The 288,358-nt window shown below is 39.9% G+C and overlaps 14 protein-coding genes and 1 pseudogene across 22 annotated transcripts in view; 6 read left to right on the forward strand and 9 right to left on the reverse strand.

Moving 5' to 3' along the window:
* Positions 1-1,699, forward strand: part of LOC129114050 (organic solute transporter subunit alpha-like) — a 2,883-nt gene extending 1,184 nt beyond the window's left edge. Inside the window, exons 4-8 of the mRNA XM_054626556.1 lie at positions 301-459; positions 645-756; positions 843-989; positions 1,333-1,438; positions 1,539-1,699. Of these exons, the coding sequence (XP_054482531.1) occupies positions 301-459; positions 645-756; positions 843-989; positions 1,333-1,438; positions 1,539-1,699 (685 nt within the window). The remainder of the gene's footprint in view (positions 1-300; positions 460-644; positions 757-842; positions 990-1,332; positions 1,439-1,538) is intronic.
* A 9,009-nt stretch (positions 1,700-10,708) lies between these two features.
* Positions 10,709-24,739, reverse strand: phldb2a (pleckstrin homology-like domain, family B, member 2a). 2 transcript variants are annotated; one of them, XM_054625785.1, is made up of 16 exons: positions 24,685-24,739; positions 22,776-23,737; positions 22,305-22,637; positions 19,030-19,164; positions 18,606-18,743; positions 17,549-17,695; positions 16,406-16,516; positions 16,240-16,329; positions 15,947-16,078; positions 15,129-15,228; positions 14,210-14,405; positions 13,546-13,636; positions 13,308-13,454; positions 12,991-13,210; positions 12,732-12,817; positions 10,709-12,525 (listed from the first exon to the last, which is right to left on the reverse strand). In XM_054625785.1, exons 1-16 carry the CDS (start codon positions 24,737-24,739, stop codon positions 12,385-12,387), a joined length of 3,084 nt encoding a protein of 1,027 aa, XP_054481760.1. In that variant the 3' UTR covers positions 10,709-12,384. The 2 variants fall into 2 exon arrangements, with proteins under 2 accessions (XP_054481760.1, XP_054481759.1); XM_054625784.1 differs by having other exon boundaries at positions 14,210-14,408.
* A 13,061-nt stretch (positions 24,740-37,800) lies between these two features.
* Positions 37,801-45,749, forward strand: gabrr3a (gamma-aminobutyric acid type A receptor subunit rho3a). Its single transcript, XM_054626025.1, has 9 exons — positions 37,801-37,928; positions 38,477-38,586; positions 40,993-41,060; positions 41,150-41,373; positions 42,357-42,439; positions 43,118-43,255; positions 44,536-44,688; positions 45,145-45,338; positions 45,447-45,749. Exons 1-9 carry the CDS (start codon positions 37,801-37,803, stop codon positions 45,747-45,749), a joined length of 1,401 nt encoding a protein of 466 aa, XP_054482000.1.
* A 1,948-nt stretch (positions 45,750-47,697) lies between these two features.
* Positions 47,698-66,995, forward strand: LOC129113875 (adhesion G-protein coupled receptor G2-like). The gene is made up of 27 exons (XM_054626359.1): positions 47,698-47,756; positions 48,425-48,572; positions 52,487-52,503; positions 52,812-52,885; positions 53,591-53,662; positions 54,667-54,734; positions 54,838-54,900; positions 55,018-55,484; positions 56,577-56,613; positions 56,697-56,734; positions 56,816-56,946; positions 57,032-57,110; positions 59,681-59,808; positions 59,918-60,038; positions 60,183-60,400; positions 60,462-60,663; positions 61,235-61,391; positions 62,710-62,874; positions 63,000-63,122; positions 63,771-63,816; positions 63,902-64,005; positions 64,114-64,238; positions 64,829-65,200; positions 65,338-65,621; positions 65,960-66,061; positions 66,285-66,422; positions 66,892-66,995. The coding sequence occupies exons 1-27, from the start codon at positions 47,698-47,700 to the stop codon at positions 66,993-66,995; spliced, it is 3,642 nt and encodes a 1,213-aa protein (XP_054482334.1).
* A 2,710-nt stretch (positions 66,996-69,705) lies between these two features.
* LOC129114008 (spermine synthase-like) lies at positions 69,706-76,621 on the reverse strand (annotated as a pseudogene).
* Positions 76,622-78,307: 1,686 nt separating this feature from the next.
* LOC129113641 (spermine synthase-like) lies at positions 78,308-88,012 on the reverse strand. Its single transcript, XM_054626050.1, has 11 exons — positions 87,818-88,012; positions 85,670-85,790; positions 84,200-84,287; positions 83,201-83,265; positions 82,922-83,097; positions 82,190-82,344; positions 81,936-82,025; positions 81,705-81,819; positions 80,637-80,716; positions 79,787-79,902; positions 78,308-79,478 (listed from the first exon to the last, which is right to left on the reverse strand). Exons 1-11 carry the CDS (start codon positions 87,861-87,863, stop codon positions 79,448-79,450), a joined length of 1,083 nt encoding a protein of 360 aa, XP_054482025.1. The 5' UTR covers positions 87,864-88,012; the 3' UTR covers positions 78,308-79,447.
* Positions 88,013-94,058: 6,046 nt separating this feature from the next.
* On the reverse strand, positions 94,059-142,047 carry LOC129113876 (ryanodine receptor 1-like). Its single transcript, XM_054626360.1, has 107 exons — positions 142,000-142,047; positions 137,622-137,741; positions 137,432-137,530; positions 136,740-136,814; positions 136,545-136,623; positions 136,350-136,462; positions 135,809-135,908; positions 135,633-135,729; positions 135,201-135,275; positions 134,955-135,111; positions 134,706-134,870; positions 134,488-134,609; positions 134,220-134,406; positions 133,946-134,081; positions 133,708-133,803; positions 133,216-133,334; positions 132,903-133,036; positions 132,541-132,782; positions 132,101-132,293; positions 131,774-131,990; positions 131,597-131,701; positions 131,399-131,502; positions 131,232-131,315; positions 130,966-131,125; positions 130,688-130,835; positions 130,348-130,547; positions 130,086-130,260; positions 129,775-129,983; positions 129,315-129,673; positions 129,069-129,198; positions 128,679-128,839; positions 128,422-128,584; positions 128,247-128,333; positions 127,904-128,130; positions 127,343-127,781; positions 127,046-127,267; positions 126,875-126,979; positions 126,722-126,805; positions 126,433-126,633; positions 125,942-126,053; positions 125,690-125,833; positions 125,191-125,464; positions 124,970-125,084; positions 124,682-124,814; positions 124,492-124,586; positions 124,273-124,408; positions 123,970-124,156; positions 123,737-123,848; positions 123,507-123,627; positions 123,205-123,374; positions 122,867-123,087; positions 122,688-122,778; positions 122,461-122,601; positions 122,209-122,372; positions 122,035-122,113; positions 121,762-121,851; positions 121,527-121,667; positions 121,352-121,429; positions 121,203-121,278; positions 120,975-121,098; positions 120,472-120,587; positions 120,276-120,343; positions 120,047-120,168; positions 119,841-119,890; positions 119,571-119,631; positions 119,351-119,477; positions 119,108-119,219; positions 118,938-119,019; positions 118,720-118,850; positions 118,306-118,626; positions 117,971-118,211; positions 117,743-117,830; positions 117,555-117,647; positions 117,033-117,047; positions 113,991-114,161; positions 113,038-113,097; positions 112,784-112,918; positions 112,069-112,181; positions 111,862-111,958; positions 111,670-111,779; positions 111,540-111,591; positions 111,366-111,440; positions 108,457-108,556; positions 108,299-108,378; positions 108,133-108,209; positions 107,926-108,014; positions 104,810-104,890; positions 104,612-104,700; positions 104,153-104,281; positions 103,976-104,080; positions 99,569-99,650; positions 98,157-99,475; positions 97,918-98,000; positions 97,343-97,502; positions 97,138-97,224; positions 96,691-96,960; positions 96,388-96,518; positions 96,217-96,259; positions 96,004-96,137; positions 95,758-95,818; positions 95,301-95,447; positions 95,083-95,217; positions 94,838-94,994; positions 94,591-94,655; positions 94,408-94,508; positions 94,254-94,305; positions 94,059-94,154 (listed from the first exon to the last, which is right to left on the reverse strand). Exons 1-107 carry the CDS (start codon positions 142,045-142,047, stop codon positions 94,059-94,061), a joined length of 15,054 nt encoding a protein of 5,017 aa, XP_054482335.1.
* Positions 142,048-143,095: 1,048 nt separating this feature from the next.
* On the forward strand, positions 143,096-152,057 carry nfrkb (nuclear factor related to kappaB binding protein). 2 transcript variants are annotated; one of them, XM_054626154.1, is made up of 26 exons: positions 143,096-143,178; positions 143,388-143,578; positions 143,677-143,878; positions 143,987-144,114; positions 144,192-144,363; positions 144,474-144,578; positions 144,665-144,738; positions 144,824-144,905; positions 145,012-145,207; positions 145,290-145,401; positions 145,493-145,619; positions 145,731-145,808; positions 145,899-145,975; positions 146,098-146,144; positions 146,360-146,420; positions 146,527-146,701; positions 146,794-146,900; positions 147,024-147,147; positions 147,418-147,497; positions 147,683-147,879; positions 148,002-148,272; positions 148,358-148,537; positions 148,963-149,694; positions 150,419-150,525; positions 150,939-151,074; positions 151,253-152,057. In XM_054626154.1, exons 2-26 carry the CDS (start codon positions 143,417-143,419, stop codon positions 151,391-151,393), a joined length of 3,873 nt encoding a protein of 1,290 aa, XP_054482129.1. In that variant the 5' UTR covers positions 143,096-143,178; positions 143,388-143,416; the 3' UTR covers positions 151,394-152,057. The 2 variants fall into 2 exon arrangements, with proteins under 2 accessions (XP_054482129.1, XP_054482130.1); XM_054626155.1 differs by having other exon boundaries at positions 144,668-144,738.
* tmem45b (transmembrane protein 45B) lies at positions 151,998-157,614 on the reverse strand. The gene is made up of 6 exons (XM_054626156.1): positions 157,474-157,614; positions 156,257-156,453; positions 155,953-156,165; positions 155,672-155,856; positions 155,103-155,245; positions 151,998-152,273 (listed from the first exon to the last, which is right to left on the reverse strand). The coding sequence occupies exons 2-6, from the start codon at positions 156,444-156,446 to the stop codon at positions 152,162-152,164; spliced, it is 843 nt and encodes a 280-aa protein (XP_054482131.1). The 5' UTR covers positions 156,447-156,453; positions 157,474-157,614; the 3' UTR covers positions 151,998-152,161.
* Positions 157,615-158,188: 574 nt separating this feature from the next.
* Positions 158,189-158,937, reverse strand: gng8 (guanine nucleotide binding protein (G protein), gamma 8). Its single transcript, XM_054626231.1, has 2 exons — positions 158,845-158,937; positions 158,189-158,317 (listed from the first exon to the last, which is right to left on the reverse strand). Exons 1-2 carry the CDS (start codon positions 158,926-158,928, stop codon positions 158,189-158,191), a joined length of 213 nt encoding a protein of 70 aa, XP_054482206.1. The 5' UTR covers positions 158,929-158,937.
* Positions 158,938-163,125: 4,188 nt separating this feature from the next.
* Positions 163,126-173,411, forward strand: brd8a (bromodomain containing 8a). The gene is made up of 19 exons (XM_054626361.1): positions 163,126-163,207; positions 163,580-163,676; positions 164,247-164,316; positions 164,448-164,497; positions 164,648-164,770; positions 164,880-164,960; positions 165,103-165,167; positions 165,848-165,990; positions 166,408-166,599; positions 167,915-168,005; positions 168,361-168,510; positions 168,913-169,073; positions 169,284-169,649; positions 170,050-170,318; positions 170,559-170,651; positions 170,763-170,831; positions 171,023-171,305; positions 172,519-172,563; positions 172,837-173,411. The coding sequence occupies exons 1-19, from the start codon at positions 163,165-163,167 to the stop codon at positions 172,894-172,896; spliced, it is 2,451 nt and encodes an 816-aa protein (XP_054482336.1). The 5' UTR covers positions 163,126-163,164; the 3' UTR covers positions 172,897-173,411.
* Positions 173,412-174,695: 1,284 nt separating this feature from the next.
* On the reverse strand, positions 174,696-181,524 carry dnajc18 (DnaJ (Hsp40) homolog, subfamily C, member 18). Its single transcript, XM_054625823.1, has 8 exons — positions 180,872-181,524; positions 179,785-179,953; positions 179,230-179,375; positions 178,171-178,377; positions 177,938-178,050; positions 177,501-177,610; positions 177,210-177,382; positions 174,696-176,549 (listed from the first exon to the last, which is right to left on the reverse strand). The coding sequence occupies exons 1-8, from the start codon at positions 180,996-180,998 to the stop codon at positions 176,425-176,427; spliced, it is 1,170 nt and encodes a 389-aa protein (XP_054481798.1). The 5' UTR covers positions 180,999-181,524; the 3' UTR covers positions 174,696-176,424.
* A 3,309-nt stretch (positions 181,525-184,833) lies between these two features.
* ppp3ca (protein phosphatase 3, catalytic subunit, alpha isozyme) lies at positions 184,834-209,110 on the reverse strand. Of its 2 annotated transcripts, XM_054625916.1 has the most exons (14): positions 209,056-209,110; positions 203,300-203,500; positions 198,843-198,967; positions 198,619-198,730; positions 198,027-198,172; positions 197,797-197,936; positions 192,342-192,419; positions 192,120-192,214; positions 189,311-189,436; positions 189,128-189,208; positions 188,454-188,538; positions 188,096-188,193; positions 186,292-186,342; positions 184,834-185,012 (listed from the first exon to the last, which is right to left on the reverse strand). In XM_054625916.1, exons 1-14 carry the CDS (start codon positions 209,108-209,110, stop codon positions 184,834-184,836), a joined length of 1,572 nt encoding a protein of 523 aa, XP_054481891.1. The 2 variants fall into 2 exon arrangements, with proteins under 2 accessions (XP_054481891.1, XP_054481892.1); XM_054625917.1 differs by lacking the exon at positions 186,292-186,342.
* Positions 209,111-218,605: 9,495 nt separating this feature from the next.
* On the forward strand, positions 218,606-237,052 carry cxxc5a (CXXC finger protein 5a). 5 transcript variants are annotated; one of them, XM_054626121.1, is made up of 4 exons: positions 218,606-218,698; positions 218,858-218,915; positions 226,537-227,557; positions 235,650-237,052. In XM_054626121.1, the coding sequence occupies exons 3-4, from the start codon at positions 226,763-226,765 to the stop codon at positions 235,692-235,694; spliced, it is 840 nt and encodes a 279-aa protein (XP_054482096.1). In that variant the 5' UTR covers positions 218,606-218,698; positions 218,858-218,915; positions 226,537-226,762; the 3' UTR covers positions 235,695-237,052. The 5 variants fall into 5 exon arrangements, with proteins under 5 accessions (XP_054482096.1, XP_054482095.1, XP_054482099.1 ...); XM_054626120.1 differs by having other exon boundaries at positions 218,606-218,915; XM_054626124.1 differs by having other exon boundaries at positions 218,606-218,915; positions 235,653-237,052.
* A 44,267-nt stretch (positions 237,053-281,319) lies between these two features.
* Positions 281,320-288,358, reverse strand: part of zgc:100829 (uncharacterized protein LOC445149 homolog) — a 16,165-nt gene continuing 9,126 nt past the window's right edge. For both annotated transcript variants that reach the window (XM_054626026.1, XM_054626027.1), the window contains exon 8: positions 281,320-282,496. In XM_054626026.1, the coding sequence (XP_054482001.1) occupies positions 282,282-282,496 (215 nt within the window). In that variant the 3' untranslated portion in view covers positions 281,320-282,281. The remainder of the gene's footprint in view (positions 282,497-288,358) is intronic.

Raw genomic sequence — 288,358 nt, forward strand, 5'->3', positions numbered from 1 at the left:
TACATTTTATGTGCTTTCTGATTTATGCACAGTACAAACAGTACAGCATGTTTAACAGCTGGATCAAAATCCATTAACAAGGGCTGTTTTGGATCTGTCCTCAAGTGTCAAAGAGTTTGTTTGTGTGTTTTTATGTAATGAATATATAAATGAAAAATGCAATTGTTATTTGCCTCCCTTGCTGACAAATCTTAAACATAGCTTCACACACTGTAAAGCTCAGTACTCAATGAGTGCTTGTTCAGATGTATTCACTGCTCTCTCTAAACAGGCCTAAATCTCTCCTCCTTCTCTGTGTAGTTATTTTGCAGTCGTGGTCTATAAGGTCTTGGTTCTGATTATCGAGGAGTTTGGGGGCAGCGCTGCTTTCCTGAAGCGGTTTTCCGGTAAACCCCTTTTAATCCGCACAGGACCGTGCTGCTGCTGCTGCCTCTGTTTACCCCGCGTGCCCATGTCACGGTATTTATACCTGCTAACTCAAATACAGTCTGTGTTTCACTGCTCGGGCTCTAATTACTGTGTTATGTGTTATTTACTGCAAATCTTTGCAGTAATTTAGTCCTGCTATTATTTACATGCATTATATACTCTTTCTAGGTTGAATGCACATTGTCTTATGATTGTGTACATTTCTATTCATTCAGGCGATTGTTGTTCTACCTGAAGTTGGGTGTCCTTCAGTATGCAATCCTAAAGACGGTTCTCTCCATCCTCGCCATAGTGTTGTGGACAAACGGCAACTTTGATCTTGCTGATGTAAGTGTTTTAAATGCTTCTCTGATTGCACAGAATATTAAATTAACATGACATGGAATTCAAATATCTCTTTGTTTCCTTTTCAGCTGGAGATCACTGGTACAGCCATTTGGATCAACCCATTCATTGGAGTTCTCACGATCATCTCCCTTTGGCCTGTTGCCATCATCTTCATGAACACCAACAGCTTTCTACGCGGCGTCAAAATTGTACCCAAGTATGCAATCTACCAGGTGAGTCAAAGCAACCAATCGTTTGTTGGTAATCTCAGACGACAATTAGACTTAACTTCATTTCTCAAGTTTCTTACAATGGCAGATAAAGGAGTGAGTGACCACCTGGTGGAAAAATACCTTCTAGTGTGTTCATCCTATTCAACATAGCAAAAGACTAGACTGAAAGAGCAACAGGGTTTGTCACTGGTGTGACATAGAGTTTTAACACCAATCCTCTTGGCTGTAGTTGCATTTGTTTCTTACCATAAAACTAAACTCCTGCTGAAAAATACTGCACCTTTAACTTTATGTACACTGTATGAACAGTATGTAACTGGTCAAGTATTGATTTTCTCCTCAGCTTATACTTGTCCTGAGTCAGCTGCAGACTTCAATCATTAACATCCTGGCCCTGGATGGGACCATCGCCTGTGCGCCTCCCTTCTCATCTCAGGCTCGTGGCTCCAGTAAGAAACATCTCTGAATGTCCACTGCCCAAATGTGAGGTGAAATAAAACATGTTAATCCCTGATCTGTTCTTTCTCTCTCTCTCTCTCTGTCCTGCAGTGCTAAGTCAGCAGATGATGATCATGGAGATGTTCATCATCACTCTGGTTAATCGGTGGTTGTACCGTCGAACATATGACGAACTTCCCTCTGAGGCTCATGACAATGACAAGAACGCTGAGGTGGCCCTGAAGAGTACTCTCGTCGAGCATGACGTCTAAAAAAGAATACAGGGATGAAAGAGTGAAAGAGTGAAAGTCAACACTGCTCTTTGATGATATATCATATAATCTAAGAGATCATCAAATAGCCATGTTACATCATTCTGCAAGGGGAGAGAACATCACCACTCTAGTCAACCTATTTCAATTTGTACTTTTCACACAGCACTCACAGCTTTCGTCAATATCTGTATCCTGTAGAAGACATAACTTATAGGGTTGGTTTACCCAGATTACTACTTTCAGCCCAAGAAAAAAAAAAAACCTAAAGATTGTCCACAGTGAGGTGTGTGGGTTATCCAGAGTAAATATGACATTGATCCTGGAAACAGATGTTGGCTGTTCAATTGTTTACATGTTTTTTTAATTTTGAGCATCAAAAAGGAAATTACATTCACTTCTATTGGAATGACTTTGCGCAGATGTGGTATTAATCTTCTGATAAAGTCTCTGCAAGAAAACAAATATTTATATTTCCCATAAAAACAAACTATCCCTTTAAGCTTTAATAATTCTTTATGTTTTGGAACTGGTGGCTTCATTTAAGCATGAAACTAGGATGGAGGAGAGTATCAGAGATATTTGTGTGCGGAAGAACAACATTTTTACATTAGCCTTGAGAACAGTAAATAAAAACACCTGTTTATTTTTGTAAGTGTGTGTGTGTGTATTATTTTGTACTAAAGTGGGCAGTAAATACTGACACAGTATTCTGTTGTTATGCATGTATGTACTTATTACAGTATCCAGGCTGCATGTATTAAACTGAGGTTTTAAGCACAGAAAAAACAATATATTTCTTGTTCACTGCAGCATGACGCATGCACCTGGAAGTATTTATGCTCACTGTAAAAAAAGACTAATACTCAAATTGATTAAGGAAACTTAATCCTTCTTCTTTGTTCCCTACGGCTGCATCCTACTGCGTCTCAACACAGTGTGGAAAACAGCCAGATTTGTTCAAAGACCGCTGACCCACTTACTCAGACTCATTTGGGACAGGAAATACATGCGGATGAGACAGCAGCTTTATTTTCAGACTCAGTCTTTATTTTACAGATGTCTACAGCCAAACATGTTGTTTCTTTAGCAACCACAAGAGGCCATGCTTGTTCCACCCCAAAAAAGTCACACGACTCAACTCACGTGATTCATTTATATTAATTATTGTTAAACAATAAATACAAAATAATTTAGTTTTACAGTTCCTTATTTTAAAAGGAATAAACAAGACCCCCTAGAAATGCTTGTGCCAAGCAAACAGACTGTTACAACATTAAACTAACAAGGATGCACATAGGACTTAAATTTTGCTTCTCAAAGCAATCTGTATTTGGTATTTACAGAAAGAAATAAGATTCTTAACAAGGTTTTCTCACATCTATCATCTGAAAAAGTGAAAATAAATAATGGCTTGAGCACTGTAACAATTAGAGGATTGCATTTGATGTTACATAAAAAAAAAATCATGTATCACCTTTTAATGAATGCTATAATCTAAACGTTGCTCATATGGAAATTGACACTATATTATTGGCAAAACCAGAAAATACGAGATCATATTAACACTGTCAGACTCAATAAAGCTGAAGGACATTTTTTCCTTTAAGCTGAAAGTTTGAATTTTACTGAATCTATTTATTGCTTTACACGTATCTAATCATTCTCAAAGGCTTGTTTGTCTTCATGACTGCTGTTGACTCTATTAAGGTTGTTTAAACGCCCTCCCACAAGATTGATCATTTTTATTTAGATTATATATAGAAACATCAACAGTTGAGCTTCACATGACAAATCACACTTTTGTTTTGTTTTTATATGTTCTCTACTTTCTGTTAAAAGTATGCTTTTTTAAAAATAGACAGACATACAAAGTGAAAAGACTGAGAAGAGAAGAGCAAAGCATTGTACAGATGCAAATAGGTCAATATGCTATTTATCTCCCAAACATGAAAGTGATAAACAGTTTCTATACTACAGTAACTATACTGCAATAATTATTTATAAAATTGGATATTCTAATATTTTATACATTTTTTAATAGCCTGGGGTGAGTTATTGTAGGTTGCTGCGACACACTCGATGTTAATAAAAAGCTAAATCTGTTCTATTAAAAGATTATTAGGCTGCACATAAAGGTACATCGCATTAATCTGGATGAGATGTTTCTGTAAAGCCAGATCATTCAGCATTCAAAATTTGGCCCTATTAATGGAGTATTTGTCTCTGCTGTTATGTAAACAGAGTCATCAGACGGAGCGGAAGAGAGAGAGAGGAAGGGAAAGCTGTGTTCAGGGTGGGTTGATGACAGCCCCTGGCTCTGCATTGCTGACGAAAGCTGCTTAGCCCCTCAGTTGCTATGGCAACCAGGGAGGGCAGCCAGGCAAAAACGAGGCAAAGGGGAGGGGCTTTTGAAGGGGAGAAGTAGAGGAGAAAGGGCTGGATGGGAAAAGATAGACAGAGGGAGGGATACAGAAAACAGATAAAAAAGCACACTGAGGGCAGAAGAGGTAAAGCAAGAGTACAGACGACGACAGAGAGGTAAGGGCTGGATATAAATGCTCACTCCACTGGGTGGGGAATAATAACTGCAGCAGGAAACTGGAGGATACAGAGAAAGGGGGAAACAGAGAGAAGATGGATGTACAAACGGAGAACATGGACCCCCCGCCTTGTGAATCCCAGGCGAGGGGTAAAATCAGAAAAGGATTCAAGCTGTTTGGCAAACGCAAGCCAGGTAACATCTTCTCTCTTCGAAGCAAAGGGGATGGAAACAACAAGTCACCTGTCACCAGGAGCAACACCGCAGATGGATTATCAGCAGATTCAGAGCAGGAGCAAGACAAGGAAAACGGACAGGATGTGAGTCAGGGAGAGCCGGAGCAGGCAGAGGAGGAGCCCCTCGGTGAAGATGGCGTTCTGGCTGCTGCTGCTGCTCGCGCCTCCATTTCTTCAGCCAGCTCAGCCAAGTCCCTCAGCTTCCTGTCGCTGCTCAGGGGTGGCCGGAGAGGAACGGGGGACCGCAGAGTCCGCACCGTGTCCCAGCCCGTGGGTCGGCAGCGTCGTGGGCTGAAGGACCTCTTTGGCAGTGTTAAGTTCCGATCAAAGGATAAAGAGGAGGAAGCCCCTCCGAGCCCACTCCTCATGTCCTCTCGGGCCAACAGTGTGGAAATCATCAAAGAGGACCTCACCCTCACCCCCGAAGCCCACCCTCGCTCACTGGACAGCCTCGAGACTGAGAGCTATGAGCCCGACAAGAGTTTCACAACACAGGACAGTGCATCCTCGTCCCCATCAGAGACCTTTACTCCCCAGTTGATGAGTAGAACTAACGAGCATGTGCCGCCTTTACCCACATCTGAACCTCCGCTGGTACCCGGGGATAACAGCCTGAGCTGCTTGCTGGCAGACATCTCTTCTCTCCTGACCTTTGACTCAATCACAGGAGGTGGAGACATCATGGCTGATGTGGAGGCAGAGTGGGGTAAAGCCAGCAGTCCCGTCAGTGCCGGGGGGACTGAGTTCCCGGCACCATCCACATCTGTCTTCTCCAAACCCACCATCTCTTCTCCAGTGACCTCTGCCTCTATCAGCACTGTCGCGACGGCAAAACCCTCCCCTGTAGCCGTACCCACAACATCCTCAACCCAATCCTTTACCCCTCTGACAAGGACAACTTTGACCTCTTCTCCCGTTGCCAAGCCGAGCTCCATCATCACGACATTGACCAAATCTTCCACTTTGACCACTAACTCAGTCAAACTGAGCTCGGACTCTCCTCAGCTCACAGACTCTGAGGCCTCTGCTAGAGTTAAAATTAAATCGGCTCCTTCATCCATCGCAACAAAACCCTCAACTTCCCCTTTAACATCAACAAGATTTTCGCCTCCAATAATGTCTGTCCCTTCAGTTACAATTAAATCCACACTGAGCACCCCCTTTACTGCTACCACAGCTCCACCGAACGCCCCGGCCACTGTAGTCAAGGCTCCTTCCATTAGTCCAACTCTTACCTGTACGGCTAGCAAACTGGCTTCGGAGGTTGCAGTACCTCCTCAAGTTATTGCTTCAGTAAGTAAACCTATCCCTGTAGCTACTCCAACCCCTGCATCAGCTAAACCTCCACCAGTAACCCATAGCCCCCCTACCCCTGTTGCTTTTACTCAACCTCCATCTGCTAAATTTGATTCAGCCAGCAGTTTGAACCTGCAGATTTTCACTCCCTACAAACCTTCTCTAAGTTCAGCTGCAGTAGAATCTAAAACCCCAGTGATAGTATCACCACCCCCTGCCGTTACAACCAAACCCTCCTTTTCCGCACCGGTTCCCCCCTCCAAGGTGACAACGGTTCCCCCACCAACTACAACCTCAGGTTCGGTATCTGCGGCCCTCTCCAAGCCTACAGTCACCTCTAGCCCAATGGACTTGACTAAGACCCCTCCCTACCTTGTAAGTGCTCCTGATAAGTATCCTTCCTCTTCCCCGACTACCACAACTAGAACCCAACCCTACTCTGCATCTGTCCCGACTCCATCTTCTATTTCAGTAGATAAGATTCCTCCCATGACTAATCATATTCCTGCACCAGTCTCTTTAGACAAGATGCCCCCTGCTCCCACACCGACCCCAGCCCCTACCACTCATGCTGTTGTTCCTACAACATTCCCAAAACCTCCTGCTCCAGCTCAGATCCCAGTCTCTCAATCTAAAGCCCCTCCTGCTCCGGCTCAAATCCCAATTTGTGTATCTAAAGATCCACCTGCTCTAATGCAAGTTTATCAGACTAAAGTCCCTCCTGTCACTGCTCAAATGCCAATTCATGTGTCTAATGATCCACCTGCTCCTGCTCAAATGCATGTTTCTCAATCTAAAGCCCCTCCTGCTCCTGCTCCTGCTCCTGCTCAAACCCCAATTTCTGTATCTAAGCCCCCTCCTGTTACAGCTCAGATCCCAATTTCTCTATCTAAAGACCCTCCTGCCCCTGTTCGCATCCCAGTTTCTATGTCCACTGACCTTCCTGCCCCTGTTCGCATCCCAGTTTCTATGTCCACTGACCTTCCTGCCCCCCCTGTTCTATGTCCACTCCCAGTTTCTATGTCCACTGACCTTCCTGCCCCTGTTCGCATCCCAGTTACTGCATCTAAAGACCCTCCTGCTCAGATCACAGTTTCTCAATCTAAAGCCCCTCCTGCACCGTCCCCTGCCCCTTGCCCAGTCACTTCCTTTCCTTCTTCTCCTGCAGCTTTGTTAAGTGAGGCTCCATCCTCTGCTAAAATGAGAGGAAGTGGACAGGCATCAGTCGATGAGCAACTGATTAGTCCAAGTAGCACAGGTGCCCCAGGGTGCCGGACCATGCTGTCAAAGACAGAAGAACTACATAATGAGTCACGAACAAGCCTCCAGGGATCCTCCAGAGAAAGTAGGATACCATTAGTAAAGGCATCAGGACTAAGCAAAATACCTGTAGTCGGAGGGGGCAGAGCAGGCAAGCCACCTGTCCGGGACAGTCATCATGTTGAAGATGAAGCGAGCCGGGACCCTCCTACTCCTGTGCTAGAAGAACAGAGGCCCCGTTTCGACTCACATGATGCAGGGAGCAAAGATAAATTCAGTGTTGTTGAGGCTAATGTGCCCACCTCAAAACACACCCAGGAGGAGAGCCAGCAGCTTCCTCAGCCAAAAGTGCTCACCAGTTTACCGCGTGACTCAAAGATCCCTGTGAAGCACGGCGCACAGTCTCACCCTGCCTCCCATATCCCTCAAGCTAAAGAACCCTCCCGCACCAAGATACCCGTGTCCAAGGTTCCTGTCCGAAGGGCTGGGAACAAACCCGCAGCTGCAGGTGGCAGCTCCCAGACAAGAAAATAAATCAATGGACTTGAATCAATCAATGATACAGATTATGAATTGCAACTTTTTTTTTTCGCAAATATAACTTGATGGCCACCCTTTTTTCTAAACTTTATTATTCTTGGCTTCACTACACCATAAGCAACAGGAACAGAGTCAAGGAGGCTGACAGCACTCAAGCACAAAACATCTCCACAAGGAGCTGAAGCAACGAGCCTGGCTCTTTGGGGCTGAGGCAACTGGACATGCACTCAGGAAAGGTTCGGGGTCACACCTGAACACACAGCAGCATCGATAACAAAGGATAAGCAAGTAAAAAGGTCTTCTGAGAACACAGTCACACACACACAAGGCGAGTGCCTTTTTAAGGGTGCTTTTTTTGGACAGACTCTCAGAATCTTTTCTACAGTACTTTTAACTTTTGTTACTCCCACTTTTTGTAGGAACCGTCAAATCTTTTTGTCTTTCTTTCCAGCAAGTCTCTTTGATAATAACCAGTCCCTTTACCTTTTATTTATGTCTCTAGAAGAACAGCAGGAGCTCTATAAATGAATGCAACAACCAAATTTACATTCCACACCTATCTTTGGATTGTATGTAGCAGAAAATGTGCCATTAGTTTTTTGCACAAGATGTTGAACTGTACAGCGCCTGTGTGTCCGACTGCTCATATGTAACATGATTAGATCTCACTGTGAACTCTGGGAGAGACTGGTTTTGAGGGAGGAGTGGAATATCTCTTGCCAGTGAAATGAACAGTGGACAGCAGCCATTATGACTGGCACTTAGGATGTTGTAAGCGAGACAGAGAGGATGCTGAGACGAGATCTCTCGTTCACTGGCACATCCTTATCCCACTTATCATCAGATGAGAACAATATCTCTGTGTATAGTCTCATCTATGTTGTTCTGTTTCCTATTTAATCAATAAAACATTATGAGTATTCGCAAGATAAAATCTGTTTAAGTTGTGAATTATATCCTGCATGTTTTTTTATATTGTGGCAGTCTGCAGACGGATAAGATGTGAGCATATATAAAACGATTTTATGTGTAAATAATTGAATGTGTAAGGAGAAGTCATAAGGGAAAAGTTCAAGTAAAGAGATATGACAAACATTTTATATATTCACTAATGGCTCACCATCTTACTACAGCTTTGCTCAGAGTGTCCTCATAGGAATATCGTTTCAAACATCATCCACACTCAAAGCTCACTGACCTGAAAAGCAAGCAGATGAATGTCAGCAGAGCCTGGTCCAATCAACTGCAAGGGGAAACGCTTAACATGCATACCTTATTATCAGGAAAAGGGGTTAGGGAATGTGTGTCATTGCTATTCTTAGTGAGAAATGCACCCGATGGATGAGCTGCATAATGCCTGAGTGGGTAATTTGATTTTGATGTTTAGTGTCAGTTTGATATCATTGCCGAAAAGAACAACATCCAGATAGTTTCTTGAAAAAAGAGGCTATAGTCTTGCACAAAAGCAGGAAAATGTAGGGAAAACATGTTGAAAAGCAACGCTAACAGCTACTAGTGCTGAGAGTTAAACCTCAGGTTAAGGACGGGACACTGATCTGAGTCATGCGGTACTGTTATAAGGAGTCTGGTGTTAGGAATAAGGCGTAAGGACAAAGGGTGAATTTCTTACCAAAAAAAAGCAGTGCGGAGGTGACACAAAAAGACCTCTGTGTACTTCAAGTAGCCAGAGGCTGCAAGCTGAGAAAAGAGGACCATCATTTGCCCAAGAAAAACATGAGGATTTCACACCATCAGGTGCTGAAACACACAACAGAGGGTAAAACCATCTCCCTGAGAAAAGAACAGTTTCCCCCTGAGGCTCGAACACAAAACAGATTTCCCTTTAAGTAACACCTGCAATATTAATATGGTTTGAAAATGGTCTTAAACAGAAAGTAGATTTATAATTACGCCTGAAGTTGGTTATGAGGGCTCACATTGTGACACAGCGTGATCAATTCGATCATGCTCTCCATTACAGGAAACTGCTGTTTTGAATCTTGTAGTTTTAAAGAGAAAACTCAAACAAGCATTATCAGTGAATGCTGCCTTTGTCAACATTCATTCACATGATTTTCTAGCAATTTGTCTTTCATGCTTAGAAGTGTTAGTGTCAACAGCCTTGAGTGAAGTACAACAGGGAACGTGGTGGAATTAACTTTTGAGCGTTAGTACACAAGCTGTCCCAGAGTACATCTGTTTATAGCTTGTTTGTGTGTCTTTAAGTCCAGCCCCCCGTTGCCCCAAATATGTTAGACAAATTACAGCACCCACAGAGCACTGAGGCAACTCTGGCTTTCTATGGTCTGCATGTGTTTGTGTCTGCTTTCGCCTCTGGAGAGTTGATGCGCCTCTTTAGAACCTAATTTAGCATGCTTCATTCTGTGTTTCCATGCCAACCCCACTAGGTCAACCAATGAGAGGCCGCGAGTGTCGGGAGGAGGAGTTAAAATACACGAGTGCCTTAATGAGCACACTCACAGTATACATGCTAATAAGACTAGTTATTACTTCATGCCCCATTTAAAATGGCAATAATGAATCATAACTCCTAAGAGCATCATAATAATGCTTCACTGTAATGTTGAGGCTCATTTTACATTATCAATTTGCTTCCAAACTCTGTTTTTGCATTGACCTGAGTTGAACCAGCCACGATGCAGAATTTTCTGTGATTTAGTGAAACCGAAGACACTCGGAATATGAAGGCTAAAAGAGATGTATTTGAATGTAATGAAAAAAAAAGCCTGCACCCCACAGTAGATAATATTACATTCCCAGAACATCTGAGACATTTTTCAGATACACTTTTAGCTGCTGAAGTAGCAAAAGAATGCCACAGGAATGTTGGAATTGGCTCTTATCATGGCCAATGTAAGATAAATAAAAGGTTGACTCCTTTAAAAGGTCTGATATAATAAGGCTTTCAATTCCCATGATGATACATTAACCATTGTTAAAATAAAGCCATGGAACTCAATATACAAAGTAAAACTTCAGAGTCAATTCATCCCTCCCTGTTTCATAAATGATAAAATCAATATACTGTACATGTTCAACAGACAAAGCAACCAAATCACTAACATCATTAATAATCAACATTATTTATTAATATTTATATTGAAATGTGACAAATGTCAATTATTAAAAAAAAGTAGCATAGAGTTGATTAAATTTGCCATTGTTTATATACAAAATATAAAATATTTAATGCATTAAAAATATATATATAAATGTAGTAATTTCTTTGGTTTCAAGGCTTGTGTCTCATACAGAGGCCGACAGTTTGCAGCTGAGACGTTAACATGACAGATACCTCTGTTCACTGAGAAGCATCCAGGAGAGGCAACAACTCATCTGCAACACTGTCAGCTCTGAGGCCTCCTCTGCACTGTGCATCCTGTAAACCAACAGCTGGTCACTTGCTGTTAAAGTGATCTTTCATGATCAAATACAGTCAGACTGTTGCAAAGAGTAAAAAAACATACATATCAAACATATAGATTTAACAAAACATTCAAATGTGCTCTGAAAGTGATTTCTGTCTTGCTTCTAATAAGCAAATATTATATAGATATGCATGTGCTTATAAATGCACATATTTGATATATAGGCATTACATGGATCATTGATTAGTATGGACCAACTGGCCCTGGCATTACCTCATTTGAGTGCAATACCTCTGCACTGAGGACCTCTGCTGGTGAAAAAACATAATGACATGCTTAAGAGAAACATGCGGGTGATGCAGTACAAACAGCATCACTGCTGCACTACATGGCCTCATCCTATCAGGCCTGCAGCCTCTACTATACAGGGAGCTAGCTGCAGAGTGGTATGCATGAAACACAGTACCATTGTGATTAGGGCAGATTATCTACTTTTATGAGAAGAATAATTCCCAACAAACACTAATACTTCATAAAAATAAAACCTGAAAAGTGACTGAAGTTTGCATATGAAAAGAAAAACCCAAATTAGGACTCACAGGAATAAAAGTGACGCAAAGAGACATGTATGTGGTTTTAAGAAATACGGATGGTGGACATTCAAGCCCGCTTTAAAAAAGCAGACAATCGCAGCTTATGCTTGTAGTCTGGCAGCAGCAATGAAATGCTTGAGTTAAAAATGTAAAATAATACTCACACTAATTACAATATAGAAATAATAGTTGAAATACAAATGTGCATTCTAGCAAACACAAATACAGATGGGATGATCTTATCTGGGAAAAGATCGGCAAGAAGTTGTAACCAACTGATACAGCCTGACATCCAACAAGAAGTAAAGAGGAGGGAAGATGAATAACATATCGAGATTTGTACATTACAAAAGGCAAGGTTATAGAAAGCTTTTTTGGCAGATCTGCATCTGACATAGACAATCAGCATTGGTATGTAAAGCAGTTTAGAAGTGTAGCAGTTGTTGCTTTTCTGATCATTTAGAAGCTTCCCTGATCCAGTTTTTACTAAAAACAAGACAAATATAACAGTGAGTGTATGATACAAGCAGAGAAGGAAGTTGGACAAAAAAAACGACTAAATTAATTTTCTGATGCTTCATCCTCTTTCGGTACATAAAGAACAACTAAATAGCTTAATTATGAAACCTGTATATCAAGTGTTTTGATATTATACATGATTATATCATAAAGTGTGCTTTTAAACATGATTTGAACGCTAAAAATAATACAAGTGTAAACAGAAGTTAATTGTTGACCTGATGAACATCAATCTCACGTTGATAGTAGCAGAGTGCCACAACGTTTGATAAAAATTTTAAGGGTTTGGACCCTGATCTGTTGGGATCTGTTACACCATGAAATGCATGTGTCCTTCGGCCCCCGTAACCATGACATCCATCCAGATACGCATGGCCTCAGGCGACGGAGCCACCATGTAGTACACCCGATCGTGGGTCTTCACACTGAACGTCAGCGAGGGGTTGGGGCTCTTGGGTGCAAAAAGGAATGTAATGTTCATTAAAAAAAGTGAAATAAGAATAGAGGGGTGAGATGATGTATGTGTGGGAGGGAGAGAGAGACAAATGGAGGGAGAAAAGCAGAGGATAAACAGATGTCAACATTACTCAAAGAAAACGAGGCGTGCAGACAATCCCACATGCTTAAAATCACAGACACGCACATAAACTGACTTACTTTGTGTGCATTCTTCAAATGGTCGTAGTACACCTCCTCTATGGCTTGGAAGTAAATGACTCCTTTCATCTTGGTCTCATGTTTGTCTGCAGCGGAGAACATAAACAGAACTTGCAAACTTCACTGTGATCAAAGCTCGGTCTCAGTTTTCAAAGTATCCTGGCATAGCTTAAAAGTGACATCACTGTTGTAGAAACTTTGTCTCACATCATAAACTGCACATTTTTTAGACAGAGGACTGAAAGCAAGAGTTGCTCACCTGCATAGTAAGTGAGCGTCCTGCGATTCTGGTCGAAGACAAACCAGCGCTTCTTCCAGGTCTTAATCTTGCCTCCCATTTTGACAAGGAAGCCTCGACAGGTTTTATCAGTGATGGCCAGATGGAAGCAGGCGTCTGGGTTGTGTCCAGCTGCCTCGATATGGCCGTGAAGATCAAAGTCATCTTTCCTTACAGGGAGGTAGCGAGTCAACAGCCGTGACTATGGAGAAAAAGCAATTAAATAGCAGATTGATCAAGAAGTATTTACACAAAACCCATCCGATTTTAAAACCTTACTCGTCAGTGATTGTGAATACCTGTGATCTTTGTTTCTCCCTGAGCTTCACTTCTCTCTCTACAAGTTTTTGTCTCCTGCTTGTCTCTTCCTGCAGTCGTTTCTCCAGATCCTCCCTTCTTCGTCGCTCCTCCTCCAGAGCATGCCTTCGCATCTCCATCTCACGCTCCTGCACGCGCCACATTGTGTAAATTTCAATCCATCATCAAACACACACATCCATATATACACAGGAAGTTTTGGTTACATTGACTCATTACCCGATGCTCAAGGAGTCTTTGTTTCTCAGCCTGGGCCTCTCGGAGTAAACGCTCCATCTCCTCAATCTTTGCCATATTGGACGTACTGGCGCTGATGGGAAATGGAAAACACATGTTGTCAAACACGAGAACAAACTCTCTTTCTCTGATAAGTAGAGAAGATACTCCTAGTGTAGTTAGTGGAACATACTGTATATCATAAGCTGAAACAAAATCCATCTAGGTGATAAAATACACTGTAACGCCCAAAAATAAATAATAAGGCCATGCAAACAAACTCATTTGTACAAATACCTAGCGTTTATGTTTAAATTTGCAAGAAACAAACTTGTAAACGCACCCCCTGAAGCACAAAAAATCGCCACAAACACCATAATTAAGGCTGTGACAGAATTTGCTAATGGGTATGTAACTGAGAAAAGCTTAAGGAGGGCGAGATATCATGTGGTTGTTTGTCTCTCATCTGACACAAACACAGAGCGTCACAGCCTCTTCAAAAGCCAAAAGCATTTCCTCTCTGTTTTCTCTTTAGAATATCTCTCCTCATCATCTCCTGCAGCCTTCATGCTCCAAATTCTTCTTCTTTTGACTCGCGCATATTTGCTCCGTCTAAACTCTTCAAAGTAACCTTTCATCTCTATGTCATCGTGTTTTTCTCTCTGACCTGGAGATGTTGTCTGGGGAGCAGGCGGAGAAGCTGGTCTCCATGCTGTCAGAGCTGTCCACACTGACGGTGTCTGAGGTCTGGCTGTGGTCCGGGTAGGTGAAGGAGTCCAAGAACACGCTGGGCTCGGAAATCATCCTGCTGCAAAAATCACTTCTTCTCTGTCTGTCTTCATTCATGTGTGCATGGTTGTTGTCTGCTGACAGAAGAAAATATTACAGTAAGACAGTTGTTAGACCCTCAGCATGCATAATCTAATATCAAAGTATACATTCACTAAGTTGGCCAAGTGGGAAAGCATCATGTTATCATAATTTAATTTAATTCTTTCTGTAGCAACCAGCGCCAAGTTACACTGAATAAACTGGATGGAAAAGGATAAAGCCTGTTGGGATGTGAAAACTAAACAAAGTTAATAAAAATAAAACTAAGAAAAACATTTTAGACTCTGTCTACTATATAAGTCTGTAACATTTGTGGAATTGCTGTTTAGCTTAAATCACTTTCAATCTTCCAGAAAAAATATAGAAAAAAATTGGTTTGGTTATTATAATACAGATTTCAACATCATGTTTATTGAGTTAAATTCTGCAGCTGAAGACTTAATTTCCCATGATGTCTAATATCTATGATGGCCATTACCAAAAAAGACCCTCTGTATGTGTTACATGTTTTGAGCAAGCTGTGGCAAACAAGTAATTTGCCTGAAGATCACAAATTCCTATCTGGTATAATGTACAGTAATATTGTATTTTGATATAAGATATGGACTAAATGTGGCTCCCTTTGGGCTGTGCCACAGATTATTGCATCAGTTCAAAATGTCCTGCCCTACTTGTGTAACGCCTGAGGTTTGAAGCTGGCCACACAGAATTGATTTGACGCAGACAAAATGCGACAGCCAGGCACTCTGACTCACTTTTGGGCAGGCGTCGGGTGCTCAGGTCCCGGGGGGAGAAGCTGAAGCCTTGTGGGATGACGCTGCCACAGCTGGAGCTTTGGGACAGAGGCAAGTGGGCCTGAGGAGGAAACAGCAGCACACATGCTGTTCAGGATCAGGCTCTACAACCTTCAACCTACAACACATCTACAAACAATGAGCTGGATGGGTGTTGCAAGCCAGACTGAAACCGAGAATTCCTGTTTGGGTGGATCATTCTCTAGAGACAAAAGGTTAAATTTTTTCTGGCTACAAGAAATGAGGGCAGTGAAATCCCCTTTTCTGCAGTCCAGAATCAGAATGAGCAACATTTAAAAGAAAATGTGAGTGAGTGTGCACCTTTGTGTCTGTCCGCAGGTAATCTCACATTCTGCTGCAGCACACTGCACGATATTTGAGAGGCCAATTATGGCAGCCTGCTCAAGAACCTCTAGTAGTCGCACTTTTTATCCTTGTTTTTTTAAAACTGCCATTGACTGTCTTCTGGGTCCTCACACACTTAAGAGGCCCACAGCCTGTAGGGGCCACTAGCGATAAAACACAACTTAGTGCATCGCCGACCCCGAGCTGCTACACTGTGCCAAGAGACACGATTGGTGGAAAATAGTTTGTTCACTTTTGTTGTTTTGGACATTGTGTTTTGCTAACAGCTAACAGCTAACAGAACTACCAGTGTGCACACTGTTGTACATCGCCTGCTTTAGATAAGAGAAATACAAATAGTTCTGTCAATCAACAAGTTCGATCCAAATGCCTTCAATTGCTGCTTAGATTACTTTTGACAAAAACGTAATGACCTTGGGAGGAAGCGTGCGTCCCAGGGATCTGCCATAAGAGGTGAGGAGCTGCTGGCTCCTCTTATGAGGTAGACTGTCACTCGGGTGGGGAGAGTTTTCTTTGCTGCTTCTTCTCCTTTCCTTCAGAGAGAGCTGCAGTGATCACACACATCACAAAGGATAAGAAAGTATAAAAATAACAGGACAACTTCTCAGAGAGATTAACACTTTGGTCATTCACTGTGTGACAGAGACAGAGGAGCACTTCTCTGATGGAAATATAAAGTGCCATTGTAGTTGTAATTTACACCTACCTCTTTGATGGCTACAGAGCTGTTAGCAAATGTCTGCCCCTCAGACAACTCTGCATACTTTCCTTCCAAAGACGCCAGTTTCTCTCTCTCCTGCAGACATCAGGATTAGATCTTCAAGTAAATGAAATCAAATATTTAAACATTTTAAACCAAAGTGTTTTCTTACCTTCTGAAGCATGACAAGCAAATTGTTTTTCTCTCTCTGGAAGTTCTCTCTTTCTTGCTGAGCCTGTAAGGTAATCTGTGAGGACTGTTTCTTCAGCGTCATGAGTCTTTCCTGTGAAAAGAAAACAGCACAATATCAATACATAATATCCTGTAACGTTATAAGATAAGTATTTTTGTCACATTAAGAGATACGGCATGTGTTTTATTATGAAGCAGCAGCAGAAGGAACAAGAGCAGATTCAAATGTCCTGGGATTGGAAATACAAAATGTTTGTGAGATTTTTGTCTCCCTGCAACTACATCTTCTTCAAACATTAATTTAATATCGTCACCCTGTTTCTGACCACTCTCTGTGGAATTGCCCTTAATTGAAATATCAATGAATTCTTTCTTTATTACTATGCAAGTAGTATTTCATGCTTACCATTGTTGGTATTGCTGTTTCCTGTAATTAGTTCATGCTTTGTGCTGCATATCTCACAATTTTGCAGCTTTATTTTCATGCACAACCTGTGGTAAGATTAATGACAACAAACCACACAATAAAGTAATTAAAAAAAGGAAATTTAAAATGATCACCATTAAAACTTTTAACAGAGTTTCAATGTGCTTCAACAAATCTTTTAGTTTATATGATTTGGCAGATTAAGGTCCAATTAAGCACCGAAAAAAATGCACTGTATCTGATTATATAAGAAACTTAAAGGTTCAAACTCTGAACTTTGGGCTATGAAAGACTACTAACAACAAATCAGCCTCTTAAACGAGAACAGGGATGTTTCTGTCTACCTGTTACTGAAATATGAGAGCAAGAAAAGAGACTGAACCTCTGAGATCATCAATATAAGGGCCGTTGTAATGAAGACGCACTGAAAAGTCCATACTTATAGTAAAGATTTACATGTTTCATTTTCCAAACCATAAAACAGCTCACAGATGCTGTCTACATTTTGTTACATTATGGACACCGTTGAGCTTTGTTCTGCTATAATGTTCCAAAAATACCCAGAGTAGTTATCATACTATAGATATTTCTAACTGGATGTTAGACATTTGAAAGTGATGCAGTACCAGCGTTACTTCCAGTGTTAAACATGCAGCACATGCAACATGCACACTCATACAACGTCACACTCCGTACTTTGCGTGTGACAGCAATACGCTGACACTCGGCGATCTCTCGCAGCAGCTCTTTGCTCTGACTCTCTTTTTCTTCGTCCTGATTAATTTCTCTCTCCAGCTTCTGAAACTCCAAATCCTCCAAACTTTTAGTCTGCTCCTCAGTTTCCTGAGAAACAGCACAACACACACAGAATATCCCAATACAGTAAACAATATAAATAGATGAGGAGACACTGTTTAAGAATCCGATCTACTTTGGGCACAAGGAATTAACTAAAACTTCAGAGAAATTGTGCATGCCTGTATGGAAAATTAACCAGTTTTGGGGTTTTAGCACAGTATTTAAAGGTAATTTAAAGTTAGGCATTTCGTTTATTTTGTTGGCAAAGTAATAAGTGTTAATTCTCATGTCTTTCCAAGGATTTTAGGTGATTTCAGTTTTCCACCAAATTGAAGTCAGATGTGCTAATAGTTTTTTTTAACACATGGCAACTATTTGGGCCTCTTCTCAAATGTGGGTGTTGGGGAAACCAGGGCAAAAACTAAAGTTGTGAATGTGATACAAAAGGGAAAAGTTGGTGTCCAGGATTACAAAGGACAAGTGCAAAAAAATAAAGGTGCAAAGAAAAAAAAAAATGAATGAGATCTGAGGTATTTGGTTTTGAGCCAAACATGAGCTAATTCTGGGGAATACAGAATAAACTGCTGCAGAGAAAGGCCGCTAACTTTCAAAAACTTATTTTTTACAATGTATGGAGATACCTTTACATTTCCGCTCTTTGTTCTCTGTTGCACATTTGTACAGGACTCCGTGAGGGTCTTTAAACTACTTTCCAAGCTGCTTTGCAGATCCCATTTGTGATGAACCCCCTTGATCTGGTGTTTAAAGCATTTCCTCTCGGAAACATCATTTGTTTGTTTGGTTTTAAAGGAAATGTAACTGAACCCTTGGTAGAGGAAGCTGTGGTTGAACTGAACTGATCCCTTAGAGTTCGCTTGAGCTGTTGCTTTAGTGTCCAAGAACCGGTGTCCACGCTCTATGTCTGCCATGGCTTAATCATGTTATATATTTTTACCTGTGATTTCTGAGTGTTGCTTGTCTTCTCATTACTATGTATCTTTTTCTTAAGTTGGTCCAGAAGCTCCTTTTCCCTCTGCAGCTGGGTCATCTCTGACTCCTGTTCCCCCTCCAGCAGAGCACACTCCACCTCCATCTGCAGAAAACAGTAGAGTAAAAACACTGCCTAAGAAATGTATTGGATGCTTAAAGTAAAAACAATTTCATTAAATAGCAAATTAGACAGTATGAGACAAACAAAAGACAGAATGGATGATTTCTGCATTTCACTTCATCAGCTTGACTGTGATGAGCTTGAGTGATAAACATCTGCACAGTGCTCTTCAGTTATCAACATGTTGTCAGCTTATCTCACACTAGATAAGAATAAACACTGTCAAGCTGTTCAGGTGTCGGGTTATATACTGCATTCTGCTCTCTACCTCTCGGACAGACTCCTCCATCTGGTTGTCCAGGTCTTTGATCTTCTGCTCCAGCTCCTCTATGTTGTTCACAACTTGAATCCTCTCTTCCTCTATATGCGTTACTTCCTGTTTTCGCTGCGCGCTCTCCAAGGCCTGTAATGACATCAGGAATGCATATAAATGCTTGGCTGTATAGGAGACTTCATATTTTGAGAAAAATTCCCATCATAAAGTGTATTGGTTGAAGCGTCTCATATTTAAAACCTGGGAAACTTTTTTTCCATACATACTGTACAATAGACTGTTAAATAACTTTCCAGCCTGTATAATCAGTTATTTTGAATAAGACAACAGCAGCTGCTGTTTTAACTCATCCAAAGCTGGATCGCTGACAACAGGGGCTGGATTCTTTTCTACTTGATGTAATGGAAATCTCTATCAGTGCTCTCCACTTCCAGTCACGCCAAAGTACTCCCACGTATTGCATCGTCTACCAGCGTCCTCTGAACATTCATTCATATTCTTACGTGGGTACATTCAAGAAATCCTGCATTATCAGGTATTCTTTCTTTTACGAGTCAGGAGGATTGTTTTGTGGTCAGAAGCTTTATAAGATTTATAGTTTCCAAGGCGGGCTGTGAGTGCTCTTTCCTCCAGCACATACTGCTCTGAGGAATGCAGATGGTGGAAGAGAGGGTATTTGGAGTCTGTAAACCTCTGTCACAATTGACACATTGCAGAAATGATGCTCTCAACTTTGCAATATAATTCCTGCAAACTCTAGGTGAGTTTGAAAGTTGTGTCTTTCACATAAAAAAAACATTGTTTGATTACCTGCGTTGATGTGTTCACTACATTCTGATCTTCGAAAGATCTCCTATCCATTTAGCCTCAGTCTAAAAGTTTAAAACATCTGGAAAAACGCATGTCTTTAACCATGCATATACACTAGCATTCTTCCACTCACACATACACACACACACACACACACGCACACAGTTGTGCATGCCGCACACACACATGCGCACACTAATTCTCCTTGGGGTAAAGTCATTTCCTGTTCTCTCGAGTTGAGTGCAGAAACAAGACTAGGGCTTCTTCATTAAAACCAGACACACCATTAGGTTGTTACGGCTCTAGAGTGGAGGAAAAGCTGCACTTTTACAGAGACAGTAACTCAGCAGCACTAGGACTGTGACAGTGGAGGGGGAGTCTGCATGGTACCAAAAAATCCCAGTATTTGATACATTCTGCATATTTAGATTTGTAAATTAAAAATGTTCATTCGCTTCTCAGTATGTGCGACGAGTCTTCCCACTGCGACACATTCAAAAAAGTCGATGGGAGAAAAGATGAGGTCAAATTATTAAAGCTGTGAGGAGGTGTTGTGAGGAGAAGGTCTGGAGGCGGAGCTGTCTGAGGATGAGCAGGAAGTGGGAGGAGCCTGGTTTGATCAGCGTCTATATATGCGGGATTGAGATCAGGCGTGAGCGCTTTCGCATTAGCTGCAGCAGCACCCTTGGCTCTACTGGCAACAATTATTTGTCTGGGTCAAAATGTGAGATTTCTTGCTCTTAATAAATTAATGTTTGCAGCACCTTGATGATTAAGTAATTTACATAATTTAGAGTGATACACATTGTGTTAATTCTTGTCACTAGCCAGATATTTGCTCCCCATGTATTAAATTTAGTGTATTGTGATAACACATGGTATGTTCTTTTTCATTTTAGATCAAACCAGCATTGATTGTTCCAGGCTCACCTCCCCTACCACCTGTACAATAAAACACAATTGAAGAGGACTCTTCCAGTGTCTCATTGTGCCTGACCGATCATCCATCACAGCACCCGGTAATCAGCTCGTACAGTCCAGATTGTTGAATATTCGACAGGAGGTTTTGTGCAACTTAGATTTTCCTGTTTGTGTCTGAACATAAACAGGAAATGCACACTGTTAACATTAGAAAACTTCCAACTAGAAGCCCAATGATTCTGAGGAATCTGTGTTGAGCCAGAGAGATTGTGTTGAATACTGTGGAAGACAAACACTGACTGACCTATGGTGATTTCATTTTTATTAATATTTTTGACCATATTACCCTCTTAACTCTGCTGGTTGTTTATAAAAAGTAAGTAGATACAATTCTAGATGTTTTGACCATAATTGTATACACATTTCCCCATCAAGTTCACACACACATTTGATATATATGGAAACTTTGTAATATGCACCAGATTTTGAAATGGTTCGGTGGAAAGGGAAATGGAAAGCATTTACCCTGATATTTCAAAAGGTAAACAAAGCTCAACAAGCTATCAGCAGTCTGATACACTGCATTCCACAGGAGAGAAGTAAGTCTCAACTACATTTCGGCCTTCTCTTAACTCACTAACACTTATTCTGTAACAGGAAGTAACTGAGAAGGCTAAGAACAGATGGGAGGGAAGCAAATGTGGATCCACTTCTGACAGTTGTCTCCCTCTTTACCAAAAACACTCAGTCCAGTTCATGCAGCCTAGTCAGAGACTTTACTTTATCCAGGTTTTTTTTTTTTAAGCAGACATTTTGACTTGTCATCGTAGGAAAAGCCCAGGTTTTACTAAAAACAAAAGCTCTGTTCAATTCAGTTGTCCCAGTGAGCCCCGACAGCGTGAAAGTGAACTAATACCAGGACCCTCAAACCAAAGGGAATCAATGTTATTATAATTTTTTATTTACAAATGCTAATTCCCTGCTGTTGAAAATTGCTTTTTTCACCTCAATAATTTGGTGCAGAAATTCACTGGATCATTTTCAACTGTGTCTCTCTAAACATAATTTCTAGCTGCAGCTGTTATCAGCAAAAAAAAGAAACTGCACCAAGATTAAGAAAGCAGACTCTTCTTCTGTCCCAAAGTGTACCAAGAAAATCAATAAATTCAGATCTAATTACCGTTCAGTCACAAAATGTATCACCCACTATACAGTTACTACTGTAGCTATGTGGGAGCTCATGTCCTTGTAGTACTTTTGATTACCTGTGGCTTATTTTACTAATTAAATGTATTCAGAGTTGAAATACTAATCAATTAAATCAGCTTATATAGTACTCTAAGTAAAGAGCATCCCATCTGTAGTTAAGATGATCTCTGGAGATAATTCAGTTAACAATTAAGTTGAGGATAAGTTTGAGGTTTATTACTGTTGTAAAGTACTTCATTTCTTAGAAGTATAACTGGGATTTAAATTAATTCATATATATATATAATTTATGAAAACCTGTCAATAGTCATGACTTTGGATAACCTTACTTTGGCTCTGTGGTGGGTGGAGGGGGAGGGGGCACTGCTGTTGAGGCTGATGGCCGGTGAGTGGGACCTGGCCTCTCTGTAGACGCTCTGCTGACGCTGGCTGACCTGCTGCTCCTCAGCGAGTTGGAAGTCTCTGGCTTTGGCTGCAAAACAGCTCTCTGGAGCGGTGCTGCTGGGAGAGTCGGAGAACACTGACTCATCGTCTGACACCTGCAGCTTCTCCAGCTCCTTATTGATCTTCTGCAGGTCAGAAACTGCTGAGCCCGCCGGCTCTCTCTCCACATGGCCAAACTCAGTGCACAGGTTTAAGATGGTCTCTAGACGCTGGCACTCCTGTAGACAGGTGATCCATTCTTTATTATCTTACAACTCTTAAGTTGTTAATGTTAACTCCTATGCTTTCAAACAAGGTGTTAAGATGTTTTTAAAGTAGTATAAAATTGGATAAGTCAGGGTCAAACAGAAACTCACCAATCTCTGCACTTTCTGTTCCCTGAGTCGTTCATCTCTCTGGTGCTGGTGATAGTCTCTCAGCTCCTCTTTGCCATTCAAAGAGCTGATGCTGCCCACCCTTTGACCTGGACCCAGCCCACCCTTCCCAAAGGACAACCTCCTCTCTCCGAAGCCTAGATCTAAGCCTGTCCCATCCAGCTCTACACCCAGAGAGCTCAGAGAAGCAAGGCTGGCCCTCCTGGGAGTGCTGGGCATGCTGGCTGGTACTGTCACATCTGGTGGCTGCTCCAGGGAGGAGAGACTACGTCGCTGCCCTGCCGAGCCTCTGTGGGAACCCACCGAGTGTCGTGACGGTAGCGACAGAGCAGGGGGGTCTGCTGCGTTGTGAAGCCGTGGCAGAGAACGACTATGCATCCCCAGGCTGTTGAGGGAGCCAGTTGAGTATTTCCTCTGCCGGCTTTCCCCTCCAGCTTTGCACTGAGAGTAGAGCCGGCGACCCATGCGAGGGCTGGACGGCACGCTGGCTGCTCCACTTTTGACCCTGGGAGAGCGAGGTAGGGGCTGCCCATAGGAGGACATCTGAGAGCTCCCATCTGCTGCGTTAGAGAGGAGCAGACTGTCTTGTGACTGGTGGCGAGAGTGGGAATGACGAAGAAAGCCGTTAGGGCTCAACTGGCGTTCACCTTGGCGAGGTGATGGAGGCACGCTGCTGCTGGTCATGTAGTTCAAAGTTCTGGAGGCAGATGGAGGCCGTTCAGTATTTCCAAGCATCGACAGTGGCCTGGCGGACTGGGATCCAACAGGTGAAGGCACGCTGAGGTATTTGCGGTTGCACTCAGCCGCCCGCAGACTGGCCTCCAGAGCACTCTTCCTGCGCTGCAGCGTCTCCATCAGGTCCTGAAGCTCTGCCTTAGAGCGAGAGCCTCTCAGCAATGAGCCACCCACTGAGCCACCGCTGCTCCGCTCAAGCTTTGCACAATCTGTAGAAAAGAGAGAGTTGGCAGACCATGAAATCCTGTCCCTTTTTTGGACTATGTGATGGAGTCTGGTTTAATGTAGCCCCTTTAATAAGGACCAGCTCAGCTATCACTCATGTGCTGAGTAAGAAGGGGGGGGAGGGAAACCAGTGAAGAATGTACGCTCATACAGTTCTGAGTCCAATACAAACATGGGCTCAATCAGCGGTTCAGCTTCTTCTAAAAATGGAAGAAGTCTGGTGGACCACGACAAGCATGCAAGAATGCATCATAGTCTCGACTGCAACAGAGATCACTTCCACTCCAGCCCAAATGTCTGAGCAAGCAGTGTGTGGACAGTGCCCTGAGTCATCACGGGTGGCTGAATGCTGAATCATTGAGTTGTGATGTGAAAGAATATCCACCTCCTGTACTCCTTTGTCTCAAATTTAATCCTGGTTTGCTGGGTCAAATACAACTTGGCTTAGTTACGTTTTAATAATTGTATGATTATCTAACTACTTGTAAGAGCTCAAGAAGTAATAACGCTAGTATCTTACTCTCTTTATAAAAGTCTGGAGCTAAATTGCAGCCAGTCGTTAGTGGAAATATAGGCACAAAACTTGTTCCAAGAGGAAAATTTGACTAAATCCAGAAGCCCTTAAAGTCTTGAACATGGACTGGTGTAAAAAGAAGGTTATCCAGATAACTCAATAAACCTGCTTCATGGAGCACTAACCTACTCCAGACTTGCATGACAGTTTGACATTGAACTGAATCTGTTCTTTGAACACAGGTGGAGCACAGATTTAATTAAGTGTAAGCAACATGCAACCAAATGTGTATATATGAAATGTATAATCTATAACTGTGGATTACTGAGAGATTCACTGCTGAATGACCAAATAAAAGTGATCAAAACCAAGAAAATATAACAAGAAAAGAAAAGGGTATCTTGAAAGTTGTCTTACCTGAGCTGTAGCCCAGTGTGGCCACAGCACTCCTCTGAGGAAGCATGCTGTTCATCACACTGACCTCCTTTCTCTGGATGCAGGAGTCAGCTGGGTCCTACGTGCTTTGTTCCCTGAGAAGAAGAAAAGTGAGAGGATCAATATGAAACACAACACTAGAGGAAAAGCAACTTTTCTGTTCTTAATATTGTCAGAAAGGGTTGTACATGGTGGGAAACTATTTCACCTTTTAAAATACAAAAATATTAAACCAGTTCAGGTTTCCTTCCTAACAGCAGTATTTCGCAACATCATTCAAAAGCATCTTTAAACCTAGAAACAAAATAATTCAAGGAACAACACAGGAAGTTGAATTAATGCCTTGTGGCCCCCCAAAATAACCTCAACAACCCGACAACAATACTTCAATTCAAGCAGATATTTCAGATGTGCATATTTAAACGGAAATGAAAAAAACTTTCCTAAAGACTAAGTAGGAAAACAGATCCAGAGGAAAGTTTTTTTTTTTTTATGCCTGGCTCAGTGTCACCAATAAAAACCAAGTCTGAAAACGCTCTGCACCTTAATCTCAGTTTCAACCTGAAGCTTATAACCAGTCCTTCAAAGCATTCCCTAAAACTCATTCGGACAGCAGCCAAATATATACAAAAATACTGAATATTTGCAGGTTATATGTTAACAGCTTCAAATGTTGCTTCATTTTCACTATTTCAAACCATTATAAATGAGTTTTCATTTTGATGACTTTAATTGATAGTGATTTTTGACACTTATTGTTCAGGTAACTCTAAAAATGATCATTAGATTGGAGAATGTTGAAAACAGCACTTATTCAGCCTCAAATAGACACTATCAGGTGAAGATATTGAACAGCGAACTTTAAAAAGAGAAATTAGTTCTCTGTCGAAGAAAAGGAAAGCTAAAATAAATCAAACAAACTGTGAAATACATCTTCAGGTCCCCACACTCCAGGTCATAATTTGAATGAGGAAATTATTGGTTCCAGTGATAAAACTGAGGGATTTTAAAAGTCAGACGTTGTTTCCTAAATCCACACACACACACACACACACACACACACACACACACACACACACACACACACACACACACACACACACACACACACACACACACACACACACACACACACACGGCAGAGAAATACAGAGATGGCTGATCCAAGATTTTCTGCTCCTGCTGTCTGGAGAGAGGGCCTACAGGAAGTAGGGTGTCCTTTTACAGTCACACAATCAATCAGCATGAGTTCATTCTCCAGACCTCCTTAAGAAAAAGGGGAAAAAGAAAAAGCCCGGCCTCACGTCAGGGGCAAGAGTTTTTAGTCCTTCACCCAGATTAAAGCCAGTATATAAACACAGAGAGATGTTCAAAGATAAGATGTTTTTTCTTGTCATGTGTGGTAACACAGGGAAGATAAATACTTTTCCATTCAATAAGGCTCAAACTATTGTTGCCTTTGAAGTCTCACTTATTGCCCAGACAAACACAACATTTACTTCCATGAAAGTAAAAAAAAGAAAAAAGAAAGAGAAACAGCTGGAAAATCTCAGAGGTTTGCAAAAGAAGTTTGCTTTAAAATCAATCAGGCTGGCAACTATTGCTTGTTTTCGGTTTCGATTAATCTTCAGATCATTGTCTTAATTAATCATGTCTATAATGACCTATATGAAATAGTGATTAACCATCCCAAACTCAACATTCAGTTTACAATGATACAAAAAAAAGAAAAGAAAAAGAGCAATTACTCACATTAGAAATGTTTGTTTTGGATCAACTTATTGATTCATCGAATAATTAAGTTTGGTCTAAACTCCAATGCACTGCTTTTACCATAAACCAGTTCAACATCTGGAATCAAACACATTAACAAACACACACTTGGGGATTTACTCAACAGTATGAAATGATGAACCACTCTTGGCTGTCACACACTTTTTCTTAGTAAATTAGTCATTTCCCGGAAAAGTTAAGTAATAAACATCAAGTGTGAACCACATTTTTTCCTTTTAACAAACAAGATAACTGACATAAATCCATTCCATTGACACATTTCTTTTAGCACGAGCTTGCGACATTTACATTGAGTAGCACAAAAAAAAAAAAAAAAAAAAACTCAATTCAAGTAATTTGATGCATATTTTCACAGCTCTTCACTTGGCAACATCTGTGCATGCAGCAGTGGTATGAAGGCTACTTAAAGTCTGACATAGAGATGTGAAGTACACAACATGCAGCGGGTTGATCCTCCAGGAGCATCACTGTCTGCAGAGACAAGGACATTTAGGAGCAAACTGCATCGAGAAAAGAAAAGCGACTGACCTTTGATTTCTGTCCAATTCACATAGTTGCGCGTGAGTTTTTTTTAAATTTTATTTGCGTGTCTGTGGCTGCTGAGGTCTTCTCTCTCTCCTCTCTCTCTCTCTCTCTCTCTCTCTCTCTCTCTCTCTCTCTCCCTCTCTCTCCGTATGAAACATCAGACTAACGTCTTCCTATGACAAAGGATCAGAAAGGAGACCCTCTCCCCTCCCACCTCAACTTTTGGATCAGACTCTCTTCGCCAGGAGAGAGAGAGAGAGAGAGAGAGAGAGAGAGAGAGTGAGAGAGAGAGTTTACTTTTCAGCATCAGGCCTTGCTGCTGCCTCTCTCTGGTTAGATAGCGTATTGCTTCTATGTAAAAAAGGGAGGAGGGAAGAAGTGTAGGAAACACCCACTTATGGCTTTAATTATGAGTATCTTCAGATTAATTAGTATGTTTAATCTCCTCTAGAGGTTTATTTTTCTTCCTGCACACCTTTGACCTCATAATCAGCTATAAAGTGCAGTGTCATGTTATCATTAAATTATATTACAGCATGGAAACAACAGGTTTAAGTCTGCACAATCAGACAGTTTGATCATAGAGAAAGTTCACTTCTGACAAAGAGGAGACTTTTCTCACACTGTGTGAAAAAGCAAAAGTAGGCATTAGTGCTCAAAGTTGTAAAAAAAATGTTGACCCTTAGATTGTTGTTTCAGCAGTATATGTGGAGGCAGGAGGAGGCCCCATCGCTGTGTTTCAAACAGAGCCAACCTCACTCCCCCTCATAACTGTGCAAGCAGAGAGTCAAAAACCCCTCACAGGCAGAGACGCATTACTTACACAGGGAGCATAACTAATACTCTGGTCATTATTGATCCAATGCATTATATTTCACAAGTGGGTATAAAACAAGTGAATAGAATGTAAAGAATGAGGCTGCAAGTTCAGAGACTAGAATGAATGAAAAGTTACTTTCGAAAAATCCCCTGAATCCCACTGAAAATCTTGAACCATCATGCAGAAAAACTCCAATTACATCATAGGGAGGGGGCAGCCTCCACGAGATGATTACTTCCAGACACAGCGCCGGGGTCTTTGTCATAAAAACACTCAAATGTACACACATACACGCACACACGTCTCTCTCTCTCTCTCTCTCTCTCTCTCTCTCTCTCTCTCTCTCATTCTTTACAATTTCAGGAAAATAAAGTGACAGTTATAAATCCCAGCGGGCTCTCATTTGAAAACTGGGACACTTTAAATTTATTGCCAACACAGAGATTTAATTGTCATTGAGCGCTGGAATGTAACTCCACTTCCTGTCCAAAGAAGGTTTTTTTTTTAAAAAAAAGAAAAGGTAATATTTTAAAGCAACCACACCACTTATTACCGCAAACTGTTGCATGTGTATGCATTTTTTAAAACTATACTGAAACCATGTGTGGAGTGAATATGGTGATTTTGAGTGAAGGCAGTGGAAAAAGAATGGAGGAGGGGAGAACGAAAAGAAAAATGGTGTCAGATTGTGGAAGTGGGTGTACGATCAACTCTGGTAATTGTCGGAAGGTCTGAGTCACAGAGTGCGTCTCATCCAATCACAAGAGGCTCTATAAGAAGTCTATGGGCAAGTTTTAGGTTTAGATGTGGATATGTTGGATTTCTTCAAACTGGACTTTTGCCATGTCGACTAGTCCACTTTGTTTAGTCTCTCTCATGTTTCTCACCTGCCCTCGGGTATTTTGGCTCAGTGACACAGAAATTAGTCTTAACCTCAAACTTCACACACCTGAACTGCTTCAATTGAAAGATGTTTATTTAACAGAGTAGTTCCTCTGACCACTAATGACAAAATGAGCCAGCCCCAAAGCCCTTTTTAAGAAGTCACAAGGTTTATTTATTGTCAACGTTTTTAGTTCACAGTTAAAACCCCTAAGAAAATAAGCAGGATGTAGGTTTCAAGTGAACAAAACCCACATCACAGCTATCTGCTGGCTTTATCTCGATGACCAGATTCAGTTTAATTTGAAAACTGTCTTGCTTTAGTTCCACTTGAAACGGCAATACAAGATGTTATAGTGTTTGTTATGCCGCTGAGCCTGTTTTTATATGGTTTTGGTGTAATGTAGGCGGTCGTCCGGACATCTTTGGGCAGTGACATGTTTGTACAGACAGTGTAATCATGTCCCTATCTGTGGTGGCAATTTGTTCATAATCAAAATCAAACTTGAGTCCGTCAGCCACACAGACATTTTGTGGTTTTCTTGTGGGTTGTTTAATTTTGGCATGCAGGCACTGACTTGTTCAGTCCTCACAAATTGGTTCATTAGAATGGTGTATAAGCAATGACAGTGTTAGATACATGCAAGCTTTAACTAGTAGGCTGCTGCTTTCCTGTGTGCTGATGCACACTGCTCTGCACAGAGCTGGATGTCTCTTTACCGGAGCCTCCTCTCTCATCCTCCAGGAAAAGATAACAGCTGAAGTTAGTGGGAGGAAACTCCTTAGGGACATATTTTTAAAAGCAGCATATTTTCTTACTTCTGTTTCATTATGGAACCTTGTGGTCAACTTTCAATGATTTACATGTCAGATAGCAGAAAGTGAACCTGGACTTTCTGTAAGAATACTTGAATATCACCAACAAAATATTCAACAAATATATTGGAAAATGTCAGCACGTAAGAGAAAAGGTGGAATAAGTTTATTTTTATTTTAAAGGCAGTAAAACAAGCTTACAAGTAACAGTTTTTCACGGTTTAACAGTATACTGATGGTGAAGACATAGCAGGCACATGCTCTTAATTCATTTCACAGAATAAGTTGTTTGATCTGAACGGGTCTGTTTGTTTGAGGTAGTTTATACGTGCATTATCCTCCACCGCGTGTTGCTCATTTATGGCCAGATGATTTAATTCCTTGAAGTTCATGATTTATGTTGCTCGGGCTCCATGATTCCAAACCCATCCCTCTCTAGACTACTGGATAGCAGCCCATCATTCGCCTCCACAGGTGGTCCTCCTGGATTTCCTTCTTGTTCTATTTTAGTACCTGGTGGTGAAGCCACAGTGCAGTCCTCCGCTGTGTTCGGCGTACCTCCTGCCTCTTCACGCTGTGCTTCAAACTGTAGTTGTAGTCTGTTGCATTCAACTCCGTGTTGTCCAATAATGTATGAAGCCGTGGTGTTTAGGTGCTTGTGAAGCCCACCCTCAACAAAACTTTCTCCGTTGTATCTATTTGAGGCACTTCTGGACTCTATTGCTGTACCATTAAGAGAAAATCAAAATGTGTTATTAAACAGCAGAAAAACACTGAGATGTTGCATGTGTTGTTACGCTATAGTTTAATAAAAATTTCAATATGTCAATATTGAACATAAGTTGTGCTGTTAAAATGCTTCATTGCTACAACCATAAGTTTGTTTATGGCCCTATTAGTTTGTTTGTTTGTTAATTAGCAGGATATGTTAATCCTGCTTCAGTTTTATTGAAATTTGGGAAAAAGTTTGACCATCAGCTTATAAAACTGATTAGATTTTGGTGCCGACAGTGCCACCATATGGCCATTTATAAAACACTTAACATTTTCAGTCCTGACTGGACTGTAAAAGCAAATCTTTTTTGGTATTTGGCCTTTATTAACACGTTTCTGTTAATAAAGGCCACACCCATTTCCAATAGAAACAATTTCTCACAGTTTTTTTTCTGAATGCTGTATGATTATAGTGTATCTTTGGCAGGGGTGGGGGTTTTGTTCTCTATGAATGCTTTCTATTTTATGTTACCATAAGATAACAGAAGACGACACTGCTGAATTCAAATAATAATTGTATAGCTTTGAACCATAAATTATGTCTCACAGCTACAGTTGCTACCTTCATTCACTTTTCATTCTTGAATACCTTACGGTGTGAATATCTTGCGTACCTCTTTTCCTCACACATTGAGGGAGCGCTACAGTGATGGTGAACAAGAAAAAGGCTACTGAAGCTGCCGTGCTCCACCATGACCTCTGCACACTCTGCTCGTCCACACCTGCAGAGCGAACATGCAACATTTCTTTAAGCGAATTGTTTCTAATTTTGGTCCTGGTTTTGTAGAGTTTACAGAACAGTGCACTCTAATACTCACTTATTGATGCAACAGTGATGTTTACTTTGGTTTGAACAACATGTCTGCTTTGCAGTCCTGAGAAGGTGCACGTATACGTCCCAGAATGCTCCTCGATGTCTGGCTTGTGAAGCAGGAGAGACCCGTCGCCCAGAAGAAGCAGGTCCTGATCCAGTTCAGCTTGACCCTCCCACAGGTTAAAGGTGTGTCTGGTTTTTGTGTCATATCTCAAGATAACTGTGGGCTCAGAGGACAAGGTGAAGGTCCAGGTGAGGGAGAAATTCTGTAGACTTTGCGGAGCGATGCAGGGGATGGACAGTGCATGACCCTCTTCCTGTGTTATACCCTCTGAAAGACATCACACGTACATTCTTTTGATTTGATTTGTCAGAAATCATCCTCTTTGTGAAAACCACACCATATTGCAACCAAAACGCACCTTGGTTTTTCCGAGATGCAGTCCACACCTGGGTCTTGTCAGCCGCTGTGAAAGAGCAGAAGTAGGTATAGTTGGAGAGATTACCCAAAATCCTCAGCGTGCTCTCGACAGTGAGCAGTCCCTTGTGGTCGGTGGTTTTGATGGTTGAATTTTCTAGAGCTTCCTGGGCAGACGGGGGATCTGTGGCCCATGTCACCTGAGGGAAGGGGTAGATGTTTTGAGAGGAGCAGGTGACCGTCTCATCAGTCATCTCCATGATCACTGACTGGATGAGAGCTAGAAGAAGCAGAAAACTGTATTTAATAGGGGTGTGATTACATTTGCGACAGTTGCAACCAAAAATGAACAACTTTGCTTGTCCGTCTCTCATATTCTTTTGTGTTTTGAAGTGAACAGGACGAGCTGAGACCTACACACACTGATGTGTACCCAATCTCAGTCCATTTAAAGTGCTCAAACAAATCTGTAGATGATGCTTTAGTGCTGCACTTCAGAGCCCTGGTCCACTTGCTACAGTGTGAGTTAGTGGGACAGATAGCCAACACGACCTGACACAGCTTGTGCAGAGACACTTGTTGTTAGCTCATAAGCAGGACCAGAACATATGTCTTTACATTGAAAACTGGACTGTTAGATCGGACCTCACAGTGTGTCGGTTACAGATTAAACAAACCCTTTCTACATCATTTAATGTGGATGTTTTCTGGAATTAGTCCCCTGTAAGGATTTATAAGAAACCCTGCTAAAATACAACAATTATATGAAATCTTTTCTATAGTGCATCAATTCTCTTCTTTAGTTTTCCTCCTCGTTCCAGAAAGTGGTGAGCAAGAAGTCCTTCCAGTCCTTAAAAATACACTAAATTGCAATGCAAATCAACAACACAACAAGTGGAATAAACAACTCTCTAAAGAGACATTTTTCTATTTTACAACATGACAGTAAACCATTAATAGACACAGCCAGGGGCCTTTCTGCTTGGCAGTAGTTGGAAAAAAGAGTGCAAAATGTTCCACCTTGTTGTCACGTCCTTGAAGGTAATTTATGAATGGAGACGCTTCAACACTCAAAGCTTCATCAGTGCTGAATTCATCAGTTTTAGACCAAAGAAGAAAACAAAAAAGAACATGAAAGGGTATAGGAACATTTTTGATACTTCTAATGCAATGCCGGGAAATTGTACTGACCTTTCACCTCCAGGTTGATAAAGATCTCCTGGTTGCCCTTCCGTGTGCTCGTGTAACACTTGTACCTGCCCTTGTCTTGAACTTTGACCCTCCTGAGGAGCAGGGAGGCATTGCCGTGAGGGATGTGGGAGTTGAACAAGCATGTCCTTCCACTGAAGTGCTTGTTCTGGAGTCCAAACTGATCCTTGTTGTAGTAATAGCTGTGAACAGGGATCTGCTGCTTGTACCAGTGGATCACCACAGTGCCGGTGGGTCTGAAGCTGCAGGGCAGGATGCAGTCGTCTGGGATGATGCAGGTGACGTTGGCATCTGGTAATACGACTTTGAGATGGTAAAGCTACTGTCAAAGGCTCAAGAGCGCTGTATTATTTATACATTTTTCATTCAAACTTTTAGATTATTTAGAGTTGTACCGATCAAAATTAAAGTATTGCAATGTCTGACCACATTAAACATTGAATTTTGAATATTGAACTGCTGGATTTCAAGCATCAAAAACGTCTTTATTTAATTAATGAGTAATCATTTCCTATTTCCAGCTATATTTTAAGACATGTACATTACATGTTTTATGTTTCAGAATTTGTCTTCAATTTATATTCTCCATGACAATAACAAGTAACCATCACTTCCCTTATTTTTTTCATAATAACACATTCTTTCAGGCAAATCTTTGCAACCATTTCCAGCCACATCTGTGGTGTTTTGGGTTTGACATGTTCAAGAGTATGTCGTCAACAGATTTAACAAACAGTTTAGAACAACAACTTTCCAATTGTGTAATCTGAGAACATAAATCTGGATTAAGAGCAATTAAATACTTTGTTTAGTTTGCGATTTGGTCCCTGCTGCTGCATTGCTTATGTGTTCAGTATTCTTTCATTTAAGCTCAATGACGCATCTGTTGCTGTGACAAAAAAAAACAGTGGGTCAAAAATCCTCGACTTTTGCACCTTTCTGTTGATGTGGTTGTTTCCGAGAAACAGAAATGCAAAATTCCCGCAAAGGTGCCTCGGTCCTCTGTGTTTTAGTGTCTAACAAACATCTGAGCTTGTTTTACTAAAATGGAAATTTATTTATTTGTCAGTCACACTTCACACAAAATGACTGCTCAGTCCCACAGATGTGTGCAGCTGCCACAGCTGGGTAACACACTGAGGACACAGTGCAGCTGTGTTTATTAATGCTGTGGAAATATCCATGCAAACTAATGTTATCTGTAATTGTTGTAATTTCTTTTAAAGCACTGTGTCATTCTTCAGCACATCACTGCCATTACAATCTGAGCTGTAACATCATTGTTGACATACTGAATACTTTTATCTGTTCATCCATGAGGTGCTCTTCCTCTGGCTTGTTGGTGTTTACATATCATCTTTGACATCATCAGTGTATGGATTGTATTACAGCTTTGTACTCTGTATTTAAGCAGAGCTCCATTATTTACCAAAAACTGCTTTTTAAATGTTACAAAACCTTATTCCCCATCAGCTTGTTGCAACAATTCATAGTGTTTCCCAGAATTGTGAAGGAATGTTTGCATTATCATCTCACTCTTATCTTTTGCTATCAAATCCTTTTCATTTTTGCAAAGTTATAATTAGCTAACAAATGATAACTACACCAAAATAAATCACAACTCAGGCAATTTTCCCCAACAGCTTAGCATTTTCTTCCATACTTCAAAACGATTATATTATAAACAGTAGTTTAAAGCATCTTATCAACTCAATTTCCTGAGAATAAATCACTCATCTTTGCATTTTTTTTTTTGCAGGATAGGATGCCAAGTGAAGAGTTACAATACCTTTTGAGTTTGTCAGTAACAATTTCTCCAAGAAAATAAGAACCACGATCATGAGTTGGTGTGTCTCGGCCATGTCAGCCGGCCTGCTCTGAGTTGTTGCTCTGGTAACACTATTTACTGTGCATGTGTGTGAAAGCACGCTGGTGTGCATTGAACTGTTACTGTGTGATTCCACTTTACATCCTTCCTAACACTAATGAAACAATGACTAATTAACCAGGCGGGTAAAACGTTAACCAGCCTCCTGGTGAATGCTTCATTACCCAACACCTCTACTGAAATAGTTCACAAACACACACACACACACACACATGTAACACCCACTGTAATATTCTTTAATATTCACAAAATGAGTACATGTTACCTCAACCGGCTACAAACAATGTTTAATAATTATCTTAAAAGGAGAAGCTCCTACAAATTACAAACATATTTATGACTGAAAATACAGTGACTTGCAAGAAAGTAGATGAAAAGATAAAAGGAAATAAGTTAAGACAACACTATGTTTATCTCAAAAAAGAAGCCTGTTTTTCCTATGTAGTAACGTGACAAAGTGACACTTGCTTATCTGCACTTTTTCTAGATACTTTTTAAAAAACCTACATATATCTCTAGTTTAGAATATATCACACTGTTACACAATCAACTTGATGCATTGTTTTAATGTTTAGTAACCTTAAACATTGTCTTGTTTCATGGATCTTTTTATACAATGTCAGCTGTAATAGACCTCAGTCCCTCATGACCCTACAAAGGCATTACACAGTATAGAAAATGGGTGGATGTGATGATATTAGAGATTTCAATAATGCTAGTAAATCTTTGTCATATAAAAGTTGCAAAATGTTTGTCTGTGTCTATAATAATGCTGTTATTTTTATATTTTGGCATAAACACATGGTAGGCCGCATACATTTGTCTGTTGCTGAATGCAAATGCACCTCCCAGTTGTTTACATATTTTGACAGATGATGACCTCTAGAGGGCACAGATGAGCTGTCACTTCCACATGTGAGCAGCCAGCTGTCCAGCAGCTGCAGGGGTCACATGTACAAGAGAGCCAAGGTCCACGTGCATGATTCTTTAAGATGGCATTGCTCATGTCTGCCCTCAATCAACTGTAATCCCAGATTAAAGGGACCACGGCACTACAGTAGAGTCATGCAGGCTGTGTTTTGATTTCAGCGTTGATTCTGAAGTTTCTCTTTCTTTTCTCCATGTTTTCATTCCTTTCTTGATTTGATACAGTATTATAAAAGATGTTTTCTTCTATGAGCCACTTTAATTTCCTAATCATTTATTGATTGATTATTCATTTCCATTTCCTCAAAAGTTTACCAACATTTTCATCAGTGATACAGAACACTTTACTGTCTGTTGGCCATTAGCACAGTAATAATCTGTCATGTTGAATCAATATTGATATCCAGTATGCTACAAAGCCATACATGGACAGCATGATGATTTTTAATTGGAGTTGCATTGCCGTTTGTTTCTAAGCATTCAGAACAATAACAAGAAAAATGAAAATCTAATCTATTGTTTTGTTTGCTTCAAAATAATTTATGGTATCCATAATTTTAAATGTTGAGTAAAACTGTAAATTAAATAGACAAGTGAATAGATAAAAAAAATGAAAGAATGAATGAATAAATAAATGAATGAATAAATAAATACATAAATATAACATTTTGAAGGTGACCTGAAAGTGCAATAAAATAATTTTAATCAAATTCTTAACAGAGAAGATATCCAGTTCAACTTCTAACTGAAAGTAGCTCCAGATGTTATAATTCGTCCTGAGTTTATACTTTTATTTGTTTAAGGGAATTATTGCAGCTCGTAAACTTTAGAGAAATGGCCTGACGTCAGAACACTCAGCCCTGACAATCCTATCTGGGGAATGTTAACAAATGGCTTTTCACTTTCTTATTAATGAGTGAGAAGCTGCTGTGGTTACGTCAATACAAACTGCTTGTAGGGCTGCAGTGTCCATCAGTACAGGATAGCTGTCTATAGTTGACTGGATATGGCCAAGAGGTGATGAGGGGACAGGTACAGTGAGGGGTTAAAAAACGCTGTAATCAAATATGTATGACTATTTTGGCACAGACTATGGACCTAACAATAGGAAAACTGTTATCCATCAAAATAGATCTGTATGCTTCGTTTTAAATGTCACAATACTCTTTTCAGCTGTATATTTTTCAGATTATAGGTTATTTCCGATTATATCATATATTGTGGTTGAACTTGATTGGGTTTCATCATCGTTTGCTTTTACTTTTCTATTTGTCCACAGTGTAGAGGATCCTGCGGTCTTTAAACAGGATCTAAACCACAATGCCGGCTCAAAAGGGAGGGTGCAGCTAATTGTTTAGCTTTGTGAATATTTCATTAGCATGTCAATACACATTTTTTCAAAACCTTTATCTGAAACCTTTCATGTATCTATTCATGAGCTGACTCCATGTTGCAAATTATGTTGTTTTCCATTGGAACATAGTAGCATTTGTATTAAGATTTTATATTTAGATGAGGAAAAAAACAGTTCAAAGCCTCAGTTTATAAAAACATCCTCTACCATGAAGGATTTCTACATTGTTCTAAGTGCAATGTTTGCAGATATGGTTCGGATATATGCTTGCATCTGTCTCCTGTGGATGGGATCCGTCCTCCCACCACCACAGTGTGCAACTCCAGGGAAAAATCCTGCAATGTATAAAAGTAGGCTACAGGCTTTTTATTTTTATCTGGTCAGCGTGATGATGAAACCGCTGGTTGCATTATCCCTCTCCCCGCCCTCTGTTGACTCCAGTTTGTAGGTTACTGAAAGATTTCACCAACCACAGATAAGAAGATTAGAGAGGAATTAATGGTATTCCTTTGTCATTATAGGAATAAATTGATATTTGGTTTTACGTAAATCAGAGGGTGGGGACAGTGTGGAGTCAAAGCAACATGTTGTCCTGAGAGCAAAGCAGAGGGATGGCACAGAGAAAAATCTAACTCAACCAGGGGAATGCCTGTGCGTTGGAGCTAAGCACTGACTGATGTTCACCATGTTAAAGGAGATGAAGCAGCGGGATAATGCAGCAGTAGCCGGGTGTGTGCGTGGTGGTGCACAATGAGTGCTGCTGGGACATGGACGTGCCAGTAGAGGACGGGGACAGCTGTGGCATTGCCTGGGCGAAACACAGACGCAGTGGGAGGAACGTTTCGGTTCCTCTAGTCTTCCCAGCCTCAGCTCAACCATGAGAGTGGCCCCCCTGGCCTTTAGACTGATGTGCCTGGCCTGGTTGTGGCCCGTCAGCAACCACCTCCAAAACAAGAGGAGACACAAGGAGCAGTACGGAGAGAACACCCAACAGAAGCATGGAGGGTGAGCCAATGTGGGATTTCTCTTGTTACACTTTGTAGTTATTGTGGAGCTGCTTCTGCTGTTACTGTTTGTCACCAGGCATCTATATTTTGTGGCTTCTCCATATGATGCTTTACAATGTCTTCACAAATATGGTCATGTGATATGGAAAGATAAGAGGAGGTGACGTAACATGTGAGGATGATATGCATTACATAAGATTTTTGGTTGATTCTGTTACAATTAAATGATATTCAGAATTATTCAACATATTATTAAAGCATAAAATGTTTAGTAATTGGAGAGTGAAATTTTGCATCAGTCTCCGTACTGTTACAACTATGCAATCTCTGACCCTGTTACAACTGTGCTAGATCAGTAAAAGAACTTTCATTTCCTAGGGACCCTTGGCCTTTGGTTGTAATCAGAGTGCTAAATTCCAATTAACCATCACTAACTCCCTCAACCAGATGTCAGTTCTCCTTCAAGTGTGTCCATCTTCTTAAGAGAAACATAGAGACAGAGAGAGTTTCTACGTTAAGCTGTTATTTGTTCTCTTTGGTTCTTAGACGAGTGGATCTTAGGATGAAAAAGGACAGCACCAAGTCTCTGCTAATTAAATCTGAGCAACTGCTTCGAATTGAAGAACATGACTTTGCAATGCGTCCTGGATTTGGAGGTAAGACACAGATCTAATATATCTAGCTCTATACAATATAACTATTTAATTCCACCTCTTCTGCTTTCTTTTGCTGTTGATTTTTCATTTTAATAACCATGTTCTTTCCTGGTTACTTAGTAAGGTTAATGTAGGTCACTGTGCTGTCGTTAGGTATTACGCATCCAAAAAAAAAACCCTTGGTGACCTAGATTGTCTTCCGTGAGAGACAATGACTGCAGACAGTAGTACAGATAAAATAATCTGAACTGCGTATTTAATTATGTGGGGGGAAAGAAACAGCCCAATGTTACTAGAACTAGAATATTTCATTATCTGAGATTATTATATATATATATATATATATATATAGCCTCAAAGCACAAGTCTGGATTTTGTTATTTTTTTTGTTTTTTTAATTAATTAGTAGAGTTAATGGTTTCCATAAATAATTCAATAATAAACAATAAACATTCCAAAAATATTTTTCTGTGCTTCAGACACTGATGGTTTTTCCCTTTTTTGGCTGTCTTAATCCTCTGTAGATGTTTTCTCAGCTGTTTGACATGTGAATGCAGCAGTCGTTTCAAATAACAATCCTCTATTTTGTACAAACCTCCAAGGAATCCTAACTGCCATTTAGTTACTGAAGGAGCAGTTGAACTATCAGATTTTTTTTTTTTAAACAGCAAATATGCATTGTTGTACAAAAAACATTACATAAGCCATCTACAGGCATGCGGGGGTATTGTCCTGTGTCAAATTGACTGTAACTTCCTGTATGTCAACATGTTTTCTTTACAAACAATAAGGTCTTACAAAATTAGCAACGTGTGGGTGTTTTGTAAAACGTCTATATTGCTTGTGCCCCAGTATGAACAACATAGTTTTCTTTTTGTAGGTGTACTAACTCTATGAGCTCCTTTCACTGCTGCTGCTCTGTGTTGGTATTGGAGAGTGTCATGCCCATCAAGAACCTCAGTGACCTCACATTGTAAAAAATGATGAGGCCTACCTGTCTGTTATAATCCCCCCCATTTCACTACTCTACAGTAATCGTAGACTGATGGTTTTTAGTGCTTACCTTCATTAGATAATGGCAAGAGAGAACGGGATGTTTAGTACGCATCATAGGTTTACAGTATTCTGACGCCTTATGATTATATATATGTAATAGTACAATATGGTGGTTTTAACTGTAAGATAACATTCTAACATTTCAGTTTCTTGAGCAAAACATTAGGCTTTTACCATGTAGACTGCTGTACTGGCTAATGTGCTTTCAGTCCGAGTTGAACCTCTTTGTTAGCAACACAGGCGCGTCTAGCCTCGGTTGTTTCCTGGCTCTGAATTCTTCTGTACATTTTCTCCCAGTGTTTGTGTGGCTTTACTCCAGTGAACTAAAATGACGACTCGTACGACTGTTAGTGTCAGTTATTGTTTGTCTTTGTGCATGCCGAGATAAGCCTCCGACTATTATTGAAATAGGCAGTTAAAGAACATAAACTGATGAGCGAACGGGTGTTCTGGTTGTTACTGTTACACAAGGAATATCTATATCCATGTAGAAAGGAGTTTTTGGAGTCTGGCTCTCTCTCTACAGACAGCAAGGCACAGTGCATGATGGGAAAGACCTGGCTTTCACCTGTTAAAAGCTGATTGGCTCCTAGTTTTGACCACAAACACCACATTGATGTTACTGTAATGTTGGTTAACATGTAAAGCTTTATTGTTATTAGGCCATGTTGTGGTTGATAAAGGTTATTTATATAGCAATTTATAAAACAAGCAATTATACAGTGCAGGCAGATTAAAATGCATATTATTTTCATATATATATATCATTTTATTTTTTTCTGTTTGGACACTTATCGATCATGTGGTGTAACAAAGTTATAGTTGCAGATTTTGAAAGCAGTTCTATTAGTTATCTTCTCAAAACATACAATATTTGCAGTTTCTTTGAAATAGTCAAATATTTCATAATACTCTTTGGTTACTTATAGCTCATCCAGAAAATGAAAAGCTGAATACAAGTTTGAGGTTATTTGTGAGTTATTTGTTTAAGTTTCATATCTGTGACCTGACTGAGCAGCCACAGAATTGTAGCGATGACTATAACGATTTGTGCTTCACCCAAGATTTTATGTATGAGCTGTCGGCTGCGTGCAACTGACAAATTGATGTTGAAGCTATACATCTTGATTATGAGATGATTTGATAGCAACACTAAGCTGAGTCATGCTTAAGAACCAGCATGATGTCAGGGGCATCACTTTCATCTGACGATGTAGTTTACGTCGTATATCTCGGAAGTAGGATTTACACATAAATAATCTCTGGCAGATGTGAGTGAGGATGATTTATGAAGGATGTGGTCCAACTGTTGCTCAAAGCTGATCCATCACAACATTTGACCTTTTGCAGGTTTGGCTATTCCTGTCGGCATCGACGTCCAGGTGGAGAGCATTGACAGCATATCTGAAGTAAACATGGTACGAGCCTCTGTGATTTCTGCAGTTAGTCTAGCCAGCATACAGAGTCTCTGTTTGAGCTGCTGTTGTTGTTATGTTTTTGTTTTCAGGACTTCACCATGACTTTGTACCTGAGGCATTACTGGCAGGACGACCGCCTGGGCTTCCAATCCGGCAGCAACAAGAGTCGTACCTTTGATGCACGTCTCGTGAAAAAGATTTGGGTTCCCGACGTGTTCTTCGTCCACTCGAAGCGTTCTTTTATCCATGACACAACCATGGAGAACATCATGCTGAGGGTTTTTCCTAACGGCAATATCCTCTACAGTGTCAGGTACGTTACTCACAAAGAGACTACCATCAAAGTAGTGAAATATTAAAGGGAGGCTAACTTTTGCTGAGCAGTGCCCACTGTGGTAAATAGTGATTGCAGGTTAATGGCACATTGAATTTGACTTTATTTCCAAGGTTTTTCTTTCGTCAGTAGTTTTAAAGACATCTGTGACATGTTGAAATGTTGCGTAACAGGAGGAAAAGTAGAGAAGAGCGGGAAACTAAGCAAATTTATTCATTCATGTTAGTTAGTTAGTTTGCTAACACCAACCACAAGCTGATCGTTTCTGACAAACAGGCAACAACCAGACATTTTAATGCTTTTAACAGTTTTACTTTAATGTGTAAAGCTTGCTTACTTGTCTGGGCCACTTCTATTGCAAATATCCACACAGATTTATTTATTTTTACATCTATATGACATCTACAGTAAAGGGTCTATAATGAAATGAACAAGGGTGAGTTTTATTGCATCTGTATATTTGTACTCATTTTTTTGTACTCATTTTTTCTTTAAAATACAAAACTTTAACCTTACCCGTGTATATAAATCCACTTTAATGAGTCATGATTTAAACATTACTAAAATGTTTTGAAAAGGACGTCAACCAAGATAAAACAATCCACTGGACTATTAATGCAAGGTTTAGCGGGCAGAGTCTGAAAGGAATATGAGAAGCTTTTATACTAAATTCATCATACCTATTTCAGCAACAGATGTCGACAATATGGCGTCATTCCCTAACAGCTCGCTGTGGCCACAGAGCCTTAAAGGCACAGTGACAGTTAGTGCATGAACAAATGAGTTCATACACCACCATCTTAACTGTTTAAAAATCAGTCCAGCAGTTTTGTTTTATACTCTTTTTTGACATCTTACTGACTGGTTGACTAAGTATTAATGTAAGCAGCTAGATTCAAATATATTCTATGAACACAGTTGCCGCTGATGCTGAATTGTTTGATTCATGTGCTGTGTTCTAGGATCACTGTGACGGCACTTTGCTCAATGGACTTCAGTAGTTTCCCTCTGGACACACAGAACTGCTCTCTGGAGCTAGAGAGCTGTGAGTACCAAGCTACAGTTGGGACAGTTTATTTTGTTGCTGAAAATTTGCACCGAAATCCACTTTACTTAATGTGCTTACTAGACATGTTTTGCTTGAAAACATGTTACACAACCTTTGATGAACTGATATGGGATTTAAAGGCACCGACTTGTGATACTGCTGAGCTCACTGAATTACATATTTAGCATATCAACGCTGATCAAAAACACTATTGGATAGCTTAGATGTTATCCTATAGGGACAGAAACACATACTCACAAGTAAATTACCATACTTCAAAAACACACAGTAACCATCGCCATCTTGCTTTTTGCAATGACTAAATAAATCCTAATCCTAAATCTCTGACCATGATAAATGTTTTCTGATGCAGGATTTACTAGGGATTCTGTTTTACATTCTGCTCTGCTCTGAACTTGAATTTGGTCATAACTGGCAATAGTTGGGATTACTTTCTGTGTGGGAAATATTTTGTCTTTCTGGCCTGCTTCTCTCTCTTTATATCTCTCTTTATATCTGTCTTAATTTGTTATATGGATAAAGCATGGATCCTGATCTCAGAGGAGAGTCGAGAGGCCCATTTCTTTGCACTTTCTCCTCTCCTCTGAGAAAAACATCCATGACTCTTCTAAAGAGAGGCAACATGTGAAGGTGTCCCTCTCTCCTCTCTTAAAGATGCTTACAATGTGAACGACCTAATGCTCTACTGGAAGAACGGGAACGATTCATTAAGGACTGACGAGATCGTGCTCTCTCAGTTTTTTATTGAAGACTTCCAGCCTTCCTTCGGGCTTGCCTTCTACAGCAGTACTGGTATGTGAGGTTAGCGCCGTGAGGGCCCCTCTGAGTTGTACCCGGTTTGGTCACAACCAGAGAGCTCCTTATTTGAGCTTAATACAGTGAATGCCACAAAACACTCTTTTAAAGTTTAAGATGTTTAGACCTTTATACAGTAATATATAAAGGTTCACCTTCACACCTGCTGTTACCTCGAGTAAACAGGAAGAACAATTATGACTATAGCCTCAAATGAATGTGTGCAAAATAAATTAATATACCTTTTCAGAGTTCTTCCGCCTCAATGAATCAACTCTGATTGACTCTGTAACAAAGTATCAGGAGCACTGTAGGTCTAAACATCCTGAACTGTCCCTTTTAAAGGAATAGTCTGAGCGCTTTCTTGCTCATTCACCTCACTCTCATAATGTGGGCGTTTCTCAAGTGCATCCTTAAAAAATCTTCTAAACAAAGGATCTTCGTCATTTGACAGTCCTCCAGCAGGATTCAATGTTGTAGCAACCTTGAAGTTCCACCTTTGAAGGATCCTTGTATGTATGTACGCATGTCTTAATATAAAGCTCCAGACAGCAGGTGGTTAGCCTAGCTTAGCATAACAAGTCAAAGTAAGCGGCTAGCCTGCATCAGTCCGAAGGTAATGCTCACAAAACTTAGAAAGTTCACTGATGAACATGTTATTTTGTTAGTTTGTTATCTTCAGACAAAGCCATTCTAGCTGTTTCCCTCTGCTTCCAGGTATTACATTATTAAAATAACTTCAGCCTCTCATGCTCTGTTTTAAAGGTTGTTTTTTTCAAGATTATATGTAAGAAAGCATGTGCCCTTTTATTTAGAGTATTCAAATATTATTTAATCTTTCTTCTGTGGTATGTTTTATTATTTCAGCATTTTGGAGTTGTATGAATTACTACCAAGCCCACTTTTTAAAACCATGCCTTCCTCTACTTTCACATTTTCAGTGTGAGAAAGAAAGGGGACATGGAGATTTTCTTCTCAGTGTGAAATAATCTTGTGGGGAACTATCTGCTCTAAGATGTTGTTGTATAACTTCAGCTCTAGACAGATCTGCCCCAGAAAATAATCACTTTCTCCTCCGAGTTCCAGGATCTCCCTGTTGGTCTGTCTATTTTCTTAGATTCACAACTTACACAATACGGTGCAGGGTTATTTTTTTTGCAACATTTTCTTTAGTGATAGTCTTGTTTTTTGCTTCATCTCATTGTTATTACTGTATGACCTGCTCCCGCATCCTGCCTGCCCCATCTCCACTTTCTGTGCATTTATCTCTGTTTCAGGCTCCTACAATCGGCTCTACATTAACTTCATCCTCAGGAGGCATATCTTCTTCTTCATGCTTCAGACGTACTTCCCCACCATGCTGATGGTGATGCTGTCCTGGGTGTCTTTCTGGATAGACAGGAGGGCCGTACCTGCCCGTGTCTCTCTGGGTACTGAGACCACGTGACCTTGTTGTCTTTAACACATGTTGACAGATTTATTAAAAAGATACTACGTAACTGGTACTTTTATCCAAAAATCTGTGCAAAAGCATCACTTAGCCTAGTTTTTCAGATTTATTTACAGTATTACTTTGACATTTTGTGAAAGCTTTATTTGCTATCCTACAGACAGAGGAGATGATAGCGATACCACTTTCATAATTCTCAGCAAGAAAGGGAATGAATATTTTTGCCCAAAATGTTGAACTATTCCTTAAAGCTTTTTGGTGGTTAAAGTATTGAAAAACTGCTGATACACTAAATATTATATTGATACGGAGAATTTTACCATCCAGATTGTTTTTTTGTGCCTGTTGCATTCAGTGTAGAAGTTTAATAAATCCAAACTATGGATGTTATTTGTGAGGTAACATGTTTTTAACACATGATGTTTTGTGTATCCAGGCATCACCACGGTTCTGACCATGTCTACCATCATAACTGGTGTCTCAGCCTCTATGCCACAGGTGTCTTACGTCAAAGCTGTAGACATCTACCTGTGGGCAAGCTTCTTGTTTGTCTTCCTGTCTGTCATTGAGTATGCTGCCGTCAACTATTTCACTACAGTGGAGGAGATGAAGAAGCTCAAGAGGGCAAAGGTCATTCTCATTTAGTATTTTTTTGTTTAGCCTAGAATATAATCTTCAATTAATAATTTCCTACCATCTTTAGAGGCTAACTCTCCTCTTATGTCTCTGTCGCTGCAGATTCCCAACTCCTACGATGCCACCCAGGCTATGGCGTTCGACGGCTGTTTCCATGACAATGACATCGACCTGACTTCTTTCCCGGAGGTCTCCAGCACCCCGAACACAGAGAGGAACACCCAGACTCGGAACTCTACTGTCTCCGGACCCACAGAAGGCACCAGGCTACGCCGCAAGAACCCTGTGAAGCAACACCTCAGCTTCATTATGAGCAACAGCTACATGATCGATTCCTACTCTAGAGTCATATTTCCCCTGGCTTACCTGCTCTTCAACATCATTTACTGGAGTTTGTATGCATAGGACATAAACTATGCAGCAGAATAAACAGTATTACTTTTGGACTATTTTCACTATTTGGCTGTTCAGTGTAACACCAACAGGCTGCAATGAGCTGACTTACAATAATTTGTTCTGCTATGGGATATGACCTCAAGTTTGCACAGTGTCTGTCAATGGGCATAAATATCTTGCAAGGTGTCTTTTAGTCAACAGGTGTTGACTAAAATCTGAGACCAGGTGTTGCATTGAATGGCTGTTATTTTTGTGGACGTTTGTTTGTTTTTGACATGCCTGTTTTATAAGAGAAAAAGTTTTATTTAAACAAATATATATTATTTCTTGATTAGACACAAAACATGAAATTGTATAATTACTTCACATTGTCTTGAAAAATAAATGGATGGTCTTAAATATGTGTCATGCTAAACATTTTCTGACAAAGTTTCCTTTCCTTTAAATTATTTTACTTTTTATTTATGGTGGGCAGCAACATTTTTTTTACATCAATGTGATGTAAATGAGTCAGATTTAGCCACAAGACTAATTTGTATCTATGGTCTGCTGCTGCAGCCCAAATTGGTCTAAAACAGTAATTGTGCAACCTTAAAACCTGAACAATGAGCTGAACGATGCTCATGTGATCCATTAAGGAATTGTCGTACACGTAGGCTTAAAAGCTGAGGATTTCATGCTCATTATCGACATTGGAAGCAGCAGTTGAAGAAAGATTGGATGCCTATAGCATAAATCCTCCATCTGCCCTCCCACTGTCAAATCACTGGGTGTTTGAAGGCTCTCCCACAGACATTTTGAGCCCTGTATGAACACTTTCCGTAAATCTGCATTTCTGCCGACTTTGCTTAAGGGGATTACCCACATCTTATTGCGTTGTGACAATAAACACAGGTTTAGCAGTGGAAGCAGAAGACTTAAAAAAGGTACACAAAGAGGACGGCACATGGGTGTTCAGCCTGGCAAATTAAATTTACACTTAAACATTAAGGATTAAAGATGGTACATGAAACACATGAAAACAGAGGACTATATAACACACCTGGTTTATTCATGAATAATTCATTTTAATTTTGTTATTAAAGCTCTTTTGACAAAAACGAGGAAATTGATTATATGACAATTAGCTACCTCTCATCTTGTAAGACAGAGCCTGCAAGATTTTCAAATCAGCGAGTAAAAAGTGTAAAATAAATTCCCACAAATGAACAAAACATGAAATAATGTTGTCAAGGTTACCTGATATGTCACAGCAAAGTGCTGTCCCATTCATATACACCATTTCAGGCCTTTGCAGCATCTCACACTTAACCATTTACCATGGTTTGGGGTTTAAGGAAATTGGCCCTATGGAAACCAGCATGCTTTCTGGCTATTCTGGTCCACAATCCTCTGCCCAGTGGTTTCATGTGCAAGAGGGTCAAAGTTCAAGGTGTAACGTTATGAGGAAGTAGTATGTCACACAAATGTCAGTTGTCTCTTCTCCTTTGTGAGTTCAAAGGAGAGGAGACAGACAGCTAGTTTCCGTTAGCGGCTAGCTTGTGCTAGCGCCAACGTTAGCTTATCAATGTTAGCATTTTGTTACCCCAGCCGCTGAGTTAAACTTCTGAAGATTTCTGAGGCCACAGAAAGATTTGTAGTGTGAACCTTACCTGTTTAAATGTACCACATGCAGACTGGCGGTGCCTATTGTTTGTGGCCCGGTTTTTCAAAGGCATCGTCTTAACAGTCCTATCCAACGACTCATAATGGTCGAAGGGCATCGTTAATCAGCTTCCGTTTAACGAAGTGATTCTTAATTGCGCTGCCTATCCGAGTGAGCGTTCATATTTAATGCAGTTTGTGTAACATTGTCAGTCTTATGGTTACGTTTTCATATTGGTTATGTCTTACGTGGATGGTAAAATTCATCAACAAAGTTAATGTTTATTAGCATGTTAACCGCCATATAGCCACCATGCTAGGCAAACCTTGGCAAGAAAATGGCAACGTTAAAGTAACCTTTGGGTTCAGAATGTAAACAAACATGGTTTATGTTGCTTTAAGAGAAAAACAATATGAATATTTTGTTTAAGATGGCATATATTTAATCATTGTAATGAGTAAGGTGTATATTGCATTTAATATAAAGTGACTTACAGTTTATATTGTGTATTACATAACTGCACAGTAACGTTACTGTTTATTATTGAGCTGCTGAGCAAACTTGTGAGATACCCACTTGCTTTTGTTTAAGGCGGACTCCTGCTTTTGCCTTGTGTCTACTGATGGTAGAAGCACTGACAGTTGTTGCTAGACAATCTCCTGGACAACTTTGAGGATTTGAAATCAAAGTACCTTCATCCACATTTTTCTGTATAGAGCCGAAGAGCTAGTTGTGTTTTGTTTTGCTGGCCAGCATTTTATTTCCAATTGTGTAGTGTAATGATATTGATATCACAGTTGTTTGCATCAGATATACTGAGAGACCTGACAATTTTCTTAAGGTTTTTGTCTTTTCAGGACCTTGAAGAGACAGCTAGTGAACATCATGACGAGTGTTCGGATGAAGACAGTACAGCTGCAGCAGCAACAATGTTAAAGATGCATACAGACGATAATTAGTTTTCAGAAGATAATTTACTTATTCTGGGCTCACCTGAGTGTCTTATTCTTTGGTTTTTCCTTTTCCTTTTTGTCCGCAGAAGCGACCAAAGCTCCATGATCTTTGGGAATCTATTTGCTGAGGAGGCCATGGCAATTCAAGTAAGAACAGAGGACATTGTCAGCCCTACAAAGATGGTTCAAGAAGAGATACAGCTCTACAGAGGTCTATCATCTACCCTCACCTCAGTGAGACCAGTGACCTGGTGATGGAACATTAAAGACACTCTGCCCATGCTCTCAGACTTGGCAACAAGGTATCTCTGTCTCTATGTTATTAAACTTTCACTTGAGGGGGTAAAAATGAAACTAAAGATTTCTAGTGTAATGTAATTTCCTTTTTTGTGAAAATAGATTTTATTAAAGTGGTAATCTGGATAAAAAATCTTAGACTAAAGACTTTTCAACGGCATGGAAAAATAGTTTTTTCACCTCTCACTTTGAATTAAAACGGAATGTATTTTAGACGACTTGCAACGTCTTTTTAACAACATTTTGCTAGGTGGGGTCATTATTGTTATTATCATTATTATTATTATAATATGATCCATGTCTGCCATTACAAGTTGGTGTCAATTACTTTGACGCTGAAAATGCTGCAATTTCACAGAGACAGTGCTTTATGACCATTTATGCTGCTTTGTCGAAAAAGGCTTGTCCATCAATTTGTTTTTATTACAAACAGGGGTGAGTGTACCGATACTTGATACTTTTATTTCAGTATTTAAGATTTTAAGGGTAGCGTGTTTTGCTTTATGCTGCATTATACAACGACATAGCCTACAGTTTGTCCTATTACAATCATTGATCGTTCAGATTAATCAGCAAATTGGTTAAATAGTCAATAGATAATAATTATTAAGTTAGTCATTAGTGGCACCCCTAAAATAATCAATACACATTAAAATGTAGCTTGTATTTGGTTTAGAGCTACAGCTTTTCTTGTCCATGGTTCCTTTAATGTCAAAGATTTTTTTTTTTACATTACAATTCTCTTAAATGACAAAGTAGTTTTTTAATAAAAGTACATATTACGTGTTAATACTTTGTGTGAAAGAAATTACTATTTGTATGGTTTTACTTGCAGCCAATCATCGCAAGCATTTTTGATTTAATGCGTTTTGATGGGCCATTTATTGCAGCAGCTACAACTCATACATCTAGGAGTGCCTGCCTGCACATGTCTCAAAAGCCGGAGCCATCAGCTAGCCGGCAAAGTTGCGGTAACCACTGTACGCTGCGCAGTGCGGCGGCGATTAGCCATTCGGATAAAAGCATAGCTTTCATTCGCATAATGGGTATTGAATCAAGTACTCTATTAGTATCTTTAGAATTTCAAGGGTATTGGTACTGACATCAAATCTTTTTAAAGATGCCCAGCTTTAATATAGTGGTTTAGTGATCTCTTCTGGTGTTGTTAATTCTGCAGTATGTGAACAAAACATCCTGCACAATGATCAGCAGCAGAAATGGAATAGATAAAGCCATTAAATCTTTTTTGGAATTTAATTTCAATTTGAATCATGAAGCCAATCAAAGGCTGTTGATCTTTAAAGAAAGTGTTTGGGTCTGCTCTGCCATCACTGTCCTTCTAACATATTAAAACCTGACTTGTTGTTTTACTGCCTCCCCCTGGTGTACAGATAGAGAACTACACATGTCCTATTTTTTTTGTTTCTTTATCTTATTAACTGAGAAACTCAAGCTGGTACAGCATGAAATCTGTTCGGTTGTACTGTACAATATGGTGTAATTGTAAGGGTTGCCACTACTGTTTAAATTTGAATACATAATTAATGCTTTATTGATCAAACAGCTGTTATAATATTACATAACAAATATCTGGCTTACCAGGATATGAAATCAAATCGAATTTAGGTTCGCTTTTGTTTACATCTTCTGCCAGCTTAGTTTGTCATTTTATACTGATTTAAACTTTTATTTAGTTAATTGAGCCCTCGTACTCAGTGTGGTCAGTTTGACCCCTGACCTCATTGTGTTTTTAATTTACGACACAAATTCATTTCATAGGTTTGACACAGCTTTTCAAAATGATCTCAGTCGTCAGTCCTGAATCACCTACACACCCTATCAGGTAAGTGTGTGTGCACTCTACAGGGTGTAACTGAATTAAATATAGTGTTTGCCTGGTTAAATATAATTTGAGGAGCCACAACAATAAAGGAAATAAATGTCTGTGTGTTTTTCGTGTGTGTTTAAACGAGTGCAGTGTTGGTGGTGCGTGACAGACACACTCCTCCCTTTCAGAGTCCTGTAAAGCAGGTGCATAACTTGACAGACACATAATGCTGGTGCGTGGCTTCGCACAGTAAATGTCTCAATGCGGCACTCTTAAAGCACTGTAGTGTTACCCTGGAAACACTTGTTTCTGGTTGTGTCTGTCACTGAGATCACTCAGGTTTAGGACACACCCTGAGGCGCACCTTTACTGCCAAAAAAAAGAGAAAGATCTCTTACCTACTGGGACATTAGTTGTGTACAGTAATCATTTCTGATGATAGAACAGCAGAGTGGGCCTTTTGCTGATCTGGTCTAAAACCAAATTATTTCCTGTTCAGGAGGTGGACAATAGTTGCGAGACTAAGGTAAAGTGAATGTATGCGGCAGCCACATGTTCAGGTTGACGTTTCAGGGGCGTGCCATATGTGTCTGCTATTGATCCTGTATGAGTAAGCCACAGGGAACTCTCACAGCAGCCAGCCAACAACGACAGAAACAACAAGGTTGTGAAGGTTTAGAGAAGAAAATGAACTCCTAATGTTTATGGTTTGCCTTTGTTTTCAAGCTTAAAGGATTTGCAGACGGAAAGTTATGTTTCGAGAATATGAAGACAAAATCATGAAAGCTTCAAGCATTTATTCTGATGGATCTTCATGTCGGCCCCTTGTCAGGTAAAGTGGTGGTGGTGGTTGGTGGTGGTGGTGGTGGTGTGTCTACTTTTCCTTAATGAGGAATCACTGATCATCTTAGAAATCACTGCCAGATCTGGTTTGAATCTGGATTATATACCAAGCTTTCCTATTTACATATATAAATAAATCATTGATTTCCTTATTCCTTTATTTAAACTCCTAACCTAATCACTTTTAAAATGTATTTTTATGTTCATTTTCCCCTCCTTACTTTATGCTTTAATGTTTGTGAATATTTGGCTGTGTTTGTTAATATAGTTTAATCTTTAACCAAAGTATTAAGTGAAGTAACTGATAATTACATTACATTACATTACAGTCATTTAGCAGACGCTTTTATCCAAAGCGACTTACAATAAGTGTATTCAACATAATATTCTTTAGTATTGTAAGAGAGGGTGCACATGTTACCACCAGAAACATCGTAGTGGTACATTGATGATCCGATTTCATTAAGGTGTTGTGGAAAACCCAGAAGGGATATGGGTCGGTGGATTTGTGTTGTTTTTTGCAAAATTCTGACTTGTTCATCTACAAACTGAAACAAGACATCTTGATTTGTTGGTCAAGGCAACATTTGTCCTCTCCTCAATGTCTATTCGTTTTTTGATATCACACATGACTGTAGATTCAACTTATTGTTAACCCTCAGGACTTAACTTTTGTTTAACTGTTTGCCTGGATTTTTAACTTGCAGAGTTACTCTTTCACTATTATTATTTGTTTTGTTTACTGCTCCATTTATGTGAAACTCGCTGTAGGAGGGACTGTATTTTTTTTTTCTTTGCTACTTGGATACACACAACCTTCTTTGACTGCTGATTGTGTCCCTACACCTAATAATATTACGTATATTCCTTTCTTTCTAGTTTTTATTTTTCAATTAATATTAAAAGCAGGTAACAGAGTTTAAAATTACAAAGTCTTCTGCTACAGAACTTCTTAAATCACTGCATAGATAAGAGATAAGATAATCCTTTATTAGTCCCGCAGCGGGGAAATTTGCATAGTAACAGCACAGCTTCATAACAAATGTAAACACCTCTGTAAAGCTCTGGTTCGAGCAAACATTCACCATTTGTTCATGTGAACAAACGTGTTTCTGTACAGTGCAATACCTCTAGTGCACTTTCCCCAAGCTGTGATAAAGCTAATGTGTTTGTTCTGTAGTGTGATTATACCCAAAGGTGACTCTGAACAGGAATGTGTTTGATGTGGCAATATTAATTTCTTCAGATTCCATTGACCAAAGAGAAAACCTGTATCACATAATTACAGTATATGCCTACAGCATTCATTTACATAGGTGGGGTGGGAAAAGCTGTTTGTGATTAGCCTGAGAAGCTTTTTGTGTGCCTCACTCTTTCACCCTTTTGAACTGCTGTTCAACAATAGATATCAAGAAGGAAATATGTCAGTACAGTGAAGCTTATGTTTTCATTTCATATGAACATTTGGAAAAACTGTTAAAATGACTCTCTTTGTTATATTACAGACCGAAGAAGCCAGACTCACATGTCAAACATCTACACTGGTTGCACATACTTCTGCTGGTCCTCCTATTGGCAGGTATGACATCAGCTATGACAGGTTAGAGTTGTTAGCAGACAAAGGATTCGCAGCGTCTGTCATCTGCTAGCCTCATCTGGATTGACAACTCTGCAACTCTATTCATAAATAGCCAGTCATGTTACACCCAAACATGAATATGTTGCATTTCCTTCCCAGATGTATATGGGAACCGGTTATTCAAGTGAAAGTCTGAGTGCTGGCTGTTTTCTAATGAGTCAAGACTTCACAATGCTTTAACTTCTTTGTAGAGAAAGGTGGAAAATATGACCAAGAGGAATAATCTATAAAACATCTTAGTGTGATTTAACAATTTTGGGCTACTGCCAAATATAGCTGAACTTTTGTTTTCCAAAAATATTTTATAGAATTGACGCCATATTTTAGCATTGTTGTTCATTTTTTATCAATGTATTCATGCATTTCGTATTTTTTTTCTTTATTCTTTACCTATCAATCATTAATTTACAGTTTTAGTCTTTAAATCTCAGGAAAACCTTTATACATATGTCAACTCCATGTGGTATTGAAATTCCAGAATGTCTAATGTCTACACCGATATCCAGTGTCTACCTTACTGTATTATAGCTGTAAGCCACAAAAATCACCATAAACTGAAGATATGTTGATTTGAAATTTAAATTTCCTCTTTGTCATTCACTCTGTGCAAACTGAAAGTAGTAATTCTTTCTTTCCCACCAACAGCACAGGCTTCCTGTGAGACCTCTGCTACTCCTTCGCCTCTTTCCATTACTACAACAAATGCACAGACGTCAGGTAAACTTACAAAAGCTGACAGAATCATCTTACACACGGCCATATCAGCAGTAACATTTGTACTCAGAAACATAACTGTCTTTCACAGTGTTTCTTTTCATTCTCACACTGCTGCTGCTTGTCTCACTCATTTGTTATAATATGCCACCGGTTCAAAATGAATACCGGCCCCAAACCGATTTCATCAATACTGGTCACAATTTTGTCCCAGGGTCCCTGACCTAATAGGATTTTTCTTTTTATATTTTTTTATTACAGAAAGTTTATGATGCCCATGACCAAAATGATCATACATTCTGTCACTGTGTTACTCATGGATGGATTTATAGTGATGGTTTTAACATTATTATATGTTTCTGATGTATAATTTTAAACATGTAAAGTAACTTGCAATAGCTGTTAAATGAATGTAGTGGATTAAAACAAAAAACAAAAGTGGAGCAGGAGTATAAAGTAACCAAAAATGAAAGTATTGAGAGTTAAAATATAACTCAAAATGTACTATAATAAAGTATGTGAGTAAATGTACTTAGTTATTTTGCATAACTAGAATCATCCCATAGTCACAGTCATATTAGCCTCCAACAAACAACAACTGCCCTCTCTCACACTACTGCTCCTTGTCGCAGACTGTTTGAAAATGTGGAACAGTATCACGCTTGACATTAAAAATTTAATTTTTTATACCAGTACTGACATGCCCATACGTATTTGTCTGTACAAATGGCCATTTTCAACATGTACAAATCTGTGTAAAAATGCATTCTAAGGTTCCGCTGAAGCTTATATGAAGCTTGAAAAAAATGGGAAATTGTCATTTAAGATCAGTCAAATATTAACGTAGAGCACATCTCAACCTGTGAAAACAGCTGAATAATATACTCTGAGGTTCTGGGATGTGGATAATATAATCTATTTATCTCAGGATATCTCCTTGACTACTGCATTCTCCATTTTTAAAATCTGTTTACTCAACCACATTCTGTCTTTCCTTCTTATGACAGTATACTACTTTGTTTTTGTCACTGTGGACATCAACGAACCGAAGGACGAATCAGAAATCCGTGCCTGGGTATGTATGGAAACTGCTCATGGACTAGTTGCTTTTCAAAATAATGGATATATGATGTATATATCCTGTGATTAAATATATATTACTGTGTTCACTTTCTCAGCTTAGCCAGGTGTTCCAAAATGAGCTGCAGAGTTGCGTGGCTCCAAACCATGGAGAAACAACTGCCACACCTACCTCTCCACAAACTACGTCTGCAAGTACTTCAAACGAGACGACGCTCATGACGACAGCAACAACAACATTGCAGAGCAATACGACAACTGCAGCAACTACGATACAGAGTAACGGCACAACTACAGCTGCAGCAACTACGATACAGAGTAACGGCACAACTACAGCTGCAGCAACTACGATACAGAGTAACAACACAACTACAGCTGCAGCAACTACGATACAGAGTAACAACACAACTACAGCTGCAGCAACTACTATACAGAGTAACAACACAACTACAGCTGCAGCAACTACGATACAGAGTAACAACACAACTACAGCTGCAGCAACTACAACGTTACAGAGCAATAACACAACTACAACCATAAGCACCATCACAACTACACTTGCAACAACAACAACAGCAAGCAACAGCACAACTACAACTGCAACAACAGCACCAGTGATGGAAGGCCCCACAACAACTACATCTACAACAATAGCCTTAGAAAGCAGCACCACAACTACACCTGCAACAACAGCACCAACACCAGCAATAGAAGGCACCATAACAACTAGACCTACATCAATAACGTTAGAAAGCAGCACCACAACTACACCTGCAACAACAGCACCAGCACCAGCAATAGAAGGCACCATAACAACTAGACCTACATCAATAACGTTAGAAAGCAGCACCAAAACTACACCTGCAACAACAGCACCAGCACCAGCAATAGAAGGCACCATAACAACTAGACCTACATCAATAACGTTAGAAAGCAGCACCAAAACTACACCTGCAACAACAGCACCAGTGATAGAAGGCCCTACAATCACTACACCTACAACAATAGCGTTAGAAAGCAGCACCAAAACTACACCTGCAACAGCTACTTTAGCCAACACTGCAGGAATGGACATATCTACAAAAAAACCGAATCCGTCAAACAACGGGGGCGTGGTTCGCGAAATTAGGGAAGCTCTGACACAAACCAGGTATTGATGAATGATTTATTATAAAATTAATGAAAGGGTGAAGGGTCCCAACATTTTGACAGTATAGACAGAATAATTTTTTTATGTTATTGATGGTTTAGTACAAAAATTATATTTTGTCTACACTGTGGATAAGAGGAGAATGTTGTTATTGTGCTGTTATAATATAGACCCCCAAAACAATGTGAACTTAAAGTATAACTATTTGTAAGTATCCGGTTCCCTAGAATCGGTACTGAGAGAACAACTTCCCTTTTGAGACTATGTCTTTTGCTGAACATCAACCGATGGATGAGTCCACTGGTGGCACATACAAGATGAGGGGACGTTGAACTTTCCTTGAGCAACACAATGCTTGTTTTACCTATGCCATAAAACGATTAAAATGTTTATCTGTGAAATGCTAAAATGTACAGTAACAGTAGCACAAGAAGAAATTATCAAAAAATCAGTGAGCTGACTTGTTTCGATATTTGCTAACATTAACCACAATAATCTACCGGTTTTATAAGACCCACTATATCTGTAGCAAGTTAAACATCTGGATGTATTAAATTAAGCAAAGGTAGGTTTTGTTGCTTATGTTGCTTTTAGTTGTAAGAGGAAGACTGTACATTTTCTCTTCTTTCTAAAGTTATATAAACTTTTTTATTTCAACACTTCAATCATGTCTCAATTAATTTTCAGTGCCTTCAGAATAAACAACACAACTGGCCTATTTCAGGTAAGTTAATATTTAGTTATATCTGTGGGTTAGTGTGTGAATAAAAGGATCACATGAATTAAGGTTTATTTATTTTTTAACAGGAAATTGATGTTTCATGCATCATGAAGACTGCAATAATGTAAGTGAAATAACATACTGCTTTCAAATTACTAAAGCAAATGTAAAGAACCTCTTTGTTGACACCAACCTCCTACTTCAGACAAACCAGCTGTTCTTTGACGCTGAAGCTGAGGCAGAGGGTCCCTTCATGTTGTATCCTTCAGACGCTCTGTGCGGCCAGTAAAACATCTTCTGACATCCATGTGGAGGGGAAAGACGCATATGAAATGAGTGAGTGTGCATACTCTGAAATGAATAATTACCTACCTAATAATAAGTTCCCATAATGCAATTAACCCTCTGTGTCTTTGAACAGCTCCTCTACTAGATGAGTGCAATAGCAATATACAAGAGCCAAACAGTTGTATGTATACTGGTCAAGCTGGCGCATCATGGTAAGATGTTTGGGGTTTCCCTTTGTAACCCCCCCAACATATGTATTTAATTAATGGTCTTCATAATTTAAAAATCAATGTTTTCTTAAGCATTATTTATGAATTGAATCAAATGTGTCTGTCTTTCAACAGTGAAGTGTCTGCATATGTGGTTCCTAAGCGTAACTTAACTCACTGTGGTGCAGGTGAGCTCTCAACATTTCCCTTTAACAACCCTTTAACGACGTATTCAACCCCTTGTTAATGATCTACGTACATTAACCCACAATGTCAAAGTAGACATTGGGACATTATTTAGAAGACGTCTCATAGAGTCCAAAGCATTATCACTTTAATGTGGAAGCTGTTTTGTGAGAGCAGATGTGAGGCTACAGAAATATTAAATATATATATAATATTAAAGTTTTAAAGAAATAGTTCAACAATTTAGGAAATATACTTTGGCGTTTTTTTGCTGAGCGTTTGATGAGAAGTTCAATACAGCTCTGACATCTGTATGGTAATATTAGCCTAGCTCAGTATGAAGACAAGAAACATGGAAAACAAAGGGAAATATCAGCCTGCCAGTACCGCTAAAGTTTTTGGCGGGTGCAGTGACTTCCTGAACTATTGTTGTCACCATGAGGTAGCCAGGCAACCAGCGGAGTCTCTAAGAAGTCACTGGGCCCGGCCAAGTAATAGTCCTGCACAAATCCCTACATAAAACCGGTTATTTCTATACTTCTATAAATGCTGGGTTAAATCCTCCGGTGCAGAGAAATGAAGCCCACGTGGAAGCAGCTCCGTGGGTAGAGTGGTCGTTCTTTAACCAGAAGGTCCACAGTTTAATGGCCAGCTCCTATTGTCTCTGTATTGAAATATCTTTGAGCAAGACATTGGACCTCAAGTTGCTCACCCTCATTACAGCTGCCCACTGCACCTAAAAGCTTAGGATAATTGCAGGGGTCAACATTTAATGTATGTACCTGTATGTATATGACGACTGAAATAAATTGCTAAAAACTACGGCTCCTCATAATGCCACATGAGGCTAGCTCCAAAATCGAGTTAGTCCCCATAGACGCCCATGTTAAAAAGCCCAACATTACAACAAACATGTTTACAGCCTGGTACAAAAACAGTTTGATCTATATAGCAAATTTCTCCGTTTATGACAACTGTATTGGCAGTGAATTTTCATATAACTCACACATTTAAATTATAGTAAGTTAGGCATATTATTATTAGGAAAATTAAAGTTAGGTAAAATTGAATGTGTGGCCGCTTTCAGTGACAGGTGGTAGTCGTACCAGGTCACTAGCTGCTAGCTGTCTCCTCCGCTGTGTCACCTTTACCTCCGCCGACAATACAAATATTTGCACATTTTTAGAGATAGGCTACGTGGTCCCTGCTAAGATGGTAATTGCTGCAGCCAACCTCTGTGAGCTTCACAATGGCTCTTCAGAAACCTGTGGATGACGTCACAGGGACTAGGTCCATATTTTATACAGTCTACAGTTCACACTAATATTTGAATTCAATGATCCAACATGCTTCGACTTTGTTTCAGGTAAAAAGAACGACACCTGCGTCTGTTCTGCTTCCTGCGCTGGAACTGGTGAGTTGTTTTTTTTCACCTTACAAACCAACAGATTTTTATCTACATGGATACAAGTTAAGTTAATATTGTTTATTTGCTTTCAGATGCATACTACAGTTTTACATTTTCAGTACAAGATTCCCAGATGAACTACTCATACGTTTCGTCCATAGTAAGTTATGCATACATGTGCATGCGCATGTTTTAGTATGTGTCTTTAATGTCTGTAACATCAAACTCTGAACTCTTGAATCTTTACAGATTTCTAATCTAAAGCAACATAAAAGCTGCCCTTCAAGTGCAGAGTGAGTTTTGCCATTTAGGCATATGCAAATCACATTTCACATGGAATAAATATCCTTTAATCAAACTGAAAAATAAATCACAATCTTTGTTATGTTCCTTTGCAGTGTTTCATGTCCGTTGCCCAACATTGCATCTGGATACAAGGTAATCAGCTGTAATCATTGCCTAAACTTTCACGTTCTCTACTATGAATATTTTGCTTATTTACTAGTGCAAAATAAATCCAATTGTGATCAAACCATTTTGCCAGATTAAATATAAACAAGGGATTCAATAATATGTATTAAATAACAGTTTCATAGTGAGCAAGCCAGCTTATAACAAGAGAAATCCAATTGAAAATGTAGTGTAATATTTTGTTTCTGAGTTATGCATTTCACTGAGGAAATTTGCCACTAAAATGCTTGGATTGCAATTTTGTCACATTTCTTTTAATGCACAGTGGTACATTTGTTATACAAAGCATATATAACTTATTTTAATATGTTACTTGAATGTAATTACTTGAGTAAATGTGATTAAATGAGAATTTCTACTCAGGATGCCAATGTGGAATGTGAAAGCACAGCAACAAAGTGAGTCTTGTTCTATTGACGTATGCATGACGTGAAATGTTCCTTAAAAGCTACTGATATATTTGAACAGTGACTAAAATCTGTGTACCTCTGATTTTTTTTCATTCTAGTCTTCAAAGCTGCATGGTGATTTTAAGCTTTTACCATGAGCTTCCTCTCTGCAACGTGTCGGCAGCCTTGATAAGTGTGTTTCAGTCTGAGAAAAAAATCACTCTCACTGGTCCAGTGAGACGAGCAGGTGTGTATATTTAGTACATGGAAACAAGTCGATTCAACATGATTTCATACAGCCAAGAAAATAACTGCATGTCTGTCCTCATTTGTGTTTTGTCTTGTATGTTACGCAGCAATTTGTGGAAATTCAACAGTCGGCGAAAATCCACTAAGCTCCAACTTCCAGTGGATTGACCTTATCATAAAGCCTGCTGACTTTTGTCCAACAATAGAAGAGAATAACTTATTCAGTTGGTTTGTATGATCTTCTTACCACCCTATCTTCTGCACTTACTTAACAAAGTCTTTCAGAGCTGTTTGTTTTGTAGGTGATAAACATTTAACACCTGATGTAAAATACTTTCACCCCAAATCTTAATTTTTCCTTTTTCTTTACAGTCAGAATGGAAGAAATGTGCTTTATCAGCTAGGAGAGCAGTGTGTTACTGGGCCGTTTACCACACCCAGTCCAAATGTGACAACCCCACAACCAAACACCACCACCTCTTCTGTAAATGTAACTTCATCCCCACTGAACACAACAGCTCAAGCCCCGAATGACACCACCACTGCTGCTTCTGTCCCATTGTCAGGTTTGTTATTACCTCAGCACTCTTGTACAATTCTGTTGCCATATTTACATCATTATAGTATCCCCTTTTTAAATGTTGACTGCAGCTGAAGGCCAAGCCCGGGCACTGCTTGAGCGGACCAAAGACATTTCCAGGCTGAACTCCAGCGATGTGTCTCAGCTGGTGTCTCAGCTGGGGAATCTTTTGTCGGGCCCAAACGTCAGCTTGGCCCTGGGGAACATCTCCGTCCACATCGTCAGCAATCTCCTGGGTGCCACTCCTGAGGTGCTGTCCGACTCTTCCAACAGGTTACAGATTAACTTATTTAACATTGTCTTATGTTTACTGTTTACAAAGTTATAATACAGCTCAGGGGTTTCAGAATTCTTTTTTGTTACTTCACACTGTTTTTATATCGATGGTTTTGTTGCATGCTGCCCACAGGGGCAGTGCAAAATTGTCCTTCACACACATTACTACACAAGCTGAAAGTTAAGGTTAGACAGGGGGTCTCCCATTGGACTGTTCATATGAATGACATTTCCTGTTCTGTTTCATGCTTAAATATTGTCATTATGGACGTTTGTTTTGCACACTAATAACCCACTCTAATTCAAAAGTCTGTATTTTGTAGGGAGATGTGACAGGGAGTGATGATAAAAAAAATGCATCATTACTCCCTTTCCCTTGCCTATTATGTATATAACAATTCTGCTTTTTTCAAAGAATCATATTTCTACCTTGCGGCCCAGTAGCAGGTGTTCAAAAGCGTAGTTATAAGTCCACTAGGCAGGGGTTGGGAACCACTGGTGTAAATGAAATGGCTATGTTCTAATGTTTTATATTTTTCACAATACCATTATTTATTTTTTTCTTCAGCATTATAGGGATTGTTGATACAGTCGGGTTGAAGCTGGTTCTTGATGGAAAGGCTGAGACCCTCTTGTCCCCATCTGTGGCTCTGTCTGTGCAACCAGCAGATGGCAGCAACTTTCAGGAAACATTTTTCTCCATCTCAGACCCCAATAATGTGCAGGTATGGCATGAATAGTACAGTTTATTATATCTGCACGAGGTGTTGTGCAGGTCATACATCAGAACATTTGTGAAGCTGCTTAGACTGTTTAGTCTCTTCTGCAGGATTAGGATAGTGGTGCTATTTTACAGTTGATTGTCCTTCCACAGTTTTAGAGATTTGAAAGCCTGAAACTAAAATGAGTGAATTGAAGTCTTAGGTTGAGGTCAAATGTTATACTTAATATTTCAACTCCAGTACATTTCAGAGGGATATACAACACATTGTAAGATTCAATCAAACAGTAGTTTTCATCTTGTGACCTTTTACCTAGGGCAGTGTCCATCTGTCACGTTTCAGATGGCTGTGAATTTTCTTTTTCTGTTTTTTTTTCTGTTTCACCAAAAAGACATTTCCCATCCAAACTTTTCAGATGGAAAATACCAAAATATTAATAGACTTGTGTAGCAGCACTTTATTTATTTGTTATTTTCTCTCCTATCAATCATCTCATGACCCCTCAGATTTATCCCATGGCAGTTTTAAGTTGACCCTTTGAAGGGGACCGGAGCCCTATGTTGGGAGACACTAGACTAAACTGTTAATAAAGAAAATAAAACAGTTCTTCCTCAATGTGTAAATTCTGCCACAGGGGGCATTTTACTGCTGCATTGTTTGTAAGGGGAAAAGCAATGCTGCAGGCATTAAAGAGCTTTGTCACCGCAGACAGACACAACAGTTTTTCACAACAGATATGCTGACATGTCAGCATAAAAAGCAAATGTGTAATTTACACATGAATGATGCTTTATTGTTGCTTTCCATTTAAATGTACCCACTTCTAAGGGCCTGGAATTTAGCTGGCATCGCCTTGATATTGTTCAAAAATTGCCCAAATGTTTCATTATGTCCTGCTGCACTTGCAATGATTAGAAATAGTTATCAAACATTACCTGTGCATATATTTGTACAACAATTAAAAAGATTCCCCGTAAAACAATGAATTTAATACATTTCATTCAAAGAAAATCCTCAAGTTATTATTCTTCAATAATTATCTTATATAATTAAGATCTTATCATGATTTTTAGCTACATTTAGTTTGTTCTACAAAGGTAGAAAGGCTGCTGCTGTTTCTGCATGAAAACATTCAAGTTTTCATGCGTTTCCCAGTAATACTTTCTTTTGATGGCATCCAAGGAGAATTGCGTTGAGTTATCACAGCTCAGCTATTGCAAATAGGGATCTCTGACAGATTGATTGGCTCCAAACAAAAGTTTATGATGTTAAATAGTTAAGCCAATGCCTCTATGTTCAATCCGTCCCATGTGTGTTGCAGGTCCGAGGGGATCCCAGGCTCAGGAGGAGTCTGGGAACAAACTCATCCATCCCTCAGGGCTCCATCAGGCTGCCCCCATCTCTCACACAGGACCTGACCACCGAGCAACAGCAGCTGGCCACCAGAGTCCAGTTCAATTTCTACCAGGAGAGCACAGTGTACCAGGTCCATACATTCAACAAACGTCCCATTCCAAGCAAGATGTGCAGAGAGAGAGAGAGACAGACCTCTGACATTTTTAATCACATATTATAACATTTCGTTTGTGTTGTCTCTAAATGGCCATGCAGGACAGATCTTTGAGAGAACGCAAACTCAATAGTGGGATCCTTGGAGCGAGTGTGGCCAACCTGTCAATCAGAAATCTGCAGGAAGATGTTGTGATTCACCTGAGGAACTCGGAGCCCGTTCCAGTAAGTCCCTTGGATTTTTTTTTTTTTTAATTTACATTTCATCCTTCAATAAAGTATACTAGACAAAGGTAAACTAGCAACACTTACACTGTGTTCCAAAATGCATACTTTTTCTTTTACTTCCAGTACATCCCACGGCTGCCCTAACAGTTGTGTACTGTTGCATGTAGTATTCATTAAATTGGTTCATATTACTTTGTCATAACATTGCACCTTGAACTTTGATCCTGTTGTTCATATCTATGCAACTTAGAGGATTGTGGGTCAGAATAGCTAAAAAAGCATGCAGGCTTGCATACTGCAAAATGCGACCAGATGCAGTTGGACATCCTGGTATTTTTTTGCGTACTGCATTTAACATACTATGTACTGGGACATACTACATTTTTTTCCCCGGTATATTGTACTAATTGTATGGTAGTATGAGTATTGGAATGCACACCTAATGCACAGCCCTATATTCCCCAAAACTGGGGAAAACCAGATGTTACTTTTTTAAATTAGTTTCAGCAGCTGCAGTTTAAATACCGATGGGCCAAAAACATGCTATAAGACCAGTAGCAGTCACTCACAACAGAAAAATAAGTCATGATGTACATTAGAGATTGAAAACTGATTCAAGCTTTTGTGCCTTTTCCCTAACTACAGGCTAATTTTGTGGCTACATGTGTTTTCTGGGACTTTACGTTAAATAGTAAGTTTTCCAACTTTGTCTATCAGAATTAAGTGAATGTAAACAAAGGAGGAAAATATCGTTAATCTGCGTCTTCTTCCGGCAGACGAATCAGGTGGTTGGAATCCAAAAGGCTGTCATGTCCGAAACAGCACAGACAATGAGACAGTTTGTGGCTGCAACCATTTAACCAGTTTTGCCATATTGCTGGTGAGAAGATGATTTTTTGTTTATATATATTTTTTCATTTATTTTTAAGTTTGGTAAGCACTTTCCCCACTCTGCTGTAACTTGTCTTAATGATTCTTTTTCTTACAGGACCTCTCCAGACAGCCTCTAATCAGTCGTGAACAGGCCACCATCCTTACCTTTATCACTTATATTGGCTGTGGAATCTCTGCCATCTTCCTGTCCATCACCCTCCTCACCTACTTGGCATTTGGGTGAGTTTTAAGAGTCATATGATAAATTACACTCATCCAACATTATAAAAATAACCTTTAAAGTAGCATGTATGTGTTATTTTGATTCAACCACTAGGAGTTACAAAAGTAAAAAAAAAATAACTTGGTTGCTGGCCCTGTTTTATTAATGTTAATGTTTTTGTAATTAAATCTCATTTAGGGTTTGAATTGCCTTTGATTCTTGTTTAGTTATCAAAAAGTCTCAAATCAATAATTGATAGCCAAACACACATGATAAAGGGAACTGGTCTCGGCTCTGTTGGTAATAAAAACAGTACTAAAATATTATGAAAGGTATTTTTTATGTCTCATGTCAGATCACGTTGGTCTGTAAATAGATAGTTAGAGTTGCAGTAACATTTTCAAATGTGAAAGATGCTATGTTGATTTCTGTGAACACAAAACAAACTACAATATATATATAATGGGAGTCCACAAATGGATCTGACTTGCAAGGAAATATTAAGGAAACTAGAAAGAGGCAGTGCACTTTTTACAGTAGACACATTGTTTATTGAGAAAAGCACACTGATATGCTTTGTGTTGTCTAAACCGTTTGAACACTGCAGGAAGTTGCGGAAGGACATTCCATCCAAAATCTTAATCCAGCTGTGCCTGGCTCTGCTGATGCTGAACTTGGTCTTCCTGGTGGACGCGTGGCTGGCGCTCTACCCCGGCGCTGTGGGCCTCTGCATCTCCACTGCCTGGTTCCTTCACTACTTCCTGCTGGTCACCTTCACCTGGATGGGACTTGAGGCTGTCCACATGTACCTGGCCCTCGTGAAAGTCTTCAACAGCCACATATCACGCTACATGCTGAAGTTCTCGCTGGTCGGCTGGGGCGTCCCGATGATTGTGGTCATTATTGTCATTGCGATTGACAAAGACAACTACGGTCTTGTCTCCTATGGGAAGTTTTCCGATGGCACTAGTGATGACTTGTGAGTTTTCTGTCAGACGCCGTTACAGTTACATGCACATGTTTCTACACAAAATTTAAAAAATACCAATCGTGTTTTGACATATGAAACAAAAAAATAACCCTTTCATTCTTTTCTATCCATTTATTCTCCCACAGTTGCTGGCTGAAAAATGACATTGCTTTCTATGTATCAGTTGTGGCCTATTTCTGCCTCATCTTTCTTTTCAACCTCGCCATGTTCGTTGTGGTGTTGGTGCAACTGTGCCGGATAAAGAGGCAGAACCCTCACAATGCGCAGCACCGCACCACGCTGCAGGATGTGCGCAGTGTGGCGGGGATAATGATCCTCCTGGGCCTCACTTGGGGCTTTGCCTTCTTCGCCTGGGGCCCCCTCAATCTGCCATTCATGTACCTCTTTGCCATCTTTAACTCCTTACAAGGTGAGTTGACTTATTTTCAGTCTTGTAGCAATCACCTTTCACACAAAATGTAAAGAAAAAGGAGACCAAAAAATTGAGTGGACACAAATTACCCAAATACAAATACTATCGAGGTGAATCATTCAAATTCTGTGATATTTAGCAACATAGAAAGCACCACAAAATTCATCCCTTTGATCATTTCAAAGATTGGACATCTCACACACCCCTAAAGAAAAAATGCAAAACTGCAAGTCCTTCAAGTTAAAGCTATAAAATGATTTAGGACAACAAACTTAAACAAACTGGTTGTGAAGTATGCATGTAATATATATTAACATTCTGCTTCTGTCTTGTAGGTTTCTTCATATTTGTGTTCTACTGTGCGACAAAGGAAAATGTGAGGAAGCAGTGGAGGACCTACCTGTGCTGTGGCAGAATGAGACTAGCAGAGAACTCAGGTTAGAGTTGTTCACTTTTCATTTCCTAACTCTACCATTTGGCTGGAAACCTTTACATGTTTCACACTCAAGTAATCCTCTGTGTTTTTTAACTCCTTTGAAAATGGACATCTGTTTTTTCCAAGTAACATATTCAAGTGCATCAGATGCATGATGATGGTAATTAATTACATGTCAGTGATTATGTTACGTTTCCCCTTTTAATCTTAATTTCCTTTCACAGAGTGGAGTCGGACTGCAACACAGAAGACTGCGAAGAAGTCATCGGTGACCAGAGTCACATCTCTTCATTCCTCACAGTCCAACAACAGCTCCTCGTCTTTCCTCGTCAGTGACTCCTCAGAGCAGATTAATGGCGTCGGTAAGTGAAGTCTGTCAGCGTGATTGTGGGAGTCACAGCCACCTGACTCTGAGATGTTTAGTCACTCAAATCAAACTAGATGACTGGACTACTGATTCATACACTCACATATAAGCTTTAGGTAAGTCTTTGTAGAAGGATTTACTCAACTATGTCAAAAACAGGTTTTATCTATTGCTGCAGATCTTTGACTGTGTTTTAACCTTGATATGACAAGTGTTCGGTCAGATGTGTGATGAGTGTTTACTTTATTAAAAACAAGAAAGTCCTATAATAATATTATATTAATGTGATTACTTTACCACATAGGTATTATTAAAATGTGGATATTGCGGCGCTAAACATATAATAAAGAAGTGAAATTTAATGTATTTTTTAACCAACTTTTGTGTTAACAGTTGTACAGGTGTACATTATGCTATTTACAGGAAGAAAAAAATTGAAATAATGCAATAGCGCTGTGTTACAGGTAGCCCATTTGAAGACAGAGCCATCACAGCAGATGAAGACCCCAGTATGGATGTGGTCCTCAACGAGATCAACAGCCAGTACAGAAACCAACAAGCGCCCTGATCCAAAAAGAAAGGAAAGAACAGTCTGTTTAATGGGAGGAAAATGGAGTAGAAGAGCTGCTGGGTTCTTTGTGGTAATCATATACAGGTGCTCTTTGGATCTTTCACATGTCCAGGGCTTTATTAATCTTTATAAGGGCTCACTGCATGAGTGGAATTATTCAATGTCTCAAAGAAATATTTATTGCAAGTCTTCTTTATAAAAGTTATGTTATATTAAGTCATAAAAGGTCATTGTCAGCAGTACCTTGCGCACCTTTATGAGCAGAGACATCTATGAAATATCCCCTCAGGATTAATAATAAAAAAAGAGTATTTAATATAAAATTATTGAAGGTTAAGGTAAATGTGTTGTCGAGATGTACATGCAGGCATGTACAGAAAAAAATTATGGACCATAGTATAGTCGTAGATATAGTCACATTGTATCCTACAAGGTGATATGTTTTAATGCGTATTTCATTTTAAATACATTTTGCCATGAAGAATGAAAGCATTTTTATTTTACACAAACTCTACAGTGTGCCTTGGATTAGTTGTTTGAAGGGAACTTGCAATTAATACTTTTTTGAGACATAAGAGTATTCCACCCTTGCAATGAGCCCTTTTAAAGGCTCTTATTTTGATATACTTGTATATAATGTTAATATAGAGTAATTTATGTCCCGTCTGCATGTCACATGTATTTTAGGACTTGTAATGGGCAATGGAAATCCAACATTATACATGGCACTTGATTTTTACTCACTTTCCTATATTCATACGTAATTGTATTTGCACAAGGAACCTGAACCTTTATTTATTTTAACATTGATGTTATCAATATAAGGAATCATATTCTAATGGTATGTTGCATACTTTACACAGATATTTAACCATGGTCAACAAGTCAATATCAGAACAAGCCAACAGACGTTTACCAGTTCTGACTGTTAAATTACCTTTTTTGTAATTGTCAAATAAAAATAATTATTTTCACATTCATCACAATTTATCAGAGCAAAAGACTAGCGATTGTTACACCCTGAAAAGGGGAGAAATCAATAAAGGTTACACCCTGAAAAGGGGAGAAATCAATAAAGGTGCTCGGACACGATGCTTTCTCTGTGGCAGCTTCATTGAGAATGAGGCATCGTGGCCGTGAGCTCCCCCTTCCGGCCGCTGCAGGCATGACTAATCAACCCCCAGTGTCCTCTCTCAAAAAGGCTCAACAAGTCGATCATAGATTAACTACTAAATTTACCCTGTTAACCTTTTTAACATTTTCTAATAAAAATCAATCTATCACACGATCAGTCTGTCCCCAGGCTGAGGTTACAGTGTTACCATTATTTTCAACTGAGGTTGGCAGTGATTAAGATATTATTTTTTGTACTGTTGTTGTGGTAAAGTGAAGACTTACATACAAGCTGAAAAAAGGAATTGTGGCAAGTTTATAGTTACATTTTTGGGTGAAAGCATTGGATCAAGATTGCCATCACTTGAAGGATGCAACTAGCGAGGCTTAAAAATGAATCAAGGCACATGGGTCTGGTAAGGTAGCATGAAGCAGTAAGTTTGACCGATACATTTCTATCACATTCACTACTTAAATCCTTAAGGCGATATATAATCTTCTTAATTGTCTGCCCCATACAGTATATGCACATTAAATTACATTGGTCTATCACACGTCATGAGCTCATAACTCCAGAGTAAATAACCCTTAAAAAACCAAAGGAAAAGGAGAGAGCACACGCCTGCTGTGAGATTACATTACATTACAGTCATTTTATCCAAAGCGACTTACAGGAAGTGTATTCAACATAGGTATTCAAGAGAACTACTAGTCACCAGAAGTCATAAGTGCATCTCCTTTCTTAAACAAGCATCTTAAAGCATAAACCAGAGCAAAAGTACAGTGCAGAGGCACTTTCACTGCCCTGTAGGCTAGCACCAGAGTCTTAAACTGGATGCGAGCTCTTACAGGGAGCCAGTGTACAGAACGGAGAAGGGAAGTTGTGTGGGAGAACTTGGGGCGATTGAACACCAGACGTGCTGCAGCTTTCTGGACGAGCTCCAGAGGTCTGATGGCCGACGCCGGGGCTCCGGCAAGTAGTGAGTTGCAGTAGTCCAGGCGGGAGATGACCAGAGCCTGGATGAGCACCTGCGCCGTCTCCTCAGTGAGGAAGGGGCGAATCCTCCTGATGTTGTAGAGGAGGAATCTGCAGGAGCGTGTGACCGATGCAATGTTTGCTGAGAACGACAGTTGGTCGTCCAGGGTCACACCCAGATTCCTCACAGTCCGAGTTGGCGTCACCACGGCATCATCAATGGTGATGGACAGGTCTCGGTGCGGGCAACCCTTCCCCGGGAGGAACAGTAGCTCGGTTTTGTCCAGGTTGAGCTTCAGGTGGTGTGTCGCCATCCCCTTCGAGATGAGCTACACCACATTATCAGTGTATTAAATCACTGTTTAAACATCTAACAGTTCCTTTAGAGTACATGCAAATGTATTCCAAATCGACTAAAACAAACAAAATACAACTGAAAAGTTGTAGTCAGCACACAACGGTAAAACCCAACTAAATTACATATTTTGAATAATTGTGTTTTATACAAGAAAACTAAATAGATAATAACTAGATAACAAATACATGTTAAGCACACACACACACACACACACAGAAATTCCAGTTTTTGGGGTCTCAAGCAGAGAAATGAGGAGGTCTTCACTTTTTCCATACAGAGTAGAAAAACCATCTGACACAATAGAATTAAGAATTGCACTTAACAGAATATGACAGCACTGTAAATGTATCTGCATTCTATAGTGCCCTTTTCCTGTTCAAACTTAATTCAGTCAATGTGGTTTGTTTTGCTTCATAACAACATTAGCATATACAAAACCTTAGAAGTGATAAAAAGGATACTGTTCCAAGTAGGAGGGTACAAACGCCACTTCTTTGGAGAACCCGACGGGACACGAGAGCTTTTCCAGTTCTTCTTCGTACAGACTCAGTGACTCAGTCGATGGGGAAGCCTGTTGACAAGCAGCAGGGAAACAAATGTCAGTTGATATTATATTTAACTGAGCCACAATGAAATTAAAAAGAACTCCCTTCATTAGCTTGTTTCCCTTAAATAATCTAATTTGAAACTACGTTTTATATTTAACTATCAACTATTAAGCTTAAAATTCAGAACCCTTTAATTCCTCCCATTATAACACTGCCATTCTCTCCCTGACTGATACCCAACTGGTATAACTGTGATGCGTTCCCTCCTTAAAGTATTTCCTGCCCAGACAAATACGTCAAATAGAGGATGCAAACATTTTCACAGTTTCACTGGTGCTTTAAAGATTGGTTCTCAATAAAAACAGTTTAGAAGTGATTGGAGCATCAAAAGTTTACTGACAGTTTGCACTAAACATACTCAGCAGTTACTAGAAAAGGGTAAGACTCACCTGTGTAAGATATTTCCCAGAGGGACGCAGGACCTTTATTGACATATTTAAAGTCAGAAGCAGGAACTCCCATATAGAGTCTACGGAAAGCAGTTAGGTACAGACAATTTGAACAATGACTTCTCTATTCTGCATTTATGTAATATCACAGAGTATATACTGTTTATATAAAAATATACAATGTAAAAAAATACAGAAACCTTCTTCTGGCTTCCTGGATGATGGGATTGCAGTCAGTTCATTAATTACGTAATCAAACATCTTTCCTTCCTGGACGTACTTCTTTAGCCCAGGGACACAGTCCCCAATCAGTATCTGAAACACACAACTATACGCTCAGGTTTTTTTCAATTGGAAAATCGTTTTAAATGTATAATTATAATTATATATAATAATTAGCATTGTTAACAGCGACTAATGTGTCTTCAGTCAGTTATTTTGAGCAACAGATAGTTTTGGAGGTGCCCCTCCACCTGAAGCATGTACCAGGAAGCAAGTTTAATGGGTTAGTCAGCTATTACTGGGCTCAACTCTGAGTCATCATTCCTACAGAACCCTGATCGGGACAAAAGTTTACATTAAATTGACTATTAATAAAGATCAATAGATATTTTTACAAGTAGGTTGGTGGAACCATAGACTGTACATAAGAAATGGACTCGTCGTCACGTCATCCATTGTTTTGTGGTTTTGTGGTTTCGAAGCCTCAAGTTCGGCATTTTGGCCATCGCCATTTTGGATTTTGGCCATCTCCATATTGTTTTTTTTGCAACCAGTGAACAGAAGTTATCATATTTGGACTGCAGAGGAGTAATGCAGTAGTAGAGATGCCGTATACGGCTTTGGTAGCGGCCTGTCAATCACATGGTAGCCATGCCCTAAAGCCTACTTCACTTTATGGTCTATTTTACTCTAAATGGGACCTTAAAATACTAAATGGAAATCATGCTGTATTTAAGACTTGGAACTAGCGATTGAGATCATGAACTCATGGTTACAATGTTTACTAATGCAATAAATCAAGTGAGAGTAGGGTCATTTCCTCATAGACTTCCATTCAATCAGACTTCTTTTTGCAAGAGGAGTCGCACAATGATGGACATTAGAGAGAATGCAAGTTTAAGACACTTTGCAATGGCTTCACTTTTCAGAACAGGAGGTTTCTGCGTGGGTAGAGATATCTTGCTGTTTCATGCTTTCCTTTGAGTCCACCCTGGATTTAAAACAAATATTTGAACAAACTTGGGGATAGCTAAAAAAAACAATATATCCATCATTGCGTTTGGAGCTGCATTTCAATTGCTCAAAGATTCTTCATTCCTGAGAGGGCTCCTGAAAGTGTTGATGCTTTTTACACTCTTTCTCCATCACTGCAGCTCAGAATAACATGAGGTGATAATTGGAAAGTAAAATTATTGGAAAATAATCCTCACAATTAATGAGCTACGATAATAAATGCAAAGTTTGTTAAAATATAGCTTATCCGGCATAACCTCGCTCAGATTGGAGAGTTGGATTGGAGATGGTCACTGGTTTTTTTCATATTGTGGATGCACACGAGGATGCACATGCATGTATGATGCTTTACACAGTTCAACCAATATTTTCACACTGATTAACAGGTTTCATGATCTGCTGTCTATTCACAATTTTTAATAGAGAGAGCCCAAAAAAACACTGATCAACAGGTGGTGATAACTGGCCAAGATATGCTGCAATGCTCAGGGAAAGACGACTGCAAGCCGGTAAAGATCTAAAGAATGCTGGATTTAAATAACAGAATCTGTTTTGTAAAATGTTAAATGAAGACAATGAAATTAACTTAACAGATTTGTTAGAACCTGTTTGTTCACGAGAAAAACCCAAAGGTTATTCAGGTGAACATTACATTACATTACATTACAGTCATTTAGCAGACGCTTTTATCCAAAGCGACTTACAGGAAGTGTATTCAACATAGGTATTCAAGAGAACTACTAGTCACCAGAAGTCACAAGTGCATCTCCTTTCTTAAACAAGCATCTCAAAGCATAAGCCAGAGCAAAAGTATAGTGCAGAGGCAGATTACTACGAAAACAATAATTGCAACAGACTAATCCGAATATAGTAAGTGCTACAAACTACTACGAATAGGATAAGTGCAGTAAACAAATACAAATTCAATAAGTGCAGCGAACTGATACGAATACAGTAAGTGCAGCAACTAATACGAGTGCAATAAGTGCTACGAGGAAGGCTCCGGGTAGTACTTCCTGAAGAGGTGAGTTTTCAGCCTGCGCCTAAAGATGGGCAGCGACTCTGCTGTCCTGACGTCAGTGGGGAGTTCATTCCACCACTGAGGGGCCAGGACAGAAAAAAGCTGTGACCGGGTGGATCGGCCGCAGGGACCTCTGAGCGACGGGGCAACTAATCGCCCCGAGGCAGCAGAGCGAAGTGGTCGGGCAGGGGTGTAGGGCTTGACCATGGCCTGGAGATAGGAAGGAGCTGTTCCTTTCACTGCCCTGTAGGCTAGCACCAGAGTCTTAAACTGGATGCGAGCTCTTACAGGGAGCCAGTGTAGAGAACGGAGAAGGGAAGTTGTGTGAGAGAACTTGGGGCGATTGAACACCAGACGTGCTGCAGCTTTCTGGACAAGCTCCAGAGGTCTGATGGCCGACGCCGGGGCTCCAGCAAGTAGTGAGTTGCAGTAGTCCAGGCGGGAGATGACCAGAGCCTGGATGAGCACCTGCTCACTGAACCAATGTGAGGCTCAGTGAAGAGCCAATAGATTTATGGCAGTAACATATTGATATTCATTCAGCACTCACTTGGTAACAGTCTCCCTCCAGGTTGTCGAGAATATTGCCACAAGTTGCTCTCATGGACTTTCTGCTCGCGTTGATCACCTTCTGGTCAATGTGCAGACTTTGTAAAGGAATGATCAATCAGGTGCAGATGAACAATAATACATATAAGTAAAAGCTGTGATAGATTTATTTATGTGATAGATACATTTGTCTTGGGGAAAAAATACAAAGTCACAGGGCAGGAATAAAAAAGGTTCACCAGAACAGAACGCATTAAGGATATTTCCAACACGGTGACCATCTTTGGCTTTTGTTTGACGAGGTCAAAAAGGAGGCCTCCATCACCTCCTCCTAATATCAGCACCTCTTTTCCAGTATAAGACTCTCTTCCACTACCCATGATGGCTTGGTTGTAGACCAAATCACACTCTGCCAAGTCTGTAAGGCAAAATAATCATTTACACACTAAATAATTAATCAATTCTAATAATATAAACTAACACAATAATCATCATCAAATTAACTGATGCAGGTTTAATCTTGTACTTGTCACTTGGTTGGAGCCAAACTCTATGTTGTGTCTCAACATGAGAAACATGCCCTTTTTAGTTGTGTCATATTTACTTACTTAAGTCATCCTTGAGTATTATGATATTTCCATACTGCTTTGAGTGCAGTATCTTTATGTTTTGGAATGCAGAATCCTCTTCATACACCAACCGGTCCATATCATACTCAACCAGTCTGCCGTCAGTTGTGGGCCAGTACCGGTCCACTTCTGCTCCTCGTATGAGGGCTGGGAGCCTTTGTGTGAATGGAGAACAACGCAAATAATCAACATTACTCAAACAGGCAAGCTGTATTGAAATAACAACATGAGCTAAGCCATAAGCCTCCAGATACTTACCTTTTAATCCTTGTAATATTGCCATCCAAGATAACCTTTAGCTTCGATTCCAGTGCATTTAAGAGCTGCAGAGAAATAAACCGAGCAAGAAACTCCATAAAAGCTCATTGGCACAATATTTCTTGTCAAATAGTGAGCTAGATCATAGTGCTACATCTGCAGTGCTCTACCAGCCATATCATTTCACTGAGCTCTCTATCCCAAATCAAAAATGTTTGATTATGTAGAATATAAGCTCAGTGGCAAACACAAGTTTAAGATACCTTCATGTTTTGTTCAGCAAGATAATCTTCACAAATGAACACCACTTTTATTATTTTAGAGGCTTGAATGCCATCGGCAGAAGTAAATAGCTAATGGTAGAAGTATACACAACGAGGCAGTAAAGACGGACTTTGCAGCGTGATGACATTGTATAGTCTCATTTAGACACTTGATATCAAACGCCTTTTTGAAAGACGTGCAAAAGCTTCAAATTTACAAGAGGGGTATTTACTGATGTGTTACATATCGTAGAACAGAACAAAACTTAAGCTTGTGTTAACCACAGACCTTATTTCAGGTACTTAAGCAGAAACCCATTAAAACATTTTTGTACAAGGTGGTTTAAGGTAAAGCTATCTATTAAGATCCTTATAATAAGCATATGTTAATAGGTAATAAAGGCCCTTATAAGTCCTAGTAAGATGCTTATTGACATAATAATGTGTTAATAAGGTTAATAATAGCACCATAAACACTTTTATTGTTAGATAAGAAAATAATAGGCATTTATAAGGAACTTGTAAACAGTTTACAAACTGCTTCAAAACAGTAATAAAAGACTTGTGAGTTTCTTCTAATTGATTATAATAATTGGATGCTTTAATGCTTTATTGAGATTAATTAATGCATGCTTAATTGCGCGTTTAATAGCAGTTAACTTTTCACTTATTGACAGTGCTTTTCACATTTTATAAACGTGATATAAAACATCACTAGTCACATCAACAACAAAGAATTGTGAAATTGCATAAACATATTTCGAACATATTTTGCTTCAATATACAATGTACCTCAATGGTGACATATACTGTAATTGTAGTAATAATTGTCACTATTTTTATTTTCATATAACTGTTTAAGACTGTTTCATAGAACGCTCTTTTTTTGTGGCCACACGATTATTTTATCACCTACATTGTCTACTTGTGTAATGTCATCCTCTTCATAACACTGCAGATCAACAGTGACCAGCCCATGGGAGTGCACACGCAGAATAGCAAGCCTGAGAAATGAAGTGGTAAAGATAAAGATATGACACAAAGCAATAAAGTGAGTAGAACATGTTAATTAACTGAAACTTAAATTTACCCAAAATGTTCTAAAGTCTTCAAAATCTAAAGCATTAATACAGATGCATTCAGACAGACCTGCAAGAGTTGTGTGACAAGCTGAAAAACCTGTCACCTGGAATGCATTGAATACAAACTCACTTGCTCGTTCAACTATATACGCCTGAAGCCTCATTCACACCTTAATATTAACCAGACGGTAAGCTAACTAAGAGCACCTCCATTCTCAGCTATTTAACATAAAATTATAGGTTAGCCTGTGGCAGTATCATAGTCTAATTTTCACATATATGCAGAACAGTAAACTAATATTATAATATTAAAGCTTTATTTAATCAAAAAGAAATAATGCAGGAAATAAAATGTGTTTCTCTTACCAGCCATTCTTGCCTACAAGTGTAGCAAGGTATCCATGGCCATTTGTTTCATGGACAGTCTCTGTCATCTCCTGCTCCTGAAATATGGACAGTAGATCAGGAACTGTCGAAGCAGAGTCCACTGGGAAAAGAGAGAGGGTAGAACAATAAATAATAATGATAGTAATTAAAACCAATATGTTTTCCCCCATTGATTATTTGCATCAGTAGTGAAAGAAGTACTCAAATGCAAAAAGTAAGAAGAGAAAATGAGATGAACTGATTTTTCTGTGGACTTGCTAGTGAACCAACATTACACTTGTTTTTGGAGATTACAAATAAATGATTGTATTTTGGTCCTACTGTTATTTAACTACTGTAAATATTTGGAACATTTGAGATGAGCTGTCTGTTTTTTATGATCTTTAATAGCACAATTTCACATTAAAGTAATTTGTATAACAGAAAAACTTTATTTAAGCTAATTATAAAGTATATTAATAATACTTATTTTGACTACTCAGAAATCTACGAAACCCCAAGCCTTAAAGACTCTTGATGTACATACAATGTACAATTGTATGAACTGCAGAACCATTTTCTTCTCACTTTTTTGTTATAATTAATTTCCCCCTAACCCTGACCCTTGGCATTTGTCAATTGTTATTTGTTATTACACAGTTTTGCAATAAAGAAATCCCATACAGAATATACAAAAATAAAGATAATAATAACATGCACTCATCTTACCTGCTGTAGAGAGCTTGAAGTCAAGAGTATAGTGTTTCATTGCCATGTCAGCAGTATAGTGTTTCATTGCCATGTCAGCAGTTATCAATGCTTGGGAGCAGGCAGCTTGTGAGTATTTATCAGTAGAGACAGAGTGAGGATCCTGCTACTACGGCCAAATAAGAAAAAAACCGGGAGTGGCAACCAGTTTGAAATGATTTAAAAAAAAAAAAATTCTTGAATGGACCTGTCAGTCCTAACTTTAGGACTCCCACGTTTTTCATTCATTTGTCAAAATTGCATCTTAAATTTTATCATTACAGAGTCATTGTTGACATACTAGTTAAACTCTTATGTGCACGTATGTTTTTTTATTTCCAGTGTGGAAATAGAAAAAATGAAGGGCAGGGTGTGGAGGGGCATTGGCATGTAAAAGGCCTGTAGAGACACAGTCTACAGTCCCTGACAAAAGTCTTGTCACTTATCCATTTTGTAGAAACAACAGCTTATAACCTGACTTTTAATTTTTCCATTGGTTTTAGAAATGGCTCATATGAAAGCTAAAACCCTCCCAAATTATGTTTAATATACTAAAATAAATTTGCTTCACTGAAGAAAGATTGATCATTTAATGAACACAGAAAGGTCAGATTTTGGCAAGACAAAAGTTTTGTCGCCTACAGAGAGTAATGTGAAAATTGAACAAATAATTTACTTCAAATACAAAAATATGTTGCATAACATCAGTGAATTAAGTAGTGGTGCTGTGAGATCCATATTTAATATCTTGTATGACTTCCATGAGCTTGAAGGACTGCATCCATGCGGTTCGACAATGATTCATACAATTTATTGATGAAGTCATCAGGAATAGCAAAGAAAGCAGTCTTACATGCCTCCCAGAGTTCATCAAGATTCTTTGGTTTCGTCTTCCATGCTTCCTCTTTCATTCTACCCCAGACATGCTCAATGATGTTCATGTCTGGTGACTGGGCTGGCCAGTCCTGGAGCACCTTGATCTTCTTCGCCTTGAGGAACTTTGATGTAGAGATGGAAGTATGCGATGGAGCACCATCCTGCTGCAAAATTTGACCCCTTGTATGGTTGGGAATGTAAGAGGTAGCTAATACTTCTTGATATTTTAGGCTATTGATATTGCCTTCCACCCTGCAAATCTCTCGCACACCCCCATACTGGATGTAACCCCAGACCATGATTTTTCCGCCACCAAACTTAACTGTTTTCTGGGTGAATCTCGGATCCATGCGGGCTCCAGTAGGTCTCCTGCAATATTTGCGGCGGCTGTGATGTAATTCAACCGAAGATTCATCTGAGAAATCCACCTTCTGCCACTTTTCCAGCGTCCATCCTTTTATCAGGCTATGGGCCTTGGCAAATGCCACACGTTTTTTTTAATTGCCTTTTGTTTAGTGCTGGTTTCTGGGCACTGATTCGACCATGGAGGCCATTTCGAGACAGAATTCTACAAACTGTCCTGGTTGACACGGGGACTTGAGGTGACCAGGCCTGGTGGAGCTCTGCTGCAGTGGAAAAGGGGCTGGCCTTGGATTTTCGAGCCAACAAACGGTCCTCCCGAGCAGTTGTCTTACGGGGTCTGCCGGACCTGGGCTTGTCAAAAACATCTCCAGTCTCTTCAATGAATGCTAAATATGGCTGTTAGCATCTGATAAGTTAGCAAAAGAAAATGCGTTTACTTTTTGCAAATATAACTGAGAACAAGAGTCGAGACATGTTCCCCAAAAAACACTTTTAATTGTAGAGGTCACAGAAAGTATCTCAAGTGGGACAGAACAGCATTTGGTGAAATTATATTGAATAAATAAATGTAACTGAGTCCCACAGGGTTGATCACATGTGAACGTGCTGTGTACTGTATATGCAAGCTACATTCATCGTCCTTTACATGCACCCAATACAGCCTTAAAAAACTTAAAATATATTGGAGAAATCAAAAAGGTGCTAATAAAACATGACATAAAAACAGCACAAGCACAGACGTGTCATTAAAGTGGTGGAATCTTTTCCCTTTTAAAACACATTTGGACTTTTAACACTTCAGTCTCACTCAGGGTGATCACATTGCGTTGATACAATCTGAAAGAATCAAATCACATTTGAGAGGCAGTAACAAAAACAGAGCTTAAAAGCGACTCAGTTCAGCCGTGCTGAGCCTTTATATTGGTCTATCACACGTCATGAGCTCGTAACTCAAGAGTAAATAACCCTTAACAAAAACCAAAGGAGAGCGCACACGCCTGCTGTGAGATGAGCTACATCATCAGTGTGTCAAATGACTGTTTAAACATCTAACAGTTCCTTTAGAGTACATGCAAATGTATTCCAAATTGAGTAAAACAAACAAAATACAACTGAAAAGTTGTAGCCAGCACACAACGGTAAAACACAACTAAAACAGAAAGGAAGAGAAGTCAGTTTAGGGTAGAATAGTGTTAATAGAGATGGGAAATGAAAACCGCCATTGTACATTTTGGGATGTGCCAAGACTGAATGCAAAGTCAATTTTCATCTTGATTTTTCTCTCACTAACTTGACTGCTGGAGTGTTTTGCATCAGAGCTTATGAACCAAAAAAAGCCAGTTGTTGTGCAGATGTTAGCAGCAGTGAGTCAGATGTACCACACGTTCAATTGTCAATATACTGCCACGAGTGTGTGGAAATACAGTTAGTTTTGCTTAATTTCTCCAGATTTTTTACAATTTTTAAAGCCCACATATTGGATAAATCCAAACTTTGTGTTGCATCTTATTTTCATCTGACATTCAGTCTGAACCCACCGGTAAGGCTACAGCAGTAATGGGACGAGCATTCACATTCCAGTTGTTGGGGATTCAGCAGAGAATTGAGGAGGTCTTTACTTCTTCCATACGGTGTAGAAGACCCATCTGACACAATAGAATTAAGGATGTACGCAACAAAGTATGATAGCATGCAAACATGTACAGTATTTCATTAGGTCCATTCAGGAATGTATGAACTATTGATCTCAAAACATTCCAGTTCATCACAACTTGACTCGCATTTCTATCGGTTATGATAACACTATTATAAGTGATGTTTGTGAATTCATGCACACCAATAGCAAATGGAATATGGAAAAAACATTTTTGTAAATTAGTTCAGTGATTGTGGTTTGTTTTTTTTGAGCTTCATTATAACATATCAAAAACCTTAAGACGTTCTAAAAGGATACTGCTCCATGTAGGAGGGTACACACACCACCTCTTTGGAGAACCCCACGGGACACGAGAGCTTCCCTAGCTGTTCCTCGTACAGTCGCAGTGACTCAGTCATGTTCTCGGCGTTACCCTGGTGACCAGTAGCAAACAAAAATAATGTAACATGACACACAAACTAATGTTTTTTTGGGGGGGGTTTAAATGGAAGTGATGCATTTCAATGCGTAGTCACAATCAAATGAAAATGACTTCTCCCCTTCTTAGCCAGTTCCTTTCCATTAAATAGACCTATTTGACAATTTGAAACTCAATTTTATAATAAAATGGGGACCATGAAGCTTAGACATAAGAAGAATTTAACCCTTATAATCTATGGGCGCCTGAGAGCAATAGAGCAGGCGGAGCAGCTGAATCCAGACTTGGGGGAGCAAATTTTTATTGCATACCCACTTTTATTTTTAAACATTTGAGTGAGTTTGGCTGAATTATCGTTATACATCGCCATTTTCTTATTTGAACAGGGTGAGTCAAAGTAGCTCCAACTGTCAAACAGAACGGACCAATTGCGGATCTCCTGCGATGTCGGTAACCTACCCAACCTGTCTGGACACACAGACACCATCTGGTTTACAAGGCTTTGCGGGTGTGACTTCTTAGAAACGCACAAACAATTTTGCGTGGTAAATAGAGTCCTGTGGTAAACACAGTTAACCTGTTTCAACAGGAAATACAGCAATGAGCTGAAGAAAAATACTCTGAAGATGCCGTGTCACTGGGGGTTCGAAGCCTGGTCAGAGGATACTAGGTTGGACCAGCCCTAGTATCCTGACACAACATTATTAGCAGTTACTCAAAACGACTCACCTGTGTTAAATATTTCCCCGATGGATGCAGGACCTTCATCGACAGGTCTAAGATTAGACGCAGGAACTCCCATGTAGAGTCTACGACAAGCAGTTAGACAGGTTCAAACAAAGGTTTATGAAGTGTGCGTAGATTTCACAATAAAATCATTGTTATTAAATCATTTTATTGTTGAAATCTTTCAAATGAACCAAATTTTACAAATACCAATAACAATGTGAGGTCAACACACCTTAAAAGGTTCAACATATTTTGAAATATTTTGGTTTTTTTCATCAGTTTCGACTAAGTATTGCTGTATTTAGTATGAACTAGTGTTGTATTCCAGTCGCTATACGTTTATTTAATGGTATGCAATGTAATGTTTATACATTTGATTTTATGCATTTAAATATTAAAAAAAAAAAAAGTTATTTTCAATTGTCTTGAGCTGGTGTTTCTTTATGAATATATCAAAATAAGACTTAATTGTTGCTCAATCACAATCCATTACAGTCTGTCTATCTAATCAATCCATTGCACTGTAGCCTGTTCTAGTTGCTATGTTCTGAACATGATTACTATGATAATATTTACTACTTTAACAGAGACTTTTGACTTGCATTCATTTTTTGTATTTGAAGTAAAAAGGCAATTATTCAGCCATAATCCTGTCATTATTCATGTTGTCAGGTGGCACAACTGGTAGACGTCAGGTGGTGCAAGCAGATAAAACATTAATTTAGAGCAATAAATAATAGGTTTAAGTGACCAAATAGTTGATAACTATAATGTTAATAGATATTGTATGTGTTCATTTGTATCATTATTTTTATCATTTTAAATGTAAAATCAGATGCTTATGATACCAAAAAAAATAGAATGCAATGATCTCAAAACACATCAACAAAATAGATATGTGTTAGGCACTGTAGACACGCTAAGGGATACTTGCCCAAGATTTCAGTTAAGATGAATGGTAGGAAATGATATATATTTTAACAAATGTTTGGTTGTGCCACCTGACATTTTTTAGCCAGTGAAGTTCATACAAAGATTATAAGATAAAAAAAAAAAAAAGATAGAAACCTTCTTCTGGCTCCATGGATATTGGGATTGCAGTCAGGTCATTAATTACGTAATCAAACGTCTTTCCTTCCTGGACGTACTTTTTCAGCACAGGGACACAGTCCTCTACTAGTATCTGAAATGCAGAAGACGAGAAGAATCAACCTAACTTTCCTCTCAAATTTCTTTCATTTGGAAAATATGATAAATACACAACTTACTCTTGTCACAAATTCAGTATTCAGCACTCACTTGGTAACAGTCTCCCTCCAGGTTGTCGAGAATATTGTCACAAGTTGCTCTCATGTACTTTTTGCATGCGTTGATCACCTTCTGGTCAATGTGCAGACTTTGTAAAGGAATGATCAATCAGGTGCAGAGGTAATATTACACATATAAGTAAAAGCTGGGATAGAAAACTACATTTGCCTTAGTGAAAAAATAAATAAAAAGGTCACAAGACAGGAATAAAAAAGGTTCACCAGAACAGAACACATAAAGGATATATCCAACATGGTGACCATCTTTGGCTTTTGTTTGACCATCTCAAAGAGGATGCCTCCATCACCTCCTCCTAATATCAGCACCTCTTTTCCAGTAAAAGTCTCTCTTCCACTACCCATGATGGCAAGGGTGTAGGCCAGGTCACTCTCTGCCAGGTCTGCAAGGTAAATGATTCATTTATGCACAAAAATAATTGTTGCATTTTTATAAATAATACAAACTAACACAATAATTATCATCAAATTAACTGATACAGGTTTAATGATGTACATTACTAGGGCTGCCATGATTAGTCTGTGGTATCGATGACGTCATTCCATTGTAAATTGACGCATGCTTTTTTTAAATTGTTTGTCCTTGAAGCTGCTCAATATAACTGAATAACTGTTTAAGGGAAAACGGTAGATTTCCAAGCCATTCGGTTCCATGTTTTTGTGTAATTTATTGACACACTGCAAACAGTCTGTATTTAAGATTTCTGTGGTACCGTATGTCTTTTAGTTTGGTGCTGCATTAAACCGTGACAAAGGTCAGTTTGAATTTTTTGAAGGGAAAATTAAGTACTTAAAAGTTAAGATTTTCTGAAAATAGTCAAAAGATTAGAAAGTTTGCCTTTGATGGCAGCCCTATAAATTACACTTTTAAAATAGCTTATGTCAGTTGATGGAGCCAAACTGTATCTTTTGTCTCAAAATGAGACACATGGCATGTATTTTAGTGTTGTATACACTTACTTAAGTCATTATCGAGTATTAGAGTATTTCCATACTGCTTTGAGTGCAGTATCTTTATGTTTTGGAATGCAGAATCCTCTTCATACACCAACCGGTCCATATCATACTCAACCAGTCTGCCGTCAGTTGTGGGCCAGTACCGGTCCACTTCTGCTCCTCGTATGAGGGCTGGGAGCCTTTGTGTGAATGGAGAACAACGCAAATAATCAACATTACTCAAACAGGCAAGCTGTATTGAAATAACAACATGAGCTAAGCCATAAGCCTCCAGATACTTACCGTTTAATCCTTGTAATATTGCCATTTAAGATAGCCTTTAGCTTCGATTCCAGTGCATTTAAGAGCTGTGGAGAAATAAACCGAGTCAGAAACTCCATAACAGTTCAAGTGCTCAACAATTTCTTGACTAGTGTGGTACTTTATTGTGCTACCAATAGGGCTAAATGAATTAGAAAATAAGTAATTGCGATTATTTCGTCTGAAATTGCAATATGATCCACAATAATAGAGGAGATGACAATTTGTACATAGTTATTGTCATTTTCATTGAAAAACAGGTTTAAATGTTTTTGGTGTGTTTTTTTAAGGATCTGTACTAAACAAAGATGCTTCCTTAAGTCTGTAGAGTATGATGCGTCGGACAGGACAACTTTTAATTAAAATAATTGTTTTTTGACACACCTTTTGCCTTTAAGGATTTTTGCTCATTCTGCGATAGTTGCAAAGTTGCTGTAGGCCATATTGTGATTCAGATCAAAATTGTATTAGTTGTTTAGCCCAACTACATGGGCAGCACTTTAACCCCAACATAAAGGCTGTGTAGAATGCAGCAGACATATCTTTTCTCTGTGTTCTGCATGCATCCATTGGTTTTACACAGCAATTAGAGGCACAGTTGTACTTTTAGAGGACTGCAAAATATGCCAACTATTTGAAAGTGCATGTTTGCGCACCTGAGGCAAGTGGACAACTCGTTCAGGCAATAATATAGGACATAATGATGTCTCGGTCACATATCCAAATGCTATTTAAGAAGGTTAAGTTCCATGCGGTTTTTACTTGCAATCATTTTCTGGCACAGACTTTTATGTCTGCAGGAAACACTGCAGGTAGGTTTATAGTAAATAGAGTCATAAGTGATAAAAAAAAGAAATGATTACATTCCCTGACAAGCTTGAACGTTAATAACATGAAATGACACATTCTGCACTGTGGGACTTCCTGTGTGTTTGGGGTTTTAGGTAATGGTATTAGTATTGTGTTGATTAAATCACCTACATTGTCTACTTGTGCAATGTCATCCTTTTCATAACACTGCAGATCAACAGTGACCAGCCCATGGGAGTGCACACGCAGAATAGCAAGCCTGAGAAATGAAGTGGTAAAGATAAAGATATGACACAAAGCAATAAAGTGAGTAGAACGTTTCATTTTGCAAAAAGTATTACAATGGAAAGCTTCAATACATCCACTACACCACACCTGCAGCATGATCCACCTCAGTGTGCTCAGAGTATGAACCAGACAGTCTTAATATCCCCCGCTGTGTTGAGTCATCAAACCAAGCTGTTTGGGACATACTCAGCATTCAGATGGAACTCATACTGCAAGAGTTCTTTATTTTCTATTGTGAAAACATGTCACCTTGAAACCATGGAATCCAACCTGACTTGCATTCCTGCTGACAACATCACCTGTTTTTTAGGTGAAAGTCTTTAACATATTCAAAGACATCCTGAGGCTGAAAGTAACTCCTAACTGGTGGTTATGAGAAAATTCTAAAAAACAAGGGGCCTGTCGGTCCTCGCGTTCAGCTCTGCTTCAACATTCACTGCTGGACTCACCGAGGACATATTAGTGAGGAAATCTAACTCAAGAAAAATGACGAAGGGGCTCAACCCCACTCATTGTTTCGTCTTAGTAGTGTGAGATGTGAAAGGCTAGCCAAGATTTGTCCCGCAAAGCCCTGACAGCAAACTGTCACTGTTTGTGATACATCATAAACTACCAAGAAGAGAGAAACACTTTATGGTTATATATAAGAAACAAAAAGGCACGGTTTATATGTAGTTTCACTTAACATCTTAACAAAACAAATATATTTTATTTATATTTTAAATGGCTAAATTATTAATAACCAGAGGGTAAGAGAACTAAGAGAACCTCCATTCTCAGCTATTTAGCATCAAATTCTAGTTTCCATGTGGCAGTATTAAATTCTTATGTGCACATATATATATATGTGGGTCATTGACGGATAAGGCTTCTAAATTAAGGCTTTCAAATTGGATGTAATGCATATTTTTATGCGTGGAACAAGGTTGTTTATTTAATGTTACCATTAAATAAATGCATAGCGACTGGAATACAACACTAGTTCATACAAATACAGCAATACTTAGTCGAAACTGATGAAAAAAAACACTTGAATGACTTTGGAACTAGGGACAAAATATGTCAAAACATGTTGAACCTTTTTTTTGGGTTGGATAACTTTTAAAATGTACCATACTTTTGCTAGTTTGTCATCATTACCAACCCTGGCTTTAACCTAAAACGATTTAAAAATTCAGTATATAATCTTAGATTTTGAAATATAATATCATAAAGTGACATTCCTTGCGGTTGCGCCACCTGACATTCTGGTTGCACTGAGCTGTTTTTTTGAAATTTCCAAACACACAAAACAAAAACAAAGCTTTAAGTTATTTTTAAAAAAATTGGGGAAGTAAATATTTTTTCTCTTACCAGCCATTCTTGCCTATAAATGTACCAAGGTATCCATGGCCATTTGTTTCATGGACAGTCTCTGTCATTTCCTGCTCCTGAAATATGGACAGTAGACCAGGAACTGTCGAAGCAGAGTCCACTGGGAAAAGAGAGAGGGTATCACAGTTAGCCTGGCGAGATCGTCTTAGATCTCCGCGGTTGTTACTGCATGAACTTCTTTAATGTTAAGATTCTAACTATTAGAGACAAAATAAATAATCTCCTGCTGTACCGATCTATCCTCAAATATAGGAACCTTAGAAAAGCTGTAAAACCTGATGTATATTTAGACTGCTTTTCTTCCATCAACCTTCACCAACACTAACAATTTCTACATCCAAACCTTCTACCTGTCTCCCGATCCCGACTAGGCCGCTTGGACCAATTCTATTCACCTTATATATGCCTTCATTAGGAAATATTATCAAAAAAAAAAACATGATGCAGATGATACCCAATCGTATCTATCGATCAAGCCAGACAAAACCTTCCAGTTCGCTAAACTTCAAGCATGCCTTAATTACCTGGATCCTAAATCCAAAAACCTGGATGACCTGCAACTTCCTGATGTAAACTCAGAAAAAAATGATTCTAGTAGGCCCAGAACACCTCCGAAAATTCTCCCACATAAAATACAATTCAGGTATTGCCTTTTTTCACCTACGTAAAATTGCAAAAATCCGACAAATCCGGTCTCAAAGAGATGCAGGAAAATATTTCATGCTTTTGTTATGTCTAGACTAGATTATCTAGATATGATAAGCATTGAATGTTTTGTATCTCCGTTATGTTTATTCTCTATACGTGACATCTATTGAATTTTTCCTGTTTTGATGCGAGGGTTATGGGACAGAGGATGTCGTATGCTGTACAGATTGTGAAAGCCTTCTGAGGCAAATTTGTGATCTTGGATTTTGAGCTACACAAAATAAATGTAATTGAATTGACTATTAAAAAGGACAATACCCACTTCATCCACATCCTGCTCACCCTGCTGCCATCTGGCAAAAGATAAAGAAGTATCATCTGCCACTAGACTACTGTAGTTTACTATCTTATTTTTCTCAGGCTGTGACACTCCTTAATTAAAATAATCAAGAAGTACTACCCTGAGCCTTCCACTTAGCACTTATTGTAATCGTATTAGTTTGTTTATTGTATTCGTATTAGTTTGTTTCTGTACTTTTGCTCTGGTTTATGCTCTTAGATGCTTGTTTAAGAAAGGAGATGCACTTATGACTTCTGGTGACTAATAGTTCTCTTGAATACCTATGTTGAATACACTTATTGTAAGTCGCTTTGGATAAAAGCGTCTGCTAAATGACTGTAATGTAATGTAATTCAACCTCCAATCTCATTATATTAACATAATGCAGTGTTATTTGTATCTTTCTTATGTAGCAGAATGGGAGTATGAAATTGCACTTTGTTGCACAACACTGTTGTACAATAAAAAAATCAATAACCTTGTAACCTTAAGAAGAATTTGGACAGAATTTCTTTCCTTGAAATAGAGTATTTTTTTTTATATGTTGGTAATGTGAGATTAGTCCATCATGTAATTTAAAACCAAGGTATAGTTAATTTTTAATTATCATATAACGTTAGTCACATACTTCATAATTGGTGATTATAGTAAAACAAGTAACTTAAAGCTTGACTTTAAGCCAACTTGAACCTGCCTCTGCATCAGTCCACTCACTGGAGTTCGCCTGAACGCGTTGCTAGCACGCTCAACACAAAAAAACTACAAAAATGGCGGAAAATGCGCTGCTTCCTGTGCGACCGTGCTGGATTGAACACACTTTATTCACAATGAGGTATTGAGAGCAATGAGACCGAATAGACGTCAACTTAAAAAAAAAAAAATGTAACATATAACACAACACCATGTAAGTGACATTAGATATGTTAAGTTCAATGACTTTCCACCATTACCCCCGACCTGTCCAAAAATATACATGCATATGCCATTATCAAACATGTTGCATCAAAATCGATACAGCGTTACTGTTTTTGAAGGGCAGTAATGTACTAGCAGTGGTTAGCATGCTAGCCAGCTAGCTAGCGTGCAGACCTGTTTTTTTTTTTGTTTGTTTTTTTGAATGAGCCGGCTGTACATCTTACCTGCCGTAGAGAGCTTGAAGTCGAGGGTGTAATGTCGCAGTGCCATGTCTGAGTGCAACCGTCATCCATGCCTGGAAATAGGCAGGCTGCGAGTATTTATCTGCAGAGACAGAGGGAGGGCCCTGCTACCACTGCTTCAACCACTGCCCCCTACGCCAAATCAGGAACTGTGCGGCCGTGATGGAGTGACAGAGCAGAGAGTAAGAACACGGGACGAGAGAGAAATCTTCCTCCGTTGTTTATATGGGTTTTTTTGTTTTTTTTTAATCATTGACGCTCTTCGCGGAATGGTGAAGGTATACTCCAGTAGATCCAAATTACGATTACTCTTTTATTAATATTTATTAGTTAGTTTTACATTCACTTATTTATTAGAATGTTAATATTGTCACAGAAGAGACACGCATGGTTTGTTGGAAAAAAATAAAACTCATTTTGATCTTGGGATCCAAAACCAGGGAAACAAATGTTTTTTGAAAAATTATGAGGAAAAACAGGTAGAACTGACACATTTCTAAACTTCTTTTTTTATTTACATAAGTGAAATGGGCTCAATAGACATAACATTTAATCTGATTTTAACCTAACATAGATATAAAGCACAGTAACAACTAGATATTTGTAAGAAACACAGTACATGCATAAAAAGAGGATGATGCTGAGATTCAGAGGAGCATTTGTATGTTGATTTTTACACAGTCAGATGTTAACTGAAACTAAATGGAAAATCTGATGCAGATCTATTTTCATCCATTCAAGGTAATAAAATAAGAATACTCCTTCAACATTATGTAAAAATGTCTCCCATTAGTATCTCTGGTATAGGTGACATATCGTTCTGCATGGCTTGTATCAGTTTAGACTAGAGTATATACAAAGCAAATTATCCATCCATCTTCCGTTACCGCTTATCCAGTTAAGGGTCGCGGGGGTGCTGGAGCCGATCCCAGCTGTCAATGGGCGAAGGCAGGGTACACCCTGGACAGGTCACCAGTCTGTCACAGGGCAGACATATATAGACAGACAGCCATTCACACTCACATTCACACCTACGGGCAATTTCAGAGTCATCAATTAACCTTAGCTGCATGTCTTTGGACATGGAGGAACCCACGCTGACACGGGGAGAACATGCAAACTCCACACAGAAGGTTGTCCAGCCCGGGAATTGAACCCAGGCCCCTCTTGCTGTGAGGTGACAGTGCTAACCACTACACCACCATGCAGGTTTAAAGTATAGACAGTTTAAAATATGGACGAAGTCTCTGTGACGTCACCCATAGGATCTGGAGACAGCTAGCAGAGAGCAACCTGAGATGGAACCCATCTGTCACTCAAAGCAGCCAGGCCCTTAATTATGCCTAACTTTAAAAAAAATTCCCATACACTTTTCATTGACAGTGAAATAATCCTTCTCATTCATCACTTATGATCTACTAGAAGGGCCCCAACCTCTATAAAAACAAAGCAACCAGGTGCCACACCCAAGAGGAAGCTGCTGAAAATGGCAGACACAGGGCTGAAACGATGCAAATATAGTTGAGCTAGAGGCCAAGCAGGCAAAACTTGTTCCAAAAATGAGAGTGAATGTCGAGTTTGCTGTCACCCACTGGTGAATGTTTGCTTCTGGTGTCGTTGAGCGAGTGAGGAGGGCCCAACTTTGAATGTTGTATTGTTGTGTTCATCATAAATGCGACTCATTCTGCCTTTAAAGTATTGACTGAATTTTATGGCAACTTTTTTTTCCAAAATAAGCATATTTAATTGTAGGCTGTCATATGGTTATGTCATTTTGACTTATATTGATGACATTTAATTATATTTTTTAGCATCATTAAAGCTATCCGTATCCATAGCCTCTATGCAACGCATCATTAGAAAGAAAATCCACCACAATCAAAAGCATTAAAATCAGAGTCTGCCACTTCAAAGTCAAAGCTGTTGAAGTGAGGGGAGTCGAGTGCAGGGCTGCTGGTGTACGCTCCTGCTGGTCCCATGCCAGCGAAATCCATGTTGAGTGACAGGTCAGGAGCTTTGGCTTCCAGATTAGGAAGCGAGCATGCGCCTAGGTAACCCATAGCAGAGGAAGCAGCAGCCCCTCCCATCAGCAGATAAACCGCCTTCACTGCTTGGGCATTATTGATGGTGCCATGGCGCAGACACCCTGCTGGGTGTGCACCTCCATTGTAACACTTTGTACGGGGAGAATTCCTTCCTGTTTGGATTGAGTGTTATGGAAAATTCAACATGTGACTCAACTCTTCACCCTGGTTACAAGAAACGGTTACAGACATAATTAAAAAACACACACCCTTAACTCACCTTTCTCCCTTGAGGAAGAACAAGTCATAGGCCCTGGGGAGGGTGCCTCTGTGTTGATAGGTGGAGTTGGTTGATCTTTGTCCAGGATTTGCTCAGGTACCAGATCTTGGAGTTTAATTCGTGCTGGTGGCACCTGATGTCTCTTACACGGACTGAGAGGTGATGAGAGACTCTATTCGAGGTAAAATAAGAATACTGTTGAGGAAAAATATGGGCTTGCCAAGAATTACAAGGATTTAATTCAGCATTTGATTGAAAGATTAAGACATGTAGAATGAATATATAGTTTGTAAAGACACAAAATAAAAAGATAATTCATGTCCCCCTGAGGATGATCCCTTAACTAGCACCATCATCAGGTCAAATTTCGATTTCCGAAATACTTTGGTTCATGACCAAATACTTGCAATAATTCCCATCAGCATCAGCTTTACTTTGTGTTTAGCACTCATTGGCCATTTAAAACAATATCAGCATGTTAGCGTTGCCACTGTTAGCATACTTTAATGCTAACGTTAGCATCACCTCAAAGCACTGCTGTGTCCAAGTACAGCCTCACAGAGCCGCTAGCATGTAGACTTTGTTAGGTTAACACATTTTCCAAAGCAGTTACATTAACAAATATGTATTTTTAACTCACCTTTTTCACTTTTTTAAGTATATTCAGCCATTGACTAAAAAAGTGATAAAAATACTTCAGTTATTTCCTCCATACAAATCAAACATCCATCAACATGATCCATTCAAGTGCATACCAGTGACATAACTTGCAGTAATGGGAGGTGCAGTATTGGTGCCTGTAACTCTAGTATAATTCCAGCTACACACACAGTACCGGTATTGTTGTAAGCTGTGTAAGATGTATTACTGACACTTAAGGTAAGCAGGAAAGGAAAATATGTAGTCCTTTTTTTTTCATGACAAATGTTAAAAAAGAGTAGAGGGTGAATAGATGGACTTCAGTAGTTCTAAGCAATATGAGCAAACGTTAAGTAAATTTACTTTTAAAAAAATGGGGAACTGGAAATTTTAGCTTTTTTGCCGATAGTTAGAAGAGGTACAGCTCTCATATCCGTCTGTTAAATATAAAGCTACAACCAGTTAGCGTAGAATATTTTAGCATCAAGACTGGAAACAAGGGGAAGGGTAATAATGAATCCCGCTGCTCTTCTTTGCAAGATCTGCCCTACATAGCTGGTTGATGCAGAAACAATTGACCTCGAGGAGTAAGTAAGGGTCCTGATAGCCCATCGGTCAGGGCATAGGACCCAAACAAATCAGGTAACCGGTTCCTCAGCAATCATGGATGCCTGGCCAATACCGGCATTTGAATGCTAGCCAAGAACAGCAGTGGGATTCATTATAACGCCCGGGGAATACCTTTCAAGTCTGTATGTTAGGCTAAACTAACAGGCTGTAGCTTCATATTTAAAGGACCAACATGAGAGTGTTGAAATGTGAAAAAGCTTATTTCCCTTAATAATGGAATAACCCCCCAACTAACTCATGGTGAGTTTGTGAAATGCACCAGATGTGGACAGTTTATCATTTTACTACAACAAGGCAAAGTTATTGGTAGAGAAACCACAGTGACCACCAGACCTGCAGTCTGCAGCGGTTTCAGCCAGCAGCAGCAGGTATTTATTCTGGGGAAGGATCAGGGCAAAGCAACAATCCCTGCATCCACCAGAGGGTAACTTGGGCAGATCCAGGATCTCCTTGCCTTCCACAATGGCCTCACAACTGTTCTGCAGCAGCACCAGCTGGTCAGGGGGAGATGAGGCATCGTGGCACACGAGGAGGCTTCCCTCAGCCGTCAGGAGCAGAAACCTTTTTTTCCACTGTTTGAAAATAAATCCACCTGTATAATAAAAGCAGGTTGGAAATAACAGGAAATAATACTGAATAGAAAATAGCTACTTGCTGGTGAAATTAATTCTGAAACACCCTAAAGCTTGTTGACAAACACGGTACAGTGATCATGATGGCAGCGGGAGCAGGGCACTGGATTAAAACATGAACACAGTCTGTCATTCTATCATTCCCACAGATTAGAGGCAGTCAGATGGTTGGTGGATGTGGGGCTCGACAAATCAAATGATGTTGACGATAGCGTCGTCATAAGATGCACACATTTGGATCTATTCATTCTATACGTACACAGTTTAAAAAACACATACACACTCTATTAAAGCTCATAACAGTATTACATACAAAGAGCAGGTGAAAAAAAGTGAAAACAGGAGAAACTGAGATTAAGCTTCTATGTATTCGGTATTGTATACTAAGAATTAAAGAGTTTAGGCAAACACAAAATACATTCATCCTCCCAATGAACAATTATTCACTATCATCACACTTCCATGCTGCAGAATCCAATTAAAATACTACAACGTTTTTATTCTAGAAGGACAAAATATAAACAAGATCAGAACTGCAAAACTATCCTTTAGGTGGTTAGAAGAGAGGGAATCATTTTTGCTCACAAAATGTCATGTATTTATGATTTCCCAGTGAAGAAGAGGATCAACTCACCATACATCCTAAGCACCCCTTGGTGGATCCCAGAGATGCTCATGTTAACAGTCGATGTGTCCCAGGCTCAGAGAGAAATGTTGGATGGATGAAAAGCACACAAGGCTCAATGAGTTTTAATTCTCAGCCTTAATCCCTGTTCAGATGGGATGTTCCACAGGGCCACAGTTCAACAGCTTGGTAGGAAAATGGGTTGTGATGCGGAGTTAAAAACAAACTGCTGCTGATCAGCTTGACTCAACAGTTTTCTTTTAATATTTGTCTTTAATATCAATTCAGTTTTTACAAACACAGAAATAACATTATGGCCCTAAAATGCACTTGTTTTGCTTACATTTGCCTTTAAACAGTTCCACAGCAGTCTTGAAAAGACAAGTAGGTCATGCTGAATCCTTTTCTGTCTATTTTTGTATCTTGTCATCTGTCACATTTATTACTAAATACTTCACATGAAGGAAAAATAAATTAAAGTGTAAAAATTGCAGATTTGTTTAAATAATCAGACAATCTAATTTAAAGACCTTTTGATCACATCATATAATTTAGTAGAATATATTTACTGAAGTAAATGTTGCAGATTAGGACCCACATTTTTAGGATTCAAAGAATGGACATTACCATGTACCATCACATACATACAGTACACATACAATATGATGTCGATAAGTACAATGTCACGCTACAATGACGTTGACTCCTTACACATAATTCATTAATCATCGCTGACTTTAATGTGTCTTGAAAAAAAATAAACAAAATAATTTAAAGTAAATCAAAAGCTCCAGTATCTCAAGAAAACTGAACAGAAAAATAAATATGAATATGCTATAAGTGAAAGTGACAATAATCACAAAGGAAATATAAATAACACATTTGAAAAAAAACTATTGATTACATAGAAAGACAGAAAGGCAAAGTGTGAGGTGTACTTTCTAGCAGCTATGTTCTTTAACGTGTGTGGTAAATGATGCAGCTTGTGTTACTGCTGAGGCACTTGATCACATTCTCACATAAACAGCAGACAACAAATTAAAACAAATTTAGGAAAACCCATAAAATCCCTAAATCAATGATAGAGGCAACATTTTCATGCAAATGGATTTAAAAACAAATAAATGATTACACTAAGCCAAACTAAAACTTTGCGTGAATCTCATTTGCATATAAAAAGGACAACCAAAGTTACTGCAGTGTGAAGTAATGTTCATGTGGCTGTGGCGGTTGTGGAGAGCAAGGTAGTTCTCCAATCAGAGGGTCGGTGGTTCGATACCCGGCTTCGGCAGTCTTTTTTTTGTTTTTTTTGTGAGTGTTGTCAGGAATGATGAACACAAGTAGTGCTTCAATAGTTGTAATTTTCCCTGCGTACGTGTGAAGTACTTGTGGGCTAAGAGAGTTGATCCTCATATTGCTTTCTGAAACAATCTCCAGCAGGGTAGAAGTCCCAGCAACGCTCCTGGTACATCTTCCACACGTACGACTCCTAAAACAGAAGAGATAAGAACAATAAGTCAAAGAAGGAAACAGGACGAGAGAACAGACTAATAAGAAAACTGTAATAAAACAATTGCTCGAAACTGACCTGCCCAGTGTGCTCCGTCTCATCTTTGTTGATAAGGTACATTAAGAAGAACCTGAAAAAAAGGACTCACATGTTAATATTTTCTCATTGGTACATTCACACACATAAACAAACGGTACATACCCACACTGTAACACAGAGGAGGTGAACTCACATGTAATTGGCCAGGTTGTGTTCATCCAAAGTGTGGGTCTCAAAGCCGTGCGGTGTTGTATCAAAGTAGTCACTCCCAATGCCACATATGAAGCATTTTGTCTGCACAAAAAAAATCAGTGATGATGATTAAAATCTGTGTTGTGTTTACATGTGCAACAAGTGTCAACTGGAACTGTCATACCTCCATGTCTTCCTTGACCTGCTCTTGTTGGTCTCTGAGTTCTCCAAAGGCATCAATGATCAGACCTACAGTATTTGTACAGTAACAGTATCATTATAAGTGTTAATAAAAATCTGTAAAGTGCCAAGCATACCTTTAAATATCGTTCCTATATCAACAGTTTTAAGTAAGTCTCCAAAAGCTCAACACATTGTTCCCTTTTCCTTGTTTTATTCTGACCCAAAGGCATGACCATGATCGTCTTTACCCTGAATAATGGCCAGTAGGATGACAATGACGAAGAAGAAGAAAGTTATATCAAAGACCACTCGATATAGCTCGTATTCATCTCCAGCAGGATCCTCTATCTCATCTCCGATTCCTCCACCGGCACGCACACCCACGTACATGTGGAACAGGTAACACTGTGAAGTGAAGTAAAAACACATCATTTGGGAAGAGATGCAGACACGATGGCAACAAAGTGCTCGTTTTACATAAAAAATTACTTACAGTCATCATGTCGTCGCATTTCATATCCGGTTCATCCCCGTCCTCGCCCTTGTTGTAAAACTTTCGGAAGAAATTGAAGGCGACTACAGTGTAGAGGTACACCACCACAGCCAACAAGCCCACTGTCATCATCAGCTAGCAGAGACAAGCAGGAAACAGAGTTAGTACATTCAAACTGAAGCAAAATGAATATCATCAACCAATTTTTCTGCACTTGCCTGTTTGCCATTGTGTGTGACTGAGGACAGAATAGTGCGCAGAGTCTTGACACCCATGGCAATGTCCAGCAAGTGGCAGGCGAAGAAGAAGTTGTTGTAATGGCCGAGCAGGGACATAATCGTGTACCAACAGAGATATAGGAAGGTCTGCAAAGAGATAACAAGGAAGGTTATTTCAGTTCTCATGGGCAAGGTCGTGTTTACATAGTATAGTATAGTATAGTATAGTATAGTATAGTATAGTATAGTATAGTATAGTATAGCATAGTATAGCATAGTATGGTTTAGTATAGTACTGTATAATATAGTATAGTATAGTTTAGTACTGTATAGTCTCGTATAGAACAGTATAGTATAATATAGTATTGTATAGTTTAGTACTGTATAGCATAGTACTGTATATTACAGTACTGTATAGTATATTGTGCCATATACATGTAAATATGGGTTTACTTACACCGTCTGTGAACACAACACCAAATTTCCAGATTTGGTACTTGATGTCAACGGTGGTCATCCTAAAAAGAAACAACATTGGTTGATATCCGTTTAGGCACTGCACTTGTATTTCTACTATTCTAGATGTAAGGGAATGCTTAATTTCAATGTCGGACAATACTCTCTGTACTGTTGATATTCCTTTGGATGAGAGCACCTTTGTTATTGAAAATTATTTGAAGAAAAAAGTAAAAAAGTACTTTACCATGCAAACACAGAGCTGTCTGGCTCCTCCTGTTTCTTCTCATGTTGTTGACTCACATCCAGGGAGGCTAAGTCAACACCCAGGAGCTCAGCAATTCTTTCTCTGCCATAAATGTCGCCGTACTTATCCAAAACCTGGAAACGGGCATCACGTTACACATTAACAGGATCTACAGAGCCCATTTTGAATCAACTGAAATCAAACACAACTCACCTTTCTCTTGACAAATTTATCCCAATAGTTGTTTGGGAAAGAGCTGTGAAAAAGGGGACATTGTTTTATTGAGTAAATAAAGGGAGAACATCTGGTATTTAAAATGATTATAGATCTCGGCACTATTAAGAACCATCTGATAGGAGAAATATCATTTCTTTATCTACATACGGTGTATTCAGGACCAGTCGGTCCCACTGGCCCTTAATGTCATCATCCTCAGGCTGCTCAGTGATAAAGAGGCCGTCAAACTCCAGTTTTCTTGCAAGTTCTTTCTCCCTTTTGAAGATCACCAGTGGAATCTGACAAAAAACAATTGCAAATCCTGTTGAACTGTATGCAAAGTTTTGAAATCAATATCTAGTGTAAGGCAAGAACATGTCTCGTACTGCAAGACTTCAAGATTTAGTTTTTCTAAATCTTAGTATAAGGCAAAAATGACTAATTTTACACACTAAAATGTGACCATCGTACCTTGAGGCAGTTGTAGCCAATGATACAGATGAATGAGATGACTGTGTGCAAGGCGGCAATGAAGGACAATGCTGGCTGCATGTAGCCAGTGCTCTCCTCCAAATAGAAATAAATTGGGACTTCTTCCTCGTCCTCATCTCCTTCATTCATTCCAGATCCCTCAGCCTCTTCCCCTGAGCCTTCAAAGAACCCAGAGCCTTCGAACATCCCGCTTCCCTCCGACATTCCAGATCCTTCCATCTCGTCACCGTCAGGTGGGCTGTCAGACACCTAAACACAACAGAATAATGTAGAGACAAGACAGCTTGGGACAGTGGGACGTTCTTTGACTGAACCTCACACAGCTCACAGTCTATAAAACAGTAATTAACTACAAAATAAAGAAATAGTTAATCTTGTGTATTTGATACATGCACATAATACTAAGAGAAATATAAAAGTGAATACCTTGTAGAACAGCAGAATGAAGTTCAGGGCAAATGCGAGGAACAGCGCCAAAAAACGCAAGTTGTAGAAGTTTCTGGAGAGGTAGTTCTACAAAAGAGAGATGAATATTTTTTCAGCTGATTTTAGTGAGTTGGTCAAGGTAGTGACTTTGAAATGATTATGCTTGAAAATGAATACCGAAAACAAACACTAGGAAATGTGTCACCATGAATTTATTTCTTTGGGTTTCCAGCTCATTCCAGATTTGAAAACCTCCTTCCCTTTTCGGCTTCTTTTCCTTCTTTTTGGCAGATCTCTTTCGTTCTTCTGGCCTTTCTTCCTCCTTACTCTGGGCATCTTTCTCTGCTTTCTCTCCATTCTCAACACTGACAACCAAACACAGTCAGGTCATTGTTTTATGTATTTTGTCAACATCAGAATCAAACCATGATGCACTAAGACTGTCACTGCTGCAGATGTGCAACGCTGTAAATTTGCCATCTGTCTGCTTATGTCTCTGTTCTCCACAACCCCTGCAGAGAGGACCAGTTCATTCCTGCAGAAGTAACACTACAAGTGTATTGTACATTATACACTGATAGTAATGTTAATGATGCAGCAATTCGGGAGTCGGCAGAATAAATTGCTGGATGGAAATGTTCAATACCACAAACCAGAAAGATATTCGAATCTACAGTATATAGTCTTTGCTAAAAAGGTTTAGCCTGTTATGTAGATCCATGACAGAGATAACATATGTTGAGAGCAAACTAATTACATAAATCAACTCAAGACTCTTACTCAGCCTTTTCAGGTTCTGGAGGAGTTTCCACTACAGGAACAGGTTCAGGCGGTTTCTGGCTAGCGTCAGTCTCTTCTGGTTGCTGTAACGAAACAAAAGCAATACACAATGCTTTAGCCTCCCCTTTTTTATTTAATTAAAAACTGGATTACCAACCACTAAGGAACTGGGTCAATAGCCATCGAGAAATTCGCTAATATTAACATGTTTTTATTCCCAAAAGGGGCACAAAACTCACCTTTTTTCTCTTTGTTATGGGAGTTCCTTCAGGTGTTGGAGGTTCAACAGGTGATTCAACACCCATGTCTCCAAGTCCACCTGGAGCATCAATGCCTGGTATCCTCCCACCCTCTTTTTCCTGGGTATCCTCCTCTTCCTCCTCTCCACTCCCAGTCTCCCCAGTGTCCGTTACACCACCAGTGTCTTGTTCCTCCCCTGTCCTTGGCTCCCCTGGTCCGTCTCCGTGCACATCATCCTGCGTTGGGTCCGGCATGCTTGCTAGAATCTCAGTGACGGTGATATTTTTAGCACCCTCCACTAGGCCACCTCCGAACAGTGTTTGCCAGATGATCATAAAGAAGCCTTTGCACACATTGTAAATGAAGTGTAGTATGCTCATTAGGATGGTCCAGAAAAAGGTGGTCAAAGCCACCACGATCTCCTTGAGGGTCATCTTCCTCACTCTGCGATATTGTCTGCGAAGGTTACGGAAGGTGAAAATGCTAAAGAAGCATAGCACGCTATTTATGAAATCTGCAAAGGCAGAGCTTGATTCAGGCTGCCCTTCCTCTCCGTTATTGTCTTCATCGCCTCCTCCGTTTGCTCCCCCCGCTTGTCCTCCCTCACCTCCAACTTCATCTGGCTCATCATCTTCCTCCCCCTTTCCCTCTTCCTCCTGCTCTGAAATTTGTGAGGCTATATTCATCTCAAAGATGGTGTCTTCACAGAAGTTCACAAACATTTCCATCTTCTCTGATTCACCGCCATTGACAACATCAAAGATAAACTGACGTTTGGACTCTCTGACCTGCGGCATCTCCCACTGTTTGCGGTTCACTTCAGTGATTTCAAAGTAGATGCGCTCAATCTTTCTGCTGGCGCCCATTATCTCAATACGGCCAAGGAATGGTCGGAAATAGTTCAGCACACTATCTGCTTGTTCCAGGAAGTTCTGTAGCCTGATGTCATGGGGGACGTGCTCAGAGAGGTTGGTGAGCAGCACTGCGATGTTGAATCCGATGTCCTTTGCAGGTTCCTGAAAGCGATTTGCGAACTCCTCATAGTGGATCATGTCATTCTCGTCTGCTTCTGAGCAGGACAACAGGAACTGGATCTCAGAGGGGGAGTACTGTTTCTGACTGTCCATGGCCTTCTGGAAGTCCTTCTTGGAGATCAGCCCTCGAGGATCTGTGACGTAATCGCGGAAAGCATCCGAAGCCACGATGTCCTTCAGTTTGAGGAACATGTCGAAGAACTTGAGGATCATCTCCACGTTGCTGGAAGATTCTACCAGCATGTCTACCATCTGGCGTGCAATTGTACCATTTACCACGTTTCCTGAATAATACAGAGTCAAATTAAAACTGAGATTTGAAAAGAACAAAACAGGAAAAAGATGAAAATTGATTTAAAAAAAAAAAACTATTTTACCCTCTAACAGTGAGAGCAACATAACAACCATGTCTTTCTGTAGGTCAAGAAGCTCCTTCAGCAGACCAATCTGGCTGGAGTCCTGTGACCATGAAGAGATGAACAAGATTTTACAGTAATGGCAACTGATTTTTGTTATCATTTCAAAACAATAGGGGTTTAAATAAATTTATAGAGATGCAATAGTCATTGGTGAAGTGGAAAACACAATAAAAAACTGTTATCACACAAAATTATTTTAACAAATTATTTTAACATGTAGAAACAAAAATAGGGCGGCAAAATAAGTTAAATAATGAAAATATCATGCTGGGAGAGAATTTGTAAAAATGGTTAAGGAAAACTTTTATAAAGCTAAAGTCTGGTTTCAACGTCATCATTATATAATTATTTCTAGAAATTAATTATACATTTTTGACTATGAAAAACAAACAAAAGTTAAATGTAAATTATTTCTATCTGAATTGTGACCAACTGTTCCTGACTGGGAGCATTAGATTTTTTATAGCTGAAGCTTTTGTCACACAAAACAAACATTGGCATGTATCAACCCATCAATAAAGGTTACATCTGAAAAACTGTTGTCTGAAAAAGCAAACAGGTTTTCAATCATAACAGAATTTCAGTTCAATTTCAATTGGTTGCTTGTTCAAATACATTCATATATATGTGTATATATATATTCTATACAAATATATACTAATGTTATGTTAATGCTTAAATAGTGTTATAACCCAAGCAACAAGATTCCACAGGGCAACACAAGACAAAAAAAAACATATCCTTCAGGTTAATTATTAGTGAATTAAAAGTGCAACAGAATCCTAACTAGTGTTAAATGTGGCACAAAAAGTGGATGTCACATTAAAATGTGTATTCCAACACCAAATAATCTCATATTAAAGTGTACACTCCAACAGTGGAGGTTAAAGCCAATCCTTCTCTCAGAAAGTTTTCTAGTCACCTGCTTTTTTGTTCTAAATTAAAAGATTCACCAAAAACAGTGTTTGTTAGTCAAAATGTTTTTGTTTTTTAAATCCCTGGAGCTGTGCATAATACAGGTAATTGCTTAGCAACAAGGAAAAACGCTTTGGAGGAAGAAGTATATTGCCTTGTCTGGAAAGTGAGGTTCAGTATGCTATTGACTGTTGCCTGACAGAATGGATAAGCAGGTGTTCAAGATTTTACTCAAGCTGCTTAGAAAAAGACACACTGATCTGATAATAATGTACTTTGCAATCTTGTGATCATACTTTGATCCAAGTATTCTCTTAGGATCTGTTTGTGTGAGGTTTATTGAATAGTTATTTCTTTATGAAGTTTTTATATAATTATTTGTATCTCTGTTATGCTGTTCATTCTGTACACATGACATCTATTGCATTCTGTCCATCCTGGGAGAAGGATCCCTCCTCTGTCGTTCTCCCAGAGGTTTCTTCCTTTTTTCTCCCTGTTAAAGGGGTTTTTTAGGGAAGTTTTTCCTGTGCCGATGTGAGGGAAGGACAGAGGATGTCGCATGTGTACAGATTCTGGGCTATACAAAATAAACTGAATTGAATTGAATATAACAATTGTATTGGAATTTTACAGTAATTTTGTGCACTTTGGGATTTAGATCAATTGCAGATGGGGGATGTTTAGATCAAAAAATAAGATGATTTATGAGACACAAGTGTATGTTTACCTGTTTTTTTTTTTAAAATGGCAAACTTCCATTTTGTGCTCCTTTAATAGCCATCAAAAAAAAATTCAACATCAGGATGAATTTTGACTAAACTGTTATATAGTAATTGGTTGTAATATGGAAAAATCAAAGAAGTTTTCAGTTTTATCGTGAGAAATACTTTCCAGAATCAATTAAAAAAGGTAATTAATGTGGTTCAATGATCTGTTTCGTATATAAAAGTTTAAGATTACAATTGAGAATAAGTTTTCTATCATTGCATTAAGTTTTTACTTAAGAGAAGTGTGTTGGATTTAGGGGGGATTTACAGCCAGAACCGGAATATAGAATTCATAACTGTGTTTTTATAAGCGTTTTTTTATATATATATATATATATTATATATATATATATATATATTATATATATATATATAATATATATATATATATATATAAATAAGAGTATAATCATCTGAAATCCAAGAATTGTTGTGTTGTCTTTAGCTTAGAATGTCGTCTTCATGGAGCCCACCGTGTTTCTACAGAAGCCAAGAACGTACATAACCAAAAACTAACTCCAGTGAGGACCTTTCACATTTGTACGTTACCTGAAGGCCACCGTAGCTTTTCTACACACTTACAAAGAGAGGGGTGAGTGGAGCGATATTCAGTTGGTTGCAATCTGCAAACTCAGTGCTGGATGCCACTAAATCCTACACGCTGGTCTTTTAATGCAAAGAGCATTACATGAGTTCCTGTTCCAATTATCTTACTGACTTTACAAAAATGTGTTGATGTTGTGCTCATGCAATATTAGTAATGTTTGTGTATTCAAACAAATAATAATTAAAAAAGCTGTGTGTTTTAACATTTTTTCTTTAACAACTGGAATCATGGCTTTTCATGTGATGCACTAAATGCTTTGTTTTAATTTCCATTATATACAGACTCCTTATTAAGACTTATCAAATTAAGTTTTCTTATTTAACTTCAAAAGCAGGTGGGTATAAAACAACCTGATAAGGGAAACCAACATTGAATAAATTACAAACTAGTAAACACAATATCACATCAATAGACAAATAAAATGGATACATACTTTACCCTGCATTGACCATGTGGAAGACAGTTTAAATGATAGATAAATTATTCAGTACAATTATTCACATTACATTTTCAAATGCTCTTGTCTATGACAAATATTTTTCTTGTGTTTAACGGTAAAACAATGTTTGACCTAGTACAGATCTACATACTAAATAATACACTATAGTACAATAATAACATCACATCTTTTACATACTGTGCTATCATTAGTTTACTTTTTGGAATTAAACATTTAAAATATGACCTGTTCACTGTTTTACTATAGTATTTCAAATAAGATGACTACAAGACAGAATAGCTGATACTTGTGAGAAAATTAGGTCAAGAAGGAGTACACAGGGGAAAGTAATACTGTGTTAGTCATCGTGTGTCTTAGGAGTACGCTAAGCTGGGAATTTATGGTAAAGTATGGCTCGGCTCTTAACTCAAACGTAGGATTAGAGGGTTATGCATGCAAAACATTGTCCTAATAGTAAAGATTTACTATTAGCCTCAGTCATCCATGGAGGATGACTGCACTGTATAGAGCCGAAAAGCCATGTGATTTCCCTCAAAGCATTTTGACCTTTCATTTGTAGCAAAAAAGGTGCACCATACACGCTGAAATGTGATTCCACACTTTTGGTCAGGTTGGTTTGTTAAATAGTTAAATGGCCTTTAAGTGCATGATATATTTTATTATATTTCAATAATAAATATATGTTTTATTACTTTTTATATTATTCAAAAAAACCTATTGGTATAGAATTGTTTGGGAAAAGTTTGATAATGTGTATTACATTAAATGCGTATTAAAGGCCTTTTTTTTCCACAGCAGACGTTTTGACTTGCCATAGACGAAAAAGCACAGGTGTCACAAATAACCCTAACATCGATTATTCAAGAGTCCCAGTAAGCCATGACAGTGAGGCAGCAGTAGAACACCAGGACCCTGAAACCAAAGCAGCTATATAGAATTCAGCCATCATTCATTTGATAATCTACACCTGTGATTTTCCTACTGTGACATGTTAAAACTGTCTTCTGGGAAAAAGGTGTCCATTCAGAATTAATATGAATGTGAAGAACCAATTTGAAACCAGCTCATACTGGAAATACAAATAAATGGTTGAAACACTTCAAGAATCAAGAAATCCACAGTGACTTTGCTCTCAAAATGTGACATTCAGGCTTATTCTAACAAGTGCAAATTGGTTACCTACGTTTACAAGCATGTTTACTGTAAGGCCTGTGATAACATGTATGGTTTCTACTGTTATATATATATATATATGTCCACAGAAAGACATTCTTGAAAGCTTAGCAATGATCGGGTGATTAAGTGAACTTCCACTAACATGAGTGCTACGTTTACCCTCACTTTTGAGATACATGATACTTATAGAGAGCCAAATCAAGCAGAAATGTACTGAAAAAAACATTTGGCTCTAAAGAGCATTATGCTTTCATGGTTACATTTCTGTCATAGTCACTAAAAATAAAAATATGCTATGATTTTAAAGATGTATGACAGATATATTCTGTCAATATTGCTCATACAGCTGTAGCTAGGTCCAAACATGAAGTTGCAGAAAGGCAACACAAGTGTTATACTTTCTTTTGGAAAGTATAGTTAATTGAATGGAATGTGTGTACCTGTGCCAGCTTCATCATCATATGGGCAAAGACATGAAGGAACCCAACAATTGCATCCCACAGCCTGCTATGGGCCAGGGACTGCTGGTTGCCAGTGCATGGACCCTGAAGAGAGAAACTGTGTGTTACGAACAAAATAACCAGCAAGTTCAAATTCAAGACTTGTTCAAATTTTACCTGAATGTATTCAGTTAGGCTGTTGAAAATCTGTTTTGCCACTGTCATAGCTTTGGAGAAATTCTTTTTGCCGGGTTCATCAATGATGTCCTTGCCGGAGTAATACCAGTAGAAATCACTGATAGACTCCTTGATTGAAAAAAAGAGAGGTAAGTAGAGTATTCCCATTTCATAAAAAATACTTTTAAACAAAAATGGTATTTCTGGGTTAAAGGTCTTACCTTTTTTTAATACATTTAAAATGCTATATACAAAGCACTTGATTATTTGAGCTGCCAAATAAAATTCTTTTGGGAACAATAAAATGACCTAAAATTCATGATTCAATGCAAAGTATGATTATTTAATAGTACTTCCCATTACACATGTATTTTTATAGACAATGTAATCCCCAACCTTTCATACTCTTTTTTAATCTTTATTAATTACACCATCTTTAGGACAAATTAAATGTTGCACCTGGAGTCTGAGGAGGTAATCGACGGTGCAGATGATGATGTTGATGGTAGTCGTGCTGCCCGTCTGTGTCCGCAAGTAGTTCTGGAAATCTGCAGAAAAGTAGAGATCACTTTAAAAAGTAGCAACGCTCAACAATGTTTGCTCAAAAGAAATTCAGTTATTCATTTCATTTTACTCTCATTTGAAACACGTTCTCACCGTTATTGTGACCCTCACAAAGCAGCTGCAGGAAACGGAAGAGGTCACAGGTGAACTCATCATCTGCCATCACTTTCTCATCTAAAGAAAAAATGAAATGAACGAAAAAGTTAAATTACATCCTACAATCAGGTTGATATCAGATAACATACAATGATAAAAAGTCTAACTGTAGATTGCTTATAGAGTATAAGTAGTGTGTGGAAAGTAAATAGAATGAATTACTCAACTTACCATCATCTCCAAATGGATTTTAGTAACAGAACCTGTAATTCCACCTCTGATAAAGTTTTGCTTTTTTTTTTTCAAAATAATAAATTAAAGAATGAATCAAACTAAATTGTATAAAATACTATTAATGAAAGAAATGCTTGTGGTCTGACAATGGTATCACATACAATCAGATCAAACATCACACAGGCATCAGCGTCACATGCAAACGGTTAACGCATAAACACTTTGCAGTTAAAAAATAAACAGAAACATATGTGACATACAGTTACATTAACAACATGTATAAACTAAGCAGACAATAATGCCTTGTTGTACAGCATTAAAGTTAAAACATTGCAGTACTCAGGGGTGAACTGGTGCATGTGTGGTTTTACTAGTGGGCAGAAATATCAACCTGTATTTTCTTATGCATAAAGAATGTAACAATTGAATAGAAGGAAAACCAGGATGTTTTTTAGTGTTTATCATCCCATATATAAAATCACTGCACCAGTTTGAAATATTCTACAAAAACGGGCTGTATCCTCTATATGTATATAAAATCCCAGTTCACCACTGGCTGTAATGAATACACACTCAGACACAGAATCATGCTGCACACACCAACTTTACTCTAGTGCAGCTGAGTTAAATGTCAGAGAGGTTTGGGTTTTGCCCATCAAAACGTTGAAAGGAATCCAGCGCATGATATAGTTCAACTGAGAAAAAGACTGCACATTCTTAGCTTGGATCTAAATTACAGTAAATTACAGAAGAGATTTGAACTAATGAATTGTATTTGAAAATGTGGAATAAGTTGTTACGGTTGTGTTAAGTAGGAACTCCATAACAATAGAGTGCTGCAGGGAAAACATATGTTTGTAGGTCAAACCTGAATGTTAGCATCCCACTGGTTCCCTCTGCATAAAGAGCAAATTTTGTTTTTTTCCGTTGGATTTTGTATTAGTGCAGAAAATAAGCTCTGTGGGCAAACAAACATTCATGATACTTACATGTTTTGTTTAGCAAGATATGAATGCATGAATGAGAGTATACACAACGAGGCTGTAGAGGCAGACTAGTAGTCACTACTAGTCTGCCTCTACACTTCACTTAGCCACTGGTTGGCAACCACCTTTTTTAAGACACTTAAAAGCTTTAGAATTCACGAGAGTGGTATTTACTGACCCATTTTATATTGTAGAATAAAAGTTTGTGTTAACCACATAACTCATTTCAGGCATCTTATCAAACCCCATTAAAAAAATCAATTGACTTTGATACGAGGGAACCGGAAGTTTTAAAAAAATGCTAACTTATTTTCAGGTTTAGGATTTATTCCTCCAGCACTCTATTTATAACATTATATGTACATGTTGGTTTCACCTACAGTTTGTGTAGTTTTAATGAGCAGAAAAGACCAGATTCCGTTCTTTGCCTTTTGAAATGAACAAGGAGTGTGAGGAGGGTCGTGAGCTTTGAACATGAGAGATGGAAAGAGGCATTCAGTCCTCTCTTGGTAGAATTTCAGCGTTAGAAAATTGAAGTGATGGAGAAAGAGGGACAGAGGAGGGAGCGAGGGATAAGAGGACAGCGAGGCAGATGGATAGAAACATGATTTACCCCGTCCTAGGTTCAACTCTGAGGACCATGAAAGGGGGGACAAGGGAGAGGTGGCAGTGATCGTGGGGAAGGGAGAGAGGATCAGTGTGTTGACAACAGTAGAGGACCAAGAAATGAGGAGGGGAGATTAACAACATTCCATGGCAATTCATTCAGGAAGATATTCAAATGAACCTCCAGAATTAGATGAAAAAAAAGTCCAATCAACAAGTCCAACTAGTATACATACAAAACACTTAAACTAATTCAAGATGGATACAAATCCTTGAATCTCATCCTTTAACAGGTAACCAGGTGTTAATATTTCATGTTAGGAAACTGATCACTCAATCAATCCAAATTTTTTGAGTAAATGTCACAAATGGAAAACATTTACTGGAGGATGAATTAATAGATGCTCAGATTGTCTATTAATTAATTAATTAATATTGAATCTGGATTGGTTAATTTATGTTTTATGTCAATGATGATGAGGTAAATATTATTGACAGTAACTATCAAAAACATCACCTCACCAGCCATTTCTTGATTTGGTTTTTTTCATTTGGCCTTTAATGTAAAATCTGATACTGGATAGATTAGGGATGTCTTCTCCATAATTATCCCTCCAAAATGTATATGATGTTGCTCAAAAACATAAAATTCCTTTTGTTTATAGCATGAATATTCTTATTCATGCTATAAGAACCTATTTGGGATATTTTGAACATAAAAAGTACTGAAATCAGGTGAAGCCAACCAAATCTCTTGGACACACAGAATCCATTTTTCAACCATAAGCATGATTTATATTTGGTTTATTTTGGCCTACTTGGTGTTCACTGTTACTGATCTTACATCACCAAAATGTGCTGCAAAGGGTTAAAAAAATGTATTTAGGTCATCTGTGTAGATGATAAAGGGTTGTACTGTGATGTTAAGTTAAGTCCATGTAGGCTTAGTGGCTATAGTTCACAGGAGTGCAGCTGTCATTTCTTGAACAGCTGGCTTGAAAGTTGTGGTACAATGAATAAAGGTATCATTTTGGTCTAAGTTGTTAATTGTCTCTGCAAATCATGTTAAATGTGTGCCATCTTCACTTGTGTCCCATCATGTCCTGGTTGTGTACTTTAATATGAAATGAGGTGGGGAAAGTAAATGTACTCAACAATGTAATGTGTGCCTTATAATGACGCAGGTAGTCTATTAAATGGTGATATTAAACACTGGCTGTGGGGTGACCTCTTGTCTGCTGCATTGTGGGCCCTTTTAGGTGTGAAAAAAGTGATGCAGATGAAAACAGTATGAAGACTTACTAGTGCCCTCCTCTGAAACCATGCCCAGTCCCTCTGCCTTGTTCTGCCTCTCAAAGGCATTTAGATCCAGGACACTGTTGATATCATAAACTCATTATTAGACACTCAAATTAATTCATTTAGAATTAAAATATTGGTGATATAAAAATTAATACAAGGTAGAGAATTGGGTTAATCAATTAAGAAACTCACGAGCATGTCTGCATCAGTGCCTGGACACTCAAAAAGAAGCCTACATCCTTCTTATCCCTCAAGTACTCCAGCATTTTCTGACAAAAAAAAGAGGGGTAATCCATAAAAGTGATTTTTTAAAGGCAACTTCAAATTGAACGTGAAAAAATGTTTTCAGAACACATACCCGTTGAACCTCACTGTTTCCGCCGTTAAGGATAGAGATACCCAGCTTGAGGGTTGTAGTCACCATCGGTCCAGTCTCACCTACATGACAAAAGATAACTTCAAACTGAATCACTGTGCAGGCAAAATGTGTGGACCGAAGATGGGGAGCAAGGCTACCTTTGCAGGCACTGATCATCTGCAGGACCATCTCTGCAGCACCACGATTATGAAGTCTGGACTGCTGGTACAAGAGCCTTTGTTTTTCCATTTCTTTTTCCTGTGGTGGATACAAACATTATGAGCATTTGGTGCTGTCAAATTTCACCAAGGGAATTTAAATAGATAGAGTGGACTCTTTCAAGTCAGATATTTGATCGGGTTGCATAAATCCATTACTAAGTTTAATTGTAAAGTCCTTCCTACTTAGTAACGGCTAGTTCTAAACTAGGGATTTTAAAATTAAGATTTAAATTAGTTTTATTTTTATCTTCATTTGAAATGAGGCATGTTGTGTTATTTAAAATCTTCCTATAACATAATTTATTAGAAAGATAACGTTTGTTTTGTCAGTTGGTTCAGTCAGCAACTTAAATCTGGGAGTTACTGGGAGTATTTTATACTGCAAATATTTACAAACTAAAAATACTCACACAAGAACCTGAGTTTGTGTGAGTTGAGCCGTAGGTCCTCGCACTGACGTCCTAATGAGCGATATCTAATGGCGTCCAATCTAATGTATTGAACCCAGCAAAATTTTAACTTGTTCTATAAATCCTTTTTTTGCGAATCTAATCTATGAACGTCCAGCGTACATTTGGATGGGAAAGCACTGAAACTAGAGTTGTTTTATTCCTATTTCAGAAAAAGTTTTGATACTCCATTTAAACAGTTCTGTAAGAACTATGCTTTGTTTGAACTCACTGTTGCAACCGGCTCCAGGCGTTAAAATGTTAAGAAAAAAAAAAGTTGTCCATTCTATCTATTCATATTCTCAATTTCAATACACATTTACTCTCCTTTCACTCAAGTCCCTAACATTTCAATTTATTACAGTCCAATCAACTTACCTTCTTTTTCTTAAATGGTCCATATATGCAGCATTACCTATTCACAAGCATTTGCATTATGGGTTGTTACTGTACATTTAAAGTACCTGGCTGACTCTTTCACACATTCTGTCACCCAACATTATTAGTCATGGAGTTGTTACGCTACTTGTTCACGTTTGCTGGCTAGAGCAAGCGTTAGACTACAGGAAACAGCCCCTTCAGCTTGGCATTTTAGCCTTATAGTTTATCAAAGTGTCTTTATTGCAGCTGCCCTGCAAATAAGACACCTATAACATTACAAGAGCTGTCATCCTTCTTTATCTGAGATATTTCTTTGGCATTTCATAGCAGCGTGCTTTTTCTTGAATGAATGTAAAATAATAATGATGAAACACATTACTCTGGCTCTAAATGGCCTTAAATCTCTATTTGTGCAAATGCACAATCTTTTATATATAGATTGGTGCCAAATGGGAATAAATTCCATTTTTAGAAACAATTGCATTCAAATAAATATCTCTGAATTCAGAGGACAAAATGACATTCCTCTGTTCTGCCACATCACAAATCAACTTGTAACATCCCACATTCTGATCCTAAACCACCCGCCGCCCCTGCCCTCCCACATCCAACCCCCTCCCCCCACCCACGTATGCCTGTTTATGCTCTACCCACTATGTGTCGTGCAATTTGGTCCTCGAACTGCAGTCACTGACTCTCTTATTCAACCTGATTATGAACTATGTACTACATGATGTGTGTGACTCTCAAAACTATGAGTATGTGTATGAAAATACAAAGCTTTTTAATGTTGCATGTTCTACACTGGCTTTCACTGTAGTCTGTCAGTACGCTATGTGAGTGGGGGAAGGGAACATTGATCAGTTGCATTCAGTTAATGAAGACCGCTGTTATGAAGGTGAGAGGGATTACATGGAGTGATGGGGAAAGAGACAGAGAGAAAGAAAAATGGACAGCTATATAAACTGGAAGGAATGATATTACTAGTCAATTAGTTTGTGTTAAATCACATTCACAATCATTTTCATTGAAATGGCATTTAATAACACATATGTTATCATCTCCAGCCTTTCTTTTAGCATGTCTAACTCCCCAGTTTGATATGAGCCCTCAAACGTTTTGAGGACATTTTTGCATTTATAAATATTTTTTAGAAGTTTAAAGCGACAATAAGTGTTTTTTAAAGCACAAATTGTTCATGGTCAGGCAAACAACAATCTTTTTTAATAGCTGAGCTTCAGATGTTTTTAACAGTGAAGTCAGCACTGGATTTATTTAGTACAGTGTTTGAGACCCCTGAACTTGTCACAAGGACTGTAGTAAAGGCTGTGGCAGCTGGTCATTTAGTTCAAAGTAAACCATGAAGTACAAAGAGCCATGTCTGTCCAATTCTAGGAGAAGTGCGTCAAATATTTGAGCAACATTTTTGTTACACATTATTTGATTTTCATAACTTTATCACAAGGGGTCATATTGTCTATAAAGCTGGGTTGATAATTGATTTTGAAGTGAATTTTTTTTATTAGTCTGATGATTATTATTTTGATTATCTTTATTAATATTGTTGATGTTAAATTACATTAATTTATTCTAATAAGACCCAATCCAGATTTGAGGCACACAAAAGTGTAAACAGTAAATGGTTCATTTAAATAATTGCAGTGCTGCAACAACGCTGACATTTGAGCACAATGACATTCTGTCCCAAACTGTAGCAGGATTTGAAAAGATTAGGGAACATAAAGTAAAAAAATAAAGCATCTGGATTGGAGCTTAGAGTTTCTAAATCAAGCGACTCACAATGAATGAAGCAACATACCGACAGAAGAGACAGAGCACAGACAGAACAGACAGAGGGAATGAGACAAAAACAAAGAGAGAGAGAGAGAGAGAGAGAGATGTTCTTGTGAAGTAATGTTCTGATAATGAGGTCACTCGATGCGTCGAGAGCTACCGCTCCACTGTGTTCCTGGTCCCCAGCCCCTGGCCGCCCATTACCAGTTCTGACTGTCGCACCTCAAAGGACATCTCATCCTCAGCATTTTCCATCATTTCCTCTCCCCCTTCTTCTTCCTCACCAATATGGCAACTCTACATAAAGGAAAAGTGAAAAAAGACAAAAATATGAGTTTCAAAATACATTATGCACAAACTTCAAAGCATTGGTCAAAACCCTACGTGCTGACTCACCTTTGCCATAATTTCTGCATATGCCATATAAAGATGATCTGTATCAAGTTTACTGAAAATGAGAAAGGAGAAGAAAATGGTTAACGAGAAATAATAGGCCACCCACTACAGCGGCGAGGACCCATCTAACCTTTTTTCTGTCAGCGCAGTACGACTGAAATGCAGAATAAGCTGGTGGAGGGGATCTGGCTTTGTTTCTCTTTCCTCTTCTTCGTCTCCTTCTTCTTGCTCCATTGCTTTCTGGGATGTACAAGGAGAGGAAGGTGAGTAACGGCATAATAAAAAAATATTCAAGATGAAACAGATGTGAGATGACACTTACGGATAAGTCGTCTATCATCCTGTCTTCAAATGAGTAACCCTCAGAGTGAAGCCAATTGCGTTTGTATCCCTCGAGGAACATGTTTGAAGCCCTATGCCTACAATGCAATAACACAAACAGAAGAAAAAAAAACGGTTAAACCTGGCATATTTATCTTAACACCCGATACTGTACATGTCAGTTCTGACCTTAATGAACTTTCCTCACCTTGGGATGTTGTATAGTGGCGTCATCCTAAAGCAAGCGACCACAGCCCTGCGTCTCTGCTTGGACAGCAGTTTGTGCCAAACCATCTTCTTCGATTTGAACGGGTGCTCCGTCTGTCCAAGAGAAGGTTTACATTGGCAAAGTGGCAAAAATTATTACTATGGTAACTTTTTTTATGCAGGAAAAGTGTAAGGCCATAGGTGTCAAAGACTGACTTCCTTCCAAAAAAAAGTATAATATTCTGAGCAGAGGGGACAAAACCATATTTTGAAACCTGTAATAAAAAAAGACTTGACAACAGTAAAGCTTGAAGTCAAGTTTGGGTGATGTTCACATCTTATTTTTATTTTATTTGCTGTCTTGAAAAAAAGTGGATTGATTCATATCGCAACAATCTAAAAAAAAGGTAAGGACATATTGCAGTATTGGTACTGTGCTTGTAAAGCTCAATCATTTTGTATTTCTTTAACATCTCTGATACATATGTGATTCAACCAAACTCAAAAATATTGAGCAATTTGTTGATCATTTCTCACATACACACAATAGTATAGCGATCACATATAAGTCAAATAATATGTACACAACTAGTCAAGTAGAATCCTAATTTTTCTAATTTATTTCCATCTCTGTCAGAGCTCATTCTCATGTTCATATGTACTGGGAAGGCAGTTAGCGTCTACTTTAGTTAGTACAGGCAAAGTTGGCAACTCACAACTTCCAGGTGGTAGAGGACAGCAGAAACCTCCTGCACTCTTTTGACGACTTTCATGGGAGCGTCAGCATCTTCTGCCTTTCCTGCCATCTCCTTATACAGAGCCATCTGCCAGCGCATGGACGGGTTGTCCACCTGCCCAAAACACACGGATACGGAACTTTCTGATATGTTTCTTGACTGATTATCATCACAAATCAGATTCCTTGGAAGTAAATACATCACTACTGCACTAACAGTCCAGGAGTTTATACCTTGCCCTGAAGATGAAGGTTGTTCTGCAGGAACTCTCTCACTTCTTCATCAGTGTCTCTCTGTAAAATAAAAAGTTTGATCAACCATTGCCCCCCTAAAATGGTTTGGGAGGTAAAACAATCATGGAATGATTACTCTACTAAAGTAATTTACATGATACAATCCAGACAACAGATGTTTACGAGAATCAAGTTAGGTAACTATTTCTATAAAGCTCATGTCTATAATACATTATAAACATTCTTAAAATGGGTTATAATGTGCTTATAGCACTGTAATATCATAGTTATAATAATCACTTCTAAATAATTCTAATGCTTTATAAGACTAATCATAACACATTATAAAAGCATTTTATAATGACTGATAAGGTCAAGTATCATAATACTTCATTATTGCTGGTCACTCACTGACATTTTTTTGCAAGAGTCATAGTGTTTTATAATTCCCATTGTTGTAATCCATTGATATATTTTAATAACACATTTTAATCACTGTCATAATGAATTATAATGTCATTGTAAATTACTCTGAGATGTCAGTTTTTGTTTTAATTAAAGTAACAATTAATTTAACAAAGTTTTGTATGTTGATTTAATGTTACTTTTACTTGAAGCAAACAAGGACTACTTAGAGTCACTTCCAATCACATTATACATAATAACAGTAATTATAATGCCTATTAAAAAATTATAAAGTATAACAACAATGATCCTAGCAAATAAATGTCAGTGATTATTATAATACTTGACTTTATAAGAAATTGAAAAATGCTTTAGAACTTGTTATGATTATTGGTATAAAGCATTATGTATATTTATTAGCGCTTATAATTCTAATTATACAGTGGTTTAAGCAGATTGTAAGGTATTATGAGTTGATAAATGCGTTATAGATTTGGCGTCATAGAAAGTGTCACCCCTAGTTCATTCAAAGTCAGAAAAAAAACTACCAAAGAGTATCTGATCTTGGCCAAGTTGATAAGCTCCTGATCGGCGGGAGAGCACATGTTGAGGCCTATGGGGAGCATCTTTTTCAAGGCAGCCACAATAAGTGAAGTCTGCACCGAGTAACGATCGCCGCGTCTTTTCTTCTTGGTACGTTCAGTATCTGAGCCTCCACCCTGAGAAAAGGGACGATAACCAGAAAGCATTCACAGCATCTCATAAAATGTCGACAAGGGTACGACACGACAGTCACCACTGCTCTGTATCGAAAACAGTTCAGCCTTGATTCAATGTCTGGCAGTCGCTTTCATAGATATAAGCCCTCATCAGTGAGTAACTATTCCTTTCCTATAACTCTAGGAATGACTGCAACATGACAGGAGCAAAATGCAACTGATTCTTTGTACATTCTACTGTACATCACACAAAGTAAATATAAAATGAATAATGATTTATGACAAACCTTGGTGTTTTTCTTTTTTATACCAAACATTGAACATCATCCTACCTTTTAGTAATGATTGAGCCCTGTACAGCACTGCAAGCTGTTCATTATGAAATTATTCAAACAGTAGATCTTTCCATGTAGACATATCCAGCTGGGGATTCCTGTTAAACATGTTACTGTCAACAATGTCTGAAGAAAAACTAAGTGACTACATTTCAATGTCTATTTTCTGTTACACCCCAAATATAAAAAATTATGCTTTCTCTGAGCTCAGACTGGTAAGTAGGGGGTAAAGTGAAAATGTGTGGGCGAAGTGGGGATATAGCTGGCTTGGGAAAGGGAAGCTGAAAGGAATGGGTCTTAAATCAGTGAAATTGCTTTTACAAAACATGCAACAGAAAACGGATTTCATTCAAGTGACAACTCATTCAGCATTCCATGAAAAGGATAAATAGCTAAAACAAACAAATGAGTTTTTCTTCTAATTGTGAATTAAAATTTGTGACAACTGCAGCCCTTGGTGAAATGTTAAAATATTAGATGAAGTTATAGAACGAAACTCTTGAAATTAGTTAGTGAGTTAGACCTGTTAGTAGCAGGATGTTAAAATCACACACCTACTGTAAAAAGAATAATCTACGGTACATGCTGCTCGCCTCCTGAACTGCTGTTCTGTCTCTGTGAGAGTTCAGTCCTTCTGTTATCTGCTCTTTCTGGGGTCCTCCAAAATGTGCAAATGTATGTGAGAGCATACAATGTATAAATGCGTTTTGTAATATGAATGTTTAGTCTATTAAATGCATGCTCTATGAATAGGTCACAGGGTATTTCTATTTGAGCCATAGAAGTTTAGACAACAGGGTCACACAGTAACAGCAACGTTACTGGACAAATTGAAAAGGGGTCCGATGAGTAAATCTTACTTGGGTAATGGCTACTGTTTTGATAAATAAAATAAGATTAGATAAAATATTCCATTATAAATCCCACAGCGGGGAAATTTGCAGGATTACAGCAGCAAAGTGGATAGTGCAATGATATTTATATTCATATTCACTACCACTCAGATATTACACATAGTGCTGCTAGAAAGTACTAGTAGTACCTAATATGGTCCACTGAACTTTACAAAATGACAAGTCGGTCATTATTGTGTTGTTTAAAGTTGCTCAAGTGTATAAACCCTTCCCTTGCATTGTGAAAATAATGGCTAGATTGTACAGGCAGGTCTGTTCATTAATTCAAATAAAAATTCAGACACATACGTTAAGTCTGCAAAGGAAAGCGAACAAAACAGGGTGGTTACAGGCCTGTAATGCGTTATATCAGCAGCCTTATTATTATTGTAGGTGTTACAATTAAGAAAATCCCAGAGGCCGTACGCCCACCTAGCCAAGTCAAATATCAGTTCTAGAGTTTTACTAACTCAGTTCATCAGCCACTGATTCTGCTTCAATTTAGTGACAGACGCAGGTGTGTTATGGAAGACTAGTTTAGAGGAAACAGGGTGCAAAGCCTTTTGGGGAATAGTATAGATAATAAGAGTGAATTGATGTGTGGTTAGGTCCATGGTCATTTTGAGCACATTCTTAAGAGGGAACCCAACAAATGTTTCAAGGAATCTGCTTCAGTGACGTTAAGCATCAAGTCATGTGTTAGTGTGGATACTAGGAGGTGTAAAGGAAAGTAAACCATGATGTGCCATGGCATTTCCGGGGAGGAGAGAAGAAAGAGCACAGAGAAGACTAACATCATCCCCTAGTGGCAAAAAAGCTGCATTACAGAAGTTACAGGTCAACCATCCTTCAATGAAAAGAAACAAAAGACATACTAGAAGACTCCACCTCAACTATGATCAAAAAAAGAGCAAACTCAGTGACAGGATGATGGCACTGGGCTCTCACTGCCGCCTTAGGCTCGGTGTAAAGCCCAGTGCCATGAACCCAACTCTACAGCTGAGTACTTTCATCAAGCGCCTCGAGACTCCCCCCCTCACACACTGGCAGGACTGGGGATGGCCCGCAGATGGGGTCGGCCCTTTTGTCCACTGATCCTTTATGCGAATAATGTGTGTTTCTTCTTAGTGTGTATGGTTACAGCTTAAGTAGTAGTTTTGTGTAAGATATGTAGTGTTGGTACACAAGCGCAGAGGCTTGAACACTAGGGTATAGCAATACTTATGACAGTGTAAGTGGATCCAATACTCCATCTGTTGCTCCTGTGAAGAGACTTCTGGCAAGGATTTTCATATTCTATTAATATATATAACTATATATTTATAGCAATGACAAGCTCTCAACTGAGTTTTGTTTCACTCTTAATAGACTGCGAAGTATTCATGACTAAGCAGTGGCAGCTGCATGTAGAGAGAAAAGCATTTGTCCCTGGCACTGAAAATAGCTGTCTCGGGCACATGTCTCTCTGAGTGGAATGTGCAAGTCCGTCAGCACAAGTAAGTGAGTGTACTTGTATGTTTTGTGGATTTTTTTGAGTGTGTGTGGATCAGATGTGCCAGTGTGCTGGAGAGGTTGATGAAAAGCTCCCCAAAAGTGAGGTGCCATGCGGTCAGCACAGCGGTCGTGCAGGAACAAAGTCTAACCTCTGAGTCCCCGCCCTGGAAACCCAGCCGCAACCCAAAAGAAGAGGACAAGGGACAGCCAAAGAGAGAATATTGTTAACACAACTGCTATCGTTCTTAAAAATTGCGAATTAAAATCAAACCTCCAAAAGTTACAGAAGGCTTTGCTATATTTAACGTAGCCCAATAAACAAGGACATTAAAAATAGAACGTATATAAAATCAGAAACTACCAGAAACCTATGCACTGAAATCCTGTACCTGGTAAAGAAGGTGCACAAGGGCCTTTCTGCTTTAGATTGCTATGTTTGATTTAAGTCTGTGATACAATATTTTGAATTTCCTATCGTCAAACTAAGGGTAGTAAAGGTTTAATAAATAATCATTTATACCTGGCTGAAAATAGTTGGTAAAGTAACAACATCTTGAAAAACGAGAGCACAAAGAAAGAAACACATACAGTTGTTACACAATATGCCTGATTTGAGATCTGACACTATACCAGCCTCACTGCATCACTGGTTCTGCCTTTAATCAACTCACCTTGCTCATTTTGCTTTTGCTGTCAGCGGTGAGGAACGACATGTTGTTGATCTCATTCATCACAACAAAGTTCTGTTCCTCTCGTTTGAAGTTCTACAATAGAGAGATAAATGGTAAAACGTACAGTACAGTTCAGGATGTGAGCTGAAACAGATGGCTGCATTCAACGGTCAAACGAACATACTCACATGGGATTTGGACCAGAAGATAAAGACCTCGCCAACCATTCGGAAGAGCTCTTCTGCATCTGGGTCTGGGTATGTCAGCCATCTTGCCCTGTAGCAGAACAAATTACTTTGAGGCTCCCCAAAGTCACAACAAGCTTGGCTAATGAACAATATATGAAATTACAAGTGCATAATGTGTAAACTAGAACTAGGCAAGACTCACAACTTGAGTTTGTAATTTTATCGTACCTGTTGTTGTCCACGTAGCGAATAAGTAGAGGGTAGAGGGCATACAAGTCTCTGCAGAGGACGGCAAACTCATCACGTATGGTGCCGTCTTCCTCGTCCCCCTCTGATTTCCCCTCCATCCGCAAATGGTCCTCTTCAGCCACCACCTTTGAAGTGCGTTTCTTCAACTTCTCCATTGTGGGGATGAAGTGGGACTTGAGCATTTCTGGCTTTGCCCGGCTTACAATGGGCTGTGAAAACACTAAGAGAGAAAACAAAAGGTGTCATCGCATTTGTACAAAAACTGACTCAGGTGCACAATGTGAAACTTTAATAGAGTTTAAAATGGTGCTCACCAGCCAACCTCTTCATCCAAGAGGCTTCATCGATACCCAAGTTGTTGACAACAATTTTCATGATGCTGCCCAGCAGCTGATTGAGGCTTTCGGATGTGACGTCAGTGCAGATCTGGCTCTCCATCTCTGGGAAGTTCTCAAGTCCTCTCTCCCACCAGCGAGGCAGGTAGTTGCACAGCATGGGCAGGGTGATTTCAATCACATGAGGCATCTCAGTATAACGAGCCCCCGACTCGGCCAAGTCCCCAATCTCCTTCAGCAGAGCATCCAGCTCTGGGATGTCTGGACATAACTCCTGGACCTCATTGGGAAGGCCCAAGACTTTCACAAGAGGGGTAGTTAAAAAAAGAATAATTCAGAAACAATACTTTTTCAGACAGCAAAACAAATCTGAGGAGAGGGTAATGCACTCACTGGCTCTTTCTCTGGGTGTCTTTGTGGTGTAGACAGAGAACGCATTGAATTCATTCAGATGGGGCTCTAAGTAGGCCACTGGCATAGCTGCTGCAAGGTGAGCTAAACATTCTCCGAGAGCTGGTCTCTGCCTGTAAATGGACAATATCAAAAAAATGCTCCCAAGGAGAACTTTTAATTAACTTTACTGATTTTAATGTATGCAGATTTGGAGTTACCTCTCAACATGTGGATTCTTGACAGTCCCAAGGGAGTAGATGCTACACATGATGCGATAGCAGGACATCTGTAGATCATCCACTGTATGCAAGCAAGAGAGACAGACAGGATACATTAATACATATACACCATGTATAATCAGGAATAGTACTAATGTAAAAGCACTCACGCATGACATCATCTCCAAACTGGTGCTGAGCAATGTGATCAAACAGGGAGGTGAGCACTGGGAGCAGGGCAATGGTTGTGTAGTTAATGTTCTGGGAGACGCCTTTCACTTGCTTTAAAGGACAGAAGCAGCATATGATCAAAGACTCAGGATATTTAGGGTCAAATGTTTAACAGATTATTTGCAACAGTCAGGGATAGTAATATGTACAAGGCCATACCAAGTATTGTGTACTTCTATTACCTGATTGCCTTTGGATACTTTGCCCAGTTTGAGGTTCTCTACCATCTTCTCTATGTCATCAGCAGCACTCTCAAAGAAGGACCTCAGCCCTGCTTTCACAATCTCAGGCCCTGACTTCATTACCGTCCTAATGAAGCAAGTACGAAAGATTATAATGAAAAACAAAAACATATCTACCTTGATAGCCAATGTATGTTGTGAGAAAATAGAAGTACCGAACCTTGCATCCAACGACCGTGCCAGAATGTGAAGACAGTTAACAATTGCTGAAGCGTCCGTTCCTGCACATACAAATACAGTTCTGCTGATTTGAGGTCTTTCATAGAATTCAGACCACCACATACTGTGAATACATGTAAAATAACTGCACTCGCTCTCACCCGAGTGGTAGAAAAATACATTACAGCCAATACAATACAGCCACAGATGAGAAACACAGAAAAGAGTGAGATGATTCAGAAAGATTGGTGTTGAGAAACGGACATCTTACCAAAGAGAGAAACTCTGTGCCTCACCAGAGCAGACATTTTACAGAAGATACTATGACGAGAAGAGAAAGGATGGGAAGGAAAGGAAAATGCAAGAAAAAGGAGACATTGATAAAAGGGGGAAATAATATGTGAAAAGTATACATTACATAACATATGTGGATTATATTTATGTAAAAGAAAGATATTTATATAAAAGAGAGATCACCTTGCAATCATCTCCTTCTCTTTATTGGAAGAATGCCCACCGCTACCCAGAACTTTTGCAGGCGTCGACAAGAAGTAGAGGCAGTGGTTTTTGAAATATTGGTTGATTAGAGGCATCAAGATCTAAGAGAGAGAGTTTCTTAACACTTACTCTGTACACACAGTACAGAGATGAGGGAAAGTTGAGTCTTAAAAATTGTAATCACTTTGGTTTTACACAATAGTCTCACCTTGGCAAAGAATTTGATTTCCTGCTCATGAGGAGACTTTTCCACTCGTCCACTGCTTACAACAGCCTCTGTGAAACACATTGAAAATATGATCATTTTATAATTCCACTGGAAACAAACAACTACGTTGACTAACACCAATACAACTCTATAAAATGTCACAATATATATGTTCTTGATCATTGCTCTACAGTACCAAGATGAGCGATGAACTCCTGGGCAATTTCCATCCATTTCAACAGCTTCTGCAGGAAACCATAAGCAAATCTCTTCTCGATGGATGAGATGTCAGACTCCATATCTTTCAGGCCCCTAAAGTGAAACAGAACTTAATGCTCTGTGCTTGAATTTTATAAAACATTTCCCCAAAGTTCAATACTGGTTCCTGTATAGTAAAACATAAAGTATTACCTAAAACTAAAGATACTTTTCTATCTGTGTTTCTGTTTTCCTTTGTTATTCTGAACGATTTTTTTAAGGCTTGAAACTGCTACAGAATGGCACAGCTACATGCATCCAGTCATTCTTTGTTACATCCCCTTATTTTGATTGCTTTCAACTTGATGAATATAGAAGTAACTTTCTCTACTCTAATCTCTGTTTGTGTCTTTTGAATGGGAAGGTGATCTGAGGATACTAGAAAATGTGCTTAAATGTTTTAACAGCAGATTGAATTGTAACGCTCTTCTGCATTGTTACCTTGTGACAGCATATCCATTAAGCTGCAGGAATTTAAGCAGTTCATAAGCCTTCTCTCTGTCTCGTGCCTTTTCTTTGGCTGTCAGAGTGTCATAGGGCACCAGCAGAGGATGCGTTCCACCTCCTACACAAACAGAAGCACAATCAAAACTCTTGGAAACGGCAAAAGACAAATCTCTCGAACTCCAAATGTCTAGGTTCCCTCCTCCGAACCAATATATATTTTACCCTTGGACTGCAGCTCCAACTTTTTCTTTCGTCCCCAGGTGTTGTGGTAATTTTCTGCCAGTTGCTCTGCCATAGACTGTGAACAGATATAAACTATGAGTATATTGATTAGATGCTTAGATTACAGCACAGAAGGTTCAAACATTTACCTGCAGGTCTCTTGAAAGAGCCATGTGTGTGATGTCGATGGGCTGTGGACTGTAGCCATGGCTTGGGTCATAGGTTGCCTAGAATAGAAAGAGTTATCATTATGTATTGTACTATATATTTTACTGCAGTGATAGCATTATTAAACATTAAAGCATTCATACAACTGCTTTATACCTGTGCAGTCTGTGAGATTTTTCGTGATACTGCCTTCTTCTTCTCTGACTCATCTTCCTCTCTTGCTTTATCGAGGGTCCATTCCCATGCAAGCATGGCTTTGATTGACTCTTTGATTGGCCAACGGTAGATCTCTTTGTCCTGTCAGAAAAAAAAATGTTAGTGTGATCAAAATCAGGCACAGATGGAGTATAAGTACAGGAAGATTTAATGCACAGCTTTACCATGAACCTACCTTTTCTGAGAAAGTTTTGTATGGTCTGAGCATTGGATGAGTTTTTGCATTTTCATCCAGCACCTCTCCATATGACCAGTTATTCTGGATCTGGAACATGCAAAAAACAATATATGTTACAGCTGCCATTTATTCTTACAAATATCATGGCTTCCTTCTTAATTCAAGCACATAATGTATAGTTCTTCCAATAAAACTAACGCAGCCTGTTGCTACTGAATTGGCTGATGAATAGTATAAGTAAATTGTGAGTGATTAGAGAGTGAACTATACCTTTTCAAAGGCCCATCTATCATGTGTATATTCAGCAAATTTGTTGATAAAGGGATCCAGTCTCTCGGGGATGATAGTGCTGTGGTTGGAGGAACAATCAGTCCATTTAGCTTTAATTATTTTACAGAGAGATCCTTCATGTCTTAAAAGGTATAATGACAAAAGTCCTCTCACTTTGTGGTCTCTACTGGTTTAGGATCAAAGTTTCCCTCTGCATCCACTGATGCCTTTTTCTCTGTTTTTGATGAGTAGCTGGCATCTACGTAGTCGGGTGGAATTGCTCCAGCGATGGCGCAGATGCATGGCATTGAAATTTTGAAAATCTCAGCATCAAATTTCTGGAAACACAATAATAAGATATTACAATAAACCCATATGCCATCTAATATAATGAGAATGAAAAATCAAGTATTGCAGGAGCTCCACCTTGTGTGCTAGCGATTCAAAGATCCCCCAGAACAGTTTGCGGGTCAGATGCAGCTCCTCTTCTGATGAGACTCCGAAGTTGGCCCAACCATTAGGGAGGCAATAATATTTCCAACAACGCTCATAGTGATTGGTCAAAAGCTGCAGGATGCAAAATCATAAAAAAAAAATCAATACCAGATGAGAATGTTTTTAATAGTTTTATAATGTTTAAAAGAGACTCATACCTTCAGAGGCATTTTGGCATACTCGTTGAGAATGGGCACATCAAACACCAGCCGTCTTAGCAGGTGCTGAAGCATGGATGGACGTAGATGTCTGAAAGAAAGATAATCAAAGACAACTTCAACTATGAACCTTGCTATATTAAATTGCAAAAAAATGTTTGTCATGAGGTTAAACTCACTTGCACAAAGCCATGAGGCACTCTTCAATGATGTCTCTTTGGGCCTTTGTGAAGGCTCGTCCACGAGACAGCCGGTAGATTGTGTGCAACATAGAATCAATCATTATGGCTCGGTGGTCGCTGCCAGCAAAGAGTGGGGCACACTTGGTGATCAGTGGCAGCACAGCTGAACACAGGTAGCGGTTCAAAGCAAGGGCCATCTCTGTAGTGCAGAAAGCAACCTGTTGGACAGAAATTCTGTAAGTGAATTGATTTTAACAGTATGGTTATAATCCTGCTCGACACTTCTTCCCAAGGACCAAATACGACTGTTTGTTTGTAAATTATTTGAGGTTCACCGTGTCCAGAGAAGCAGCAGCCCTCATGTCGGGAAGAAAGCCGACCTCCAACACATGGAGCAAGAAATCCTGGTTGTCAATACCATACACTCTGTCCAGGAACAGAACCATGGGAGCCTTGTGATCGGGCACAAAACTAGCTGACATCTTTGGTTCTATGATGCTGTTGTCTGAACATGACATAAAGAAAACATTTTGGAAAAATCATTAACGACATTATACTGATGGCAGAACAAACTTTCAACCTATCTTCTTAAAGAAGATAGGTGTTCTTAATTGAGTATGTTTTCCGAAGTGTTTACCTTTTCCAAAAGAAGGAATCTGAACTGGAAGGCTGATGACTCCCACAAGATCCTCAATGGGGACCAGAGACCTCAGGATGGCTCTGATTCTCAGGGCCTCACCCTTACCAGCCTGGATCAACTGTAGAGACAAAAACTTGTTTTCTAAAAAGACTAGATTACCTATTCATGTATCTTTCTTTCTTTCTTTCTCGACCTATTTTAAAAGTCCAGTCACGTAAACAGCTTACGTGCATCTCTGGAGCACAGCGTCCCAGCAAGTCAATAAGGGCAGAGTAGAAGGACATGATGGCATTTCCCAGGTGCACCCTGTTCTCCTCATGCTGCTCCTCTCCTCCAAACCTACCAGAAAAAAGACAGTGGCTTTAAATATTTTTTGTCACATCAACACTGGAGGAGATAATGCATGCTATGGCTCCTCGTTAAAAACCATCAGAAGGCCTTCAAATCGAAGAGCTCTTACATGGGGAAGCGTCTGTCTTTTTTAACACTAGGACCATCCCTTGCAGGGTCCTCTGATATTTTGATGGCCTCCTCTATTGCAGCCAGCAAACCATTACCACCCTCTCCTCTCAGGGCTGGACCGAAGCACTCAGGCCTGCGAATGAGGAGACGCACCACCACATTGGCATTCTCTTCTACGCTCTCTCCTACGGAAGCAGGGGGGGAAAAAAAGTTATTTAGTGTTAATAAGGGAGAAAACAGAAACAATATGATCTTTAGAATTAAATATTGCATTGTGGAGCAAAAAAACCAATTATCTGACCATTGACAAACACAGCAAAACGAAGAAAGTCAAGGTATTTCTCTCCTCCACAAGGATTCCAGCCAATGTCAGGATAGCCTTTAGACAGTAGCATTGGACAGCTCTGAAGTCCACATCCAGCTAAATACTTCACCACCTGGAAAGATAACAGTGTACTCAAGTGATGAAGAATTTTCCCACAATCCTTGTTTTGTACATAGCACATTGCTTGTATTTTACCATCTCTAGATCTTGCTCTTGGAGAGCCAACGCCAGCTCGTTGTTGTCGATACAAGAGGCTGCAGCCACGTCCAAAGGAGTGGAGCCCCGCATTCCTGAAAAAACAGCACATCATTTCCAGCTTAATTACAGTTCACACATCAAGAATAAATCATCAAGAATACTGCTGAAAATCAACAAAGACAATCACCGAGGCCGATGCCACTGTTTTGGAGAAGGTAGCTGAGGTGGTCAAACATAGAGCGCTGATTTTGGCGACTGATGCGACAGAAATAGCAGAGAAAACGGCAGCAGTTTGTCACCACTCGAGGGAATCTGATCTCCTATTGGAAGGAAACAGGACACATGTAAAGTTAAGTAGCTTTATGTTGGTCTTATTGTCTACTTCTGTCTAATTTCTGGTGGTAATATAAAGCTAAGAGGTCTTTGTGTATATTAAGGATACTTGCAATGCTGTTGAGTGGAACAAAAATCATACCTTTGAGTCCCCGCCGCCAAGCACATTGACCATGACCTCCATGACGGTTTCATGCATGCCCAAGGCTCGCATCAAGTTGGGGTGCTGATAGAAAACTTTGTTACTCATGATGTTCCTAAGAAAGAGAAAAAATTAAGTTGATGTATAGTTCCTGTCACATGCAGTTATCCAAGAATTCGCTTCAAGGCAAGATATTCATAATAAATGAATTGTTTATTAACCCGATGCTTTGAATCATAAGCCTCTCCTCTTCCGGACCCATCTGGACGATAAGCAGTGAGCGGATCTGGCCCAAGCACTCCAGCAAATCCATGGTGTCGTGAATTGACACTGCGTTGATGGTGTAGGCCTTTGGAAGGGCACGCATGAGCTCACCTAGCCCATCATACTGTCTGTGAAGGAGGCTGAACATCATTCGCACCAGCTCAGGGTTCTGGATAAATGACTCCTGGGCCCAATGTATCATAGTATGGGAAATCAGCTCCTGCAATGTGCCTGTTAAAGAGAGTACAAAGAGTTAAGAAAAAATAACAATGAGACTATGTACTGTATTAAAGTTATTGTAGACTTTGTACTGTGGGGTAGAAGAAGTCAATTAGCTACTCTTAAATTACTGGAAAGAAAAAATGTATTTCTATTTTCTACGGACAAATGTCGAGACAAAGAAAAGATACAGTCTTATTGCAGTTGTACGTGTCATGCAAAAGATGAGAGGCTCACTTGGTTTTTTATCTTCTTGTGGTTCAGGCTCCACTTCTACCTTCTTCTCCCGGATTTTTTTCACCTTTGCCAACAAACGGACCAGTCGTCCACGGAGAGAATTATCCACTTCTTCCTCTTGTTCTTCTTCCTCAATATGAACACCTGAGAGAGAGTAAATTAGATACTGTAATTTATATTTAAACCTGCCAACTGGAGCGATCATTATAAATGTGGATGTCGGTAGACTTGATACTGTTGAAGAAGACTGACCACAGTGAGCCAGCAGAGCATTGTGAAAAGTCAGCAGAGCTTCGCGGACCTCATCGGGAACAGGGCACTCTTCATCCTCAGCACAGTTCTTGAAGTTCATGAGCATGTTGACCTACACAACAGCAAGAAAAGGTACAAGTCAAAATCTGTTGCAAAAAGTGGTCATCTTAGGAAGTGATATGTTCTTTGATTAGTTTTTTGGTAGGATATAGAAAACATGTTTCTCCCAAATTAATATTTTTCTAGGTAAATTCACTTTTTAGTGAGCACATTTTTAAACCAGCTTCACTGAAAAGTTCTCAATTTGATATTATGGCATATTCATTTGCTTAGTTTTCTACCAGAAAAAAATAAAATACACCAATAACCAGATAAAAAGAAATGCAGGTTACATTCCTACTACCTTTTTTAAACTGTGTTTTCAGGATGGAGATTTTTGAGATTCTCTTTAACTTAATAATTCCTTAACAATAAAACGATCATGGGTGTACCTGCTCCTGTGGTGGGGAGCGAAATTCACGGGTCTTGCGGGCAGTCTCAGCGGCACTCATGGTGAAGGCCAGCATAAGTTCATTATAGCGCTGCCTCTGGTTTGACTGTATCTGGCTGACGAACTGGTCTGAAAAAGCAGTGATGGCCTCCACTCTGTGACGTAGCTCACAGTCACAGAAATACTGCAGTAGGGTACACATCTGAAGGACAAAAGTAAAGTGAATTATGGATACTATACTAACAGTATCACTGGAAAGAAGAGCTATATTCTATAACGACCAGTCATACCTGCAATTTGACAGACTCTGGCAGCTTCATCTGGAAGAGTCCTTGCTCTAGACGTTCTTCTTTATTCTCCTCTTTAATCTCCTTCTCTGTTTCCTCGGCTCCTTTCTCGCCATTTACCTGCTCCGTCTCGTCCACTGTTCCTTCATGTGGCACAATCGATTTCATCTCTAATTGTTCCTCTTCCTCCATTTCTTCCTCATCCTCTTCACCCAAGCCATCATCCTCAAATTCCTCTTCTTCTTCCCCGATGTCTTCCTGCTGCTCTTCCTGTTTTGGGGGTGTTTTTTGTTCCTTCTCTTCCTTCAAATTGGCAATCTCCTCAACAGGCTCCTCTGCTTTCTTGCCACTGAAGACTGTGGGCTCAAGCATCTTAAGGATGTGTGTGACATCTTCATCGTCAAACACACCCATGATGAGGAGGGTACTGATGAGCTTCAGGATTGGAACAAAATGAAACTCGACACTACCTCCCACAGGATCTCTCATGGCTTGAACTCCATCTTGCACAGCCTCCGTCAGCATGTTCAGGGCCTTGGTCTTTAGTGTCTGGAAATACAAACATAAAGTATGATTATAACTGACTCAAGAGGGCCTTAAAATGCCACACCTGTTCAACGTCACCTGTAGGGGGATGACTGGACTCAGTGTGTAGATGTCCTGGTCGGTTCCAACAAACCCAATGGAGGAGAAATGGAGTTTGGGACGCAGACACGTAGTAAGGCCGACTCCAGGTAAAGCATGAGATTTGTCAGAGTACAGAGTGATACTGCGCGTATTGTCCGTCATTGGAACTATGAATTCCTTGTTGGTTCCCAGCCGGTTCCTCTTGGCAGACTCCAGGTGCATGCTGATGAGCAGGTCATAGAAGCCGCTCCTCATTGGTCCGGGTAGGTAGGTGTCCTCTATGGCGTAGAAGAGCTGGGACTCATCCACATGGCTGCACAGAGCGTGAGCCACACGGTTGTTTCCCAAAGCACACACTAAGCCGTACAGCTTCAGAGTATGATAGTGGAACTTCAGCAAGTCCATGCGTTCAGACAGCTCCAGGATGTCAATACACCTAGGATACCAAACGGGATACGAGGATACCAAAACGGGTTAATTTTCTGGAAACAATAAGGCAATCATTTTTTTTAACTCCTTACAATGCAATAGATAAATGCAGACTGATGCAGCTCTGACCTGTTCTCCTCTGGGATGTGGAGGGCCATCATGGTGAGTGGCTCCTGACAATGCACCCCCCAGCCCAGCCTCTCACTGACACGGCCTGTATCTGGTGACAGGAAGTTGTTGGGCATGCGGCTCCAGATGACTGGGGTTAACATCTGGACATCCAGTCTAGGAGGGCATTGGGGAACAGGGTTCTTGCGTTCACTTCGGAACATGGCGGCTGAGATCGGCATAATGTTCTAGAAAGACAAGTAAAGGAAAGTAGACAAATTATGTATAAAGGCGAAAAGTTGCATAAGTAACATGGTAATTTGTGATTTCAGTCTCCATGAGTGGAGTCATTTTTGTGACTGACCTTCAGCTTGCCTAGTTCAAACTGAATCATATTCTGACTGGAAGGAAGAACAAAGACGGCTGGGAACAGTTTTGTGTTTGGCTCCACCTGCAAGAAGGGAACATAACATGGTTGCATTAAATGACCAAGACTTTATTAGGAGCCTTTATGAATACCAGATTAAAGCTCATCTGACCTGGTAAAAGGTGTTGATCTCTTTTCCATTCGCAGTGAAAGTCATGAGTCCTGTTTCCAAATCAATAAGACAACCAATCACAAAATCCTCTTGACTGACTCGGGTCTGCTGGGTGCCGCCGAACTCTCCTCCCCAGACCATGTAGCAGTTACTGCGTTTTAGACTGAGGAAGACAGAAAAACAAAATGAACGAATGCATTTTTTAAAAAGAAAATACACATATTTTTTAGTTTTCTGTCTAGATAAGAGTAACATACCTGTCGTGAATGTTTCCTTTATCATCACCTACAGTGACTGTTACATTTCTCACTTTGCTGATGTCAAAATGTTGGTCATACTGGTGATAGTCGGGTGTGATCCAGCCCACCCACACGCCACTGGGCTCCTGCCCCGCAAACACTCTCACAGAATAATAGTACTGGTAGAGGGAGAGAGTAAATGGGAAATAAACATTTGTATAGCTTAGGTGGATATGATTCAACATAAAAGTTAGAGTCATTACAGTAATGATATACAAGTTCAATGTGAAAAATACTGTAATAAAGGCATATTTTTTTACATTGTATGTTAATTGTTGTATCTACAGTTAACAGTACAAGTGTGCATTGAGTTTATATGTTTTATATGAATAAAAGCTTTAGTTATACTGTAGTGGTGTTGAGGATGATGTCGACGTCATCCCTGTCATCTGGCACCACATCTTCCATTAAGCGGGGCATGGTGGGAACAACAGGTGGTGGAGATATTAGTGCAGCCTTCTTAGCCTTGAAGAGGAATCTGTAAATAACAGTAGCAATTACCCACTATGTGAAAATGTAAACACATTATCCCTGCTTTCTCACCCACACACCCCTTATCAAGTCACTCTAATATATGCATGGTTCTATACAAACCCTTTCTTCTTGCTTTTCTCAGTTGAGGCATCCTTCTCATTTTCTCCATTTTTATTGGCAGGTATCTCTTTGGGCACAGAGGGCTCTTTTTTCTCCTCTTCCTGCTCTTTGCGAGAAGCTGACTTCTTGAGTATTTCAAAGTCAGAGTCTGGATCCACCTCTAACACCTCATCCTCAGGGATTGTCATCGTACGGGTAAGAAGGGTGGTCCCTGCTGGGACTTTGAAGGTCTCATGAAACTCAACTGGCATGCTGAGTCTGAAGAAGAGCAAATCTGTGTTGGCGTTCTGTGATCCAAATGTCTTGTGGGTCACTTTGAGACAGGGGGCAGTTTCCACTGTCCCATCAACACGGGACACCTATAGCATAAATGAAAGGGGGCAGGTTGTGATCGAGAAAATAGTAACTTCTTCATAACAGGAACAAAGAGATATCTTATCAAACAAGTCATGCACAGTACCTCCATGTGAGGATGATCAGTAGGCGCATTGATGAACTGGGGAAGGCTCTTGCTGAACCACATGGTGATGTCTCTTTTCATGTTGATAGCAAAGGGTTCAAATCCCTCCTGCAGGCCACAGATGGTAAAATAACGAAGACTGCTGACGTTCTGACCTAAGTTGATCCTGCCGATCTGGGACAGGCCCAGACTGCACACAGGTATGAAGCCTAGGAAGGTTAGATACATACATGATCATCGGCATCAGAAAAACAAACATGTGTTGTCTCTACCTGAGAACTGAATTTGCTATTAGTTGTTGCTGAACTTACCCTCTCCTATCTCGATATCCTTAAAGGCCATCTCCGAGCCTGAGTCGCTGATCAACATTTCTCCGTTGAGTGTGAACATGATGTTCATCTCCGTGAGGTCAATCATACAACCCACCACATCACCAGATAGCCACTGTCGACCAAATGGCTCATTTCCCACATGCCAACGTTGGGCCTGAAAAAGAAAATTGCTTATTTATAGATTGTTATTACTGAGTCTTTGGAATACTTTAGACACATGTAAACTAGGCCTCGCTCTCACCTTGAAGCCATTGAAGACATATGCCAACTCATCTGCACCAAGTTCAGTGTCTGCGCGAACACTGGGCCTGGCCCAGCCCACTCTCATCTCCCCGACTGTCACAGCCTCAAACTCAAAGTACCACTTCCCCTGTGTAATGGCATAGGATTTCTCTGCTCTGAACACTCTGATCTTATCACCAGTTGCTGGTCCATGCCCGCCTACATGAACACAAACACAGTAAGAAAAGCTTGTAGTTTGGAAAGAAACAAAAAAACAGTAGCTTTACCAAATAATTTTGTATGACTGCATACAATAATAAAATATGCCATCCTGCTTGTAGATAGCAGTGCAAACTTACTGCTCTCCTGGTCAGGTGGTTCTATGTTGTAACCATATCCGATGAGAGTGCGAACAGCTGCACAAACTGTGTCCCTGTTGGTCTTTTTAGTCTTTTCATCCAGCAGGTTGTAAGGAACCAGACGGGGATTGCGCTTGTTCATTATATCCTATGCAAAAAAATATAAAACATACAAATTAAATAGAACAAAATTCTAAGAAAAATATAATGCAGCATGTACCCATCATATTATATACACATACTTATTATTCACATTATCATAAAAAGAATGGGGGTACCTGCACAATACTGTATGTCCAGCCCTGACGAACCCGGTCTCTTGCCCACACATTGTGTCCATTTTCTGCCAGTCTCTCCACTAGAGTGTTCTGATTAGGAGTTAGCTTCACATAGCTGAGGTCCAGAGGGGCTGGCTTATATCCACTACTTTGCATGTAACTAAAGAAGAAGAATTTGTGATCAGAATGGGCCCGAAACAGTAAACATGATAAAAGAGATCAATGTCACACAATTTATCAACATAAATTAATGTCTTGAAGCTCACGTTTTGGGGAGCTTGTTCTTTTTCAGATTCTCTTCTGCTTTCTCATCTCCCATTCCTACATGACAGCCCAGTGCCAGCAGAGTCCTTTGAAAAGAATCATACAAGGTGTTAGAAATACAAAGAGATGAAAGCAAAGTGCTGTTAACTGAGTGAGGGCACTGACTTACTTGAGTGTCTCTCCTGACATTGCTAAATTGTAGTTCTTCTCTGGTTCAGGCAGACTCTGGAAGTCTACCAGGCAGGGGTGCAGCTTCTTGTTGTCGTCACGAAACTTGTTTTAAAAAAGAATTAAGTGCAATGATTTTTTAAGGGAATTGTTAGTGTACACAGCAACATTTTCTACTAGAAACGGTGCAAACACTCACTGGTCCATACGTCCATCCTTGTTCAATGCGAGTAACAGCCCATAACTCATGGCTATTTTCTGCAAGCTTCTCTCGAATGCGCTCCAAATGAGGAGGAAGTACAATCTGAAAGAATAATGAAATTCAGTGCAGAAGAAAAAATGAGGATGGAAAAAAAGTATGGAATAGGATTTTTACCTGTATGGTGTCCACGGGGCCAGGAGTGAAGGCGGTATGTGAGAGGGACTGAGTTGGACCCAACAGGTTGCGAATGGCATCAAAATCATGCTTATACTCCTTGATGGGCTCGATCCGCAGACGGTCCCTTGGCAGTACTGCCTCATAGCATGGAGCATATCCTGGAGGCGGGAGGAACTTAAAATCCCCATGACGCCCTCCGAGAAGGAATCGCAACCTTGTATTCAGAGTGGAAAATTGACATTAGTGATAATAACAACGTAACGGTACTGCACTTATTAAAGAATCAATTCATAATTCTTCATTTTATAATGCAAAATGCCCTACTTGACGCCTGCAGAGAAGCTGACAACAGGGAAGAACAAGCTGTCCAGGTTGAAGTTCTCAAACATGCCCTGGACGGGATGCCCATTGATTCGGAAGGAAATACTGGGCACGCTCAGATCCAAACAACAGCTGACCACATCCTCTGCTGCCAGGATGTGCTGATTTGGTGTGGCAACATGACGCGGAACACGTCCTGTGGAAATACAGAGACAATTAATTAGTATCTTGTCAATATTCAGAGTTTATCTGAGAAAGTTTTAGGCATAATGTAGGAAAATGTAAGCGAAATGGGCACCAAAGCACAATTTAAAGAGTTTTAAATAAAGGTACTACATGCATGTTCTTGTAAATGTATCGGTCACATCCAAGCCAGGGATGGTGCCGGTACGCAACAGATGCCTGCAAAAGACTCATTCTAAGTTATATTATGTTTACTTTACCTGACCAGAGGTGAATCCCGTCGAAACCGTAGGAGTAGAGGTCATCCCCGACCCCGTTGCCCCCCCAGCCCTCCCCTCCACCAGGGTAAGGACTGTAGCCCTCCGTCAGAGCCCAACCCACACGCAGGTGATATGGCTGAGCTGTGAGGAACGGCTCCACTTCGTCCACCATCACCTCAAAATACCACTTCTTGTACTGAGTGGATCCTTCACAAGTTCCAAGGAAAATGTTGGGTCTCATGCTAAAGGAGAATTACAAAACAACAAATTTACTCAGTGCAGATATTTTGATACTTGGGCTTAAGCTCAGAAGAAATAGCATAAAGCTTTTTACCAAAGTGCTTTGATACAAATTGACCCACCTGGTAACATAATTGATAATGTTGGTTTGAAGTAGGAGGTCACGACCTGGAAGCAGATTCTCTGTGATGAGGTTCTGATTTGACCTCACCGCCACCCCATTACACACACACAGAGAGCAGAGCACATCCAAAACCTGGCAAAAAAGGGGAAATAGAAAACCATGAAGATTGATCGGTAGCTGCTTTGTAGCTAAATATTTAATATATAACAATATTTCATGCATTAAAGAATATATGAAATGCAATCAATCAATTAGGTTTGCTCAGCATGCTCAGCAAACAGCTAAGTTAAAAAGTGCTACATGTTCCTGACCTTATGATTGCGTCCATGCTTGTCCAGCAGAGAGATGATGGATTTGATGTGATTTTCCTGGATAATGTTCAGCACCTCTGGACTCTCAATCAGGACACAATACAACACCTCCAGGATTCCTGTCATAAAAATATGACAATATATGAATAAATAAACACTGGCAGTACATGTTTATATGGTATGGCAGAAAAGCACACTACACTAACAGTTAAATGCAACACACCAATCTATTCACAAAGATAGGGTTCGTTGCAGGAATATTATTAAATTGCATTTTATTAAAAGATACTTTTATCATTTTATCATCACTGTATGCGGTTAATAACAAATCAAATTTATACTTATACTAGTAAGCAGCACAGAAGCTTTCATGATTCACAGTTAAGTGAGCAGTCTAATACATTTTGGCTTTTGGAAAAGAACAAACAAGAAAAAATACTAATGTTCATTGAAGTCAAAGCATCTAAATGAGCTTCTATGTGTCTTAGATACCTGAAGATGCCTCCAAACGATCCAATTTACTGACCAGCCAGTCGAGGTTATCACAGAACAGGGCACAGTTGGCACGATTACCTCTGATCAAAGAAGCTTCACAAATGAAGAGAAGCAGAAACAATTGTTAATGCATCACACTCACAAACAAGAAAGGTGGCTAGATATGAGGGAAAAATAATACTGACTGATCTAGAATCACCATGATTGCATAGAACAAATAACCAGATGGACATACCAAGCAACTCATACAGTAAATTGACTATCTCCTTCCACGACTCTGCGGCTTCTTCTCCAGCATACTCTGAGAAGTGTGCTGCTGTGTTGTAGACATTGAGGCGATCAACGCAGTCCAGGACATGAGTAATCATTCCCTGTTAAAAACAATAAAAAAACATATAGAGAACTCAAATAAAAATATTGAATGGATTTAAATCTACCAAACTAAATGTATACCCAATGCCACTGTAAAATATTTTCATGAATAGTCAATCATCAGCAGTTAGACCGACCTCTTCCTGGAAGAGGTTCTGTCTGTTCTTGAGGGAGCGGAGCTTGAACTGTTTGTCCTCGTGCTCCAGCTCCTCCTCGGGGGGTCGGAAGTAAAAGATGAGGTCCTGCAGGGAGAGCACCACTGTGTCCATAGGGAGGGATGTGGAGTTGGAAGATTTGTTTTTCCCACCCAAAGCATCTAATCCTCTGGAGATGGGAAAAAAAAACATGAGAATACAAATAAAATGTATCATAACGAATGATTCGAATAAACTGAAGAAGTCTTACTTGATGAACTGGTTAAAGAGGCCTGATGTGCTGAAAATCATCCTGGCAGCTTGGGACTCTTCGGTCTGAGATCGAGCCACTGTGAGTGCATCATCCATGTGACCTTCTTTATGGAGTATGGCCTAAGAATTAAAAGAAAGTGCTCTTAAAACACTAGTATGGACTCAACAACCATACATACTGTACATGCAGTACATGCTGACTTAATTCTGCTTTACCTTTCTCTTTAGAGGACCCAGGCGGGCAGATTTGGCATCAACAGCAGCATATGTGAGCCAGAGGCCAGTTGAAACATGCTGAACGAAGCACATGGACTCTCCATACTTAATCTCGGGCGTGCCCATGCCTTCCACATCTCGCTTTTGGATCAATTCGATTTTTTCCTGTGGTTAAAATAATAAGTGTTATTGTTCATCTAGGCTTATAAAAACCTACACCCAACAAAGCTGTCTTTGAATGACAATTACCTTTGAAATTCTGAAGCAGAAGGCTGACATCTTGGAATTTGCCTTCTCAGGGTCCACTATCAGCAGTCCCTTCTCCTCATCCAGACAAAGGTATCGGCCTGTTGTTATGTGACGTATCCGGAAAGACTGGCCCCATTTAATGTGGCCCCCGCTCCAACTACCAACGGGCACAAATTAATGAGTTTAAAGTCACTAAAAGTGAATGCAGGAATACACGTTTTTAATGCAAAGAATCAAGTTACTCACCCGATACGGAGAGGCTCAAGTCTCCATAAGGAACGAGCGTGACTGCATACTGCCCCGCCTTCATAATAAGCAACTCTGAAAAAACAACAGCATGCCAGTCAATGACCTTGCTGCTGAGGAACAGTCACAAACAATGTGGCCAAAAAATCTAACCAAACAACAAATATATAGTTACATTGATTTGTATTTTATGATAAGAATAAGGGGAGTAGTTTTTCATTAAAACTTTGACATTTGGTTGTTTGTCAGCCAAACTCAAGTCACAGGGATGTAAGAGCTTTAAAGAGAGCTACTATATGCATCACCAAATATTCAACACCACTGTTTTATAATGTAAAGAACATACTGAAAAACATATACTATACTTTGGAAAATGGTTGAGAATGACATTAACATTTGATGGCATGTACAGCAATGAAAGATTTTGGTCACCTGCGCTGGTCGTCCCCTTGTTCAGCTCCTGGGATTGCCAAACACTCGTCCATGTGACCGTGAAACAGCCTGAGCACATAGCCTCCGGTCAGAAAACCTAGAGGAAAAGAGTAATATTTCTGAGAGAGAGTGGACAGTTTTATAGACACTTTTTTAGCAACAATAAAATTACGGACCTTCAGCCAGTTCACATCCAGACATCACAGGGGTCATTGTCCACAGTGTTTGCATGAAAGAGGCATCTACCATTAAGTCACCACTGGCGTAGGACAGATGCTGGAAAAAGAGCAGGTGGTTATATTGGTAGGATTTAGAAGAAACCCAGAATAGTCAACTTTTCGATCTAAAGAGACTGATTCGGCTGCCAATCTCACCCTTAAATCGTTGCAGTGATGGCAACATGTGGTAATGAAACGAAGGATCATTCATCAATCATAAATAACAACATTAGGCTATATTAAAATTATAGAATAGGTCTACATTTATTAATCCAAGCACTCATAAGAACGTAGCACTATCAGAGTGCTGAATACATTTTTAATTCAGGAACGATTCTATAAAATCAGCTGGGGGAGGTTCATTAAAACAGCTGTTTCAGACTTGACCAATCAGATTCACCTATGTAAATTCAAAGTCGGGGACAGCCCTGGTAAGATTTATCAACAACAAACAAATTGTCAGTTACTAAACATTGCAAGCAAATAAAATCATGGTTACCAGGTATCGCTCTGAAGACACACTGACAAGAATGAGGTCATCTCCCACCCTGACCTTCTCGCCTTCAGACCTCTGCTTGGAGGCTGGATGGATGGTCCACCAGCAGGCCTCCCCTGTGATGGACAAATAGATTTAGAATACAGAAATCCGCATTGACGTGCGTGTGACATAATGGACAGTAAAATTCATAGCCACCTGTGGAGTCTTCCTGCAAACCCACATCAAAAGCCAGTTTGTCTGTCAGTGAGCGCGAAGTAGTCAAACAGCACAAGTACTGCAGCATAAAGAGAGGGAGAACGACTTAGTGGTGTGAGGTGACATGAAATCAGAACAATTTAAAGAATAATACTGTGAGGACAACTGTTGCTAAAAACAATAAACATTGCTCACCATGCTGGAGTGAGTGTGCTTCAGGAGGATGGCATGTCCGTACAGCAGGGTGCGGTGACCCCCACCTTGTGATGACTGGGAGAAGGATGTAGAGGCAGGTTGATTTAGAGACATTCAAATGTGCAAGTCATGACAGGAGGTTATCGTATTCACAGTTGTCCCATTGAAAACCCTTCAAGGTGACAACTTTGATTTGTGAATATCAAAATACCAGTAGGGCAAGTTTACAGACTCAGTAAGGATGAATACAAACCACAGCCATATCTTTCTATTGTAGAGAAGGTGATATGAAACAAACTAAATGATCTCAGAACAGCGGTGGTACAATAATTAAGTAGCATGGTATGTCACATGACGGTTGTATGTATGATAATACTAATGAGGGTGTAAAAGGTAGCCATAATGCAGTTATGACATGAACTCTGAGGCTAAAGCAGTGGACAGAAATGTCATGGAACAGTGACAGGGGAGAATGAGAAAAACATACCCATTTGTCCAAATCGACAGCCTAAGGTTGGCAGGAAGGGGAGTGAAGGAACAAGTGGCGTCAAGTCAGAAAGGAAGCAAAGTGTGTTTTAGTTGTTGAATGAACAATACATTGCATTTGTTTATCATATCAGGGGCACATCCGATGGAAAAGCAGCACATTTTAATTAAACAGTTCTAACCCCCTCCCCATAACTGTGTCTTACCTCATCCACAGAAGAATTGGAGAGCATTTCCTGTAATGCTCGCACAGAAAGAGACTGTTCCAAAATGAAGCAGCAGATAGCAAGGTCTGGAGGGATATTCTGAAACACAGAAAACCAGTAAACCCTTTGGTTAGTTTGAATTAAAATTCTCAGAGAAATGAGATAAAACAATTAACAACCGTTTCATTACCTGAGCATTGGAGGTGGTCTCCAGGAAACACAGGCGATTTCCAAATCCTTCGCATGACAGACACAGCTTGATCTGCTCCTTAAGAATAGATGCAGTGCACTGTAGCACCACCTGATCATCCTACAAACACAAAAACAAAAGTCTAAAGTGAAGGAGAGTTCTTCTGTGGCAGTTTTGCAGGGAAATATGGGGACAGAACAAAAGGGATTAACATGCACAAAGGTCCCCAGCAAGAACTGTCCAAGGGAAACCCTGCATTTTGGATTTTTTGATAACTCATGCAAAAAGACTATTTAAGTAAATACACATTTAAGTAAATACACATTTAATTAAACGTACTGGAACAAATTTTCAGATTGACACTGATTGAGCCTATTACAATTTTCAAAAGAAGAACTACATATCTTCTAAAGCTACACAACTTTAGTCTAAAAAGACACCAATTTAGCAATGCAGTCCTATAACATTGTCAGACTTTATTAGCTCAAAGAAGTATGAAAAATAGATGCAGCAGAACCAGAGACATCTTATTTTATTATATTATATAATTTTCTTTTTTTTTAATAAGGACAATGCAGAAAAATTATTCACCTTACATAAAAAAGGAGAGATTTATTGTCTTGAGCATATACCTTTTCCTTGTGTAAACCTGGCTCCTACATTACCCACAATGCAACTCAACTGCCGACAGTTTGGTTGATGATTTTGGGTGTGTGTTAGTAGCAGTTTATGTAGCCTCAAGCAGAGACGAGGATCTTGATTTTGACTTTGTCCGGCTGCCTCTAGAGCATAAAATTACTTTTGACATCTTGTTTTTCACAAACTTCACAGACCTTGATATGTAAAAGTGCCCCTTTAATGCATTCTGCAAATCCCGGATTACATTATGCCTCTTACATTTCATGGGCTAGGATATTAAACTTGCCTTTATGACTCTCATATGTCAAGTCCATATGACGCAAACTGTACTATATTTGCAAGGGGTGACATTACAAATAAAACTAATTTAGAGATGGCTACGCACCAAGGAAGCTGTTAACAAAGGAACACAGATAGTGTAGCTGTCTGTCCGTATTTAACCACATAAATAATTTAGTTTTTGCCACAAAACCTTTAATCCAGAGACGACATTTAGGCCGAAATAAATAACTGAAAATTAGCAATGCATAAATTATAAAACCTGCAAAAACAGCTGTTTCCTTCAGTTGTTTTTGTCCTGTTAATGGCCTTCTCTGTGCCTGTCACCGGCCCAGCTCTAATCCCCCCCACCTCTCCGGCTCCAAGACCACAGCCACTCCCCCTCTGATCTCTATTTCAGGCTGCTGCACCTGCTGTTCACACATCCCCTTCTGGAAAGCAACAGATATGTAGGATTTGACTGCCAGAAAGAAAAAAAAGGCCCACATTGGACAGATTTGATATCGCAATTAGTCGGCTTGCTGAAAAGAGAAAATATTCAAAAGTCACCTTATCTCAATCCTTAATGCTCAGCTGTTTGTGTTTTTTATTAGCAAATGTTTCTGGTTTGTTTATACCCTTAATCAAGGCACATGCCAGTATATAAAACAATTTATTTTAGTAAAAAAAGAGTTCAACATAGATGTTAAATGAGTGTTTGGGTTAAACTATTATGTAAATGAATGTAGTTTGTGCCTTATTGTTTCTGAAGCTGAAAACTGGAAACAGATTATGCAAAATAAACACAAAATATAATTTGATCATTTGTATTGTGCCTAATTAAAGTTGGTGCAGTCTGTTAACTCTTCATCTATCTCATGTCCTGAATACATTGAAATCTCAAATAGCTTACTTAACATTACCAATGAAATACCTATCCTAAACAGTAGACATACAAGTTCATAGTTTGCTAATAATCTAAAACAGTCATTATATTGAAGTAATAACATGTGACAGTTGTTGATACCATGAAGACAATTCTGCAAAATATCAGAGACCCTACGTCAAATTGACAAACCCACCACAGCAAATGACAGCAGTAAGTATCTAGTTTCTCTCACGTTCTGATCCTAAGTTAGTGTGTGGACAAGAATGTGTCTACAGGCAGTCACACCAACAGACTGACAGACGGACTGACTGACTGAATGACAGATGTAACATGACAACATGAGGCCGGCAGCTGGGTGTCGATCTGAAATTCCAACTGTTCCAACCTATGCTAGAATATTTGCCATGTAAGAACTACTTTTGCAAATTTCCCCGCTGCGGGACTAATAAAGGATTATCTTATCTTGAATCTGAAAAGACGTTTTGAAACCAGCATCTGCTAACAAAAATGTGTAGTTCTGCTTTAGATGTACAGTTCCCACATGGACTGACGTAGGCAGGTGCTGAAATGGGCCAAGCTTTGAACTTGCTAATCCTCACACAGTAAATATAGAACTCAGAGCGAACAGCTTCAGACCGACAGTAACTTTATGACTAATTGTTAACATACTTAACTTTAGACTGCGTTACAAGATAGAGACAATGCCAAATGAAGATGTGCTTTTTAGATTTATGTACCTGTTTGATTAAATATGTAAAAGAGGACATTTGAATTTGAATGTGTTCATGCTCAACAAAATATTAAGTAAATGTGTCTTTAACCAAAAACACTGACTGTCAGTCACACTTCAGGATGCACAACTTATAATCAAGTGCCTTCAAAGTACTGACTTTCAAGCGATACTTATAATGAAGTCTAAAGATAATCAGTGCCTGGCTTACATACACGGCAGGGCTAAAGTTACCAGGGTCTAGAGAAACTCAAGTGACACTATGTGGAACATCTACAATAGCTGGGTATAAACGCTGACTGTCCAAATAGAGTGTTACATACAAGCAGACTGCTTCCAAGGCTACAATGCCCTTCTGTAGACTTTGGCTCAGAGATCTTAACTTAACTTCTTAACTTAACTTCAGACAGCTCAGTGGTGAGTAATGCAGTGAAAATAAACTGATTTAAACTAAATATTATATACAAAATACTATGAAATCAGTGAAGTAACTATTCTAAGAAAAACTTCCAAATGTACTGAAACATCCTGAAGCAGGATATTTATATCAAAATGCATCACTAATTTGGGACGAATAAGTACAAAGACCAATAACAAATGTGTGAAATGACCCACTATGCCCATATAAGATTTTGTTATGGGACATGTTCACTGACATAATACACAATAAGTGATCAATTATGGTTTACATATAGTTACATACTCTATCTAATAAACAGCAGAGAATGAGGACAGATTACTTCCATCGGTACCGGCTATTTATTCCCAAGGAGCAATAAATTCAGAACATATTACATGATATTTGGTGTAAGTAATCACCAATCAAACAATTTAAGGTTTCGGACACTGCATCTCTCAAATGTCATTTTTTTTTTTTTAAAAGGTAAATGGAAATTGGGGGTTACTCCTTACGAGATAAAGAACAAGTCTAGTGAACATAGATTATTGATACAAAGACAAATAAAGACATACTACCCAGAATACTCAAATTATTCCTATTTTCATTCTTCCCAAAAGCAAAAAAACAACAGGACCGAGTATTTAATCTGGAATAACATCAAGCAACAAACATGGTAAAATTCCATCGTCAGGTTGTTGGAGGACTTTGTTTCTTAGATTTTTTGCTGAAACTTTAAAACCGTGTCAGCATTATTATGTTGAAGATTTAGAGCCAGGACAAAAACATCCACAAACCCATAAAACCAATAGGTATGGTACAATTAAGTCCAGCACACTGCCATCCACTATTAATGAACTATTAGTCCAAGCATTTGTCATCGAATGAGTCTGGCTGCCTCCAAACTTGCTTCAGGATGGATCTGTTCGAATATACAATCTAGACACAGCTGCCTATTAAACAAACTACTCATAGAAATCAGAACTGAACTCATTCTTTTGGTGGATTTTAATTTGAAAGATTCAACAAATGACTCTTTAAAATAAACATTCTATTATCACAATTGTCATGAAAGTAAATACTGTCAATCAAAGTAAATTTGGTCGGTGTCAGTCAGTGTCAGGATGTCACAATACTTTCATGTAATTGTAACTTATTGCTTTTGGTAATCTGTTATATGTTTACGTATTAACTGTCACTGAGCACCAGAAGTGTTCTTCTTTGAGAAAAAACAGAAATATAGCAAGAACCTGTTGGGATATAAATAGATAACAATGCCAACACAAGCAGCCACCTGTCCTTGTCAATCTATGTTCAGTCTATGAGCAGAAAGTTACTCGACACAGTAAATGTCTATGATCTATCAAGAAGCAACAATTCATTATACAAATGGCTAATTATTGTGCATTGTCGACTGATAATGTTTAATAATAGTTTTTGAGAAGACTCAGACAGCATCACTTACCGTACGCAGAAACTGAATCTCTTCCTCTCCATCTGCACCTTCTGCCATTTTCCCAAGGCATTAAAAGCAAAACCTTCAGAAAATGAAAAAATGTTTGTCCCTCAGTTTTGTAACTCCTGGTGCCAGTTTGCCCACCACGTAAGGCAGGACAATATTGGTCAAGGTTTCCGAAGGGCAATGTGGGTCCTGTGCCTCTCTCTGGCTGTGGTATGAGGCAGAGGGATTGACTGTTCACTCCTGATCTTTACAGCATCATAAAGAGGTGGAGCAAGCTGTCAAAGCTGACACAGTGATTCAAATGTTCCTCTTATGGTATACAGACCATTGTTTCGCACTGTTGTTGCATTATAAATAAAGCAAGACATTCAATTTAAGTCAGATCTCTTATAATGCCAAAAACAATTGAAAAACTTGTTTCAAAAAAGGGTCAATTGTATTAACAGACTAAATTGACAGTGTTTGTGAAACTTCAACCCTCAAGAGTAGGACATGTATCATCTGCACCCTATTTGATTTGAGTCTTTTCATGAATTATCAATTCACGAATTTGGTACAAATTGGAAGTATATACTTAAAATGCACTATAAAAATGTATAAAATATATAAATACATAAATTGATAAATTAAGATTATGATGAATTAGCTTATATAACTTTTGTTCAAAGACAAAGGTTTATTTTCATTATCTATTGTATTGATCGCAAATCTAGTACTATACATATAAATGATATATTTAATCTATTATTGATGTTTACATTTCACTTGATGTTCGCCATTCTTCGCGTTACAATCCCTGGGAACTGCACCTGTTTCCTGCTCCTTTCTATTTAGAGTATATAGGACAGGTGAAAAGTAGTTAAAAACAGGTGGAGACATATTTTAAAAAAAACAAGCAGAACATACATTTCTATTTAAATAAAGGCTTTTATCCGGTCCAAAGTTATCAATATTATCATAATAAATACAGAGAACATTTTGTGAATTAAGTTATTAGGTCAATTTTACAGTTTTGGAATGCAAAGTATATGACTTGCATACTCTTACATATGTATGTCCTGTGGAGGGCAGCAACACGAGCAGCGCCCCATGTGTGTTTTCCAATTATAGTAGAAGAAGAAAAAACGGTGCGTCGGTCAAATAGTTCCCCCGTTCATTTCCTAAAACACAAAGCAGTGTCAGGTAAGCGCTATTGGCTGTTTTTAAATCAGCAGTATAAACAATAATATATCAAACAGTAATATTAAGTCTCCTTTATTAACCTTATAACTGGCTCTTTTGATAACTTAATGCCGGCTGGTGCTCCACGTTACTGTGCAAAGCGGCTCATGTGTTGACATTGCTGCATGATCGCTAACGTTGATGTCGTTTGTGGCACTTCTATGTGAAAGGGCTTAAAGCTTGGTGCAGAGGAGAGAGAATGGATGCCCTCACCCACATGCTCACTGACTCTCTGGATCCAAAAGAAGAAGAAGAAGAAGAAGAAGAAGAAGAAGAAGAAGAAGAAGATGATGGACAAATCACAGAGGAATGCATGCTGGGGAACTGTAGGTTAAACCTTCCAGAGGACCTACTTGAGGACGTGAGTAATGTGGCTCCTGCTTCTCTTTCCTGCCTGTTCACAGGTATAAGACACAATGCATATTCTACATTCATATTTCTGCTTTTGTTTTTCATTAGCCTGAAATCTTCTTCTCTGTGCTGAGTGCAAACACCTGGAGTGAAGTACTGTCAGACTCCCAGAGACAGCACCTGCGTCAGTTTTTGCCAGAGTTTCCTGACAACAATGTTGCGGAGCAGGACAGCACCATCAGTGACCTTTTCAACAACAGAAACTTCAACTTTGGAAATCCCCTTCATCTTGCACAGAAACAATTCAGAGGTGATTTCCTAGCTATCCACTTATTTACCCACCAACACATGACTAATCCTGCTGGTGTGTTTTGTTGAACACTTTCTGATCATAATAACTCTCATCATATCAACCCAGATGGTTACTTCAATCCTGAGGTGGTCAAGTACAGACAATTGTGTGCCAAGTCCCAGAGAAAGAGACAGTTGTACTCCCTTCAGCAGTATTACCACAAGCTTTTGAAGCACATCCTTGTCTCCAGAAAGGTATTTTTTTGGTAAAAGTTTGAAGTTAAATCCACATGGCGTTTTGCCACTATTCTTAATGTGTCTTATTTTTGTAGGAGCTGCTGGAGTTTGCCGTTCACAGTGGTCTGGACTTTCCCCCTAAAAGAAAGTTACCGACCAAGACTCAGGCTGAAATGCGGGAGCCAAGGGTGAGAAGACGATTGAGTCGCATATTAAAGGAGGTCAAAACTGAGTGTGGAGACAGCAATGCTTCATCTGATGATGACGGTCAGTCTGTTTCTTTCATTACCATCGATGCCGATAACGATACCTTTTATTTCAAAAGCATGTAAAGCTTGTGAACACTATTAAGAGTCTTTTTTTTATAATGCTTCTAGACATATCATTATGGGCTCCAGCACCCCAATCACCTTCCTCTCCGACACCCACTGTCTCGCTCAGAGTTCTTCCAAGCCTCTCCACCCAAGACATGAAGACTACTGGTCAGTGATTTCTGTAATATCAAGATGTTACTCAAATGTTTAAGCATGCTGAATATGATGTTTAATGTCATTTAATTTCTTCACAGAAGGAATAGAACTAGGGGAGCAGGACTTAAAAGCCATGCTGCATAACCATCGGGAGAAGAGGAAGCGACAGCCAGTAAGTGTTGTCAGTAGAAAAAAACCCCACAGATATGGTTTAGTCTTGATTTTCACAGTATATAATTAATGAGTGATTTATTCAGAATCATCCAGACTTGATGACCTCTGACATCCACCTTGGAGACATACTCTCAAGAGCGAATATCGGTCGGAAGGGGGCTGTGGGTGAGTCAAATAATTAAACAGGTGTTGATAAATCTGAAGCAAAATTCTTGGTTTTGTTGATTTTTATGACAAAGAGTTGACATGTTTCTTTCCTTTTCTATCGCAGCATTTTTTGATCTGTCTCTGCCTAAGAAGAAGATCAAAGATGAGAGGAGGAAGAAGAAAATGAGGACAATAAAAGTGGAATCTGAGGAGCCCTGTGAAATTCTTGCACCCTCAGACACCCCATCAGCTCCAACGGCCAGCATCATCAACTCCCTGCCAGACAACCCGTCTACTCCACTGGCCAACATCAAGGAAGAGTGAGTTTACGGCTACGCTAATATTTACACAATTGTGTGTGACATGTGTCCTGTTATTAAAAACTACTCATTATTTTTGAAGGATTGTGGAGGAGTGTCAGAGCAGCCCGGCTCCAGTTGAGGAAATAGCTATCAGTTTCTTCAGCTTGTTGGAGAGCATCTTAAAGGCCGAAAACTTTACCAGCACTTCATTGGTATGCACTCATCGCAGACTCTCACATACATGTTATAACAACGGTCACAGTTCTGACTGCGTATTGTGACGCCTACGTTGTGATCTCACAGTTGGAGGATAAAGTTCAAATATGGCAGTCCTCTCCAGCCAGCTCCCTCAATGTGTGGTTTTCATCCGTCCCATGTTGGTCCGACTTGGTTCTTCAAGCTCTGCAGTTTCTTGCAGGAGAGACTAAAGGTATGCAGCAGTGGTCACAACACACACACACACACACACACACACACACACACACACACACACATTATTTTCCACCCTATGTTACTCATATATGTTATGTTTGTTAATCAGATGGCATGATGGCACTACCTAGCGGATTTTCTCCATTTGTGGAATTTGCTGATGAATCTCAGCAGTGGAGCTGGATCGGTAAGAGGGATTGAAATCACTGATTGATGCAGCGCTTGGTTTTCAGGCTGATTTTTATTCTTGAGGATAAAATTCAAACATTTATTTTAGGCCCCACTCAGGATACAGAGAAGGATATCAGTGCGCTCTGTCAGTTGTGGCTGGACTCCAAAGACTTGGTTATCAAGGTAGTACAATTGTTATATCACAAATACATTTCACATGCTATGCCACCATGTTTATGTTTACTATGTTTGCCACTGTTTTACTTGTGACAGAATGTAAACAGGTTTTTTTTTTGCTTCCACAGACAGAAAATGAGGACATGCTAGAGATGACTTCTCCGATACCAAGAGTGTAAGATTCATGGCATTTCTTTTTCTACCAGAAATTAATTGATTATTGTTTTTATTTATGTTGCTGGTAGACTTTTTTTTTTATTAATTGAATTTGGTGTATTTTAGATAGCAAATAGTAATTTTTATTTGTAGCCCAACTTTAACATAATAAAGCAGTTTTAGTTCGATACGATGGTTGTTGAAGTTAACAGTGTAATATCTCTAACCAAGCAGCTCGACTGATTATGTGGTGCGGCCCAGCACTGGAGATGAGAGACAAGTGTTTCAAATCCAGGTTTGTTTGTGCTGATGGAATTTTTTTATCTTCTTTACAACATTTTGCCTTTATTTGCCTGGACATTAACTCTCCCATCCAACACACGTTTCATTTGTCTTTTTAGGAGCAGCAGCGATACAACCAGCCGCATAAAGCCTTCACCTTTAGGATGCACGGCTTTGAATCTGTGGTGGGGCCTGTCAAAGGGGTGTTTGATAAGGAGATGTCTCTCAACAAAGCCAGGGAGCACACATTGCTCCGCTCAGACCGACCGCCATATGTGACCATTCTCTCTCTGGGTTAGGCCTTCTGTTTACACTCTCCATTGTCAGGCTGTTGGAAAACCGCACTTTATCGTACGATTCTGACTTCTGCCCTCTCACCTCCGCAGTGCGGGACGCAGCAGCCAGGTTACCAAATGGAGAGGGAACAAGGGCAGAGATCTGTGAGCTGTTGAAAGACTCTCAGTTCCTTGCTCCAGATGTCACCAGTGCACAGGTAAGATATATATATAATATGCAATTTTTTTCTCTGAGTCATTCAGCTATCTCTTGCAGAGTGACTTGTGTGTACCTTACTTTGGCCTGCAGCCTTCAAGTTATTGCCTTCTTTGCCATTTAGGTGAACACCGTTGTCAGTGGAGCCTTGGATAGACTTCACTATGAGAAAGACCCCTGTGTGAAGTACGACATCGGCCGCAAGCTCTGGATCTACCTGCACCGCAGTCGCAGTCAAGAGGAGTTTGGTGAGAAATGATGTGCTTTATGTTTGGGTTTAGCTGTCCATCTTTGTAGTTTGTTCAGTAAGTGCAAAGACCTTTAATCATGGACTTGTTTGAGTGGAGGCAGCCAATAAGGAGCCATTTGTCTAGTTTGATGATCACACTATTGTCTGAAAATAAAATGTTTGTAATTATCTTTAACCCTCATAGTGTATGCTCCCAGTCTTCAAAATCACAGTGATATGGAAAAATTCTATTTTTTTTTCCTTTTTTTTTTTTTTTTCTTTCATCCAGAGAGGATCCACCAGGCTCAAGCTGCTGCTGCAAAAGCAAGAAAAGCCCTGCAGCAAAAACCTAAACCTGCATCTAAGCCTGTGAGTCCACTGCCTCCAAAAACGGCAACTGCTCCCAGCGTTACACCTCACACTATTATTTACTGTATGGAAAACACTTTGGAAGTTGTGCTAGAAGTTATTGTTTTTCCTCTTTTTGAAGTTTCAACTTGTTTTCAGTGTCTGAGAGCAACATGTTTGCTATGAATCTCCTGTTTATGTTTTAGAAGTCCGGAAGTAAAGACGGAGGCGGTAAAACCCCGGGATGTCTGGACGGAGGACAGGATGTAGTCTCCAATCCCATGTCCCCAACCCCAACAACACCCACCCCAAACACACCCGGAACCCCTAAGTCACCCTTACCCTGCACAGCCCCCACACCAATAAAGACCGGAGTCCCTGATTCAATCAAAACCAGCACAGGGTCAGTGTGGCAATTTTTTTTTTTAAACTTATTAATATTGTCAAATACATACACCCATTTTCATGTGTGTGTTTTTAAAATAGAATCCTCTCCTCCTTTTGCCCCTTCTCTCGCTCCTCCAGCGTTCTTCTTGTGTCTCCTCCCTCGTTGCCCCAGCTGGGAACCATCTTACCCACCAGTCAGGCTTGTCCACCAGTTTCACAGCCAGTCACATCCCAACACACGGCTCGCATAGTGAGTCACCTGGCGGCAGGCTCCCTCCCTCAGGTCCGGGTTGTTTCTGCTCAGCCTGGTCTGGTTTCTTCAGCAGGAAGTCAGCAGGCCACGCTGGTTCATCAGACCCCTCACCAGATCAGGATGCCTGTGTCGATGGCAAACAAGGGCATTACACAGGTAATCAAATAAAGAGCTGTGTTTTTTGTTTTATATTGTTGCAAATTTATGATTAATTTGTTTGTTTTATTGTGTGTTTCATTAGACAGTGGTTTCTGTGCCTCTGAGGAGTCAGTCTGCCAGTAGTCCAGTCCATGTGTCAACCACCCGGTCTGTGTCCACTGTAGCTGTGGCCAAACCTCAAGCCAGATCACCTGGTAGCCTGGTGAACAACCCTGCTTCCCCTGCCATTCTGCAAGGCGTCGCCGGCACAAGTATCAAACAGGTGAACCAATTTGTGTCAGCTGGGATATTTGGCAAGTAAAGCTATTCACGAACAGTCTTTAACTGCAAGAATGTCTCCAACGGGCAGGAAGCTGGTTATTGCTCTGATTTAAAATGTGTAGAGGGTGTTGAGCTCTCAAGCTACAAGAAGCTATTTACAGTCAGATATACACTGAATGCCACATTTTCATGGACAATGGGAGCATAAAGCTGAATACTTACAAATGAAAAGAAATCGTCTATCAGTTCACTTTAGTCCAGTATTTGTCCTAAAGGGAGAACTTTTGCCTTTACTGGTTTCAACAAAAATAATCTGCAGGTTATTTTGCTAACTGAAACATGAAAAAAAATCCATATCCTTAAATATGTAATGTAATTTGCCACTTTAATAACCACGAGATGTATCTTTTTTTGTATTCTTTAAAGGTGTCCATCACAGGCCAGCTGGGAATGAAGACTGCCGGTGGAGGAGGAATTCCAATAACGGCTACAAACCTGCGCATCCAGGGTAAAGACGTCCTTCGTCTTCCACCGTCCTCCATCACCACAGACGCCAAAGGACAGACGGTGCTGCGGATCACCCCGGACATGATGGCAACTCTCGCCAAATCCCCAGTTGCAACCGTCAAACTCTCGCCTGACTTTCTGGGTACCGCCGGCACCGGCAGCAAGAGCATATCCGCCACTCTCCATGTGACACCACCCCACTCGTCGCCATCCTCTGCGTCCGGCTCTACATCCTGCACAGGGGAAGTGCTGACCTCTAAAGCGGGCTCCGTTGCTTCCAGCTTGTTGAAGGCCGCAGGAGACACGGCCATACGACTGATGCCCACATTGGCGGTGACCATGGCTGACCAAAAATCAAGGACCTTCACCACCGTATCCTCCGCCGACAAGAGTGGAGCCACCATTAGGATAATGCCGGGCCTCGGTGTCATTCCACAGAAACAAGGTCAGACCATCACAGTGACGACCACCACCGGCAGTAAAACGCTCACGGCCTCTACATGTGCTAATATAGTGACCATGGCTGCCAGTGTTGTGGCTGGAGCCAAGGGGATCACGGTGGCTCCTGGAGTCTCGTGTTCACCTCTGACTCTAGGGACAGCTACAGCCACTGTGCGACAGGTTCCTGCTACAGTGGTCACGACTCAAACGGTAAGAGAAGTATTCTGTTACTGTTCATATTTTAGAGAAATTGCGTGAGTATTTTTTTGGTGTAGTTTTGGCTATCATTCTTATTGGATGAGCTATATATCGTTTAATTTAATAACAGCTAATGCACACCAGAAATCGAAATATTTTATTTTATTATTTTTTGTACCCACTTGAACAGGGTGTGTAGCTTTAAGGATGCCAGTTTTAGTCAGCCAACCATTTTTAGGATATCCATGTAATACGTAGAATGGCCTCTAGGTGCCACTGTTTCCCTTTGTTTGTTCATGTGGGAACATTATGTGTAATGAGCTCCTTCAATACCAAGTGTATGTTATAATATTAAACACACAACTCTTGTATTACTGACAATTTCAACAACATTGTACAATTAATATTTTTTGTATTACAATGATTGACCATTACATCATATGATTTAAGTGTAGTATTCTAAGTGGTAATTTGAGTTGCAGTTCGACTCCATGTGTGAACTACAAGCTGTCATATGCAGTTTACGGTTCACACCAGGCTTATGGACACAATCTGAATTTAGGTCTCTGAATGACAGCTTAATGTTTGAACAGGGATGCTTCCTCAAGATAATGCCTCTGTGATTTGCATAGTTTCATCCAGAGTCTGAATCATTAATGAGGAATTCACTAAATGTAGTTAATCAGTTTTGAAAGTCACATGACTCAGGAACAATCCTCTCTTTCTGACACTGCAGGGGAAGTTACCTACCAGGATAACTGTGCCCCTCTCCGTTCTGAACCAACCGCTGAAGAGCAAAAGTGTTGTGACGACACCAATGGTGAAAGGAAGTCTCAACACAAAGTAAGTCATCCACACTGTTTATGATTTATTTATTTATTGGGAGAAAAAAATTCATGTTAAGAACTTTTCCAGACAGAATGACTAATAATTTGATTGTAAAGAATTCAAAATGCATTTTTTTTGTAAAGATGGTATTATCTAGTTATTTCAACTCTATATTATATTTTAATGTGCTCTGAGATACATTTTGTTGTAGTTTAACCTGTGTTTGGCCCCCCTCTTCCGATGACGGCACTTACCTTGTATATTTTGTTTGTACTGAGGCGTAGAGAAGTATTTATTTTGGAGCCTCTTGAATATTTTTATTTAAAGATGTATTCCATTTTTTTTTTTTTACAGGGTCCTTATCTAAAGCGCTAACTTGGGCTGGTAGATTGACATGTATTTGTCCATTTCCTCTCTTTTCTGAGCAGTATCAGCAGTCTGGGCAGGAACATCATCCTGACCACGATGCCTGCTGGCACGAAGCTGATCGCAGGGAACAAACCGGTCAGCTTTGTCACAGCACAGCAGTTCCAGCAGCTTCAGCAGCAAGGACAGGCCACACAGGTTAGCTGCTGACATTCCACTTGTTTTGATGTAGCAAAAAAGAAAGTATTGTCATGAAGAGGGAATAATGTATTGAGAACACCTGTTTGATCAAAACACATGTACGCTGCTTCATGGTCGACTTAGAGACGCACAGAGAATCTTAAGGCGTAACTGTCTGTTCTTTCTTCCTCATTAGGTTCGCATCCAGACGGTCCAGGCGCAGCAGCTCCAGCAGCACATTGCAACAGGCTCCCCGAAATCTGTTTCCACAGTCGTAGTCACAACAGCACCTTCGCCCAAACGTGCCCCCGATCCCCCGCCTGCACCTAAACAGTGATCAGATCTAATGAGTCGGCAATGAACCGAGGTCCACTGTACAGTATGTATTTGGTACTTTACGTTCTTAAGCTTTTCCCGATCATTTGACTTGTTCCTACTCTCACATGTGTATTGGTAACTTTTGTTATTACAGCGTGTAACATGCCATTATTTATTTTCCATTTGGATGATACCCCCAAAAAGCTAGAAAAATGTAAGAGGGTGTTGATCTCTGCAAAGATACCACTATCACCAATATGTTTAAAAATTGTCATTAATCTCTTTAACTATATTCTCCATATTGTTATAGACGAAATATAAAACAATCTACAGCTCACCAGGCTGTTTCCATAGAAATTCTGTTTTCTTTCAGTGGTTAACAAACTTTTAAAAGCCCAGTTTCCCTGTTGGTATTTTACCTAAATAGTCTCCGCTTACTGTCAATAAGATATTCTCTCTGTCACTACTTCGAATGTTTGATGTAATGCAAAATTAGCAAATGTGAAGCAAGTGGGACTGATTTATTTGAATGTTGTGACTTGCTGATTTCTGTTTTAATACATTATTTGTTCTCTTATTCAGTGTTGTATTTTATTTGATAGCAGATCATACACTCGAGCCATGCATTTCAGTTTTTATTGTGTTGTTATAATACTTAAACAGACCATAATTACAGATGATATTTAAATAGATTGTGTTTCATTGTTTTTGTTTGTGTTTTCTTACCAAACAAATCTAAAATACTTTGTACAAACAGTAGACTTGGTCCTCAAAGAACAATAAGCATTCACTCTTCTTCCGACTCTTCAAGCAAAGCCTTCTGGGAGCTTGAATTGGAGGTTGTTTTTCGCATTCCAATCTCTATGTCCTGTCCCCTTCCCGAGAATCGCTTCAGCGTGCTGTTGGAACAGGAAAAAAAGGCTTCAGCAAGAGCACGACCAACAAAAAGATGACACATCTATAGCAGAGTTAACTGATGTTGTTGATATGTTCATTTCAAGTGTTCCTACAAGCAGTGTCTTGCAAGGACATATATATTTCCAAAATGTACTCCAAGAAAACGTAAACTAAGTCCTGAGTTTTGACTAGTAATGATGCCGCAGAGCTGTTTTTAACAATCTTTTGTGTGCATCTCATGTTGTATCAGTGTGTGCAGAAGGAAGCACAATCACGGACAGTATGAGAGTAACGTGAAACACATTTCTGCTGAGGGCTGTAAAATAAATAGTAACATACAGTGGGGCAAAAAAGTATTTAGTCAGCCACCAATTGTGCAAGTTCTCCCACTTAAAAAGATGAGAGAAAGAATCCAGGAAATCACATTGTAGGATTTTTAATGAATTAATTGGTAAATTCCTCGGTAAAATAAGTATTTGGTCACCTACAAACAAGCAAGATTTCTGGCTCTCACAGACCTGTAACTTCTTCTTTAAGAGGCTCCTCTGTCCTCCACTCGTTACCTGTATTAATGGCACCTGTTTGAACTTGTTATCAGTATAAAAGACACCTGTCCACAACCTCAAACAGTCACACTCCAAACTCCACTATGGCCAAGACCAAAGAGCTGTCAAAGGACACCAGAAATAAAATTGTAGACCTGCACCAGGCTGGGAAGACTGAATCTGCAATAGGTAAGCAGCTTGGTGTGAAGAAATCAACTGTGGGAGCAATTATTAGAAAATGGAAGACATACAAGACCACTGATAATCTCCCTCGATCTGGGGCTCCACGCAAGATCTCACCCCGTGGGGCCAAAATGATCACAAGAACGGTGAACAAAAATGTCGTGTCCCCCTGCTTAAGCCAGTACATGTCCAGGCCCGTCTGAAGTTTGCTAGAGAGCATTTGGATGATCCAGAAGAGGATTGGGAGAATGTCATATGGTCAGATGAAACCAAAATAGAACTTTTTGGTAAAAACTCAACTCGTCGTGTTTGGAGGAGAAAGAATGCAGAGTTGCATCCAAAGAACACCATACCTACTGTGAAGCATGGGGGTGGAAACATCATGCTTTGGGGCTGTTTTTCTGCAAGGGGACCAGGACGACTGATCCGTGTAAAGGAAAGAATGAATGGGGCCATGTATCGTGAGATTTTGAGTGAAAACCTCCTTCCATCAGCAAGGGCATTGAAGATGAAACGTGGCTGGGTCTTTCAGCATGACACTGATCCCAAACACACCGCCCGGGCAACGAAGGAGTGGCTTCGTAAGAAGCATTTCAAGGTCCTGGAGTGGCCTAGCCAGTTTCAAGATCTCAACCCCATAGAAAATCTGTGGAGGGAGTTGAAAGTCTGTGTTGCCCAGCGACAGCCCCAAAACATCACTGCTCTAGAGGAGATCTGCATGGAGGAATGGGCCAAAATACCAGCAACAGTGTGTGAAAAGCTTGTGAAGACTTACAGAAAACGTTTGACCTCTGTCATTGCCAACAAAGGGTATATAACAAAGTATTGAGATGAACTTTTGTTATTGACCAAATACTTATTTTCCACCATAATTTGCAAATATATTCTTTAAAAATCAGACAATGTGATTTTCAGGAATTCTTTTTCTCATTTTGTCTCTCATAGTTGAAGTGTACCTATGATGAAAATTACAGGCCTCTCATCTTTTTAAGTGGGAGAACTTGCACAATTGGTGGCTGACTAAATACTTTTTTGCCCCACTGTACCAGTGACAAAGAGTTATGGGAAGAATACAGATTTCAAAACAAGGACTTGGCAAATATCCATAAGGCCTAGTAAACATTTAAAACAGTCATTGGACGTGTTAAGCAGGCCTTAAGGATACTGGTCATTGTGGTGAGACGTTGAATGTAAACAAAGCCTTGTTGACTATAAAAACTTCAGGGTACCTTTTTAAAAATTCAGGTTTAGAGATCAGAATGAAACTCTAAAGTCCTGCTATTATCTGTTCAAAGAAAGCTTTAACTAGAAATCATTATTTGATCCAATTTCTTAATCTTGAATATGTTGATAAACCGTACAAGAATACAGGAAAGCACCCAGAATGCCTACAGCAGAGGTTCCTAAATGTTTTAAGTAGACACTATAGATTTATTTAGCGATTTGTCCGTTTGTTAATTTTAGTTTTTTACTTTTTTAAATAAATACAACTGTCAAAGGACTTTTGTTGCACCAGGAAATAGGTTAATATAGCATATTTCCTCCAAAAATATTTTCTTTTTTATTAAATCCCCAGCAACAGTCCAAGAGCTTTTCCTTAATGTGAATTCATTGTGCTTTTGCACCTGGCTTGTGATGCAGAGGACGTTTTATAAAGGCAGCGAGTAGAGCCCGGTCTATCCTTTGTTAAGGCTGATTGTCCCTGCGTTACACAAGCTTGTATTACTGCTGCATTCAAACAATGGTTGGCATGCTGTTGTTTACTCGCCTTTGAAATTAATCCCAGCCACCATGTTAATCTGACAGATAAAGTGAGCTTGTGAGATCAACCCCTTCTGAACCAAAATATTTTGGGATCACCAACAGTTTCTCTGCACATTAAGTTATGAGACCACAACATACAGAGTAAAGAGTTTTACATTCACTACTCTGTCATGTAGGTATTATGAAAGTGGATGAAGTATACCACATTAATTAACTTAATTTACTTGATTCCTCATGCCTATTCTGTGTCTGTTCTGTTTAAACCTTAGCGATGGCACATTCAATTACTACTGAATTGAGCCATAAAAGTTGTCTGTAGGTAAAAGGTGGGATACTTACAACCAAACCACGGAGGAGATGCAGGCGACCAAAAGCAGGGCCACAGCTAAATGCCAGCAGAAGCACATAGTGATGAACATGATGTTGTCATGCAGTGTCAGGTCCCATTCCGGTCCACTCAGTGGGTAAAGAACAAATCCAATCTGAAATGATAAATAGTGTGACGAAGGAGCAGACTACATTCTCATGAATTTATTGCTGTTTTGTAAAGGAAACAGGTCTGTGTCCAGTGATTGGTGACACTTCTTAAGCAATGTTCAAGTCTCTATGATGATAGGCCAAGAAGAAACTAATTTGGCACTGGAAATCATACAGAAATGAATTAAGTCTATTAACTGTCAAGGGTAAAGACTAAAGTTTACACCGATGTAGTAGTTGGACTCAAACTGTCAAAAACAAAGCTTTGGTCCTTATTATCCTTAAGTATTCCTTATTTTGGTATCAAGTATAGTGTATAAAGTGCATTGGTACCAATTGTTAGATGCTCCGAAAGCTCAAGAAATGTTTAAATGCATATTCACAATGTTCCACACATTACAGCATTCTCAGCTCCTCATCATGCTAATCACCTGGTAGAACCATGAGCCCTGCAGGATGAACAGGCATCCCCTTAAGAGCTCCAAAATAATGTTGTCTCTTATGAACACCTCCAACATGGTGCTGGCCGATCCAGCAAACACAGCAACGAGTAGCAGGGAGTGGATGTGAGCGTCCAGAGGGGGCCGCATGTGCACGTGGTAGTAGAACAGAAACCCTGGATGATTGTCGAATGCAAAACAAAGCTAGAATACACACCAGGGGAACACATTTGTGATGTGAAGAAAAAATAATGAACTTAAACTTGACTTGCCTTCAACAAAAAGAGCCACGGAGAGAGCAAGGCGGTCCACACCAGCCGGCACCAGTTTGGACGCAGTACTGGCAACCAGTGCAATACCAGAGATCCCAAAGAACAGATACATCGTGCCGTGCTGCCAGTTCATCAGCTTGACCCATGAATTGTGCTCTGTGTCGTAGAGGTGGGCGTGTGGGCCGTCCACCACAAACTGTTCGACCATAATACCTGGGACAGGACGACAAACATGCAAATGAGATGAGTGAAGAAAAGGTTTAGATAGTTTGGAGTGTGAAGAGGATTGAGAGGAAAAACTGACCAACGAATGCACCAAATATTAGAAGTCCTCCCTCAATGTAGTTCATCCTTCGAGAGAAAGGCGGCGTTATCTGCCTTCCTTTAGGCTGACTTGTCCTCCAGTAGTGTTGCAGGATGTTTTTCACTGTTAGCCAAAAGCCAAGGAGCAGGAAAAAAGAGCCAGGAATGGCATGTCCTCCAAAGTTTGCCATTTTAGGCCTGAAAACACAAGACAAACAACTTAGTAATAAATGAGATACATTTGATGGTAACAGAATGAATACTGTTTACCTAAATGCTCTTATTCCGATGAAGAACCTTGAGGTTAAAGTACAACATGCAACATTATTTTATGGTGCTTTCAGCACTTAACACTTAACTTTATTACTTTACAAGCAATAAAGTGATAGTTGGTTTTTAAAAAAGTTACTAGGTTTCAAAAAGAGCAGTTACTTTAGTATATTATCAGGGTAGGTTCCGTGGAACAAGGCCTTTGATCCAGACGAGAAACGCTCATTTGTTTTGCAAAACTGAAATACAAATCATACAGAGCTGGTGTGGTGAATGAATAGCTTGGCTGTGAATGTTTTTTTAAAAGCCCTTAACCAATTTGTTTCTCATTATTGGTCACACTCTACAAAAGTGTTACTGATAAAGTATAAAAAGCTGAGCAATGTTCTTTCAATATAGTGTTGCTACTGACCTATTTAAAAATAAGACAGAGTCGTGTAGCAAAGTCACTCTACAGGTGGCAAATTAGGACTCTCGTTTGTGAATTAAAAGGTCTCATGCAAGAACATTTTAGATTTATTTTTTAAACTTTCTCTTACTTTTTGTTGTGCAATGTAGTTGTGTGTTTCTTGCATAAGGCCAAATGCTTTTGAAGTTGACTGTGACTTCTTATCTTAAATGTCAGCGTACAGTCCTCACTATATAAAGGTGTGTGGAGGATCCTCAGGTTCAGTTAGACAAGTTTTTCTTGACTCGCCGTTTGGCTTGATTGTTTTCTTTCCCTTCCCTTTCCACTTAACACAGAAGTAGTGAGCACCAGAGAGACTGAGATAGATGAATTACACTTTAAAAAAGAACCTTAACTACAAATATCATCTCTACATAGTTTTCTACTCATGAAGAGCATTATGTTGTAAGCTCTTACTGAGCAGTCCTTCTACAGATACTGAATGTGAAAATGAGCCTTTCTTTTCACACTTATAAGAGATTTTAAAAGACTGTACATACCTTGTTCTCTGCTGCTAATTCCCAAAGGCTTCGAAAGGCTTTGTAAATCACAAAATCTTGGTAGCTGTTAGAGTGAGAGCACTCTGTGAGATCAGTGTAAACTGTCCACACCTACTGCCGGCACCTCTTCCCTTTGTTGACATCATCACATAGCCCCGCCCATCATTTGCAATAGTTTCTGTCACCAAGGGACATCCTTTTGTGAAACAGATGTGGCATTCAGACGGAAAACAAGACCTGAATTAAGATCATGTTGTTTATTTGGTATTAAAAGAAGAAAAACAAGTCTAACACGTCTTTATCATCTTATGGTCGAGTATGTTTTTCATGCTGTTGAAATAGGATCAAATATATTTAGAGCAAAGCAAATTGTGTGCAACTTTATTTTGCCTTTTAATATCTTAAAATAAGTCAGTCTAAAAACAGAAAAGCCAAAATGAGAAGTTACCTTTACAGTTGAGTAAATATATAAACTCAGATACAATCTGTGTGCAGAAGGAGAGGCAGCAGTGCCGACCTGTCTAGATGAACTTTGCACCCACTTTTGATCAATCTTTATTGTTGTCATTTTCATGGTCAAGTGATCATTCCTCAGGTAGAGTTAGTCACCAAAGAGCTACTTTAATTACAAATGTATTTGGTTTTTTTCTTCATTACAGCTGCAATAGAATTCCAGAAATTAAAAGCTGAGACATTTATCTTGTATATGAGGGGGTTATAGTATTTCACAGAATAATTTCTTCTCTCGAAACGGGTTCTCAGAGGAAAGTACTGGTGTCACCAGGGGGTCCTCTTTGGCATGAGCTTCACAGTAGGCCATCAGATCAGCTGCTGCTTTGGATATCTGTACAAAAAGGTGTGTGTGTGTGTGTGTGTGTGTGTGTGTGTGTGTGTGTGTGTGTGTGTGTGTGTGTGTGTGTGTGTGTGTGTGTGTGTGTGTGTGTGTGTGTGTGTGTGTGTGTGTGTGTGTGTGTGTGTGTGGAATATTGGAGGGGAAGAGGATAAAAAAAAAAAAACGTTTAAAATTCTATTTCCTTATTTATCTATTTTTTTTACCATTAATTAAACACTCCAAGAAAATCGTTTTTCCTGCATCAATCAAAAGACTAAGAACTGATTTAATTTAAGGAAAGGGACCCAATTTTATTTAATGGGAGGTAAAGTCTGTTAAAAGTGGACTGCTTTCTGGAAAGTTCAAGAAAAAATATCCATATTTATTTAAATATACATGAAATGAAATCTCTTTTGAGACGCAGGAAAGAGTGAAGAGCATTTTCATTAATTCATTATGAAACATGCTGTCATAATTAACAATCTAAAGACATTTCTTAACTTTCCCATCATCATTCCTTACAAAATGTGCTGACTCACCATCATCCTCTCTATGTTGACCTCCAGTTTCAGTTGTTCTACCGTCTTTCGAGCGTCTGCAATCTTGGCCATGTTGTTGGACATCCTCCCCCTTTCCAACTAAAGTCAGTCAGCCAGGAGCAAACCAACAATGTTGACTTACCAGACCAGAAATAATCCTATGCATCACTGATAAAGAAGTTGGAAATAACAAAATACAAACATGACACTTCTAAAGTGCAAACACATTCGTGACAATTTGCTGAAGGTGTGCCACGGTTAGAGTCAGTTTCAATTTGCTTGTTAATTCTGCTCCCTGGGTCTCAGCTGCAAGTGGCATAGGGAGGGTCTCAGAGGAGGAGGGCTTGGGAGGGAGGGGAAGCAGAGCAGGCTCCCCAGGGGAGGGCACCCGCTAGCTGGGCGTGTAAATACATGTAAATGTAAAAAAACATTAACATTAACTAGTTGCTCTTTCAGAATAGTTTTATCCTATACTGCAGGTGTAGAGAGTTGCTATCAATGCTAGTAATCTGCTGCTACATACTCACACAAAAAATCAGCCTTAATGTTAAGAGAACAATGCATGAAAAGCATCATTACTCAGCAACAAATGAACATTTTATCACAGTCTGTTGGCGTGAAATGAATTAGTCAATTCTATCAATACAAATTATTGCTACATACTAAAACAATGCATACTTTATAAATTTGCTGACAATATCAGCACACACATGTAAAGATATGTGGTCTAATATAAACTGTTTCCATGAATCATTACAAAAATATATATTTTTTTAAAGATGCATTGTAACTCAGAATAATCACAACATCACTCACCACAAGACCAACAGTGACCGTTGGGCTCCTGAAAAGGAAAGTCCGCTTGTTTCCAACGGGCTCCTCCGCACCAATTTACAGTAACAGATGAAGTGAGATTGATGGCAGATATGAGATATGAGGCTTCAACAGGTTCCCTCCGTCTGATAACTCGCTGTGGTTCTGCCCCCAGGATGAGCTCAGTGCAGCAGTTAAAGGCAACATGTGGTGTGACCTTCATCTCTAGAGTCTCTATCACTCGCTTACCTGAGATGATAGAGGAGCTTGTGCTGCGAGATGGATCATTAAAAATTGTTTTAAAAAAAGTCTAAATAGGGATCAGATTTAAATAGCTAATGGTGTATTTCATATAAAGTGATAATAAAGCACCTGTTTTCTTTAAACACGTGACAGCAACATGATAAAGCATTATATAATATAACATACTATAATGAGGAGGCTCTCAGGAGAATACATTGTTTTTCATAACTTTAATTGAGTTTTCCATGCGTGCAATGCACTCTTAATATCAAATCTGTAATATTTAGATAAATATTTACTGAGTGCATTCATTTTAGATGCACTGACCAGGAACAATCAATAACGATTAATCAGTATTCATAACAAGTTTTTTTGTTTTTTTTGACAGTGTTGAATGATGGAATTCAAAAATAAAAGTCCACCAAAAGTCATCAACATACATTTCTGTTTTACTGGCTTTTACAGTGTAACAAATGGTTCTGCCTAGTCCTTTTTGTATTATATGTTTTTAGGTCACATATAACCTGTTGGGGATTCGCTGACAAAGTTACCTGGAGCGTTGTGCAGATTTACAGTATAACAGCAGTAAGGAATGACTCTAAATGCACAATGATTCAGGTAATAATGTGTTTGAAGAGGGTGCTATAAAACAATTCAAGAGCCTAATTCTTTCTTACAACAAATAGTCTTCACAAGAGCATTGGATAACGTGCAATATATCCAACAATAATAAGCTTGCAAGGTGAGTGATTGAGTCTTTGTCAAGGTGTGAGTTTTCTCAGACAGCAGAATTATTCGTCTCATGCTTATATCCTCCACCAGGCAGCCAGTCGTTCCTGTAGAGCTGACAGTTATTCCACACAGCAGCAGGGGGTGAAGAGGCAGCACTATGGAGGTAAATGTCAAGTGCCTCATTAACATTTGTTTCCCTGTAGTAATTGGTCTCTTTCTGGGGAGAGATACTGGACCTTATGAGTAGAAGGAGTTACTGCTTTGTCCTCTTTCACCAAGGGACCAAAAACACAATTTGCCCAGTGTGTTGTGTTACAAACCATTTTCAGATTATGCGATCTTACTTAGTTAGAACTTAATATTGTTGCTTAAGCTTGACAAGTATAAACTATATAGCCATCCATCCAGTCAGCCAACCAGCATGTCTCCTCTCTCATATTGTCCATTTATGACAAACGCCGCATCATAGGATCCACGAATCCTGAGAGCAGGGTGGACTGTGTGCATATCTCATCAAGTACACGTTTACCATTTACTGTTAAATACATTTGTGTTCATTTCCTCATTAGCTGATCTACATGCCACAAAACAAATACTCTGCTACGAGCAGTTTAATAATAGAAATGATATATTCTGGCATTATTACAGGGAAAAGTAAACACTTCCCTGTTTTTCAGATTATTGACTATGGAATTATGTACCAGGTAGAGATAATGCAAATTAGAAAAGAACAGGTAAGTCTACAGCAGTTGTTCATTACAGGGAGATCCAGCAACATGCAGGATGTGGGCAAATGCAACAACCACATTAAAAACGATACCCAGGTTGTTTTCTTTATGCACCATACAGGCTGCAAACCAGTATTTCCTGCTCTTGCTGCTCAAAATAGGACAGCCTCGTTGGCATTATATAAAAAAGCACACTTAGCATTTCAAACAGAGCAATATTTACAGGTGGCTACTGGAAATACTGTTTGCTTCTTTTTTTTCTGAGTCATTTTTTAAATCTGGCATTGAAAAGTAATATCTCATTAAAAAAAATGCATTTTATTAGACAAAAAAAATAAAGTCATTTTAGCATGGTAAAAAATACATATATGAATGTCAATAGTATTTAACTTAATATTTATTTGTTTTGCATCTTAAATCTTCCATATAAATCTACATTAAATTCACTATAGTGACTTTATAATACAGCAGTCACATGTTTCCAATGCCATAATACTAGTAATGAGTCATAACTGGCAAAGTATGAACACTGGTTTTTAATACAGTGACATCATATATCCCTCTACATTTTAGGCTCAAAGATAAGATCTATAATTATCTTCTTGATGTGTTTTTTGATTGAAGACATTCCTCCTATATGATATTATGTATTATGTGTATGTTTTCATGTTGTTTGTAGGCTTTTAGTGCCACGATATAATGTAAATTGATTCTTTATTTTGTTGATGGTTCCGATTGGTGGATGACTGATTGATGTCATGTGATTGGGGCAATCTGATTGGTCTACCAACCTATTTGCGAACCCCCAAGTTCTATTTAACGCATGCATCCTCATTTCCTTGTAAAATAACCTGATGTGAAGGTCTACGTATTAATAAAATATATTAATACACAAGTGAAGAAGACAGTGTGGGGGAGTTTTTTTGTGCTATATTGTCTACCTAATGCTCAAATATAATAAAAAAACGTATTAATAAAATATATTAATACACAAGTGAAGAAGACAGTGTGGGGGAGTTTTTTGTGCTATATTGTCTACCTAATGCTCAAAATATAAAAAAATATATTAATAAAAATATTAAACGTATAAAAAACGTATTAATAAAATATATTAATACACAAGTGAAAAGACAGTGTGGGGGAGTTTTTTTGTGCTATATTGTCTACCTAATGCTCAAATATAATAAAAAAACGTATTAATAAAATATATTAATACGTATAAAAAACGTATTAATAAAATATATTAATACACAAGTGAAGAAGACAGTGTGGGGGAGTTTTTTGTGCTATATTGTCTACCTAATGCTCAAATATAATAAACAAACGTATTAATAAAATATATTAATACGTATAAAAAACGTATTAATAAAATATATTAATACACAAGTGAAGAAGACAGTGTGGGGGAGTTTTTTGTGCTATATTGTCTACCTAATGCTCAAATATAATAAAAAAACGTATTAATAAAATATATTAATACACAAGTGAAGAAGACAGTGTGGGGGATTTTTTTGTGCTATATTGTCTACCTAATGCTCAAATATAATAAAAAAAAAAAAAAAAAAGGATGTTCTTATCATACTGTACATGACATATCATTGCTCTTGCAACACGAAAAGATGCACATTTGTGTGAAACTTGAGCTGAAAGAAGCGAGGAGCTCCCCGGGTCGTACCCCCTGATTACGCTCCTGTGGTGGGCGTGTCCGGACGGCTCTCTGCTAGCTCCAATCATAAACAACGCTGCAGTGAGCTACATTGTTGCAGCCTTGGCAGTGTCAACGGGTCTCCGTCCGCCGAGATGCATGGGATGTCGGGATGACAGGAAGATGGCAAACGGGGTTGCAAGTGAGTACCATTGTGGCACGCGTTGCAAAATGTCAATGCGTGCTACTACCCCCGTTAGCGGGTACTGCTGATGTTATCGTGCCTCACTTCCTGCACGGCAGCCTCCGCTCCCAGCGGGGCAGCCTGCAGGGATCAGTGGCTGTCATTAGACCGATGACAGCTCCGTCTGCACTAACGGTGGCTCCTGTTACCGTTAGTTAAAGTATTAACTGCATGGCTGGGGCAGGTCCAGGGTAGCATGACACTGAAGCCAAAGCTAAAGAGATTAATAATGGTGCCCATACCAGGCCTAAACATGAATGATATAAAGCATTTTATCATGTTGTGTGTCCCATTTTTTTTTTTTTTTTTTTTTTTCCTCCACGTATGCAGAACACAAGCTACTTGTCATTGGACCATCAGAGCCATGGTCAGTGAGGGAGAAGCTGTGTTTGGCCACATCTGTCATGAAGAGTGGAGACCAGAACTGGTACCGTCCTACTGCTCTATTATTATGGCCACTTCAGTCCAAAACTTGTGCCAATGATTATCATTTGTGTGTCAATAGTCTATGATGTAGTCATACAAAGACATCCGTAGTTTGAACAGGTATAAATATGTTGTGGCAGTGTATAAAGAGTTCAGTTTTTTTTTATTTTTTATATATACATTTATCCTTTTACTTATTCTTTTTTACCCTTTAAGATGATATATTGTCAATATGGGTGGCCCCTCTGTGTGCTTGAAAGTATGTTTGCTGTTGTTTTCCTCCACAGCCCAAAGGGATGCAAATAAGATGAACTAACTGTATCTTTAGTAGCCATGCTACCCATGATGTTGCCCAGTTCATGCTGGCCTTCTTTTAGCATACATTTTGCATGAATTTACAGCTAAACGACTTCCAAAAAATTGTAATAATAAACAAATAGATATAGAAGAATTAAGACTTAAGGGATAAGACTACAATAACAGAACAGAGATAAAGAAGCCTGTTTTGGACTTAAAGTCTTTAATGTGTATTTCATCTTTTATCATCTTACAAAAGTCTTCATCTCAACAGGGTATCTGTCAGTCGAGCCATCAAACCATTTGCAGAACCCGGGCGGCCCCCTGACTGGTTCTCCCAAAAGGTGTGACAAAATCTGAGCTCACTCTGCCCACAGACCACAATGACCAAAGTCATGACGTCTGCAAAACCTTTGCCACATTTCATTTTGTCCTGTCACAAAGCTGTTCTTTATTCTTCTCTGGCTCTTCACAGCACTGTGCCTCCAAGTACTCTGAGCTCCTGGAAACAACAGAGGCCCCAAAGTGAGTGGCTAAGTGAATATAACCTCTAGTCTGCTTTTGTAGACTTGCGAGCTAAAATAGATTCGATAGCTTTATACTGTTTGACACATGCATTGACAGAATATGCCAGAAAACAATGTCTTCAACTAATAATGCATTTGTTGCCTTCAGGCGGAAGCGGGGTGAGAGAGGTGAAGTGGTGGAGACAGTGGAGGATGTGATAGTCCGTAGGCTGACTGCTGACAGGATTGATGCACTAAAAAAGCTGATCAAAGAAACACAGGAGAAGCACAGGTATACAAGTTTGACTTATAAACACAAGAAACACATCACTGTCGTTGCGGAAAAAAAACCATAGTAGTTAAGAGTAATATCATTGGTTGATGTGGGGCTGTTTTCATAGGAAGTTGAAGAGGGAAGCTGAACTGATTCAAGCGGGACATTTAGATTCCAAACTAGAAGAGTTATGGGAAGACATTCTGCAGTAAGAAGCAACAAACTTTCTATCCGTCCTGTTTAAAAACAATCATACAGTACATCTCTTTTTTATGTTTGTAAAGCGTAGACATTAGACTCCCTACTAACAAGCAAAATAAACATGTGTGTATCTTATGTGTGTCTGTCAGGAAGAAGAAACTGGAGGAGGAGGAAGCAGAGCTGAAAAGAAAAAAAACAAATGCTGCTTATCAGGGTATCTCCAACACTTTTAGTGGGTATTTTTTTTAGTAGGGGGGGGGGCATCATTGTAGAATTATGTTTCAGTAATTTTAATGATTCTCCATAAATTATATTTCTTCTGGAAAACAACTAATAGTACGTAAATTGGGCAGTTGAAACAGCCTCAGTTTTTTTTCATCTACAATCTGTTGGCCTGTTTGCTGTGGACATAATCAATTATTCAACATTGGTTTTAAGTGTAACAGATTTTGCAGAGTTAGCAGATTGATTGATAACATTGTATAGGTAAGCCGCTTTTACTGTATTACTGTAGAGTTGGAAAAAAATGCTCAGGAAAAATAAATTGCGACATATTTCTTATTTCTTTGCACCTGAGCACTCACTTTGAGTGTATCCTCCATCTCGGATTTAACATAGCTAGTTTTTGTCTTAACTCTTTTCTGCTGTTAACACTAACATGCTAACATGTGGTATGTAAGCATGCTAACAGTCAACATTGTCAACATAAATCTCAGTAGGCTGATGAGGATTTGGTAGCATTAGTAGTCTACATTCATGCCACCACAAATATTTGTACCAAAACTAGGATAGTCATGGCCCATTTCTTCTTGTGTTGGTAAAAAAGGAAATTGTACATCAGCTTTTGTTTGACTGATAAGGTAATCCTCTCGTTGCTGCCCCTCCCTCCTCCAGCCAGACAGGTGGCAAAGAACAAATCCAAGCGAGAGCCTGGCATCACCATGCATTCGCCCTCGGGCTGCAGCTCCCCAAGCCAGGAGTTCTCACCAGGTGACCCACTCGAGTCTCTGACACTGGATCTGGCATTGACAAAGAATGTAAGTCACCGTAGGTCGGAAAGTGTTTGCCCTACATTTCCATTATCATATTTTTTCACGAGACATTTAATAACGTTTGCTGGTTAATAATTTGTATTTCTCCCAAGATTGCTGCAGAAAAAATTGTGATGGGTCCTATGTGTCACTTGTTTAGTTATGTTAAAGACATAATTAATATTATATATATATATAAATATATTTAATAGGCTGCATTTAAGTTTTTGAAGTAACTTGCCGTCACCGCTGTAAGCATAAAAACATTTAAAATATGACCTTATATTAATATATTATAATTATATATCAGAAAGGAGTATAATATTCCCAACCATTCCCAGGAACATATTAGAGACACTTCATCAGAGCATTCTTCGATTGGTATGTAAATATGACATCACTCTTCTATCTCTCTGTCTCTAGGCTTCAGGATCAGCCAGATTAATGACAATTGCTGAGTCTTTTGGACCAGATAACGATGACATCAGCCCCGGGTCACTCCTGGATGATCCCGCCCAAAAGAAGCTCCTGACCCAGAGAGCCACACCACCACCATCTCCACTCCTGTCAGAGTTACTGAAGAAAGGCAGTATCTTGGCCACAAATTCCAGACTGGTATGTGGAGGGGACTTACTGTGTTATGCCAACAGTGCCAAGCTCTCTAGCTAATATGTTCAAGTCTGCAGGGCACCCCATCTTCATCTCATTCTTTGTAGAGTTACTGTGCGTCTAGGAACTATTTAATCATTTTGTAATTTATTCTATTTTTCTTTTTTTCTTTTGTTGCTGTGGTTTGTTTGTTTATTTTGCAAATGTATTGCATTTAAAACATTTTTTAACTACAAGTCTGTTTTCACCTCAGGACTTTTCAGTGTCCCTAAATTCATAAAGTTAGATGGGGTGCTTATGTGAACAACTGTTATTTCCATTTATTTTTGAATGGGGTTCAGGTTTTGTCTTCTGCTGTGCTACACAAAGTCAATCGTAGTCCTGTTTGAAACCATTGCTGTGTTCTGAATATGCCTGTTTTTTGTCCTGTTATTACTTCTGTGGTCAAATTCACTCTGAAGAATTAACAATTTTACTGTTTTTGGAAACAACTTTACTGTTTTTGGAGAACAGTTCTTTCTGTCCTTAAAAGTCTAAGAGGCTGTATAACTGAAACAGTACATTTGGTCAGGAAACCATTTTGCTTTGTCTCTTGAAATGATTTGAATTGAAAAAAAATAAAAGTGTATATTCGAGAGTTAACACATCACTAAATATATTTTGCATTTGTTTTTTTTTAATGCTCTAATTGTGTTGGTTTGTTTTAAGTGTCATGCTTCTCTTCATTATTGCTGAAGAGTTCAATGTTTGGTTTTAATGCACCGCTGAATGTTTTGCCTCTTAGTTTCTCAGGCGCCTTCTTGCAAAACTGCAAACTTGCAAGCTGCTTTTGCTTCCAGGTTGCTGTCATTTACTTTTTTTTTTTTTTACCCTTCAAGCTTTTTGTCAGATGTCATCAGTGGTTCCCTTTGGCATGATTTCCCATTGCAGCCAAGGAGCTGTCGTTCAGCCAGTCCCTGACCAAGGTTTTTCTTGAATGGTTGCTGGACAGTTACCTCCTGGAATTGTCCAGCTTGTTTCATTTCCATTTTTTTGAAGCCAAACATGCTCTTGTGAAATCCCAGCAAGTCAGAATAACTTTACCAGATCTTTTTCCTCCTCACATTCCTCTGGTAACGTTTCTGCTCTGACATGCAGTGCTGCCTTTAGGGCCCCTTTGTATAAATATTTGCACAGGGATTCCAATCAAATTGTAGAAATATCACAAGGCATTCAGCTATTCATTTGTATTACTTATAAAATGATCTAGTATACTTGATGTGCACTTTATACAAGAACACTGTCAAAATGTTTGACGTGCATGTATGCGTTTACATCCCAGATTGGGGAGGGGGACGGGACCACTGCTAATGTGACAGGAGCACATGACTTGCAGCTGGCTCCGCCTAGCCAACCTCTCTCTCAGGCAACAGGTACAGATACAGTGTTTGATTTGTGTTCATGATGTTCTTTACACTGATCAACAGAAATTTCACGTAAAAGTAAAAAAGAACATCTCCAAAAAATATTTATTGAAATAAAATGTTATTTAAATCAAGATGATATTTAGTAGAATCCACTTTGGCACAAAAAAAAAAACCTATGTAGGAACATGTTTTATATTTGATAGCTTTTTCTCCTTGAGTACAAAATGGATGTATGCTTTCTATGTAAACGTGCTACTGTCATCTCAGCTGTCTGCTCACACATTGGCTAACTGAAAGCCTCCGCTCCTTTGTCTGCACTCTGCACTCTGTGTGTTCATGTTTATGGACGCTTGCATGGCAGGTGCCCCGATGTTGTCACGTCTCCTGGAGGCAGGTCCCACCCAGTTTTCTGCCCCGTTAGGTTTCATGGTCAGTGCAGACTCAGCCTCCAGTGCTCCTCTCTCTGCTGCCACTCCTGTGTCTGTTGACCCTACTGCCTCAGCAAATACAGGTCTGTCCGCTTTGACCCAGAACACTAAGAGCTCAAACCACACGCTAAATCTCCTTGCATCCTTAATATCCTATGCTTTGCAGCTTTAGAATTGAATGTAAGACCTAAGATTGTTAACTGTAGTCTTTAAGTTGCTAAAGTAGACTTAAGGATTCATTTATTTGGTATGTCAGGGCAGAACTGAGATATCAAAAGTCTCATTTTAGGAATAAAATGTGTCATGACAAAATTGTATACATTGGAGGAAAAACATACTTGTGATACTAAAAAAAAGTCAACTATGTTCGGATCTTTTGTATCTTATGCATACACTACTTAATGTATCTTTAATATTTAAAGGTATCTACATTTTTGCCGCTAATTTAGAATTTTAGTTGAAAATCAGTTGTCGTTTGTGTGCAGAGGTGGATGTGATGGTGCCTTCTTTGCCCCCTGGTTGCCGGCCTGTCTCTGCAGAGGATAATGTGGCAGAGCTCAGTGAGGAGAATGTGACGGTGTCCTACATGGGGGATGAGCTGGACCTGAAGACGGTGGGGGACATTATCGCCATCATTGAGGACAAGGTTACAAGTTCTACATACTTTCACAGCGTTATTTGTGATCAATTATTATTTTACAATGTGTTTTTTTTTTTTTTCATTTTGGTCATCAATCTAGTGAGTTATAACAGTAGTTTAATCACTAATATCCCTACAGGACATGGCAAACTATGAATAATTAGTTTGATAATTAATTATTCTATAAGATCAAGAATCATATCTCTTCTTCTACAGACAGATGTGACTGCAGAGGCTTTGGATGCAGCTGCAGTTGAGGCTGCGCTGTCACTGTGTGAGGAGAACGGCCATGCTTTGTCTGGTGCCTGGGAGCCTGGGCCTTTCCAGCCCCATGAGTCTCAATCTGCAGTGCCCACAGGGGTCCAGCAGCCCTTATCTCTTCACAGTAGCCTGGAAGGGAAAACAGAGGTGTTAGGAGTTCGGGGTGGGACTTCAGCTTCGCTCTCCTCTCTGTGCAACAGTCAAGATAGCGGTCTGGCAGCATTCCCTGTGGGACGAAGGGGCCTTCCTCAGACCTCCTCATCCTCACGCAGCTCAAAGAATTGGGAGCACTGCCGCACTGGAGCACCTCCACAGCCTGAGGCAATGAGAGAGACTGGAAGGTTGGCGCGCCAGAAAAGCCACAATTCATTGGATGTTACTGTAAAATGTAAGAGTGAGAAGTGGGCACAGCAAAGACCTGAAAAACCCCATGGAGGTATGCACACCTATGCATCAATTCTAGTATTCACTTTCTTCAAAACATGCAGTTTGCATGCAACTATGCATTTTTGCATAACCATTTCCTTCTTCTTATTCATCTTTACTATCTTGGCAGACTCAGTGTTAGAAGATAGCCCACTGACAGAAAGGCATCCCAAGGTATAGCACCCAACGAGGACAAAGTGAACATGTTGGTTGTGTTGAAATGCAGAGTGCGTAGCACAGCATTCCTGCACTGTAAGCTCTGTTTGAGTCTCTGCATCTTTCTCCGTCTTTGCAGGGGATAAAAGCGGAGGATGGAATAAGGGGTGGGGGTGGACAGAATGCCTCAGGGACTAAAGTGAACCATGAGCTCAATGGGCCAGAAGTGTGTGGAGAAGAAGAGGGTGACGGGGTGGAGGGATTCTTGTCAGAGCCAGACGGCGAGATGGAGCTCGAGCCGGCGGCCAGCGAGAGTGAGGACGGGTACAGCCTCCACACGGCCTCCTCGTCTCTGCAGCTCCACACAAACGCAGACTCCAACCCCAGCAGCCCCACCTCGTCACAGTTGTGAGTGAAACACACTCGCACACACACACACACACACACACACACACACACACACACACACACACACACACACACACACACACACACACACACACACACACACACACACACACACACACAGGCTGGTGTGTCATGCATTTTTATCAGTGTTTCATGCTGCGGAACAGGTTCTGCTTGATAATAATGACCTCATTACCAACAGTTTGTATACCTTCCTTCTTACATAACGCGGTTGTGCAGTTCTGTGTGCAGTGAGGACCTTGAAGCTCTACAGGCTCACAAGATCTGGAAGAAAGCCATTATGCTGGTGTGGCGAGCAGCGGCCAATCACAGGTCAGAATATGACTCTAAACAGTGACCCTAGCCCCTGATGATCAGCCTCTAAAATATGTAATTTGTCACATCATTTCTCAAACAGATGTTATTTATGTGTATCTGTTGTAGGTATGCAAATGTATTCCTGCAGCCAGTAACTGACGAAATTGCACCTGGGTACCACAGTATTGTGCAGAGGTAAGCACAGGACATGCTTGCTGTTGTCATATTGTATGTTTATTTTCATTTCACTCATAGTTGTTATTTTGGTTACTTGTCATATTGCTTGTGCAAACAAAAAAAATCTTACATCAATTAATAATCAACTTTTCAGACACTACATTGAATTATTGTCATTCAACGTCACTCTTTGCTCTCCCCTTCTACAGGCCCATGGACCTCGCTGCCATAAAGAAGAGCATTGAGACGGGTTTGATACGGAACACCGCTGAGTTCCAGAGGGACATCATGCTGATGTTTCAGAATGCGGTCATGTACAACAGCCTGGATCACGACGTGTACCACATGGCTCTGGAGATGCAGCGCGACGTCCTGGAGCAGATCCAGCAGTTTCTGGCCACCCAGCTCATCATGGAGACATCAGAGTCTGGTATCAGCGCCAAAAGCCTGAGGGTCCGTGAGAGCACTCGCAAACAGGACTCTACTGACAAGGTGCTTCACTAGAATTTTGACAAAAGCAGAGAGTACAGAAGAAGAGACAAGGGTGAGACAACAGGCTGACTTAAAGGTAGAAGAAAAGTAGATCTGCCTGGTGTTTTCCAAAGCATGACATTACTTTTTAAGAATGATACCCTTTCAGGTAGCCATTGGTTTCGAATGCTATCAAAATCAACTTACAGAGATTTGAAACATTCAAGTAAAATTGTTTTTTTCAGAAGTCAACTTTTGTTTTAATGCAACAATGCACCAATGTCACAATTTGTTTATTGTTCATCTTATGGCTCTGATTTTTCAGTTATCAGTTAATGAATGCAATACCTTATCTGTGAATGCATTACTATATTACTTTTACTATAAAAATACAATACATTGTTCACTGAGGTGTTTACTGTATATATATAAAAGTTTCAAACCAATGGTTGACTGGAAAGCAAGAAATTTGTTTTAGAACATAACATTTATGCTTTGGAAAATGGTAGGCAATAATGTAATACTGCAATAATGTAAAGACCATTGCTGACAACTATTTACCAAAGCATACAGTAAGTTTTATACATTGATATTCTACCTTCAAGAAAGCTATTGTTTACCATTAATTACACGACAGTATGAACATGAACTGGCAGATAAATTACCCTGATGAATCACAATAATAATTTAGTCACCTTTATTTGCATTGTTTTTGCACGATAATGTGACTGAGAGAAGAACTGCTGTTTATGTTGAAGATTTGTACTAGAACTGATTACAGAAACAAAGCATTACTATGCCCAAATAATGAAACTTTGACAACATTTTACATTTTTAGTCATTTCAACCCATGTAGGAAACATCTTGGTAGAATAACTTTCCAGTTAGTCATATTTAGAGTTATTTTTCACCTTGACAAGTATGTTTTGTATGTCTGTAGTATATGTTGACGTTGGCTAATGAGCTTCACATTCTGGCATGTTCCCTTAGAAAAGATCCGCTATAGATAAGTAGTGCATTGCATTGCAGCGAGGAAATGAATAGGAAACATTTGAAACCGCCACATGATAACATCCTTCTTTATCATTATATATTCTCTTAAAGCTTATTTCAGCCTTTCCTTCTGCTCAATAGATTCCATTCTGTTTATTTGTTGACATTATTTTGCTTCCTCTTGAGACTTTGAATGCACTTTTGTGTCGCAACGCTGATATGCATCATTTCCCTCTTACAGGACACTGTCTCCATGTCCTCTCCTGCCTTCCTTCTTTCTCTGTTTGTAAGTACCCGTCCTACAGTCTTTAAAACTTCCCCTTACTTTCTTGTCTTTTTCCCTGAAGCAGACAGAATAAAAGCTACAGTTGTTGTATAATCAAAACAAAGGAAAACTTATTCATATAGAGGTCAGCAAATATGATATTTGGCTGAGTCATTTTTTACTTAAACATCTTGAAGGACAGCTTGTTTTAACAGTGAAACACTGGTGTGGCTTCTTTCTGAAATGCACGAAGGCAGGTGGTCTAACAGGTTCTTTCTTCCTCTTTGACTGCAGGATGGAGGCACCAGGGGGCGCCGTTGTGCCATAGAAGCTGACCACAAGATGAAGAAATGAACACACACAGTATGACAATTTCATCCAATAGTGTTCCAGAGTTGAATTGAAAGATGTGAAACCACAAGTATGAACTTATCCTTTCAGTTCCATGGATTCTCACTCTGCATAAAATGCAGTGTAACCTTTATTTGCACTCCAGGTGGAATGGATAGACTGTAATATGGAGAAACTCATTTCCTCTCAGACAGCCATACACATATGGATTACAAACTGTATAATCCCAGATTACAATGGGGCAGGAAGAAAGGTCAAACCTTTCATAGACGTAGCTGCAGATCACTTAGATTTAGCCTGCTCTGAATTACATCAGGTCGTATACTGTAAATGAAGATAAAAGTTACTCTTAGCCTACAAATGAGACCTGGTTTTACTTCAGATTAGTGTGGTTGAGTTTAAGAAACATAACTTGTTGGTGATACGAAGCCAAAGAGTCTGATTTAACTAGAAGTTGAGACTGATCAGGGGGGTACATGCTAATTTCAAAAAGAAACATTTTCGTTGCTGGCATAAAATCATTTGAGATTTTTTGTTTTGTTTACTAATTAAAAAAAACTCTCAGATCATTTTTAAATACGGCTGCATTGTTTTGATGAATTGATTTTATTAAGGGCGCATTCCAGTGAAACAGTGTCGACATGCATATTCTGAGTCATTTTCAGTATTTTTGAGAAAACGTCAGGTTATCAAAATGTTTTGTGGACTTTAAAATAAACAATAAAACTTCATCAAATGCCCTCTTTCCACTATGTTAAGCTTGGATTGGCACAAACGTTTCCCATTATTCCAACACAAAACGCACTCATGCAGCGACACAGCATGACAGTGCGCTTAAACCTTGCTGCTTAAGAGCTGTCCTATAGAAATCAGTGACTTCAAGTGGGACATTTAAATAGTTAGTTTTTGATATTCTTCTTTTTTTATATGAAAGTCTACTTTGCTTAATTCATGCCATTGATGTTTAGTGCAATGTGTGTCAGTAGGAAAAAGCGTGCAGAGTTTTATCAGGAATGAGCTCAAGCAGCCGAGGATACATGGCAAAGAGTAGCAAAGAGCAGCACGCACATTACATTATGAATAAGTTAAACAGTGTTGTGTTTCCAGGAACCTCTGTATGTGATGTTACATAGCGATGTCCACACACAGATGGGACACACCATCTTCTTCAAAGCTCCCCTCTGGCGTAGGACCTATGGTATGGAAGGATTTCACATTTTTGATTTTTAGTCATAAGTTCAGTGTTGTGTAAATGGGCCTCATCAATATTATGTATTCAAAGCTTAAATGGAGTCAATCCAACTCCTGTACAGGATGCCGTACTGTTGCTGTTGAGCATGCAAATACACTGTGTTCATGTTTTCCCTTTGACCCTTATGTCCACTGACTTATGTAAGCAAATGTGTTAGATCCAGACATCTGTAACTGGCATCAACAGTAGTAAAGGTAAATTAGTTTGAGAGCCCAAATGGAAAGTCAAACTTTGGGCACGTTTCCTGATGTTTTCAGTAAACGGTTCAGACACAGAAAATGTGTTCGGTTCAGATTTATCTACCTTTTTAAATATAAATACTGTAATTCTCAGTCTCACTGCCTAATCACTTTGAAATAAATAGACATTGATTCTTTTATGATAATAATTTCTGATGATGTGGAACAATAATAACTAAATATATATGAGTCACCTGCGTCTTTTCATTTGCTTTCTTAATGATGTGACCGAACAAATAAAGCATTCAGAGAGTCAAACCACCACCAAACCATAAATGAACAAATCAGACGGGCCAGAACATATTCTGATTACATCTTTAATTTTCAGGTATATTTGGCTGAAAACTGAATTCTGCAGTGCTGCTCTGATGAACTACAACCCCGACTGATACCAAAACCTGATATTTGCGTATCACAGTAAAGGTTTCACATGTTTTGAGTTACAGTGTGGACCTGAATATTCTAAATCAATCAACATTTACTGTGTCAGTAGTTATGAAGATGTGGTTGCTGAAAAAATTAAACACGTAACTAATAAAACACTCTCTCACTAGGGTGCATGCAATAGGGAACAATAGGGAACAGAGGATTGAACATTAACTTAAAAGTGCTTAGGATGAACCTGAATCTTTTGCAAGTATGAGCACAGCTAAGGCAGTTTGGCAGTCTTGGTGCACAGAAACAAGTATCAGTGTCTGTATAGGGTTTGGATCATCTGTGGTTGGTATAAAGAATTAAAGTTAACACCTCCACAAGGTTAGCGTCCTACTCATGATGAGATCAAGACAAGCAAAAGTCACAACGATTTAAACTGATAATGATTCTGATAGAGATGTGAACAAAAGTATTCTTCCTTATAAAACATTAGTATAAATTAAAAAGGTGCAGAATTTATGAAACATTTATTAAACATGGGCCAAGTAGTATTCTACTACGAAACAAAAGAATGTAAGCTTCTGCATTGTTTGAGGAAAAGGAGGTATTGCATGCTATTTAAGCCAAAGCGACCTTACAGATACCGCTCACAGTCGAGCTTCTCGTATCCACCAGGACGCTGAGCAGGACTGTGAACGGGCTTTTTGGTTGAACTGGACTCTTTGCTTGTGACGAAACAAAAGTACAAATTCAACACACAACAGTCATTTCTCTCGCTTAAACCTCAAACATATGCCTGCAGCTAGAGAACTGAAAAAACCTCTTGAATGGAAGCTTAATGACCAATGTAATAAACCCCTATGCGAGCAGCAGTGCAGGCAGCAGGAAGCTCCACAGTCGGAGACGGCTCAATCGTTGGCAAGTGCAACCTTTTACGATCACACAATCAGAAAAATGATGTCAAGATCTGTTAAACTTTACTGTCATGTGCCTCCTATTGCTTTAGCTTTAGCTTGCCTGATTAACCACAGTAAATCTGATTTGTCAGTGTTGTAATAATAAATAAAAGCTCCTCTGTTATTTCACAGTACAGAAGCGCTCCGATTTGTCCAAAGACTACAGTACTATATTAGTCACTGTATTTTAATACTTCCTACAGAAAAAAAAGAAAAAAAAAGAAGATGAGCCAAGATGCTCAGGCAACAATCACTCCATTAACTATTAAATAACACCTACAATTTCGGCAAGGACACAAAAACATTAAAGAAAAATAAATACAGGTGAGCTACAAAACCTGAACGATTAAATCATGTATGAGTGAACACACTACTGCCTTCATAACCCCAAAGGGAGACCCCTTATGTCATGCCATTTCTATAAGAAAGTTTAAAGGCTCTGAGACATCATCCACACTGCCACAGTGAGTTTGCACTTGACGCTGCTGCTACCACCACAGCCGAGGCTGGCAGCTAACATGCAACTCTTATTTTCTACCATCAAAGAGGAGAGAAGGCACATTGTTTCCAGTGGCTTAATCTCCCACTGACTGCGCTGTACCTAAAAGGGATTTCTTTACAAAGTGGCCGGATTGGATAAATTACACACTTCAATAAAATGCGTTATTGTAAAGTCTGTAAAGAAACGCGTTCTCCTCTCAAACAGTCCTCATTTTCCTCTCTGACGGCCGACCAGTCGATGCAGTTTGTCACAGTTGTCCAGCCTCATCGACTCGGCCTTCTGCTTTAACCGCTCGTCTCGGTACAGCTGTCCGAGGTTTGCCAAGTCTGATTCTGCAAAGGAGAACAGAACGTCAAAAGAGTGATGCATCATAATGGTTTATGAACGCTTTTGACACTTAAAAGAATAGTGCTACCTTTTTGGGGAATACACTTATTATCTTTTGCTGGCAGAGAGTTAGATGAAAAGAACAATGAAACCACTCTCATGTCTGTATGGTAAATATGAAGCTACAGCCAGCAGCCAGTTAGCTTAGCTTAGCATAAAGACTGTAAACGGATGGAAAAAACTAGCCTGGCTTAGTCCAGCTGTTACAAAATCTGCCTGCATGACACCTCTAAAGATCGCAACACACTAGATCTTGTTTTATAAATCAGTACAAAAATATAAAGTGAAAAAAGATAATTTTGCTATTCTATGTGGGGGGGGATGTTTGCCGGAGTATTTCTTAGGTAGGACTAGTTGCCTGGCAACCAGTGGAGATTCTCAGTTACTGCTCCCAGCTGCTGGCTGTAGCCTTATATTTAAACCCAATTTTCAGCCAGAAAGCAATTAAGGATATTTCCCCATTCTTTTAACATTTACCAACTGGATGCAATGTGATTTGAGGGTCCGGACAGGAAACAATACAAGTATAAATGAAGATTTTAGTATTGTTGAAGTCGGTGATACCTGCACTGTAAAATAAACCGACGCCTCTTTTGCTTGCTTACTTTGCTGTTTCTCTTTCCAGCAGCTGTTCTGCAGATGTTCGATATAGTCGCTCTCAATAGTTTTCTCTAGTTCATCCAGCGAAGCTCCACGGTATTCCTTCTCAAAACTTTTGTCCACATAGTACGGTACACCCATGTGCTGCGTCTCCCTGGACACCACCAGCCCCATGGCCCTGAAACCCCCCCCACCCCAAAAAACATGATTAAAAATGTACTCAGTGAAACCACAGTGGAACACCGGGGATTTGCTCAGATGTCACTGTAGTGAGGTTAATGGCGCCACAGACTCACGGCTTATAGAAGAGACTGTAGGGCGGGTTAGTGGCCATCATCTGAGTAAACACTGATATGAGGATTAGCACCAGCACAGGAAGAAGCTGCAGCAGCGCTGTGAAGGTGTTCTGTGGGAAGATAAAAATCAGCACAGATTACAACGCATATAATACTGCATGTAGGCCGCACTGATTCCTGCCAGAGCAGAACAGTGTGTCTTAGAAGCAAACCACGTAGCGAGAAAGGCACTGCAGTTATGAGGAAAGTAAATGAATGACGTAACATTAATCAGTAAGGGAAAAGTTGCAGCCATGTTAAAAATGCATCCCTAAAAAGTGTCATTTCTCCAGTGCATGTTAATGATTGGAACATAGACTTATCTCAACAAGAAGACAGCAACATAACACTGGAGATGTTTAACAGGGATCTGTCTTCATGTTTCGTGAGTCACTGACCTGACTCTGGTTTTCCTCCACCACCTCCTCGCGCCTCTCAAAAGCGCGTCGACGACGAGGCTGATAGAACTGAGAGTAGGAGGCTCCCTGGTTGGTGTACACGTGGATATTTCCTGTAGAGAGACACGTGCTTCTTTAGCATCCACGTTTCCATAATAAGAAAGTAGATAATACTCCTATAAACTGTAATTACTTCCAACCAAACACTCGCGCGCGCACACACAGCTGCCCACCTGTTGGAAACCTTCCCCCGAAGAAGATATTGAAGAGTTCCTCGGGAGAAATGTCGGCCTCAAAGTCTCTGTTGAAGCTCCGGTAGTATCCATGGCGACTGTGGCTGGATTGTTGGGGTGCGCTCGAAGCTGCAGATTGATCTCCGTATTGATCGTACTGCTGCCTCTTCTCTGGATTGCTCAGCACTGCGTATGCATTGCCTATCGCTGTTGGGAACAGGGGGGGAAACGTTTGGTCGGGGCAAATCAGCAGAATCTAAACACCAATGATGTGGGAAAGCCTTGCCTTAAAATAAAGTACAGGTAGTCTGTTTGGTAGATAGCCATGGCCTTAGTTTTAGGGGAACTATAATGTTGCTATGGATACAGCTACCTAGCTGTGAGCCCTCTTTATTTTTTGCCTACATTTGTTTATATTTTGGCAAATTGGCACCATTGCACTTATGCTGGATTAGCTAATAGCAGTTCCTCTTTATCTACCGTGTATGTACTCACAACTATCACTGGATTACTTTGATACTGAGGAAAACTCCAAAGTTATAAAGGACCCTCTTATTTCTACCATTTACAAGCAGACATTTGTCGCAATTGTCACCGGAGTTCCTCCTTCGGAAAGTGTACGTCCCACTAAATTTAAAAAAGGAAGTGTCATTTCTGTGTGCTCAGATTTAACTTGAGTTATAACTCTGAGAAGGAGTAATATTTGTGACGCAAATTGCTGTAACCTACTTCTGCCTGTAACTGCTGACTCTGTTGGTGAATGGGCCAAACCCGCGGTCAAAACTACAGTAACTATCTTTCAGTTGCTTTCAGAATATCTGCATGCACCTGGCCCTTTATCTTTAACCTCTGACCACGACCTCTGACTCTGCTGAGAGGTGGTAACCGAGAAGAAGAATTTCCCTTTGTGGGGTCAGGAGAGGCTCGTCATTATGCAAGAGTAGTGCTTAACAACAGGGTTAAAAAAATCATACAATAACAATGGATAATGAAAATATAATGTCGGCATTCTCACAAAAACAAAGCAGTTTTTTCTTCCTCCTCCGTCACAACTCGTACCTTTGAAAGCATCCGTGGCTCCTGGAGCAAAGTTCTTGTCGGGGTGAAACTTGAGGGCCAACTTCCTGTACGCCTTCTTCAAATCTTCATCGCTGGCATTTTTGGTAACACCGAGGATTTCATAAAAGTCCTTGCAATTCTTTATCCTGCAATAAAAAAAAAAGCAAAATGGATGTAAAAAAAAAAACACAAACCAGAACTCCCCCTTAAAACTAATACGAGGTTATTGAGCATGAAGACTCTTCACACTACAGTTAGTTCGGTACATGTGCATCGTTATATCTACATGAAAAGTTAAAAGGAAACATCATGACTAAAGATAAACGGGTTAAGATCCATTTCCAATACTGTAAACATCAAGCTCTTCTCTAGTCATCTTTTTGGGTTACTGGCAAAGCTAAATTCAATTACTATAACTATACTCAGTGGCACATCTAACCAGTGTATGACCAGTAGACAGGTTATTTAGAACATGTGACACAGACATAGTTATAGAGAGAGGAGCAATTGCTGTGTAACAATGTGAAAAAAACAGAGTCCAGAGTCGCTGTTCACCTGAGAACACCCTGCCGTTGATCCTCGGTGTAGGTCTTCTTGTCATCACCACCTACGTTACTCGTTTCATTTTTGCTGATGTCCTCGTCTCCCCAGCCTGTTGGCGGCGGCACGTGGTTTGCTTGTGGATCAGCGGTGCCTCCATTCCTCACTATGGCATCTATCAGCACTGCAAACAGAGAAGACAATGTCAAGAGGTCAACTGACAATTTAGGTGTAAATGGGGAGAGATGGTGGAGAAAAATGAAACACAACAGGTAAGGAAACTATGACAACTGGCCAACAAAAACCTATATGGTCGGCCATTAACATACAGATGAATGACAAATTGAAAGGTCAGTATGACAGGAGGGCGTTTGGCCACGAATAGCCTCCAGAACAGCTTCAATGCTCCTTGACATAGAATATAATCATCTGAAACTCTGATGGAGGGATGAACACCATTTTTCCTAAAATTGATTTGGTATTTTGTTGATGATGATGATGGTGGAGGGCACTGTCATCCCATTGGTGTTAATATCCGGTGAGGTTGAAGGCCAAAGTATTAGATTCACACAATATGCATGCTAAACATGCAGTGATTCCCTATTCTGTATGTGGAGGCATTTATTATGAATTAACTATTATTACTCAGGCTTTTCATCCATGCAGTACATGAGTAGAGTGATATTAACAGTGCACTGTACATGGAAAGTTTCTCTCTCCTTGCACTACATGTGCATACTGCTGTAAAATGGACCCTGTGACATTTAAACGCCTCATGCACGTTGTGTTCAAAGACAGTTGAATTAACCTGGTTATGATGCAAACGCTACTAAAGTCAGATTTAAAACACAGCCTGCAAAGGGGAGGGGAGGAGGGGGTGGGGGGTGCAGGGAGCCCTACAGCTGCAGCCTACACAGACATTAACTATTAAAGCCAGATAGCTCATGTTTGCCTCTGCTTCTAATAATAGCAATCCGGGTGCACCCATCCTGCAATATGTAAATACATGTCTTACACTTCTAACACAAACAGGGTGAGTTAGCTGGTTCACCATAAGCCTTGTCAGGACTGCCATTGCAGAATGTGCGTCAGCTAATTTTACCTCTGGCCCGGGTGCTGGGGTGAATATTCTGGGCTTCATACAGCAGCTGCAGAGCCCGATCTTTCCGTCCGGACCGTAAACACAGCTTCGCCTTCTCAATCAGCCGGTCGGCCTCTTCTTTCTCCATTTTTAAACGTCAGGTCGCTTTTTTTTTTTTTTTTTTTTTTTTCCTTCTAAATGTAGTCTTTTTTCCCCCTGTGCAACGTGCAGTCCAGTATCATGTGCCAAAGCGATAGCCGTGTTAGCTTTGGTTTCAGACAGCTGCGTAACGCTGGCTCAATGCAAACCTGCAGTCACTCAAAGTCCTTTCGCTCCTATCCGATCTGCAGACGGTGGCTGCTGCTGTCGGGCTGCAAACAGGCCTGCAGCTGAGCCATTTTAATTATTATTTGTTTTTAAAAAAAGCTTTGAAAAAGATGCACTGGTTGTTGTTTTTTTTGGTTGCTGTAAGGCTTTTTTCTTAGTGGTGTTTAAAGGGCCACCCTGCTAGATTAGACTGGACCTCCTGAGCTGTGATGGGCAGGAGGTGGAGGCAAAACGTCATTTCCTGTGTGGTGAGCTGGGAAAGCTGGAGAAAAACGGGGCCTGGTATTAAGTCATTTATTTGTTTGATTGTCTTGTTTGTTTGCATTAGGGAATTTGTTTAGTCCATCCCATTGCTTTTCATGTCAATTACTAAATGGTCCCCAAAAAAACAAAACCCTGTAGGTTGAGTAACAACAGCAGGTGAATTGTAATTGTGCTGCATTCAAGGTATTTCAACATTTGTACTTGTGGTGCATTCAAGTGCCTATGATAGAGGGCTAGATACAAAATGGTCCTGAGGTTTTTTGGTGGGTGTTTTTTTGTTGTTGTCATTTTTATTCATCATGTAGTACATTGCTGCATTTGACTGCAGTGGCAGAATGAGCAAATGGCAGGTATGTAAAGGATCTTTCTAATTAACCAACTAATAAAACTGCACATTTAGATCATTTGGATTATGGTAACATTACATAAAATTACAAATTGTAAACATCTCTGTACCAGTTGAGATTTTTTTATTTTGATGTAACATACTGTATTGTGATGATTTTTATGATACTCTTTGTGTATTAAATATTCTTGGTTGGCTACACAGTACACAGGTAAGACATGTGATTGTTTTGTGAGGGGTTGTATCTGGATGTAAGTCATTGTAAAAGTTGCAATTAGCATGAATATATCCGTCAGTGAGTTAGAAACTATGCAACACATTTTTTTTTGTTCATGCATATTTTATTCAAGAGTAAAAAAATGTGATTTGTCCCATAGGGCATGCTTACAATGTGTGTATCATTTAGGAAGTCAAATGCCAAAACATATTTCCATAGATAATAAAAAACGTTGCAAGATAAAATCCATTATATTTGTTTGTTGAAATATGCATGTAGACCATACAAGAACCAGAAACAGAGGAAGAAAAATAACCATAAGCTAATTTGTAACAATAATAATATCAGCAGTAAATATAACCAGAGTACAATGTTTCCTGTTAAACGTAAGTGCGACACGTGATTTTCTTAGTGTCCGATTCATTTACATCTGAAAACCATGCTATCATGCTTTGGCAGCCTGAAAGTTGCTTTTCACTGAGATTATATTCATTCACACTATTGAACATTTTCTGTACATCAGTACAACAGAAAAAAAATAATGCAAGGCTCCACACCTCAGAAGGGCATCTCTGCATACAATAAAATCAATATAAAATTAAAAGCAGTGGTAATAAATAACAGAATGAAAAAAATGGACAAAAACAATCAAAGGAAGCCTATTTATAAAAAATTATAAAACAAGACAAATCAAACTACAAATGTAATTCAAAAATAAAAGAATTCAAGTTTACTATTTGAAACACAACTATCACAATTATAATCTCACATAACAATTAGGAACTTAATTGCATGCATTGATGCGTTCCATACCATAGATGCTGTGTTAAAAATCACTTTCTGTCCATCCTTAAGTCACATACCTTTATCATTAAATAGAAAGATGAAATATAAAGTAGAAAAAATATTAATGTATGAAAGGAAATTCTAGAAATTTATGTGAAATTAAGTGTTGCTTGAGGTTGGGGCTTCACTGGTATCAACTTTCCCTAATAATTTATTTTGAAAGATCTAGAATGTTTCCTGTTTAAATGGAGTTACTTTTCTCTTCTTCTATCAGTCATTGGGACTTTAGATTTGATATTTAATGTGGATCACAGTGAGGGTGCACTTTGTCAGTCAAGTTTAGGGCCTCTTTCTGCTCTGTACTGCACTGTCAAATTAGATCAGATTAGAAAAACGGTTGAAAAACAAGAAATGATATGCAATGTACACAATTTGATGCAATATTGATGCATTAATAAACCAAATGCCAGGTCTACACTGTGCTCAGACTTAATGTAGGGAAGTAATTCTGACAACTTTAAACTAATCCTAGATCAATTTCAGTGAAAAATATATCACATTTGCTCTCAAAGTAAGCATTAATTAATTCAATTCTGGTTAGGATACAATCTTCAAATCTCTTGAAAACATTTTCTGGATGAATCTAAGCCTGCTAATTTCAAATGACACAATAGAGTTTGGTTGTTAAATAAAGGATATTTCAAATATATGCATTCACAAATTTGTAGAATTTCCCTCTCCCACTGACATAGAACTTAGTTTAGCTCTTAGGCATGAAATCTCATTGAATTTGCAGCACAGCAAAAAGTGCAATGTCTTTAGCAACAAGCAGGTGAGAAATAATCAGATAGTGTGTGATAGCAGGACATGTCCCAAAGTTCAAAATTACTTCTTCTTTTTCCCTCTGTGGTCCAGAAACGGTTGTTAATGCTGCTTTGTCGCCATAGCGATGCAGAGATGAAAAAACCCTCCTTTAGTGGAGGATGCTTTCCAGAAAGTGTGTGAGGTATAGCTTGATAAAATGCCATGTTTCTTAAATGTTTAATGTGGAGAAACATTTTTTTATTTAATTATGGTCTGGATGAAAATATAAACCTTTTAGATTCCATATGGACTTTGCTCAAGTTGCATCTCTATATGGGACAGTGTGCTCCTTTTGGAGGCATTTTCAGATGATCTATGTGATAAAATAGTACCTGCAGAGAAAATATTTTTTTCCAAACGCTCTTTTCATCCCCTCCCTGTCTTCCCTCATCCCCTCCAAGTAACTTCTTGCTAGGAGATGACTGATAATTTGGGGAGGAGAGGAAAGGAGACTATTGAAACGTACCCAAGGACGATTTTGATCTCAGACTGCTTAAGTGAGCACCCCGTCCTCTGTCCTCTGCAGGACGATGGCATCCTACTACAAGGTAAATAAATAAATGTAAGTCAACTGGTAAGAATTGCACTGCAAGTTTTAAGAGGTCCACATTGAGCTTTCGGTCTTTCTCACAAAGTCGTGTGACTTTTTATTACAAAACTTGTCGGCAAACAAGATTCTTTACCTTATGAAGTGAATTTGTGAGTGATATATATAATAAACACTTTATAAAACAGTAACATGATTTGTGTGGCATGGATACTGCAATTATGTCTTCTGTCAGGCCCTGTAATGAAGGAGCAGACACTTGTCAGCACTCGGAACAACACAACTCCCAACATTTCAGCCTGTAATTGAGCTGAGAAAGGGAACAACAGGCAGAAACAACTTCCAACCTCACTTTCAGTCAAGCTGCAGCCTTCTGGCCTTCTCTTTATCTCTGCCCTCTGCTGTGAACCCCCAGCTCTCTCCCCCTCCCCCCTCCCCCCCCCCCCCGACTGTGCAATGACATACTGTCATGAAAAAAATGACCTTTTTCGCCCGTTTAAGTTTTGCTGCAGATTTTCATGTTCTGTCTGTGGGCCTGGTTTATTTCTATGTTCTGAGGCCTGAATTCCCGATTTGGCAAAGTCTTGCTGCACAGCGCAAGAGCTGCACGCTTCTGAGGCTCAGACAGCACATCACTGGATGTTGCTGTTGTCATCCGTGCCGTTCGCCTCTGACATATTCATCTTTCCCATGGATTGACCCACGTGGTTCACCCCGTCCTTGCGAGGTGGCATGCGCTCGTTGATGCGGTCCAGGCCCTTGGCCTCCGCGAAGCTGGCGATCTTGTGCTGGGGGGAGAACCCACGGATGGCTGAAAGGAGAAAACACACATAAAGGTATCAGGCTCACCTTGTAATGGCGATGGTTTCAGAATATTCCAGATATCATTTCATATAGTATATAGAGTTTTTCCCCCTAAGATATCAATCAGGGTTACATACTACCTGTATATGCCATTCAGTTATCGCTGTAATTTCAGACCTAAAATACTCCTTGTGACACTTTTTTTGCCTCACAAACAATATAAGAAGCTGAGTTGTAAAAGTCTTTAAAATGTTTAAGTGAAAGGAGCTGCTTTTTTTTTTTTTGGCACAAAATATTGACATTTTATCTGCATGTATACTACTACTTATTGCTTACTTTTGTGCAGGATTAGCAGATTCAACATTGAACAGACTTTCATCAAGTAAAACTGCCTGTCCATCAACTGATATCCTGTTGTTTTACACATTCTACACCCCCTGAGTTTACATACCCCATCTCAGTATTCAGTTCCAACAAAAAAAACACAATTGTATAAGGAAGAAAGATGTCTACGAAGTCCTGTGACTTGAGGCATTTTTGTCATTTTTTTCTAAACTATCCAAACACATGCAGCAGAATATGCAAAATGCAGCCAAATAACTTACCCTCATTGGAAGAAGAACAATTTCTAACAATGAATGTCTCCAACTATGTAAGATATACTGTACATAAGAATATATATTAGTGTTAGTACCGTAAATGACTGTCTCAAACCGAAACTTCTTGTTTAATGAGCAATGATCACCCTGGACGTATCATGAGGACCTGAGGCTTCACGATGCATATTTCATGTAGATGCTCCGTTCTGTTTTCTTGTTCTTGTGCATGCCACACTTTTTTAGAACCAGATGGAGGCCATTTACAAGCCAAACCAAAGACAATGAATAATTGTAGTCATGCATCTCTTAGCAGCACTTGACTCTGCAGTGTTTTAATCCTTTTTTTTTTATTGTGCAACAATTTGTGGAACCTCCCCAGTTCCCCAACCCTCCCTCTACTGTACCTCGACCAAACAGTGACGAGACTACGATCCCTCACCGGCTTCCCACCCTGCAAGTACTGCTAACGGTGAGATATTTTCCCTCTTTTCCACTCAGGCACCCATTAGAAAACAATAGCCATCCAGCCATACCAGCATCAAACTGTCCTGTGAAATGTCTGAAATGCTCGATGGGGTTATTGTCGTGTGAGCTGTTGTGTGCATGAAGTGTTAGTGGCAGGTGGCCCTCTGCAGCGGGAGAACCCTGACAATATGTGGAGGGGTGGAAGATGGGCCACAGGTTTACCTTCTCCATCCTCATCAGTCGTCTCGATGGCTTCAATGGCTTCAATGGTGGCTGAGGGGGGGAGGAGGGGAGCAGGTTACTCCTGATTAAGCCATGCAGATGTTAAAGTGCAGCCCCAGCGGGAAAAAAGGCGGCTCGTGTGAGGCCAGATGAGATATACATGTTCACTGGCAATGCAGCCAAACTCAGAGGAATGCCATGCTTCAATACAGAGAGAATCAGTGTCAGTCTTTGGTTAGGTATGAAAAATAAAAAAAGATAGATCCTTGGAGAGAGAGAGAGAGAGAGCGAGAGAGAGCAGGACAGATATTTTTAGACAGAAAGAGTGATAGAATGAGTCGAGGCTCTAATAGACATAAGAAAGAGGACAGAAATAACTTTGCACTAGATATTTTAAATAGATTTCACAATTGAAAACATATTGAAGTCAGTGTAAAATAATTGCTTGATGTCAGCACACCAGTAGTGACACGTTGTTATGAATCCCACCGCTTTTCTTGGTAAGACCCACCCTGTGTGGCGTTCGAGTGCTAGGATTCACCAAGCGTCCATGCTCAGCAAGGTCACAGCAACCTGATTTGTTCAGGTCCTACGCACTGACAAAAGATCTATACTACTCAAGGTCATTGTGGAACCTTAACCAATCGTCTCTGCATGGTGGGTCTTACCAAGAAATGTAGTTGGATTCATAATTATGCAGTAGGGCAAAACAATTCTGGATCCCACCAAGGTTCTGTGTACAAGTAAAGCGATTGATATCGAGATAACTAAACCTTGATTTCGAAATACTCCAAGCTGAATCAAATGGCTCTTTGTGGTTGCTTGTACTCTCAATCCCACTGTATATCTGCATTGAAATCTTCAGCTCTGTGCAGCTTTCGGCTGAAAATAAAACATTAAGTAAACTGCAGAGAGACAGATATGGTGTAAATATTTGGTAGACCAAGCTGTGTCCAGAATGTGGGTGAAAAATAGACTTGAGAAAGTGAGAATTGGATTTACATGATGTTCTTCTTTCTGCTCGATGTCTCAATATAGGCATTTGTAGTCTAACACGTTAGCTGTAGTAACTTATAGAGCTTGTTAGTGTAAGTTCTGCCACTTATAGGTAAGAAAATCATCTTCAATTTAAGCAGTTTAGTTTTTTCTTCCATAGCTTAAATGTGATTAGAGCATTGCTAAAGGGCTAAAAAAGCAAAGCTTGCTGGCTTCTCTACATTCAAAGTTCCAGTTACGGAAGTTAGAGCGTCTTTAGTGTCTGTGCTCGCATTATATCCCAGTTAAACTGAGTATTTGAGGGTTGTATCGTTACATGAGGGATTTAAATCAAATCCTTTGAATTTGATTGGACTGCAATAAATAGGGCGTGCTTAGAATATAGCTCCATACAGAGCTACAGAGGACCCACACTCCCACCTCCCTTGTCACTAAAAGTTGCAGATTGACCGATGGATGGATGGATGGATGGATGGATGGATGGATGGATGGATGTCATGATATTATTGGATGAGATTGGTGTGTACTAGCTTACGTAGCACACGTTATATTTTTGTATTGCAGGTAGAAAAGATTATTGTAAAATACAAAGACATTAATTTTTTGCATATTGTCTCAAATAAATAGGTCTAAAAGGGTTATTAAAATGGCATTTTTTTTATTTCATCTCGACTTTAAGTCACAGAAGGAAAGAGAGAAATAGAGAGGTAAGACCAATGGTAGGACTGAGAATGGTGATGAAGAGATGTAACAAAAATAAGATGGAGTAAAGGGTAGAGGGAAGGCTTATGCTGATCCTTGTACTCACCACTCTGCAGTGTTTGTTTGCCTCCAGAGAGAACCCCACTCGGCAGCATGCCAGTGGGCGTCAGGCCTTTAAGCGTCAACACATTTTCACTCTCCTCTCTGCAGGAAACAGAGAGGCAGGCAAACAGGTCACAAAACTTCACTGAACCCCGATCAAAGTGGAGAAAAACTCTGTGCCCCCATTTTGACAAAGTGTGTGCACTCACAGAAACACCTGATACCGTTTCAAAACGTAAAAATATGCAATCATGCTTACATTCACACACACACACACACACACACACACACACACACACACACACACACACACACACACACACACACACACACACACACACACACACAAACATAAAGTCTACCTGAGAACTGAGAACATTTTGGCCATCTTCCCAATAGCACGGATCTTGTTTCTGATCACCTCCTTGCGTGCTGCAGCTGCATTTGCTGCAAAGAAATACATAAACATACCGTCATTATAGGCTTCTCTGATACAACGGATGCATAATGCTTGAGAAACATGTTGTAGGGTTCTATGACGCACTCTTGATGCATAACCTACTGTGATAATAGGCATTCTTATTGTAAAACACACTGTTATTATAGGCCATTGTAATGCATTAGATACTGTAATTATATGCCCATGTGACTCTATACTGTAGACTCATCATAGCTTGCATGTAGTGAATCAAAAATTCTGCTTGATAGCCTATCTGATTAGTTTTGTAATGCAATGCAGCACAAATCTTTACTTACATGCTACTGTTTTAGTTTTAATTTGACAATTATTAATTTTACAATACATGTATTGTAACAACACAGGTTTTATGCCACTGTAAAGAAATGTTGAGGTGGTCATTAAAAGCACATGAAAAGAGAATGATTTAATTTTGCTCTCAAAGGAAGCCCAAAATCCAGCCCATGTAGCCAATCTCCTTCCAGGAAACACCTAGTTTACTGTATGGAGTCTGAATATAACCCACAATGCAACGTTTAAATGAGACACTATCAAGTAATTATTTACAAAATCTCTTACCATCAAATATCTCATCTTCATCATTCATCATGAGTTCATCATCAGAGCAGATGCTCAACACATTCACCAGCATTTCTGTGACTGGAGACAAACAGAGGGAGAAGATAACAGATTAGGAGGTGAAGTGGTTTTTAAAACACCTGGCACATATCAGAAGACGTCTGCTATAGAAACAATTAAAACCTTTCTCTCCAACAAATGGCAGAGACCAAGTGAAGACGTCCATGAAGTTGGGCAGCCAGTAGGGATGTGGTGAGCAGTTGAACTGTCGGATGTTCATGACATTATTTTCATATTTCAGTACAGCAGCTGTTGGTGCAGAAGAAGAAGAGAGACAGTAGAGAAAAATTTACTCCATCTATTAACAGAAATGCTTAATAGAATCAAATGTATTTTCGCGTTAAATAAATAGTTATGAGGTGGTATACAAATCCATATTTACATAACAAAAAAAACAAAGAAATAGTGTGCACTGTGCAAGATATTTTCACTGCATAGCCAAATGCACAACATTGGGCCACATGCATGAAGCGTTACACAGACAAATTTCCTTTTATTTTTGTCCGATTCACAATTTGTTCTTATTTTGTTAGTACCCATTGATTTCTGGGATTCACATATGATTCTTATATTTTCCAATAGTGGTCGAGAGCACCGTTACCAAGATAACTGATAAACATCTTGTTTTCAAAGTCCGAAATTTGTTTTTCCAATTTAATGAATGAAACATGAGTTTAAAAAAATTGAGGAACATATTGTATGATTAGTATAATTAATTTAGATTATTATATGTTTTAGAGTAATTATGATGATTAGATTATTGAATGTTTGAGCTGAAAAACAATTATATTGGTCTCTTGATCCCAATAAAGACTATAAAAGCCCTTGGTTGATATTGCGTGCGTTCTGCTTCTGAATGGCTGACATACTGCTCTTTGATTCTAATTAATTTTCCTTAATGTGAGTACTAACACTCTGGAAAATCAAATTTCCTCTTTTTAAGTTTATTTAACAGAACCCTCAAATTAAATTCTTCTGTAGTTCTTCTTACAGTCTTTTTTTAGTTGCAGCTCTCCATTTCTTGTGCATGTGCCAGAGTATTTGGAACAACGCCGTCATAATATAGTATTTAGGGGGCGTTATCTTTGCTAATAATAAACAATGTGACACACGCCTCCAATTAGCAATCAGGTAGGATTCATCATTCAGCGGAGCAGATTTGGATTTTAAAGTATGTTCAGTGCATCTGTAGGTGACTTTTCTTATATTTATTCTCAAGAGAAAATTAAGAGACATTGAATTAAATATAGCTGCATGAGGCCTACTGTTTCATAAATGCTCTCTTCAAATGTATTCATGTAAAGTTATTTTACCCAGTTTCATATTTTTTTGTACATGGTATGTGTGAGAGCAGACACAGAGCAGAAAACGAGACATTCGACCACTAGATGGCCTAGCTGAGGCCAGGGATTGCTGACACTGTAACATCAAGAGGGATAAAGCCACATGGAGATAGTCAGCGATGCCGACAGTCCCTCCCACGCTCCCCATCTCCCATAGCCCATAGCAACCAAGACACAGATCTGAGAACACAAACAAACGGGGGCTCCCTGATGCATTCTTATGCCTGCTCACAAGCTAATGCAGATACATTAACCTGTACAATCCAGTTTTTGCTGTTAAAAAAAAAAGCTAAGTGAGAGGAGCCCATGGTAGTCATTTTCATCAGATGTCAAGTGTTTTTCAAGAAGTCTAACCCTGACGCAGTTAAAAGGCCAGAAGTGCAGGTGTTGCAGAGAGCTAAAGACTTGGAACATTTAATGAAACAGTAAATTCATGTCTCAAGGCCTGCCTGTCTACTTTACATAGCCACAGAAAATATATGAAGTAGCTATGGAAATATCCAGGAATATTTATAATGGCCTTACCGCAGCAAAGCGGGGGCCAGCTCTATAAACACGTTAGTCTGTCACTGAGTGAGTGATGAAGTTACACCATCGGTAGGTCAAGTTGGAGTTTCTCCATTGGCCATTGCTCTTTCAAAATGAGTTTTTCAGCTGGTGACGTCTTTGCCTCAGTGATCAATCATCTAATCCACTTCCTAAATGAAATTTGTTTTATTGTCTACCTTCCCTGAAAAATTATCATTTCTATAATCCATAATGTCCTTTTTTTTTTCATTGTTATTATTATTATTTAGAGAGTTATAGTAACCATATGTCCTAAAACAATGATTAATCAATAGTAAGAATGGATTCATATTTTTTTTTTGTGTGTCCGTGTCTCAGTTTGATTTTTTGCGTAGTGTGGGCGTAAGAAGTGTGTGGTTGAGCGAGAGGGAGAGAGTGATGCGTTCAGAGCAGTAAGGTGTTGGTGGTCGGATCAGAGAGGAAATCTTCAGTTTACTTCGGCTGACTATCCCACATTGACCATACACGGTCCAGTCATATACTAGGTTTGGACAAAGTCTTGTTTTATATAGCTTAAAGGTGCAAATGAAGAGATAAGGGGCATTTCTATTGCCCATTAACAGCTCTCAACATGGGGACAGCTGAGCCGGCGGCTGGCAGCTAACGGTGCTCACAGTTCAAACAACAGCACAGAGCTGACAGAGTTAACGGTGTTTACCTGAGAGGGAACCGGACACTTACATTATGACATTAGCATTATCAGCTGTTACTGTCGTAGTGCAGAGCAGCTTCGGGTATCTAACCAGTGTGGCACGCTCACATGCACTAACATGCACTAAAAGCACAAGCAACCAGCCCGACGTTTTCAACAAATCATAAAACATATAACATAATAACATATGTTGCTCTGAATGTCGTATATAGCACCTTTTAATATCACTCAGACATCGTTTCTGTGAATCAAAAAAAAAAACTGTGCAAACATATGTTAGAAATGCAAACGGACAAAGAGGACAGACCTGCAAATGAAACAACAAACTGAATCAAAGACGGGTATAAAATGAACAAAGAGGAATTCTGACCTTTGTTGTTGTAAACATCCAGGTAGTTTGGTGCTGAGAAGATGGTAATGAGGGATGGGAATCCAGTGGTCTGACTTTTGCGGTACATCCGGTATCTTTAGCGGTCAGGTGGAGGTGGAGAGAGAGAAAAGGCAGAGCTTGTTTTGATATATGTAAATATGTGTCTATTTTTGTTTGTGTGGATATGTGTGTCTTGTAATGTGCGTTGTAGGGATAACATACCCTGCATCTTGCGCTTCATGGGCTCGAATAATAGATAATAGGTTATTACTCTGCAGGAACTCGCATACAGCTGGATAACTGGAAAAGATTGAATAAAAATTTGGTTTAGAGACGTCACTGAAAATGCTTTTAATGTACTGTAAAATAAAAATATAGTAATATAGTATAATGAAATCCATTCAATTAAGCACACAGAACTTGACAGAATTTTTTTAAATATTTTCTCATCTGATCTTCATTTATACTGCAGGTTACTAATTCCACATGCAGTTTCACTCACCAGAAAATGAACAAAAGATGCATCACTCATGAATGCATTTATGAAAGCCTGGCTGAGGCTGATGCAACGGTGTGAAAACCAATCCAACAGCTACCTGTTGCAGTTAAAAACAAACTAACCCGGTATGGGCTTCAGTTGGAGCTTCCTACCCTCCAGCTCTAAGCTGACAGGAAATGTGCCTGAAAGGAGGGGAAGTCTGCGAGGTAGCTCAGCCAAACTGAGTGCGACGCTACACTCACACATGGCATAAAATATGGGCAACCCATATATATATATTTGCGATGCATTTATCATATCATATCATTTCAAGCTGTCAAGTCATAATGTTGCCTCAGGAAAACCTTTTGAAAGGAATAATACTGTTTGCCACACCTTTCCCGCTGCTGCTGTCCAAATTTCACAGCTCCATTTATCTTGTCATACCGTATATGTGTGTAGTGGTGAAACATGTATTCTGCTAATGTGAGTATTGAGTTTGTATTTCTTCTAAATAGATATTTCACCCTATTTTATTGAAATAGTTTTGGTTCTTCCGATGATTTTGATCCCATTTATCTTTTCTGTTCCATTACGTATTTTATTGTGATATTTCTTATTGTTATCTCTCCACTGGCTGCATGCCGAAGTCATCCTCCATGTGCGTCCGGCCAGATGGACAATGAGCTGTCCCACGGAGAAAGATGATAAAAACCACATGACTTCCTATCTGACAGTTCAGACCACAGTTGCAATGTGATGGATCAGATATGGAGCAGATAAAAACACAAGATCCGACAGAAAACATCCGACCGGTGTCACACAGGAGGGACATGTAATCAGAATGGGAACACTTCCAGCTGCAGTGTGAATGTAGTCTTCCATTTAGCAGCCCTCACCACAGTAGTTATGTAATACCTAGAAGGTTGTGTTATGTCATTCACTGTATCATCCCTTCAAACTGTGTCTCCTGGGTTAGAGGAAAAAAAGATTATAAATTACAGTTTGATTAGCTCTTTTTATAAATTTGAATGCCCTCAATTCAGCAACACCTCAATCAGTCTTGGTTTTGAAAAGTCCTTTGTGATTCCTTTATTTCTAAATGAACATCAGAGAAGATAAAATATCCTCAGATCCCTCAGTCGTTAGTGCGAGCCCACTCACAGATTCTGTTGCTATCAAACATTTGCTTGATTAATCTAACTGTCTTAGCTATCTTTCTAAGAAATGTATTCTTTAACGACAATGATAGCTGCTAATGAGTTTGAATTAACAATGCATATTATATGTTCACTAACAGCTGTGCATCCTGTCAAAAGAGTGCTAACGAAGACGGCACTCACAGATGCTCTGGGTAAAGGAATTAGTCAAAAGTGTAAAATATAAATCATACAGGTCCTCGACTGCACTGCAAACAACTTCCATTCTGTCGGTGAAGGTCTTTTGCACACCAGTGTTCACCTAAAGGAGTTCATTGGGTGGCACACATTTAAAATATATTATTGCTCTTTTACAAATTTCTGCGCAGGCATTTAGACATATTTTAGTCTCAATCTGCTAATTACTGTTTGCAATGATCCATATTGGCTCATTCACTTATTAGTACAGCGCTGCAAATAACAATTATTTTTGTTATCAATTAATCTGGTAGTTCTTTCTTTATTCATCTATTACGCTGATAAATTGTCAGACATTAGTGACGATGTCCATCACAATTTGCTACGGCAAAGGTGACATTTTCAAATTGCTTGTGTCAGTTGGATATTAGTCCAGTAATAAACTTGAGAAGAGTAGGAAATATGAGAAGCTCAAAGACATTGCTTCAAAGCCATTCCTTTTTATTTTTTCCGGACCTACAGTAGCACACGCTCTCCCAGATACAATCCACTGTCTTACAGTCACTTCCATCCATGCACCCATCAAACTTTCACAAGTGTTTTAAATATTTAAGTACTCAAAGGTTATACCGGAAGAAAAAAAAACAAGGAGGCCGCTGTGCCCTGAGCACCTGGCGAAACTGTGCCATCCTCACATATCTAGGTCACATGGCTAATATTCCCTTGGTGGCCAGTATATAAATTACAGGAATAGCTGCGTAACACACTAACATGGATACGCTGTAACTCTTTCCACTATGGCCGACAGTACACCGTTCTAGAACTGTAAAGCGTTATGTAAGAGTTTCTATTAAAAACGCATCTACGGTGCATTTCTAACTTAGAAATAAGACATATTTTTGCATTACACTTTAATCACAATTATGTTTTGTTAAAGCTACAAAACAGTATTTCCTGTTCCTTGTGCACACTACTGGCACAAATGTAATGTAATGACATAAAAATACAGATCCCACCGTACACTATGTACTAATTTATTTTTTGGTCCGCTCCAACGGTATTTATTGATTACTGCGAGGGAACACACACACACACACACACACACACACACACACACACACACACACACACACACACACACACACACACACACACACACACACACACACATTGCTTGCCTGCGGCTCACATTCCTTCTCTCCCCCTTTGTGAAAACACACAATTATGTGTCGGTGAGACTGTGAGCGAGAGAGAGAGCGAGAAATCTGACAAGTGAGTACGAGCGAAGGAGATAGAGAGAGATGGAAGTGCTGTGTTGTGAGTGTGAAACTGAGAGGTTTTTTTTCTTTCCCTTAAGAAAATCCATCTGTCGAGCTGCTAGTCATCACATTCATTCCCCCCCCCAACTCTTAAACCATAACTAGTGAGCACAATCACATTTTGTAATTACAATCACTGCACAAGAAATCAGACTCGGGAAGTTTGTGCTTCATTTTTAATAATAACATAATTCTGACAATGTTATGTAACTTAACATGTAGTGTAGCCAGTATTATATGAAATAGACTTAATACAAACCCGTATGTGTTAAAGCATCACTACATAACATCATCAGAAGTCTAAACTTGTGCCTGCATTTGAATAAGATATTCAATATAAAAGCTGTACGTAAAACCTCTTTAAAACACGGGAGGATTTGTTTTTAGATTTGTTTTATCTCATCAAAAGAGGAGGCTGGAGAATTTCCTATTCCAGCAAGTCTTCTACAATTCATCCATTCTGTTGTAGTCAACATAAAGCTACAATTAAATAGGAAAATCCAAGGGCAGGCGGGCTTGGCATTTACTGTACGAAAGGATTTTCTGCAATTTTCATCTATTTCAAACATTCTTCTCAGCTCTGAGGAACGAGCAATTGCATGGCTACTTGTGAAAAATGCTCAGTATTGGTTCAGTGGAACATTTGAATAGGGATTTAAAATACGCTGGCCAATGCATCAGTGTGTGTTTGTGCGTACAGTTCATTTAACTGGAACGATCAGTCATTGTCAGTATGTAGCTGAAACTAAAATAACCGAACAATATTGATTGATTGCATTTTAATGTTCCCCTTTTTTCTCTTCCTCTCAAACACATACGTTTATCTCAGATGGAGATTTTTCTTGCATTTCCCCCAAATCCCCCCGGAGAATGTGTCTCTCTGTGCTGCATACGTACTGTATAGTTGGCGAGAGTCATAATGATGGAGAGGTAAGTTTGAGAGTGAAGGCAGAACAAAGCCATGGGGAGATAGATGACTATTATAGCAGCATCCTCCACACATCTACAGAATAATCCTCACTAAGCTCCTCTCTCACTGTGAATAGATGGTTTCTCATCGGTGACCATTTAACAGCAGTGAAAAGGGGAAGTTTAGACTTGATCACTGCTTCTTTTGCTTTTGTAACCTCGGAGTAACGAGGCGATCTTGCCTCTGTGGAAACATACTATGAAACAGAAAAGTCAGCACTTTACACAATTTCATATTTTGAGAGCAAATGTCACCCTTGACGCTTCCCTTTGCACCCGCAAACACACTGAAATGAGAATTGCATGGGTTATAATGTGAATCTGAACTGTAATTTCATTACATACATTTCATTTCTTCTGCGGCAGAGGACTTTACTTTTTGGTGATTTGAGCAGAACTGCAGCTCCCACGCAGGGGGGGGTCTGTACTGTTCTAAACCTTCATTAAGAAAACTCTCACCACAACTGCCAACTAATCTCTTCTCCTCAGCACCACCATCAGGAGCTACTTCCACAGCTTCTCCTCCATCTCACAACAATATCGGGACAGCGCTCACACTCCTCCTTCTTTTACATGCTCTGTCACGGAGGTTGAATAGTTGCATAACAAACCCGTTCCCAATTTGCCTCGCCATTATATTTCACTCCTCTCTCACTCCCTCTATTTTCATTTGACTCCAGGTTCACCCAGCTAATCCCTTGTCTGTGACAATCTGTTCTGTAAGTCAAAAAAGACAACCGCCACTCAACAACAGTTGTTAACCACGAGACAATATGACCCATTTACACATAGACACAGACACTGTCTAAATGCTTTATGGATACCTGGGTGTTTATTGAATCAGTCAGTCTCCTTCCTATGTTATCCCCATTATGGGGTGTTTAGCTTGTGTCTATTGTTTGTTTTGTTCTTTTTAGTTTTGCTCAGGTAGCAACAAATGTTTGATATCTATTAATCATTTTTAACATCTATTTTTGATATTAGGAGTTTCGGTTTGCGAGGCTTCTGTGTAACAGACAAATTTCACCCTGTACTCCTGCAATTCTCTTGAAAGATTAAATTAAATCTCATCGTCACTGATTATTTAGGGTGTTGACCTTTTGATGCATGTCATTCCCTCTCTCCCATCTTCTTCTTTCTCTAAAATACACGGCCTAAAGGTGTGAGGAGGAAAACACCTGGTTCATGATCAACCAACATAAAGTTATTCGTTTTTTGTAGCGTTCCCTGTATGTTTCAGGCAGGATTTATTGTCGAAGGATCAGCAGTGTGAGCTGCAAGCTTTCATTCTTTTAAAACTAAAGTGTAATTAGAGACCTTCAACGAGCCACATGGGTCACGCTAATGGAATCAGTGCAGTATTTGATAGGCACTTGATGTAGGCGATTGCTCGCAATCCAAGATGGCATAAACACAAAGTTTCCGACTATTGGATGCATGAAAGCAACACTGCAGTGCATCATTTAGTAAATTTGTATTTTATATTCTTAAGTTTCTAATTATGGACAAGTTTTAAAGTTATAATAATCCCGAAGGACTGGAGTTGCTGCAGGGAAAGAGAAGAAACAGCTCACCTGTAAAAGTAGGAGCAGCCTCGCACTGTGTTGTGGCTGAAATATTCCTGGGTTTTCTCGTTGCCAAAATCCTCCAGAGGATCAGACCACAGCAGGTCACACATGGGCCCAAAAGCCGGCGGCTCCTTGAACCGATCCAACTAAACATAAAGAAAGCAGAAAGGCAGGTTTAAAAAAACAAAAAAACAATGTCCATTAGACCGGGTAGTACCGAAGCAGTATGTCATTACCTTTTTAATGTCGTCTAAGGTGTGTATTTCAGGTGAGAGCCCGCCATGGACACACAGAAACTGTTGGTTCATGAGTGCAGCCAGGGGAAGGCAGTCAAATGAATCCATACATGAGTCGTACACCTGCTCTGAGTACTTGATTTTACCTGGCGGATGAGAGAAATGTAATCAGCTGCATCAATGTTCTCAGTTGTAACATATTTAAATAAAAAAGAATCCGAAACAGGTACCTTTGCACATACAATTAATGTTGCATGTTGGTTAGTTCTTGGGAGACATTTTTTATATAGAACAACATAAAATTACAGAACTAGTACATTGAAATATTTGCAAGAAAGTAGACAGTGATTAATTCTTCGAGGACAAAAAAAAAAGGTGCTATCAGGTCTTTTTTTTTTTTTTATAAATTGTTCAGACATAATTCCTTTCCCTTTTTCTGTGCCATCATACAGGATTAACTTGACAGTCCCAGTGCATTACTTGTAATCTCTACAAAAAGTGCTCCAGACTACACGTGACATTAGCAAGTCACAGAGGGACAAATATATAAACAATAAAAAACAAAATATTATTAACACTGAGAGGTACTCACATTCTTGTTTGAAGGTGAAATATTCTGTCAAATGTCTACATTCATGATTTCCACGAAGTAAAAATAGTGTCTTTGGATAGAGGATTTTCAGCGACCAGAGGTATAAAACACACTGTCAAAACAAACACATAAACAAAGTCTTATTCAATGCGAAACTCAATGAACTGTATTGAATATATGAAGCTTCCCCCATGCCGGCCTTAACAACATTCTGGTGGTTTTACCTCAATACTGAAGTAGCCACGGTCCACGTAGTCCCCGAGGAACAGGTACCGCGTTGTGGCTGGTGATCCTCCCACTTCAAACAGCTTCATAAGATCAAAGAATTGCCCATGGATGTCACCACAGACTGGAAAACAAGCAAAGGACAGCAAACGTTACAGAATCAAAGAATCTGATTGAATATCATTGTCTCCGTCTTGCATTTTTTATATTTTTTTAAAAACAACAAATACACAGGTCTGTCATATCATTTGGTTATTATGCTATTTCCACTCATTGAAACGATTATAGTAGCCTCACTACGCGTTGATACAACTCTCAAACCTCTTGTAGCTTCTGAAACACACTTACACATAATTGGATACAGTAATGAGGCTAAATATCAAGGGTGTTTTTCTTCTAGAAAAAAAGATTCTGGAGATGTGTGTTAACGCCTGCATTTGTAAGGAGAGCCAGAGATTCACTTCTCTTATCTGTTGGTTCTGAGGATTTCGAAGAACAAAAAAAAACTAAACGGAAGACAGTAGAGAATATTCTGGCAGGAACTTCACGGCTGTACAGGTCAGCAGTGTGGATCTTCATTTCATGCTCACAAGTTAGCTTTATAAATAGACAGACAGGCGGGTGGGCAGCGCAGTGCTACAGTTTGTGTTAATATCTGTATCTCAACACTTATAATATTGGATAAAGGTAATATATTGTGTTTGTTGTAATGATTGCTTGATTTATGGGTTTTCTGTGCTATGCTGATTTCCCCTCCTTTGCCCATCTACACACCTGCTCTGAATCAGCCTCATTAGTTCCTCCCAGCCAATCAGCTTCTTTCCTGCTCCCAGTACTTTTACCGTCAGCTCCCTGCCTGTTCTCCTGCCTCATCGCCTCATCACCCTCACCTGAGCTTCTCCACCCATCTCTCCACCTGCACTTCATCCTCTCGTCAGTTTAGTTTGTATTCAAATCCTGGCTTTGACGTGTCTTTGTTGGATCTTGGGTTTGATCGTTGATGTTCAGTTTTGCCTTATCTACAAAAACTGTAAATAAAGATTAATTTCCTCAAGTTCCTGTTGCCTGTATTCTCTTTGTGTTTGGATCATCTTGCTCCACTCTCCATGATTTTTTGCATGTCAACAGTTCGTCATTATCACTCTGGATTATTGTATTCAACACGCTAACCATGTCCCAGCACGCTTCACAAGTATACAAATTATTAATATTGTCACTAAAAGTGTTGTAAAAGCTCAAAATGTAAAAGGAAGATGGACTTCACCTTTAACAGTAAGCAGAGCAACAAAGGAGGTTATGTAAATAATAGTCCTGTAAATGCATTTTCTTGCAGCAAGAATATATAAATAATCTACAATTAAAGCCACACTTCCAGTATTTAAACACCAAAAGAGGAATATAATGGTATACACTTCTCCTGTCCTAAGGTCGTCTTCTTATTGAGATATATTTACGGTCCTTGGCTGAAAGGCCTCATTCCTCCACAGAGACATGAGAAGCTCTCACCTCAAAGAGGTAGAAAAAGCTCGAGCTCCCAGGGGTGATACACACTTTTTTTTTTTTTTTTCGCAGTGAACACTATGGCTCTGGAGTGCAAACCTACATCTCATTTCCTCACTGCCTTCAATTTTTCATTATCATCTCCCTCTGTCTCCTTCTCTCCTACTCATCCTCCATCTCCTCTCTCTTTTCCGTCTCCCCTATCAGCTCCACAGTGGCCTTCGCCCACTCAAAGCTTAGAGCAATGTGAGTGGGAGACTGCTTGTGTGACTAAAGCAATCAAACACACACACATGCGCACATACGTACACGCACACATGCAAACACCCGTGGAACACATCTATGCAAGTGAAGACTCACAAGTGCATAAACGCCTAATAATATGTGAATACAAACACACACACACAGCTGCAGAGACATTCAAACACAACTCAAGCTCACAAAGACACAGCAGAGAACTCCACGCTCATAGATGCCCGTACACAATCGTACTCATCATCTATATTTCATGCTTAATACATAGAGCCTCCATTTTCCCAACGCCAGTCAGGATGAAGAGCCTGAAACTTCTCTTCAAGTCCGTGTGCATTTCATCCATTTGTCACCTTTGTTTCGGCTAAAGACTGTTCGTGCTTTCAAGTAAGACAATTAAGATGATGGGATACTGATTAACAGTTAATGTATATTTAATATCACACAGTTTCTGATGAAGCTGAATGACATGTTTCAAATAAAGAACATTAGACTGTGGCCTTAATGCACCAAAGTGAAATTATTTATGGGGAACCAGATGTAAACATTGTGTCTAGTACCAAGGATTGGGTATTATTTGAATTCTTTTTTAAAGATTATTTCTTGGATAGATAATGTTTTGTGTCTGGTTTTAGAATATAACTAGGATACACTGTGGGTTGATCAAAAGGAGAGACTAAAAACAATGTTATTACAGTCATTTTTTTGTTATGTGTGCAGATGCTTCGGGCTTTGAGCAATTGATATTTTTCTTTTTCATTTTACCTTTTACCTTGATGTATGTACACATTGCTGGTTTACTTAAAACCAACTTTTAACTAGATAAGTTACACAAGTACTTTTTGATGTCATCAAGTGCCAGAATGTGGTCTATATATTTAACTTAAAATGAATAATGCAATAATGCTTTCTTCAGAGTCAAAGCACTGCAGTAGTCCACTCTACTTGAAACGCCTCACCCATAAAGGAACCAGTAATTTAGTCTTTGATGAGAGGAGTTATAATGAGAGATTCAGTGTTTCTGAAATATTGTTGGCCTATTTCCCTTAAAATAACAATGATTCTACCTGAAAGTGACAATTTCCAGCAGAAAGGATTTCATATAGATTTCTCTAATCTGCATTTCTTTTTCTCTTGCGCTCCAGTCAAGTGGATTGTTTATTTTTGTACTACTGTTACAAACTGTATCAGTGTCAGTCTTCATCCTTTTAAGACCTCTTTTGCATCTTTTTCTACTGTCTTCCTCTCTTCTTGACTCAAGACTGACTCTATACAGACATATAACAAAAATACATCATCATCATAATACTGCTAAACTCAGATGGTAAACATTACAAACATCATACCTGTTTAACGTTGGCATGTTAGCATTATCAATGTGAGCAGAGAGACAAAGATAAATTTATGTCCCGCCCACACCGGAGGGCAAGATGGCTGACTCACTTTTCAATAATCTTATAAAGGTTAAATGATACATATCAACTATACAAAGGACATGGTCATGTTTTTTTTTCTACAGCAGAGTTTTACTGCAACTATTTGCGATACATTTTGCAATAAAAAGGAGGGTACACTCACAAACTTAAAGGTTACATAAGTCTAACATTATAAGGTCAGCTGAAAAGCAGACATCTAAACTATTATTTCAAAGCTACATTTGTTGTGTTTTTTTGCCACTTTGGGGAAAAGAACTCCACAACAAAAAAAAGCTACAGTCCGGCAAATATGCTAGCAAACAATTATCTTCTTATGCATTCAGCAGACATAAAGCAACAATAGCATTAAGTTGGAGCCATGTCTCTGAAAATGTGATGAACAATATTCACTTCTGAAAAAAATATTTGAAATGATATCCTCCTTGAGGACTATGCTGACTGTGGCTTTTTCAGTGTAAAGGCAGCTGCTAAATGTTCAACTTTCTTGAATTTATTCATTAGGTTTTACTAATGCTTACACTGAAACATTTGGGAAACTAAGAAGCTATTGAAATCTGGAAGAGTTTAATAAATAGGTAATTGTTCAATACGCTGAGTAATGATGTTATACTTACTCTTTCAGGACTGGCTCCGTATTTTATCATCACATATATATTCTGACAGTTGACCTTTGTTGCATGTCATACCATTCTCCCTGTTCTTGTTTCTCAACTATCAACTGTCCAAAAATGCCAAAAAGAAGTAAACAAACAAACAAACAGTAAGATGACGTCACACATCCACCGACCCGACAGGGGTGGAGGAAATATCATAAACACTCTCGGTATAATGCAATATGATTCATAAGCACCACAAACCACAGTCTCAAATATCAACACCTCTCGGAACAATAAAAACTGAATATAAAGTTTTGTAATTTAAGATGCATTGCAGGGCTGCTGTATTAGGCTGTATTAATATAAGCTAAGTGTGAAAAAAGTTTTCTTTGTATGTGTGCAGATAAGTATGTTTTACCTACTGTACACATATACTGTACATATATTAATATGGAAAGTAGGCCGGTCAAAAACATTTGCAAATTGAAGCAGCAAATTGAAGCAGCAGCTGTTAACCATCTCTAATTCAAACCCAATGTCATATCTGATCAGCTGAAATACTTTTAACCAGAATGCTGAGTCATCACAATTTTCCAGATGTGACGTTCCTACAGCTCACTATAAGTGCGGCAGGACAAGGACCAGGTTTAATATCTGAAACAGGTTTAATACCTGTCACTGGTGCCTCGATGTCCAGTATAGTTTTCTCCTGGCGAAGGATAGCCGCTCCCTCGTTGATGATCCGGAGCGCCACGGCTTCCTCCACGCGGCCCTCCTTGGTGAGGTGGGCTTTCAGGAGATCCACCCGTGGTTTCGCTTCGCAGTCGAACACTTCCTTCATTGTAAGGCGGTGGCTCAGGGGGAAGGGGACAGCTGAGGACAGAGCACATGGTGACATTTAAACAGGGGGGACATCACGGTAACCATGGCTACCGTTGATGCCATAAATAATACGATTCTGTACTCTTTTTTTTTGTTGCACTGCGAGAGAATAGCGGGGAACACCACTCAGGGATGATATAGAAAACATATCATCAATGAATTCATGCGGAAATCCTGTTGCGTGTTTTGCCTGCAGGCATTACTGTTCTGCTGCATCCATCGTTGTTGACTTACTGTAGGCCTCTATGTGCATGTTTGGAATGAAAAACATTATCATAAACATGGCTTTGCTTAATATGCAATAAGTATGAGAAGCAAGTGAACATTTTTATTATACATAAATATCTTTTAGTCATTTAGAAATAGATGTCATACACCATTATTCCTCAAAGATGTTTATATCCACAAATCAGTTGTTTTTTAAAATGGGTCAGAAATGCAAACCACTCTTCAGTTATTTTTGCAGTGTTTGCAGTCAAATGTGATATATATTTTCTTATGCAACTTTATGCCAGTAATGTCTATTACAACAATTATAACGGTCAGTTACTAATAGTGATTCCAGTACAGATGTGTGGCGAGAGCTGGATAAAACTCAGACAAGATCTAAGCACTCTATTCATCCAGCACTCTCCCCGGACTGCTAAAGCCTGTGGCCATTAAAATGCACCAGTCACCTACTGTACCCAACAGACTGCCTGCGAACGTGTGAAATCCAACCACAGTTCATTACTTCAGTCGCAGCAATCTACAGATCATTTGGCTTAACACAGCAAACTCTAAGTGTGTGAGTTGTAAGTAATTCAGATCAAAAGGAAAACAAGTATTAAAATGCACAATAATGCAAAATACTATGGATGAAATTCTGGGTTATGGATATGGTAAGAATTATTGTAACTCAGCATACCTAAAAAAAAAAGATTTACTGCACCACCCAGCATGCGAGCAAAGTAGCCCAAATAAAAAAAACACCTAAGATGTTGCATGACTGACAGGTTAATGCTGGGACTACCTCGAATACTAGATGCTACGATGCTCCTGGTTGATCCTTTAGCTGTGACTTCTACATTTCCTAGGGAACTTTTACCTCCAGTGAGATGTGTGAGCCTCTCTGCTGTTTGTCACAATAATCCCTATCATAGCTGTGACTGCAGAGTGCTCTTACAGCTCAAAACTTTCTGAATTTGAGGAGCACAATGGAACCCGAGAGGCTGAGCAGACTGGTTATATTTTGCTTTGGAAAAGAATGAGCAGAGAAGTCTGACCTGGAGCAAACTGAGGAGGACTTAGCGGTGCACAAGACTCGCAGAATGACTTACAGACAGGTGAGTACAACAACAAAGTCTCTCTTCAGAGGACGACGTCAACAACCACTGCATTGCCCAGAAAAGCATCATTGTGTGTGTTGCATTATGCTGAGTGTAAAGAACTCTCTTTTTGCTTTACATATCTGTGCTGGCTGCCTTGGTGCAGCTTTATTATGCTTTACAAGTGGCAGGTTATTACATTTTTGTTGTCTCATAATGCTTTTTGCATCCGCCACGGTGTCAATAGCATTTTTTATTTATTTTTTGTGCATTTTTGTGTAATTGTCTTATATTTTGTTTTGTCATTTCTGGTTAACTCTTGTGAGGCTTTACTGAGGAAGGCAGTAATATATTTAGAATTGATAACTGGTTGTATGAACAACCTGCAAATTTCTGTCTTTATAAATGGAATTTGTTGTCGTTTGTACATAATGGCTACAGTTGTTTAACTACTGTAAAAAGTTAATGCACTTATTTTGTAACCTTAATATGGTCTTTAATTTAATAGTTCAATCATATAACATTAGAATCACTCTGACCTACTTATTACTTTTATCTGAATGCATTTTTAACAAAATATTCTAGTGCTCTACTCCCCCCCTCCATATGTACACACGACACAAGCCATCAGCAGCAGTACATTCAGGAGTAAGGGTATGCCTGCCAGATTTGTGCAGTGCATCGCAAACAGGGCCACTCAGCAGTGCCAAAAGAAGAGAAGACAAAGGAGGAGTCTCAAAGCTCAGGCTTTAACCGAACACGATCAACATGATCTTTAATAATGAATGCTTGACTAGAGGAAATTCAAAGTCGCTGCTCCTGGGATAATGAGGCAGTGCCCCAGCGAGTGTATTTAATGGCACTAAAAAAAAAAAAATGTTCACAGTGTGCAGTGTGTATCTGTGATTGTGATTGTGTACTTTGACACTTTACCAGCTAGGGCACACTCAGCAGCACAGTCACCACTCAAACTGTCTCAAGTTTTAGTGAAGTTAACGTTGTTGTGTGGCAGCTTGACAGCGTGACGCTACAACTTTGAAAAATATGTCTCAAATGCAGTGATTAATTACCTTCAAAGAACAATTTATATTGGAATTGAGAGGAGGTGAATGAGCCAATGAGCTACAACAACACTGACTGTAAATGATCTTAGAAGAGTCAGAACTGGAGGGAATTGGTCAAAATACATTGCTGTAGGTAACGTTATTGACATTAAATTAATATAAAATGCACAAACCCAAATCAATCTGAACTGATTTTACTTTTGGACAAACAATACTCCATTTTGTTTTCAAATTGCTGGCACCTTTTTAACAGTAACATGAACTGAAATAAAGCCACATACAGATGCTTTGAAAATGGCATAACACTTAGCTCTTTTTAGGGAGAATGAAGCAACAAAGGATTAAACCCACTAATAACAAAAAAAATCCCAAAAAGCAACCCAGATACTCAGCAAATGAAAACAATGCACATATGTAGACGCAAATGTACGAGTGCACTGATATAGATGTATGTTGAGATGAAAAGCTGACTTCTGCTCAGCACCAAAGCAGAGTTGAACTATGAAATACGGTATGTTGCCGGGCAACAGCAGCAGCAGCTGACTGTTGGAGTACAGGCAGTGCCACCACGGAAAAACTGCAATTTGCATTGGAGGTTCACAGAGATGCTGTTGGAATTGCTCATGCGGTAGACACACCAATCATATTGAAGAGTAGGAGCCTGTACTGTAAACCTTTTTTATACCAAAACACATTTTCCTGAGAATGGTTTCTCCTTTACTGCAAGCTTGGAAAAAATAATTAAGCAAGGGCAGGTTTTGTGTTGCTAATGAGCAACCCTGGGTCCAGTCAGGAAACGCTGAATGGCTTCCTATGATTGGACTAACTAGACAGTGCTGCATTTATAAGAGGACCAATTAACACACAGTCCATCCAAGTGTCAACCTTTTAACATAATGTCGTGATGCTTTTTTTTCTCACCTGCATCCTTCCTCCACCAGCTGAGATCAGCTTTACGCTTTGTGTGTAGAGAAAAGCAAATCTATTCTGCCAACCCAACCAATGCTCCATCAAAGATAAACTATTTATGTCAACAGAAGTGTTGTTGGAATCAATTTGCATGTTTGCTACTGACAGCTGAATGAATGTTTAGCCTGTCACACGGCCTGTGAAGTTTAAAGCTGACATATTATGTCTCAGTGCAGTGCTTCTCATTGTTACGCACTTGTTTATTAAAATAAACTGTTATAGCTTCACGTTCTCCTACTTTTCATTCATTTGGAATATGGCTACTGTGACGTATTAATAAAATCATATTGCTAAGGTGCTATAATAAAGTAAGATAGTTCACAGGTGTACTAAAGGCCTCGTCCCCAAAATAACTGACCTGAATATGCCTCTTGATGCCCACAGCACGGTGGTGACAGTGCCGTGGAAAACAAACCGCACATACCAGCAGTTACTGTATCTCTTTAGATATGATCTGTCAGGTTTGAACATGTAAGAGAGAAGAGAAGCACTGAGAAACTTGCTGTGGTTTAAGATTGAGATATGTATACAGGGAACAAAATAACTTAGTGTAGCTTGTAGTATCAGTGCTCGATAGTTTTCTATGTGCGACACAGAATAACTGTTAGAAATGTCTTGACTCGCCATTTTCTTGATAGCTCCCTTTGATCACCTGCAAGATTCATGATGCAGTTTCTTGCATCTAAATTTGTTGTTGTTGTTTTTTTCAGCCTTTCGAGATTTGGAAAATCACTCTGGTTTTGCTACTTTTTAAAAGTGGAGTACAAGAATAAGAGAGCACAGAGAAGTGACAAGGAATATTCAAGTGTTTCAAACCTGACAAAAAATCCTAAATGTTACATGAGCATGTTACAAAAGCAAAAGTCTGAGTCAGAATTATTGGCTGTGCAATGTTTGCTGATATAAACCTTTTTTTTTTACATATTTTTGAATGCCTGGGTGTCAGAAAAGCCAAAGAAATAAACACAATTGTTTCATCTTGATTGGGAGCTCTTTCTCAAAGCAACAGCTAATAATGCCATTTTTAAGACCAACTTCTTCCTCTTACTATGGACATTATGACAAATGTCCTTAGAAAACATTGAACTGTATTATCTGCTAATTGGGCAAATACAATTCCACTGTGTCAGCAGTATGATACAATGGATATGCTTCAGAATTTAAGATGCACAGGAAAGGTTTGTAAGGGTCCCTCGGGAAGGTACCTGGCTCATTTTCTGACAGTACAGTTACTTTTTTTAAGGGTCCGGACCTGTTAGTATAATTCTTAAATAAAGCTTTTTCAATTATAACAGCTTATACATAGAGGACATGCATTGTGCCTGCAGTCATTGTCACATAAGTGTATCTCACAGTGCAGATTACTCTGTGGTTTCCACAACTCTGAAGCCTAAAGGACAAAGTTGTTAATGCTGACTGAGCTGCTCGGCCATTACGATAATATACTGAATGTGAATATATTCATGCACGGTGCTGACTGTGAACTGATCCATAGTCAAAATGAGCAGCGCTAAATGAGTTATGGCACAATTGTGAGCACTTCATCACCCTCCATTGATCCAAGTTGTAGCCTCAGTCATTCTCTGACAGAGCAGCCGTCTCCTCATCTACTAATGTGGCTTTTTGGAAAACCTTACAGACCTTTTTCTCATCAAATTAAAACATGACTCACTCTCGGTAAAATATACCCCCATTAAATGTCAATTTCATGCACTCTTCCTCTTCCCCTGGCCCTGTCAAAAGCCTGTGAAATCCTGCTGCATCACTGCCCCAGCTTCTACCACAAGCTCGGCTATTCAGCTGTTTTTTTTTTTTTTTCCTTCTCTCATCTCATACCTAACCAAGCCAAAGCCAAGATGCAGTCAAAATCGTGACAGCAAAGAATAAAATATAAATAAACGTGTGCAATAAAAAAAAAAAATCCATATTTTCCGCTGCACTGCTGCTGCTGCTGCTGCTTCTAAGCAGTATGCCCGATCTTGGCGGGGGCAGTGCAGCAAAGAAAACCGGATTGTTTATCAACATCAAAGCTCCAGCAGCATCCCACTACCATGGCCGTGAACGCAACTTGATGGCCGCAATATGCACGACAGAAAAAAAAAAATGAAAAGGCCATATCCTGCCAAACCACGGGGAGCTACACACTGGAGATATTATGTAATATCTACAGCCATAACCAAATGCAAAAAAAAAAACAACAACTTACATTTCACCATCCTATCGGTGGCGGTTAAGACGGTGTCAGCGTTAGACATCTTCATGGGCAGTTGCTGTCTCCGAGGCTGAAGCTGGTTTCTCTCCCCTTCCTTTAGGGCTCTGCTCTCAGTATTTGTTGTCGAAATGCGTCTGGTGCTGTGGCATCACTTGGATGATGCGCCCCCTCCGTGCGTCGGTGCTGCGCCGGGTAGGACTGCTACTCCCCAGGCAGGGATGGGATGCTGGATGCTGTAGGAGCTGCTGCTGATGCTGCCTCTGCTGCTGTGCTAAGCTGTTAATGTGGGGGAGGATGCTCGGAGAGAGAGAGAGAGAGAGGAGAGAGAGAGAGGAGGAGAGAGAAAGGAGGAGAGAGAGAGAGAGAGAGAGATGTGCGCTATCCCGACATGGCGGTGGAGGGAACTCCCACGCAAATGTTCCACGGGACTGCCTGATGCTGCCCTCAGATGGAGGCTGAGACGGGGTTGCCCCCCACGCAACGCACGGTGCGCCATGTTTTGGTATTCTCAAAAAATGTCTGTACGCCGGAAGATGAGCGCGTGTGGGGGGGCCTCGGTTGAAACGTTTGTAAAAAAAATAATAATAAAAAAAAATTAAAAAAAATCACGATGACTAGATAGGTTCGTTTTGATTACACGCACGGCACTTGGATTTATTGCATTGATGGCGGAGAAATGTCACTTGGTGGCGACAAACCATTAAGGTTTGTGCAAAATAAGATGCTCAAACGACGGCGGTCCAACACATATTTTAAGGAAAAAAAATGTTTAGGAGATATAATGATGTGACGTATTTTCTTTTTTTTTTTTATGCCACAGTGGATTTTAAATGGTTTGCCCACGTCTGTTTGGGCAACGAAAACTTGAATTTATAATATTCTTACAATAATGTATTCATTTATTCTCACTTGTTCAGTGATCAGAAATACCATATATTGGATCCATATGAATGAAATTAGAAATAGTATATGTAAGTACTGTGGCACCTATTTTTTTTTTTTTTTTTTTGTGTGAATCTCTGAGGGGTCCATCCAACACACCATCTGGGGAACCTTAACACAAACTGTAGCCATAACCTTAATAGATTTTTTTCTTACCAATGAAAACAGTTTGGGAAAATCATATTAATGTGACAAAACAATTGAATTGCATGAATATAGTCTACATTTCTATAGACACAAGTTTTAAATGCGCAGGAAATTAAGATTTTTTTAACACTACTCAAAACCTGTAAAGATATTCACTTAATATTCTTATACATTTTTTGAGGACCAATGTTGTCATTTAGCGAATCCACAGTTTGTAGTATAAACCCAATGAATGTAAATATATCCTGAAAGCAGAGCCTCGGTTGCAGTTCCTCCAGACCACCAACAGAAGCAGGTGACATCTCTCTTCTGTTCACATTTAACAGAATGCAGCTTTGCTATCATTTTAACGTTTATGCAATACACCAATTGCATTTTAAGATAGCTTATTTTATGTCACAAGCATCTTCTCAACTGTCAGGGTTTAAGAGTATGTAGCAAAAAAAAAACCTCCCCTTTTCAGCCTTGGACAATAAGACTGAATCAGAACAAAAAGTTAAATATTGCTGTAATGTATTATTAAAAATGCATTTACTTTCTTTTGCACAACAGAACTGTGTACTCAAAAAGACATTCATTACAGTACATTGAAAATGTTGTACAGATGCTACTATGAGAAGTAGTAGTGGAAGTGACAAAATATTTATTTTTTAAATTTTTAATTCAAAATGTAAAAATAAACAAAAGCCAAAAAAAGCAAACCTATGACTGATAATGCTTCTTATTTTCTTTACTTAATTAAAATTGCTGTGTTCCTTGCATGTAACTATTATGTCTTCAGCCAAATGTAAACTGATTCAAGCCAAACAGTCAGTGTGCGGAATTAGAGGTGAAAATGTAAGGAGAAATCAAAAACTGCTGGCTCATCTTTCCATGCAGTCATACAAATCAGCTATCCTGACTCATGGTTATTTCATATTAAAGGAATTGTTTCATCAGACATGAGGATGACATGCTCGGTGGCTTTTTATCGTCATCATTGCTCCTGGCAATACAAACTTTGAGCACACTGCCGCGCTTGTGAGCATCTCTGGAAGAGTTGTAGCTGTGGACAGTATTTTTGTAGTGACACACTGTCTGATCTTTATTTGCTTTCTTCTTGCTTTTCTCTCTTCCTAGTTTTCTTCAGCTCACATGCAGAAAATTAGCTACATATAATTTGGTATTGTACTAGCTTTAGTATAACCGTGAATGAAAGTTATGTGTCCTTTTTGAGTGATTCTGAGGTGTTGAATGGCTTAAAATGATACATTTTTGGAACAATGTGATGTAAAAACACTAAAGGCCTCCATCGCTGCAGTGTTAAGATTTCATAAAAATACAGCAGATCCCAGTGGATCAATGTTGCACACTGTTTGGAGGAAAGATGCTGTTAAACAAGAATAAAGATGCAAACAGTCATCAAGTTTTATCACAAATGCTTAATCAAACCTGAGAGTAATTAGTAGTGTAGTGGATGGTATACACAGGTATATGATGTATGCATAGTTTTTCTGGCAGTTAGTATACCACCTATCAACCCAAAGCCATTGGAATATACCCACCTCCTCATCGGTAATCTGTTTGATAGTACACCCACCTCATCATCAAATTCTACAACACATAATATATGGTGCTTATAATAGGGGTGGGAAATGTATTTCAGAAACGTTTTTTGTTGCATTTGTTGAAATGATCATTACATCCCGACAGCGATCAATAAATCAAATGCTCTGACAAAGGTATTTGTGGCTGTTGCAGAAGTACATACCTGTTAGTCCACCTGCATGTTTACCTGCCTGGCTCTATTACTGACTGTCTACCTGCCTGTCTACCTGCCTGTATACCTGCATGTCTATCTGCATGTCCTCCTGCCCGTTTACCTGCCTTTCTTCCTGCCTATCTATCAGACTGTTCACATGCCTGTATACCTGCATGTCTACCTGCTTGTCTACCTGCACGTCCACCAGTCTGTCAATCTGCCTGTTTACTTGCCTGTCAACCTGCCGGTCTATCAGACAGTCTACCTGCATGTTTACCTTCATGCCTATCTGCATATCTTCCTGCCTGTCTACCTGTCTGTCTACTTGCTGCCTGCCCGTACACTTCATTGAGTTCCCCACAAGCTAGCTAGTTTGACAGCTGTGAGTACTAACCCTATTAACTAATGATAGCCATGTTTTTGTTACGTTTATGGTCACATGAAACTGTTTATAATGATAATATTTGAGGACTGGCTGTAGAGGGAGGCCTGAAGGCACGGGCTGTCAGTGTTTCAGACTTTCTTGCTAAAATTAGCAACTTTTGGAGCTAATGCTACAAGCTACTGTCATTGTAAAAGAGTTGGTAACACTGGGCTGCGTATTCCGGTCGAATAATGAATAAAAACTAACTTACTCTTGCCGGTTTCTCCAATGTTGCCGACCCAAGCTTCACGTTATAATTAAATACTGTACCTATAATTGAAAAGTTGACTTTTATATTCCTTATAGTGGCCTAACATTTTCCATTCTGCGTACAGTATCATGTTGTGTTACTAAATAGCCTAACGTCACATACCAATAAATTAAGATCACTAACTTAAAGATGTTAAATGGTCTTTCATGCATGGTCATTTTGATGAAAGCCAACATTGGCACCAATGATCATCTTTACACGTCTGCAGATTTTGAACAATTAGTTCGAATCATGATTTGCTAAACAGAACTTAAGTGATCAGTTTAATTTTGAGCTCTTATGAAGCAGTATGGGGTAAATACTGCAGAGATTATTACTGGTATGATGTGTTTATCACCTTTTCCTAGTAATTATTTACATTCCTAACATCTCAGAGAGCTTCTATGAGGACCTGCCACTAGATGGGGGCCCAACCTTGATTTTAAATGCAACAGCAGCAACAGCTGGTCGGCTGGTACTGCCACAGGAGGGGCAGTGTTTGCTGCTTCACATTTAGAGACATGATCATTTGAGAAAAGCAATAACACTACTTATTTAGTGGCACAAGCTAAACAGTTGTTGATGTAATTTCGTTTTTTGTCCTCATATTGTCAGCCAAGACAATAGAGCCAATTGCCTCCTGACAGATGAGGCTGAGCGTGTGATTAGTGGCAGGGTGAGTAATACATCTCTAGAAATGGAGACAGTGTTGCTCATCAGCCAGAGTGGAGCTGTGAGGCTCACACAAGGCCTTACTGACTTGTTCAGTAAACGCACCATAAAAATCGGCAACACTTTGGAGACTCAATTGATAGCAGAGTGCGCAATGAATGGACGTGGTATGTCCTTAAAGTTGCCAATGATGTTTGAACAGATAAACTAGAGTGTGGTGATGAATGTAGAGGGAAGATACGCTGAATTTTGTGCTGAAGCTGTGGCTCTCACTTCAGTATTTTTGGTCAAACTGAACAATATTCTTGAGCCATATTTTTTTTTGTGGCCTATAATAGCCCAAAAATGACTAACTGCCATGTCAGATTTCTGCCTTAAAAAGCATTGTGTTGCTTTGAAGTTATATGCTTTTGGAAGTGACTAAGTGACTGTCACCTGTGCAGAGGCAAAATGTGCAACTCTCATTTTAAATGGGATTTACTTAAAAAATATATATGGTTCTCAGGTTTAGATTATTTCCGCAGTGGCAATGACCTGTTGGCTGCTATATTTGATGACCCCTCCTTTCAAATTATGTTTTTGCTGGCATGCCGTCCTGGCACAACGGTAGGAGAGAATGGCACTAAGAAATGGGCGGTTCTATACTGAAGCTTATACAGCTGTTGCCACATAATTAACTCACAGTTCTTTGCAGTCACGTCAATGGCACAAGCTATTAATTGAATCACAAGCCATGTCGTATGTAATTCAATTACACACTAAGCAAAATGTCTCGACTCAGATTATAATAACAGTTCAGAAGTAAAACGGGCATGAATACGTTTATGGGTTTTCTTTTCTTGCTACTCTGACAGCCCATTGTCCATGTCAAACCCTGATAATCCATCTTGAATTAATTTGGATTTCCTCATCCCTAGATTAGCTCATCTGGATTTAGTTGAGATAGATTAAGTTTGTTTCATTCTGATTGACTTGAATTGTTCGTGCAGAAAGTCACTGACTTCCACAAATAAAAACGTTATTACTTTGGTCACACTGTTGTTTTATTAGGAAATTTCATTTGGATTTACAGATTTTGTTAAAAGAATAGTTGTACTTTTAGAAAATCCGCTAGAGAAGCTTGATACCACTCTGTGCATTAAATATAGAGTCAGAGCCTGGAGGCATTTAGCTTAGCTTAGCATGAAGATCAGAAGCAGTAAGAAAAGGGAAGGCGAACCAGCTGACTCCAAGGATCAAAAATACGCCTGTCTGCACCTCTAAAGCTCACTAATTGGCATATTGTATCACCTTTGTTTTAACCGTACAGAATCCGAAGCATAACACGTTAAAGTTTCACGTGCAGTTTCGTGCTGGAACAATTTGTCTTTATGAACTCAGTGACTTCCTGGAGGTTTGTGAGAAGAAACAGCAACTGGAACCCTCTGCTCCAACAGCTGGTAAAATTTGGTGACAGATGATCTGTGGTATTCCACAGGAAGTGACATCACCTGGCATCAAAGACCAGCCAACTAGGAGAGAGCGAGGACCTTGTTTGTTGGCAGTAGACGTCATGCTCCACGCCTCATGTTCGGGATTGGGATGATTTTGTAAATGTCAAATTTTATAAATCACTGCGGATATGGAGATAGATAGATAGATAGATAGATAGATAGATAGATAGATAGATAGATAGATAGATAGATAGATAGATAGATAGATAGATAGATAGATAGATAGATAGATAGATAGATAGATAGATAGATAGATAGATAGATAGATAGATATGGGGTAAATGTGGGTAAATTTGTAATAGTAAGCTAGAGAATCTCTGTAGAAACAACTAGAGGAAGAAGAAGGCAGCCTCTCTGAAATAATGGGGATGTGGAAAGTGTGTTGCAGTGCTCTTTTGGAGGCTTTACAGGGCTTGCAGCATTCCTCAGTATTGCAGAGAGCTGATGTTCGTGCCTCGCCCAGCTCCCTTCATCCCTAACGTACCTCTTCTTGGGCCGTCTTCGGGGGCTTTCCTACGACGCTGGTCATGTGTGCAGCTGGGGACGGAGGCCACGCAACGCTAATCCTCCTCCCCGGCTCAGGAAAGTACCCTTCCTCCCTGTGCAGAACGAAAAACAACAAAGAGCCGAGTGTGGCTGCAGCCTCCGGGGTTCAGTGCACCCACCAGAACATGTCCAAGAGTCACAGCTTGCTGCTCCCTCCTACCCATCTATCCACGCATGACTTTCCCTCCCTCTCTCTCTCTCTGAGGCTTTCTCTCTTTTGACCCTCTTTTCAACCTATGAAAGACACGTGCGGTGGCTGACTACAATGTAATGTACCTCCGTTTCATAGAAATAGAGGACTTTAGAAGGTCAAACGGGAGGAAAAATAGAAACGCTACAAAAGAAAATGTGGTCAGAGTGGGTTTTATGGAGGCAAAATAATCCCTGTTCATTTTTACATATTTCCTTATGACTATGAATACAGTGAAATAGTCTAAAAACCCTCAATGGAAACATCAACAACAGTGATACTGTAATTAATGTCACCAGCCACAAGAAGAACGAAAGTGAGGTATATAGCATCTCAGGACTCACGAGAGAACGGAGATGGCAAAACCTGCTTTAGGTACCAGTGTTTGCTGTTGCATTGCGGGTAACTTTATCCATATTTTTACGTATAACCCCTTTATGCTGTTTTTATACTGGACATGAACTGTTTCTGAAAAGACCCCCTAAATTAAGTTTTTAGATCGTCTGGGACTATGACAGCAACACGTGCTAACTTCATATGGATATCAATGTTCCAAAACTTGTACTGAGTATTTAGTACTTAAATACCCATATTAGTCATTTTATTAGCCACCCTAATTAGGATGGCAATGTCTGTCGGTCGGTCGGCCCACCGGTTTGATCCAAACAAATGACCTCATCAAGAAATGTTATACAGACCTTGATGTCCCCCTAAGGATATATTGTAATAACTTTGGTGATCTACTGACTTTTCTTCTAACGCAATCATCTAGACAAAAACTCAATGTGTCCAATACTTTGGTTTATGACAAAATACCTGCAAAACTAATAGCTTTCCCATCAGCCTCAGCTGTACTTTGTCTTCAGTGCTGAATAGCAAGTATTAGCATGCTAACACGCTAAACTAAGACGGTGGACTTGGTAAACTTTGTACATATATCTCTATACATTTATGTCTTTATCAGCGTTGTCATCGTGAGGATGTGCTGATGTTAGCATTTAGCTCAAAGCACCACTGTGACTCAGTCTTGTTGCATGTCAGTACAAAAGATAAACTATGATATTATATGATATTGTATGATATCATTTGGAGAAAACCTTTTTAAAAGCATGCCTCCTTCAAAAAAAAAGTCTCAGCAGCATTGCCTTGACTTCACATGGAAGTGTGTTTATAGACGGGATTTTCAGCCCATATGTCGCTTATTTCGCTGAGTCTGTTTTGAAAAGTCTTCTAGCCTGAGACTGAAGGGATTAGTCTGCAGAAAAGACAACAACTCTGTGAAAAGGCAGAGGGGGAACAAACACAGAGCCCATGTGGTACTGACAGCAGCTTTTTGAAAAACAAATGGATTATTTCTGCAACACATTTTTATTTTTATAGCAGTGTTATGTTATTTAGTGATAATAACATCACATCCAGGTGAAAAGTATATAAATACCGTAATAGACATTAAACATGTTTCCAGCTGCTGCTCGGTCTGAAAAATGATATATAACTTTCTGGTGAAATGTTGGGTATTTTCTAGTCTTCCAACTAAGATTCCACTGATGATTATATTTTTTGTAAAACCAACAAAGGAAATTCATTGGACTGGTGTTTGTCTACATTGACAGGATTGTGTGTGAGGAATTAATTAAAGTATACATTGTAGATTTTTAAATTTCCAAAGGTGGAACGTGTTAACCACCTTACAATGATATTAATCCACTGCCATCTCTAAGTTTCTTCCTCCTTTCAAAAAATTTTTTGGAATTATTTGACCACATGGGAATAATTTGTTTTTTGTAAATCACTTCCTGGTTGTGATGAAGTAAGTGCAGTTGGACAATTTGACAATAAATGTGTAAGAAAACGGAAAAAGAAAAAGTCTAATATGGTAAGAAAAGACCTGTAACTGTTATCACCTTTTCCTTTGCTGAAGTGGAACAGCTCTGTGGAAGTGTTAAAAGTACACAGCCATGTAGATGTACTAAAGAAATGTTTGGCAGGAATTGATTTGTATTTTAAGCAAACAAGTGCAAACACTTGGGAACAAGCACAACCAACATGTATCCCATTGGCAGATTCAAAATATTTTATTGCCAGTCAAGTCATAATTTGACATGATTTTCACAGTCAGAAAAATGATAGAACAACTTGTTTGGGTGGACATCTTTATTGTTAATGTGTTTGGAACACAACTCCCGTGCGTAATTGCACATTAGGTGGCTTTCTGACTTTAGTATTTACTAAGTGAGTGTCATGTTTATGAGCGCCAGAGCATATTTGTTTGCAGGGAGGTTGGTTGGTTACTGGCAGAGTTTGTAGAGCACCCCCTCCTCTCTCATTCTCTCCCTCTCTCTCTCTCCCTCTCTCTCTCTCTCCCTCTCTTCAGCTGCCGCGATATTTTCCAGCTCTGGAGCCTCCACCGCACAGCTACGATCGATTCGCATTGATTGTCCCTGACGAGCTGCTCCACTTTCTAGCCAATGTCAGCCAGTCTGCGATCGGGAAGGAGAGAAATGAAGGAAAATCTCTGCCGCCCTGGCGGTGTCATTTCCACACACTTGGGTTGGCCGCCTGCCAGCAGACAGGACGGTCGAAAGAGGCGGAGTGGACTCTGGTGGCTGAACGCGAGGAGGCGCGACCGGCGGATGAGGAGGAGGATTTGGGTCCGTCAGCGTGGCGCGGTGGATAAACTCTGTCCTCCAAACACAGCACCCTGCGTTTCTCTTGACATAGATCACTCCTTAAAACGACACATAAAATCATATATTTAGTAATAATAATATAATATTTTAATCCTGTAATTATAAAAAAAAAAAAAAAAACAACATAATCGGTCACCAGGCAGTTTTCTGTCGCTTAAACTCAATCGATCAACAAATCCATCCGTTTATTTGTTATTATTGTTACATTATTATTATTATTATAAGTGCATTATTTGAGTCATCATTCACACATAATACATTCAGTTTTTTTTTTTTTATTATAACCCCCCCCCCCAGCTGTCCTGAGCTCACTCTGAACCTCGCGGCCTCTCTTGTTTGTTGTTGCCTCAGCTGAGAGCCGGAGCGCGTAAAAGTCCACTTCGGTTTTTCCGCCAAGCTCCAAAAATCTATGAAATGTGTTTGCATGTTCCTCTCTGCGAGCGGGGATGTAGAGGTGGGATTGCGAGGACCGAGAAAGCTGGGGGAACCCACGCGTTCAGCCTCAGAGAAAGTACGGGCTCTTTTTTCCAAAATAACTAACGGTGAATATTTTTCTTTTTTTCTTTTCACATTTGTCATTAACAGGCAGCTACTCTGTATGATTTTTGTTCTCGGAGAATAAGCTTTTTTTTTTCTGCCCCCTTTTTCTTTTTCTTTTTTTTAATTTTTTTTTTTTTTTTTGTCACCATTCTGCACGGCAGGCTGAGAGACGGACCGCTCGGACTGTGGGAGCCCTCCCCTCTGCACGGATCTGCTTTGGTAGGTGCAAAATAAAAAAATTGGGCCCCGTGTTTGCAAATATGCAGATACATGGAAGGGAGGAGGGGGGACGAGGGTTGGTGATAGAGGGTGTGTGGGGGGGGGAGATGATCATACTTTTGTTGAAGTCTGCCGAAAGTTGGGCTGTCATCTTCTTATAGGATCAAGTTATAGCGAGGAGGTGAACCGGGGCTCCTCTGTATATATATACATATATATATATATATATATATATATATATATATATGTATATATATATATATATATATATATGTATATATATATCCCCAAAATGCGCGACTGCAGACCGTGCGTGCTGGTACCGCAGATAGGCTGCCGTGCTCATAGATCACCGAGTCCAGACAAAAGCCTGCTATTTTGATCTCTGCTTTTTGACTCCTAAAAGAAGATAAAAGAAAAGGTTTTTTTTTTTTTTTTTCTTTCTTTTTTTTAATAAAATAGCCAAGGATAGATAGGTTTCTGATGATTCAGCACTGTAATGGGATTTAAAAGGGGATATTTAACAAGCTGCTGTCAGCTTTTTCCAACAAAATATCATCATTTCTCTTTATTTAATAAGTCTCCTCCGGATCCGGATCGGCACACTGAACCTCCAGCCCGATGCTTTATTGTGAATCAGCTGTTTAACGATGCGCACTCAAACTTGACGCTTCCAGTTAATGAACGCAATGACCGACGAGCGTTACGGGGTTTTTTTTGATTCATGCTTACGTTTGACAACAGACGGCTCGTCACCCTGCATGGGTGAACTGAAACTTTTATTTAACCCCTAAAAGCATAAATCAGTCAATAGATGCCACAGTTTTCCAGCTCGCGTAAAGACAGGCGGATGATTTTAAATCCCACATGTCATATTTTCTCTTCTTCTTCTCGGGGCATCATTAGAAAGTTCCCCGGTGCACACGCTTTCATCGCGTCTACCTGGAGATACTCAGTCACATCCCCGCTGCAATCCGCCGCCAGCACCGCAGCTCTCAGTGCTCCGTGTGTTTGGGGATCATTTGGAGTCACAGTACAGCACAGTGGTTGGGTTTCTTTTTTTTTTCCCCTCTTAACTTTTTTTTTTTTTTTTTTTTTGGTTGGATGTGAACATAAAGCCTCATTAGGGAGAAGACGCAGCAGGTTATGGACAATGGATGAAGCCTTGAGTTTCTTTTCTCACCAGGCTCTTTTTTTTTTTTTTTTTTTTTTTTTTTTTTTTTTTTGACTTCCTCTATTCGTGCGTCTGCGTGTGTGTGTGTGTGTGTGTGTGTGTGTGAGAACCATGGTGAGTGTGCGTGTGCGCGCGTCAGTCTGCAGGAGGTGGGAGGAATCGAGAATGTGAGGCTCACCGTAAGTACCTACACGGGTCCGCAGACAGCGCGTCTGGACCGGAGGAGGGAGGAGGAGGAGGGGGGGGGGTTCTGCATCGTGCATCGCCTGAACTAATGCATTAAATATTATCGCGTCTCTGGAGGTGTTAAAGTCAGCTGCTCCACAGTTTTTTGGGTTTTTTTTGGCGGGCCAAATGCTTCATAACCCTGCAGGAAATTAGACCATATTCTCTCCCCCCACCACACACACACACACACACACACACACACACACACACCTCTGTTAAAAAGCTTATTTCGTCAGTGAAGGAAACTTATTCAGGAGAAACTTCAAGGAGGTCCAATCAAAACTTGATTTGATTTCAATTAGCAGGGTCATTTGTTTATCTAATTAAGAAAATGTGAATAATTCAGGATTTATTACTGACAGAAAGTTGTATTGAGAGTCACACCTTGAGTTTTATCCTTCCGGTGTGTTCATCACAGCCCCAAACTAAATGAATTCATGTGTTTCATTGAACTTATGTGTGTAAACAATTATGCTACAATGTGGAACAATTTAACGTGTGTTGAATATTTAAGCAGCCGCGATAGAAAAACATCCAAGCTGACTGGTAGATTTATTTATTCTAGATTTCTTGCGCTGAATAAGATTATTGGCCTACAAATCTCAAAACCAATGGGACATCAACACAAACAACCATCAACCACTCAGTTGTCACCATATTGTGGACTGACATGCGTTTTCTTTGCACACGTTTTTTTAAAGAATGTCTTAAAAGAGGAAAGTGTTAAAAGTTTGGCGCTATTACAAGCTGAGAGCTACATGTGAGAGTTAAATGAGCTGTTCCTGCTGATATCATAATGCTGACAACATTCACCCAGCAGCACTGTGGCTGTTAGGAAGCACTCATCTGTATAGCTGTGAGTGTACAGTATTATCTAAAAAAAACTATTCCTTAATTCACAAATTATTTTGAGCCCAAAAGTTTTTGTAAATACTCCACATGAATTGAAGACCTTGTGAAGGCTTGAACCATGTTTTGACACACTGTGCAGGTGTTATGGAAAGCTTTCCATCAGGTGTGTACTGAATGTACTGATCATATTTGTGCCATATGACTTAAAGGAAAAAGTTTTTGGAAATGTGCGTATTTGCTAACTGGCCAGGATTTACAGTCGATGAGAAGATTGGTACCACTTATATGTTTGTGCGCTAAGTACGATGCTACGACTAGCAGCTGGCTAAAGAGACATTTAATGTTTTACCGAGGGTTACTATTTCATGGCCCAGCGTCTCCGCTTGTTGCCTGGCAACTGGTCCTGGCCAAGAAAAAGCTCAGCCCATAAAAACTAAAATTGTTGTTTTTACACTTTGGGTTTTTGTGCAGATAAAACAAAGAGTAGTTATCGTGGTAATTAGTGAGCTTTAGAGCTACTGATGACATTTTGTTAATTCGAACAGAGCCAGGCTAGCTGATTCCCCCTCTCTCCAGTCTGTATGCTAAGCTAAGCTATGCGAAACCGTCTCCTGGCTTTAGCTTCATATTTAGAAAGCAGGCATCGAAAGCAGTATTCTCATCTAACTCTCTGCAAGAAAGAGTACGAATGAATTCCCCGAATGTTGAACATTTCCTTTAATTTTAGCGCCTCAGGTCACGGAAATTGAGCTGCAAGTTTCCTGCAAACCTTTAGGTATAAACAAACTTAAACACAGGTCGGGGAAAACCATTTTCAGGGAGCATGGTCAAGTAAAAAGTAAGCAGACAGCAAATGCAATCCCAAAGAGGATCAATAAAGTATTCTGTAGAGGAGGACATCTGGATAAAACCAACAAATTTCACACTCACATGACACTCTTTTCAATTATTGATTTCACGAGACTGTTTGCAAAATGCACTGATAGAACAGTTACATTATATGTGAACCCAGACTAAATTATAAGCAATTAGCTGATTACATTTTTTTTTAACTTAACACGCAAATTAATACCCAACTATCATGAATGAACCTGTGTGATGTTTTGTTAACCACATTCAAACAAATGATCAGCTTCTGCAGGTCAGCTGCTGTTGATATAGTGTCCGCAAAGTTACAAATTTACCGAGCTGACATCAATCAGCTGATTCAACAAAAGACGCTGGAATTATCGTCAAGATTTTCACTAAGTGTTTTTACTGTGTTTTACCGTTTGGAGCGTTGTGTTGTACCTCCTCAGGCCAGTCAATATTTTGTTGGCTCCACTAAATGACTTATTGGCCATTAAACATGAAGAATTGTCTAGCACTTAGATTCACTTTCCATAAAGTGTAAAAAAAAAAACAGAAAGAGTTTTGCTAATGAAGACAAAGCCTTAAAAAAACCAGTTTCCAACGTTTAATTGACCCAAACAAGAGGCCACAAATCATCTTAATGGATGCTTTGATTGCAGGTTCAGATCATGGTTCTCAGGCCACACCAACGCTCTATACACCATCCAGCTGAGCTCATTGGTCGATCCGAGAACAGCTGCTGGATTGTTTTGATCATTCGGACCATTTTATATCCAGACGTTTATCTCCGTCTGACCGGTCCTGTGCAGCACGTTGAAGAAAGATTTCTGGGAAATACCAGGTTTAGTTAATATTTACACCTATTTTTATGCCGAGGCAGCTTGAGATGCATGACATGTGGCTCCCCTAACATGTGACTCCTAATAACAGTGCTCTTCACGGAAACCTGAGATGTAAGACTTTAATATGAACCACAGCATTAAGTCTATAACATCACAGGAAATTGAGTAAACATGCTTGAAGGACAAAACAACAGCAATTATGTGGTTTCAGCAAAATGGCATTGACACTGGGTACCAGAGTCAGTTGTGGTTTAGGAGAAGGTTCATATAAGGACATACATCTCCGCTGTAAATGATGTGGTGAAGGGATCTGATGTGATCTGATATGCCGTGATCAGGGCTGATGTTGATGTGAGTCTGACTGAAGGCAGATGTACACAAACAGCTGGGTGAGTGTGAGGCTAAAGTAGGTGACCATGCCTTCATTTATTACACAGTGTGGTAGACCAAAGCAACAAATGTCTGGTGCTGCAAACACAACCTGTAAACATGTAGAATACAAATCTGCAATTTGCAATTTTTGTCAGGTAACAAAATGTTATTGTGAAGAAATAGACAAAAGTATTAATGAAATTATTTCAATTTGTAGGTTTTGTTTTACAAATCATATAGCTGTCGGCCATTAAATACTTTAACTCTGTGTGTTTTTATCACATTCATCTGCTGTTTTTCCATAAACAAAGCACAGGTTTTTATCACTGAACTGTAAAACAGTGCACTGAGAAGTGCTCTAAGCATTTTAGTGCCTGTTTCACAGATTTTCTTTAGCTAAAATACAAACTTGTGCACACCTAACAATCCCAGTCATATATCAAACAATTAATATCTATCTGATTAAAAACAAAAATAGTGTGTGTGTCACTGTATTATCATCAAACAGCAGGTGTTGCAGGGATTGACGCAAAGCAAGTCAGCTGTATAAAAAGTATTTAGTACAGTCAAGATCATCAACACTTTGGGAGAACAGCAGTTTGAATACATCATTTTCATTTGCCTTTTTATTTTTTTAAACCAGTGGTGTTGTCAGTAGGTCAGCTGGTCAGATAGTAGTTCCCAGACTCAACTATAATGTTACAGCTGATCGGGATATTTTTGAAACTGTTGTCATGGGATGCGATTGCCAACTTTGTCGATTTGTAAAAGTCTTGAGAGCTCATTTAGTCTAACTATTGATATTGCGCCAGGTCATTAATTATGTGGAAAACTTAAGTCTTTTATTTCATCTACTGTATTTAGAGCGTTGATGAAGCTGTTGGATCAGAGCTGGGTTTTCTCTCAGGACATTATTAATCAAGAAACAGTGTTGTTGTACCCAGATTTAGATATAAGGAAATGCACAGCTGTTAGAGAGCTCATTTGAGTCGATGTTGCATTCAAATCTTCATGAAAAATCACCTTTAACAACATTAAAGTATTCATAACTGACCACTTAATACATCATTTCAGGTCCAATATTCAATAATACCACAAAAACCTCATGTATCACTCGATCATCACGATTTGCTGGGCTGTTCTGCATTCAACCGCAACCGAGCAGAGACGCAGATAGTTTGAGATGCCTTCGGGAAACCGGACCCTGGTCAGTGCTGTAGTGGGAGAAACTGAAACTCTGGGGCTGAGGGGCTGCGGAGCTGGCTCTGGTTCGCTGGCGCCACATCCCCCTGAGCTGGTGAGAATGTGGGGGCTGTGCTCTTGCCTTTGAAGCTTTACCTCCCACTAATTCTGGCCTTCCAATTTCCACACACTGCACAGACCCCCCCCCCCCCCCCCCCCCTCCATCCTCTTCCCCTCCCTTTCCCTTTGTTTCCCTTATAAGGACAGGCCCGGCCATTTCCTCAGCTTGTCTGTGGGAGGTAGTACGCTTGTTTGTGAACACGGACAGGTCAGGAGAATAGCAGCATAGTTTTTCTTTTCATAGATGAGCAGTCACAGGAATCTTAGCGCTTAAAGCCGGGGTGGACGGATGCATCTCTGTCCAGTGGGGGCTCTCTCGACATTTGCCTGGTGAAACCTCTTCATAAGCCCCACCGCTCCTTCTGAGCCCATATTTTAGCAACTGATATCGCTCTACAGGTATAAGTAATAGGATTAAAAAAACACATTTCTAGACAATAATGGGAATCCTACAACGTACACATTTTATGAAAAAAAAAATCAACTTCCTTTGGTCTGAGCCCGGGCTTTTGGCTGTATTTTCAGCAGTTCCCAGATTGTTGTTTGAGAATCTAATAAGGGACGCACATATATCACATATACACTCAGATCAATGAGCATGTAATTGTTAGTCAATAAATGAAACATTTTTAAATGATTAAACTGCAGTCAGCGCACTACAATTTAAATTTGGCTTCAAATAGGGCTTATATGTTTAAAAGGGTCATTATTACTAATAAAAACTTGAATTTCACGACTGACTAACTTCACTTAAAGATGTATAATAACCTGAGAGAAATCACAGTTGTGTTGACACCTTACACAGACCAGCAGATGCAAAAGATCGATTGGTCAAAGAGTTCACCAAGGTACTATTTCCAAGCAGGTAATAAGATAACAGTAACAGATAAAGACAGATACTTTTCTGAAGGAGAGCTTCCACATCTGTATTTACAGCAGAAACTGTGTGTTTGTTTATGGAAATATTGCACAAAAAACAACAAAAATAACAAACTTGTGTATTTGTTTTGTATTCTCAATGGAAATACTCTGTTAGGACTTGTCACATTTTACATCTGAATATTTTAGTGTAAAATGTGACAAGTCCTAACAGAGTATTTCCATTGAGAATACAAAACAAATACACGAGTTTGTTATTTTTGAAGTGTACCAAAACAGTTTTTACCCTCAATACAACACAATTAATTTGATTGTATTTGATTGAAAAAGCAAGTTTAGGCTCCCGACTTCGTAATTTACATCTTTGCCTACCAATTAGAGAAGCTCCAGGGAAGCAGGTGTTGATTTGTAGATTGATGTGTGAGGAATTAGAGGGAGATTGAGAGTTTTTAGAATTTCTGTGCTTGAAATTGAATTGAATCTAAATATATCTTAGTCAAGATTTTCAGGGCTACAAATTTAAGCCTTTAATGGCCATGTTCTGTGTTTAATTTTGTAAAACTAATGTCATTATCTCTTATTGTATCAAAGCTCTGAAAACCAGGTTGAATGGCAAACTTAGAAAATGTATTTTCATTTCAACATTGAGCTCAATTAGTTGCGTAAATTGTAACAATATAACTTTACTGTTTTGTTTCAGTCTCACTGCTCCCATGAAGCTGTTTTCATAGAAAAAGCTCTAAAAACCCACTGAACACTACCTGCTCAGCATCAAACAGCAGACAAACACATTTAGAGAGTAGCTGGTGAACACAGTGGAGCATTTAGCAGCTAAATAGCCAGATATTTCCCTCAGGAGTTGGTAGAGACCAAAAACGGAGCTAAAACTAAGCGATTACGAGACTTGCCTTCACAGGCGGCCAGAAACACCAAATGAATGCTGATGTTGCTGTTTGACTGCTGAATGTGTAAATACCTGTTTGATTACAAGTTCACCAAACTGACTTTTCAGGATTTGCCTAAGATGACAGAAATGGAAAATGTATCTCTTGGGTGTCTCAGCGTTTTAGAGATGTGATCATTGATGAGTAATTTCCCTCTCTTCTCTCCCTGTGTAAAGTTTCCAGACGGCCCATGGAACGACGTGGATGAGGGCTGAGCTGTAGAGCGGGCAGACGGCTCCGGGGGCCTGCCTGTTATTGGCTGGCTGATTGGTCCAGTCAGGTGAGGCACCACTCTCGCCGGGGGCCCAGAACGGACCGAGACAAGGTCTTTGCTCCCCCTCCTCGCTCGCCCCTGCCCCCTTTCCACCCTCACCCCCAACCCAGGCACATACGCTCTGGACCATGTCTAGCGGGCTGTCGGCGGGGAGCCGGACAGAGGACCAGGAGCGCAGTAGCTGCAAACAGGACTCTCCTGTCATAGAGCGCCGGAACCGCAGCGGCATCATCAGCGAGCCCCTCAGTAAGAGCCTTAAGAAGTCCCGTACCCTGTCCCAGTATACAGCGGTCTCCTCCGCCACCAGCAATGGACGCAAGGACAATAATGAGACCAAGAGCCACTCGGCCAAGCCTCAGCCACCCCCGCTGCCTCAGCCCACTGTCTCCGCACTGACAGCAGCCAAGTTGGACCGGACCCTAGAGCAGGTTCTGGAGGGACAGAATGGCCTGCTGCACTTTGCTCAGGCAGCAGCATTGTTAAAGCGGGCCGGTATGGAGCACATGCTCCTGCCCGGGGGCATGGGAGTGGGAGTTGGCGGCGGAGACGCAGGCTCGGGGGGTAGCGACTTGGAGGGTACGTCTGTCACGGACGCCGTAGGTGGTCCCGTTGACTTCCCATATGGAGTAGGGGGTGGTTTCCCCTTCAACCCGGGGCTTTTCATCATGACGCCGGCTGGAGTGTTTCTGGCGGACAGCGCGCTACACATGGCCGGCCTGGCCGAGTACCCGGCGCAGAGCGAGCTGGCCTCCGCTATCAACTCCGGTAAAAAGAAGCGAAAACGTTGCGGCATGTGCCCACCTTGCCGACGGCGGATTAACTGCGAGCAATGCAGCAGCTGCCGGAATCGCAAAACGGGCCACCAGATCTGCAAGTTTCGCAAATGTGAGGAACTGAAGAAGAAACCCTCTGCTGCTCTGGAGGTAAGTGTGTGCTGGTGGTGATGTGCTATTGCATGGTGGGCTGCTCTTTAGGGTTCCCCAAAAGTTCAATGCAGTTACAGAAAATGAACAACATTTGGGTGCAGCAACCTGAACTGAGAAAGCAGAGGAATAAGTAGATCTTCATGAGATGTAAAAAGTAAATCCTCAACGAAGATCTGGAAAATTCTAGAGGGGATCTGCAAACATCACAAAGTAATTTCAGCTTCACGTCTGAAAGTATAAATAGGATCTTCTGTGTTATAGTGTGTTGGTCCCCTTTAAGGGAAATAGTACAGGGGGCTTTTTGGTGGGGGAGATGACTCCACAAGCAGGAAAATGACAGGTGGTGAGGAGTGTGGTGGGTATGTGCAGGGTAAGCATGCACCACGGGGCGTCTTTAATCCGTCCACCATAACCACACAATCGCCCTGCACACATCTCTCAAAATAGGAAGGCTAATTCACTATCTCAAACCAAAGTTTACACAATGCTGTTCCTTACATTGGAGCATTTTCTGTCCGGTCACATGAACATCCTCGTTGTGCATATGTTGCAAATCGTAAAGAAAAAGAAAAAAAAATACGTCTGTGTGGAAACAGAGTGGCAGTAATTATGAATTTGTGTACAGTATGTGTTTGTGTGTGAGTGGACATGCGTGGGTATGTTTGTGTACGTGTGTGCATGTAACGAGGTCCATCTGGCCACAGAGCTGTCATCTGGAGCACCAGGTGTCAGTGTGGCACATGCCCCCCCCCCCCCCCCTCCTTCCCTCTTTTTTATGCTGCCGCTGTCCTTCTCTCCGGTGACACTCCTGCTCATCTAAATGGTCCTCCAAAACTTCCTGTCTGCTGCCTCCATCACACTCGGTGGCCTGACTGACCCCGGCTGTGATGACAGAACGACCAATCACGAAATCAATTTCAGCAGATGTTCCATCTCAAAGGAAATAAACTTTGGTGATCAATGGATAATAGTGTCACTTTGGCATTACGTAATAAATTGATAACATAGTGTGAACGTGAACCAGCGGAGAGGCCTCTGGTCTAATTGACACAGACTGGATCCGTGCTTCAAACTGAGACCGGCTTTACTTCCTTCTCTTCCTGATGTTGATTGATGGTGACAGCTTTGGCCTCCTGTTTGTGGGATGAAATGTTGGTTGTTCAATCGCCATGTGCCGACTTTTGGCCATCCACGGTGAAATGCTACTTAAAGGAGATGGTTTATGGTTAATGGAGGATTTTGAGGGACACAAACTGAGAACCAAGAACAGAGTGGTGTCATTTTGGATGTAGGATTAGCCTGGTTTGGCTCTTTTAGCTCAGTTAAAAGATGTTCATGGAGCCTGAAGTTCGACTTGACAATATCACATTTTTATCTCAAATTCTACTCCGTTTGTCTTCTCCACTTAGAGCTTAGGGCTAACCTCAATAAGGTAAAGACACCTACACATATTCAGGTGTTTGTGCACACATAGGCTTAGATATTTTAAAAGACCATTTCAATATTTTTGCATGTTTTGGCTTATTAACAACAGATCTCAGATAAGTAGCCTACATTGATGATTTACGGAACCTTTTTTCAAAAAACGAACCATAGTATTTGTGTTTGCAAAGAGTTTAAATTTGCTTGTGGAAACTGTCCTTCCAAGAAAAACATTCTTTCAGAAAATGTCCAAAAACAACATAAATAAGTGACAAGGTCTCTAGTGGCCGTAGGGATTCTGACTCTTGTCCATCAGAAGCAAAAGCAGGCTGGTGTAGGGTGGAGGCCTTAAGTGGTTGGGTTAACAAAACCCATGTCTGAGGTGCAGTTGGAGAGAGTTCTAGATGGAGGGGGCAGCAATAGAAGGCCCTTAGATTTGTATGACAGTTAATAAGTCAAAACATTCAAGTGGCATGATCCATTTGATTGTGTGGAGTTGAAGCATTCATGCGCTGGCCATTAAGGGCAATTATGACTGTAAAAAAGCTGAATTTCACAATCTGAGAATCAAACTGATGTATCTGAACACCAGCATGTTGATTTTTTACTTTTCTATTGTTAAGATGCAAATTAATGAGGCTTCATTTGTCTCCGTTGATGATTCACCACATGTGTCAGCTCGCTATGTAGGTGGTACGACTCAACGGCTGCAACAGAGAAGAATTTAATTCTAATTTATGATTTGCAATTGATGTTGTCGTGGCAGATAGCCCAATACCAGTCATTCACACCAGTGATGCCAAACCCAAGGGGGCCTGAATATTCATGAATGTTGATGTTGATATAGGTCATCATACTGCTTGAAACGTCAGTCCACTGATGTTGCCAGTAGCCACCTCGTATAACAGAATGTATCATAAACCTGCCAAGCCTCCAAGTATAATAGCAGTCTGATCATTGGCTTTAGTAATCGTATGTACTGTAAGTACCTTGCACACATTTTGTACTCCTGACATTTGAAAGTATGTACTACTAAACACTTTGTTTACTGCGTCTGCCAAGCAATTTCCCTTTTTTTCAGATCAGAACCAAGAAGGCCAATCTCTGCAACGGGAAAATATTGGACTAGTGAATGTTGTTAAAGGATAACGTGTGGCTTATTAAAAGTTTATGCTTGTTATGCAGGCAACATAACTCTATTACATCATTCCTGATGGTGTGTGCACAAAATCTGTGGGTCTCATTAATTCTCATTAATTGCCTGAATAAGAAGCGCATTGGTGAACATGGACAAAAATGCGGTGCCTTTTATTGAGAAAGCTGTGCAGTGACACAAACATACAAACATAGACATTGCCATGGAAAAAGGCAAGAAACATTTGCGCCAAAGTAAGAATCATAAACTCAATCACCTGACAACCAACAGCATGAAATCAAATCTTTTTTTTAGTTTAGTTTATCACAGTAATATTCCGCTGATGGTCTTGGTCATGTTCCTTGTACATTTTAGACATCTTTCTAATATGATTTGACGTTGTAAACTTTGTACTTTTAGAATGATAAAGTGACTTAACCTGTGTGCATTGCAAAACAACTGACAAAATGTAAAAAAATCCTGGATAGTTACTAGCTTTTAACACAAACTGAGACTCTCATTCAATCAGTAAACCATCACAGAGTTCTGCAACCGGCTCCCTCTTTGCCCCAAACTTGATTTTCCACAGTATTAACTTTGCTCTGACAGCAGTACAACATTTTCAATTTTTCCTGCTTTTTATTTGTCCTCATGCACTCATACATTTCCCATTAGCAGTCTTGAAGTTGTCTCTAATGGCTTTGTTATTAAGTCAACAGCTCTTGTTCAGCGGGTGATTAGATCAGAGATTACGGCCTGGGCGGCACTGTCAGCGAGCGTGATGTCGTCAGTACGAGCTAAATGTCAGACGAGATTCATGGAGGATGTGCTGCGTCAGGAGAGCGCAGAGCGTCAGGCAGTAAATAACAAATGTCAGTAATGATCAGATGACGTGATATTGTCAATTATATATATTCTAACGTGTTTAAACAAGGCGGCTGTAAGAGAAGTTCTAGCTTCCCCTTTATGTATATTCAGGGCGGTTTGCAGCACCTGCGCCAGAAGAGAAGATGGTCCTGGCGTTCAGAGTGAACTGCAGTGAGCCTCAGCTGTAGCTCAAACAGCCCCTGAGTGTCACGTTCCCCTCCAATCAAAGACAGAGCGGCACATCCCCGTCTGCTGCGGCTGTTATACCCACCGTGCAATCTCTAAAGAGGCATGACGTCTTATTTAACATGTGTCTTGCGGTCAGTTTGTCAGACTGCTTTTTTGTGAGCGCGCACATGAGTAAAGAAGACTTTGGCTCTGTTTTTACTGCATATGCACGGAGGGTAATGTTTTGTGTCTTTGCACGAGGCCCGCGAGCGTATCCGTATCCGGTACACAAGTGCAGTCCAGCAGCAGCAGCAGCAGTGTGCTTATTTTGAGGGTGTTGACGGTTTCCACTGAAAGCTCATGGCAGCTCAAAGAGGAGCGTAAAATTGGCAAGTGAGGGGGAGTTAGCATGCTGAGGCCTTTGCCACCTCATAGCTCACTGGCTGAAGATGTCTGGATTTATTCTGGGAATGCTACGGTTGAGAGAAATAAGTGGGAAGGCAGTTCCTCTTCCGCTCTGTGTATGAATACCCTCCAGAGGTGTCAGTCTCAGCGATGCTGTTCGACACAGAGAGTAAGAATGAGCGTCGGGGTTAGGAAGTTGTAATGTATCTTGTTTTTTACTTATGTCGATGCGCGTTGAGGATGTACTGTAACGGTGGGTGTGTTATATTTGAGAATAGATAAGACAGGAGAGGCTGAGGATTTGTCATTGTCTACTAAAAGAGTTATATATTTAGAAAGGAAATTCACTGGTCGTGTCAAAGACTTATCCTTCTTTGTCATCAGACGCAGCTAACACCAAAATATACTATTGTTTTTCCCATTGGGGGCCACTTCGTCAGTGTCAGACGTTGATATGGGAGAAGCGTATTCCCTCCTGGTCTTTCCTGCCTCCCAGACACCGTACACAAGAAAGTCAGGACAGAAGAGGCTCATGCAAACTGACAGGCACGCAGACTGACACCGAGACACATGGATGTGTGGGCAGACGGAGGGACAAGTTGGAGTGGACAGGGGAGGCTAAGGAAGACGGGAAGAGAGGGAAGGAAAATGAGGTAGCCGAGGTGTTATACTGTAGACTGACTCTGGACTACAGTGCATTAAAGCTGCAGTTGGTTACTTTAATTAAAATTACTTATCCTGAGAGTAGTACATAAAACAGATAATCTCAAAGTGAAAAAAATCCGGTTCCTCTGCCTCCTTTTAGCGCTCCAAATGACACTTTCAAGCCTGGAGAAAAACAACCAATCTGAGCCGAGGAGTCTCTGCTGTCAATCACTGCTCATGAACTCTGATCAAACTGTCAAACTAGGCTGCCCTTATCAAATATGAATCACAATACTGTAATTCTTGTAATTTGTAGGGTTAAACGATGTATAGATGTCTATCAAACTGTTATATTCATTTGTGTTACATACAACAGTTGTTTTGACAGTATTTTAGTCAAATAAAATCATGCTGTTGAAACAACAATTACATGCAACGTTAACATCCCAAAAATATTTGAATTTTCAATCAATTTAGCCAGTTTTAACAGAGCTGCCTCTATGTATTTTGACTTGTGATTACAGGGCATGCGTATTGAGGGTTAGCATGAAAGATCTCCATCATTAGCTTCACTATTCATTCATAACAAAAATGAATCGGCTACTATTTTGAAAATCAATTCTTTCAGGGTTTTTTTTTCTTTGTCATACATGCCAGTAAGCTGAATAGAGCAAGTTAGAGAAATCACTGCGGCAATATTTTTAACTTGTAAAAAATATATGTATTGATATATATATATATGTACAAAATAATTATCAGGGAAATAAATCGGACATTAATTGACAAGAAACTAGATTAATTTGTTGAACTGATTGATCGAGTTGTTTGTTAATACACCTTCTTACAAGATGTATTGATCCGGTAAAAGAAATCCTATCAAAGTATTTACATATCAATCCTGATTGACTTCAGGAAGGGAGAGCAGGGATTAGGAAAATAATGCTTCAACTCTTCAGTCAGACAAATAGTGTTTATGACAGCTGGAGGTCATCGGTGTTTAGAGTCAGATGCTCTAAAGGTTTACTTTTTCTGCTCCTTGTGATCGGCAGGCAGTGATACATCCCACAAGTTCGACTGCATGTGGGGCTGCTTTGCATTAGCCATAGGCAGTTAGTATACTGAAATATTAAGGATGCCTCTTTCTTCTGCTTTTGTTGTATGTTACACACAAATAGTTTGTGCTATGCTAAGACAAATGTGCCCGCCTTATTTGAAAAAAACCCCACATCCATCGATTTTAGTGATGGCCACTTCACACCCACAGATTCCATCCGTTTAAACCTGTGCAATCAGAGTCGGTGAAGAGAGGCTTTTTCTATTCCTGAACTGCTGCCATTTTTCTATTGATTGCTCATGTTTGATAATGACAAAAAAAAAGTCCGAAGCGAGCAGACGTGTTGTTTTTCTTCCCACGCGTTATGTCATGGTCAGTCCGGCCTTTACCAGGTTTTTGACATCTGTGGCAGCGGCAGATGTTGCTGCCCTCTGACAGTCTTCTTAACAGCTGAGCGCCGCTCTAGAAAGGTCATCACAGAGATGGACGGCGGGGCCAGAGATACTTAACACGCAGACCGTAAAATAATGTTGCCAATATGTTGGCTGTTAACCTCCAGGTTTAAGGTTCCTATGAATATTCATTTAAATATACACGCTACATATTTGAGAAAATGAACTGGCATATGTGGGCTATGAGCAGGACCTGCTATTCAGTGTCTCTGCTGTCAGATTATTCCTGATTGAGTTAATTTAACAAATAAAGCACAGTGTGGGCTATATTTGGTTGAGATCACCAGAGTAATTACCTTTGTTTGAAGTCTTTTTACCCGAGCGAAAATGTTTCATTTTTGTGACCCAGCTGGAGTTAACTTTCAAAATGAAAGTGAATGAAACCTGTGGAGCACGAACCCCGCTGTCACTCCATTTTTCATGTCCAGATATGAACAATGGCATTCAAAAAGAACACTGTACTGAGAAAAATAATTAAGGCTGGTATTGTTTTTAGTTTCAAACTAACTTTTCTGAACAAACGGTAGCCTATGAAGAAATAAAGGCACTGCAGCTATGCAACAAGACGCACACAATGTTAAAGCTAAACATTGTAAATTGGAACGTTTTAATGTCCTCAGAGAATGGTGTATGACACCAACATGCCATACATCCTCTGTTTACCTTTTCCATTAGATAAGTGTGATTGTTTGCACGGCTGTGTGTATCTCACAGTGTGTATGATTCCATAGTAATGTAGAGTGCTGATGAAAGAGGAATCCGAATCCTTCACGTCTGAGAATTTTGGTTCAACAGTCTCACTGTTTGGTGCGATTTCGGGGGTGTATTGTGAGTGTCGGTTAACGTGCCACTGTGTGTGGAGGTGTGTGACTGTACTTGAATACATATTGGTTCGGTGTGAGAGAGAGAGAGAGAGAGAGAGAGAGTGTGTGTGGGTGCATAAATGTTTGCCGAGCTCCTACTGCCTCGCTCCAGGCGGAGCTGGCTAACGGAAGAATCCGTGCTGCAGAAATCGAGTTGCACTTAGCAGGACGCCAGCCCGCCGCTGCAGCTCCAGGGGCCCGCGAGCGTCTCTCTGTATCTCCTGACTGGCAGGCCGCTGCCGAGCCCCGCGGCTGCATGCATGCGTGCCACTCCTGCTAGGTGCAATCAGAGGCACAGATAACCAAAGTGAGAGGAGAGAAAGAGTGAGGGACGGAGAGAGCGGCATCATCGATGATGGTGTGGTGTTGGGGGGGGGAGAAGCAACGCGTGTGGTGGCTAAATAATAAATGTGGCATATCGGGTTTTGTGTGAAGCCAGGACTGAAGCCCGTTCCTGTGGCGGTGCTGAGAGGGGGGGGGGCAGCTGTTGGGGCCAGACGATGCAGGATGCAGAGATTTCACACACGACTCATCCACGGAGAAAGAGAAGAATAGAAGGCAATCGATTCGTTGTTGCACATTAATCATTTAGGTCATTTGTAAACTAGAAATAGTGAACATTCACTGGTTCCACCTTCTTAAATCTGAGGATTTGGTGCTTCTGTTTGGTATTTCATATTGAATATCTTTGAACTGTTGATTGGACAAAACAAGTGATTTGAAGACCTTGAGCTCTGATGATCTTTTTTTCTTTTTTTTTTTTTTTTTTTTTAACATGTCCGACAAAAAGCTAAAAAAGATAAACAACGACCGATATATTAATCGATGATGACAATAATCATTAGTCGCCCTTGACGACAGATAATGCAGGAACTGGAGAGCAACATCATGAATGCCTCTCTGTCAAAGTGTGAAGACACTAAGATTCTCAGTAAAGTAGTAGATTCAGGATTATATTTGCAAACACAAATGTGCAGCTTTCCATTAACAACTCCAACCTCCTCTTCTCTCTCCCTCCCCTCCCCTCCACTCCCCCTCCCTCCCTCCCCCTCCCCTCCATATCTTCTGTTTCTCCAAGAAGGTGATGCTTCCTACAGGAGCGGCGTTCCGGTGGTTCCAGTAGGACTCCTTCCTCCACTCCCTACCCAAAGCTCTGCCATCAAGTGCAATGCCAACTCCTGGAGGATTGTCTCCGGAACAGACACTGGCTAATAAACAAACAAGCAACAAATAAAATTATAGACAAAAAAGATAACAAAACAAAAAAACTAAGCAGAAAAAAAAAAAAAAAAAAAAGAATCAATCGGGTAATGGATGCACCTACTTATTCCTTGAACCAAAAATGAAGCGTAAAGAAAAGCATCTATGGCAACTTTCATTCCCTTTTCTATGTTTCCATTTTGGTACCTTTTGTCCTTTTTCCAGCAGGTTTTTTTTTCTTTTTTCTGTCGCTTAAACATGGAACTGTTCATTGCCAGAAACAGAAATGACGGACTGAGTGTGGACAATCAACTAATTTCTGTGTTTGGTGTTAATGTTGTTCATGTGTGGAAAGATACAGTACTTGTGTAGAGAATGTAAATTTACAGCTATATTTCAAAACTAGTGGCTAATGGCAAACATTATTGTAATTCTTCACCAATATTTTACTTAAAAAACATGTTGATTTTATGATTCTTTTTCGTTGAAGAGTCTAGTTTTCAGACAGATCGGTGGTTGTCTTTGAAAGACAAAGAAAATGTTTCAAATTGTGACGCTGTTGATTTTGGATTTTAAACTAAACTGAAAAAAGTCATGTTATCGGGGGGGGGATCTCCAGAGGCTCCTCACTGGGCTAAAGAATCTTTTTTCGCCAGAGCCGTCACTACTGTAGTCTTCTCAATCAGCCCTCCTCTGCATATCCAAACTTTTCCTTTAGTGATACTGGCAGCCTTCTGTTACTGTGGCCCTACTGAGCATGTGCCAATACTGCTCAGGGCACTAGCACTAAGAGACAGCACTTGCTCTGAGTCTACCCTACTGAACGCACTGAGACAAGATTCATTTTTTTTTTTTGGTTTTGTTTGTTATATTTCTCATGATTTTCTTATGTTGCTGGGTAGCTACAGCTTTTGAAAAATAACCAATCTTTGTATTTGTTTAGAAAATTGGACTGGTTTTGTGAATAAAAAGGAATGCATGTATTCGTGTCAAAATTTACAATTTTGATGTTTGTCTACTTGTCTATTTGCATGTTTTTATTTAAAAAAAGCTGGTTTGACAAAAAGATTAACATTTTCCATCAATTGAAAAAGGTGTTCCCATTTCTTTAATAATTGGATTGTGTTGGGAAATTCTTGCAGATTCTGACGTGAGCAGAACTCATTAAAAGTAAATCAGGTGTCGGTTTGGATCACTAAGATGTCCTTGGTTTGACTGAGATATTTCTCTCACGGCCTTTGTTATATCTTCCTATAGTGGGATGACTGATGAAGCCTTGCTGTGCTAAAATGTAACCAAAAATATTTAAAAGATGTTTGAATAAGAACAATTTTGATTGTAGTGTTTCTTCAAAATGCATGAAATCTCCTTAAAATCCTGCCAAAATGACTTTTTATCCAGATTATTTTTACTCTTCTCTAAGATCTTTGTGACATTCAACGTACTCCATAACATTTAGAGTCAGAAAATCATTAATAGTCATGGATTACTGATGGGAAGTTTTGTCCTCAAAGCTATTAAGGTTAAAGAGAAGAATCCTTGATAAAGTGTCTAGCTGTGTTTAGGGCTGGATGTGTTTTGCATACATGGAGTGGAGTTTTGGATAAAGACATAGATAAGTGAGAGCAGTGCTGATTTAAAACCCTAACAAAAAAAAAAAAAAAAAAAAAATCTCACATGGGTCTCAGTGTAATTACTGATTCTAATGCCTCAGGTCTGTGACACCAGAGTGAATTTCCATTTCCTGCTAAGTGATGATTCTCAGTGATTTTTTTTTTTCTTTCACAGCTCCACAGTCACTCTTTCATATCCAGGTGGGGAAGTAGATGCAGATTTTTCTGCCGCAGCCGTAGCGCTGAGTGTTTTTAATTAGTGGATATCCGCGGTGGAAGGCCCAGTATGGTGGGCTTGTGTACGAGCTCGTGATCAGCTTGGCGAGCGGAGGGTTGGCGAGTGTAGCTATATTCCCAGCCTCCCCCCCGGTGACAGTGCTGGGCTAGTGCCATCGCCATGGCGATGGGGGGGAGTGTGTGCGTAAGTGTGTGTGGGGTGGGGTTGGTGTCGTGTAGGGGGGGGGGGGGGGGGTGATGGCTGAGGCCTTTCATTATTAATGTGCACCGCGGCGTCCTTACCTCCTCTGAGCCCGCACAGCTCACTGCCTGACCTGCCATCCGAGAGAGAGGGGAGTGGGGAGGGGAGGGGGGGGGGGAGGACGGAGGAGGCAGAGATAAAGAAAGAGAAGTGAGCCAGAGAGAAAGAAAGAGACAGCACAACTAGTGTGCAGTGTGGACGCACACGACTGGAAAGTAGAAAAGCGTTCGTGTACTTTTATTTCACACTTTACAACCGAGAGGGAGGAAAAAAGAAGAGATTAAGATTTTCTTTTTTTTTTTCGGGGTGGGGGGTGTGGGGGTGGGGGTGTGGTTGCAGGTGACTGTGGCTTCCTGCCTGCTGAGGTGTAGCAGCCTAGGGGCTAGGGGGAGGAGGGAGGGAGGGAGGGGGAGGTCAGGGGGTGGTCGTGGTTGTCTTCGTGCAGAGGGGTGCACGGCTTGGTGAGCAGGCCTGTCACACTGGGAAAATCCTGGAATCTTATCGCCGCCTCACAGACTCTGAGCCGCACTGATCTACTCACCCTCATTGCCAGCAGACATGCCCTTCCCCCATCCAAATGCCCCTGCACAGGCTGGCCCCTTCTCGGCTCGGCTCGCCACCTTCCCTCGAAACGGGGAGAGAGATAGCAGGAACTGATGCAGTCCAATTCTTGAGGAGGGAAGAATGTTGCTTGTAAAAATGCAGCTAACAGAAAGAGCAAAAACAAAGCTTTTGCGAGTGAGTACACAGGCCGGAGTGCTGAGGAGTCAGCCGTGACCCTTTTTTACTGCGTGACCATGAAGCCACAGAGAGGAACACAATGTGCTATGTGTGAATATGAGAGAGAGAGTTTCTTAAAGTTGTTTTTAAGCAGATTCTTACAAAACAACTGTTACAGGGGTTTAGATCTTTCACACATTTTCATCTCAGTGTCTTGCAGACTGCATGGGAAAAGACTAGACAGAATGATGTCCCAATAAAGTGAATATAATGTGATCCACTTGGATTTCGATAATTTTATTATGTTATTAGTCAATGGATTGTAGCTTTACAGGGATATCACATTTCCTTCTGTGTAATGAGGACAAAGGGGGGGAAAAGTTTGTCTCATTAAGGTTCACATCATTTCTCTTTGTGTCTCCAGATGTTCTGCAAGGAAGTTACAGCAGCAAAAACAAAGGTCATACATGATGTAACTGTGGTAAAATATGTATGTGTATTATAGTCTGTCATTTTTATTTTATTTTGGACTAGTTAAAAGTGTTTAAAACATTTCTCATTCATCCAGAAATGTACTTTAAAGTTATCTGATTGCTCAAAGATTTACTCCTGTTCATTCTCGTCCAGAAAATATAGTAGCAGCCTAATGGTTGCCATGCCAACGGTTGTAGCAACAAAAAACGGTCATATTCAGTCCTATTTTTCTTTTTTTTATGAATTCAGTCACATAAATTTGATATAATTTAGCATTAACTGCTCTTTTATTAAATAACCTACAGTAAGTCATTATCTATGATGCTATAAATGATGCAGATTGAGATATTATTTGGTATTAAAAAGATGCTACATGGATTATTGATAATGCATGTCTTAGTAATATTTATCATAAATGTTGAGGTAGTTTTCATTCTGAAAAGGTCATGACAAATCAGCTAATTTGAAGAGAAACTGCAGTTTGCCAGAATACTGAAACACTGAACCATGAAATCAATGCAGCCAATACTCCTGTTGAGTATTGATTTTTTTTAAATTGGTGCATTTTCTATTCAATTGATTTTATAACTCAGCATAAAGAACATGTGAGAACTCTTGATGACACTGATGAATTTTTCACAATGTTGCCTAACCTTCTAGAAACAACTACAGCTATAGTGATAATAATGTGACACAGACGGAAGCTGGGTCACTCAAAGTATTAACAGTGTGTTATGAGAAAGAGGTAATTTTTTGATCTGCCACAATTAAGACAGATGTTGGTCATGTAATAAACTTGTCATATGCTGCAGAATGTAAACAAACAACAGGTTTCTTTGTGTCATGTGGCCTATCAATATATTTATAACAACAAAGTAGAATTAATTGAAGCTGTACAATACAAATGTGGTTTGTATTGCTGTCATTCATAAATTTGTCAAAGTAGGAAAGAAGATAAAAGTTAACCAGGAAGGAAAAGCACAGTTAATGCTCAATACATTGTTTGATGATTATTGTGTACCTTTGATTAAGTTGAATTACTGATCATTTATTTTGTTAACACACTCTTGTTGGTTCGACCTACTACAAATTCATATTTTTTGTCAAATTTCTTCAGAACAATTCCAGTTTTTAGGTCAGGGCATTACGTACACGTTATTTTGGTTTATTTTGGGTAAATGTTGTGTTTGGTTTCACTTACTTAACCCTAACTACCCTGAGTGAGGTAATATATTACACACAGTTTTGTACATATATGATTTCATAAGAATAGTTATAACATTTCCCAGTGCGATCAGGCTTTCTTATTGAGGTAAATATGTTCAATAACAATCTCACTTTGGGTATGAATGAATAAAATGTTTACCCTCTCATCCACCAGCACTGCAGCCCACCCACACACCTCACACACACGTATATTTGGTTGAGACAAAATGACTTTCAGCTCTTAGTATATTACAACAAATGTGTTAATTTCACCCGTTTATGATAAACACACAATTGTCACCTGAGCAAAAACGCTGTGTTCATCATGCTTTCACATAGCAGAATAAAGTTGACACTTAGCTAACACAGGCTCACTTTGGCTGTGCTGTTTCAAGAAACCATCTGTGTCTTAGTTTGATTTAATTATTTTAGTTGCGAGAGCATCTCTTTACTGCCATGATAGTAACACCCGTCTGTACTTTAAGAAAATGCCTAATTAAATCCAAAAATAGTGCAAAGTACTCCCTGCTGCATAAGGGTAAATCTATAATATAAAAGTCAATATAACGTCTAAATACTGTCTTAATGAATACACAATAGGCTTTATCTAAAAACATATTGTAGTTACAAGTGTCTGCATTGTTAGAATCACACTGAGTTCTCATTTGATGATCTGTTGTATCCTTTTTAACCTGAAGCACTGCACAGATTGAATCAGGAAAGGGCTTTTTCTTGGTATTTTTACTGAAACGACATAAAAAATAAGAGCCAGCGACAATCTGTATTTAGTGGAGAGCTGTTCAGTTTGAGTGTTTTTAACTCATGGTGACTAAGTGGTGACTATTAACTGTAAAAAAAAAGCTGAGCTCTCAATGCTTTCTGTTCTTTTGACATTATTACAATAAAAGCTGGTGAGAAATCCCATTGGGTTCTTTTGTAGGGAACCAGTGTGATGCTCACGTCCGGGGTGGTCTATAAATATACGTCATCCCTTCATGTGTGGTTGTTTATCAATTCGAGGCATTACTGTACACGGCTGAAAAAACTACAACAGCCATAATTCATGTAGGCTACAGACATAACTACAGCCATTCTTTGGACCAAAAACATGTTCCACAACGTTCAATATTTAATGTTTTATCAGGCTATAACTAATCAAAACTTGGGTTAGGTCTTATTTTGGGGATTAGGGATAACTGCTCATAAATCGGCAGTGTCCCAAAGTTTTGAGGACATCTGGTCACCGTACAGTTAATCGCTCAGTGACCTTTACTTCTGTTAATGCTGTTCCTAGGTAACACAACATAATTATATAATATTTAAATATATTTAAGAACTGGCTGTTCTTTAGGGATAAAAACTAAGAAGTTAAATAAAAGTTACATCTGGCAGACTTCCTTCACCATCAGTTTGTAGCATTTGAATTTATTATTGATAATCAGCGGTGCTTGAGGGATGTCTAGGGGCATGTTCATCTGAGAGAAAATTACAAAGGATCAGCACAATTAACAGGTGACCTTGCTCAGGAGGGGGGTTTAAGCCATTGTGCTTTGTCACACACCTAGTAAAATGAAATTTAAACTGTATTGTAATATCTGATGCAATCCCAATGACTCTCAGGTCAATAACCAACGTTGTAAAGATGATCTTGCGATTCCTGTCCAGCAAGGAGAAGCTTTTATCAAGCTGGAGAATAACACACACACTAGAATTTTTAGATGTAAAGCGTAAATAACAACCACAGTGATTGTGTGATCATTTTAGTTAACACATGATCCATTACAATATGCATCTTTACTCATAAAATGTAAATGTAGTACACCAGACCCCCAAGCACCTGATGCAATTCTGAACCGAGGTCACACCGCCTCTGGGCAAAGAGGAGGTCAGGGCCATCTATGAATACGGGCTTAAATAGCTGCTTTAATATGCATTTGTTTGTGTGCTTGGGCAGACTGAGATGTGCTCTTGCAGTGCACACTGGCAGAGCCGTCGAGTCCGAGTCTGTGCTAAAACTATAAATAAATCTCAATAAGTAATTTTCAACCTCTTGGATGTCAATGTTTTTCTATTTGTATTTGTTTCCTGCAAAAAGACTTAAAGCCTAAAAGGAAAAGATTTGATGTGAGTATAAGGTTATTTTCCCCCCGCTCACTGATTTCTTATTCAATGTATTCAGAAACCCCTGAATCCACCATGATATAATATAAAATACAAGACCCATGGTTCAATTATGAAGCAAAGATCCATACTTTATGGATGCTCCTATGAGTGTGCAAAAGGGAATTGGTTTAAGTGTAGCCAGATTAGTACACACACACACACACACACACACACACACACACACACACACACACACACACACACACACACACACACACACACACACACACACACCTTAAATAGGACGAGAAACAAGGCTTGAAATTCACTCATGCACTAAATCAAATACGAACATAAACACATAGACTTCCAAACAGACACAAAACATGCTTCCTCTCCCTTTCTTTCTTACTCCCTCTCTCTCTCTCTCACAGAAACACAAAACACACACACACACACACACACACACACACACACACACACAACGAGGACACGTAGACACGTAGGAACAGATTAAGTCCAAATCAATGGCTGTGGCTGGACTGGGAGAGAGATTTCACCCAGGGTTCTCGTTAAGGTCTGACACATGCGGCAAAGGCTAGAGGGAGTGTTATTACCAGGGTGATGGTTGATAAGACACTCGTTTCTCCACGGTGCGTCCCGCGGGAAAATGTATCGTGCAGCCATGGAAACCATAAGGCAAGGTGATATGCTATAATTGGGCCGGCCTTTTTAACCGTGCAGCTGCACTGCCAGGTATGCCACTGTCTTCAAATGAGAAATTATAGTGGAGCCACAGCAGAGGAGATGCGGACGATTTTCAAAAAAAAAAATTATTTGTTTCATCTAACAGACTTGTACAGAGAAGATGTGATAATTCTCTCACACAAGTTGTGTCCAACAAAATGAGGAAACAAAGCTAAATAAAACAACATATGAATATTATAAGAATTGTCTGTACACACCTATCATGTTTTTTTTAAATGCTTGCTGATGTTTTTTCCTCAGTCCAGATGGAAACTGCATAAGGAAACCGTATAAAATGGAGGAAGAAGACGAGGGAAAAGGAAGAGGAGGGAGTAGGAGGAGAAGAGGGGAAAGATGGTCGTCGGCCAATCCCTGCTCAGTCTCTGTAACTTGGTTGATTACGATCAATTTCCCTGGTATCGATGGCCTCCCTGGCCCTGAGCTACACTCCCTCCTGCACTTTGCATGGTACGTGCTTTGTGTACCGTGACATGACTCACACTCCACCACACCATCCTCAGCCCCTGGCTCTCCCACCTGCAGTCCCCCAAACCTGGCCTTGAGAAACACCAACAGCTGGGTAACAGGAGGGATATAATCAAGCTATAAAAAAAAAAAACACACACACACACAAATGTTTCCACTACAAATCTGGGTTAATGCAGTATTTTGAACTGATTGGCTGGTGAGCGTGGTAGGTGTAAGAAAGTTAGGGTGGTGTTACTGCAGCAGTGCAGGCGGAAGGGATATTTCTTCTGTCAGGGCTTTGCTGAAGGATTCAGCTGTCGATGAAAAACAAGGTGGAAATGATGAGTTGAAGTTTGGTTACGACGTGCTGGACCAAAAGCCCCCAAAATCTGTATTTGTTCTGGGGAAAGCGAAACGGTCCTCCCTCCGGCATGTGCGAGGGCGCATCACGCTCTATCTCTGCACACTTGGCACGCTCCATCCGAATTAATTGCATCTCTGCGAGGGGAGAGAGGGAGATGGATAGGGGGAGAGGGAGAGAGGTTTAGTCCTTCTGTTGGGCTGGTCTTGCTACAAGGGGAGTCATTTGAAATTCTGCCTCCCATGTGGCTCCTGGTTTTCACTTTAATGACCCCCCTCCTCTCTCCCTGCTTTCTACCCCATGACTTTCCTAGATCTTTAGCCGTTGGCTCAGTTTCCTATGGATGCACGGTGCTGATGCACACCTTATTAATGCGCGTATTCACATAAATAATGCTTGTTTATTGACCAGCATTAAAGCTATTCATGACAAAATACTGTATCCGCCTTAAGTCTCCCCCTCTGTGCCTTTTCCTCTCCACCATCGCTGCCATCGATGATCCAACTCTCTGCTACCTTTGCTTGCTTACCAATTACTGTGAAAGCATCACCTTTTTTTCTGGGAAAATGGCTGCTACACCTGTTGTCAAGCTGAAGGATCTCTGAATTAGTCTTTGCACTGGACTATGCTGTAAAAAAAAAGCAATGCTTTGTTTTGAAAAAGATGAAAATCACTGAGTTTTCCTCTTGTTTACAATATGGAAACAAGTATCTAGGTAATAATTCATAAAATCAGGATCATAACAAATATATTGACTTATCCTGCTGATTTTAGAGGTCCAGCTCTACATACATGTGTATATGTGTGTGTGTGTGTGTGTGTGTGTGTGTGTGTGTGTGTGTGTGTGTAGCAGAGGCAGCTGAAGGCCCTGTGGACGGTTAACAGCCGCAGGGTTTACCGGTGCTACGTGCTACAGCAAAGCTTGGTAAGATGTGCGATAGGAAATGGCTTCAATAAGCCTAATAGGCTCGATAAAACTGAGCTTTCTGCATGCTCTGCAGGGGTCTCACACACACACACACACATATGTATCTGTGTGTGTGTGTGACGTGGGGGTAGAGTGGTGTGTGCTGTAGGACAGCAACGGCCCACAAGGTCACAGTAGGCAGTGTATATGGTTGTTTTTCTCTCTTTTTTCTCCCTCCCAGCGGTGGAGCTGTGTGCTCGCCTCCCCGGGTCTCTCCTCTATCTGGTCAATACCACCACGCAGCTTCTGACAATCAATGGAGGGTCAATACCTCTCAGACGCCTGCCTCTTTGTGCTCCCACTGATTTAGATACCACCTACCCAGGCCATCTTTTTTTTTACTTTCTCTTTCTCCCTCCCTGTTTTTATGACCCTGCACTCCCCCTTAAATACGTGAACCTGCGGAAATTAGACACTCAGCAGTAAATCTGAGGGGCAGAGCGCACGTTCTCTGCCAAACGGTATAAACCTTAGCCCCTCATCAGGTATGCACATGACTGTGGTGGCCTATTGTCTGAGGAAATGGCGTTTCACCTTTTTCATTAGCTGAAAGAAAGACAAAGATCCATTCATCTCAGAGAGAAACTATGAATTAAGTATCAACTTAACCTTATAGTGAAGCAGGTTTCCTCGGTTCAGACTGACTCCGTAATGGACTCAGTTTGATTCACCTGTAGATGGGGCTAGATTAAGTCTAAAAAGTCCAAACTCTGACATAATGGAGCTTGCAGCAGTTCATACAGGACATTCAGTCATGCGTGCTATCAGCTGACCCATGAGCACACAGTTTACGATCAGACTGACAATAAGCCGGTCTGTATATGCAGAAGTGGCTCACACTGATTCCTGCAGCACATTCACTCTTCTGCTGCTGATGATAACGATGATGATGATGATGATGATGATGATGATGACGGTGATTGGTGTTTTAGAAGCTTTCCTGCACCACTCCTCCCTATCTGCACTGGTTTTACACAGAAACAATCTGTTCTTAATATACGTGGGTGGATGTTTCCATTGACCATTGGACTATGTTGATATTATGTTGCCAGGTAAATCTCCTTACTAACTATTTGTAAAAAAAATTATTGGGATGGGGGCTGAATTTGAATTGAATTGAATGTAATTTTTTAAATAAGGCACGGCACAAGATTATTCTTTACAATAACCTCCCCCAATATTTTAAAATGATATATGTATGGTAAGTATAACTAAAATAGTGGAATTACAGCCACTGCCCATATTTGAATAAAGAGCTGCTGCTGCCTTCTGGGATGGGAGAAAAATTTGAACAAATTAAATAAAAGTTAAAGGACCTAACCATTGCCTCATTAATATTTTTGTGCAGTCACCTTAGCTCACTTGAACTTGAATTTGGCTTCAGTTAAATCTGAAAAGCAGAGCAAAATAAAACTCCATCAGTACTTGCCTCCTGACAAAAATAAGTTTATTAACCTGTCATGAACTGCTATACATGAATACATGTACTGAAAGATCAGACCAACATCGTTCATGTCATATGGTCATTTTTTTTCTGAATTAACATCCTGTCACAAAAATCAACACAGCCTGGCGGTCCAACATTGTAACAAATATTTGAAACATTTATATCATTGCAAGGCAAGGCCCTCACAATCACAAAATATGTTGTTCCACTGGTGTCATTTAGGCAGACCTCCAGCAAAAGAGTTCATAAAATGTCATCAAAGTATTGCCTGTGGTAAAGGATACAATATGTTTACTTGACTACTAATCTACAATCCTTGCTGAGTTCTTAATACTTCGGTCACATCACCCAAAGACATTTGTCTGAGAATTTCTTTAAAGAAATCATTAGCACTAGTGGTGCAGCTGCTATTAGACTAAATTTGCTACGGATTAATGGTAGTGTGACATCTGTTGTTATTCCACTATTAGGGTACCAGTTTTACCCACTGATCAACAAAAGAAGTCACACTTTTTGTACCAAATGAAATAGAAAAGGAGGACAAAAAATTGTGGCCGTTGTTCTGCAGCAACATGAAGGCCAGCAAAGACGTAACAGTAGTTACTGTTAGTTACTGTAGTAACTCAAGTTATACCAACACTTTATTCAACCGCCAAATATTTTCTTTATTTCCACTAAAACAAACTCAATGACCATGATGCATATTAGGCAAAAAAATATATTGATTGTTTAACAATAACTGAAAAACAAACACCAGCCAAACACAGTAGGCCATTAAAAACACCCGCAGAGCCATTTGGCATTGTTCTACTGGAAACACATTACTCTCCACTAAAACAAATCTAGAGGGGATAAACAAACAAAACAAAGTGTATTAAAAACTGTATTTTTACCAAAATGATGGCCACTCATTGATGATCATAACTGAAACTATCTTTAGCTCTAAAATCAATTCATCCGCTTTAACTAGCAGAACAGCATTAAGAGAAATTATATGAAACAACAGCATTGAGACAAGTCAACGGCACATGAACAGAATGTCGGAACTAAAGTGTGAGGTTTGTCAGATGATTGACGTGTGTGTGATGATCCCACTCAATAACCTCAGATATTTTTCACAACTTCTTGGGCCAATCACTTCCCAGTCTGACACATCAGAATCACCTTTATTGGATGAGTATGTGTGTGCACAAGGAATCTGACTCCGCTTTTTTTTGTTTGCATCTCCCTCAGAGTACTTACACAGAAATAAAAAATAACAACTTGGGACAAGGACAACAGAGCTGGACAAGTAAAGGTGAAGAATAGACAGGACTGTTGGTAGTGAAAAAAAAGGTGTAAATATAAATATTATATAAATATTTAAAAAGCACCAAAAGAATAAGAAGAAAAAAAGAAAAAAAGAAAGTGATCTGATATAGAAGTGTAAATAGAATTACAAACAAATTCTGGTCCATTCTGCCGTTGAGCAACCCTTTCAATTCTGGCAAGAGCGTGGCAAAGACTACTTTTGAAATCCTTGTGCAATCATCAACAGTTCAGATTGATGAGAATGTATTTTTGGTAAGTCTCAGAGGGCTTATGATTCTATTTAAGTAAATAAAATGTATTTGATTGTACTGCATCACAGACACTATCTATAAAACTAGGACCAGCAACTTCTACTTCCTATTAATTCATAACAAATTATGTTGATTCCACAGCCATCTCACTATAAGGCAAAGAGTGTCTGTCTGTGTGTGTTCGGGTATTTACTTTGCATGTTTCAAGAACCTATATAGCCAAGCTGTACACTTGGTGGGTGTATTGCTGGGGACCCAAGGGCTTACAGTGTTAAATATGGTAAAATTTGAACATCGATAATTAAATACTTAATAATCTTTAAATAATCTTTTTTTTTTTATTCTCACTTTCTGCATAACCTGCACTTAACAACTATGGTATAGGTAGGCTACAGGTTAAACAAAACTAAATCAAAGGTAACAAAATGCATTTTTCGCATCTCTACAAGTTGATTATTTAAAAAAAAAAGGACTTTTGCTCTTATTGCTGTTAGAAAGTGAAACTTAAAAATAAGTACAGTAAGTGAAGCTGCAGGTGTGTCTGCGGCCGCCAGAGGGCAGAACTCCGTGAGCAGGGAGGCGACACTCCGGAAATAATACGTTACAAAAGTTTGCGGTCACACGCCGCCGAGTTCACGGTCCTCGGCTAGTCAGTTAGCATTATTAACCTTGGCATTGCTAAAAAAATATTGTTGCAATCCATCTTAATTAATGGCAGATTTAATGCACCCCCCCTGGTGAGCAGGCTAAGTGAGACAAGTACAGTAGGGACCTTCACTGTGGGTCTAGCTAACAGGCTAAATGTTGACATGCTAACGGGTCTTCCTTCGGCCTAAGTGTGTGAGGACTTTCTGCTGTGTGAGACTGTGATGATGGAGCCTCATTCATACCGGTACAGAGAGGACCATACCGGTGCAGGGATGCTGAGCGGACTTGCTAATATATGTTACGCTTTGACTAAATGGACTAGAGGAGAAGCTGAACCTGGAGCAGATTGTGGAGAACCTCGTGGTGAAGCACCACGAGGTTCTCCACAATCTGCTCCAGGTAGGTGAGTGCAACAAAAACCCTGCTGAACTCTGCAGATGATTACTTCAACAACCACTTCGTTGCCTAGCAACCTTGTAGGTCTGACATCGCTGGAGGTGCGTTCCACGCTGTGTGTTAAAAGCTGTGCAGTTCCTCCTCTGCTGTCCAATGTTTGTTTGCAGGCTGCAAACTGCTTTGGTGATGTTTTATGCTACTGTTCCGTCGACCTTGATGTCCATATCTTGTTTTGAATTTTGTCTCCTTTTCTGGTTGATTCTTGTGAGGCTACACTGAAGGAGGCAGCTGTGTATTTATAATTGATAATCAGTTCAGTGCACTGACTGCAGAGAGCCTATCTCTTGGTTTCAACATTCGCTTATCATTCGCTTATCATTGTGTAAGTCTATAAGTCGACAATATAGAATATAAATATGCTTTGGAAGATGATAAACAGACATTAGAGATAGAAATGATTTAAAGTAAAGGGGGTCGATCTTTAAATGCTGCTGTTATGGTAGATTAAGGTAGAAGCATAGTTCACACGGTCGATTTCTCCTAGGAATCTCTCTCTTCTTAACAGCTGACAGACACTGATCCATTAAAGGGAATCAGTCATTACACACCACACCATCACTACTTGTCTCCACCTCCTGACTCACTCTTGACCTCACCTCTGCTGCAGCAACTTTACCCACCGTGGTGGTAAATGCAGGCCAGAAACCTGCAGCTGCTTAGAGTCCCTTACTTCCTAAAAGAGGAAACGCATTAAACACATTAGTAAATACTTCATTGTACGTCTGTGCTTGTGAGCTAAAGGTGGCATAGTGGCATTTCTGTATTGATAGTGTGCATTATTAAAATAGTCTCGCTGTGGGAAAATGGAACAGAGAAGGCGAGAGAGCTTAACGAATGTGTGGGCAGGGGATAACATTCAATCAGGACAATTGTAAACAAGGGAGCGGGGGCACCCACATTCAGGTTTGAAATAATAAAAAATAAAAAAAACGGTATGAAAATGACCTAAATCCCTCCACTGTGTAGTACTTCACATTATGACAGATCATTTAACATGAAAGAAAAAATTAGAAAGAAGAAAGAAGCAAACCAGGGATAAACAATACCTTAATTCATAACAGAAAATAACGTTGATATGGTATCCCTGAAAATACCAAATATAAGTGAATACCCCACACAGAGAAGAGAACAAATAAGTGAGGCAGGTAAAGTGCATAGGTTGTTTAAAGTGTTGCAGCTGGACAGTGAAGAAAAAAGGTTTCAGTGTCATAATCAAATGCAGTGGTTGACTAACAGCCCGTCTCCCAGAGTGAAGGATGATTGGAAGGCCCCTGCAGAGCTACTGACATGATGGTAATTGTCATTACCGGGGTTGGAGTGCGTGCGTGACGCCATTAGAGAAAGTGCAATTACAGTAGGCTTTGGTGACCTTGCTGACTAGCGGAGGTCAGGGCTTCTCATTAGAGCGTGGTGGAAGGCAGCCCAGTGTCTCCGCTGTGCCAATCAATAAGAGCGTAGCCTGGTCGGCGCTAATCATAGCTTTGACGCAGCCTCACGCCCTGCCACCCCCCATCACCACACATCTCCCAACACCCTTCCCCTGTTCCACCTTTCAGCTCCCTTATTCCAGAGCACCAGCACCTTTTTTTCTTTTTTCTTTTTACAAACAAATGGTTTAAACACATTAATAGGTAGTGTATTGCATATGTTTCAAAGCATGCATATGCAGGGGAAAAATATAGTAGAGCTTTGCATAGTATTGCTGTAATAAATCCTTAGGTTGAAATTATGCTGTACTGTAAGTTAAGCATATTATTTGCATCTGTACACACATAATTGAATTCTGCAGGCACTAATGTGATGTATAACTGCTGAGATACTGCATTATATATCATCCAATTAAGTAAATGTACAGTTTTTTGCTATCCAAGGTGTGGGTGAATATTACCAGTGGTTTACGAAAAAGAGGCTCAGTATACCTCAGCCCAGGTTTTGAAACCTCAAGTGGTCATTTCAGGTGCAGTCTATTGTTTCTTTCTATTCCTCAGGCTTTTATTTATTGGCCTAGACTCTGAAACCTGTGGGTGGTTTTAAAACTTCCTTTCCTTTGAATTTGCCCCCTCAGTGTGCAGTTGTGAATGATGTATGATCAACAGTTTTAAACATCAGGTGCACTGATAATCAAAAAAAACAAACTGACAATAAGCATAACATTTTGGCAAACGTATTTCGAACGTGTTTGCGATGGTGAGGTGATGTAATCTATAGACATCCATTATTAAGCCCCCGAAAAGCTGTTGAGATTTATTAACAGAGATACTCCAAACATACCGCACTAGATAACAGCGGGCCTTGTATTAATGTGAGAAGACATCTGTATTGATTCGTGTTTATTTATAAATCCGTTCTCCATCAATTACCAGCATATGTGTCCCTTTTGGACCGGAGTGTAGGAATGTATGAGACACGCTGATCCTCATGCACCATTTCAATTTTTGCTGCTTATTCAATGTTTTGATTTGAAAGAATACTATGCATGTGGCAGACTTGATCAACTCAAGATATCAAAGATAAAACAAGAAAACTTTTTTATTTTTGATAAGAGGTCTACCTGTATCACATCATGACAATGATAAAAATCAATTGTGATCTGTATTTCTGACAATATCAGTTCTCGAAACTGTTATTTTGGGATTAGTAAAAATAATCTATAATCTAAATTGATCATTTATACGGCTTCATCCATTAAAAGCTATTTAATTTAAGGTGTCAAATGCACAATCGCAATCACAATTTTGTGTTACCATGCACACTCCGCTCATAGAAAACCTCTGCTGTCTGTCAAATGAAGCGCTTCCTAAACTAACAGCCAGCCTCCAGGACGGGTCAGGATGTTTTTGCTTCACTTTTTTAGGCGCTGTTATGCCGCTGCATCTGCACTCTTCCGTGGTAGCCTGTGAAAAAACTTTCCTTAATGTTTTCTCCACAGTCCAGAGGACAAGAATAATATTTTGTACGTTACTTGTTTTGCCTGTCTGCTGTTGTACAACAGAGAGCAGATGGGAAAAAACAAACATGCACTGGAGAAGAAGTAACGTGGATATGAAAGTAATGCTCTGTTGATGTAAAATGTGAATGTGCAATAAATATATTTAGTCTCTGGAATCAGTGAATGCTCTTGATAAATAACCAATGTTGATTTAAATAGTCTTGAATATCATTTTGGACATAGTCGTGCAGCCCTAGCTACTCCAGATGTCATCAATAACGTTCAATAGATGGATATTGACCAATCGCTTACATGCCCTTTGATAGTATTGTCATGTTTCCATTATAAACCCCACCATCACTGTTTAGTGTGTTACATTTTTGCATTCAGTGTATGATAAGGGTGTGTGTGGGAGGTCCGCCTTGTCTTGTAAATCTATTCCTCTCTGTGCAGCACCAGAGGGAGAAAACACCAGCAGCCCAAAGCTGACCAGTCCCAGTTCTTGTGGTCCCCTGAAGGCATCTCCGTCGCCGCTGTAGCCCGGACCTGTGGTTAAATTCTTGAGGAGGTTCACAGCAGCTACACGCAGTATACAAAACAAACTCACGGCATTCCCTTTCTGCGATATCCCGGGACATGTCTGTCACTACAAACGCCAGGAGGAACTTTTTCTTTTTTCCTCAGCAGTTTTCCCACCTGTCATCAGGCGAGATTAACTCCTAATAAGCTGATGAGCTGATGATGCCGCGGCGTCGTGTGTGTAGAAGAAAGCTCTGTCCACCGTGGTGTGAGGTATGCAGTGTGGCCTCGGGGGGGGCAAGCAGTCAGGAAAACAGGCTGTGAGCCAGTCGTCTACAGAGACGGAGGGGGAGGGGTGACCGGCCAGAGGACTCAGATCCGCCTCAGCTCTTTTCCTCACTGTTTGCACTCCAGTGGTTTAGTCACCAGACCCGCCTATTAAATCAAAGGCCCCCTTTGACAACGACTTCCAATTATGCCCAGATGAGATGCCCCCCCCCCCCCCCCACCAACCCTGCCTCTGTCGTGTCTCCACCCGGGTTTTGTCCTCCTCTACTCTGTCTTATCTTGCTTCCACTCTGTTCTCTCTCTCTCGCTCCATCCGACATATTTTTTCCAGGTCTGGGTCAAATGGGAAAACACTGAGTTGCATCTTTGATCTTCTCCTGGTGTCTGTGCAACTCTCACTCACTCTCCTCTGAAAAATGAAGAAATACCTGTAAAGGTTTTTTTGTTTGTTTGGCGATGACAACTGTAATTGTAGCTGCGGTGGCGAGCCAGTGTCCCATGGCTATTGTGGCTGTTTGTGTCGTGTTTGCTGTGAACCAGGTTGTTTAATTCGGAAAACAAGAACAAGGTCAGGAGGGACAGGACGATCGTGACTTTTTAGCCATGGATTCTAATGTCAGTTTGTTGGTCCACCACTTTGGTCCAGAGTAGTGAAATAGCTCAACTATTGGATGGATTACCATAACATATTGCACAGACATTAATGGTCCCCAGAGGATGAATCCTACTGACTTTGGTGAATGCTTAAACAATTTTGGTCATAACCCAATACTTGTTTTATGACCAAAATGAATGACACCCGCTACCAGCCTCACTGTTTGGTGCTCATTAGGAAAATCTATTTTTTTCCGCACGCTAGGATAGTAGTTTGAATTTTGAATAAAATAAAGATGATGCTGGTGTGTGTGTGTGTGGTGTTGGTGGTTTAAACTGGAAGAGTTGTTTTCCAAACATATTTTTATTTTATTTTTTAGAAAAGCACCTTGAGATTGCCCCAAGCTTTTCTAACCTTTCTCTCTGCTGTCACACACACACACACACACACACACACACACACACACACACACACACACACACACACACACACACACACACACACACACACACAGACACACACTACCAATCGCTGATTTGTTTTCTTCTACTTCGTGCTAAACATAAAATGTTAATTTTCTGAACTAATATTTGTGTATTGCCCTTGATCACAGATTTTATTCCAAGCCTCTGATTGATGATAATGAAAAGTGTTTTCCACTCACCGTTGACCAGGTAACTTGTTACTCACTGTTTGTACTTCCAGGCCTACTAAGGTTCAGTGATAGTCTTAAAGGACAAGGCTGGCCGTATACTCTCAGAAAATGTAAAAACCATAATCAACGACGCTTAAGCCCTTCTCTCAACACTCTCTGACTTCACTAATTGGTTTCTATTGAAATATAAATCTGATGCAAATATATAGTTTTTTTTCTAAACGACTCAGTTATTTTCTCTTGAGCAAATATAACTTAAACCAGAGTAAAAGTGTTTGGTGGGGTTTATTTTCAGCCACAGCTTTGGCGAGTATTTATGGCAGCAGGACGGTGTATGCGGGACTGACTTAAAATAGTCTACAGTGCCCTCGCTCATGTTAACGAAGAAACTTATCAGACCAGTGCAGAGATATGGTTCAGTGTCCGTTTAATACTTTTCTGGAAAACAACGGAGGTCTATGGCACAGAGGAATGAGCTGGGTAAGGGTTTGGCTACAAAGGCAACACCAGATACATTCACACTTCTTCTAGTATCTGAAAACAGTCAGATAAAGGCTGCCATTTATTTTTTCATTGATGTAACATTAATGATCAATTGACCCTTTGCTAAGTCCCGCCCCTAGGACACTGACTGGCCAACCATAGCAGAGCATCGCCACAAGTACGGCTCTCCTCCATATAACCCCTAAAAAAACATTAATGCCAATCTCCCGATCGAATATTTTTTACTTTTTTCAATTGTCTGCATGAAGCATCCACTTGCCCGAACATAGAGTTTACTTTCCCTGGGCAAGCTTTCATCTCGATCCCTGGATTGTAATAGTGATCAATGATCAAACCGGCTTTACAAGAACAGTGTTGTTCTTTTATTTTATCGTTGTCTGTCTCAATTGTCTGGTGATGTGTTGGTTGACTTTTACACTGTGATCTGTAAGCTTTAGCTTCTATCTTTATCTTTGTAACCTGATTTTGCTGCTGAATCAGTTTGACATCCCTGATATATCCTTCAAATGCATATTCTAGACCCTTTGATCTGCTTCTCTCTGAAATAGCTTTTTTTGTTTTCCCGATAAGTTAGATAACGGCAGCCCTGACAGCTTGGTGGAGTTGCAGTGTTGGGCATGGCTTAGTGAAGGGTCAATTATATCAGCGTTATTGACCCAATATGAAGGGTGAGCTTCCTGGTTGAGAAACAGCTCTTTGGTTTAGTGTTGAACACATTCAATATTTTACTGCTATACTGCCAAACAAAGAAGAGGTGTCACTGCTGAAAATTACACTTAATATGCTGGAAAGTAGGAGTTAGTGTATACTGGAAAAAGTTAATTGGGTAAAACAACCTTGACAAATTCAATGTTATACAGAAGAAGAATTCATACAAATCCTCAATTAATTTATCCATCCTTTCATTTGTGGAACAAATGAAACAAACCCTTTCTTATAATGGAATTTTCTACAATATTTTTTATGGCCAATGGAAAATGGATGTATCACTTTGTACCTTACCAGACAAAGTGCTTTACAATTCGTCCCTCCTTCACCCATTCACCCTCTCAAGCAAGACGCTTGTCCGTCCATCGGAATTAAACTCGGGGTTGAGTGTCTTGCACAAGGACACTTGTGGCACTAAAGGAGCTGAGGGTTGAACCACCCAACTTATGATTAAGGGACAACCGCTCTACCGCCACTGCCGTGTCGAGTAAGGCTTTATTAGAATAAAATGCAAGATATCAAAGTTTGATCCCTGAACAGCATTGACCAAACTATTTATCAATCCCTTTGTGAATGCAGAAGTGGTCGTGGAATTTCAGAAATTTTCGGACTAATTCTTTTTCATTATAAAAGCTATGTGTGACTAAATGAGTCTCCAGCAAATGAATGAAGAGTTCATCGTGAAACATACTTCTTGCTGTCATATTTGTGAGGAAGTGGAGTAAAGCTGCAAAAACAAAATAAGAAAGACAGTAAGTAGTGTGTGATTTTGTGTGGAGTTCTTCATTCATTTGACGTAGTGTGCACCTCATGCGGTTTAAAGATTATTTATAATATGCACCCAACAGAAGTCTCAACGATTACGATTATATTTATTCATAAAAATAATATTTTATGAAACTAGCAACCGCATTTGGGTTGAGATGTTGGCCGACAGACCTCGCTGCTTGCTGTGCTGTCGAGGTCTGTGCATCGCTCCGTCCACTGGCTGCTTGTGGTTGCTCGTAATGGATTGTAAACCCCGGTGTAGGCACACAGCGCAGCCGAGGGAACCGCACCCCACCCCATACCTCCAGGCGATGCTCCAGCTCTGCACGCCGCTCGAACTCCACGCTCTGCTTCCCTCTCTTGCCTGGCCGTTCCTCCTCTGGTTAGCATTCCAGCCAGCTCCAGCTCTGCTACAGTATACCTCTCTAATGCTGGAATGACCTTCCCTCTACTGCCTGAATAGCAGAGTCATTGTAAGTACCCCATGAAGTATCACATAAACCCACAACGTTTTAATATTCACCACTGCAAATCCTCAGTTATTCTTATTGTAGATTTAATACTTTACTCTTAAAGCTTTGTTTTTCTTGAGTCCTTTATGTCTCTAAAGCTCTTACTTCTCCTGCTTCTCATCATAGCTCTTCTATGTCATTCAATCTCATTATAAAGTCACATGAATATGCCATTACACATACAGCACGCCTGACCTCAATACACATTTGCATGTATCTTGTTTTTCTCTCTACTAAATATCTTAAAGTTAGAATGAGTATTTTCCTATAAAACAATGTATAGACTGATAATAGAAGAGTAGAAGTTTGTGGCAGGAAATTATTATGTTTACAAACAGCTACTGACAAATCCTACTCATTTTCCCTTTAAATATAATATGTTTTAAAGTCCAGAACCAGTATGTCAAAGGCAACTGAACTTCAGTTCTTGACTGTCAAATGGACCAAAAATGACATTTGAATATTGCTTCAAACTATTTCAATATCTATTTTTAGCATTATGTCCATGAAGCTGTGTCCTAAATGTCCACAAGCTACGCAGAACTGCACAGCTTTCTGTTTTGAGCTGAACCTTTGTTGCCCTGTTTTTATTTATTCAAGTCAAGCGAAGTTGAAATGAGCGCTTATCTATACTATACAAACTCGTGTCACTGCAAAAAATGAAATAAGGTGGCAGGGAGCTGAACATCTCCTACCAGCTCTTGGCTATATTGTATGGTATGTCATTTCTAGTAAATATATATATAAAAACGTTTAAAAATCAGAATATAAAACGTTGTTTAATATGTATAAATGGCGGAAGATAGCAAGTACAACTCACCCATCTTTTAGGTGGTTACATTTCCAGTTTGATCTGGATCGCACAGCTCATAGGTACGTGCTTTGTTTACATGACGTAACTTAGCACTTGCTGTTAGGACACGGTGTCTCTCTCTCTGAGAGGAGTCCTCTGCATTCATCACTGTTGTTCTTCGTTCAGCTTGACCTTAACCTTTACATTTAATTTTCAATCAATGAATGTGACGTGTGACTCCCGTCATGCGGCGCATTCAATGCACGTGATGCAGAGAGCCACGGTAGAGTTGCTTTTTTTTTTTAATCAAATGAAATATTTCAATATTGGAATATCTTTTGACTTTATTGTACTACAGTATAAATTTGAATATTCGTTGACAGCCCTAGTTCTTAAGTGACAAAACGTTTTCAAGACATTACAGCAAGTTCACATACCTTTTGACTGTTAATCTAGCAAAACCAAAACATGATTTATTTATCATATTTAATATTTATTATTATTATTATTATAACTATTTATTTATATAAATTATATTTAACAAAGATGTCAAATGTGACTTCCACTCCTGCTGCATCAAGGATTAGTCGGGAGCTCAGAAACCTCATGAATATCACGGAGCAGGCGCTCAGGAGAGGATATAGCGAGAATGCCACCAAGCCAAAAGCCAGCTCAACAAGGCAATCAGACTGGAGAGTCAGGTTGCCAACAGTGACTCATACTACAGGAAAAGACTCAACAGTTCTCCTTCCCCTCACTCGCCAACAACCTCAACCTCCTTTATTGTGTAACCAAGCAATAAATCTCCCCCCTGTTCAGCCTCCCCGCTACAGAAAGCCAAACTAATCTATTTTAGCATAGAAGATGTCATTCGTGTCATCAGAAGCAGCATTTGTTTGTATATGTGTATCAAGTCACATTATTTCAGCATCATATGACAAAGTATAAAGATATCACATCCTCCTCCCACCGACTGATTCACTTCGGTAGAGGAGGGTGGTGTAGCTGTGATGCAAACGCACCGAGGTGCAGCTAAAATTACCTTTTTTAGGGAAAGAAAATAGCTGTGCAGTTTGTGCAACGGGAGGCTTTTTATGGCATTGACACCTGCTGCCAATATAGGTGAGAATGAGGAGACTCTCAGTTTCAATCACTGCCGGTGAAGCTTATGAACTCCCATCAAACTGTCAAACTAGGCAGCGAAGATCAAATATAAAATCAAGATTCTGTTTCTGCGTTGTCTAATTTTCACCTCAAATGTTTTCAGAAACATATTTTAGTGTACCGTTTTTAGCTGTATAATGTTTGTGACCTTGCTGCCATGTTGAAAACGGTGGAGCCAAAACAAAGCACAGCCCACCGACCGGAGCAAACGTAGTAGTTTTACACCTAGACAGGGCACTGAACTGTGTTTCTGTGAATATTTGGGGTGAGAAATGGGCAATACAGTAATAGAATCTTGATTCATATTCGATCAGTGTTGACAGCTCGATCGGAGTTCATGAGCTTCACAAGCAGTGACTGAGAGCTACGTTAGAGACTTCTCGGCTCTGATTGGTTGTTTTAATTTGGGCATGGTGGAATATCGCAAATGTCATTAGAAGCACTGACAGGAGGTGATTTTTTGATTGAGGTGATCAGTGATTTTTTTTTCACAGATTATCTGTCACATGTACTGCTGTCAAAATGTGGAGCGACAATAAGTTATTTTTATTAAAGGAAATAAAAGCTGTAGCTATATTTATTTATAGCTGGGTTTTTTTAAGCTCTTTAAAAATAATCAGAGTACTTTTGAGACTCCAAACTACAAGAAAAATAGAGCGTAAATAATGATGTTAATACAAAAAAATGTGATTTGGATAATCTGGTTGATTTTAAAGTTTTATAGTCTTCTCATAAAAAAACATAAATTCTGCAACTACAACTATTATCAGCGTAAAAATGTAAACATAGATGTGTGTTCATAAATACAAAGAGAAATCTATGATCACAATGAAAAGTTTAAACAGCTATCCAGCTGGTTCACTAAACCAATAGGTATTTAAACAAATACACAAACTCATAATAAATGCAAACGTCTTTGTGTTAATATAACAATAACAATGTTTGACACATTAATAATAATGCTTTGTAATCATCAAACCGACTTTGACACAAACTATCCATCTAAAATCCCAAATAAATTCAGATTCAGCACATCTCTTCATTGAAATTACCAACAGGTGTACTTTACAAAACTCTTCCTTGCTTAAGAATTTATGATATATCAAACATCCAAATGAACCTATCCTTAAAATGAGGGGTGCAAATACTGTTACATTATGTCCATAATCTTAGAGGAGTTTCTTTAGCTGTGCGGTCACCACCAGTTTGACCATTTGCAGCATCGCGGCTCACACTGACAGCGAGGGAGAAGGGAAGAGAAATGGCCTGGTCTGAGTGGGTTCACTTTTCAGTGGGGGAGACAGATGCTTGTTTACTGGCCTCATTATGTCAGCAGCTGTCCTGAGCGGGTCACACTATGGTCCTCCGTCCACCTACTGAGACCCATAAGTCCGGCACCTGCCAATGGACACACTGTAAAGGGCTTCAAATAACAGAAAAGCTTGAGAGGCTCTTCATTTAAATTGCTGTCACTTATCCTCTATGTGTCCAAGCATAATTGCAGCAAAAACTAAATAATGGCCCGATGGCAGTCATTTATTGAAAAGGTTTAATGAGCATTTTTGCAAAATATATATTCACATCTAATGTATTTTCAAAATCAAACCTAAAATACAGCCCATGGATGCAACAAATGTTTAAACAATGCTTTTATTTCACATTTTGATCACGCACCACCTGCCTTTTAATTGATTTGTCCAATGTTTGCACTCAAGATGTCTCCAGAAATGTGTTAGAAATGGTTCAGCTGAGAAAAAATATATTTTACACACTCATGTTGTGAATCAATTAGTCATTATGTTTCAGCTTGTGTAAAGTAATTTACCATCTCATATTGCTTTTTGTTTGCACTTTTTAAACCAGATTGTTTTTAGAATAATAACAGGTAAGAATCTGTAAATGCTGATAAATTATTCTTCTTTCTACAGTTTAATGAACTAAAATAAAACATAGGCTACATAATCTTCACACCACGATGCTGATTTTTATGCGCCTGCTGCATATTCACAGTCATGCTTCTGCCCCGAATGCGTTCATGAATGTGTTGTTTTCTTTCCCTCTCTGCAGTCCCCACATCTATAATCCCTTTTATTGAAATCCGTGTCACCTGCCGCCTGCGCAGTCCAGCACCCCGAAGCATTAGACGGCTGGCATAGTGACGGGCGCTGCAGTGGGAAGAGAGATCGGGAGAGACATAATGTCTTTCATTTAGTTGTGATAGTAGGCTTTTAACATTCCGCGTGTAAATTTAACTGGAAGTCTGCAAGCAGCTCATCGGCAGGCTTTACTACACAGATATTTGAGCCAGTGAAAGCACCTAAATGTCCACTGACAGTGGTACCAAATTTTGCTGTGAGCTTGACATCTTCCCTGTTGTTATGGCAGCACACTGTCACCAGGATTGCCCACACCGTTGGTCAGGAAGACAGGAGTCATGGTGGGCATCTTGGCTGGACGCTTGTTGCCTGCCTCAACACGAGCATATTAGCATTTCGTCTTCCCTTTTTAAAAAGCACACAGCAACACCAGACTTAGCATCGTGTTTTGGGGGGGGAAAGATTGAGATGGAAAGGGTGAGGTAGCCCACGACCACGAGGGAGATTGGGGAGAAGACGGAGTGAACGAGAGAGAGGAAAAGCCAGAGGGAGAGAGGAAGAAGGGAGGATTGAGCAGAGGGAGCACGAGGCAATTTTGCAAACCTGTGACACATTAATTATTAACAAACTCGGGCTAAATGCGTAAACTCTCCCTCCTCATTCTCTCGTCTCCCTTTTTTCTTCACACTCACCTCCTGCGCCAAAAAAAAAACCGATGGTCACATGCAATCTAGATGTGCGCACACACACATGAGCACTCGCACACAACCCAGGCCGAGGTGGCGTGTGATGCTCGTAACATGAAGTGGAGCATGTCAAAGGGCCGGGGAAGGTGTCGGGCACAGGGCCCACAAAGAGAGGGAGACCGGAGGGAAGGAGTCAGAGAGGATGACGTGAGGAAGAGAAAGGAGGAGGTATACGGCTATATTAAAAAAAAGGAGAGGTAGAGGAAAGACATAGTGGAACTACAAAGTGAGAGTAAGACAAAGATATAAACAACAGGGCACTGAGAGAGACTGGGGAAGGGGAGTAAAGAGAGGGCTTTTGTTCCTACAGTAGGGGTGGATTCAGTTTTTTAAGAGCTAATGAGGCTTCCAGCTCTGTTCATGAAGAAAATATGGACAGCAGGAACATGTGGTCCGACTTTGAAATGGACAAATGATGGATGAATAAGGGCAGTGTGTTAAAATGTAAGAAAGATTAAGTGTGATCTCGTACAGCAGTTGAGCTTAATTCCCCCTTTGTTTGGAGAGCAGCGGATCTTTTACGCAGCTCGGTTTGCTGCTAATCATTAATGGGGTGGTCAGTCCATTTGGCATTCAGTATTCTCTAATCAATTGAAGAGAATGTTGCAACGGCATTACTTGAACGTGTGTGTGTGTGTGTGTGTGTGTGTGTGTGTGTGTGTGTGTGTGTGTGTGTGTGTGTGTGTGTGTGTGTGTGTGTGTGTTTGTGTGTATGCGTGTTGAGGCAGGCACTGCTTGAGCGGTCACTCTGCCCCTTAGGCTATGGTGTGTGTTTGGAAGGGAATGGATCCTCCCCCAGGAGTGCAGGGAGGAGATGTGTGTGAATGTCCCTACAATACTTTTGCTGCAGTCTGTCCTCTCACACAACACTCGGGTATCCATGAGCCCACGTATACACACAAACACGCACACACACACACACACACACACACACACACACACACACACACACACACACACACACACACACACAGCAGTGTCGGCAACCATCATCAATGACTATCTTTACACGCTTAAAATGAACTTATTTGCTAAAATAATGCAAAATTTCCACATGTTGTAGTGTGACATGATCCAATAATCTGTTATTCAAAGAGTACTCCATCTATTTAGCATTGCACTACTATATTAGTGTTGAACTCGCAATGTCCAGTTCAAGTACAGTTTAAAAAAAAGGAATGATCAAAGTCGATGCAGCAGAGCCAGATATATATTTTTTCCCTGCATTCTTCCTACCTGGCACCTACATTACCCACAATGCAACTGAGCAGGTGAGTATTCGGTGTGAGATAAGGGTGTGTTATGCTAGTATCAGCTACTGTAGCCTCAAGCATTGATGTATGAAGAGAACTGGATACAGCCTAGGAGGCGGCGCTCCTTTCATTCTTATGAAAGTTGATCAGTGGCGCATGAAAACAAAAAAAGTTTGACTTCTAAGTATGAAATCCGAATGAAAATATCCAGATCTTCTGGCGGTCTTCCACATCCATGGGGCCCATAGAGCAAGCACACCTACCAGCCTGGTTCTTGGGCTTATTCACATGAAAAAAAGAAGAATATTAATTAGTGCATTTTACAACTTTTAAAATCTAATGATTTATAGAAGGACTATTTAAGTGTTCGCACTGGGAAGTTGATTTACCTAATACAGATTATCTGATGATATTTGGGATATTTTTTGGCCGCATTGCATCATGTGACGGACCCAGGAAGCAAATTGTAATTCCACTGCAATTCTTTCATTTTCAAACTGCTTTTGTGTTCCCTCGCAATATATTTTGCATTCTCACGATACCTTTTGCGTTCTCTCACAGTACTCACACAGTACTTACACAACACTTTTATGTTACTTCGCAACACTTTTCTTCCTTCTCAGTCATATGTCTCTTTCCGCGCAATGGTACGTGAGTGAGATGTAACGAGCCGTTCTTTGTATCAAATTAGACAAAACCTAGAAATAATGTTATTTTTCTGACAGTAAACAAACACAGTGACAAAAACATATGATGAATATAAAGCTGCAGTACAAACCCTCTCTCAGTTTTACCATGACAGTAATGATAAACATATGAACGGCACTGCTGAGTACACCTTGTAATTATGTGATAATGTTGTAAACTATTTTCATAGCCTCTCTGTGTCTTACCACATGTTCTTCACAGGTAAACTTCTGTCATACTTCCAGTTAAATGTCAACTGAATTAAATGACATTTGAGAAAAGGAAATGTTCAATCCGTGACTTCAACCCCTCACTGAGTTGAAGTGAACTAAAGGCTTTCTGAACGTCACAAAAAAACAAAGTATATTTCCAGAATTGATTAATATTAGTTTTGTTTGTATTGTTCTTTTGTTCTGGCTCATGATGGCTATATTTCATTCTGCCCAAAGACAAAAACAAACGTCTTATGAAATATCCAATATGCTAATGCTCAAGCAAATATCCATATATCACATTATGCAACTTTATATCACAATGGGCAACTTTATATCAGAATTGGCACCATTATTGAGGTGTCACAATGGCTACCTTGATGCTTGCAGCAGGGTGTATGACATTTCTGTGATTTCTAGGTGGACAAATCTCTTTGTTTCAAATTCAGATTAGCATAAACCCTCCTCTGTGATGCTGAATTACTACTTGGTCTCATGGTGTGCAATTCATTTTTAAAATATTAGCTATATTCTGATGTTTGTAAAGTCTTCATCCTGTTACATGTCATCATTTGCGACTAAATATATAAAATAAGCAGTTCAGGTATAATGTTTAAGTGGGAATTATATGTTTTGAAAGTGCTTAACACATATTGGACCTTAAAAGTCACTACATTACAAACTTTAAAAATAACAAGGTCAAAATGGTGAAACAGCAACATGCCAGACCTAATAAGACAGAAAAGAACATTTTTTAAGTGCTTTGTTGTGTGAAGGTTGATCCTTATAATGTTCACAACAGCTTTAACTGCTATAAAGAACAGTGATTCAGTGCAATCTGTTCGACCATGATCAAATTCTATAACGGGAGTGCCTCAAGAAAAAAATGTATATCAGAAAATGTCTCGTGCGACCAACTGAGGTAACCCCTCAGTGAAGAAGAGCCGTCAGCCAGTACCTGTTCCAGTCCAACTGCACTGCACTATCCGATTTGGCCAATGGTAGCCGTAATGCCATGTTGACTTTTACGCCTGAGAGAACGTCAGAATTGGGGCGCTAGCCAGCTCAGGCACTTCACATCAACTCAGAGCTTGACATCTTTTCATGTGTCACAGCTCTAGCTAAATGGATACAGAGATAAAGCATCCCGAGTGGACAGTGGTCATCAAGACTATCACTGCGAGGAGTTGTGCATCATTTCAGAGCAATAACATGCCCAAATAATTACCAAGAATTCCACAATTCTGCTCTCTGAGACAGTTATGATGGGTTCTCAGGATTTCGTGTGGGCCACATAAATAAACAAGGTTCCTGCTCTCGTCTTTTACCGTCTCTGACATGCCGCTTGCTGTCACTCAGGACAACAAATATCACTGCATGTAGGGGCAGCCATTCTGTCCACATCTTTATTAATTAACCATTAACTCTCGTTATCTTTTTAAATCAGCACATTTGTATGCATCTTTGGGGCGACAGCCGTGGCCAGAGGCATCACGTTTTTGGGTTGTCCTTCCATCGGTCTGTCTGTCAACGTGTGAACGTTGATACGTCAACTGTCTGTCCGTCTGTCTGTACGTACATGACATGACATTTTCGTGGATGCGATATCTCAGTGACCTCACAAAACTCGCTTTTTGCTCAACTCAACAACAATTTCACACGAATGTCTCTTAAGATAGAGGTATACAACTGCGAGGCGGTAATTCCTGTTTCCCATTAATTACTAGTCTATGACGTCTATTTTGTGAACTGAAATTATTTTTACACACTATCGCGTGGATAAAAAAAGAGAGTTTGTCATTTTATGACAAACTTGCCAAAGTACACAATAGTTTAAAAAAAAGACATCGATGACATGTTTCCACTTCTGAGTATATTTCTACAGCACATGGGCCTAAAACCTCTGCAGGCAATGACTGAACAAAGAGGCAAGAGAATGACTCAGCATGAGTCATGTTTTGAAATCTTGCCAGGACGGCCAGATCTCACCTGAAATTGTTATAATGTCATGTACTGAGTGCTCAGCATCTCTGTCCTACCATGTTCGATTCTGACACACAGCATATCATGGCTGTTCACCAGCACTCAGGCTCTGATTTAGCAAGTCCTCATGCTGTTGAACGAAGGCGGACGCCTGCAGGTGGAATGAAAGACAAAGGCCGGGTGATGGTTTAGTCATTACGCTGTCACACATTAATACGCCACCTACACTTTCTCTTTCACTCGGACCATAATATCTCAAATAATATCCATAGTCAGCATCAATCTTAATAACACCCAAGGGCAAAAGGTCATCTGGTACTGCTGACAAGACAATCCACAATTCAGTTTGGATAAACGATGTGATGAAATCTGAGCCAACTCCATCTGCTGATAAAGGCCATGCATTGAAGTTGAAAGCTTTGGAAGAAGTTAGCAAGTTAAAATGAGTTAAAAAAGTAAATGTTCTGTTTTATTCTTATGCTGCCTTCTTTATGGAAGATTTAAAATGCCTATTTATAAAATAATGTCTTTTTCATAGGTGTCATTATGAAATGACAAGACACATTAAAATAACTGCTATTTTACTTTTTTGTCCTTAACTGACTGAATTCATTTTTCATTGTTATATTGTTTCCCAAACCACCTTAAAATCAAATCACGATAATCCCAAAAACCTTGCCTTTTAGGATATGTGTTCCATTTCAATTAAACTATGTACATGCAAACCCAAAAAGGAAATGCACATTGCAAATGAGTTAAAATATGTAGGCCTATTTTAATTCCCGTAAATTTTCTCAAAGGGCGAGTTGTGTGAAATGAGGTGTTTGGTAAAGTGGGTGTGCCACGCAACACTGCAGAAGACACCTCTCGGAAATGAAGCTACAGCCAGCAGCCGGTTAGCTTAGCTCATCAACAAGACCTGAAAAAGCACCAAGTTTTTTTTGATATTTTACAAACTAGATGCAATGTGTCAATTGGTGAACTTTATAAATGGTAGAGGATTACATTTGTTACATTTGGACAAAGCCAGGCTAGCTGTTTTCCCCTGTTTCCAGTCTTTGCGTTAAGCTAAGCTAACAGGCTACTGGCTCCAGCTACATAGTGTACAGACATGGTGCTATCACTCTTTTTATCTAACCAAAAAATGTCCAACTGTCCAAGCATTCTCACATATTTGCTCAGGACCCTTCCTTCTTTGACGGCCCTCTGAGAAACAACAAACCTCATAAGATTCCTCTTCCTTAACTCGTCACACATGGATGACTATAACAGACGCATTGTACTTGGACAGTGTCACTGCGGCTCTCTGTGGGCTCTGCCTCTGAGGTACTGGTCCCAGTGGACCTGATCTCTGAGGACTTCTCACCCTGTCAACTGCTTTGAGGAAAGAGGAGGAAGCACAGTTTGAGGTTGCCACTGAGTTTGTGCATTAGCGCTTCAGATGTTACTCTGCTGCAAGAATTTAAAGCACAGTTCTGTTATTATAGTTAGTATTTTGTACTTGTAATTGTGGACAACACTGCGCTAAAACACCAATACTTAGAACACACTTAGCCAAGACAGCTGCAATGACCATGTAGACTGTGAGGGATGGTCTCTCTGGCCTCGACAGCCCGGCTCACCATGGCAACACTTCCCACTGTGCGGGCCCTGCAGCTGCATTAGTCCCTCTGCACACTGCATGCAAACCAGACCTCCATACATACCCCATAAAGAGTTCATATAAAACACATCCCTCCATAGACATGTAAGCAACATACACACTCAAGCAGCTGTTTCTTGTAACAGTCAGTTAAGAAGAAAACTCTATCCGTTAGTATATAATAATAAAAATAAAAAATAAAAAACTACAACAAATTCCTTTAAAGGCATTAAGTTAAGTTTAGGTTAAGTGTTTCAGTGTTCTTTTTTAAATCTCGGAAATTTATTGCACCAAAGATGAAGGATAAAGAGTTGAATCAATGCTTTGTACTTGGTTCAAAGAACTTTTGGTCTTTGGTCGGTGACACTGAGCGAGCGGCTGCCTACAAGCCGTGCTACTGCCTCCACAGTTTAGACCAGAGGAGCCACCCGCTGCTATGTGGCCCGTCTACTCTTTTAACAACTTTTTTTAACAACTTGATGAAAGCATAGGGGACCCCTGAGGTACTTGGCTGTGGTTACAATTTAGACTTGTGATTAAGACATGCTATTCTGTGTTACTTAGCTGAAGATCACATTTCAACAAATCAGCTTTGTATCCTCTGCGGCGATATATGTGCGGCAGCTTTTCACACTCTCCCTCTATATATTTAGTCATAATGCAATGTAATTACTGTACTGTACTGTATCGTTGCCAGACTGTTGAAAGCAACATCTGTAAAAGACAAGACTTTTTGGGGCGTGTAGGTTACCCGGTAGAGAGGGTGCCCTATGTTCCAAAAAATAGTCTTAAAAGAAAGAGACACTTTTTCCTCTTATCAAATCAAGCAAAGAAATTTGACATTGAGTGAAATACTGAAAAGTGCCCCTTCTGGTTTTTCCAGGTAGTTTCTACTGAACACTGTATTTAAATATATTCATTAGACACGACATATCCCAGTAAAAACTGTGTACATGATGCTAAACTATTGAAGCTCTTGGTAGTTCAGACAGGGCATCAACATCAACACTTTTATACTCTCCAGACAGGCAGGTCCGCCGCGTATGTTTGCTGGCTTGTTAGTTGAACTTCATATTTCATTGTCTACAGGGTTTCATTTTCTAATAGTTTTGGGGTGATAATGTTGTTCCTACAGACTTTAACTACAGTGTCCAGCTTCCTATGGAGAACGTCCAGGAGTGCAGAGCACATTGCAGCCACATGTAAACTGTAGAACTTTTGAGCAGCAGATAGCTCACATTGTGTGAAAGGTTTAACAGTTTATCATTTGTATCAGAGACATGTGACCCATTTTTGCTAGTGAGACATTTTTAACTATTTATCAGGTCTACTTATGTTCTTTGTCAAGTAGAGTTTTAGTTTGGCGTTAATAATGTGCTGTAGTGTGTAACGACCTAAATCACACACAATTGTTACAAAAAGTGTGCTTTATTTAAATACATTTCAGAGTGTATTAATCATTAAGTATATTCATTATAAAATGAGTTTTATAAGCGTATTGAAACTTTCTATTTTTATTTCTATTTCTATTATTTCTTCACACGAGGCTTGAAAGGTGTCTTTAACCTACGTTGCAGAGAGCAGCAACATGTCGCCATTCATTTTGATTTTGTCAGGTAAATTGCAATTGTGACAGGTTTTCACAGTGAAAAACAAAGAAACCTTTCAAACACACAGAAGGGCCAACTTTAGAGCTTTGCACATTTATAAGATTACTGCTTTGGTTTTGTACTTGCAACACTTTTATTATCATAAAGTCAGTGGGTTGAGTGGGAATAAATATTGATATGGTGTTAGATGTAATTATAAAAATCTGTATGTATGTGTGGATATATCATTGGATTTTGTATAGAATATTAATTGCATATTGTATTAATTTCATTCATTATTTTAGTAGTTGTATACTTGCCCAGGGACTGCAGCTAAATCTGGTAAAATGCATCTCTTTCCCGATGAATGTATTTTGGTCCCTAACAAATATGTGTAATAAACTAAACCAAACTAATGAAACACAACTTAAGTATACCACGTCTGAATACATAAACAGTTTAGAAGTATGTTTTAGTATATTTCTTTTTATACTTATCCCACACTTGCCAAAGATGATATATTTTTGTATCTTTGTCACAGCTGCTGTTATCCATAACAATCATGATGAATTAGGAGAAAAAGAAGAGCATCCTCACATTTCAGCTCACATACATGCAGTCAGCTGCACTAGTTACATAATCATACAGTGATCCTGTGCTCTGTGTGCTGTTCTGATTCATTCATCGTTTCTGGAGGCAAGGATGCAGAGAATATAACCGTAGGACACATTCCTAAAGGCAAATCAATTCACTGCAATTGATTGGAACTGGTTCGCTGATGTAAATGAATGCAATGACTTTATCTGGATGGTCAATCGTTATTTCTAACTTAATATCATCTGTGTATCAGCTGAGTTTTAATACTGCCTCAGTGTTGAATCTTTTATTTGCATCAGCTGATTGTCACCAGCTTCTATGTAAACCTATACATTTAAATTCAGAGCCATCAAATCATTGCTTTTAAGCTCCACAAGGTTTTATAATACTGTGTTTTTTTAAGACACATTTTTATAGGCTTATTCAACAAAATTATTTTGATTTTGATTTCACACATCAAGAAAATGGTTAGACATAAACTGGGAAAGTGGCTTATTCTTAAATCATCACTTAGACTACTTTAAATCCTTAAAAAGAGTATCATTGCTAATGTTAGCAGCTGTTCAGAGAAGATGCACAAGGGAGAACATTTAAGGAAATATATTGGTCAAGAGCCAAAGTTGTAATCTCTGCCAGGTGCTTTGACAGTGTACTTATTCAGTGGGTTGAAAAGCTAATTTTGTATTTCACTCTTTATAAATGTGCAAGGGGACATGAGACAAAGTTAAATGTACTTTAAAAACCTAAACGATTCAGGGCTTTTAAGACTAGTATTGTAGTGTGTAGAATAAATTGCAAACAATTCAGTCCATTTGTATGCAGTCTGTAACACCCACATATATGGAAAAGTCCAAAAAGTTATCTTTACTAAATGCATTCTATTATCTATGCTGTATACACAACGTAATTTAGGGACTACCAACAAGAACCACTGCTGAACACTGTGCTGGTGTCAGCAGACTCCAGATCAGCCAATGGTGCGAGCTTATGTCATTTCGAAGAAGGTGGGGTTTAACATCAGCCATCACAGTGGTGAGATGTAAATTTCAGGGCAATGGCTTCCAATCTCAGACACATACGTATTTAAGTGTTATTTTGAGTTCAATCAGCCATTTATGGACGATAACTGTGAGGGGGCTTTCATTAACCGCTCAGGGATTTCTTTAGATGCTTTATTAAAGTTGGTTTCATTCATAAAGGTTGAAAACAAACTTTAAAAAAAAGCCTTGGATAGCTTGTGTCTGACATGAAAGTATTTCATACCAGGTTAAATTCATATTTGAACCCATATTCTCTGCAAACATGCTGCTCCTGACTGACCAACAGTGGCCATTTCCCAAACCATAACCACAACGCAATAATGGAAAACTATCTTGTGATAAATAGAATCATGTTCAACATACAACAAATTTTGAACAACCCAACATTCCCAATGCTCCTCTAATCAAACGAACAGGCCTTTTCTTTTTAACTAATATCTTATTGGTTTACACTTAAATGATAAATCTAAAATTCACATCTCATATGTTTCAAAGACTTCTGATATATCACACTAAGGAAGAAATATGCTCAAAATACCAGTTATGTTACAATAGCACCGTATACATTAGTGCAGTATATCTAAGGTGCCTTCACTGCAAGTACTTTTGTAAACAAATTAAGATTTTTTTGATTGTGTAAATGAGAGATGTGCACTGACAGACATCAAGCTAAACGGCAGCTTTTGCAGCTTTTAGTTTGAACCCAGATTCATATACTTGTGTTTCCCACTATCAAGCATGGCTGTGGATTGGATCTGTTCTTCCTACATGTTATTAGTAGTTTGGACTAATGTGGACACAGCATGCAGTGTGTGTCCTACGTATCATCAGACTTACAGTAAAGACATACGTACATGACGAACTACCATAGTCTTCTTAAAGCAGATCACACACACACACACACACACACACACACACACACACACACACACACACACACACACACACACACACACACACACACACACACACACACACACACACACACAGTGAGCCCCTGGTTTGTCCCCCTGCCCACTTCCTCTGCAGCCTATGGTGTTTCCGCTGGGGTGAGACAGTGCCAGCTCCCTCCCTCTGCTTCCCAGTGGGGTCCTGCCTCCCGGCATCTGTCAGGGCAGCTGTCTCTCCTCTCCACTCTGCACTGCACCACACTATGCCCAGGCCTCCACGCAGGATCGTCGTGAGCACACACACACACACACACACACACACACACACACACACGCTTGCATTAATACGCACCGAGACACGATAGGACATGCTCTCATAGTTTTTATTGTGTGAAGTCGAATGATTTTCTCAAATTGAAAAGCCAGATTTGATCAATTCATTTACAGCGCTGAATTGCCCAAACTGCAGACACCCTCTTACAAAAGACTGCAGTCATATCTTGTCAAATCAAGGGGTTATTAAATCTTGCTCGTGTATGTTTGGTGTTTCTTAAAAGTATAAACAGCCCCCAATGACATCAAGATGTGCTCATAACTCCATCCTGTCAAACTGACACAGTCTGGGCTTTTTCAGCAAACCTCAAGACATATTGGACTAAATAAATGTCATACTATTCAGAAGGTGAGAGCTGCCAGGACAAATGGGTTTAGTTATAATAAAGATGTCATATGAAAACATGTTTGTGCACCCAATCAGACTTTAGTAAGAATAAGCCAAACCAGCAGAATATGTTTTCTCTGTGGAAACTTACACCTCATATTATTCAATTTCATTCGTTATTCTTTGTAATAGAACTGGACGGAGGCAGGAGACCTAACAGACTAACAGGGGAGAAGGAAAAAAAGGAGGAGGAGGAGGAGGAGGGGTAGCTCGGGGTCCAGGTGTGCCAGAAGCTTCAGGAAGTAAACATAAAAGCACTGAGCTGCACAGGTGCTGAAAAATGATCCTTTTCCTCGGGAGGCCCAGTAAAGAGGATGTGGGTGAGTGGGTGGGGGGCAGTGAAACTAGGAGAATAATGTGGAAAAGGATGAGGACATTGAACCAGAGAAGGTTGTCCTCAACTCTAGTTTTGACCGCAAGGCTGGAGTAAGCCCAACATCAACAACCTGCTGCCATCTTTGCCGGCAAATCCTCACAAAACACACCCAACTCCCCCCCACTACCATCTACGCCCCACTCTGTGCACTCTCACAGGTGGAGCGTGCACACAGACACTCGCATGCACAGGAACACAAAAAAAACAAACGTGTGTGCATATACAGACAAAAAACAAACCCACAAACGTCTCCCCTCCACCTCCCCTCCCCTCGGGGTAGAGGTCCATCCAACACAGATGTAGCCCTGATTAATTGGGCGCAACGCAGGGAAGTGGGTCTGGAAACTACCTGGCAATTTCCTTGCAGCCCATCCAACCCCCCTCCTCCTCCCCCTCCTCCTCCCCCTCCTCCTCCTCCTCCCTCCTCCTCCTCCTCCTCCTCCTCCTCCTCACATTTGGATCACGTAAGTCAGCAGGTGGGCTGCTGGGAGGAGTGTCTGCCGTGTGCCGTTGATATTCTGCCTGCGTCCAGCTTGCTGGGCGCCCTACATTGCAGGCGCTCCCTCTGGCAATGCTTGCCTTGGCTCTGGGCTGAGTGCTGGAAACACTGAGAGCCTGACAGATTCCATGGGCGCATGTACAGGTACACACACACACACACACACACACACACACACACACACACACACACACACACACACTAACACATGCAGAATGGACTGCTCTCCACTGCCCAGCAGAGCACATCTTAGAAAGGGAGAAAGAGGGAGAAAAGAAAGGGAAAGAGTCAGAGGAATGGACAGACATACTGTATTTACCTCACACTTTTTCAGTAAAGCACGTGGATTACCCAGCGGAGCACCGGGAGGCTTTTTAATGAAAGCACAGGAAGGGGGCAGCAGCTGGTGGCATGTGTTTGAGCCGGGAGGATAAGACCCCTTGCGCTGGGCTCGCCAGCCCCCCCCCCCCCCCCCCTCTCTCACTTTCCTCATCTCCTACACCCCCTTCATCCAACCATCCTCCCTCCCCTCTCCCTCCACAGAGAATGAAGTCCTTTGTCCGTTCCACCACTGCCCGTCCTGGAGTCGGGCCTGAGACGGGGGGGGTGGGTGGGTGGGTGGGTGGGGGGCTTCTGGTCAGCCAGCACCAGAACCAGAGCAGAACCAAGTTGAGCCCCTCACAGAGCTGGCTGCAGCCTGCCGCCACAGACCAACACCAAGTCCCAAATCACCCTGTGCTGGGAAAGGAAAAAGAAAAATGAGCAAAACAGAGAGAGAGAGAGACATCAACAGAACGGTTGGACAATACCAATGAGAGAGATGGACAGAAGGAAAAACACAGAGGAGTGTGGCCAAAACTGCAACAGAGAAAAGAGGACATTTCACTCAAGTCTTGCAACCACAAGATGTCTTATTTTGAATGGGGGAAAAAAATGCCCAAAAGAACAAAGGAGTAAATTATTGTGCTAAAGACACAACAACACATTTTTCTAGACTGATGTGCCGAGGAGCTTGGCGTCCGCTGTAGACAGCTTTATTGAATAAAATCAAAGCGTATTTATTCCGTTGTGTCTTATACAAAACTGAACTGGAAATTCTAGTGCTAAGTAAATATAGGTATGTAATAGATATGAAAGTATAACTGGAAATATGTAAACTTATTGCAATGCAATTTAATGAATAATGGACAACATTACAGCAAAAGAAGTCAGATAGGAGTATATATTGAACATTACTCATCCCTTGTACTCTCCTTTACTCATTTCCAAATAATAATCCTCCATACATGCATGTACGACATAAATTAGAGAAAAGGAGAATTAAGGAAACAAGAGTAAAGTTTGTATTTGAATGAAGTTGTTCTGAGTTGGAGAAGAAATAAGTAAGTGATGGTCTCTTGGGTGTTGAATCACATTAAATTAGGTGAATGTTGGGGAATCAATCCAGAGCTGCTTTTCACGTTGCCTCTATTGCGTTATGTGTGTTCAGTCAGAGTAGATATGAGAGGCTCCACTTATCAGAAAGGCTTGGTTCACAAAAGACCTTGTGTGTTTTTCAGGAATTGGATCTGCGTCACCTTGTTGCCCCTCAGACCCTAAACCACCGCTTCATCCCCCTATGCTCATACAAAGTACCGTTATCCTGTCTTTCCACTTCAACTGTGTTTCTGAGCTTTTATGCAACAGCAGAATAGAAACAAGTACAAATACTCAGTAAAAGTTTGGACAAAGGGGAGGCTTCGCTGCACTTGTTCTTTGTCCCCACAAAGCTTTTCAAGGTTCTCGCCTCTGATTGGCTTCTAAAATATCTGAGAGCTGTCCTTGTTTTTGCTGTATTTTTTTTTTTTCATTTCTGCAGTTAACCAGTCTACTCATTGGTTCAGCCAAGGCGGCTTTGAAAGCTCATGCTAACTGCAGAGATCTTATTGTGTTTTTTTTTGGTAATGTATCAGTTCCCGTGCACCAGAGAGGATTATTCCCAGGAATGAATATCTACAGTATATCCACTACCAGCTGCTCAGAAAAGTGAAAGCAACAACTGTGAAAACCTTCCTTGAGTTAGCTTTTAATTTGTTTAAATGATGAGTCTGTGAAAACTGCAGAAATGTATATAAGATAAGTACTTTTAACCTCTATTATTCCAGGACAATCCCATTCAGATTTTAAATCTCTTTTACAAGGGAGTCCTACTTCTATATGTAATAGTGATATAATTGTATATGGCATTTTCTTTTTCTACATCACCATCTTTAATAAACAAATGAACGTTAAAACGTTTAGAGTTAAATTCACTTCCTAGTGAAGGTCAGACTAGAGGGTCGGCTGCAGCCTGGAGCAGATGAGCTGCGAGTCAATGGAGGCCCTTGAACCTGGTTACTTGGTTTGAAGTACTTGTCTTGACTCCACTAAAAACCTATTTGCAGTAATGTGTAATATAATTCATGTCCTGTGACCCTGGGTGAGTGTAAATATCATTAAGACCTATAGTATATAATCATCTCGTGGCTCACAGTCATGATATTGTATTTGTATTGCTACGACGCAGTGTTTGAGGCAGATTAGTGTACTGCCAGGTTGTCTTGTGCTCTAGAAATACGATGAATACAACTTCACACCTTATAGAAAGTGTGTCAGTATGCTTGACCCCTCTCTAATTATGTTGCTACCTCAATATCATGTTATGTAGCACATGACATCACTTATAAGTGAGGTTATGGGGATTTCTTTTAGCTGCAATAACATTTAAATATTCATCATCCACTCCACTCCAGGTTTTGTTCCCCTGTTTAAGATTTCTCAGTTCATAACTCCCACCAAGTTTCTACTAAAGCTAATATTTAGGCTATTGTGCTGTAAAATGTCCGTTCCTTTTATGTGTTATGAATGCCTTGAAAAGGAGGAAAAAAGCAAAGCCAAAACTCTTAGAATGTTGAGAAAAAAAATAAAAAATAAATTCGGGTTACAGAAATATAAATGGTGTTATAGGAGTGCATTTTCCTTGATCTGTTTTTTTTTTTTTTTTTTTTTACACCTTAAAGCTCAGAATTTATAAATCAACCAAAAGAAAAGTGAGTTTAACACACATTATTTAAAAGTGACTAAAGTTCATCTTCAAACGCGAGACAAATTGTTCAGATTTAAAGAGGTTCAGATTCACAAGGTCATCGCTCACCTGAATGGTTATTTTATTGAATGAAGCACTGCCTTATCTATCGCTCTGTGTTATCTCTCACTATGTGTGTACATGTTACGCACAGGTATGTGTGGGAACATTTTTCTGTTCTCTGGATAAGTGCGATCATTGTTCCCTGATCTCTGAACTCTTGGTATTGTTGGTTTCTCTCCATTGCTGGAACAATATGTTTGGAATTTAGCTGCACGAGTTTCACAGCTCTTATACTTTACTCCAATCTAACTGGTGACTGGTATGACAGTTTATTCTACCATGCGTCAATCTCCCACTCTGTAGCAGCCAATCCCATAGCCATTAGCCAATTTCCAAGTTACTTGAGTGTTTTGCCTCCTTTGCACCTCAACACCTCTTCCTCCTCACCTCCTATAAGGAGGACAAACTCCAGGACGCTCCAGTGATCATGTGCCTGTGACATCTATTCCTGGCGACAACTAATGTTGGATTGGTCACAGTTCTAGGGAGTAAAATCCGGGCTCTGTTGGTCCTGTGACTAAGGTGCTGAGGGTGCCCCCTAGAGACAGGGGAGGTCATTACTCGTAGTCTCTGATGACGATGATGATGGACGACAGTTTTTTTTTCTTTTTTTTCTCCGTGGCTCTTAAGGTCCTTTCACACATGCTCCATGAAAGAATATCGAATCCTTGTCCTTCTGCACATCGGAGCATGGCAGTGGAACAGCATCCACGCATGGCAACACCAGCCCAACAACCATCTCCTAGCAACGCACGTCCTCTGCCCCAGGAGGAATCTGGAGGTCTCTGCTGTAGTCACACCATGCGTTTCCTGGAGGGCAATCAGCTTTTTTCCTCATCTCTTCTCAAACTCCCTCACTCTTGCCCTACGTCTCGCTGCTTCTCGCGTCCAAATACTTCATTCCAACTGGCTAAGCTGTTTTGGAACGAGTCTTCCTTGGGATGAAAATAACAAGCTCACTAAATTTAAGACAACAAAAAAAAAGCGGGGAAAGTAAATTAGCCTGGATTCTTAGAAACCGCTTGACAAAGTGAACATAGTGCGACTATTGCAAAGTATATAACTTAAAATTAGATTTTTTTTTGTCACCATTTTCTCAGTTTTATTAAATATATCACCATATTGCCATAAATATGCATCTAACGTATGTAACAATTTGAATGTATCTTGCCAAAAGAGAAAGTTTTCCATGACCTTGCATGACCTTTTTGATTTTCCTTTAAAAAACAAAGCAAAAAAACCATTAAACTCCAGTTAGCCCTCGTGTGACAGAAGGTACCTAATCAAAACAACCTCTGCACGCAACTCCTAACGTGCGTGCACGTTTTCCCCCTCCGCACTAGTCCCCTTCCTCCCAGCGCCATCACCACAAACCATCGTTCCCACAGTATTCCCATGACTCTCGGCTGCTCCCCCTCTCTTCCCCTCGAAGGGCCCAGACTTCACCAAAAGGCAGGAGGGCTGCGTTGGCGAGCAGCGAGCCGCTCTAGCCCACCTTCCTCACATCTGAGAACCTCTGTGAAATCCTAATCCCCAGAGCAGGGTGAAGCGCAGGCCCAGCTTGCCTGACCTCTCTGGTTGCCATGGATACAGCGCACTATAAATAAAACAGAGGGGGCTTTTTTTTTTTTTCGAGCAGTTTGGCAGGGCTGTGTGGCCTGCTCACTGGTGGGGCTTATTTTCTCTCTCCCTCCCTCGTTCTGTCTCTCCTCACTCTCATTCTACTCCCCCTTTTCACTCATTCTCTCAATCATTGAGTGTCCGTCCTCTCTTTCTCTGTCTTGTGCTTCCTCCCTCTCCTTGTCTCTGTTGCTCATTCAACATTTTCATTCAACCCCTTCAAACCTGAACACCTGTATTAGTGCCATAGCTGTTTTTCGATTAATTTAATTCTTGCAAAACATGGCAGTTCGACAAGTCATTGTTCAAATTTGGAAAGTAAACACACGGAGAAGCAACTTGTTTGGCTGGTAGCAATTTATATCTGTCAAGTAAACACACAGAGAGCCATCTCAACAGACGCCAAGTTGGTAGAAAAAGGGAAGACTTTCGTTGATTGTTGCAGAAAGCCACCGGGAGACAAGGGAGGAGTGTGCTTGCGCACTGAATCAGGACCGCGCTGCAGATTTTTTGTCTGGCAAGGCACATCTCGGGAGGCTGGAAAATAATTTGGTCATGGCTGTGGGAGGTTGTTGCGAGTGGGAGGCGTGCGGGTGATGTGGGGGAGAAGGTTTGAGGGGTGACTGGTTGGTGGGAGGAGGAGGAGGGGGTCGGGGTTTTTTGACCGTCTCGCTGTGGTGAAAACATGCTTGACACCTCATTCCTTTCCAGTTAATGTGGAGCGGACTGCAGGATGTTAACCCTTTAGCCTGCCGTTTGATGCTCGGTCTCCACCGTTGCACAATAAGTCCTCAAACACTTCCTGCTTTACGGCCGGGGCTCAAACTTTCCACGGAGGGAAATCAGTCCCGCCAGTCGTGGGAGGGATGGTTACAGTATAAATTATTTTCTGGTATCATGTCTACATTAGCGGAGTGTAATACTGTGAGACAATATGACAGGCCTGCTGTACAGTCTTCAGAAGCTGTCGCCATGATTTCAAATTTTGACCCATCACACGCCAGATACTCTTTGTCTGGGAGAATTTTGAAGAGTAAGCTACATTTCCCCGGACCATCTGCCTTCGTATGAATTACACAAAAGACACGACCGGCAAACCGGCAAACATCCACAATGTTGCCTGGGAGACAGAGGTCACATGAGAGGATGAGTCACAGAAACCCAGAAAAACTACCTAGAAACCAACGCTATCGAACGGCCTCGCTGTCGCTTTGGTGCTCTTTACAGTTTGGCGACGTGCGGTGGGATTAGTGTCGTGTCAGTGCATAAACGACAGTGAGACGGCGCCCTTGGCAAAAGACAAGTAAACAGTTAAACTTAATGGGGCCAGAATGTGATACCTCAATACGAATCCACTTCAGTGGCAGTCACTATCCTTTTTACTAGCACACACACACACACACACACACAGCCCTGTGTGCATATCAACCTGTGTCTGACCATGGGTCTACTGCTGCTGTGTGTGAGTGTGTGTGTGTGTGAGTGTGCGTGTGTGTGAGTGTGTGTGTGTTCATGCAGACCTGGAGAGTAGGGAGTTAATGCAGGCAGGGCTGTGGCAGTCCTCCTGCCCCTCAGCCAGATTAATCATGCAGGAGAGACACAGCAGGCCCCCGTTCATTCTGCCTGGGGGTGAAGCTGTGCCCGCATGCTCTCAGTATCACATGGCCCCGGCCCCCCTCTCCTCTCCTCTCCTCTCTCTCTCCCCCCCCCTCTCTCACTCTTTTCCCTCTCTACTGGGGGTGCTGTGGATGGGGCTGGTGGTGGAGGAGGCGTAGGAGGGGGTTATCGGTGGTGTGGTGGAACGCCACAGCACGCAGTGTAGCTTTTTTCTTCTTCTTTTTGTTTTTTTTTTCTCTCTTCTCCCCCTTCACTTCCCCTCTCTGTGGGTGTGAAGCGAGTGGAGGCAGAAAAAAAAAAGAAGAAGAGAGAAACAGGCGTCCATCTCTCCTGCAAGGAGACAACAACAGCCTCTTTTTTATCTCCCGACGGAGGGCCCTGACGACAGCAGTGGCCAGGCTCTGTGGATGAAGGGAAGTGTGAGGGGAGGGGGGGGGGGCGGCGGGAGGAGCGTGCTTGGGTGGGGGCGGCTACCAAGGGACTTGCCACAGATATCTCCTGGAAACTGCTCGACGATGTCTGTGCGCATCAGAGAACAGCCACGGCCATTGTTGGGCTCATTGGGAAACAGTTATCTAGGCGGCCATCGTGCAGTGGCGTGTTTCAGCATTTTGCAGTGTGTTACACAATCACTTACACTGTCTGTACAGTATAGAGACATATATGATTCATGTTGTGTAATGTTGCAAGTCTTCAAGATTGAGCAGCCTACTGTTAATTTGAGTTTAACCGGTCCATATGCGTGTTGGCCGTTATTTGCTTCCTGTCAGAGCAAGATGCACTTTTGTGACGCATGAGAGAGGTGTTTACTTCTGTGTGGACGTACAAACACACAACTAGAACCATGTGTATTTAGACAGACGTGCATCGAATGGAATTCATGCTTTGACACATTGACTTCATCAAGTGTTGCTGGACATTTCCAACCATATCACAAAAACTTCTGACTCACTTTTGTTCTAGAATCAAGCATCATTTTATCGAACAAAGCAATGATTTAACATATGTGCATATTTTAGTTTTAGCTGTATCGAGTGGCAGCAGTATTATGGTTCTACAAGAGTCACAAGCCTGACTTTGAAATATGTTTTCCCAGCTAGAAAATGTGTACTGGAGAGGTGAAGAAGACACACTTTCACCCTATGTAACAATCACTGTGCACATGTTTTAAATGAAGCATTTTAAAGTATATTTTCAGTGTAATTTAGTTTCACTTTAAAGTTAAAAAAAAGTTGAAACACACTTAGCTTTTGAACTGTTGTGCTGCATATTTGACCAATATCCTCCAATATGCTCTAATATACTGTACTATTATCTTGACTAGTTTAACATATAACATGTTGGCCATATTGTATGCGGTTTGTCCAGTGACATCTTCCTAACGTGTAAAACTAATTCTGACATTTAATAGGACTACTTGTTTCACTTCTATGCCATTTGTAGTTGATTGATAGTATAAAGTTTTGTATATATACTTTTTAAATCTGTCTTCTGACAGCATATAGCTCCTAAGACACCTGTGCTACTCTTGCTTTAACACGCATAACCAGATTAATTAATGGACATTATTCTGCCACTTTACTGCAGCAGAGAGCATTTCTCACTTCATCATTGCTGAAATAACATACAATTTGGGTTTTTGTTTTTTTTTTACCCCAGTGAGCTGATTTGTACAGATTAGCCTGCTGCCAAACATTAGCTGAGGTAACTGAGATCTGCGATGGAAATTACAGATACAACTGTGAAAATATGCCATACAATTTACGCATTGGCAAACATTTGAATTTCAATTCAAAGCTTGGGGAGCATCGCTGGAAATTAAGCAAGAAACGTCTGAGCAAAGTAATAACAAGCGTGGGGGTGGATGTGTTGCCCTGCTGAAATTCAAATTCTACACCGGCTCTGGTGAAGAATGCAGGTCTATCTGCTGAGGCTGGACATTTTCAAAAATGTAAGATATTTTCAGTGAACTAGCTGCAAACCTTCATGACATGTTAGTGTTGTGGGTTGAATTCTGTCTCATACAAGACATTAAAAAGAATAATGTTTATTTCAGTTTGGAATTATGAAGATAGAAGCTAGCTACACAAGTGGGAGATAGTGACAAAAAACTACACAACAAGAGAGTACAAGGTGTAAAAGTTACACAATTTTATTATTTCTTTGATTGCGTCATACAAGCTTGACAACAAAGATAAAAATGTCTCTCATTTTACAAGCGAACATCGCAGTAATGTTGAATATCCCATTACAAAACATCTTTCTCCCTATAGAAAAAAGTGAAAAAACAAACAAACAGAAAAAGTACAACCAAGCATTTCTAAAATAGTACTGGAAATATTGCAGAAGAGTAACACGGAGCTGGATTATTTGGCAGCGACTGTCTGACTTGATCCACTGGGAGTGACAGACGATGCATTTGGCACTGTCTCCGGTCCACAACAGGTCGCAGTGAGGCTCCTGCCAGGTGGCAGAGGGAGACATACATTGCATTGTGACAAATAAACAACCCTAAAGTATTCCCAAGGAGGAGACAGCGAGATGAAGGAGGACCCTACTGTGCCTTATTCTAGCCCATTATGCCTGCCCATGCCCAGTCTTTTGTCCTGAACCAAACACACGTGTGTCTGCATATGAGCTCATGCAAACTGTCTTATAAGTGATGAAGATAATGTCATTGGTAAGTAAACAATGTTGTGTGTATGGGGTTTGTGTATTGGACATGAAAACGTGTGTCACACAAAGTGGAAAGCATCAATATCAAGTGAATACATGTGATTGACATTAATTCCCTGGAAAAAAATACATACACATTGCGATCGGTCGCTTTGGAATTTCCTTCCCACGAAGAGTGTTTACAGTACTGAAGCTTCCAAACATAAAAAGAAAACCATTACATTCAAGCATTTCCATTGCTGTGCTTTGGGAGTGATGGCAACATTGTGAACATTACCATTTTTGAGTTGGTCATCTCATTCACCCCACTGGCTGAGGCTCCTCATTAGGGGCCCCATATTGTTCAGCGTGGCTTTATTTGATTCACTGGGATGCGTGAAGCCGGGTGGGCGTCGTGTTCGTCACTGTGTGAGGATTACCTGACAGTGGGTGTGGTCGTCAGACGCAAGTGGCCAGGCTTGTTGGGTAGAGGAGGCTTGACGCTGCGAGCGGGGGTCTGTGAGGGGGTTGTGGAGCTGTCGGCGCTGAAGGTTTTCATCAGCTGAGCCACGCGGCCGCGCCCTCCGCCGGTCCCCGATGACCCGGCCTTCTCCGGGGCAGCCCTCCGAGACGTTTCTGATGCACCAATATCTGAAAAAAGAGAGTCAGATAAGCTTAAGAAGATGTTGGTGACAATCTGACAGAAAGGGGTGTATTTTAATGTTTCAAAATGAAAATAATATTATATATAATAAATATTAAAATATATTAAAATAACTTAAAAACTTAAAAAACTTAAATAACTTAAAAACTTAAAAAACTTAATCTATAATACCAAAGTTTATTTGAATACATGTATTTTAAACTGTATAAAACTTTATTTGTAATTGCATTTTCAGTTTCTCTACAATCTGCAACTGCATTTTCTCTCAGTTTGTCTCTCTATTGTGTATTATGGGACGTCTTTTTCTAGGCTGTTCCTCAAGAGAATGTTGTTTACTGTAAACTACAGCGGTCAGTGTCTCGTAGCAGCTGGAGACACAACACCTTGTAGGAGCATGAGAACATAAAATCCAGATGAAAATCGACTCAAAAATATTAACCATAAACGAGAGTAACACATTGAACATATGCTATTGTTGCAAAAGCAGGAATCCAGTCTTCCCTCACTACCTGACAATTTTCCTTCTCCAAATACTGCGTCTACAGTTTTTCCTCACTCTTTTCTCCCCGCTTTATTCTCCTTTTCATTCGCCTCCCTTTATCCCACTCTGGCTGAGCAGAGGTCATCCTCACTGGAAGTGTAGGGACACAGCTGGGTGTAGTTGGTGTGTGTGTGTGTGTGTGTGTGTGTGTGTGTGTGTGTGTGTGTGTGTGTGTGTGTGTGTGTGCTTGCTGAGGTACTGTGTTTGGAAGAGGGTGTAATTGCGGGAGGAATGGAGGGAACAGGAGTAACTGAGGGGAGGGGGTGTGGGGGGGGGGAGGCCACAGGGACGGCAATGGAGAGCAGACAGACGCTGCTCAGACACCAGAAGGCTTGAGGAGCCACATATTTTTAGCGTCATCCCCGGGGGACAGAGATATGTGAGAGCGCCGGCGTGCACGGCTACAGAGGCACACAAGAACACACACGCACACACACACACACACACACACACACACACACACACACACACAACATGCACAAGCATACACACCGTTTCTAGCGGTTGAACTGCAAAGACACACGCATGTTCTCATGTTACATTCAGGTCCGTGCATGTTCACACACAAACATGCACCTTCGCACAGCCCTCCTGCTCATGGATTCGGTCACGCATGCAGCCGTCTTTGACTAACACCATTGCATACACACACACACACACACACACACACACACACACACACAACACACACACACACACACATACATAGAGGTGGGGTAGAGCCAAAACCACACAGGCACTCCCGGGGCCAGGAAAGCCTTTAAAGCTCTTGATGTCTTGCAGGCATGAGTGAGAGACCTAAAGTTGCCTTTAAGCTTGTGTTATTGTTTATTGTTGTTTACCGTCTCTCCTCTCTCTCTCTTTCCCCTCTCTCTCTCTCTCTCTCTCCCCGTGGCTCTAACACCTCCCTCCAACCTTCCTCTTCATCCCCCCCCCTGTCTTGCTCTGCCTTCCTCTGCCCCCTGACCCGCAGTTCCTGTGTTAATGTCCTCTCGCCGCGCTGCGTGGGCTTGCCTCTGATTGTCTCGTTGTGTTGTGTGGTCACCACGGAAACCTTGGATAGGCTCCAGCAATTGAGGCTGACACGCATTCAGGCACGCACCGAGCACACACACACACACACACACACACACACACACACACACACACACACACACACACACACACACACACACACAGATACGCACACAGACACGGACGCAGGCCCATACACACCCGTGGTCAGAGAGTTTTTTGAGCTCAGAGCCTCGGTGCAGGTCTGAGTGGAATGCTTAATAGAGAGACGGAGAGAGAAAGAGAGAGGAGGAGAGGGAGAGCTGGTGTTGAGCTTGGACTGCTGCTGTAAAGAAATAATACCCCAAAAGATATATATAGATCTATATATATATACACTCACACACAGACACATAAATGTATTTTGAAAGTGCTTCTTGAAGTAAAACCGGAAAACCCTCCCACAGGTAACCTGACGAACCTGTCTTAACACACCTTAAAAAAAAAAAAACGGCTCAAACCCCATGCCTTTCTGCCCCGAAACTCTCCCCAGCAGCTGCACTTTTAGCCCTGTCAGCAGAATCTGTCATTAAAGCTACCTGCGAAAACACCTATTAAAAATGAAAGAGAATCTCTGCATTAAATCACTCGGCAAGATTGATTAATCTCCCATTTGAGCTTTTCGAAACGCCGCTCCTCACATCTCAGTCCAACTCGTAAATGTACAGGAGAGGACAAAGAGGGGGGGGCGGGAGGCGGTGTCACTGACCAGGCTAGCACCAGAATTAAAGACCAATCTTTCTCTTTAAAGACCTCCACGTCTCTGGGAGAAAGGGGGAGGCTTGGGTGAGGAGGTGGGGGGGGGGCAGAAGTGGGGCAGAGGGCAGAATTCCCGAGCAGCTTGTCTGTGGACTGAAGGGCAGGGTGTGGTGTGTGTGTGTGTGTGTGTGTGTGTGTGTGTGTGTGTGTGTGTGTGTGTGTGTGTGTGTGTGTGTGTGTGTGTGTGTGTGTGTGTGTGTGGAAACGAGGGAGGGGGGGCCCTCCTGAGTGGGGGCTGGGGCCCCTGTCACTTATCAGCTCTGGCTGAGCGTCGCCCTGGGCTAGAGTCGGGAAGCTGCGCTGGAATGTGTGTCCTTCCCTCTGAAGGTGAAGAGCGAGGAGAGGAAAGCCGACCGGCAGACAGAGAAGGGTTTATAAACATGAACACACGCATATGAACGCATACCGCCAGCTGCTGGAGATTGATACGCTTTCATGCTCACGCATACATGCTAAAATCATATGACTCCAACACTGACTGCTCTACACGCTCCCAGTAAAATCTGATAATGTGCCTTCACTTTCGTTTCTATGCAGATGACACCTTACATTAACATAGCACCAAGTTATCAGTTAGCCTTTTTTAGTTTATATAGATTTTTAAAAGGAAAAATCACCAGGCTTTTTAGAAAGAGTATGTTGGTTTAAACACATTTCACCCAGTTTGTATACGCTCTTGACCCGAAACAGTCCTGAGAGAGGACACCGATCATAGCGGTTTGCAGTTAATTAGGTCCTCTTGTGATTTTGACAGCACCAAAGATGCTTCCCGTCATAAATCATTTGCACGAAGTAAATAAACAGCGTTTCTGCTTAAAGTTGCATTACTTGAAATATTGGTTCACATTGATTTTTTTACAGGCAACTATTTGTTTTTTTATTAGATTTTAGCTGACTGTTATCCAAACATCTTTAACCTGATAATAATAATAAACAAAACTAAACATAATAATTTCTTAAGTTAAGAATTCTGTATTTGAATCTTTTTCTAAATGGCTTATTTTGCCAACTGGTTGGCAACTGCCTTTTTTGAGACACGTAAAAAAAATTAAAAGTTCACAAATAGGCTATGTTCTGAAGTATTTTACATTGTATAACAAAACGATAAAATCACTTAAAGGGACAGTTCACCCCAAAATCAAAAATACATATTTTTCCTCCAACCGGTACTGCTGTTTACCAATCTAGATTGTTTTGGTATGAGTTGCTAGTTTTGGAATAATTGGCCATAAATATTTCTGCCTTCTTTTGAATATAATGGGACTATATGGTGCTCAGCTTGTGTGCAAACTGCCCAAAAAATAAAAATACATTTGAAAAACTCGAGAGCAATGTCTCTGGATGTCCAGAAATCACGACCAGGTTACTCAAGATACTATCCTACTACCATAGAAGTATGGTTTAAAAGCCAATAGTTCCTACATTAAAACTTATTATTAACTTATTGAACAAGTTTAGTCCAGCTCCAGTGGGTACTTGTACATCTAAATGAGTGTCACTAAAGCAGATTATTAAGTTCATCTTCTACAACTGTTGTGTGGGCCACCGTTTCTGCTCACAGGATGCAGGACTCCTCGCCATCACCCACACTCTAAAGAAAACAGCTGAGGCATGAGCCTTATCCTAATCGGCCTCCTCCTCCCCTTTGGAACAAGCTTCCTTCCATTGTCAAGGACAGACACTCTGTCAGTATTTTTTCTTTTTTTTGTCCACAGTCAAGACACATTTATTCGGCACTGTGTTCAGCCCACCTCAACTCCCACCACACCAGCTGTTCCTTTCCCTTTCTTTTTCCCTTTTCCTTCATTTGTCTATAAATTGCTGCCCTGGCATTGCCCACTGGTCTCAAACACGCACACACACACACACACACACGCACACACACACACACACACACACACACACACACACACACACACACACACACACACACACACACACACACACACACACACACACACACACACACACACACATATTAACACGCCTTGCAACAACCTTGCTTCATTTGAGTTCAGGATTTTGCCTCTTGGTGACAATATCAGGAGAAATGTTTTCTCTCTTGTGTCAGGCTTTTTAGAGATCTACAATAACCTGTCAGCAGCGTTCAAAATGTTAGAAATCATGCAGGCTGTGTTTTCTTCTGAAGGAAAGTATATCTAGATTGACAAAATTTGATTCTGATAATGTCAAAAAAAATGTCTTCTTCTATTTCTGCATTCATTTCAAACTACACTAGTTCAGCATGGCATTGGCCCAGCACGACATCTCACAGTTTTGTTCTAAGCAATAAGAAAAAGGGCTCTTGCAGCTGGAACAGTTGTGTTTTATGTTTCGTTTTGTGTTTGCTTTTTTTATTGTTTATGAGCCACATAAGAGATGATGATGATGATGAAAGGTTGGACTCTTACTCTGAGTCATACCATTAAACTCTCCCACACAATTAACTAACTAAAAACTATGTCTTCCCAGAGCAAGTTAACCTCGAGCAACAGTTGCAGTGTTTTTGCAGTTTGAATGTGTTGTAGGATGAACATTTTTCCAGCAGAGGGACCTTTTTATGGAGATCAGGTTTTCTACCCAACTGCACTTTTTTTCCTACAGTTTCATTGTTTTCCACTGGATGGTGCTAATGTCCCCTTACACTACCCATTTTTCTAAATAACTGGGTCACTGTATGTGTGGTGAATGAGTGTTTGGTCAATTCATGAAATTGGGTGCTGTGTTCAGACAGGAAGTCTGGGGATCACAATGATAATTCAGACTAGAGGTAATCTGCACAACATACTGTAAGACCTAGTGACAATAATATGAATGTCAAGGCCTGAGATATCTGTTAAGAAGAAAAAAATCTATCTATCTATCTATCTATCTATCTATCTATCTATCTATCTATCTATCTATCTATCTATCTATCTATCTATCTATCTATCTATCTATCTATCTATCTATCTATCTATCTATCTAATATCTGCACTAATAAAGGAAGATATATTCAAGTACACAGACCACATAACAGATACAAAGAGAGATGCATCATCCCGCGTGTTTGTGAAAAATGATCATAACCAGTTTAGATGTAATGCCTGTAATGGGTGTGGTTAATTGGCTAGTTTTGCCACCACTCTCCCCATTCCAAAGTGACCTGTGGTTGCTGGTTTAATGACAACAAAGGCTGCCAAATAGCATGGACAACATTGTGTGAGGCCAACAAAAATTCCAATGCAGTTGAAATGGTTAAAGGCTCATGTGCCCACAACACATGCAATAAAAGTGTCCAATCCACCAAAATATATGACATTATTTTCTTATGTTATTAAAAAAATAGTACCTTTTTACAAAGATATTAAACGTAAAATGATCTGATTATGACTATTAAATATCAACCGAATGCAGGGTTAACAGTTACGCCATGTAACTGAATAGAAGAGCAGAAATGTGAGATTTGAATTGAGTTAAACGTTACCATTTACTTAAATAACATCGCTGTTGGAGA

The sequence above is a fragment of the Anoplopoma fimbria genome, chromosome 24 (assembly GCF_027596085.1).
Source record: "Anoplopoma fimbria isolate UVic2021 breed Golden Eagle Sablefish chromosome 24, Afim_UVic_2022, whole genome shotgun sequence".
Taxonomy (NCBI): domain Eukaryota; kingdom Metazoa; phylum Chordata; class Actinopteri; order Perciformes; family Anoplopomatidae; genus Anoplopoma; species Anoplopoma fimbria.

Coding starts and splice junctions, on each gene's coding strand:
- phldb2a (XM_054625784.1), bottom strand. CDS start 24,739: ATGAACAGCATGCTTCCTCAGAGGAGTGCTGTGGCCACACTGGGCTAC. Junction 16,079..16,239: donor GCTCTGTAGCCATCAAAGAG/GTAGGTGTAAAT, acceptor TGATCACTGCAG/CTCTCTCTGAAGGAAAGGAG. Junction 13,455..13,545: donor AAAGACTCCTTGAGCATCGG/GTAATGAGTCAA, acceptor TGGCGCGTGCAG/GAGCGTGAGATGGAGATGCG.
- gabrr3a (XM_054626025.1), top strand. CDS start 37,801: ATGAGAGTGGCCCCCCTGGCCTTTAGACTGATGTGCCTGGCCTGGTTG. Junction 37,929..38,476: donor ACCCAACAGAAGCATGGAGG/GTGAGCCAATGT, acceptor TTTGGTTCTTAG/ACGAGTGGATCTTAGGATGA. Junction 41,061..41,149: donor GCATATCTGAAGTAAACATG/GTACGAGCCTCT, acceptor TTTTGTTTTCAG/GACTTCACCATGACTTTGTA.
- LOC129113875 (XM_054626359.1), top strand. CDS start 47,698: ATGCTAGGCAAACCTTGGCAAGAAAATGGCAACGTTAAAGTAACCTTT. Junction 56,947..57,031: donor GAAAGACGCATATGAAATGA/GTGAGTGTGCAT, acceptor GTCTTTGAACAG/CTCCTCTACTAGATGAGTGC. Junction 64,006..64,113: donor CCAGTTTTGCCATATTGCTG/GTGAGAAGATGA, acceptor TTTTTCTTACAG/GACCTCTCCAGACAGCCTCT.
- LOC129113641 (XM_054626050.1), bottom strand. CDS start 87,863: ATGGCACTGCGACATTACACCCTCGACTTCAAGCTCTCTACGGCAG. Junction 82,026..82,189: donor AGATGGTCACCATGTTGGAT/ATATCCTTTATG, acceptor CAAAGTCTGCAC/ATTGACCAGAAGGTGATCAA. Junction 81,820..81,935: donor TGGAGGGAGACTGTTACCAA/GTGAGTGCTGAA, acceptor TCTGCATTTCAG/ATACTAGTAGAGGACTGTGT.
- LOC129113876 (XM_054626360.1), bottom strand. CDS start 142,047: ATGGCAGAAGGTGCAGATGGAGAGGAAGAGATTCAGTTTCTGCGTACG. Junction 127,268..127,342: donor GTCCAGTCATCCCCCTACAG/GTGACGTTGAAC, acceptor TTGTATTTCCAG/ACACTAAAGACCAAGGCCCT. Junction 122,779..122,866: donor TGCCTCATGGCTTTGTGCAA/GTGAGTTTAACC, acceptor TCTTTCTTTCAG/ACATCTACGTCCATCCATGC.
- nfrkb (XM_054626154.1), top strand. CDS start 143,417: ATGGATGCCCTCACCCACATGCTCACTGACTCTCTGGATCCAAAAGAA. Junction 143,879..143,986: donor TGCACAGAAACAATTCAGAG/GTGATTTCCTAG, acceptor ATATCAACCCAG/ATGGTTACTTCAATCCTGAG. Junction 146,421..146,526: donor GACAAGTGTTTCAAATCCAG/GTTTGTTTGTGC, acceptor TTGTCTTTTTAG/GAGCAGCAGCGATACAACCA.
- tmem45b (XM_054626156.1), bottom strand. CDS start 156,446: ATGGCAAACTTTGGAGGACATGCCATTCCTGGCTCTTTTTTCCTGCTC. Junction 155,246..155,671: donor AGGGCTCATGGTTCTACCAG/GTGATTAGCATG, acceptor TTATCATTTCAG/ATTGGATTTGTTCTTTACCC. Junction 152,274..155,102: donor ATCTCCTCCGTGGTTTGGTT/GTAAGTATCCCA, acceptor CTGTTCCAACAG/CACGCTGAAGCGATTCTCGG.
- gng8 (XM_054626231.1), bottom strand. CDS start 158,928: ATGTCCAACAACATGGCCAAGATTGCAGACGCTCGAAAGACGGTAGAA. Junction 158,318..158,844: donor TCAACATAGAGAGGATGATG/GTGAGTCAGCAC, acceptor CTTTTTGTACAG/ATATCCAAAGCAGCAGCTGA.
- brd8a (XM_054626361.1), top strand. CDS start 163,165: ATGGGATGTCGGGATGACAGGAAGATGGCAAACGGGGTTGCAA. Junction 164,498..164,647: donor GAAACAACAGAGGCCCCAAA/GTGAGTGGCTAA, acceptor TGTTGCCTTCAG/GCGGAAGCGGGGTGAGAGAG. Junction 170,652..170,762: donor CGAGCAGCGGCCAATCACAG/GTCAGAATATGA, acceptor TATCTGTTGTAG/GTATGCAAATGTATTCCTGC.
- dnajc18 (XM_054625823.1), bottom strand. CDS start 180,998: ATGGAGAAAGAAGAGGCCGACCGGCTGATTGAGAAGGCGAAGCTGTGT. Junction 179,376..179,784: donor CAACGGCAGGGTGTTCTCAG/GTGAACAGCGAC, acceptor TTTTTATTGCAG/GATAAAGAATTGCAAGGACT. Junction 177,611..177,937: donor TGGAGGAAAACCAGAGTCAG/GTCAGTGACTCA, acceptor ATCTTCCCACAG/AACACCTTCACAGCGCTGCT.
- ppp3ca (XM_054625916.1), bottom strand. CDS start 209,110: ATGAAGATGTCTAACGCTGACACCGTCTTAACCGCCACCGATAGGATG. Junction 188,539..189,127: donor TGAAGATGAGATATTTGATG/GTAAGAGATTTT, acceptor ATTTCTTTGCAG/CAAATGCAGCTGCAGCACGC. Junction 185,013..186,291: donor GACTGATGAGGATGGAGAAG/GTAAACCTGTGG, acceptor TTCTCCTTTCAG/CCATCCGTGGGTTCTCCCCC.
- cxxc5a (XM_054626120.1), top strand. CDS start 226,763: ATGTCTAGCGGGCTGTCGGCGGGGAGCCGGACAGAGGACCAGGAGCGC. Junction 227,558..235,649: donor AACCCTCTGCTGCTCTGGAG/GTAAGTGTGTGC, acceptor TGTTTCTCCAAG/AAGGTGATGCTTCCTACAGG.